Source organism: Nyctereutes procyonoides, unplaced genomic scaffold, assembly GCF_905146905.1.
Source record: "Nyctereutes procyonoides isolate TBG_1078 unplaced genomic scaffold, NYPRO_anot_genome, whole genome shotgun sequence".
Taxonomy (NCBI): Eukaryota; Metazoa; Chordata; class Mammalia; order Carnivora; family Canidae; genus Nyctereutes; species Nyctereutes procyonoides.
The window spans coordinates 23,083,851-23,314,446 of NW_026575147.1; the positions used below are offsets into that span (position 1 = coordinate 23,083,851).

At 42.9% G+C, this 230,596-nt stretch overlaps 8 protein-coding genes and 2 long non-coding RNA genes across 21 annotated transcripts; 4 read left to right on the forward strand and 6 right to left on the reverse strand.

Annotated features, from left to right (window-relative positions):
• Positions 1-2,217: 2,217 nt before the first annotated feature.
• Positions 2,218-5,289, reverse strand: TAFA3 (TAFA chemokine like family member 3). Its single transcript, XM_055312353.1, has 5 exons — positions 5,155-5,289; positions 4,988-5,069; positions 4,074-4,233; positions 3,135-3,258; positions 2,218-2,547 (listed from the first exon to the last, which is right to left on the reverse strand). The coding sequence occupies exons 1-5, from the start codon at positions 5,287-5,289 to the stop codon at positions 2,479-2,481; spliced, it is 570 nt and encodes a 189-aa protein (XP_055168328.1). The 3' UTR covers positions 2,218-2,478.
• A 6,288-nt stretch (positions 5,290-11,577) lies between these two features.
• On the forward strand, positions 11,578-16,849 carry PPM1J (protein phosphatase, Mg2+/Mn2+ dependent 1J). Its single transcript, XM_055312469.1, has 10 exons — positions 11,578-11,921; positions 13,257-13,371; positions 13,837-14,124; positions 14,414-14,526; positions 14,842-14,926; positions 15,480-15,598; positions 15,801-15,864; positions 16,017-16,124; positions 16,242-16,393; positions 16,538-16,849. The coding sequence occupies exons 1-10, from the start codon at positions 11,596-11,598 to the stop codon at positions 16,683-16,685; spliced, it is 1,518 nt and encodes a 505-aa protein (XP_055168444.1). The 5' UTR covers positions 11,578-11,595; the 3' UTR covers positions 16,686-16,849.
• Positions 16,850-19,177: 2,328 nt separating this feature from the next.
• Positions 19,178-25,092, forward strand: RHOC (ras homolog family member C). 2 transcript variants are annotated; one of them, XM_055312097.1, is made up of 5 exons: positions 19,178-19,288; positions 22,365-22,528; positions 23,065-23,185; positions 23,523-23,653; positions 24,488-25,092. In XM_055312097.1, exons 2-5 carry the CDS (start codon positions 22,373-22,375, stop codon positions 24,659-24,661), a joined length of 582 nt encoding a protein of 193 aa, XP_055168072.1. In that variant the 5' UTR covers positions 19,178-19,288; positions 22,365-22,372; the 3' UTR covers positions 24,662-25,092. The 2 variants fall into 2 exon arrangements, with proteins under 2 accessions (XP_055168072.1, XP_055168071.1); XM_055312096.1 differs by lacking the exon at positions 19,178-19,288 and adding an exon at positions 19,443-19,595.
• Positions 25,093-25,510: 418 nt separating this feature from the next.
• On the reverse strand, positions 25,511-48,420 carry MOV10 (Mov10 RISC complex RNA helicase). 8 transcript variants are annotated; one of them, XM_055312406.1, is made up of 22 exons: positions 48,284-48,400; positions 37,121-37,265; positions 36,476-36,528; positions 35,190-36,012; positions 34,770-34,902; positions 34,334-34,592; positions 33,031-33,165; positions 32,266-32,434; positions 31,401-31,555; positions 30,967-31,143; positions 30,706-30,853; positions 30,128-30,286; positions 29,777-29,880; positions 29,517-29,614; positions 29,201-29,417; positions 28,111-28,228; positions 27,735-27,926; positions 27,422-27,496; positions 26,488-26,613; positions 26,310-26,398; positions 25,926-26,047; positions 25,511-25,823 (listed from the first exon to the last, which is right to left on the reverse strand). In XM_055312406.1, exons 4-22 carry the CDS (start codon positions 35,571-35,573, stop codon positions 25,648-25,650), a joined length of 3,036 nt encoding a protein of 1,011 aa, XP_055168381.1. In that variant the 5' UTR covers positions 35,574-36,012; positions 36,476-36,528; positions 37,121-37,265; positions 48,284-48,400; the 3' UTR covers positions 25,511-25,647. The 8 variants fall into 8 exon arrangements, with proteins under 8 accessions (XP_055168381.1, XP_055168379.1, XP_055168383.1 ...); XM_055312404.1 differs by having other exon boundaries at positions 36,476-36,710; XM_055312408.1 differs by lacking the exon at positions 36,476-36,528 and having other exon boundaries at positions 34,770-35,005; positions 35,190-35,393.
• Positions 42,108-47,797, reverse strand: LOC129501351 (uncharacterized). The gene is made up of 3 exons (XR_008662720.1): positions 46,799-47,797; positions 45,578-45,722; positions 42,108-44,873 (listed from the first exon to the last, which is right to left on the reverse strand). It is a non-coding gene; the product is annotated as an uncharacterized LOC129501351 (long non-coding RNA).
• On the forward strand, positions 48,366-93,212 carry LOC129501352 (uncharacterized). Its single transcript, XR_008662721.1, has 3 exons — positions 48,366-48,487; positions 86,221-86,406; positions 92,629-93,212. It is a non-coding gene; the product is annotated as an uncharacterized LOC129501352 (long non-coding RNA).
• On the reverse strand, positions 52,783-100,019 carry CAPZA1 (capping actin protein of muscle Z-line subunit alpha 1). The gene is made up of 10 exons (XM_055312414.1): positions 99,882-100,019; positions 78,397-78,460; positions 75,903-75,954; positions 72,650-72,713; positions 66,095-66,301; positions 62,937-63,016; positions 62,272-62,350; positions 56,880-56,951; positions 54,714-54,776; positions 52,783-54,343 (listed from the first exon to the last, which is right to left on the reverse strand). The coding sequence occupies exons 1-10, from the start codon at positions 99,918-99,920 to the stop codon at positions 54,203-54,205; spliced, it is 861 nt and encodes a 286-aa protein (XP_055168389.1). The 5' UTR covers positions 99,921-100,019; the 3' UTR covers positions 52,783-54,202.
• A 596-nt stretch (positions 100,020-100,615) lies between these two features.
• Positions 100,616-169,062, forward strand: ST7L (suppression of tumorigenicity 7 like). Of its 3 annotated transcripts, XM_055312410.1 has the most exons (14): positions 100,616-100,855; positions 102,607-102,689; positions 106,497-106,659; positions 108,911-108,965; positions 112,841-112,956; positions 119,286-119,364; positions 129,431-129,585; positions 131,284-131,381; positions 131,645-131,759; positions 134,327-134,399; positions 135,505-135,607; positions 154,945-155,095; positions 159,863-159,955; positions 165,978-169,062. In XM_055312410.1, the coding sequence occupies exons 1-14, from the start codon at positions 100,648-100,650 to the stop codon at positions 166,154-166,156; spliced, it is 1,671 nt and encodes a 556-aa protein (XP_055168385.1). In that variant the 5' UTR covers positions 100,616-100,647; the 3' UTR covers positions 166,157-169,062. The 3 variants fall into 3 exon arrangements, with proteins under 3 accessions (XP_055168385.1, XP_055168386.1, XP_055168388.1); XM_055312411.1 differs by lacking the exon at positions 159,863-159,955; XM_055312413.1 differs by lacking the exons at positions 100,616-100,855; positions 106,497-106,659 and having other exon boundaries at positions 102,617-102,689.
• Positions 169,063-182,265: 13,203 nt separating this feature from the next.
• WNT2B (Wnt family member 2B) lies at positions 182,266-203,335 on the reverse strand. 2 transcript variants are annotated; one of them, XM_055312169.1, is made up of 5 exons: positions 203,269-203,335; positions 191,719-191,939; positions 190,421-190,698; positions 189,244-189,508; positions 182,266-186,298 (listed from the first exon to the last, which is right to left on the reverse strand). In XM_055312169.1, the coding sequence occupies exons 2-5, from the start codon at positions 191,843-191,845 to the stop codon at positions 186,069-186,071; spliced, it is 900 nt and encodes a 299-aa protein (XP_055168144.1). In that variant the 5' UTR covers positions 191,846-191,939; positions 203,269-203,335; the 3' UTR covers positions 182,266-186,068. The 2 variants fall into 2 exon arrangements, with proteins under 2 accessions (XP_055168144.1, XP_055168143.1); XM_055312168.1 differs by lacking the exon at positions 203,269-203,335 and adding an exon at positions 197,627-197,883.
• Positions 203,336-214,429: 11,094 nt separating this feature from the next.
• On the reverse strand, positions 214,430-216,142 carry LOC129501400 (UDP-glucose 6-dehydrogenase-like). Its single transcript, XM_055312521.1, has one exon. The coding sequence runs from the start codon at positions 216,138-216,140 to the stop codon at positions 214,656-214,658; it is 1,485 nt and encodes a 494-aa protein (XP_055168496.1). The 5' UTR covers positions 216,141-216,142; the 3' UTR covers positions 214,430-214,655.
• Positions 216,143-230,596: the final 14,454 nt, after the last annotated feature.

Consider the following 230,596-nt stretch of genomic DNA (forward strand, 5'->3'; position numbering starts at 1 on the left):
ATTCCCCTGGAATCACTTCTACTACCTATAAAATTGATATTGATTTTATGATGATACTAATAGCGTTAATCAGGGCTCAATCAGGAAAGGAGAAACAGCAACAGTATTGTGTAATAAGAGATTTATTAGAGGAATAAGGCCTTAGATATTTTGGAGAAACTGGGGAAATATGCAGCTGAATGGAGAAGTTAGAGGATCGGAGAAAAGTTACTGATCAACTTTCTGAAATCAAGCATGTCCAGTTAGAGCAGGATCTAGAGAGTTGGTAGAGAAGTTTACATGGAAGGCTGTTGCCTCTGTATCTGGGGATTGGTCTGCAGTTGCTATTGGTCAGAAGGGCTGAGATTTGCTAAGAAAAACTTGATGTGGGGTCACCTGGGTGGCTCATTTTATTAAGCATTCAACTCTTGATCTCAGCTCAGGCCTTGATCTCAGGGTCATGAGTTTAAGCCCCACATTGGGCCCAACGCTGGGCATGGAGCCTACTTTGAAAAAAAGAAAAGCTTGCTATGGAATGAGGGAAAATGAGTGTAGTTTGGGACCTGCTGGCACCTCTAACCATGGTAATCTTCAGAGAATATTTGCTACTGATGCCCTTCTCTGCCTTCTAACTTCAACAACTCTAATCTAGAACCCTGCATGGAAGAGAATTCTGGGAAATATAATTTCAGCTTACTCAAATCAACACGATACAAACCACCACATACCATGTATTAGCTGCCTGATAGTGAGCAAATTGTTTTATGTGTATGAGTTTCTCTAAGTCTTTTTTTCTGTCTCAGGATTTGGGCATTGTCTTCTGGAACATTGTTATGGGTTTCCTGGAAGATGCCCTGTTGCTGGGTGTGTCCCACTTACAAGTCTCTTGACATGGACACTACCTCCTCCCACTGGCCATCTAATGACTCCCTCTCAGTCCTAGGACTTGTGGCAGTCTTTCGCTAGCTGGGGCCACTACTCCCTTCCAGGCAGCCTTGTCAGGCAGTCTACATAGACCCTTAGAAAATATACAAACATCTGTGCTCCGCTAAACTCTGGATGTGCAGCTTGCTCCCAAGAGAGTTCTCTGGGCTCACTATCCAGGCCAGCAAGCTGACCATAGCCACTGGCCTTCAGATCATTTTCAGGCCTGAGTCCCTCTGTACCTCACTGTCCCACTGATTCAAGTCAAGCTCTTGGCATTCTTTTCTGCAATTCGGCTAAGGAGGGTATAGTAAGAAAGAATCAACACCTAGACCTTCCCCTTGGCTGGGGGAAGGAGGAGTGGCAGCCCTCTCCAGACAGATCTTCACTACCACCTGTTTTTCTATTTGAACTCTCTTATACAATCTGAACGTGAGTAATGAACTACTGATCACCCTGCTTACCAATCTGCAAGAATAGTCTACCATCTTGATTTAGAATATGGGAGTAGTTAAGAATAGTTGATATCTATCTTTCTTTTCCTGAGCTTTGGGGCCTCTGCCCAAATTTTGGGAAAAGTCCCATTTAACATACTATTACCTATATAAAGAGCCTGGCACTGTGCTTGACACAGGTAGATATTCAGTAATAGAGGTAATAGTGGATTGCCAAACATGTGGATTAATCTGGTCTTTGAAATGGTTGGAATCCTCTCTCCCTAAGCCAGACTGAAAAGGAGTTTGTACCCTCATACATGACATAGGCCTCATACATAGGCATTATGTCTACATGTTTATTCCTAATAGAATGTTTACAGCCATCAGAGCCCAGTAGCTTCTGTGCCCATGCACACACCCAGATCCACAACCCACACTCAGTGACAAATCCCAAGTCCAAGGAAGTCAGGAACCAGCTAAGCTGTTCACACTGGGAGAAGAGAGAAATAAGCTCTGTCCTGTTCTAAAGTCTATCTCAGCCACAGCAAGTGGAGTGGGAGCGTGCAGTCGTGTGCTGAGCCATGTGTAGCCAACTGGCCTGACGTACCAGCTGGCATCTGTCTTAATTAGTCAGTCTCTGTGCTAATGTAGTTTTTATACATTGTGACTATCTGCCTTGTTTGTGGGCATGGAGATACTCAAATCCACAGATGCACAGAAACACGAGCACATGTGTATACAGAGTTACATCTTTACTCAGGGGTACACACGCAGTTACTTTCCTTGTGTTTATTTTTTAAAATATTTTATTTATTTATTTGATAGTGAGAGAGAGAGCATGAGCTGAGGGAGGAGGAGGGGCAGAGGGAGAGGGAGAGGCAGACTCCCCACTGAGCAGGGAGTTTGATGACACCAGGACCCATCCCAGGACCCTGGGATCATGACCTGAGCCAAAGGCAGATGCTTAACCAACTGAGCCACCCAGGCATCCCACTTTCCTGGTGCTTAAAAGTAGGAGTTCCATGAACTTAGAAAATATGAACTGAGCTGATCTGGGGTGTGAGAACATATTAAGCATTCTTCTTCTTCAAGTCTTTTTCTTGGCCTCTTAGTCTTTATGTCTTCATCTCCTTGGTGGTTAGGTCTCACCAGTGGCACTGGAAAGGATTAAAGGGGACACAGGCACAGCCTCCAAGAAATCCCAAACCTAGAAATACAGCATAGAGTTATCATTTTCCAAACACTAGGTCTGCTGGTAAATGTTTTAGGCCTTGTGGGCTATATGGTCTCTTTGCAATGACTCAGCTGTTGTCCCAGCAGGGAAGTAGCATAGATAATAACAAATGAGTACAGTTACGTTCCAATAAAACTTTATTTGCAAAAACAGTCAGTGGGCCAGATTCAGCCCCTGGGCCTTTTTGCAGACCCTCACGCTAGAATCTAAAGAAGCCAGAAGCCATCAAAACTGATGGGGGGCTACATTCAATCTCCTCCACAAAGGACAAAAAAATCTACTGTTTTGGGTATGGCATCCAATTTCTTCTAATTATTTTGTACTATGCTTTGATATTTTGATGTTCTTCTGAATGAGTTTTCTCAATCCCTCCTTTTCATCTTTACTTCTCTCCTTCCCAAACCCCAACGCCCTACCTCCAGCCCCTAGTCAAGACAGTCCAGAGGGTGTGCCCACAGAGCTCACGGATGTCACCCTGGGACACGGGTCTCCTGGGCCCTCCAGGTTCCACCCCACGTGAAGGGGGAAGAGTGGAGTGGGAGGAGGTCATTGCTGAATACCTTGGTGGTTTTTACTCTGTGTCCATTGCTGCAGCTCCATCCTGACAGATCTGGGAGCATCTTACAGTCCTCCCCTGGCAGGCAGGGCTCCATGTGACACCACCACTTCTGCAGGACGATAAGACTGTGGGAGCAGCAGGTGGTGAGGGCAGCATGCGGCCAAGGGTGGCAAGTCCGTGCAGAAGGAAGTGCACGCTTGCACATCACTGGCTCTGAGCCCTGCATGTCCCTGTTTTCCTGCATTTGGGGCTGCCCGGGAAGGCAGCACTCGGCTGATTTGGGGGCACACACCATACAAGGATCAATCCCACTGACCCATACATGTCACCAAAGACAGCACAGGACGAAGGCAGGGGAAGGCCTCCAAGGAACCCTGGGGCTGAGCCGCCACACACTAGCAGAGAGGCACAGCCTTCACCATACCCACTAGGTGTAGGAGAGCGAGCGCACAGGGGTCCACACGGGAGTGTGAAGCAGGCACATGTGTGAGCACAAGTGATAGCCCTGCCATGTGAGTTCAAGCTTGGGAGCATGGGCGGGATCTGGGGCGGGGGTGGGGTGTGTGTGAGTGACAGTGCGTGTCTCTGTCAAGGCCCTAGGAGAAGGAGAGGAGGGTGTGTGTGAGAGGCCTGGGGAGGCAGGTGAAGAGGTCACATCTGATGGCGAGTCTGGGAGGGTGGGTGTGAGTGATGGGGTGCATCTGTGGAGCGCTGGGCATGGAATGCCAACAAGGGGGAGGGCAGGTGTGGAACAGGGCCTCTCCTTCTCCGTGAAGTGGGGATGCCTCCATCCACTGTCCTCCCCACAGAGCTCACCCAGCATGAGACTGACCATGAAAGCCCTGGGATGGTAGGAGATCACATCCGGAGCAGATGGTGCAGTGTTAGATAGGCCTTAGCCCTGTGACAGGGCCCTCCCCACTGGGTCCCCGACTCTCACTCATGCTCACAATCAACGCAGGACAGCTTTGCCTGCGTGGTGCCAGCCACCTGGCCAGAAAAGCAGGAGCATTTGACAGTCTGGGAGTGCTCCCCAACCTGGTTCTGGTTGCAGCAGCGATCAGTGGTGATTACCCCACAGGTGTCCTGCTTCACAAGGACTGAGGAGGCCGGACAAGATCAGAGGCCCGGCCCAGGACCGCAACCCTGCTCCCTCCTACCTGCCCTGCTTGTTGGCAGGACTTCTCCCAGCCAAGGGCAAGGGTGTTTCAGAGAGTTGCAGCTGCAGGGGAGGAGGAAACACACGTGAAACCGTCCTCCTCCTTCCACATCCCTGTCTGTCCTCTTTCCCAGTGAGGCCATGGTCATCCGTCTTTGGCAGAGCCTGGCCTTTGGGCAGAAGAAAGGTAGGGTTCTCCACCAGCCCTCACTTCCTCTGGCTTCCTCGGGGTCAGGGTAAGGGCCCTGGGTGCTTACATGGATTATCTGCTTACACAAGCTTTAGCCATCCCAGGAGGAAAATCACAGCAGATTTTCCTGGGTGAAAAACAGAGCAGGTGGGGATGCCTGGGTGGTTCAGTGGGTTAAGCCGCTGCCTGCGGTTCAGGTCGTGATCTCCATGTCCTGGGATTGAGCCCAGCATCATCATCAGGCTCCCCATTCAGCGCGGGATCCGCCTCTCCCTTGCCCTCTGTCCCTCTCCCCTGCTTGTGCTTTCTCTTACACTCTATCTCAAATAAATAAATAAATAAAATCTTTAAAAGAAAAAAGAAAAAGAAGAGGCAGGCACCCTAGAATCTGCATTTACTCTGCCTTGAAGATCTGCCCGCTATGGAATGAATAGGGAGGGTGCAGTGGTGCCCATGTCTTGGGGATCCCGAGAAACCCTGCCACACATTCTGCCACCCCCTAGACCTGTGGGAGTTGGCGGCTGCAAGGAAGCTGAGGCGAGGAGGGTCCACAGCCAGGCCAAGTAAAGCACCTGTTCCAAGAGGTCCTCTCATGCATCCTGTGGACAGAAGCACACAGCCTGGTCACCTCTGAGCAGGAGCTTCTCAGCTCCTGCAGGATGCACACCTCACCCCTAGGCCGCTCTTAGCCTTATGCACACACACTCCGTACAATTGCTGTCGTAGGAAAGGGTGCAGGGAGAGTGTCCAACTGGGAAAACCATGGACAGCTTTGTGGGGACAGGTCTTGACAGATGGACCAGACATGGTCCCTGGGAGGGCTGTGCCACAGGAGGAACAGTACGGCTTGACTCCCATTTTTTTCAGCATTTGACCCCAGGTACTTCACGTATATGCTCTTGCAGCCTTCACAACTGTCCTACAAAGTAGGATTACTTGTACCTCTTTGACAGATGAGCAAACTGATACCCTAAAAGCCTGGACACAACCTAAACAAGCATCAGTACGGGTCTGGCTAAATACATTTGTGGAGCATCTGTACAAATGCAGCTACATCCAGGCAGCTATAAAACAGAATGAGAAAACACTTTATGTACTGAGGCATACAGTGATCTCAACGATAATTCACCGTGGGGTGAGGGGAACCAAAGTGCAGGATGATGCCTATAAAATGCATAAAAGGGAGGGATTATATATGTTGCTTAAATATGCATAAGCTAGCTCTGGAAAATGTACCAAAGAAACCTAGTAATGCTGATTGCCACTAAGGAGAACTGGTTGGCTGAGAGATGGAGGTAAAAGGAAGACTTATCTTTCTCCCTATTGCTTTTTTATTGGGGGCGGGCGGGGGGGGGGGGACTGTGGGAATTCAACAAACTTAAATTTAAAAAAGAAGAAATGACACCAGGGCTAATAGAAGTCAGATGACTGCACCAGGCCAGGCAGCACGTGGGTGGCCGAGCCTAGAGCCCAGAAGCCTGTCCTATTCCTGCTGCACCACTTTGGCTTCTCCTCTTTTCTCTTCCCCTATCCTTGATGGGCCGGGCTTCCCATTTATCTCCAGAGCTCGAGCCAGAAATGGAGGGGATCCCCGGGAAGCAGAGGCATAGAGCAGCAGGGGGCTGCCCGGGCAGAGAAGTCTGGACCACCCCTCTGCTGCACTGCTGGCCCCCTGGGACATCGCTGGAGCCTCACAGGTGTCAGAACAGTCTTGGGGACTCCAAAGGCCAAACCAAATGCCGGGACCTAGGATAGAGTGCTTGATCTCTGTCACCACCATCACCCTTCCACCATCCCCCACTTCAACTGTCTCCTGGCTCACCTTTTTGGGGATCTTTCAGCTCCTGATCCATTCATCCACAGGCCTCAGACTCACTCCACCTAAACAAGTAGGAAAGATTTTTGGGGGCTTTGCAAGGGACAGAGGGAGCCCATAGCTGTGCAGGAGGTGAGGATGAGCAGTGGCAGAGCCTAATTCTAAAGCTACTCCTCAAGATTCAGGGCCCCAGGGCAATGTCTCTCCTCTGCCTTGGGAATTCGCAGGGATCCTCAGACTCCAGGACCACTCAGGGCAGCTAGTCTGAGAAGAGGAGCCTGGGGGTTCACCTGTCCCCATGGTAGGGAGGTGTCTAGGATCAACTGCTGTCATTTCTCTGGCCTTGGGAGGGAACCAAGGCCTGGGAAGGCTCCTGAGCAGGATCTGACACACTACTGCTCCAAGAAGCCCCTGGAAAATACCTGAAGGTCTTGAATTCTTTTGCCTCCACCTCCTCTCCCCACTGCACCTGGGTTAACTCGACCACCCTCACCCCCATTTCCAATCCAGAGGGTTAGAATGGGGTGCCTCCCAGGCTCTAGCCCCAGGAGCCCCAGCCCACAAGCCTCTCCATTTCTCTCTACAACCTCCCCTCCCTCGGCCTCCAAGGGGAGGCGGAGATGACTAGGTAGGAAGGACGATGGGGCCCTGAGGGACCTATGGAGGAAGTGGTGCCAATACCCTAGAGACAGATGTGTTTCAGCAGCAGGACCTTCCAGGCCTTCTGAATGGATCTCTTTTTCAAGTACTATCTCAGAGGAGAGGCCTGTCTCCTTCAGGAACCTTCATTCTGATCATGTCACTTATGGCTTGGTCTTCTCCCAGGCAATCCGCATGGCTTTCCTGAGTTGCCACATCCTCCGACCCAACTCTCCCAGGAACCCCAAGACCCAAAAGACGGGGGATGTGCTTTTGGGCTGAGTTCTCTGGAATGCTATTCCCTCCCTCAGGGATAAGGGGGAAACAGAAGCTTCTGAGGTTTGTTCTGGGTTTCCACACTCCTGCCTCAGTTTCCCAACCTGTTTTCCCCAAACCCAGACGCAAGGAACGGGGAGGCCGGGTCGGCAGCCAGCGCACGGCGTGGAGCTGAGGACGCAGACCGCCAGGAGCTTAACGTCCCCCGGCCTCCTCTCGGCTCCCCGCAGCGCCCGCTCCGCTCCGAACCCAGAGCCCGGAGCCCCGGGCTCCATCCCGCCCCGGCGGTGCCCACCTGCCTCTGAGTCCCGCGCAGAGACTCCGACAGGCGGACCTCAGGCGGGAGCACTGGGCTCGGGTGCTGTCGAGTCAGGAGCCCCGGGTCCCTCGCCGAGGTGCGGCGTCCCTGAGACCCGGGGGCTTGGCCAAACCCGCATCACGGTCCCTTCCGGGCCCGCTCCCCGGGGCGCGGCGAACTCCGGGCCCGCCCGGCCAGCTCCGCAAGGCTCAGCGGGGTCCCTCCGAGGCTCCGGCCCGCAGCCCAGGGAGCGCGCAGCCGCCGCCGCCGCCGCCGCCGCCGCCTCCGGGCCGCCCGCCCCCCTCGCTGCCCCCGCTGCCCCCGCTGCCCCCGCTGCCCCCGCTCCCCCCGCTCCGCCAGCCCCGCGCGGCCGCCCCCTCCCGGACCGCTCCCGGCTCCGCGCCGAGCCCTCCGCTGGGCGGGCGGGCACAGACCCGCGCAGCGTCCCCTGGCGGCCGAGGCAAGACGAGCGAGGGGAGCCCGCCCCTCTCCGCGCCCCCACGGTCCCTCCCCGCGCCTCCCCGCGTCCCTCCCTGTCCCGCCGCGCTGTCCGCGGTCCCGTCCGGGTGAACCTCTCCCTGGTGCGGGCCGGGGTAACCCAAGGCATCCCTCTCAAAACACCCCGTCTCGGGGATCCCTGGGTGGCGCAGCGGTTTAGCGCCTGCCTTTGGCCCAGGGCACGATCCTGGGGTCCCGGAATCGACAGGCTCCCAGCATGGAGCCTGCATCTCCCTCCTCCTCTGTCTCTGCCTCTCTCTCTCTCTCTCTCTCTCTTTCTCATAAATAAATAAATAAATAAATAAATAAATAAATAAATAAATAAATAAATAAAAAATGAATCTTAAACAACAACAACAAAACTCCCCGCCTCGTGGCTTCCAGGGTGGGAGTGGGCTTGTGTGTGAGGGGGAATGACCAAGACCCCAAGGGGTTTTGAGTCTTGAAGATTCTAGAATTGCACTATCCAGTAGGATAGCCACTAATCATATGTGGTTATTTAAACATAAATTAAATAAAATCTGGGGTGGCTCAGGTCATGATCCCAGGGGCCTGGGAGTCCTGGGATGGAGCCTGGCGTCAGGTTGCCTCTCTGTAAAGGGGGTCTGCTACTCTCTCTCCCTCTGCCCCTGTGCTCTCTCAAATAAATAAATACAATATTTCAAAAAATTAACTAATCAATTAAATTAAAATCTAAAGGTTGTTTCTTATTTGCACTTGCCACATTTCTAGTGCTCCTCAATAGCCACACGGAGCTAGGGACTACTGTATTGGAAAGATATAGAACATTCCCATCATCATACAAAATTATATCAGACAATGCACTTCTAGATTCACTTCTAGATGTGAAAATGTTAAAATCCAGGAGGAAAGAGCAAAGAATCTCTGCCCTAGGTAGGAGTGGTGTCACCAGGGGCAGGAAGGACTAGAGGAAGTATGAGGGTAAAGGCCAAAGCAGGCAGGAGGACCCCCGATAGGCTGATGACTGGTCCCTGTGGATGATGGCTGTGAACCCAACCTGAGAACCCAACTTGAGACCCAATATCTTCATTATATGAGTTGCAATATAATTGCAATTTTATAATTTTTACAGGGTAAGATTTTGGAAGTGGAAGCATTAGAAAAATGGGAGAGAGAGATGGCCTGTGAATTTGTCTCTCAGGAGGAAGGACATTCCTCTTAGTTAAGAGGGCTTTGGGATTGGAGTAGTGGGGTGGGTAGAGGTAAGGGTGAAAAGCCTGCATCTGTACTCTGAGCCACTGAATGTGGCCTAGGTTAAAGGGGTCTATTCTGACTCCTCCCTGGCTAAGGCCACACACACCCCTGGCAGGGTCAGGCACAGAGCAGTCTCAGTTCTCAGCAGAGAAGACTATCTCCCAAGTCTGACTTCCTACCACACCCCCTTTTCCTTCCCACTTTCTGCTACCTCAGGGATAAGTAAAGTGATGATTTTCTTACCAGATTCTGGAGCAGTCGGGGGATGGAGGAGGTGTGATGATGCCAGGAATCAGAGGTATGATTTTCAGAGACAGGAGAGCCTTAGGATTTAGGTAGGGGGGCAGTGTTCCGGAGCTCAAGGGCACCAATGACATCCCCACTGGCCACCTGGTGCTGGATCTAGGGTTCTCTATGTCCTGGTTCTGTGGCTTATTTGCAGCCACACAATGGTGGGTGTTGTGAAGAGCAAGTATTAGGGAGCAAGGTGACACAGAGAAGTGGCAAGCCAACTGCCCCAGAAACACTGAATAATAATAGCCAGGATGTTATATTTTTTTATCAGTCTTTGCTTGCTGCTGTTGTTTATACCATTTATCTGAAAGCTGATTCCAGTTTTTCACAAATAAAAAGGAAATACCCATAGCAGCAGCATGTTCTTTACTTCCATTTGCCTTTGCCACTCTATATGATTTGCGTCTGATTTTACTTTTCTTGTTACTTCTATTTTTCTGGCTGTCTCTGCCAAGAGTGTAGGTATAATTACAGCAAATTTAAAGACCCGAATGACCATTATGAGATTTTTTAAAAAATATTTTATTTATTTATTCATGAGAGACACAGAGAAAGAGGCAGAGACACAGGCAGAGGGAGAAGCAGACTTCCCGCAGGGAGCCCGATGCAGGACCCCGCATCACATCCTGAGCCAAAGGCAGACACTGAACTGCTGAGCCGCCCAGGTGTCCCACCATTATGATATTTTTATTTGGAAACTGCTAGGAAAGCTACCCCTTCTGTGGGCATACTTTAGCTCAGGAACAAAAGGGTTATGTTCAGGAAGCATTCTGCCCACAGAGCCCAGAGACAGAGTCCCGACCATGGACTCCATGCCAGTGATTCTTGAAGGCTACCCCGACTTGCTTGAAGGCCACAGGGCCTTGTCTGTATTTGGACAGTGCAGGGGGTAGGAGATGTCTCTGGAGATCTACTGATCAATTCTCTGATCAGGGCTCTTGGGCATTCAGTGAGGACCACGGTTCCCTTACACGCAGGCGCTTAGTCTGGCCTCTGCCTCCCCCTGGCGGTACCCTACAGATCTTTGTTCAGCCTCTGCCTGAAGAGGAGGAGGAGAAAGGTGGAAGAAGTAGAACCCCCCCCCCCCACTCCTCTCTCTGCCATTCACCTCCCTTTAACCCTTTCTCCACGATCCCGACAAATCAGCTTGGTTCATCACAGCCAAGTTCGGGCGCCCGGGGACTGGCACAGATGTGAGTCTCTCATCGACTGTGTGACCTCTTGAGGCAAGTCCTGTAAAATGACAGACGAGTGATGGGTAACAAGAACCTAATAAAACCCAGCTTGAAGGGCTGCTGTTTGATATAAAATGGTCTAATATATGGAAAGTGCTTTGTAGCGGACCCACTATCTGGTAAGTTATTGCTGTGGTCAGAGGAGGTGTAAATGTGGGGGGAACTTGGGTGCTGAGAAGGAAAGTGGAGTCAGAGTGGCAACCGCTCTCGCAGACCTAGGGGTGGCCGTCATGGGGCACAGCGCCGTCAGGAGCCCGGGGAGCCCCCCAGCTCTCTAATTCCGGATGGTCGGCTCCAGCCCGCGTCCTTAGCACCCGCACAGCACACCCAGCGCCTGCCCGCTCGCCCTCACTCTCACTCCAGCAGCCCCAGCCAGAGGTGGTGTCACGCCGGGTGCTTCACACCCAGCTTCGCGGAAGCTACTGGTTTCGCACTGAGGTCAACAGCTCCATCACCCTCCGGGCAGGCTGGCTGCTACGAACCGAGAGCGAGGAGACACCATCTGCCCCGCCACAGAGGGGAAGTTCCAGCTGATGTGTCGTCTCGTACACGGCCGAAATAGGTGTCCTCGCCTCCATCCCCTTCCCACAAGAGCAGACCCCACTTCCCCAAAGAAACTAAGGCGGAGCGAAGTGGGAACCGGGACGGAGCAGGCTGGGAGCCGGAGGGGCGGGGCCAGGGGCGGCCCGGAGCAGGAGGGAGTTTCGCCGGGCCCCGCCCTGCCGCCCCGGAGCCAATGGCCAGGGAGAGCCCGCGGGAGCGAGCTCCGCCCACCGCGCTCCCCAGGGGGCGGGCCCGTCCTCGGGGCGGGGCCACGGCCGAGGGCGGGGCAGGGAGGCAGCATGCTAAGCCGGGTGCGCTCGGCCGTGGCGCACCTGGTGAGCTCCGGGGGCGCCCCGCCTCCGCGCCCCACGTCCCCAGACCTGCCCAGCGCGCCCTCCGCGCAGTCCGCCGCTCCCCCAGAAGCGCCCAGGAGCCCTCCGGCGAGGGCGGGGAGCGGGAGCGCGGCGCCTGCGAAGACAGTAGAGGCTCGAGCGAGCTTCTCCCGACCGACCTTTCTGCAGCTGAGCCCAGGGGGGCTGCGACGCGCCGACGACCACGCTGGCCGGGCTGTGCAAAGCCCCCCGGACACCGGCCGTCGCCTGCCCTGGAGCACGGGCTACGCCGAGTGAGCGCCCCCGGGAACACCGTAGGCAGGATGGGCCCCCCCAGCCCCCAGCCTCTTCCCCAGCTGGGCATCCCCGGCGCCGGGACGCGTGCCCCTGGCGGCGCGCGGCGCGGCGAGCGCCCTCCTCCCGGGACCTTTGCTGTCCTCTGGGCTTCGGGCCGCACCCCCTCCCAGCCCCTTCCTTCTCGCTCGGCGCGGTTTTCCTTAGGACCTCCAGCTCGTTGACCACCCTCACCAGCGCGCCCCCGGACCTTGTTCCCTTCCAGGGCCCGGAGGGCGGAGGGCCCCGTGGAGGATGAGTTGGCCAGTTCTCAGTCGGGGCCCGGCAGTTTAATGGCCAGGGGAGGCGGGGTTTCAAGGGGGGGGTGCGCTTTTAATAGAGGAGATGGAGGCTGGAAAGACTCGCTCCTGGGCTTCCCGACCCTAGCGCCCCAGTTTCTGTCCCTCTTACCGTTCCCCTCCCCCTCCACACCCAGAAATAGCCCGCGACACCAGGCGGCCTCCGGCTTCCCCAGGGGCGGGGGAGGGGGCCGCCCGGGGAAGCAGATGGGTCCCCCTTTGAATGTCCCTCGGCGGGCGGGCCTTGCCCTGGCCGGGCCACGGCGCGGACCCCCCGCCGCAGCGGCGGGAGCAGCCGGCTGGCTCTCAGCCTGGCTACAGTTTTAATGTCTCTCCTGGGAGAGCAGAGCACGGAGGGAGTCGGGGGCGCTGAGGTCGCTGAGTGGCGGCCAGTAGACCCGTGGCCCCACCACCAGCTCCTTGAGCTATTCGGGAAGAGTTGGTGGTTATGCGGCTCCTGCGCAGTCCAGGTGGGCTTCCACCCCTACCCTATTTCAATTCCTGTTTCCCTATATGGGCTGGAGCACTTCCTCACTGCCAAAGCAGCAGAAACTTTCACTGGATGATTTTAAGATAAAGGTGGGTGTGCCCATGAGGGTGGGGCGCCATGGACCAGGCACTAGAAAAGTTGATTAGCAGGCTTCAGGGTGGGATGTAGGATCTTGGCAAGCAGGGCAGTGAGACCTTCCAAGGTCCCTGTCCAGCCAGCTCCTTCCCCAGCAGCCCCGGGGAGCACCCTTTGCCAGGGATGGGGGAGTGGAGACAGGCACCTGCCACCGTGGGCCTTCCTGTGAGGTGGTGGGGCCGGACACCCAGACGTTACTCCTTGTGCCTTGGACTGCCTCCCTTTTCCACCTCTTCCTGGCCTGGATCCCAGGTGGCTGTGACCTTTCTCAGTTTGGCTGGCGGGCTAGAGAGGGTGTGTGTGTCTAAGGTGAGGGTTATTCCAGGACCTGGTCTGGTGTCCAACCTGATGTGGTCACTCTGGCCTGGCAGGGTCATCAACGCTGGCAAAAGCCGGCACAATGAGGACCAGGCCTGTTGTGAAGTGGTGTATGTGGAAGGTCGGAGGAGTGTTTCAGGGGCACCTAGGGAGCCGAGCCGAGGTCAGGTAAGCCCCTACCCCTTCCCCTAGCCTCCGGAGACTGGGGACACCGATTCCCCCTATTGTAGGCATTCAGTTTGAAAACTAAGGCAGCCAACCTAACTCCTAACTCGCTGGCTTTCTACTTCTGGCATGGAAATGGCATTGACCACTTAGACTGTCAGTATAAATGTTCAGTTTGCCACTTAGAACTTGGGTAGTCCCGTATTTATGGATGACTTAATTAATTGCCAATGTTGATTTTTGTATCTTTTATCCTTGGAGATTGGCGTTTTTGATGCTTTACTTTCTGACTCATAATAGGCCCTTGATAAATGAGTGAATAAATCTGATTCACCTTTCATATCAAACTCTGACCTCCTCTCTGATGTTTATATGGTTGCCCGGTCTTGCTTTTCTCCTTACATAAAACACACACTCACACACATACACACATACTCCCTCATTCATCTCCCACTTTTCCTCCACCAGGGACTCTGCTTCTACTACTGGGGCCTGTTTGATGGGCATGCAGGGGGTGGAGCTGCTGAAATGGCCTCCAAGCTCCTGCATCGCCACATCCAGGAGCAGCTAAAGGACTTGGTAGAGATACTCCAGGACGCCTCGCCACCTCCCCTCTGCCTCCCATCTACCCCAGGAGCCCCAGGTTCCTCTGATTCTTCTCACTTGGTTGGTCCCCAGTCCTGCTGGTCTTCACAGAAGGAAGTGACCCATGAGAGTCTGGTAGTGGGGGCCATTGAGAATGCCTTCCAGTTCATGGTGAGTGGGTGACTCTCTGGAGCAAGGGCCTCCTAGGCAGATACTCTGGTCAACTCTGTATGGGAATCAAGTGGCCTAAGGGGCCCTGAGAACCCACATCTTTGAGGGCCTGAGCAGAGATTGGTTCCCAGGGGAAGGAAGGGGGAGTCAGATTCATGTCTTCCTTCCTCTCCTCCAGTGTGGCTTGGCTGGGCAAGTTTACTTCTGCAGATGGGGGGGGGGGAGGTTGTGTGCCTAAAACCTCTTCCCCACTCCCCCCCCCCCCGCTTTGACCCTTCCTCACATGCAGGATGAGCAGATGGCCCAGGAGCGGCGTGGCCACCAAGCAGAGGGGGGCTGCTGTGCACTGGTAGTGGTCTACTTGCTAGGCAAGGTGTATGTGGCCAATGCGGGTGACAGCAGGTATGGGGAGGAGGTGTGTGAGAATGCCTACAGGGGGTCACACTCTCTGAGATGGGGGAGGAGAAGAGAATGAGGTGGTGGGTGTCAAAAAATAAAAAACTGGACAGAGGGAGGGTGTCAGGAGGGATCACAGACACAAGGAAGGGCCTGAAATAGCCACGGCAGAGAGGCAAGATGAGGGTTTGAATGAGAAAGCCCAAGGTCTGAGTGAGGACCCCCAAGATAGAGTCTTAATGGGGAAGGCTTGGTCTTTCTGGAATTTTCCACAAGGAGTCTGAGGAGAGCCCAGCCCAAACGTTTTCTTCCTCTGAGCAGAGCCATCATTGTCCGGAATGGTGAAATCATTCCAATGTCCCAGGAGTTCACCCCGGAGACTGAGCGCCAGCGCCTTCAGCTGCTTGTAAGTAGGCACTAACCTCCCCAGGCCCATTCTTCATCGACTCTTGGTGGTTCCCTTTAGCCTATGTCCCCACCTCCACACACACAGCTCCTTACTGGCCGCTCACTGGAAAGGCTGCTCTGCTCTCCACATGATGGCCCAGCCGGGCCAGTGGAGTGCAGAGCAAGAAGGAGTGTGGGCCCCTCTCCAGTGCTCCCACCATGGTCCCAGCTAAGGAAGGAAGTGGAGTTAGAGGTGGAGAAGGGAAGTAGCAAAGGCCTCTGAGGGGTAGCGTGGTTCAGTGCTGTGCAGGGCTGACTCCCGTGCTGCACTGTCTGGGGTTGAATCCTGGTCTGAGTCCTTTGCTGATTGTCTGGCCTTCAGATGTTTTGCTAATTCACATCCACAGCCCCTTCCGGCCATGAGGTGATGAGTTCCGGTACCTTATTAGCATGAGAACAGTGCAGGGCACTGCCCCTCATTTGCGGTCCTGCTGCAGTTCATGCGGTCTCTAGGCCAGGCCATGCCAGGAGCCTGATGGCCCTCTGCTCTGTCTGGCCGCCCCCAACCCCAGGGCTTCCTGAAACCGGAGCTGCTAGGCAGTGAGTTCACCCACCTGGAGTTTCCCCGCAGAATTCAGCCCAAGGAGCTGGGGCAGAGGATGCTGTACAGGGACCAGAACATGACTGGCTGGTAACACTTCCCTCTGAGCTGGGGCCCGTTCCCATGGCAACACAGCCAGGCCCTTACCAGCCACAGGAAGCTGGAGACTGGGCCAGACTGGGGGTTGGGGGGATGCGTTCCTCTTTAGGGGCATGTGTGAGGAGCATAGGTCCTCAGGGAGAGGGCCTTTGGATGCCTGGGTGATTCCTCCTCTACTCCCCCCTTCCCCCAGGGCCTACAAAAAGATCGAGCTGGAAGATCTCAGGTTTCCTCTGGTCTGTGGAGAGGGCAAAAAGGTAAACTCCATGGTAGAGGAGGGAGAGGGCAGGAGGACCCACCGCAACTTGTCTAGGGAGGTGGATGTTCTATCCGAGGGTCGGGGTGGGAGGGTTCACAGCTTCAGAGTCTGGGAGAGGGCCGGGACAGCACCCACACTCCTTCCCTTCAGGCTCGAGTGATGGCCACCATTGGGGTGACCCGGGGCTTGGGAGACCACAACCTCAAAGTCTGCAGCTCCACTCTACCCATCAAGCCCTTCCTCTCCTGCTTCCCTGAGGTGAGCCGTATGGGGGCTTCCTCAACCATCCCTTCCCTCCTCTGGCGGCCCCAGGCTGGCGTTCTCCCAGGGTCCCTTTGTCCCCAGGCTCCTTCTCCACTCTCTGCTCCCCACCAGGTGCGAGTGTATGACCTGACACAGTACGAGCACTGCCCAGATGATGTGCTAGTCCTGGGCACCGATGGGCTGTGGGATGTCACCAGTGACTGTGAGGTAGCTGCCACTGTGGACAGGGTGCTGTCGGCCTATGAGCCCAATGACCCCAGCAGGTAAGGGTTGCATGGCCATGGGGGGATGACAGTGGGGAAGGTAGGGGCAAAGGGAAGCAATTCTTGGGGGCCCACATGAGGGCCTGTGTATTGATCTTCCCATATACATGTTGGTACATGAATGTGCATGTGTGCTCCTGGCAGGTACACAGCTCTGGCCCAAGCTCTGGTCCTGGGGGCCCGGGGCACCCCCCGGGACCGTGGCTGGCGTCTCCCCAACAACAAGCTGGGTTCCGGGGATGACATCTCAGTCTTCGTCATCCCCCTGGGAGGGCCAGGCAGTTACTCCTGAGGCGCTCAGCCCCGACCCTCCCACCACCATCCTAGCCTCTCAATGCCTACTATCTGCCAACCCAAACTCTGCAGTTGTCCCCCTGACCTTTAGTGGCAACTTAATTGGAGAAGGGATATCAGTTAGATCCAAAATTATAGCTAGTGGCAAATAAACCGGATGAATAAAAATGTGTGTCTTGATTTACTTTGATTAGAAACCAAAAGGCTCTTTTAGGGGGTGGAAGGTATACCAGAGCAGCCCTAAAAATGTAGTGCTCCCAGGTTCCTTCCTTCTCTCCACCCTCGTCCCACTCAGTGCACTCTCAACCGCTTCTGTGGCTTCATACACCTGCTGGCGTTCTCCAAGTTGGTATTTCCAGCCCAGATCCTGAGCTTTTGGCCCACAGGTCCTAGTTCTCTCCTGAACATCTCCTAGACATCCCATGGACACTTCAACTCAACATACTTCGGAGTCCATCACTTCCCTACAAACCTGAGCCTCCTGGCTCACCACATCAGTGGGCACCAGCTTGTCAGCCCAAGGTAGAAAGCTTGCAGTTGCTCACCTTTGACTTCTGCCTCTTATTCAGCAAGTGAATCAGTCCCTATGTGCTGTTGACTCTATATTACAAAATATATTTGATACTTGTCCACCTGTCCCCACCCCTACTATTACTACGACATTAGTCTCCGAACTCTTGTCTCCAGGTCACAACCCCGTATCCCCGAATATGACCTTTTTTTTTTTTTACAGTGTGGATCTGAGTTGGTTATTCCCTTGAGAGAACATTTCAGTGGCTCCCTACTGCACCTTGACCAAAATCAACACTCAACTCTTGAGTGTGGCATACAAGGATATTCATGATTGGGCCACTGCGTCCTCTTCCAGCCCCGTCTTTCAGCTCCAATCCCGCCCTCCCAGGGGTTCCATAACTCTTTGGGCCTATTGTGCCTCCAACCCATTTAACATCTACACATCGCCTTATCTGGAAAACTTCACTTGTCCTTCGGGCCTGGGTATCCCACAGCCCATGCATGCCCCCTGCATAGCCACCGCCTCCTGTAACGTAACTGTCTACATCAGGAATGGGTATGGAGTAGCAGTTAAGGGTAGAAGCTCTAGAGCCCTGCTGTCCAGGTCCACTAGCTCTGCAACCCCTCCAAGCCTCAATTTGCTTCTCAGCAGAATGGAGGTAACAGTGCTACCTCATACAGTTGTTTTAAGGACTAAAGTAGTTTATGCGTGCACGTAGAGTCAGTTGCATGTAATGAGGGTTCAGTAACTTGCTATCTTCAAGTTGTTTTTTGAATTTGGACTGTAGGGTCTTTGAGGACAGAAATCCATCTGAACTGAGCTCATAGCTCCCAGTCCACACTCAGTGCATGTTTTTTGAGCACCTGAAGAGGCTTGGGGACCCAACTTTCTGGACCTCGGCTTACTCATTTATATCAAAAGTGTGGTCTGCACTTCAGAGCTTTTAAGTCTACATGACTTCTGACATTTGTTCATTCAGAGAATATTTCTTGAAAAACGGTGAGATGTGCTACACAGTGTGCCAGGCAGTGGGGATGGACAGGTGGGAAGGGTGTAGAGGACAAGCAGGGAGAAAGCACCAGCTCCAGAGCCAGATGGCCCTGACTGAACTCTCACTTGTCTCATACAGATCGCAAAAATTTGGGCAAGCCACTTCTCTGAGCCTCAGTATGCTTACAAGCAAAAGGAGATGGATATGCTTAACCCAAAGATCCATGATGAGTAATAAGAGGGCTGAGCTATGTAGCCAACAGGTCACAAACTAATAAAACGTTGGTAGGCTTCCTCCTCCTCCTCCTCCTCCTCCTCCTCCTCCTCCTCCTCCTCAGCCACCTGAACAGGAAAAGAGACAGACACGGAGATGAATGCCCGGTGCGACGTGTCGACCCGGCTGAGTCCCCAGCGGCACAGGGCAGCGCCCGGGAGACGGAAGCTGGCTCCCGCGGGGATCCGGAAAGGCTTCCAGGAGTGCCCTCTCGGGGTACGCAGTCGCCGGACCCGAGGAAATGCCGAGCGGGGAAGGAAGGGAATTGTCGAAGGGGAAAGGGAAAGGGAAAGGTGGCCTGGGTCTCAAAGGATCCGAAAAGTCCTAGAGGCCGGGGCGTGATGTTGGACGGCCCCGGCCGCGCAGGGCTTCCCGAGCGAGGTCCCGGGGTGTGGGCGCGGAGGCCGCTCGGCCACGGGGGGGCAGCAGCGGCCCTCCCCCCCCCCCGCCCCCAGCGCCCCGCAACTGTCCCCAAGCCCGACTCCCCCGGGGGCTGAAGGCGCGGCGGAAGCCGAGGCCCCTCGGGGGCCCGCCCACTCGGTCCGCGGCCGCGCGGCCCCCGCAACTCAGCCCCGCAGCCCGCGAACCGCGGCGGCCCCAGGCTCGGGCCGCGCGCAGCCGGAGCCTAGGGCCGCCGCCGCCCCCACCCCCACCCCCGCGGCCCCTCCCCTTGCCGGGCCCGCCTCTCTCCTCCCTCCCCGCCCCGCCCGCGCGAGAGGAGGGGCGGGGCGGGGCGGCCCCCCTCCCCTCCCCTCCCCTCCCCTCCCCGGGTCAGTCTCGGCCTCTGGCCCCGGCCGCGCAGCTGGAGGCGGCGGAGCGGAAGGTACCGGGCCGGGGGTCAGGGTGGTCCCCGGGAGGGCACTGTCGCCCCCGTGCGCTCGGCGGCAGCGCGGGGCGGGCGCGCGGCGGGGAGGGGGCTCCGGCCGGGCCCTCCCTGGGCGGCGGCGAGGGCCCCCACGCAGCCCCGGCCACTGCCCCGCGGGGCCTCTGGCCTCCCCTTCCCGGCTTCCCGGAACCCGCCCCGCCGGGCGAGAAGCCAGGACGCAACTCCGGTCTCGGCGACGGAGCCCCCGGCCCGACGCTCCGGCCCCCGGGCTGCGGAGTGGGTCGCGGCGCGGGGCCGGAGAGAGGTGGGAATCCCGGGGATGGGGCGAGGCGTGACCCGCGGGGCGGCCGCTGCGCGCAGAGGTCTGGTCGCCTCCGCAGACGGCTCCGGAGTGGTCCTGGGTGGGAGGTCGGGAGGCCCGGGAGGCTGTAGCTCCTTTAGGAAAAGGACCTCCTCTCTTCCAGACCCCTCCCTCCGCTGCGCTCCCCAGCCCGGCTGAGGGTTATCCCGTAGCCCTGCGGGGCTGAGTCCCGTCCTCACTTCTGGCTTGAAAGTCGAGGTGGTGTCTGATTTCTTCCCCGGCCCTCAGGGCTGGCCTGCAGGCTGCAGCCCACCCTCGGGCATCTGGAAATTTGGAGCATGATTGAGGAGAGAGGGTGGTTCGTCTTGTCCCAGGGAAGGCCCAGGAGCTGGTGGGCTGCATTCCAGCCTCTGTGTTGGGTTCTGTTGCCCCTCTTAGGGTCAGTAGGGCAGTTCCTGTGGGGCTGCCTTTCATAGGGAGCTGCTTTCCTTGCCAGGTTGGCCTGGGGCCTACTGGCCTGGCCCGGCTTGGCCTAGCCAGCTGCTTTTCTTGCCCAATGAGAGCGTGAAGGGAAAGTCTTTGGATTGAGCTGGGGGCTCCAGATCACTTAATGCATGCCCTTGCCCCTGAATTCTGGCCTCTGTGCCTCCCACCATCTGGTACCACCTAAATGCCCTGCTGCAGGGAGGCAGTGAGTGGCCTGCTCACATCTAAGCAGCCGGTTCTCACTGTGGAGGTGACTGCCCTTCATCAGCACTGCCCATCCCAGGTGCCCCCAGCCTGTTTTGCCCAGCTGGGCCAATGGAACTAGCGGGACTGGGTACGGGGGAGTTAATCACTTGGGCAGAATTTCCAGGGAGAACTCCCTTTTTGAAGGTGGTTTCCATCTTTGGAGGGGACCTGCTGGCACAGTGAGTGCCTTGCCTATCTTTTGGGGTACTAGGGGGAGAGCCCCTTGGTGGTGGGGACAGTGTGGCGGTATCCTCTGAATTCCTATAAATTCTCTCTGACTCATCCATTTCCTCTCATCCCACTTGTGTGTGTGTGTGTGTGTGTGTGTGTGTGGAGGGAGGCCACCCAGGATCCCACTGTTGGAGAGAACTAGCTTTGGGCTCAGACTCCTTGCTTTCCTCAAAGGCAGACAAGCCAGGGCTGTGGGGTGGTGGTGGTCTGTGAGGAGTCCAGGAGCTCAGCCCAGTTTGACAGGATGTGGGTCCGAGAGAAAAAGCCCGGTTTGGGGCAGAGATCAGGTTACCATCCCTTTCTCCCTTAACTGCTGGCTGCCTGGTTGGTGTGGGGACTGGCCCTTTTCTGCTCAGTTTTGGGAGCTCCTCCCAGCTCCGCCTCTGGCCCCCTCCTTCTTCCCTACGGCCTTGCCGCCTCCCGGCTCCAAGTCCGCCCTCTCTTCCTCAGAGGCCGCAGACCTGGGGGAGCCTCAGCTGGCTGGAGAGCAGCTTCTGTCCCCAGGGAGCGAGGAAGTGAGGCTCAGGTCCGGGGCTAGGAGGCTGGGAGGCTGGGGAGGCATGATGCTCGCTCATCTGTGCTGGGGCTGGGACCCTACGGAAACCTCGGCAAACTGACTCCTTGCCCTGAGTCACAGGGAGGGGTGGGCAGGGCCTTGGGGTGAGCTAGACAGAGGGGAGGAAGGGGCTGTTCCAGGAGTGAGTGGAGGTGATTCCCTATAGATTATTGTGTCACTCGGCCATGGTGGATGTGTTGCTCCCACAGTATGGTCATTGTCCCCTGCCTGGGGCTGAGTGACCCAGTGTTGCCGCCAGGGCCCAGGAGGATGGGGAGAGGAGGGCAGGCTGCCCAAATGTGGGCTGTGGGCACCGCGGGGACTGAGCCTCCTTTGTGCGACTGGGGCTAGCTTTGGGGACTGGGATGGGGTGGGGTGGGCTGGGCCGGGGAGGCTGGCTGGCTGCTGCCACTGCCCTCCCTGGGTTTCCCCTCCCTCAGCTCTCTTTCCCATCTCTGAGGTGATACGTAGAAAAGGTGACAGACCCTAGAGTCATGGAGCCTGGCTTCCAGTGTGCCCCCCGCCAACTCTGACACACGAGTCCTTTTTTTTTTTTTTTTTGACACGAGTCCTATAACCTCACCTAGGTTTGTTTCCCGTTTGTCAGAATGGAAGCGCACCCTCTACCTTCCCAGGCTTCTGGGGACTGAGGGGGATGGTTTTTACCGAAATGCTCAGCAGACTTACTCTTACCCACCTGTCCCCTGGTAGTTGGCTGTGCCAGCCTGTGGTCTGGAGAGGGACTCCTCACTGCAACGGGGCGGGCATGACCTGCTCTGAGCCAGGGCCGACGTGTCCATGATAGGGCCCTTGTGATTGCTAAACTTTAAAAGTATCAAAATCCTGGTAACAGAGTGTGACTTGAAGCCCTGGTATATAGCAGGTGAAAGCCAGCTCTTCCAGAAGGGGCCCCAACCCCGGAGCCCCCCTCTAGGTGTTCAGGATCTAACAGTTGGCGGATTGGACCAGAAATCTGTTTCTGGACAGATCCCCTGGGTGGGTGGTCCTTCCACCTCCCACCCCTGTATTCTAATCTGTCCAGGGACACCTGGCCCTGCCCCCGAGATTAGAAACTTCAAGCTCAGTTGTTTGATCAATTGGTCCTTGGCAAGAACGCACACCTGAGTAAGGCCCTCAACCTCCCTTTGTGGAGGCTTCAGTTTCCAGGAGGTCTTGGGGGCCCCAGAGAAATGTTTTGGGATTTACTGGCTTCTCCCCCTGCCCCCACCTGGCCCCCGCTTCCCTCTTGCCAGCCCCAGCCATGGCTGCGATCAGAAAGAAGCTAGTGATTGTGGGAGATGGAGCCTGTGGGAAGACCTGCCTCCTCATCGTCTTCAGCAAGGATCAGTTCCCAGAGGTCTATGTCCCTACTGTCTTTGAGAACTACATCGCGGACATAGAGGTGGACGGCAAGCAGGTGACCATGGAGCCCCTCCTGGTGCCCCCAGGGAACCCACCCCGCCCTAGTCCTACAGCCCTTGGCTGCCCCTCCTCACCATCCATGCACTTCCCTGCTCCAGTCTCCCTGCTGGACTCAGTATAAGTCAGGAAGCAAAAAACTGTAGTTTCAGGACATCTAGAGATGCCTCCTGGTTCTCTGCCCCCCGCCCCCGCATCCCATCCATAATCTGGGCCCCCTCTGACTCCAGACTACAAAATGGGGGTAATGACAAGGCTTCCTTTGGAGGTTCTTGTGACTTACGGTCCATTCCTGGTGCTCAGGCGGTGGCTCACGACCTCCATGAAGATCAAGCACCTGTGTCTTAGCATCTCTAGAAACTCACCCAGTTTATGTTGTGTGACAGTGATGAGCATTGTCCCGGGCACATAGCGAGGGCTTTTGTAGATGGATATTGAGTGAACCTAAATGACCAGTGGTTTCAGAGGACCTCTGGGTGGTAATGGAGGGCCCTGGGACTCTCAGGCCAGCTACTCACTGGCCCTTGGCATCAGGTGGAACTGGCTCTATGGGACACGGCTGGGCAGGAAGACTATGATCGCCTACGGCCTCTCTCCTACCCGGACACTGATGTCATCCTCATGTGCTTCTCCATCGACAGCCCCGACAGCCTGGGTGAGGTGGGGGTGAGGGCATTGGGAGAAGGGCACTGAGAAGCTCTTGGGACCAGCCCGCTGGGGGCAGATCTCCTTGGCTCAGTTTAGCCACCTTCAGAGATGGGGTGGGGAGAGGTGCCATTAGGCTCCTGCCCCTGCACTATGGGGTGGGGACTCTGGCCCTGGGGAGGATCAGAGGGTCTTTGTGGTGGGGAGAAGGGCTCTTGAGCCATGAAAGGGACTGTCATGTTGAAGAGCCTCTAAGACAGCTGCGGGGAGCAAAGGGGGCTTGGGGCGGGGCGGGGCTTTCTGGCCTAAGTGGAGGCAGCAACACCTGTTGGGACACGTCTGTGCAGAAAACATTCCTGAGAAATGGACCCCAGAGGTGAAGCACTTCTGCCCCAACGTGCCCATCATCCTAGTGGGGAACAAGAAGGACCTGAGGCAAGATGAGCACACCAGGAGAGAGCTGGCCAAGATGAAGCAGGTGGGTGGGGCTCCAAGGGCAGGGGCAGGGTGGACTGACCCTTCAGGGTCTGCTGTCCTGCTGACCTCCCTGGGGGAGGTCTGCCTCCGGCTCCCTTCCGCGGAGTAACTAGAAGGGCTCTTAGTCTCTGGTCCCACACCTGGTGAAATTATCAGCAAATGAAGTGATTTATCCAAGGTCACCTGGCATTTTAGTCTATTCATCTGTTATCCATTCTGTTTGGGTTGGACAGTTAAGAGGAGTGAGTATCCCTTTCCTCAGAGACAACCTCTTACTCTAGATGTTTTGCTTGGGGTAGCCAAAGTCGTGCCATCAGAGTATACCTGGGGAGGTGCAGGTGGGCAGGCATCAGACATGGCTGGAAGGCCCGGAGAGCAAGGGAGTTGGCTTACCTGGTAGTGGCTCTCTGGCCAGAGGACTATGTCTATTAAGGAGAGTTGCCAGGGGGATGAGGACTATGGACTACCCTGCAAGTATAATTATGGCACAGTCTTAAACTGGGTCACACCTGTGTGTTAGGATTATTTTGGCAGGCACAGAGCATGGACTGGAAAGAAATGAGAAGGGAGATTGGTTAGGAGGTGCCAGATACTCATTCTGGCAGGAGGAGGGCATACCATGGGGTATGGGGCTGGTGGAGGCAATTTTTAATGGAAGCGTTTGAGTCTTTTGGGTCCTGGCCCAGAAACCACCCGGGGTGGCTGGGGCTTGAGTGCTTTGTGAGGTGAGAGCTGGAAGACGTATTTGTTCTGATTACTACACTTAGGGGTAAAGTGGGGGAGAGTTACAAGTAGCCAGCAGCTTCCTTTGACCTCTGGCCTTCTATCTTCTCAGGAGCCCGTGCGATCTGAAGAGGGCCGGGACATGGCCAACCGGATCAGTGCCTTTGGCTACCTGGAGTGCTCAGCCAAGACCAAGGAGGGGGTGAGGGAGGTATTCGAGATGGCCACTCGGGCGGGTCTCCAGGTTCGCAAGAATAAGCGCCGGAGGGGTTGTCCCATTCTCTGAGACCACTGAGGCCTCCCCTGTTCACCACCCCCTTCATGGGGGTGCAGAAGCTCCCCACTTCCTGGTCCCACACTTGTTGAAGGAAGGCTTCCTTGTCATTCCCTCCAGCCCAGGACTGCATCTGAGTTTCCCCTGCCCCACCAGACCCCAGGGTGGTGGTAGGCTGGCCCTCCCTGCCCTTCCAGAGCAAAGTCCCTTGTCCTGTTGCCTTGGTCCGGGGGTGAGGCTCTTGATCCCTCAGCCTTCCCCAGAGGATCATCACACACCAGCACTTTATATACTTCGGGCTCACAGGAATGTCTGGGGTAGGGGACTTGGAGGGTGTATGTCACCCAGAGCCCCGGGTCCCTTGCATTTATGCTTTGGTTGGGGACCTTGCCTCTGGCTGTACTTGGTGGAAGGCATGAATAAAGGCCACAGGTTCCAACGTGTGTGTGGCAGCTTCCCGTTTTTCTCTCTCCAGGTCCCTGTCTTGGCCATGAGCTAAGAGTCCCATCTCTCCCAAGTTGCTGGCCAGGCTGGCCCCCTGTTTGCAAATGCAAGGTTCCTGGCCAGGCAGGGTGGAGTGTCAGAGCAAGGGATGAGGTCATGCCTGGCTCTGGGAGTTGGAGGCGGGTGAGGGGAGTGGTCTGGAGCAGGGGCTAAACTTAGAAGCCTGTGGGTGGTTTCCTTGCCACCTCCCACTGGGTTTCCTCCCTTGGACCTTGGGGGGTGGGGGGGTTCCTCTCTGGCTAGGAGGGGTATGGCCAGAGGCAGAGTGGGACAGTGCCACCCTCCCTGCTGGGGTCCATCTGGGAGCTCAGGAAGGCCACAAGGCCAGAGGGGGCCAGGCAGAGAAGACAAGGAGGCTTTTGCATAGAACAAGATTTTGTTTTCAGTTTTTCTTCCTCCCTCTTCCCCCAATTGTTAGCAGCTTGGTGTGTCATTCTCCCCAGCAGGGGGGAGGGGGTGGAATGGCTTGGGTTGTAAACTCCCTCCCCCAGCCTTCAGGTCCTTTGGAGGGGCAGTGCCGCTGGGCTTGGGTTCAGACAGGGCTCTGGGGCAGGGGTGTGCGGGTGGTTAAGGCTTGGCTGGTGTGAGAAAGCGGTCTGCGGTGTCTTCAGAGCTCGTTCCTCCACTCGGGCTCTACTTGCAGGGACAGGCCATCTTCTTCCTCCCGCTCCTGGGGGGGGTAGTCATGACTTTGGGGCCCTAGAAAGAGAAGAGGTGAGCCTGTCTTCCATGCCTCCTCCCCTTGTGCTGTCCCCTGCTTGGCTGGCCATACCTGAGGTAGAGGGCCGGAGCTTGCTCAGACCCTGCAGGAGGTTCTGTCCTTGCTGGAGGTCCAGTTTGGCCGGGAAGGGGCAGCCGGTGTAGCCCCCGTTTTCTTTACAGAACTCCAGGAATCTGTGGGTACAGGAACATTCACACGGAGCTGTGCAGGCTGGCTCAGGAGCACATCAGATGCTGGAGGCTAGAGGCCAGGCCTTGGTCCTACTACCTTTGCCTGTGCCTTTGGGCCACTTAAAAGGGGCCTTGCGGGGACCAGGAACAGACCTGAACAGACCTGTGCATTAGCTGGGCCACCAGGATGTGCCTAATAGCGTTCCATCTGCCCCAGGCTGGGAGCTGCGGCTCCTGAGAGGGGTTAAGGGCTGGGAATGCTCACACTTTCCAGTCGGGGTCGTGGCCCAGGAGGAGTGGGTTGCCCACCACGATGAGCAAGGCCTTGGCGCGGGTCACTGCCACGTTGAACCTCTGGAAGGAGGGAGGGGCAGGGTCATGGGAGGGAAGGACCTGTGGAACAAAAGTGCTCCTCAAGCCAGCCCAGCTGCCAGCTCTCGAACCTTGGGGTTCTTGAGGAAACCCAGGTTAAAGTCCAGGTCCAGCTGCACAAAGCTCTGACTGCTCCGCACGGTGGAGATGAGAATGACGCTGCGTTCCTGGCCTTGGAACTCTTCCACGGAGCCCACCTGCAGGGGGACACAGGGCCTGCCACCAGGGTGCTCACAGGGGAAGCAGGGAGGGGGGTGGGGGAGGTGGGGGGGTGTTTCTCGGAGAGAAGTCCTAGGGCACAGGGAGGGAGCAGGAAAGAGCAGGACGCCCTGGAAGCCAGACCTGATGGGTGAATCCAGGGAAATGGGTGCGGGTTGGAAAGGGTTCTAAGCTAAGAAAACATAGTGGCCAGGACTTGCTAACTAGGAGCAGTGGTTTCCAAACTTCCTGAGAGACAATCACTAAGTACTTGTTAAAGATAAACAACCCAGACCTCCTAACCAGGAGGCCTCTCAATCTTGAGGCGCTGGTTTCCAGCCCTGGCTGCGCGCTAGGTCAAGTGAGGAGCCATAAAGAAACCGCGATGCCCTGGCTCTGCCCTCAGATAGCTGTGCTAACCAGCCGGGTGGGGCTCTGGCACGGGCTGCGCTAAAAGCTTTCCAGGGGATTCTTATCTGCCACCAGTGTTGAGAGCCACCACCTGAGAGTCCAAGAACAGACTGACTCAGAGGGTGGAAATGGGAGCAGGGACACTTATCACATGACAGGTCAGGCAGGCTGGGAGTTTGGACTTTATCCCAAGGGCAGAGGCCTCCAACCAGCCTAGAGGGGAGAAGCAAGGATCTGGGGAGTTCTGCTTGGTCCTGACCCAGGCGCACAAGCCTGGGATCTGCTGGAATGAGGCCTGGGGAGAGCCCCCGCTGTGGCTCAGGCAGTGAGGTGGGGCGCCTGGGGAGCTTCTTGAAGTGTGGCAGGTATGGGGCCTGAAAACAGAGAGAGCATCACCTTCAAGTCTTTGATGTCATCCAGTCCTCGAAGCTCCTTGTCAAGTTTGGTGATGCAATGACGGATTTTTTCCACCTGGAAGATAGGGACAGGTTCCTTTCTCTCATGCCATTACCCCAGTGCAAGAGGGAGCCAGGCAAGCGGCCAGTGAGCTGGGGGGCAAAGAGGGAGGGCAGCTGACCTCTGAGATCCTTTGAGATAAGGGGCCAGTAGAGGCCTGAGCTCTGGAACCTCCACTAAGGGTCTGGCTATGAAAGAGGAACCATCTGGGGCAGGCAGGGATCCAACCCTCCACAGGAACGCATGGCCTGACCTGCTTCCGATAGGGAGAGATGACGCCCACACTTCGGGGGCTCAGGCGGGCTTTGCCCTTCTTGGAGGAGGGGGCCAGGAGCAGCTTCAGGTAGGAGGTCACAGTGGCAGCCTCTTCGGGGTTGAAGAATGATGGGCTATTGCCCTCACGCTCGTCCTTGCCCATGACGCCGTGAAAGATGATGGGAAAGCCCTGGATATGGTGGTCAGGGGAACCTTCAGCCAGACTGCCCATCTCCCTTCCCCTCCTACCCCCAAACTCATCCAGGGAATGTGGGATCCCAGGCCAAGGTGACTGAACCTGCAACTTCCACTCAGCTGCCTCCTGCCTTGCACCTTCGGTAGGAGTGAAGCTGGGGTGCCCCACTCAGCCTCACCTGTTGCGGCAGACCCTCCCAGTGGCAGAAGCGCTCTCGGTCCACAATGTCGGCACAAGCCTGCAGCTCCCCGTCGTAATAGAGTTGGTTAGGGATATCCAGTATGGTGGGGTGGGACCTGTGAGGTAGGAGGAGGAAGATGGAGCCCCGGGGCCAGATTACTTTCGCCCCACCCTTGGTGCCCGCCCCCCCACCGCTGCTCTAGGTGCACACACACCGTCTTCTTACTGCACCCCTGCACAGCAGACTCACTGATCCACAGTGCGATGCTAGGCACTGGTAACTGCACAAAGCAGAACCAAATGTGGTTCCCGAGAGCATCTGGTCCACAGATTTCATGGGCCAGTCAAATTTAAAGTAAACCAAGAAACGAGGAACCTGTCCTCAGGTTTCCATTTTGCCAAGGAAGGACAGTAGAAAAACAATTATTGGGCAGCCCCGGTGGCACAACGGTTTGGCGCTGCCTGCAGCCTGGGGTGTGATCCTGGAGACCCCGGATCGAGTCCCACATTGGGCTCCCTGCAGGGATCCTGCTTCTCCCTCTGCCTGTGTCTCTGCCTCTCTCTCTGTGTCTATGAATAAATAAATAAAATCTTTAAAAAAAAAAAAAACAATTATCAGCTACTACTGCCGTTATTTGGTGAAATAACGTGTTCAATCTAAAGCCAGAATTCAAAACACAACAGCAAACGCCAACCGAACTCTTGGTAGTCTTTTCATCTGAGCATTTTAGGTACAGAAATTCCTTGATTAAGGCCAGTTATAGCTCTTTAATTTGAGTAACAATTAGGTGATTCAAATGAAGAAAAAACCCAGATTTTCCTGCCGCTCCTTGGACTGCCTGGAAACCAGACAATCCCCCAACACCCTTAGGGATAAGCACACTGCTCCAGAGTGAAGCCACTTGCAAGGTCAGAGCCCACAAGCAGCAGCGATGGAGTTGGAATGGAGATCACCGGCTCCGGGCATCACACGACTCTGAGCAACAGGCCTGCAGGATGGAGCGCTGGACGGGGGGGCTGCACGGGGCAGGGGGCTGCACAGAGCGGGTGAAAGCACAGATGGCAGGTGCAGTGCAGGGTGGGGGTACCTGTAATTGCGTAGCAGCTTGGTTATGAACTGGGGGTTATAGCCATTGGAGCCCTTCTTGTACAGGGCATTGTAGGTCAGCAGCCGCTCCAGCAGTGAGTACCCCAGGCCATGCTTCTGGGTCAGTGGGGAGCGCAGCACGGGCCCCAGCTGCCTAGGGTCTCCTGCCAGCACCAACTGCCCTCCTGGATTGTCTGTCTCCTTGACTTCCATCAGCCCTGAGAGGCAGGGTGCCATGGGGAGAAAGTTAATAAGCAGCGGGGCCTCCCCAACCCCATGCAGGGCGGCACGCATGCAGCCCACCCCTCACCCCTCACCTGCTATGGCCACCAGACTCTCGGGCTCCATGGAGTGGCCAGCCTCATCGATGAAGATGTGTGTGAAGTGATCGATGGGGAATTGAGCGGAAACCAATCTGGGAAGGGGCAGGTGGAGGAGGGGTCGTACTGGGGCACCCACCAACAAGCCTGAATGCCCATGAAGCTGGCCCCTCACCCCACTGCCAGTCATCATTCTTCCCCCATCTCCCCGGCCCACTACCTCCTTCTTCACACACGTGGTTGACATACACACCCACCTGCTGGCCGTGATGAGGGTGGTAATTAAGACACGATATTCCTGCAGCTTCTTCTTGGCGGGAAACACATAATCCCCTTTCTTTGCATCCCAGTTACAGCAGGGCTGTGGGATGTGAAGGGAGAGGAGGAATAAGCCAGGCCCACCCAACTTCACCCTCACTCTGGTTCGGGGTCTCCTGGACAATCTCCTTCACCCCTCTTTGCTTCCCTGGCCACAGATGGGTCCCAACCCACCCAGTGTCCCGCAGAGAGTATCAGAATCCAGGTAACCTCGAGTTTCCTGGCTTCGGCATTGACCCGGAGCCTCCCAGCACCCGCCACCCCTCAGCCCTCCACATTCCTCCAGGTACCTTTATGTCTTCGGGCACCATGCGAATGTCCCTGCTAGGGGCCAGGAGGCGGTAGATGGAGCTGGGCAGGTGGACCCGGAGCCGCTGACAGAGAAGGTCAGCTCCTGAGTTGGATGGAGCGCAGGCCAAGATGTGGGCTTTGGGCAAGTGCTTTACCACCTGGGGGGGTGATAAGTTGTGTGAAGTGGCTTCTCTGGTTCCAGAGGGAGGGGTATGGGACAGACTTGGTTGTGACTCGTGTTGCACAGGGTGGCATTTATCTCCCAGACCTGAGGGAAGCAGTGACACAAACGGCAAGTTCTGAACGTCCCTTGCCAGCCCCCTAGTCCAGGGAGGGATACACTTTCCTGCGGGAGTACTGGTGTAGTAAACACTTGGGTCTGTGATGGCCGAATGATCAGTGACTCTGAGTTGTGCACCACCCAGCCTACAAAACAATGCTCAACGGCCACCCTGGCTTCAACGCCAACCCAGGGGTGATCAGGGAGCTGGGGGCACCCAGAATCTGAGAACTACTTGGTCCCTGGGGCTGGGAGTGGGGTGTCGGCAAAGGCCCCAGATCTACGCTCAGGCCCTACCTGCTTAATGGCTTCCACTAGGGTGACAGTCTTGCCAGTGCCTGGAGGCCCGAAGATGATGTAGGGGGCTGGGCGGGTAGTGCCCATAACGATGTACTTCATGGCCTGCAGCTGCTCGGGGTTCGACTCCAGACTGCGGTCGTACAGCCTGGCAGAAGGGCCGTAAACATGAGGGGGCCCTGTGCACCAGAGGCCTTCCCAACTCCCATCCCCTGTGCCCCACACTCCAGGCAGCCCTAAGGCACCCCTGCCCGGTCTCACTTGAGCTTCACATCCGAGGGCAGCAGTGGGACCCCACGGGAGGCCACAGGAAAGAGCATGGGCCACAGCGGCCAGCGGCCTGTGAGCTCCAGGGCGCGGTGCTGCACGCGCAGGGGCTGGCGGTTGAAGGTGAAGTTCACCTTGAAGGTCAGCCCATCCACAAAGCGGCTCAGGAGGCTTTGGGAAAGAAGGGGGGGAAAGAGCTCCAGTTAGGGGGCCGTGGCTCTGCATCTACCCTGATACCATTCCCACTTCTCAAGACAGCCATGCAATCCATCCAGGAGAAGCTGCTGCTGAGGCAGCTCAGGGTCCCCCTGAAGAATGAGCTCTGTCCTGGGGTCCCACTTCTCTCTCAGGGAGAAACACATCCACTCCTTTAGCCTGAGAAATATCTGCAGACCCTTGTAGCAGCTCATGGGTCCCCGAACACCTACCTCGTGGAAAAGCTCAGCTTGACACGGTCCAATTCCACCTTGTGTACAAAGCCCTTGTAGGTGACAGGGTCCTCCTGATGTGTCTCAGAGGACAGAAGTGCGAACAGGTGGTCACCCCGTAGCACTGAGGGGCGGCTCTCGGTCACCCCGGGAACCTATGGGGTGTGGACACAAGCAAGCTTCTATCCCAGGGATGGCTAACTGTGGGTCCCAACCCCTGGGCTCTCCAGACCTCCTCTGAGGGACAAGGACTGAGGCTGTCCTTCTACCCCAAAACCCAGGGAGCTTTGTTTCTTTCCTCTCCACCCTGCCAGGGCCAAAGTCAGGGGGTGAGCAAGGAGACAAATTGGCCCAGACTGCAGAGATGCTGAGCAGGGCAGTCCTGGAAACCCTCCCTGCACACTTTCAGAACTTGAGAGCCGACTTCCCAGCTCATCCACTGGCCCTGTTGGCCAACTCAGTTCCTGTGCTGCCCTTGAAATCTTGCTCACAATTCAGTTCCTGTGGGAATCTTTCTCTGATCACCCTGCCCCAGCCCCACTGCCACCGCCGCCCCTGTATGCAGAAATCTACACTCGTGTGTTACTCTGGGCTCCAGTGCACAACACGCAACATCTGAGGGCCAGCAAAGGGCGGATGAAGTATCTAGCCCAGCTCTGTACTTTCCAGATAAGGGAACAGAGGCCCAGAGAGAGCCCTCGCCCAGTGGCAGCCCTGTCTGGACTACAAGCTGGGCCTTGCCTGCCCACTGCCCTGCTCCGACACCCATTTTGGGCACAGGAACAAGTCCATCCTTAACTCATATTTTGCCCTGCCATCAGGAAGAGCGTTTCCCCCTCCCCACACCACATCAGGGTGCCCTGACCTCCAGTGTGAGCAGCCTGGGGTTCTGGTCTACGGGGTCCCAGGTCATGGGCACTGACTCCAGGTCATAGTGCCGGATGTCATGCTCCATCTGCAGCTCCTCCAGGTGCAGCAGCAGCCGGAGCTTCACTTCGTAGCTTCTCCACTGCAGGGCTGTCTCCAGCTGGGCCCTGGCAGGGGCAGGACTAGTCAGGCACCCCCCATGCCCGGGAGCGTCCTCCCTCCCACCCACAGCTCTGGGGCTCTGAAAGCACCAGGAGATCAGGGAAGACTAGAAGGGCAGAGAAGTGGGTAGGGGTCAGAGGCCTCAGAGCATGGAGCCCTGGCTCTCCATTCCTTCCTCCCAACGCCGCTGCCCCCACCCACTTGGACCAGACCTGGCATCTGCACTATGGGTCCTTGGGCCTGGACCATTCTCCCCCCAAGATGCCCTTGAGACTTAACACCCTTGCCTCATCCCAATGTCAGCATCTCAAAGAGGCCAACACTAACAACTGCCCTCCGCAAGACTGCATGTCCTGTCCCCTTTCGCTGGAAGTCTGGCTTTACCTCATAGTACTTAGCACGCATGAAACTGTAAGATACATGTTCCCTTCTCCCCACTGCAATGGGCAAGGCCCTCATGTGAATGATTCGCCTTGAACAGTGCCTGGCATGTGATACGTGCTCAGTAGAGGAAGGAACAGAGCACAGGAGGCTGGGGGCAGAGCTATGGGGCAGTCCGAAGAGACATAAAGCAGCGGGGGTGTGGGGGTGTGGCTCTTACTTGATCTCAGCAATCTCCTTTGGGGCAGTGAAGATACTTGTGTCCTGAAGTAGGATTGGGAGCAGCTGCCGGAGGCGAGGGGGTGGGTAATAAGTCCCCAGCGCCATACTCAGCTCCAGGTCATAGCCCTTAGCGCTGCAAGAACAGGGAAAAGAAAAGTAACCACAAACTCAGAGATCCCTGCAGCTTCAGAGAGGCAGAGACGGCCCCTCCCAGGAAGATGCAAGAAGCCCTTCTAGAAAACTATTGCTGGAGAGGGGAGGGAGCTTTTGCCCAAGGAGACAGAGCTCACTACCCCCATGAGGCTACTCGCCCCAAGGCTCCATTCTCCTTTTTGGAAAGCTCCATCGTTGGAAATGTTCAAAAAACACACAAGCAACACACATATATGTGAATAATATGGATATAAATAGTCTATGTTCCTTAGAGAAAAAAAATCAGAAAATAGATAATAAAGGAGCAAATAACACTCTCATCATCCAGGGATAACCAACACCTAAGTTTTTGGTAGGTAAACTTCTAGACTCTTCTTTGTCAGTATGTATTCCACATGTGCCGTTTTAACAAAAAGAGTGCAGCTGAGAGTTTGCTTTTCTAGATTAGTAATCTGTGAACCTCTAGCCATATTAGAAAGAGAGGTCTACACAAATTATAGGATTCCATTCATATGAAATGTTCAAATAGGGAAACCTATAGAGACAGAAGGCAGATGAGTGGTTGCTTAGGGCTGGGAGAGAATGGGGAGCAAATGTGATGATAGCTAAAGGGCATAGGTTCATTTCTTGGCTTTTCTTCAAGACTACATTATTTATTTACTCATGAGAGACACAGAGAGAGGCAGAGACACAGGCAGAGGGAGAAGCAGGCTCCCTGCAGGGAGCCCGATGGGGACTCGATCCCAGGACCCCGGGGTCACGCCCTGAGCGGAAGACAGATGCTCCACCCGCTGAGCCTCCCAGGTGTCCCTCTGGTGAAGTGCTCTAAAATGGATTGTGATGGCAGGTGCCCTTCTCTGTGAATATACTGAGAACCTGCAGTGTATACTTTAAAGGAGTGAACTGTATGGTATGTGAATTAACTCAATAGAGTTGTAAAAAGGAGAGAGTGAGGTCTACCACAGGCTGCCTGACAACCTGTCATATGATTGAAAATATTTAGCACTTTTTCTGAGTCACCTGCAACTTCCGTCCTCACCAGAAAAGGTCTCTGAGGCCTAGGAGAGTTACAAAGGCACTTGGAAAGGGGGCCCCCACTATTGCACTGGGCACCCCGGCCCAGACCGGGTGGGAGGGAAAGGCGTTACCGGTCAGGTCTCTCTCCTTCCTCTATCCGGCTGGTCACCACAGGGTTTCCAGTGATCCGGGTCCGCTTGAAGGGAGTCGTGGGCTTCAGCTGTGCGGCCAGGGGGCTGTGGGCCACGGCAGCCAAGAAGCGGGCGATGTAAAAAGTGCCAGCTCCTTCTGAACCCGGCTCCCCGGGGCCCAGCAGCTCCCAGAGCACCGTGGCCGGGAAGTAGCCCACGAAGCTGGTCTTGCAGTGGACGTGCAGCTCATAGCAGTCGCCTGACAGAGGAGGTGGAGTGAGGGGGCGCAGGGGAGGGACCCCCAGCAGCACCTGCCCGTACCCCATCCCTGAGCCAGCAACAGAGTGGCTGCAGGGGTGTGTTTCCGGAGGCCCCAACCCTTCCGGATGGGCAAGCCCGAACCCCTGGTGGTTCCTGCCCGCCAAGCCCCACTCACCGGGGCCCAGGGGGCAGGGCAGCTCCTGGTCCCCATCGTAGAAGGAGAACTGGGGGGTCCGGCAGAGCGGGAAAAGGTGAGTGAGGGTGACAGGCTGGGTCCCTCCATTCCGAAGCCTCAAGGTCAGCACCTCCTTGCGGTTCAAATCCAGGCGGATAAGGAGCTGCCCATCTCGGGCTTCATGGGGCCCCTGGACCTCCACGTCCACCCCATGTTTCCCGTGAAGATACTCAGCCCTGGGGAGAGTGGGAGTCGAGGCGGGGCTGGGCCGGGGAGACTGGCACAGTGCCAGCGGAGCTCAAGGACAACCCCCCTCCCCGCCCCTCCCCCCTCCCTGAAGAACAGGGCCTTACCCCAACCTGAGGCGACCCACTCTTCCCTCGGCCACTTGGCGTCCCCCCCACACCCACTCCCACCCACCTGTCGTAGAAGATCTTGGCCAGTAGTGACTTGTGGTGTTTGCTGACGTCTGACCCCAGCCTCACTCTCCTCTTTTCTGGGAACCACACATTGGCCCAGCGGTCGAGTCTGAAGAACCTGACCCGAGTCTTGGTGACATAGGCCAGATTTGCGATCTTCATTCCATACAGCATGGATGAGAAGCCAGGGGCAGGGGTCCCGAAGCTGCCAGAAGCAGAGGAGACTGGGAAGTGAGGGAAGGCAGGGCTGGCTGGGGGTGGGGGTCGGGGTGGGGTGGGGGCAGTGTCTAGCCCGGAGGCCGGAACAGGACAGGGCCCAGGGAAGGAGACCAAGGACAGGGGGCAGGGGTGGGAGGCAGGGGGGTGTCACAGGAATTGTTAACATTTTAGGGGAATTCAATAGGACTTCCTAAGACAAAATCCGATTGTTTAAAACAGCAGGTTGCAGACTGTGCATTGCTGAGGAGGAAAACACAGTACTGGGCTGGTGATTCGGAGGACTAAGGGAAGAGAGAGAAAGAAATGGAGACTTGGGGGGCGGGGGGCGGGAGCTGTTTGGGACAGGAAAATACAAACAACCCAGAGCTAAGGCTAAGGGGAAGCCTACGGCTAAGGGGAAGCCAAAGGAGCTGATGCAGAGGGTGGATCTGGGGTCCTGCCCCACGCTGAGGAGGGAGAGGGGTCAGAGAGAGCACAGATGTCCAGGGTGTGTGGGCAGGTGGCTGATGAGACAGCGTTTCCACCCGAAGTCAAAGGGTGCAGATGGGACCCAAGCAGGAAGGGAAAGGATCCTTCTCCAGAGATCAAATAGCTTGGTTTTGTGCCTAGAGAAGGTGAAGACAGGGAACACTGGTCAGAAGGACAAAAACCTTTCGGGTTAGTGCCTGGAATTCAGTTTAGTCAACTCAACTTTTACAGAGATCTGTCATGTGCCAGACACTGCGCTAGGGCCTGGGGGCTTCAATGAGACAAGAGATCCAGGCCCGCCTGGAGAAGCCCAGCACAGACCCAACCTGTGGGTTCCGGCAAGCCGCCAGGGGCACAGCCATGGAGGTTTCTCCAGGACTGGGTCCTGAAGAACGAAGGGGTGTCAGCCAGGCACAAGAGGGAGGGCCAAGTGGAAGCCAAGGTGGAGGGGGTGCAAGAGCAAGTGCTGGGGCTGGGGGCAGCCTGCCACCTGGCTCCCAGCTGGGCTACCTCAGACGACTTCCCTCAAGAGCATCACTTTCCTCCCACACAGAACAGGGATGATGCCAAGGTACCTTGCAGGGTTGTTATGAGGCCTACCTGAGGGCCGGGCACCGCGGTATCCTTCTGCCCAGTGCCTGGCACACAGATCTCTGTAAGGTATGCTAGGATTAGTAATCTCACACAGTCTGCTTGCACTATGGTGAGAAGTGCAGGACGGGCGTGGTGGGAGGCAGCAGAGGCGGGCAGGGAGCAGGTCTTGGAGTTCGGCATGCCGGGCCACGGAGCCTACACTTGACCGTGAAGGCCAGCGACTCCCCTCCGTTCCTGGCAACTGGGAGCCAGAGGACATCCCCACATGTGACACAGTCGGGGTCTGGCCAGCTGACCACCCTCCCTCAGTGCGTGACAGGGAATGAAAGGAAATCCTAGTTCCCGAGAACCACGGTAACTATGAAGGCTAGAGGAGCACGGTCACTCACTGGCATATTACCAAAATCATTTCCGGTGCAGACAATTCCCTGGTGCCCCCTCCCCTGCCTGTCGCTCTGCTCCTCAGCCTTCTCACCCCAAGCAAATGTTTGGAAAACTTTGAATCAGCTGTTTTGTTTTAAGAAGACAATAAATCTTTTGAAAGCATGGTAAGAAATGAGCAGTAAATGTCACCTACTATTATTAGTATTCTTATTAGTAGAAATAGTAGTACTAACAGTAGCAGTGGTAGTAGGAGTAGTAACAACTTACTTTCAGCCCACGGCAGAGGCAGAGGCTACACTGGTTACAGAACCCCCTCGGTTGGTGGGTTTTAAGCAGGGGAGTGGCAAGATCATATTTGCATTTCAGATCACTCTGGCATCAGGATTGGAGGATGGATTTGCTGGCGGCAAGACTGTAGGCAGGGACACCAGTTAGCAAAGGGCCATTGCAACAGTCCAATTAAAAGATGACAAGGGCCTGAACAGGGTGGTGGTGAGGACAAAAGAGGGGGCCAGATCTGATAATATTTAGAGTGCAAAATTAGCAGAACCTGGTGACTGACAGGAAGGGGAAGAGGGAGGAGTCTGGGACAGTACTCAGATCAATGGCTCGGCTTCAGGGGTCACTCCTGAGATAGGAGGTAAGGACAGGAGAAGGACAAGGAGGAGGACGTGGAGGAGGTGGGAGGGCTGACTAGGACATTTGGACTTGCAATGTTCGGTTGGAGGTTCCTGTGTGTGGTCCAGTGGCAGCCTGCTCCATGAGTTCAGAAACTGAGAACTCAGGCCAAAGCCAAGCCTGAGTCTAGCCTAACACTCAGGAGTCCTCAGGTTGTAGTTATAACCATGGAAGTGTTCAGGATTTCCCCAGGGAGTGTGAGCAGCATGAGAAGGGTGGAGACACAGACAATCTGAGGAGGAGGAGAAAAGAGAGGGAAGCCCTGGGGGACAGAGGGGAATCAGCAGGCAGTCTCAGCAGCAGTATCAGGTTCAGATGCTGCTGAGGTCACAAAGGGCTGAAAATCAGGAGTCACTGTCATTTACCAGGGCCCCTTGCTTAAGTTCCACAGATCGAGCACAGCCTCAAATACCAGCAGAAGACAGGCTCCATGGGCATCTTCGATAACCTGAGCCCCGTCAGGCACCCGGAGAGTCCCATTTCTGAGCCATCAGTGGAAGAAGGACTCACATTCCTCCTAATTCCACTTAAGAAAACAACAGCGCAGGTGCCTTGAGATGTGGCCAGCTCTCAGCTTAGTGCTGGGGAGCAAACAGGGCTCTCAACAAAGCTGAGAGTGAATGCCTTGTCTCAAGAGGGACTCAAGGGGGGCACCTGCTTGCTACTCATCTCCAGACGGCTGTGGCTGGCAGGGAAGAGAGCCCCAGGGCGGCCAGATCTTCTGGCTTTTAAGAGAAGCCCAAATCGGGGCGCCTGGGTCACTCAGTTGGTTACACAATCGACTCTCAGTTTCAGCTCAGGTCTTCATCTCCTGCTCTAGAGACAGAGCCTCATTAAGTTAGTCAGGCTCTCGGCCACTCCTCTGCTTCCCCTCTGCACTCCCTCTCCCCATTTGTGTACTCTCTCTCTCTCTCTCTCAAATAAACGAATCTTTATAGAGAGAGAGAAAGAGAGAGAGAGAGAGAGAGAGAGAGAGAAGCCCAAATCATAATTTGAATGTGAAATCTCCTATTTTTGGAAACTTCCACATGGGCACACAGGCAGGAAGGACCTCAACTTTGCAAATTTTGCAACCTTTACCCTGGATACTACGATCTAAGTATTTCTCAAATTATTCCCCATGCCTATTACCACTACCCCAAAATTTCCTAACCTTGGTCTAAAGCAACAGCCATCACACACACAAAAAAATCTTTTTTCATCAGAAACCTAGTACATACTTGTGGGAAAAGGTCCCAATTCTTGTATTCTACATCTAGTCACCCAGATTTCTAGAAAAAAAAAATGATGAACACATCCAGATGACCAGATGAAAAGATGTTCCTAAGGCAGAGAAATGCAAATTACAGTCAGAATGAGACACCACTTTACTTCCACTGGGCTGACAAAAGGAGGAAATAGAGCATGTATTACTCTTAGGCATATGTGTGGAAGCGGGCTCTCATACATGGCTGGTAGGAAAGTGAAGTATGATAACCTTTCGGCAAATAATCTGGCAATGTCTCCTAACATGTGAAGTGTAGGTATCCTTTAACTCCGACATCGCAAGCCTGGAAAGGTTTCCCACAGAAAGAAAAGTGCCTGTGCAGGAGGATCTGATGGGATCTGATCATATTTACGATGTAAAATTAATATAATTAGCGTAAAGTAATGTAAAATTAATGTAAGTAAAGTGAGCATGCACACTACAGACTTAGTCACAGCAGCCGAGAACTGGAAACAAAAAATGTCCATCAACAGGGAGACAACTGAATAAATTGCCAATGCCCATAACATGGAATACTAGGTAGCAATGAAAAAGAACACATCACACCCACCCAGATGGCTAAAATCTAAAAGGCTGACAACACCAAATATTGACAAGGACACAGACACACCGGAACACTCGTGAATGGTCAGTCAGAGTACACTCTGGTACAATCACTTTGGAAAAAGTTGCTGTTTCATATAAAACTAAGCATATGTGGCAATGTTCTGATTTTTAACCAGGAAGAATGTTATATGTAGAATAAAAATTCATTAGAAAACACAACTATAACACCTAGTATGGACCTAGCACTGGTATTTATTCAATACTTGCTGGGAGAATGAGAGAGAATTTATCAAATAATTGCAGACTGTACTTTTATAAATAATACAGATGACAGTGCAAAATGAACCACCGGGTGGCACAAAGCACTGCTGTGTGTGCAGTGGTTGGGATGTTACCTGTCAGGTTATACATACATGGTCCAAACTTGGATGTTTATATAATATCACATACCATTATAAATATAATAAATATGTGATCCATATAATCCTTTACACATTTTGTCCAAACTTAGACACACATATAACAATACATATATATACACATATAATAAATAAACATATAAACAAATATAATACATATAAAGGAAGGTAGGTGGTGGAAAGGAAGTAAAATCCTTGAAGACTGGGGCACCTGGGTGGCTCAGTGTTGAGCATATTTCTTGGGCTCAGGTCATGATCCCAGGGTCCTGGGATTGAGTCCTAACTCAGGTTCCCCAAAGGGAGCCTGCTTCTCCCTCTACCTCTGTGTCTCTTGTGAATAAATAAATAAAATCTTAAAACAAACAAAAAAACAAACATGAAGACCAAGACCCATTACTTTTAGACAAGTACGTACATTTTGAATTATTAGTTATAAGCAAAAATAATAAAATTATGGCTGATTTAAGTGAAAAGACCTATTTATCAGCATGTTGCTGGGAAGTTGAGGAATGGGCTCAGGAAACCGGCAGGAACTAGGCAAAGCTGAGACAGCCTCACCCTAGATAAGGTCACAACGAGTGGACTTTGCTGCCAATCACCAAAAAAGAGGTTAAGCAATTTGCTTAAAATTTTAAAATAAGAATAAACACCTATCTACCCTGTGATGCAGCCATCCTCCTCCCAGGTGTATCCCTTGATGAAACGTACAAGACTCTTCACAGCAATTTTATTCAAAATAGTCCAGAACCGAGAACAACGTCCGTGAACACACGATAAAAGGCACTGTCACTTGTATCTGGGTGAAGTACAGTACCCAGTGATAAAAATAAGCTGCAGAGACACACAACATGGATGAATTTCAAAAACGTTATGGGGGGGGGGGTGCCAAGCTGGCTCAGCTGACAGAGCATGCGACTCTTACCTTGGGGTCCAGTTTGCACCCCACGTTTGGGGTAGAGTTTACTTAAAACAAACAAAACGTTATGCTGAGCTACAGATGGCTGAGCTCAGGCTCCAGAGCAAGCCCATGTCCAGGCTCCACGCTCAGTCGGGAGTCTGGGGGGGACTCTATCTCTCTCTGCTCCTCCCCGTCCCATGCTCTCTCTAAAATAAATAAAATCTTTAAAAGAGCAAAACAAAAAAACCCCCGAGTGCATATCCCGATTCTATTTTTTTAAAAGATTTTATTTATTTATTCATGAGAGAGAGAGACAGGCAGAGGGAGAAACAGGCTCCATGCAGGGAGTCTGACGCGGGACTCGGTCCCGGGTCTCTAGGATCATGACCTGGGCTGAAGGCAGCACTAAACCGCTGGGCCACCCGGGCTGACCCCCCCACCCCCACCCACGATTCTATTAAATGAAGTTCCAGATAAGCGCAATCTCGAAAAAAACCAGAGCAGTGGTTTTCTCTGGGCGGGTATGGGTGAGGACCAACCAGGAAAGGTGAGGGAACTTTCGGAGATGATGTCATCTTCTAGATGTTGATAGGGAAGACACACAATGTGTGGATTTGTTAAAACTCATAGAACGGGGAGGTGCAAGGGTGGGTCGGTTGGTTAAGCTTCTGCCTTTGGGGCTCAGGTCATGACCCCAGAGTCCTAGGGAATCAAACCTTGCATACAGCTCCCTGCTCAGCAGGGGAGTCTGCTTCTCCCTATGCCCCTCCCCCGCTCTTTCTCTTTCTCAAATAAATAAATAAAATCTTAAAAAAAAACCTCCATAGAATGGTCAAAATGTGTCCAATTCATGGTTTATACGTTTCATTTAAAATTTGAACTCCTATAGTTAATAACAATCATGCTGAATTGTTTGGGGTGAGGTGCACTGAAGTCTGCATCTGGGCCCCTGGGTGGCTCAGCGGTTGAGCATCTGCCTTTGGCTCAGGTCGAGATCCCGGGGTCCTGGGATCGAGTCCCAAGTCCCACATCAGGCTCTCCGCAGGAAGCCTGCTTCTCCTTCTGCCTTTATTTCTACTTCTCATGAATAAATAAATAAAATCTTAAAAAAAAAAAAGAAAAAGAAATGCACTGAAAACACGAAGATGGATCAGTGGGCAGGTGTGTAAAAACACTAAGAAATCTAGGTGAGGGTATATGGGTGGTGTTCACTGTACAATTATCTCAACCTTTCTTTGTATTTGAAGTTTTTCATAATAAAATGTTGGCAGGAGGAATCCGAAATGTATTTGAGGTCTACACCAGATGATCAGGAATGATTTCTGTAATGTGTCGTTGAATAAGAAAAAAGCAGGATGTGGGAAATGCATACAGCCTGATCCTTTTTATTTCTATTTATTATTTATTTATTTATTTATTTATTTATTTATTTATTTGTTTGTTTGTTTGTTTGTTTTAAATACTTTATGCATGAGAGACACAGAGAGAGAGAGGCAGAGACATAGGCAGAGGGAGAACAGGCTCCCTGTGGGGAGCCCAACGCAGGACTCGATCCCAGGACCCTAGGATCAGGCCCTGAGCCAAAGGCAGAAGCTCAACTGCTGAGCCACCCAGGCATCCCCAGCCTGATCCTTTTTAAATAAAACAACCCAAAGAACACCCTGGTTGACAGTATGAGTTTCCTGAGCGTGGGGCAAACAGTGGAAATGGAGGGGGGATACTGCTATGGGGATGGACCCACAATAAACAAGGATATATATATTATAATGATCCCAGAGGGCCAAACTGACAGAGGTGTGATGACAGTATGGGTACTTAAAGAGATACATGAAGGGGTGGACATCCAAAGGATCAAAAAACTTTTAAACAACACAAACATCTAACACAGAACATTAGGGGCCCTCACTCCCAACTATCAGCTTAACTGTTCAGGGTATATTTTTCTATACATATAAAGATCTTTCTTTCTTTCTTTCTTTCTTTCTTTCTTTCTTTCTTTCTTTCTCTCTCTCTCTCTCTCTCTCTCTTTCCTTCCTTCCTTCTTTCTTTTCTTTTCTTTTCTTTTCTCTTTTCTTTTCTTTCTTTTCTTTTCTTTTAAAGTAGGCTCCACACCCAACATGGGGCTTGAACTCACAACCCTGAGATCAAGACCTGAGATCAAGAGTCGAACACTCCACCAACTGAGCCGCCCAGGTGCTGTACACACTCTCATGTTGTCAGGCTTCTTTCACTACCATGGGCATCCTTCCGGACATTGTACCAGGCCACTCCCCTCTTTGGATGGCCACAAAGGACAGCGTGGTATGAACGTACGTGGTATGTTAGCTGTTTGTCCAGTGATAGACAGTCAGGCACCTACAACTGCTGGCTATTTCAAATGTCATAATAAATAACCATCCATGCACACAGACGCCTGTACTAGCAGGAGATTTATGGGACAAATGCCTTCAAGGAGAACTTCTGGGTCACATAGAATGACTCTTTACAACTTCGGGAAGTTCTGCCGAATTGTGCTCTAAACAGGTTGTATGAACTTAACATTATTACTGACAAGAATTTGAGAATACCGTTTTCCCAGACCCTAACCTCAGAAATCTTCAATCTTTTCAATTTTTTGACAATCTGCCAAACCAGAAAATGGTATCTTTTTTTTTTTTTCTTCAGAAAATGGTATCTTGCTTAAACCTTCATTTCGCTGGTTAACTGACATAGTCAAAGATCTTTCCTTCTGTTTATTAGTCTTTTGTGTTTCTTCCCCTAAACTAGCAGGAATTACCCCCGGAATATGGGATCATGGCCCCCATTCATGACTCCATGGCCTAAAAGACGGTGTCTAACCTTTTAACACGACATCTGGGATCCTCTGCATAACAACGTTCATGCAAACACAGCAACACCATCAAAAACAGGAAACATTTATTGAACACTCCCTGTTTGCCCCTACAAGTACCCGCATGCATTATCTCACTTAATCATCACAATCAGATAGCAGCTATTATCGTCCCATTTTAGAGAAGAAGAAGCTGAGGCTCAGGTCCTCACATGGATCCCTCCTCAACTGGTACCTGGGCCATTCACACCCACTCGTATCCCTCTGCAGACCTCCCTGTGCCTGTGGGCCTCCTCAGTCTTTGATGCCCTCCCTGCCCTGGGTCCCTGTCATGTGTTTGGTGAACAACAACAAATCTTTTTAAGATGCAGTGCTGGAGGATCTCAGGACTAGAGGAATGGCATTTCAATCTTTTTTTTTTTTTAATTTAATTTATTTATGATAGTCACAGAGAGAGAGAGAGGCGCAGAGACATAGACAGAGGGAGAAGCAGGCTCCATGCACCGGGAGCCCGATGTGGGATTCGATCCCGGGTCTCCAGGATCGCGCCCTGGCCCAAAGGCAGGCGCCAAACCGCTGCGCCACCCAGGGATCCCAGGAATGGCATTTCAGAACCAAACATCAAGTTTGGCAGCGATCTTGAAGGGACATCTAGTTCTGTGTTTTTACAAACTGAGTCGCAGCTCTCATTAGTGGGTCAAGACCAGGATTTTTATAACACTGAAGTAGAATACAATAAAAAATAAAGAGAGCAGGGAGTGAAGCTCTGTCCCGTTTCAAGGACACACACTGTTCTCTGAAAGCAGCGTATCACCAGGCTCCGGAGTGAAATGTGTTCTTCACTGTGATAGCGGTCTCACTGGGCCGGCCGTCCTCCAGGCCAGAAGGCAGAAAATCTCTCTAAAACCCTGAATCCATCAGCTCCTAGTCTGAAACTTTCTGGGCTTTCTTATTCCTGTTAAGATTAAAAGTAAGCCAACACACCAGGCCTCTGGGCAGCTGGCAGGGTCCTGCCCCATCTAGCCCCACCTCCCTCAGGCCTCAGTCACCATCATGGATTCACTCCTGGCTCACAAGGGTGCTACTCCCTCTGGGCCTGGAATGCTGTCCCCTTGCCCCTCCATCTGTGCACTCCCATTTCTCATTCAGGATTTGGTTCCAACATCACTCTGGCCGAGAAACCTCTGACTCCTCTATAGGGTCGGGTCTCGGAGTTACACTGGCCCACCGCGTCCGGGACCTTCTGTCCGAGGACTAATCGAGACGGTAATGAAATAGTTGTTTCACTGTCGCCTCTTCCTTAGGCTGCTTCTGGGCATCTACAGCAACTCGCAGTTTTGCTTTCTCACAAGCAGTTGGCCGCAGCTGGTTGAAGGAGTCTCCTGTCCAAGGCAAGAGCAGTCCTATCTCGAAACTTCTCCTGACCCTGGCCACTCCTCCAGACAACCACCAGCCTCCCAGCCACCACTGTACTAAGGCCAGCTACCCCATACAGAGCCCACGCCGCTGCGTGGTAAAGAGGTTAACTGGGATAGCGGCTTTTGGCCTCACACCACCTTGAGAGGAGGGCATTATTCTACACACATAACAGGAACATTTAGATAGTTGTTCAAAATCCAATGCAACTCATTTAAGTGGCTGAGCCAGGATTTGAACTCCAGCTACCCAGACACTATCCCAGCCTCAGCAGCACTCTATTATGTGTTGGTCTACACATCTGCCACTGCCACTGCTACCGCCCCAGACTACGGAGGCAGGAACCAAGGCCCGGAGCAGAGCCTCATTAAATATGTTTGTTAAATAATGAACGATGGGAAAAGGCAAAAAGTTGGCAGCAGAACACCACAACATCCTGAAAGAACCGAGCTAGAAGGCATGCACCCTCCCCAGTGTAGGGAAATCTCCCGAGAATTCCTGCGGGGGGGTGTGTGACCTGCTATGGCCCTCCCGCAGCTGTCTCTCTTGTAGATCAACTCGACTTAATTCAATTACATCCTGCCAGCAATTACAGAGCATCAACTACCTGCCAGGCTCTGGGCTGGGGACGGAGGGAGGGTGCCAATATTGACAAAAAGACTGTCCCCACCTCCTGAGGATCCAACAGTCCGGTCAGGAACAACGCAGTACCATTGAGCTACAGCCTGGGTGTGAAGAACGAGCTCTGAGAGCCCAGAGGAAGGAGCAGTGAATGCTCACCGGGAGGATGGGGGTTGATGTCACAGCACTGCAGCCTGGGTTTAAAGGATGCGTTAATAAAGTTCTCTGTAATCACAAAAGAAAGCTCCATTTGCCTGGCGTGGGGGCATGGAGAGTGTGAGGGGGGCATATTGAAGGAAACTAGTTCTGCCTTCTGGAGTGACAGGGAAATATAATCCGCTCCACTGTGACAGTCTTCAAAATATTCAAGGATTATGATCTTGCTTCTCTCCAATTTCCCTCTTTTTCAAGGCAAACATTTCTCAGGTTTTTTTTTTTTTTTAAAGAATCTCTACACTCGGGACACTTGGGTGGCTCAGTGGTTTAGCACCTGCCTTCTGCCCAGGGCATGATCCTGGAGTCCCGGGATTGAGTCCTGCATCGGGCTCCCTGCATGGAGCCTGCTTCTCCCTCTGCCTATGTCTCTGCCTCTCTCTCTCTCTCTCTCTCTCTCTCTCTGTGTGTGTGTGTCTCTCATGAATAAATAAATAAAATCTTAAAAAAAAAAAAAAGAATCTCTACACTCAACACGGGGCTTGAATTCACGACCCTGAAAATCAAGAGCGGCACGCTCTACCGACTGAACCAGCCAGGTGCCCCTCTAAGGTTTTTTTTTGACTGGGTCTCATGACAGACTATGAATCAACAAGTAAGCTTTATCTCTTCCTTCTCCTCTGAGGGCTGAAACTACCTTAAGTCTTCAAATCCAAAGCCCCGGTCAGTGCCACCTTCTCCATGAATTCCCTAATTACAGAGGGGTGGTACGGTATAGCATAAGAAAACATAAAATTCTCTAATAATCATGAGGGGAAGTGGTATCTTGTTTGCATAAAAAACAAGCGCATACAGTAAAAATAACTTTTGAGACCCCTTGAATTCAGCCATAATATAGATTTTATCTCGTTTTGGGTATGCAGTGACCATACAGCCTGTTCTTCCCCAGGGCTGGATACTACGTATTGTGTAGCTTTAGTTTAGTTGAGAGATGATAAGACTCTCTCCTTGGCCAAACTTTAGTCAGGCTCCTCTGAACCCCTGTCTCCATTAGGCCTCAACCTTGTCCCCAACCCACCCCTTCGCGTGTCCTCTTGGGAACTTCCCATCCACTGACCCCTCACTCTGCTGTTGGCTATCAATTCTCAGCGGTGTTGCTGTGTTGGGAGCAGAGCTCTCTCCTCTACTACAGCAACCCTACAGCGAGAGTCTGACATCAAGTCTTCTGCACAGGTCTAACAAGCATCCAAACTACACACTCTCTCACAGAGTCAGAAGTAGTAGTTGACTTGCGTTCAGAGGCCCGCGGGACTTACATCCTGTGGACAGAAGTGAATTCAAGGATGTGTAGAGCTGATACCGTGTCTCAACAGTAATTGCTCTTTCCTTACTCTTCTGCAGCAGTTTCTTACCTCTATCATATTCCTGTTATTCTACCATTTATGATAGTATATGGTCTGCAGCAGACCCCATGCTCCTTGCCGCTTGCTCCCCTGGGCCCGGTGGTGTTCTTCATATTCCCCACGGTGCCCAGCCCAGGGTGAGGGCACCAACAGGTTACAATCGTTGCCCCTTCCCCCAATGTTGCTCCAGCCTGCTAACGCCCCTCTTAAAATGTGACACTCATCCAAAAAAAAAAATAAAAAATAAAAATCCAGATATGCTCCGATCACTGTGGGGTCACTCCGTCCTCCCCGGGCCCCCTAAGCCACCTCCATTAACCCAGTCTAGCACTTCTCTGAGTCTTTAGCAGCCAGACCGTCCTTTGGGTCTGCTTAAACCCAGGGCCTTCCTCCGGGCGTCCGCAACGAAGCCCGAAGCCCGAAGCCCGAAGCCCGAAGCCCGAAGCCCGAAGCCCGAAGCCCGAGCCCGCCGCCCGCGTTCACTCTGCGCGCGTCCTCACACCGATCCCCGCCGAACTGCGTCGTGGTTTTCGGCCCACGGCCGCAGCCTGTTGATAGGTGTTTCCCGCACTACTCTGTGGTCCGCCAGAGAGAAGTGTCTGGTGTTCACTTGGATGCTGAGACAGGAAAGGGGCCCCCGACAGCCCGCAGCTCCTCCGGGAGCTGGCCCCGGGGCTCCACCGAGAAGCCGCAGGTGCTAACGGAGGTCTGGCGCGCACGCAGCTGACGCCCCGCGGCCCTCGGCTCCGCGGGGGAGCGGCCCCCCCCGCCGCAGCGCCTCGCCGGCGGGGCGGGGGCGGGGGCGGGGCGGGGCGGGGGTCCCCGCGGAGCCCGCGCGCCGGGGCCGGCCGCCAGCAGCCGGCAGCTCGCCCCGCGGCCCCGCGATGCCCGGGCCCCCTCCCCCCACCGCGAGCGGCGCGGGAGCGCGGGACCCCGCTGTCCCCGCCCGGGCCCGGGGCCGCCGGGGGGCGCGGGCGGCTGTGCGCGGGGAGACGGCGCGGGGGCCCGGCCGGGCGGCGCTGGCGGGGCGTGGGCACAGCGCGGGAGGGAGGTCTGCGCCGCCCCCGGGCCGGCTCGCGCCGCGGGGGAGCTGCTCCGTCCGCGCCCCGGGGCCGGCGCGGGAAGGGTGGCCCCGCGGCGGGGGTGGTGGCGGCGAGCTGGGCCCGCGCATCGGGGCCGGGGGCTGGGCTGGCCCGTACCTGATCTTGAAATCCCGGTTATAAACGGTCCGCAGCCGCTCGCGATCCGTCTCCAGGTCCAGTCCCCGGTCGACCAGGAAACTCTCGAAGCACTGGCCCGCCTCCCGGAGCTGCCGGCAGCTGAACTTACTGGGCATCGCGGCGGCGGCTGCGGCCCAGGCAGGAGGGTCCGCGGAAATGAAACTGAAAGTCGCCGCCGCGGATGTAAGTTGGCGGCCCTGGGACGAGGGTGCAGCGGGGGGAAGCCCCCCAACTCTGACCCCCGGTCCCGCAGGCTCCCCTCTCCCAGCGGGCTCCCCTCCCTCCGTCCTCCTCCTACCTGAGCCTTCCCTCGGGTCTCTCCGTCCTGTCCCCTCCCCCTCCCCGTATTAACTCTTTCCTAAGGAGTCTGACCCCTCCCTCAGGGCCCTCCCCTTACCCCAAGCTCCCTCCCCTGGCTTCTGGCCGGAATCCGAACGTGGCCACCGCCTGGGGCCCCCCGAGCCGCCCGCGAGGACTTCCGAGCCTCCGCCGGGGCTGCTTCCACGCCTGCCCCCCGGGGCCTCGGTACTTCTGCAAAAGCGGGAGAGCAAAGGGCAGGGGCCGGGACCCAGGGTGGCCGCGGCCGGGCCGGGGCAGGTCCTGCAGCACCTCCCCCAGACAGCCGGGGACGGAAAGCAGCGCGGAAGCGAGCGGCACGCCCCCTCCCCCCTCCTCCCTCCTCGGGCTTTCAGACGCGGGGAGGAAGGCTTGGGAGCCGGGTAAGTTCGGGGTGGGGGTGGGGGTGGGGGGCGAAGCCAGTGTCTCTGGGATAAAGGTGTGTACGTGTGGGAGGCAGGACAGGGGGCTCCGCCGGCGCGGACAGGCATTATTACTTTTTCCCAGGCAGCCCCACAGGTTTCGTTTCAGTGGAAGGGCTGCTGATCCCTGCCCTTGAGCTACATATTTGGGCACTTAATTACATTCCAGTCGGTGTTGCTCTTTAATTGTTACTGGTATAGGAGCAAGGGTTGCCCCAGTCATCATACCAGCCTGAGAGCAAGGGGCTCTTCCGTGAGGCAGTAACTGGTTAATACCTACAGCACCAGTACCAGGAAGAGAAGTGAAAGAGCAGCGCGCTTCGGAAGACAGACTGTTAAGCCAACTAAAGGGGGTGGGGCTCCTACCAGAAACACAAAACAAGCCTCAGCATCTGTGTGTGCTCCCTCATAACAAAAACACACACACTAGAATGGGGCAAAGATAATAACAGTTATATAAAAAAATTTTTAAAAAATATACTAGAGTTCCAAATATATCAAAGGTAGTGTTGTCCTCCAAAGTAGTGCCCGGTGGGAGGCCACACACTCAACCTAACCTAGGGTGTGGAATGTCCAGAACCCAGGCCACGCTCCAGCTGGGCAACTCTTGTGCCTTCTCCCAGGCCAACAACCAACCAAAGCCAGGAATAACAGATTTTAGCAACAGGAAATGCAAAGTCAGTAGGAACCAAAGCTAATGGGGAAGTTCTTAAAATTTCTGTCTTAGAAATTGTGCAAAGTAGAGGAAAACACTAGGAAGATAGTCCATTTTTAACCCTTTTTGTCTGCAATTACCTGGTGGGTCTGAGCAGGAGTTATTTCAAAAACCTTCCATCCACCACACCCACACTGAATGTCTAGCTCCATTCTGATACACAAATCTAAGTCCTCATTACTCCTGGATCCTGAATGCGCCCCCACCCCTCCGCTTCCTGGTGAGGCCCATGTCCTAGACATTACCAAAATAAGCAACAATGCAAACAGCCATAGTACATAACCAACTTGAGTAAAAACGTGATGTGGTTGTGTTTACAGTGGAACTTCTCTAAACCAGTCTCATCTAGAAAACTACAATTCACACATGGGGTTTTAATTATTTTCACACATGGCTGTCTAGATGTCTAGAATGATCTTGCTTCCCACGTTTCAGATACAGCTCAGGTCTCACTTCCTCAAAAACTTCCCCAAATCTATCTGCACTTATAATTACGAGTGTGACTTCAAAGTGGTTGATTTTATTATGGGTCCAAATAACACTGAAGGCAATCTGAGAGTCGACCATGGTCAATGACAATGTGTGTGAATAAACGCACAGTAGTTCCCAAGACAACTACTTTGGAGAATAATAAGAGCTTTGTATTTTCTTCATCACTTCTCATTATTTTGTAGTCACCTGGGTTCTACAATTTGATATTTGAATGTTCTGTTTATGTATTCTAAGTAGACTGTAGTCCTCACGGCAACTGTTAAGTCGCCCTTCAATTGAATGCTGACAGCGGTGACAGGCTGTGGGAGGTTGCTACAGCTGATTCTAATTATTTGCAGATTGTGTATTTGCAAAGTCACCTAAGTTTATCAATAACCCCCAAATCAGTACTTGCAGTATCTGTGTAGTCATTTGTGCACATGTGCAGAACGACAAAACAAACTCGAGTTACCCAATGGACATGTTCCTAGCTGAAATGGAACAAGGTAATGTTCTGCCTTCTTGTTTCAGCTTCTATTATAAACATCCCTTTCATTGTCGTGGCCTATCTTAGGGTCACATTTTTGCATTTTGTCCTTTTTTGTTACGCTATTGCTTAAAATAGCCCCCATGCCTGTGTAGTGCTTAAGTGCTATCTGGTGTCCTAAGCACAAGGCTGTGATGCGCTTTACAGAGGAAATTACGTTAGATAAGCTTCATTCAGGCACAAGTTACCATTGAGTTCAATGTTGACTGTTGAGTTCAATTTAATGGATAAACAATGTATATTAAATAAGGTGACTTGAATAGAAACACATATAAAACACTGCATATATTGATCTATTGACAAGTGTTGTGGCCAGAGGTTCCCAAGAACCTAACCCTGTATTCCGAGAATAGCAATGTGTATAGTATTTGCCAACTCAGTGTTTACTGGCAACTCTACACTTACTGTGAGTAAGGAGAATCAACAGTATATTCTGTGTAATAGTGCTTCTTTGATATATTGGACTTGAAGAGGCAGATTGGTTTCTGCCCTCAGAGAGCTAAGATCTACCATCTTGTTATACATAAGCTGTTCAAGAGAGAATTTTAGCTAGCTCAACTTATCTTATGGAACCATCCAGTTTTGTTCTACTTACCAGTCCTTTCTTTGATGTCCCAAGCAAGCAGGAGGCAGCTTAGTAATTCTATATATGATTGTAAATTTATAAATTGACATTGAAATATGTCTCTTTTGTGAGTTCGCAGAAAATGTGCCATGGTTTGCCCAGTATCTCTGAACCCAGATGAGTCCAGCATCAACGTTCTAGATTATAAAAGAGAACAGGCACTGGAACTAGGCAAGCAACAGCAGCACAACCGCCCAGGCTCAGATGAAACATTGGTTTTTAGCAGTGTAATTTCAAATCCAAATATACGAGTGCGGCCTCACAGAAAACTGCTTTCCATCTGGCTGAGAAACCTCTGCCCTAAGATCTCACAGGCTGATTGGAGTAGTGCATGATAAAATATGCAATTCAAGCAAATATTCCACTGAAGGAGGTTAGGTTAAGGAAGGCAGATCTCTGCAGGACTTGGTAAAGAGGGCTGACCTCTTCCCAATTATACAAGTAACCAAGGGCTTTAGATGGCCAAGCGATTAAGAGTTTTTACAAAAGTCTATATGGGCTAGGGAAATGGGATAGGCTGGGGACAGGCTGACCGAGTTAATAAGTTAAAGGCAAAGGCAAGAAGATTTGATTCTGTTTGCACTACAAGTACAGAGTATAGTACAACAAATGTTCCCCCAAAAGGTGGGGAATTTGAACTGGCCTCAGATGGAATGTGAATCACTGAAACTCCTCTGGTTCTCTCGGGAACCAGGAGAAAAGCCTTTCTCTCATGTCTGTAGCTAAGTCAGATTTGGAAGGAAAGCTGCATTTAGAGGTTAAGTCAGTGTAAAATCTCATCCAAGTTCAAGGTACAGGGATTCTTTCATTGCTACTTCCTAGTGATTACAACCATACTTGGGCCTTGCTTTCTCAATGACAAACACAGAAGATACCTAGAAATGGATAACCAAAACAAAAACTTTGGGGTGCCTGGCTGGCTCAATCGATAGAGCATGCAGCTCTTGAACTCAGGGTTGTGAGTCTGAGCCCCATGTTGGGAGTGGAGATTAGATTACTTAAGAAAACAAACAAACAAAAAAACCACACAACAAACCCTCTGATTCATCCATAGCCTTTAGGTGAAGAACAGTATTATCCATAGAGACAATGCTCAAACTTAAAAACAAACAAAAAAGCTGTTCTTTCCAAGTCTTTGGATAATCACCGAATCTGTAATAGGTAGGAACCAATTTCAGAAACCCTGAACATCCTCATCAAATAAGACTGCACACAGTTCTATCTTACCTTGAGAACAAAAACTGAAGAGATGGATTGAAAAGGAGAGACTCAGACAATTTAAGAACAAAACAGGTATATTTCTATTGGACTACCTGATACAGAGGATAGTGTGGTATGAATGGATATAGTATGAATGACACATAATACAAATATATTTTATTTGAAATAAACAAAAAAGCTTACACAGCTCAACAGGTCACTTGGAAACAAACTTGCTTGACTGTATTACTGAGCAAAAACAAAGCTGAAGCACAAACACCCTTCTTTTTTGACATTTATTTGGAGATAGGTAGGAAGACACTACTTGGTTTTTTAAAAACTGACCTTCCCTTAAGGCCTGGTCATAGAAGTGTAAACAATGTAAATGAATCCACCATTACCAGTTGTCATATCATATCTATGTCACCTGTGTATTCTGAGATCACACATTTACCTGCCAATACACCTGGGAAGGGTTGCTATATCACAGTTACATTTGAGCTCTTGGCAGGCAGGACTGAGGAAGAGTAATTTGGAACAAGTTTTACATCCTATTTAGAACGAATCACTAGTATTCCCTTAAATAACAGGTTACAATAGAAAGATACTGCCTGGAACATATCCTTTTCACTTTGGTTCATTTTTAGTTTTTTTGTTTGTGATTTACATAGTTGTTTGACTCATCTGCTTATAGTATAATCCTGCCACAAAGTATTAAAGCACAAGATACCTAGTATTCCTTCAACATCTGCATTTTTTAAGTTTTATACTCTACTACACCCCTAGTAGGTCAGCAGTTTTTGAATAATACAAAATAATAATAAACAGGTAAAACTCTTCTAAAAATGCAGATGTCTCTAACTATAATGGTATTAGATGGGAAGGAGACAATGAGGGAAGAGAAAAAAACAAACATGTTCATGTGTAGGGAATGTGGTTCAAGTCTTTGGATTTAAAAACAACTTCCCCAGAGAAGCTGGCTATAATGGAATTTCCAGAAAACTTCCTTTGCCCTCACAAAAGGACCTGAAAAGCCCAATCTAAACTTTCAAAACTACAATTATGAGATGTTATAAATGATGATCAAAGCAGTCAGAGGGAGAAGGATGAGTGTGTCTTCCATTCAGCTAGTTTGCAGCATAGCCTCTTTAGCTGTTCTTGGTGGATCAGTAAAAACCGCTGAAGTACCAGAAGTGTTTTGAAGGATAGCGGTAGAAAAGTACTGAGCATATTACCTGTCTATATCAGTAACAGGGCTTCATGGCTAGGAAACTTTTCTAAACAGTAAAATGACTCCAGGATAGGTCTGTCTGCCTGTCTCTCTCTCCATCATTAAATGTGGCAGAATTAAAAAAAGAAAAAATTTACAAGTAGATAGAGTGAAAACAAAAAATTACAAGGCAGAGAACACAAAAGAATCAAGACAATGCTATCGGTTCAACAGTATTCCATGAGGCTAGAAAACCTGTTAACTCTGAAAGCCCTAGCAAAATATCACTCTTGTTTATAAATCACTTATTTATCATATGACCGCATGTTGAATCCTTTCTTTCCATGTACTGAAGAATCCTACATTCAGCTTTTAAGCATTCTGCATTTCTTTGCCAATCTTGTAGCTGAGTATCTTGTTCCAGTCGATTTTGGTGCGGGTAACTGGAAGCTGCCGGCGCAAGGCCTTGAATGTGGTGTCTGACATGGTTTGATAGTTCTCACTAATTGCTGTCTGCAACAGAGAATTGAAGATAAGTTGCTTGAACAGAAAAGGATGGTTGTGATTAGGAAAGTAACTCTGTAGTCAAAGAACATGCCTGAGTCTTGTAAGGATAGACAGGATGTAATATTCCTAGTAAGCTCCTCTCCCATTTCTGAAGTGAGTTAAGAAGCCCACTTACAGTATTTCTAAAACTAGAGCTATAATCCCTTCCAATGTTGAAACTTTGTAAGCACAATGCCAAATTGCAAGGTCTATAGTCTCCACACTTACACTGATTAACACGTATATTTATGTTAAAAGGACAAAGAGAAGTCTAACGAAATGTGTTAACAGCAAAATAAGGTACTAAAGATCTAGAAAAATTAGTTCCAGATCTTACCTGATACTCATTTTCTGCATGCTCTATGATTTTAATAAATTCCTTGGCAGTCTGGACTTCATTCTAATGGAGGAAGGGGGGAAATAGGAATTTTTTAAAAAGGATAAGGAGTGAATAAAAAGATATTGAAAAGACCATCTTAAAGAAATCTGAATATTTGTATAACAATTTATAGTTGTCAAGTGCTCCCTTGCATGTTATCTTTTTTGATTCTTAGAAAAACCCTGTGAAGTACACCTGTTATTAGCATCACCTCCATTTTGCAGATGAGAAAACAGAATCCTTGTGACTAGACCAAAATTATACAGCTCTTGAAAGATAAAGATGGGGTCTGAATCCCAGTCTTTGCCAGGAGACCCCATGCTCTTTCCATCTACCATGGTATGCCCAAAAAGACATCATCACAGTATCTTGAAATGTATATGCCTTGAAAATATCTCTGCTTTCAGATGATATAAACAATGCCCTCACCACTATTAGCCATATATGTTAAACTTATATACTCTTCTATTTGCTACTTATGTTAAGCCAACCAATCACATTTTGCTTTATGTGACTCAGGTACAATATTAACTGAACATATCCTTTTCACTTTGGTTTATTTGGTTTCATTCTCTCTCTTCCTTTCATCATTAAAGTAGAACACAATTAAAGGTAAAAGGTAAGATTTTCTACCTAAAGCAGCAGTCCCCATTTTCTTTCAAATAGTCAAAACCATCTTTTGTTTTTACAATAACACTAAGACAAGTCATTTGCTTTTCCACTCTCCTTCTCAAGTGTGCATAATGCAGGTCTCAGAAGCTACATGTGCGATGGCTTCATCACTCTGACAGCTAATGGAATGTGTGGGCACATAATGAGAATCCAGTGGTCTTTTATTTAGTCAGACACTATACAATTTGTAAAAATGTCAACCACTGCCATTCTTTGCATAATTTTTTTTTGGTTTGGAAAATATGGTTGTTGTTCATGAAAATGTTATTTAGGTTAAAAAGTAATGGGTTTGTTATTGTATTTTTAAATTAAATACATTTAACATTTCTCAGTTTTAACGTCTAATAAGGTAAATATTGTAGATATACATAAACAAAAGCTATCTGGTTATTTTATTTTTCTTAATTATCTTTTATTTTATTTTTTAAAGATTTATTTTAGAGAGAAAAAGAGCATGTTCCTGGTTGGCAGTGGGGGGGGGGGGCACAGAGTGCAGAGCTCAACGTGGGGCTTGATCTCACAACCCTGAGATCATGACCTGAGCCTAAATCAAGAGTTGGATTCTTAACCAACTGAGCCATCCAGGTGTCCTTTTTTTTTTTTTTTTTAAGATTTTCTCTCCCAAAATATAAACTCTGCAACCAACATGGGGCTTGAACTCATGACCCTGAGATCAAGAGTCACATGCTCTACCAACTGAGACAGCCAAGCACCCCAAACAATACCTATTTGAAGGTGCTCAATAACTTGTACAATATAAAGAAGTACTGCGAATGTAAAAAAAAAAAAAAAAAAAAATTAGGCACAATACTTTTAAATTGGATATTCCTAAAAATGTTCAGTTTCTTTAGTGAAACGAATGCAGCTCTACAGGTTTTGTTGGAAAACTTTCCTTCTTTCTGGTATTTACTGATTGAAGATTTTGCTGTCCTTGAGCAAATCCACAATTGAGAAAGAGAGAAAGAAGTTTGGATTCTCTAAAGCTATTATCGCTATTTGTCAATATATCATGTTATGTTACTTTATGTTATATATATACACATATATATATATTTTAAAAGATTGTATTTATTTATTTGACACAGAGAGACAGAGAAAGCACAAGCAGGGGGAGGGGCAGAGGGAGTGGGAGAAGCAGGCTCCCCACTGAGCAGGGAGTCCAATGCAGGACTCAATCCCAGGCTCCTGGGATCATGACCTGAGCTGAAGGCAGATGCTTAACTGACCGAGCCACCCAGGTGCCCCACATTATGTTATATTACATAATTATTTATTATATTTAGTCAAACACCATGAACTAATTATAGCCAGTTGATTGCATACTTTTATCAACTGCCAAAATCAAAGCACTGAAAACAAACTAAATTTCTAGAGACAGAATCAATACTCAGGATCAAAATCAAGTTTTTCAAAGAAAAGGCACAAATGAGATATTAAATATTCCACACTCACCGAAACAGTTACTGAGTCCTGTACATCTTTATGACTAACCAACTGAACATTGCCATCTTCATAATAGTGAACCTGTGTGAGACAGTGGTTGAGCAAGTTTATGTGTAGCTCATATGGAAACCCATTGCTAAGGTACAAATCCATGTCTTAAGCCATCCTCAATCTTTACTAACTCTGAACAAAATATTAATATGAACAATTGTAAATTAAAATGGTGGTTAAGTTCACAGAACACTTCAAATTTTAAGAATTCTCGCTTTTCTTAGCAGGGGAAACTGATTAATAAGTTAGTTCAACAAAATATTTATTATTTGCTCCAGGCATTGTGCTAGGTATTATGAATACAAAGACCTTAAATAAGATTTCTTAATAGTATTAAAATAATCACCATAAAATCTAAACATTAGTTTTTCTCTGTGAAAACCAAGGGATTTTAATTGATCCTAATCCCTTACCCATCTCTCCATATATACAATCATCAATATTGGTAAGTAGATCTGACCAAGGGCAGGAAAAACTTAACTGAGGGTTAAAGACAAATTGAAAAAACAAATATGCCACTGGCAAATTAAACTACAAAAAAGCACAAGTTCTGAGGATGTATGATAAAATGGGGTGCTACAATTATGAGACCAATTAGCAAGAAGGAGTCATACACAAGAGACAGACTAATCAATGACATATCAGGAAGTTTTGGCAACTTACAAGATAGGTTCAGTCAAAAAAAAAAAAAAAAAGATAGGTTCAGTCACTTTAACATGGCTACAAACTGGTTATACAAAATAGGATGAGAGTACTCTTTTGTTAAGTTCATTTGAACAGGGTCTTGCAAATAGGAGTTACCACCTAAATGGACAAGTGGAGAAGAACATCTAGCAAGGGGGTAAAAAAAAGTACAGAAGAATGGTTTACTTTAAAAGAGAGAAGAATAAAGAACTCACTGCGGAAAGGAGTGTGGAAGGGACTGTGGCAGGAGATAGTGCTATGATGCAAGCTAGATACAGTCTGTAAAAAGCAAACTGCTTTATGAACCATGTTAAGAATCCAGACTTTATCCTATCAAAGGTGATGGGGACTCAGGGAAAGGGAATGTTTTAGAAATATTATACTTGTGTTAAGAAAATCAAGTGGAGGGAGCTGAAACTGGGGGCATAATGCTGGAATGGTAGTCTAGGTACTACTGCCTGTTTCCTTCATCTAGACCAGGCTACCAGGAGATGGCTACACAAAAAGAATGTTTGTAGAGATAAAGCAGAAAAAAAGAAGAAAGGAACTATACACTATAGTACTATAGGTATTATTTATTGAGTCCTTACTACATGTTAAACACTGTGCAAAACCATATAGTTATTATTTATCTCATTCAATCTTTACAAAAACTCTGAAACAGGGACCATTGTTATTCCTATTTCACAGCTAAGAAAACTGAGGCTTGAGGCAGTTTAATATCTTATCCACATTTACATATCAAGTAGGAAGAAGAGCCAGAATATGAATTAGGTCAAATTCCAGAACTAAAACTATATCCAACATGCATAATACCTCTCACTGTTAAGTTCTGTCAAAAAATTAGAAATTCCCTGATCCAGGTATAAGTAATGTGTCTCATTAGGGACCTAACTCTTGTAAGATATCATTAGAAGGGGATTAACACAGCCATGCCTTCATCTAAGCAGAAACCATGATCCTATTAGCAACAAAAGGACTTCCCTGAGCAATAGAAGCCACCACAGAGCCTTGTTTAAGGGGACAAAAATAGCTGGCTCTGTCCAGATGGGCAAGACAAAACTAGACTTTCCATGCCCTCTCCAAATCCTTAAATTTCATCTTTTGGCTTTCTAAAGGAGTTTAAAGAGAAAAAGACAATTTAATAATACACTGGAAAAGCAGAGAGTGGATAAATGCCTGTAATACCAACATGTAAGAATTAGAACAGCAAAGATTTGGACAAAAAAGATTGGGCTAAGTAATGATGACATATAAAGGTTCAAATTCCAACAGACAAGTGAGATAGCAAAACTGAATGGACTCCTTTCTAGAAAGGCTCTATTTCTCTGCTAAGTTCTCATACTTTGCATCTGAGTAAACCAAAGAAGCTATGTTCCCACTCCAAGGGGAGACAAGAAAGTTAATCATTTTCTAAGTTTCATCCTAGGCCCCCAAATACTTGATAACATCTAAGAAGAACCAGATCCCAAGCATGTTCCAGGACATTAACTTTGAACAAACCTTGGTTGACAATGGAAATAACATACCCTACCTTCGATGATTTATGGAATACACCCATTATTCATGTGGCACTCGCCTTTGATTGGATCCTTCCCTGAATTCCTGAAGGAACATGTCCCTGGATCCCTTTCCAGGATAAATCTCTAACCCCAAGTGATAGGGAGACTCCCTTTTCCTTTTCTGAGTCTCCCAGACACTCTATTATACTCTTCACTTATGCTATTCAATAAACTCTGCTCTCACTTCCTCTGGGCTTGAGTTTCATTTCTATCCTATGTGAAGCCAAGGACCCTCCTGGCTGGTCCTGTGGGGCCCCTGCTGGGTCCTCAGATCTGGCCTGCCTATGTTACAAGGACAGGATGTTCAAACAGGTGGGTGACGCTCAAACACTAGTTTTGTTTGATCATTTTTAAACTAAGAAACTGAAAAGTCCAGAGGTCAAAAAGAATACTAGGAACAGGAGTAAGTTTGAATAGATGGGGATATTTTAAAAATGTAGCTCTGTCCAGAGAAGAAACAGGGAGTTATATGTTTGAGACAGGTATCTCAGAACCCATCTGAAAGAAGGACTTATGCAGGGCACATCTTCTTCTTCTTTTTTAAGATTTCATTCATTCATTCATTGGAGAAAGTGAGTGTGTGCGCCAAAGAGAGACCCTAGGCAGTGGGGAGGGGAGGGAGAGAAGAGATAGGAGAAGCAGGCTCCCTGCTGAGCAGGGAGGGGAGCCAGACTTGTGGCTAGATCCCAGGACCCTGGGATCGTGACCTGAGCTGAAGGAAGACGCTTAACCATTGTGCCACCGAAGTGCCCCAGGGCATATCTTTTTTGTCTAACAATAAAGACTCTGCAACTAGTTTGAACTTTTATCATGTTTCTTAAGAACTGTAACATGAATAGGAATACAGTATAAGGCCACTAAGTCTTGCTGCTTATAAACTCAATAGAAAATTCTAAAAATATCGATTTCATTATCTAATACACAAATGATAAATTAAACTTAAACTCTCTTTTTAAATTTTTTATAAAGATTTTTTTTAAGTAAAAAAACACCCAGCATGGCGATTGAACTTACAACCCTGAGATCAAGAGCCAGCCAGGCATCCCAAACTCTATTGCAGAACAAAACTTTCTTTTTTGTGCAGTGGAGGGAACAAACCATTTTACTGAGGTGCTTATGGGAAGAATCAAAGGGCTGGGAGGACAATGACATCAGATATCCTCAATGAGATCCTTGGATAAGATCTCTCCAGCTTCAAAGTTGCCAAAAGCAAAGAAACCTTTCTAGCTCTCATCTGCTAATAAAAATTTCAACATGACTATCAACATAAATCCTCAGAAACTGTTGACTTCCCGGAACTACCCTTTTGCCTATAGAATAATCAAAGAGTTAAATATTTTATTGACTGTGCTAAGTAATTCTCACTCTGATTTTTAAGAGACATGTAAATGAAGCAAGACTTTCCCCAAGGTGTGATCAGCCAATCTGGTTAAAAGGTGTAAATGAGGTCTGGGTACTGTCCCTCGTTTTAAGTCTTATCAGAAATTATTACCCTTTATGATATGTATTCTTAATTTATAGGTTTGCATTAGCAAAGGTGAAACACAAGCAACTATTTCCTTCTAGAAGAAAAATAAAGTTACTTACACAAGTATGCAGTAAGCTGCCAGGTTAATGCTGATGTCATAGTTATGGGAGATCTAAAGATTAGGCTACTCATAAATACAGTTAAACAGAAACAGAATAATATATGTTGTCTTAAGTTGGGCTACCCCAGAAGCAGACCCCAAGACAAAGATTTGAGAGAGAGTAGTTTATTTGGGAGGTAATCTCAGGAAGGACTAGTAAAGACTGAGGTGTACTGAGACACAGAAGGGAAGGAAGTGTTATAGATGAATTAATGAACAGGTTCTAACTGTGGGCCCTGGACTCTGGAAGACAAGTATAATATGTGTCAGAGTTGTCCCACCTGACTGGTGAGGAAGCTGGCATATTTATTTATCTACCAACTCTTGTATGGCACTATGGGCTGCTCTGGAGCTGTGAACTTAACATTTCTAGTTTGCCTCATGTTGTTGAATGTGCTCCTGTGGCTAGGGAAAGTTACTTGTAACAGAAAGCTATCCTGAAAACAGTGGATACAGACGTTATCTACTATATATGCTCTGATTAGACAGTGAAAAAGGAGGCTCTTCCTAATTGTTATAAAAGACAACACAATATAATAGTGGTACGATTAGGTACTGATCTTCTCAGTTATCAGTAACTTTTAATCCAACCTGAGAGTTAGCTGGGCTTAAGAATTAAATCAACCTCAATTTGAAAGTTAAATGTCTGCTAGGTTATCAGAAGACTTCAGCCCAGACAGGCATTGAATGAATTAACAAGCTCCTTATTCACTTGCTTATCTGCTCTGAAACCAGCATTAGAAATCTACTCTGCTTGGTTATTTATATTCTATACATGATGGCACTTGGCAATTCTCTCTAGTTCCTCTGTGTTACTTGATTTTAAAAAATAAAATTATTACTTCTTTTCTTCTTTTATTCTATAAAAGAATTTTATTACTATAAAGAGAGTCCCATTCATGTAGCTTTTTGCAGAGCTAAAAGTTTTATATATATGTCTATGTTCACACTTAACTGAGGTAATACACACCAGAGACCCTAAGTAAGTTACAGCAGCTGCTACTTAGTCACTTCTTGTTTTCTTCTTTCCTAGAACTCCTGTTTTTTTAAATTATTACTACTATTATTTTTTTTAAGTAGGCCTCATGCACAATGAGGAGCCCAATGTGGGGCTTGAACTTACCAACCCTGAGATCAAGACCTGAGTTGAGATCAAGAGTTGGATTCAAGTGAATGAACCACCCAGGTGCCCCTAAAACTGCTATCTGATAATTCCTGGAAAAATCTTGTTATTTTTGGAAGAGAAAAATATTAAGCAAGTAGTATACACCTTATGATTATTCTTTATCAATCCAGAATAGCTGTTTAACTACTTCCCCACAAAGGAGGCTGACTCCTATTTCTATATACTACCATCCAACTTACTTTGCATCTACATAGAGCGCCTTACTTCTAATACCAGAACAAATACCAACTTCCATGTTAGCTTTCAAGATATGACATTTTAACATGGCCTATTAACATATGGGGTCTCACCTGAATCTTAAGTACTCCAACCACCTGGGCTGTAGGTGGTGTGATGGTGAACTTCCACTCTGATCTCCAACGACCATTCCTATTAAAACACACACAAGACTGCAGAGTTAGCAGTAAGTCCATGAAAGAGATGATTTGCCACTGAGGCAGAGAATTTGGGAAAGAGGAATAAAAAAGTCATTTCCAGTTTGACAAATCCAAAGCTCTGTCTACTCAACTATAAGTCTGTATCCAAGTACCTAAATATAAACCTTTTCTAAGTTATACTGACTTTCATTTTTCAATCTTGGAATAGAAAACCATATCTATAGTGTTCGTGGAAGGCTCTTCCACACACAGATGGATGGGCTGCTAAGTTTTCCAATTAACTCAAGTATTAACCAAACCCAAGTAAAACTCAGATTTTCAACTCTGCATTTTATTAATCAATCACTTATTCTCAATCAAAATAAGAGCACTTTTTAAAAAAGACAGATTATAATGTCTTGGAATTGAAAGGAATCTAAATGTTCACATCGAAATCCTTCGTTTTACAGATGGGGATCTGAAGTCTCTCAGTCAAATAACTTATTGCAAACTAGATTAAAAACCAAGTTTCAATTGCTGGTTTGGTTTCTTTCCAATATAAATTAGATACAAATAGAAAAGAACATCTACTTTCTTACCAGAAGTTTTTAGGCTGAAACTGGTGGCTTTCAATACATGCAATAATGGTCTGTTGCCCATCTATAGCTTTAGCATAAACCTATCGTTAAAAAAAAAAAAAAGTTAGATTCTGAAAACTTATTTAATCTAAGTGACAAACACTGTACAAAAGTAGTATGCTAAATCCTTAGGAGAGACAAATAATCAGGCAAGATGAGATTACAAGACTTCATGGGATGTGAACACAGAGTGGAACATGTTTAGTTCCACAAGAGACAGTGGTATAATGAATGCAGAAGGAAATACTACTCCTGATTTGGGGTACTAGGGAGGTGCCTGGTGGGTTGGGCCTTACAAGACAGGTAAGATACTCATAAGCAGAGACTGAGAAGAAAGATGAGTAAACTGTTCAAACAGGAAACAGGGGGCTTGTTCAGTAATATGGCAATTAGTTCTTTTGGGTTAGAGAGTGCATATGAGCTAGACTACTGGGTGAGAATCTCAGATAGTAGATTTAAGTCCTATAGTCATAGATGTAAGGTATTAAGTCTGGACATTATTCTATAGGCAATGGACAGCCACAAAAATAATATTACTAGAACTACTGTTTGGGAGAATAATTAATATTGGTATACAAGATAAAATGGAGGAACAGCTAAAGTTGGTTAGGAGGCCACAACATTAATCTAGGCAGTAAGTCAGGGTAGTTTCAGTGGGTATCAGGATGCAGAAGCATAATCAAGTCTAGCCGTATACTGCAAGTGAAGGGCAAAAAAGGGGAAAAAAAGTCAAAATTACTTGCATGCTGAGATGACCAGAGAAAGATGGTAGTCTCATTTATAATTTGGGAAATTCAAATGGAGATGCCCAGCTAGTAGTTAGAAATCCCAACTGTTCCTTAATGTGGAAGAGGTGAACAGAAATGCAATACCAAGGAAAAGCAAAAAAATAAATAGTGCTTTATAGTCCACAAAATGTCATGTTTACTTTCCCTATACTGAATAAACTATGAGTTTCCAAGAGAGTCACATATATAGAGCAATGGGGAATGCCTACATTTTCAAAGGTTGGGGAGAAGAAAAGAAGTAGAGACAGACTTAGAATGAGTAGGGGTGATGACAGAACAGTCTAAGCAAAAGAGAATTTCTGGAAGTAGCTTGTTGGTCTCAGTGTGAAATACCATACAGGAATCAACGACGAAGAAAAGGATACTGAGTCAGGAAATTCAGGAACTATTAGTAACCTCAGAGAGAAGTTTCTGTAAAGACTACAGCCAAAATTCACAGGGTTAAGAAGTAGATATGTAATGAGGAAATGGCACTGGTAGGAGCAGAATGCTCCCAGGTGTGGTTATGTAGCGGAGAAACAGAGGAGGAGGAAAGAAGTGAAGAGGAAAGGAGCAGCAAGGGAGAAAGAGACGTAACTTACAGAAATTATTATGATGAGGAAAAGTTTGTTCTCCTTAAGGACAGAAGAAATAAAAATATTTCTAGGGAAAGAGAAATGTATCAGATAAGATAATATAAAATCAAGAATAAGGATCCTTCTTCCTAAGATTCAAGTACAATGAAAGAGGGAAGATTCCGGAGTGTTGAAAGAGGAGAAAAAGATTTCACATCAGTCTTACTACAATGTGGGGGATCAGACAGATGCTTGATGACAAGGGGAATAGTTTAGAACACACTAAATAGAAAATACCATAGGAATACCATCAGAAATAGGAATACCATCAGAAATACTGAGATGAAATTAAGAATTACTAAGCAGGACAGCTTGGAGGATATAAAACACTTGGGTATAGTAAATACTGTTAGAACAATTCCACTGGCTTTCTGTAGCTCATCTGTTAGCTAAGACAAGTGAGAAAAGGTGAGAAAAGGACATGGTAGGATTACTTGGTATAGAAGTTCTCCAAAACAAGAATGCGTAGTACCAAATTTTAAATAGGTAAGAAATGTTAAGTGGAAAGTATATTTAGGAATGCAAAGTCAATTTCTAAAAAAGAGTATGAGTCACGTCTTCCTTTGCAATACTGGTTGCAAAACGGAACTGTACTTATCCACCAATAATGGGTTTTCTCCATTATTTAAAAAGCATATGTAATAGTAACCAATATCCAACATTTAGGCAGATCTTTCTTTGTGCCAGGCATTTTCTAAGCATTTTATATGCATTATTAGCTCATTCAATCCTTACAACAATCCTATGGGGTAAAAACTATTATTTCCATTTTATAGGTGAAAAGGCACAGAGATGTTAACTAATTTGCCTAAGGTCACATAGCTAATTAAGTGACAAGACTAGGATTTAAACTAGTTAATATGGCTTTAAAGTAGGGTCTCTTAATATTCTATTATTGCCATTTAACTCATCATCATCACATATTGAAAATATTCTAATAAACATTTATCTTAATCATATCCACAATTTTATGAAGGAAAAATCATGAATTATCACTTTTTAAACATCAAGTAGTAAAAAAAAAAAGTCAAATTACCTGATAAAAAAAAAAATTCCAAATAGTTTGGACTCCCCAATGAAAGCATCTAAACTATGTAAGAAGTAGCTTTCTATAAAAATGCCTATACCAAAAAGTCATAAATGTGGCAAAAGCTGTCTTGACAATCTTAATTTACCTTTTCTCCACGTCTAAAGATATTTAAAAACTTGTTTTAATGGGTATAAGGCAATTTCTAATAAGTAAATAAGACAAGAGTGAAATAGAATAGAATGAAATTTAAAAAAAATTTTTTTTTAATTTTTATTTATTTATGATAGTCACAGAGAGAGAGAGAGAGAGAGAGAGAGAGAGAGAGAGAGAGGCAGAGACATAGGCAGAGGGAGAAGCTGGCTCCATGCACCGGGAGCCTGATGTGGGATTCGATCCCGGGTCTCCAGGATCACACCCTGGGCCAAAGGCAGGCGCTAAACCGCTGCGCCACCCAGGGATCCCAGAATACAATGAAATTTAAAATTTTTATGCACTGGGATTTTTAAAAAGAATTTTCCATATAAAACTCTTCATTTATAGAAACCCTTTAAAAATTACTTAGGGAATAAAATACAGAGGAGACTCTAAAAAGAAAGAAGTGATGTTTGGCTAGCCAAAGCCCCCAAATGATAAGGTAAATTTAAGCAATAAAACATTCTTTAATAATGAAGCAGGCAGATACTTAACAGTACAGAAGCCGTTGGAATAATGATCTTTCACATAGGCCCTTAAAGCACTGTCACAGGATTCTCTCCAAGACTTCAGACCTCCGTCTACGTCCTCTGGCTGGGGGTCACTTGCTTCTTTCCGTAAATGGTCAAACTTAAAGGAAATTTTGTTTCTTGGATCTAAAAATCTGCTATTACCCAGGTCACCGTGTTCTGTAATTAAGACCTTCCAAAGAATAATTACAAATATGAGTAACTCTAAAAAGATAGCTCTTGTCAAATTTTACAAAAGAAAAATTCTGAATAAGACAGTTAACTTTCATTTACTCAGGTTTCTCTTCCATACTGATTTTTCAGTCAAGTCACATTTCTTTTAAATTTCATTTTTTAAGTCAACTCTACCCCCAACGTGGGGCATGAACTCATGACCCTAAGATCAAAAGTAGCATGCTCTATTGACTGAGACAGCCAGGTGCCCCTCAAGTCACATTTTTATTTTTTCTCTTTTTTAAGATTTATTTATTTATTTGAGACACAGAGTGAGAGAGAGGGAGAAAGAAACTCAAGCAGACTCCACACAGAGCCTGGCTTGGGGCTCAATCTCACAACCCTGAGAGATCTTGACCTAAACTGAAACCAAGAGTTGGACACTCAATTGACTGCACCACTCAGGTGTTCCTCATATTTTTATTCATTTAAAAAATAAAAAAGATTTTATTTATTTGAGAGAGAGTGAAAGATAGAGAGAGAGAGAATGAGTGGTGGAGATGGGCAGAGGGACAGGGAGACGCAGACTCCCTGCTGAACTCACTCCAGTGTGGGGCTCTCCAACCCAGGGCACTGAGATCATTACCTGAGCCAAAGGCATATACAATTAACCAAATGAGCCACCCAGGTGCCCCTTTACATTTTTATTGCCTCTCCTTCTGCCAATGTCTGTGCCTCTCTGTGTCTCTCATGAATAAATAAAATCTTTAAAAATAAATAAATAAATAAGACTTAATATATCTAGAAGAACTTTCCCAGTGAGTACTTGGAAAACTACTTTGTTTTTGTTACAGTTGTATGTTACTCCACTGTATGGATATACAAAAATTTATTCAACAAGTCCTCTATTAATAGACAGTTGGGTTGCTGCCAATCTCTTGCTATTATGAACAATGCTGCAACAAATATCCTTGTATGTTCATTATGTAGAAATTATGTACGGGTGCCAAGTTCCATGTGAGATAAATTCTCTGACAATTGGGTTAAAGGGAAAATGTATTCATAATATTGACTGAGATTGTCAAACTTTCCAAATCACAGGGTATTGTACCAGGTAACAAGCACATCATCAGCATAAATTTTAACTGGCATTTCTTTTCATCTTATAAAAAGAGTCATTTTCTTTTTTTTTTTTAGAAATTTTATTTATTATTTATTCGAGAGCGAGCATATGAGCACATACAAGCAGGGGGAACAGCAGGCAGAGGGAGAGGGAGAAGCAAACTCCTGGTTGAGCAGAGAGCCCAATGTGGGGCTCGACCCTAGGACTCGTGATCATGACCTGAGCTGAAGGCAGATGCTTAACAGACTGGCCATCCAGACACCCCCAAAAGTAATTTTTTGTATTTCTCCTTCTGTGAACAGTCTGTTCGTATCTTTTGTCCACTTTTCTACTGGTTCTTTTAGTCTTCTTCTAGTTGAACTTTTTATTAAGTAGGCAGATAAAACTTTGCATGTGTTGAGTTTCACATATTTTTTCCCTAATTTCCCATTTATCTTTTGACACATTTACCATTTTTAAAAACTATTATCATTATTTAAATATTTTATTTATTTATTCATGAGACACACAGAGCAAGAGGCAGAAACACAGGCCGAGGAAGAAGGAAGCTCCTCACAGGGAGCCTGATGTGGGATTTGATCCCCAAAGCGGGAATCATGCCCTAAACTGAAGGCAAATGCTCAACTGCTGAGCTACCCAGGTGTCCCTAATACATTTACCATTTTTAATAATTACATATAATTTTACAAAATTTACATATTATAATATACTTAATCATTTCTGAATCAAAGGAGGTTTAAGCTACTTACAGTTTCTGATAGAAGCCACTATAAATTCAACCATAAATAAGTCTTCTGGTTAAAAAAAATTCTTTGGAAAGAATTCCTAGTTTTGACATTACTGTTCTTATCACCATACTAAAGTTTAAAAAACTTGTTTTAATGACAGTAGGAACAATGAATATAACTATTTTCTTAGTCTTACCCTCATTAAGCTTTCTCATCACAATTCTGCAACTTTCATAACTAAAAGGTAAATATGTTCACATTAAAATTTTAATCTGTACTTCCTTAATTACTCCTTCTTGGTGATCTAACACTTTTCGAAATTTGTATTTCCCACTTGAGTGCAAGTGGTTCATGTCTGTTGTTTGTTTATTCCCTGAACTCTTGGCATCATCCTTAAGCATCTGAATAACCTCTTAATCTATTATGCTTGAGGAACATAATTTATTCCTTTTGAAATCTTACTTTTAAACCTTTTTATTATGCAAAGGTCACTTTCTTTCATAAACTTTTATTTTTAAAGTTTTTTTATTTATTTCTCTAAACCCAACGTGGGGCTCAAACTCACAACCCTGAGATCAAGAGTTGCATGCTCCAACTGAGCCAAATCAGGCACTTGCCTCCTTTTATAAACTTTTCATCATTACTTATGATTCTCTTTCCATTTCCTATTAAATTTTACTTTTTTTAAATTTAACTTTTAAATTCCACCTGGTTAATCTAAGTGTACAGTTGGCACTGGAAATCAAAGTTACATTAATCACATAAATTTTATCTATTATTTTCTTTTCCTTTTTTTTATGATATGTAGGGCTTGCTTTCTGATCAATGCCTTGTGTCTTCCTTCATTTGTTGCTGTTGTTGTTTTTAAAGATTTTATTTATTTAGTAATGAGAGACAGACAGAGACAGAGACACAGGGAGAGGGAGAAGCAGGCTCCGTGCAGGGAGCCTGACGCGGGACTCGATTCCGGGTCTCAAGGGTCATACCCTGGGCTGAAGGTGGCGCTAAACCTCTGAGCCACTTGGGCCGCCCTCATTTGTTGTTCTTGATCAGAATAATCCTGCATGGTCTATTTTTCATAGGAATTGTATGAAATCTATTTGAAAAACAGTTTCCACATCATTTATATTTCTTATTCAGATAAGCTTTCCATATTATTTATATTTCTTACTCAGAAACATTGCATTTGGGGCACCGGGGTGGCTCAACTGGTTAACCTCAGGTCATGATCTCAGAGTCCTGGGATTGAGCCCTGCATCGGGCTCCCTGCTCAGCAAGGAATCTGCTTCTCTCTCTTTTGCCCCCTCGCTATCCCCCGCCCCCCACTGGTGCTCTCTCACTCTCAAATAAATGAAATCTTAAAGTGAGATTGGGTAAAATTAACAAGGCAGGAAACAACAAATATTGGAGAGGATGTGGAGAAAGGGGAACCCTCTTGCACTGTTGGTGAGAATGTGAACTGGTGCAGCCACTCTGGAAAACTGTGTGGAGGTTCCTCAAGAGTTAAAAATAGATCTGCCCTAAGACCCAGCAATTGCACTGCTGGGGATTTACCCCAAAGATACAGATGCAGTGAAACACCGGGACACCTGCACCCCGATGTTTATAGCAGCCATGTCCACAATAGCCAAACTGTGGAAGGAGCCTCGGTGTCCATCGAAAGATGAATGGATAAAGAAGATGTGGTCTATGTATACAATGGAATATTCCTCAGCCATTAGAAACGACAAATACCCACCATTTGCTTCAACGTGGTTGGAACTGGAGGGTATTATGCTGAGTGAAGTAAGTCAATCGGAGAAGGACAAACATTATACGGTCTCATTCATTTGGGGAATATAAAAAATAGGGAAAGGGAATAAAGGGGAAAGGAGAAAAAATGAGTGGGAAATATCAGAAAGGGAGACAGAACATGAGAGACTCCTAACTCCGGGAAACGAACAAGGGGTGGTGGAGGGGGAGGTGGGTGTGGAAGTGGGGGTGGCTGGGTGACAGGCACTGAGGGGGGCATTTGATAGGATGAGCACTGGGTGTTATTCTATATGTTGGCAAATTGAACACCAATAAAAAATAAATTAAAAAATAAATTAAAAAAAGTAAAATCTTAAAAAAAAAGAAACGCACCATTTAAATCTATTTAATTTTCCATTCATTTTCTTGATTAAAGTGTGTGAACTATATTGCAGACTTTTGCTAGTCTCCAATCCAATATCCACTCTCCTTTCCCTTACTAACAGAACCACAAAAGTTTTCTGTTTAAAAACATGTGTACAACTAAAAAAAAATGACACTTTCTAGCTAAGAATGACAAAGTGATATGAGTTTTGGCAATAACTTTATCAGTGGAAGCTGCTTCTGGAAAGGCCAATAGCAAGTTCTATTTTTGATCCTAGAACATAGATTCTTTTTCATTTGCAACTTCTTTCTTTGTTCCTGGAACATGGATTCAGTGCTCTGAAACATGGCAGCTCTCTTAAAGAGCATGATAATGAAAACCACACCTAAGGAAGCAACAAGGGTCTCTGATGACATCATGGAGCTACCATAACAGTTCTAATATTAATCTCTGGATTTCTTACATGACAAAATCTCTACTTAACTAACCTACTGTAGTTGACTTGGCATCTACTTTGTCTTTTTTGTTTATTTTTTTCCTTTGTTGGGTGTGTATGTTTTATGGCACCTACTTTATTTTTTTTAAGATTTTATTTTTAAGTAATCTCTATAAACCAATATGGTGCTCAAACTTATAACCCCGAGATCAAGAGTTGCATGCTCTACTCCCTGAGCCACCCAGGCACCCCTATGGCATCTATTTTAATAATTCATATATCTTTCCTTGTTTTAGTGTCCACGTAATGGCTTTTTGTTGTTGTTATGGCTAAGAAGGGAATCTTTTTTTTTTTTTTTTAAAGATTTTATTTATCTATTCATGAAAGACAGAGAGAGAGAAAGAGAGAGAGAGGCAGAGACACAGGCAGGGGGAGAAGTAGGCTCCGTGCAGGGAGCCTGACGCGGGACTCGATCCCGGGTCTCCAGGATCACACCCTGGGCTGAAGGCGGCGCTAAACCTCTGAGCCACCCAGGCTGCCCAGGAATCTCCTCTTGACTATATTTTTAAGCTAGCTACTGATGGATGGTATATGGGAATGTTCTTATGTATCTGGATACGGATCTTATTATTTCAATAATTCCTATTATTAAGTTATACAATATCAACTGTAAGTAATATTTATAATTTCCTTCCAGTATTTATCTTTTATACTTGTAATTAATCTATTTTCATTAAGAAAATTAAGATAAGCAAAAATATAAACCAAAACAAGCAACAAGCAAAACAAATTCTAGTAATCCTGTAACTCTAACACATAGAGTTAAGATTTTGGTCTATATTTTCCCACATTTCCTTTTCTATGCACATCTATATGTTTTATAGCTTTGATTCTTAAGATGCATATGTTCTCCCATGATTTAACATTTTATAAAATGGGATGTATTTTAAACTTGATGGCATCTTAGGACTGTGTCATAGTTTAAATTGTCAGTATTTTTTTTCTTACTCATACATAAAATAATGGTGTAATTTTCACAGAATTTAAGATGCACGTTTTCTAATACAGTTCACTTAAGTATCTATTTAAAAAAATAAACTAGCATAATTCTACATATCCTCCTTTATGTTTTAGCTTAATATATCACAAACATCTTCCCAGACTTGGGAGCACATTCCCAAATCAGTATTTATATCAGTTTTCAATGACTACATGGTATTTTGGTCTGCAGATAATTAATTTAATGTTGGGCATTTAGATTGTTCCCAATCTTTCACTATTATAAACGTTTCTAATATATTTATACACTTATTTTCCTAGGATAAATTCTGCAGATTTGTGGGTTCAAAGAAGATTCAGACTTTATTTATTTTTAAAGATTTTATTTATTCATGAAAGACAGAGTGAGAGAGAGGCAGAGACACAGGCAGAGGGAGAAGCAGGCTCCATGCAGGGAACCCAATGTGGGACTCGATCCCAGGACCCCAGGATCACACTCTGGGCCAAAGGCAGGCGCCAAACCACTGAGCCACCCAGGCGTTCCAAGATTCAGACTTTAAAAAGCATTTGGTATTTAGTGACATATTGCCTTTGAAATGTACATTTTAAATTTGCAAAGTCCTGTTATATAATGTTAATAACTATGATAATAATGGAATTATTTCCTTTTTCCTCTATTTGAATAAGGATGCCTGTTTTCCTGTACAATGTCAAATTTGGTGTTTCACATTATTCTTATCAAGGAGAATTACAGACAGCTATAGAATCTGTGTAAAACTCAAGTCTTATTTTCACTATTCTTGTTAGGGGCAGCTCTCTTTTCCTATCAAAGAAACTCCTAGTATTATGAAAGCTACGAAAACTAAGATATGAATTTATTCAGGATCTGATCTTCAGACACATGCTTTGGTTTATAAAATTTCTACTACCATCCAGGCACAGCCTACTAAAAGAACCATCATTACCTGATCTTCATATCCTTCTATCTTCACAGGCGTGAACTGATCCATGTTATACTGGGCAAATGCACTGTTTAAAAAAAGGGGGGGGGGATTATATATAAACACAAAGGCAATTCAAGTAATAGTGAAAGAGAATGTGAAAACACCCTCTGTGCTCTTTCCCTTTCTCTCTAGGAAACTGGTGTTTTCCAAATGCCTTCCAGCTTTCTTTAGGACCTCTTCTCCACAGAAATCTCAGACATACCCTAAACTCTGAAATTACCTTTTCCCCTCCACTCCTAAGCTCCATCAGTACCCCCACCCCCCTGACTATTCCTAAATTTTAAGCAATTCAGTTTTTGTGAATTACCAACAGCTTTAATCATTTGGACAGAAGCTTTCAGTAAGTAAAAAAAAAAACAAAAAACTTCAATTGATGCACTATTTTAGCAATGCTGTCTTTATTCTGGGCTTTCTGAGATAGGGCAGGTAGTACAGACCACAATTAAATGTACTGGAAGACATCAGACATGGGGAAGAGAATAAGGGCTGAGCGTGAGTCAAGTCTCAGCCGAGAGCTTAAGGCAGAAGAGATTATCTGAAAAGGGGGATATGAATAATTAAAGTGAATGCCTAATATTACTGTTTACTTGTCCAGTGCTACATTTATAGCCATTTTCAATGGCTCCCTGGTACATCTTATAAAGTAAGCAAAAAGGTAAAGTGAAAGAAAAATGGAAATATGCTGGAGTGTAAGAAAGCATAATATACTTACAAAGTATCAGTCTTCTCTCAGAATTCACTTGCCAAGGGAAGAATTAAACACCTCTACAGCCCAATTTTAACCTACTAAAACACCTACGAGACCACTGTTTTTAAGCAGACTATTAAACTCTCCCTAGACTTCAAGATAAACCAAAGAAACAGATATTTAAAGTTAATCTTCAATCTTTTCATTTTTAGGTTATTGTTGTTTTTTAAGTAATCATTTTCTCTTAACACCACATCCCCATTAGCAAAATGAGTCCTAAGCACAGTGGTTCTTCAGAAAAGAACATAAATTAAATGCTTGTGGAAAGTGGATTTTTTTTTTTAGAAAAGCTTAAGGAATAGGGAGTAAATACATATTCTATTCTAAGATACATCCTAAGATTATAGATATCAAACACCAATACCAAACTTTATTAACATTTAATCCCATCTCAAGAAAATGGTATTTCCATTCTACCAGTTGTGTGGGCCAAAAACTTGAGATCATCCTTGATTCTTCTTTCTCTCAAATTTCACATGCAATCCCATCAGTAAATGTTGTAAGTTCTACCTTGAATACATACTCAGAATATGATTTCTTCCCATCACCCATACTACTACCACTCTAGTCTAAACCACTGCCATTTATCTGTGCACTACTACAATAAGTCTTCTTACTCATCTTTCTTCAATCTTTGCCCCCCTGCATAGCAGCCAGTGATTTTTCTAAAATATAATCTAATCGAGTCATTCTCTGCTCAAAACACTGATAATCTGCCCTCTCTTCCAGAATAAAATCCTCTCTTTAACATGGCTGACAACACCCTACTTAGTCTGGAAGGTCTGGGAATTACCAGCGAATGGTTCTAGAGATCAAAAGCATAGGAAAATCCAGGAAAGAGAGTAAATCCTAAATCATTCAGGCTTCTTTCATTTTACATAAAAAGCAATAATGATGAGGATGATGATTATTGAAACATTTACTGAATGCTTACTATGAGGACTATGGCCAAGGGACTGAAGCATCTCATTACAGAAAAAAAAAAAAAAAACCAAAAAACTAAAATTTTCATCCCTGTGGAAAGTCACATATTTGGGCATAAGACAGCTCTCCTTTAGTAAGAGTGTTCTCTGAAAATCTAGAGTCTGTAAAAGCCAGAATATTTATAAAAACAAAGCTTTGTTGTTGGGGCAAATAAAGCATCTGAACTAAACACTAAATTCTACTATCATTCCTAATTGGAAATGGGACAGTAGGCTTAGGATGCAATCAGTCTTGGGTCTTGGCATTCTACTCCCCATCTCCTCTTTAGCACTAGCTTATCACATGAAATACAGAGATTTATTTTGGGTAGCTCTCAAGGATAAAACTAAGACAAATTAATGGCAGCAAGGAACTTGCCTTGTGAGATAGTGAATTCCTTATTATTAGAAGCATTTAGATTGGATAATCATCTGTTGACAAAATATAGATGAGGTTCTTTCAATGATAGGGCAGAGAATAGACAGGTTGAACTACCAAATCATGAATGCCTTTTTCTGTGGCATCTAAGAGAAACCAGCATTAGAATGTATCTTTGGTGTGTGTCTAAATCAATATAAAATGAGAATATCATTCATCACAATTATAGTGATGCTGTACAAATGTTAGGGTTTGCAGAATCTGGTCCCAGAATGAGTTCCAAAAAAGCACCATAGACAGGGCAGAGGATGCTTGTTTTCCAGGCAGAAGCTCTTAGGATAGTTTTCTATAGCTAAAATCTAAACCAGCTATTTATCATACCGAATGCTTTTATGATAATTATCTGTTGCTTTACATCAAAATCTTTGTCCCAACCTCTCCACCCACCCTTTTCCAGTCATCATCCTTTTCTGGTTTCCTCTTTACAAAGGAACTCTGGGACAATTAGATAGATAGTCATTGAAATAGAATTTTATATGTAAAGGAGAGTAGTGATTAATCCAGATAACAAGGGACCTTGAAAACTACTATTTAGATTGGAAGAAAATAAAAACATATATTACTATGTTTCTGAGGACAAAGATAAAATGAAAGTGCTATTTTAAAAAGATTAACTAGCCTGATAATGATAAGGAATCAATGACTGAGTTGAATAATCATGCTATTATTCTATGGTTAATCTATTACAGCACTTTATGAATATCTACTATTTTGTGCCAATTTGAGAAACATTATTCCTCAATAGCAGCCTAATCTATCATTAGCAGTTTAAAACAAAATTCAACATGAAAAGGAGTACAGTGGATACCCTAACAGCACACATTAAACTCTGCTTTAACAGGGAAAATCTGGGCAAAAAGAAAAATAAGATCATATATATAATAAGCTTTAAGGATGAAAATAGCATGGGGGGGCATACTTTCTCAAGTTAAAACAACTAAAACTGCTAAAACCAACTGCTTTTATTAAAGTATTTCAAACTTAATTTTCAGGATGCAAATTTATTATCAACATAGTTTATACAAAATTAAAATAATATATAAGTGGATTTCGAAAGATACTTACTGTGCTGCCCCTTCCCTGAGGAGATTGTCATTATTAAGTAGTAGCCGGACATCTGAGAAGGAAAAAAATGTTAAAAGATGTTAAAATTAAAATGTTCAGTAGAGGACAAACTTCAGAAGTTTTTTAAATATTAGGTTTTGCAAAGTTAGTCTTCAGATATATATATACACACAGAAATCCTAAAAATGCAAATGAACAGATACTAATAGATTTGAATGTAATTATTTGTGACACAACAATAGCTTCTCAAAGAATTTCATAGCAAATGAAAAACATGACTTAAAGTTATAGTTAGTACTCCTAATTTTGTTTCTAAAGAAGCTTTTATTTTATTATTATTATTTTTTAAGATTTTATTTATTTATTCATGAGAGACCCAGAGAGAGAGAGGCAGAGACACAGGCAGAGGGAGAAGCAGGCTCCATGCAGGGAGCCTGACGTGGGACTCGATCCTGGGTCTCCAGGATCAGGCCCTGGGTGGAAGGCGGTGCTAAACCGCTGAGCCACCCGGGCTGGCCTAAAGAATCTTTTAAAATGAGATTAAGAATGGGAAGTTTTTTGTAACACCAGACCAAGAAAACTGTGAAAAAGCAGTCAGTGGCAGTGAAATTACTGAATATATTTTTCTATGAAGAATCTAATATAAAAGTATATCCTTTTAAAAAGCTGTGTGTCAAGAATCTAGTCACTCTTTCTTTTGGAAGAGGAGGGTCCTTGTTATAAAAGAAACTACCAAGCACTAACTCCGATAGGGAAGACTAATTAAAAGCCAAAGGCCACGGACTCTTAGGGCTTCCAAAAAAAAGAGACCGACAGAGGCCAATGTGTAGCATGCCAAGCATGTAGCAAAACCAACCCTCATGCCACAAGTAGCTTGCCAGTTTTTTTTTTTTAGTAGCTTGCCAATTCTTAATCTAATGCTTTCATATCAATTATTCTCATGATATTCTTGCAAAGTACACCCAGTTGTCAGAAATAAAACAAGGGACTTCTAACTACAAAGGCCATTAATTTTGTTAAGACAAGAATTTATCTGAGCTAATCAGCTGGATAAAGTTCAAGTCAAAGGAAAATTTCCTAAGAGCTTAGTTGTTGAAAATTTATATTTGGTTGATATGGAAAAAAGACTAGAGAAAACAAGGCTGCATTTGTTTCTCTTGCTATTATATTAGTGTTCAAAATCCACAAACAAGTCTATAAGGAAGAATGTCTGAATTTATTTCTATTCTACTATTTACCCCTTACAGTAAACATTTATATGTTTTCCTGGTTACTTTTTCTCTACATAATTAATTTTAGTAAGTGGAGATTACTGATTATCCTATGATGTATGGGGCTCTAGGCAAAGCACAGATGAGTATCACATAATTGCCTTTTTTTTTTTTTTTAAAGGATTTTATCTATTCATTCATGAGAGACACAAACAGAGAGGGTCAGACACATAGGCAAGGGGAGAGCAGGCTCCATGCAGGGAGCCTGATGTGGGACTTGATCCCAGGACCCCAGGATCACACCCGGAGCTGAAGACAGATGCTCAACCACTGAGCCACCCAGGCGTCCCCACATAGTTCCTCTTAAGTAGGCAGTCATTTAATGTAAAACTAGAATTTCAAAATACGTGTTTACTCAAATGATTCAGATGCACAAAAAACTTTATGATGAGCTTAACAACTTAAAATGGGATTGTAATGACTGACTTTATCATAAGTTCAAGATGCCTCATACATTTTTCATTCTATACGTTAAGCCAGCGAATAACACAGAAGGTCACAAAATGTATTGGAATAGCGGTTCCCAAACTGGCTGTGACTCAGAATTGAACTCGATAAAAACAGATTACCCAACTTCACCTCCAATCTTTTTTTTTTTTTTTTAAAGATTTATTCATTTGTTCATGAGAGATAGAGACAGAGAGAAGCAGAGACACAAGCAGAGGGAGAAGCAGGCGCCATGCAAGCAGCCTGACGTGGGACTCGATCCCAGGTCTCCAGGTTCATGCCCTGAGCTGAATCAGGCGTCGCTAAACGCTGAGCTACCCAGGCTGCCCTAAATGAGAAATCTTAATAAGTTGTTAATGCTGGAAGCTGTATATATAACAAAGTTCCCAGATGCAGTCAGTTTAGCCCCAATGACTCTAGAAAGTGTCCTATATATCCTAGGGATATGTCTTGAGTGAAAGTACTGAAGAAGCTTAAGCTATGGTTTATAATGATAGATATAAAACTATGGAAACAATTTAGTATTGCTTCTCTACTTATGCATATTAAACTACTTCAAATCTTTTCTCACATAAGATAGGTATATAGTTTATGGGTTAAGAATTTGCTCAGTCCTTGAATCCTTGCTGACATTTAACTAGCTAAGTCACATTGGATAAGTTATTTTAGCCTGTTTGAATCGTGATTTCCTTAGCTATAGTTATAATGTGCTGTAAGGTTAAAAGAGATAGCTTATATGTAATTTAGGAGAGCTTAAAATACTAATGTTAACTCACCATTGAACACTTCATTAAATTCTCCTGGGGGTGCATGAGTGATGAATTTAGCAGCTATGCGTACCTAAAGAGAAATAAATAAAATAATATATAAAAGGAGAAGGAATTAACAGATTACAAAAATTTGATCACATTCCTTGAAATAATACTTCCTGTTTAAATCTTTACTGTTTAGAAGCCTTCAGAGTTTTTCACAAACATCTCAAAGCTTTTATCATCAATATAGGATTCAGGGATAGCCATGCTGCTCTGATTAAGTTTATTTTTCTTTAAAAAGTTGAATAATCAGTTTTTGGTCAAAATATACTAGTCACAAAAGAAAGCATTTAAGCAAATATATCAGTAAATTGGTAGGATACCAAGTTGCATTTATAGTGTTTATCCCAATGCAATGATGGTTCAATATTGATAAATCAGTATAAAGGAGCAAACCCTTGTGATTCTCTTAACTCATGCTGGAAAAAAAAATTCAACACTCAAATATCATAAAGCAACAAAACCACTAATTTTGGGTAGGCATAAACTTCTTGAACTTGAAAAAGGATTTATCTACCCAAATTCTACAGCATACCTAATAATGATGCAATAAATGCAAGCAATAATAATGTCCCTAATCTTAAAAACAAGACAACGATGACTTCTATCACCTAAAATATTAAACACTGTACTAAAGGTCCTGAAGGTACTATAGACAATATTTTTTCTGTTTTTCCTTCTAACTCCGTCTCCTGCCCCCTAATGCCTTCTACATTTCTGGATCTCCTAATTAGAGATGGGTGTTGAAATCTTAGGATCTAATCTGCATATCTCATTTTTTCTTCTATATTTTTATCTTTTGTCATTATATACTTTATTTGGGAAGAAGGCCTCAGAGCCCCATTTTTTCAATTCACTAAAATGTCTTCATTTATGTCTACTTTGCTATTCAGATAATTATTGTAACCATTCTATTTTTAATTGCCAAGATTTTTATTTTTGTGTGTATAATAATCTCTTGAGTCTCCTTGAAGGTATTAACTATATACTGACTTTAAAGTTTTGCTCAATAGTCTGTTTCCTAAGACTTTAGATCTACTTTTTGAGTTTGGAGCTTTTTAGTACTGGTTCCACAAATGGAAAAGGAACACCAAATGGAAGACATTTGGTGTTCCTACTCGAATTTAATTTAGTTTGCCTGTTCTGTTTACCTGCAGTTTGTCTCTAGTGATTGCAGGGGAGAGAAAAAGTAGAATAGCTGCTGGGTATTAGGAGTGGTTATGAGCAGATTAATTTCTGAGGGAGCCTCATAAGGACCAGAGGCTACCTGGGACATTGCTCTGACTCTGTTCTCAGTGCTCATTCTCAATGCTGTAGTCTGAGGACAAATGCATTTTTGTCTGTGGTTTAGGCCAAATGGGAGAGAAAAGAGGAGCCAAGTGGTACAGTTAGCTTACAGAACAGTTCCCCAATTAATCTACATCAAAATTGTTCTGAGTCCTTTCCTTCTTCCTCCTTAAATGGAGTTCCTCCAAATGGCACCTACTTCTGTAACAGTTTTCTTTGATGTATTTTGGGTTATGATTTCTTCTGATCTTACTTTTGCCCCTCATATAGTTACCATTCTGCTTTCTTTCTATGAAGAATTGCTAAAAAATTCTGGTCCAATGATGGTGCTCTAATTTTTTAAACACTCACTAGTTCATTTCTCCCCTTATTCTATTTTTCCCTACTCTTTTCATCCTAATAAGGTTTGGCACAAAAGGTGAGGTGAAACCATGTGCTCAGTCTGCCATATAATTTACTCTCTTAGCTCTCATCAAGTCAAATGTGAACCACAAAGAATATACAAACCTATTTAAAAGAAAAAATAATTTGGGGTATCATTCAGCAATATACATATATAATTATGTTGTTAGCAATAGGTCTGACCTCAAATGAGTCTTGCAGTATAATTCTAACACACTGTGACACAAAGAATGTTGAAAATTCCCTAATTTTTGATGTGATAATGAGTATGAAGATTATTCAACTCATTGATGAGGGGCAAAGAGGAACATGATATATCTACCAATAAACTGAGCCCTGCTTTCCAAATAGGCATCCTCTGTTGACCCCTTCATTTCCTTCAGTTTTAAGTTGTGGCTGACACAATCAAATAAGGCTACCATCAAAGTTAAACCATTCTTTTTTTTTTTTTTTTTTTTTTTTTAGATTTTATTTATTTGAGAGACAATGAGTGAGTGAGAGGGAGAGAGAACCTGAAAGACTGCACTGAGCAGAGCCCTCTGAAGGGCTCAATCCCACAGCCACAAGATCATAGCCTGAGTCAAAACCAAGAGTTGGACACTTAGTCAACTGAGCCACCCAGGTGCCCTAAAGTCACACCATTCTTAAGCAAAAAAAACCCCTCTCAAGAGTCATTTGAAAATAAGGCTGGATGGGCAGCCCAGGTGGCCCAGCGGTTTAGTGCTGCCTTCAGCCCAGGCTGTGATCCCAGAGGGGATCAAGTCCCACGTCAGGCTCCTTGGATGGAGCCTGCTTCGCTTCTCTCACTACCTGTGTCTGTTCCTCTCTCTCTCTCTGTCTATCTTTCATGAATAAATAAAATCTTAAAAAAAATTTTTTTTGAAAAAAAAAAAAAGGCTGGAAACTGAGAAGAGAATTAGAAGAAGATGAAAAATACAACTTTAGGTTTATACAGATCTTGTATGACTTCACTCTTATTCTAAGAAAAATAAAAGAAAAGCTGTTCCATGGACAAACTTATCTCTTTAGTCAGGAAAGGCCTACTGACTGATGGAGCAAGGTAGACTGGAAAACCTGGATTCTAATTACTGGCTGTGTCAGTCCATTAACTAACCAGATTTATTTATTTTTATTTATTTTTAAAGTTTTTTAAAAGATTTTATTTATTTATTCATGAGAGACACACACAGAGAGAGGCAGAGACACAGGCAGAGGGAAAAGCAGGCTTCATGCAGGGAGCCCCATGTGGGACTTGATCCCGGGTCTCCAGGCTCACGCCCTGGGCTGAAGGCAGCGCTAAACTGCTGAGCCACCCAGGCTGCCCACTAACCAGATTTATAATTCTAGAAACATTACTAATCTTTTTTGGTCCTGAATTTCCTCATTATAATCCAACTCCTAAAAACAATGAGAAGATCTGCAAAGTTTCTTTGAGCTACAAAAGATTTTTTAAGACTTAGGAAACAAAACCTGTATGTAGACTGTGGAAGCAGAGATGAGGAAACCATACCACAAAAACCTTAGAATATTCTTATGTACAAAAAGTTAGAGAACCCTGCCATGACAGGGTAATTACAGATAATGTATTATTTTACTGAGATGAAAACTGGTGGGGATTAAGAAGAATAGTCCATAAAGCTCCTACATTAACCAAAGCAACAATAAAAAGAGCAGTTCTAATTAGGAAACAAGAAATGCTGCTCAACTCATGAAAATCATACTACAGCAGTTCCCATATGGAAAGCCAACTGTGGATATTTGCATTGGCATGTTCAGTTAATCATATTTCTGTCCTCATCAACTGTTGTTGTCAATCACTCAAGAAATTAGTAAGCCTACTCTGAGAGTAAATCTATTTTTTAGTCTATTTGTGGTAAATCTGCTGAGTGGCTATAGTGTATCCCATTCTGTCAAGGTGCATTTCCATAAACCCTTACATAATCGCGAAACTCCCTTCAGTCAAGAAAATTTAAGTGTTCAAAAATATATTCATATCTAACTCAAAAAGAATATTCCCTAAGAAGAGTAAAATTACAGCCATATTTTACAACTACGTATGTAACAAACTGTTTGAATAGGTAATTGTAAAAGTTATCAAACTGAAAATTCAAGATACTATTCTTGAAGTTATCCCCAAATTTTCAAAAGTTACAAAATCTGGGGCTCCTGGGTGGCTCATCTGGTTAAGCATCTCTAACTCTTGATTTTGGCTTATGCTATGTATGATCTCTTGTTTGTGAGACTGAGGCCACGTCAGGCTCCAGGGAATGGAACCTGCTTAAGATTCTCTCTCTCTCTCTCCCCTCACTATTAAAAAGAAAGTTATAAAACCTGATGGACTTAGCTTGATCAAAAGAACAGTCATTTGGATAATCAATGAACTAAACGATGCATGTTAAAAAAAATAATAATTCAGGGGCAGCCTGGGTGGCTCAGCGGTTTAGTGCCGCCTTCAGCCAGGACGTGATCCTGGAGACCCGAGATCGAGTCCCACATCAGGCTCCCTGCATGGAGCCTGCTTCTCCCTCTACCTGTGTCTCTGCCTCTCTCTCTGTGTCTCTCATGGATGAATTAATAAAATCTTTAAAAATAATAATAATAATAATTCATACATTTAACAAACATTTACTGAGTACCTAGAAAGAGAAGTTAAGAGTAAATAAAGATTAAAGACTGAATAAGATTGTCACTGTCCTCAAGGACCTCACACATAGATCATAATACAGCAAGCAAGTATTAAGGCCACAGTGAGGCACCAAGAAAATGTAATCAACTCTACATATGTGTACAAGGAGGGTTGATGGGATGGCCTTTGATACCGTGAGGTTTGAGACAGATTGAAGGATGAGTAAATACTAAGGATGGCATTCCAGTCAGAGAAAACAATACGTACAAACTAAGATAACACAGCACAAGATACTGAATACAGATATTTAAAAGATATGCAAAATGTAAAACAGTGCTACTTTTCTCACTAATTTTTTTTTTTTGTTTTGGAAAATAAAGTTGTTGTTTTTTTTTAAGATTTTATTTATTTATTCATGAGAGAAATAGAGAGAGACAGGCAGAGACACAGGCAGAGGGAGAAGCAGGCTCCATGCAGGGAGCCCCATGTGGGACTCGATCCTGGGTCTCCAGGATCATACCCTGGGCCAAAGGCGGCGCTAAAGCGCTGAGCCACCCAGGCTGCCCGAAAATAAAGTTTTTGTTTTAAAAACAAAATACCAATCATTTATGTTAACATATACTAATTATGTTTTTTTTATCTAATTATGGTTTTAAATGAATTAATGCTTTAAAAATCTCTTGTTTTAATATCTATTAAGTAGACACAAGCTATATAAATAAAACTTGATTCCTAAGAGTATAAAGGGGTCCTGAGAGCAAAAAAGTCTGAGAAGCATTCTCTCTGCTAATGTAGGTTTGATGTTTATCATATGCTGTTAAGTGAAAAAAGTTCACACAATGATATATCCCTGTTGTATTAAAAGTAAATATATTTACATATAAGTATAACTACTAATTTTAATTAGGACTTCCTCTGGTATTACAAGTTATTTTTCTTTCCTTTTTTGGCTTATCTCTAGATTCAAAAAGTTATATAAGGAATATAAATTACTTGTATGGTAAACAGAAATTTTTTTTCCTGGAAGTTTGTACTTCTTAATTCCCTTATTTAGCTCACCCATTACTTCCTTACTTGTATGTTAAAGATAATTTTTAAATTTTTAAAAATCAAAAGAAGCATGCCAACATCTCTTATCCAATAAATTAAGTTTTTAAGGACAGGGCTGGCTGGCTCAGTCAGCAGAGCATGCAACTCTTGATCTTGGGGTTGTGGATTTGAGCCCCACACTGGGTACAGAGATTACTTAAAAATTAAAAAGTCTTTAAAAAAAGGTGAAAGAGGACATAAACAAGATAAAAGCTTTGGAGTGACATCAAAACTGAAAGCAATGGGTCAAGGAAGCTACAGGACAGGATAAAGTGAAGTTAGTAAAATGCTAAAAGCAACAAGGAAGGCTTTTTAAAGTTACACTTGCATACGCTTTTTGACCATGAGCTCAGCCTTATTAACTGCCTAGCTGCACTGTGCCTTATGCTAGAAAGTACAGGATAGTTAATTGGTTAAATGAAGGGAAGATACTCAAAGAAAAAAGTAAACTAAAAGCTTGCTTCCATTTTCTAAAGGAAAAAATGCTTACAAAGAGCACAAAAGTCAGAGGAGAGGAGAATATCAAGTAGTAGTGTGTAAATCCAGCTTTAAGTGCTGAAGACATAATTAAAGTGCTAGAAAAACAATTAATCCCCATAAATCTGAGAATACCAAGAATAGGAAAAATGTCCAATTAAAAAAGGAAAACATCCCCCAATTTTTTTTTTTAAGATTTTAGTTTTTATTTATTCATGAGAGACACACAGAGAGAGAGAGAGAGAGAGAGAGAGAGGGAGGGAGGGAGGCAGAGACACAGGCAGAGGAAGAAGCAGGCCCCATGCACGGAGCGTGATGTGGGACTCGATCCCGGGTCTCCAGGATCACGCCCCGGGCTGCAGGCGGCGCTAAACCGCTGCGCCACCGGGGCTGCCCCATCCCTCAATTTTTAAATGAAACTTGGGGAGAAAAAAAAAAAAAAAAAAGAAACTTGGTGAGAGTTGAAGACATAAGCATCGGCAAGGGTGAAATTCTAAATGAATGGTGAAAAAGAATGTAGCCAATTATTAAATGCCAAAGGTGTATCTCAAAACACTGTTATGGTCAACCATGCTCATGTTATTTTCTAAGAGCTACTAAAAACGGTGGACTACTTAGTATTAGATAAATCTTAGTATTTGGCAGTCTGACAATAGACTTTGAAGTGGCAAGATGATTTCTCTCTCACTCTAACAATACCATAAAAATACCTTGAAATAGTAGTTAAAATCTTAATGCTACAGTTATATATTCTCAATAAAAATCTAAAGTCTGGAGCGCCTGAGTGGCTCAGTTGATTGTCTTCCTTCAGCTCACGTCATGATCCCGGGGTCTTGGGATCAAGCCCCACCATATTGGGCTCCCTGCTCAATGAGGAGGCTGCCTCCCGCGCAGCTCAGGCCCTCTTGCTCTCTCAAATAATTACATAAAATCTTTTTTTTTAAATTTTTATTTATTTATGATAATTACACTCACAGAGAGAGAGGCAGAGACACAGGCAGAGGGAGAAGCAGGCTCCATGCACCGGGAGCCCGATGTGGGATTCGATCCAGGGTCTCCAGGATCGCGCCCTAGGCCAAAGGCAGGCGCCAAACCGCTGCGCCAAAAAAAAAAAAAAAAAAAAAAAATCTAAAATCTGCTCCATGGTCTCCAAGGCCCTTCAAACTCTGGCTCCCTCACCCTCTACTATCTAGTTGCTAGACCTTACAGGTATACTCCTGCCTCAGGACTATTGCATTTCTTGTTCCTTTTGCCAGAAACTCTTTTGTCAGAGCATCTCTCTTCATTCAAGTCTCTGTTCAAATGTCACCTTCTGACTTCCTGACTCCTATATACAAATTAACCATGATACTTTCTGCGCCCTTTACAATTCTACCCCACTTACTTGCTTCTTCAAGGAACTTGTCACTACTGAACTACAGGGATGCACGGGTGGCTCAGTTGGTTAAGTGCTGGACTCTTGATCTCAGCTCAGGTCATGATCTCAGGCCTCGTATAGGGCTCACTGCTGGGCGTGGAGCCTGCTTAAGATTTTCTTTCCCTCTCCCCCACTTCCTCTGCCCTCTTTCTAAAGAAAAAATAATAATAAACTAATAATGTTCCTTGCTCAACACTCCTAAAAGAATTCCAAGAACAGAGTACAGGTTAGCAAACTGCTAATGTAAAACACCAGACAGTGAACTTTTTAGGGCTACATGGGCCACATGGTCTCAGTCCCAAATGTAAACAAATGAGCAAAACTTGTTCCAATAAGTTTTATTTATTTACTTATTTTTAATTGAGGTATTATTGGCAAATAATGTTGTAAACATTTTAAGTCTACGATGTGATTTAATAAACATATACATTGTGAAAAGATTACCCTCACTGAACTAATTATTTTTTAAAAGATTTTATTTATTTTACAGAGAAACAGCACAAGCAGGGGGAGTGGCAGAGGGAGAAGGAAAAGTAGATTCCTCACCGAGCAAGAAGCGGGACAAGCCGGCTCAGGGTTCGATTATGGGACTGTGGGATAATGACCTGAGCAGAAGGCAAATGCTTACCCAACTGAGCCACTCAGGCACACCCTCCACACCCTCTCTGACACTGAGGTAATTAAAACATTATTTTGAATACTCTAATTTGTATGTCATGTTAACTTTCAGAAGTCATGAAATATTTTTCTTCTGATTTTCCCCCCAACCATTCAAAAACCATTAGCTTAGTCTATATAAAACATGCAGTGGATCTGATTTGCCAAACCCTGGCACAGAACATAAGAACTCATTATGTTTGTTCCTTGCTGTATACCCAGAACTGAGACCTGGCACATGCTAGGAATGTAAATGAATGACTACTATTTTATTGTTTACAAAACTATCATAACCAGTTTTTCTTTGATCTTAAAACAGCTTGTATAAGCAGACAGGCAAGGAATTATTATTATCCCCACTATAAAAGGAATAAGTTCAGAGAGTGTAAGTGCCTTGTATAAGGTCACATACTTGTATAGTGGTGGACCTGGAACTGGACAATCACCTATACTACGCAGTAGTAACAAGTATTAAAATTCAGGAGGATTATCTTTAGCATAGTATCACATGGATTTAGCCTAGTCCTTTTAGAATTTCTTTTTTAAAACCAGGAATTGAGTCAAAACTTTGCTTATAAAAGCTGTAATTGAAAAAAAAAGTTGGAAGGGATAAACACAATGAAATAATAACTTTAAAAATCAGTATTATCTAGCTTCAAAACTGGGTGAAAACGATGACATTTGGTAGAGGTAAACAAAATCAGTGGCAGAAGTAAAAGGGGAAAGAGAAATGGCTAAGTAGTGACTGCAAAAATATTTTTGCTGCACTACAGATGAGGGATGATACTTCTAAAAACTGATTTAGTCAGTCATTCTTTTTAAAGATTTTATTTTATTTATTCACGAGAGACACACAGAGAGAGCAGAGACACAGGCAGAGGGAACAAGTAGGCTCCTTGCAGTGAGCTGAATGTGGGACTGGATCCTGGACCTCGGGATCATGCCCTGAGCTGAAGGCAGATACCCAACCACTGAGACACCCAGGCGTCCCTGCGTCAGTCATTCTTAAGACTGGGGTGGGGGAAGAAAGTTGAAAGCAGGTATATCCCATAGAGGGGAGGCATGTCATCCCCAGCCTAGTTGAGAATCACTGGTATGGAGGTTCTAATTGAACAAAAACTTAACTGTTAACAAGGCTTTTAATTAAATAAGGCTTTTAAAACAAGGCTTTTAAAATAAATCCCTATTCCATAAAGTAAGTTTCACTGCACATAGCATTTATCTGCAGTGAAAGATAATAATTCCACCTAAGTTTTATTTTTAAAAATATATTTTTTTAACTAATCTCAACACCCAACGGGGAGCTTGAACCTGCAACCCAGAGATCAACAGTCACACACTCCACCAGCTGAGCCAGCTGGGCACGCCACCATGTATATAGTTTAAGTTTTTAACAAATTTTTATTTTTATTTATTTTTTAGAGGAAGGGAGGGGCAGAGGGAAAGCGAGAAAGAGAATCTTAAGCAGGGTCCATGCCCAGTATGGTGCCTGACATGAGGATCCATCTCACAACCCCAAGATCATGACCTGGGCCAAAGTCAAGAGTCCCATGATCCACTGACTGAGCCAGCCAGGTGCCTGCACAAATATTTTAAAGGGAAAATACCCAAGTCTTATACACAATTCCAGTCCTTCATATGCTTAAATACTCCAATAATGTTAAGTTCATGGAATCTTCTATATTATGTTTCTAACCTATAAAGGGGGAACTTAGAATCTATAAAAGTATTCCTAGATTTCAGTTTCCTCCCATTCTCCTTGTCTTTTCACCTCTCCAAAAGGGGGAAATAAAAATACCTAATCCTTGCAAGGTTCAAAATTTCATTATTATGTTACTAATATGTGTACTGAAAGTTTAAACATCAAACTGAGAAAGTAATATACCTTACTGTTCCCCAAAAACTGCTTAATTTTGTTAATTTTCATATATTATATTTTAATAAACTTTAGAAAATGTATTAAAAGACATTTAGAAAATCTATAAAACTTAGGTTTTTAGCTTATTAATAATCTTTTAATAACTCCACATATTTCAATATTACATCTATTAAAAACTGTATTTTAAATATCATCCAGAGGGAGAAGGAGAAGCAGACTCCCTGCTGAGCAGGGAGCCCCAATGGATTCGGCCTTGATCCTAGGAATCCAGGATGGTGACCTGAGCTGAAGGTAGACATTGAACAAACTGAGCCACCCAGGGCAACTAGCCCCTCATCATGTTATTTTGACAAGAATGAATTTTTTTTTTAAACATACCTTGCCTCAATGTGGTTCATTTTTTCATCTCCTTCTAAAGCTTTCGGTCTATCAACGATAAACTGTCTGGGGCAATAATTTAATAGGCAAGTTCCAAGATGTTGACATGTATTTATGATAGTATCAAAGCTCTAGAATTCCAGTTTCAGTGCCTTTATCAAATAAACAAAATCCCTTATAGGTGAGGGTTCTGAAAGGCTACTCAGAGTTTAATTTGGGGTTGTAATTCTAGGAAAAAAAATATGTTTTCAGAGATCTCTAGGACCAAATGGAATATTGGTTTCATTAAAGAGCTTACTGTTAGCTGTTTTTTAAATTTTCAAATAAATATTATTTTCCTAATTTAGAACTAGAGACATTGTAGAGACCCAGAATGTACTCAAAAATAAAAATTTAGCTGTATTATTGTTTATTATCCTTATCAGTAAGGGCAAACACTTAAAAGCATAAAACATATGTCTTAAATTAGGATCAATTTCGCAAAAAACAAATGATGGCAGTTTCAAGTAATTTGCTTTGTTTACTCTTCTAAAAGCCATGCTAAAGTAGTTCTTAGAAACGGTTTTCTTTATTAGCAACCAATTATAAGTTTTGTCAGATATAGACAATAGGTAGGGAAAGCAAGCAAGTTTGTTTTAAGTAGAGCAATTTCATTCACTCATTCATTCATGGAAGATCTAATTGGCTTTATTAAATGATTCATGAATTGGGCAGCATCCCATCTAGCAAAAAGATGCTCCCAGCAATTTCATTTTGAAAACTTCTATCAACTCTAGAGAATAACTGCTTGAAAATTTATTAGAGTAATTATATAACATACATGGAGTACCAAAGTCTCTCCTTGACCAAATGTTTGTCAGGGTCCTCTGAGCCCTCTTAGGTAGGCCATCTTGGCTCCATCCTATCTATGGCCTACCTAACCCAGTCCTAACAAGAATTCTTAGTTTAGTGAAAATTCTCCCACTTTTGATATGTGATCAAGTTCCTTATCCCCCATCTTTGATTTGTAAGTCCTCAATCTGCCTTTAGTAAGAATCCTATTAGATCTGTTTAGCAAAAAAAAAAAAAAAAAAAAAAATCTGTTTAGCAAGAGTCCCTCTACCCTTGATGTGTCCTCTTAATAATTTTCTATCCACTGAACCCCTCACTCTGCTTGATGGCTATAAATCCCCAGCTGTCTTTGCCTCATTTGGAGCTGAGGTCTAGCTCTCTCCCCTAATGAAAAAAATATTGAATAAAGTCTTATTTTAACAAGTGTCAGAATAATTTTTTAACAGGTCATCATTGTATGTCACCTAGTATAATAGTATATAAACATGACATACTTAAGCATAAAACAAGAACTAAAAAATCATCTCTTGTCTATTTAGTTTAATTATTTATTTAGAGACTTTACTTATTTATTCATGAGAGAGACAGAGAGGCAGAGACATAGGCAGAGGGAGAAGAAGACTCCCTGAGGGGAGCCTGATGTGGAACTCGATCCCAGGAACATGACCTGAGCCAGAGGCAGATGCTCAACCACTGAGCTTACCCAGGTGCCCCAGCTCTTGTCTATTTTATTTTCTAGTTAATCTTTCCCAACTATTCCCTTTTAACTTCTCTATGCACCAAGTTAGAAGGAAATCATTTCTTTGTTCTTATTCTAGATTCTCCTAATACAAAATCTCAGCATGTTGGTAAGAAGATTTCCAAGAATACATCTTAAGTGTTAGAAGTTCAAAGTCAGTAGTAAGCCTTAAGACATCTACTATTGAACAGAAAAAAAAATTAAGTACTGGCTCAACCTCAGTGAAGATTAAAAAAAGTCTTACCTTAAATCAAAAATAGGATAGATATTCATATGGAAGGAGGTAGAAGACCCTATTTGTTTTAATTAGAGGATCTAAATGTCTATATCAAGAACTGAGGAAGTAAAAAAGTCTATGTTCTAATGAGTTAGAAAAAAAGATAAAAATGACTGAAAAAGATCACATAAGCAACTTGTTGCTTAGAGGCTTACATGTGTTAAAATAATACACACTTTCACCCCCTATCCTAGGTGACTGGGCAGATAGCTAAAGTATTCTAAGTGCCAGATATACAAAAGTGCACTGTTTTAGAAATAGGAAGACCAAGTTAAGAAACTAAGGAAAAATCCACACCAAACACTGTGACATACAGATGCCTGAGAGCAATGACCAAAGTTCAAAAGGCAGAATCTGGTGGTAAGAACCTTTGCTGCATGGAAACAAAAGCAGTGGAAAACAGGAAGCTTTTGACTTTAAGACCTAATGCATATCTGGCCTGTTATGGCATTCTAAGTTAAAGGTACATCTTTTTACCAATTTTATCTTTTCTTTAAAACCCTTGGGAGTCAGACGTGGTTTCACATGCCAATTTTATCATTTAATTGCTTGGGTCTTAGTTTCTTCATCTGTGGGTAAAATATGTGCGCAAATCTAGGACTGCTTTAAGAATCTAAAGAGGTAACATGAGACAGACTTACACATAGATACTTAAGTTTTCCCTCCCCCCCAAGCAAATGCCTAGATGTTACTGAATTCTGAGTAACATATTTTCTTTACAGTTCAGATCTTTGTGTCTACCAGTTTATTTATTCACTCAAAACAACAACAAAACACTTTACTGGGTCCCAGGCCCTGAAATGAGTACTAAAGATAAAGACAAAAAGAATAGTGAAAGAAGCCAATAAATCGCCTTTTCCCTTAAGCTGATGGTTCTGAACTTTTGCTATATGTTAGGACACCCTGGAGAACTTTAAAAAAAAACGATGCCTGGGTTTCACTCACAGAAATTCTGAGGTAACAGATACAGGGTAAGGCTTAGGCATCTAGCTGTTTATTTTTAAAAGATTACATACAGTCAGCATCTTGACTTCAAATTTTTGTATACCACTGTCAGCAAAATAATTTATACAAATAATAGCTCTCAGTAAATATCTAGCAATCATTTAAAAATAACTGTAATTCAAAGCCAAATTTCTAGTGCAAATACAGAGTAAAAAAACCAAAGAGGAAAGAGGAGATGGATATGGGCTGGGTTAGTGAAAGACTACTGTAAGGCAGGGGAGAGTGGGTCTAAACCGAGCTCTCCAAAGTGCTTTAGATTGTAGGGGGAACAAGGAGAGGGGAAATAAATGAGGGGGCAGTAAGAAGGACAAAGGTAGAGAAAAAACAGCCTTTTGTAAGCAGACCAGTTTTGTATTATCTGGAGATTTTAAGAGTAGAATGAGATGAGTCAGATGGCAGTAGGTATGCTAATATCAAGTCAGATTTTATTCTGTAGGTAACAGAGAAGCGCTGAAGGTTTCTGAGTGGGAAGCTCTGTTAATAAAATTAAACTGTTAGTAATATGGAAGTACTGGAGTCCTCAATACAGCTTCACAAAACTTGGAAATTAGTCTGTCCTTCAAGAGTTAGCTATGAAATCAAGACAGATGCTATTATAGTGAGTTTCATTCACTCATTCAACAAATATCTAACAGTGTACTGTGTGTCATGCACTGTTTTAAGCAATGGAGACTCACCAGTGCATACACTTGTGGAGCTTAAGTTCTAATGGAGAAACAACAGGTAATATTAAATAAGCTACATGGTATGATAGCCATTTGATAAATGCTAAGGAATTTAAAAAAAAAAAAAAGGAAGGGCAGTGGACAATGAAATGTTAGGATTTGGAAATATACAGGGTTACCAGAGAAGACTTCACTGGAAGGCGACTTCTGATTAAAGAGTTGAAGGAAGGGATATAGAAGGAAGAGAACTCCACTGTACAGAGCAAACGCAAAGACCCTTTTGGGTGAGAATGTGTGGCTAGAACAGGGAAGACCAGTAGAGAATAGGTAGGAGATGAGGTCAGAGAAGTAAGTGGTAAAGATACAGAGACTTGTAGCCAGAGTAAGAACTTTTATTCTGAAGAAGATGAGAAGCCAATGATTTTGAGCAAAGAAGTGACATGTTCTGATTTACATTTCCTATCCAGATTATTCTGGGTGCTGTGTTGAAGACAGCCTAGCCTGCTGGCTGGTGAGGAGGAAGCAAGAGTACTAGCAGGGACACCACAGAGAAGACTATTGCCATAATCTAGGTGAGGAATCACAGTGGCGTCTTCCAGAGTATTTGGAATAAAGGTGTGGTGAGAAACAGTCAAATTCTGGGTGTATTCTGACGGCAGAGCCTACAGGATTTCCTAATAGACTATATGTGGATTGTGAAAGAAACAGGAATCAAAGATGACACTAAATTTTCTGGCCTGAGCAACTAAAGAATGAAGATGTCTTAAGAGGCAAAGGACTACAGAAGCTGTAATACGTAAAATTTTGATAAGTAAAGGCTTCCTTTCAGCTATGTAAAAACAATGTTCACTGCTGTTAAAAGTTAAAGGGTGCCCTGCCCCAAAATCTGCCATGGTCTTGGTGTTGCGTATATATCTCTTTTAAGGAGGAAAATGTCATTAAAATGTTAGACTATATAATTAACTTCCCTGCTTCCAACTCCATGCTTAAAGTGTGAAAAAATTGTAACTTGATTTCCCACGTTCCTGACCTACCTGAAAAATGTTTCTAGTCTTTTCTGTATTTATTAAATTAGTTAAGCTACTAAAAAAAAAAAGATTTATTTGAGAGAGAGAGAGAGAGAGCGCAAGAGCACAATCAGGGGGAACTGCAGAGGGAGAGGGAGATGCAGGCTCCCCACCAAGCAGGGATCTCAATGTGGGATTCAATCCCAGGACTCTGAGATCATGATCTGAGCTGTCAGACAGATGCTTAGCCAACTGAATCACCCATGTGCCCCAGTTATGCTACTTATATGTTAGCTTCATTTGTCTAGCTATTGTAAGTTTGTCCCTGAGAGGGCAGCCCGGATGGCTCAGTGGTTGAGCGCTGCCTTCAGCTCAGGGCGTGATCCTGGAGACCACAGATTAAGTCCCACATCAGGCTCCCTGCAGCTTGCTTCTCCCTCTGCCTGTGTCTCTGCCTTTCTCTCTTTCTTTCTGTGTCTCTCATGAGTAAATAAAATCTTAAAAAAAAAAATTTGCCCCCGAGAGATTTGGTTTTAATATTCTAATCAATCAAGTTTCCAAGCTAATAGGCAAAAGACTAAGATTTGGACAGTGGTTCTCAAGTTGCACGGAATTACGAAGTTTACTAAAAAGATTCCTCAGCAGTGGTCTTCTAAAATTCTGATTCAGTTGGTCTAGGACAGAACCCAGAAATCTGCTTTTGAAAGTAGCACACCAGGGGATGCCTTGGTGGCTCAGTTTAGGGTCTGCCTTTGGCCCAGGGCATAATCCTGGAGTCCCAGGATCGAGTCCCACGTCAGGCTCCCTGCATGGAGCCTGCTTCTCCCTCTGCCTATGTCTCTGCCTCTCTCTCTCTCTGTGTGTGTCTCTCATGAATAAATATAAAATCTTAAAAAAAAAAATTAAAGTAGCACAACAGTGACTCTACTGTGGGCAATAATGTTCCAAGGTACTGCTATATGGTAACATTCTTAAGAGGACAGTGCTCTTGGCCCTGTCATGAGGACTGTTGTGACCATTAAATTTCCAATATCATGTGTTTCAGTACTCTGAGTTATAAAACGTTTCAGACACTATAGATGGCACACCTGAAGAAACTCAAGAGTTCTAAGCTAATTTAGCAGTAATTATAATGTAGTCACAACCAAAGAACATCAATGTTTCAGTATCTATAGAACTATCTATGTCACTACAGCATTAAACTTGACTGCTGTATAGAGTTGTGTCATTGTTTTAGTGGAATTGTTGGCTATCTTAAATTTACGACCTACCATCTACTCCAAGGGATTAAAGTGGGTAAGACTGCAGGTCTGGAAGCAGAGTACCAACACTACTCTTACTAATTATGAACACTGGATTCATACATTTTTAACATCAAATGTGCCCCAGTTTACTCAACCATAAAATGTGGCTAAGTATCTATCCTGTGGGGGGATGTTTTGAAATGAATACATATTAGTACATGAAATAACTACCACATAATAAGAACTTAAATGTTACTCCAATGCAAAACAAAGAAGTCTCAAGGCAAGGTTCTCATATGTTCCAGTGAACTTACTACCTTTCTTTGGTGCAGTTTGGCATTATGCTATCTTCTTGCTTATGTTATATTCAACCTACAGTGCATATGATCCACTCAACTGAGTATTCTATCGCATAGCCCTGGTCTAACAACATGTATGTGCAGTCATAGGAATGATAAATTTTACATACAGCTCAAAACTTAATAGTGTGAAGAACTATGGTAAACCAATAAAAATATAGTGAGATAAAAGAGGCTGAAGGCAAAGAGAACTAAATGTTCTTAAAAATAATTCAAGCATCAGAAAAGGTCCTGAATGAAGACTAACAGGAGAAGGAATGTGGATGAGCCAGACATATTGTTAAGTCAAAAGTACACCTGTCTGTATATGCACAAAATAGAAAAGGTACTGAAAAAACTGGTAACATTGGTTGCCTCTCAGGAACTGGGTGGCTGGAAAACAGGGGTGAGGGAGACTTTTTACTCATGCTCTGTCCTACATTCTAAGCACATGATTATAGTTTCTACACATCAAAAATAATTTTCTTAAAAATACTAATGGAAATGGCGGAACAGAACCTTATGATAGGAAGGAAGAACATACAGAACTAGAGTACTAATTGAACATGAGAGAAGAAGCTAAGAAGGAAAAAGATGATGCCAACGTTCTGAGTCTGTATGACTAAAGGGAAACAATGGTGGGATGAACCGAAATGTAAAGAGTATCAGGAGGTTCTGATGAAGGGAAAAGAGAAAACAACAATGCACTTAAGTGCATGTTAAATTATCACGTACTTCAGAAATCCCCAAGTAGTTAAACTGTCTTTAGTATCATGACTGATTTCTCTACCCAGGGTTTTTAAGAGCCAATCCATACAAGAACTTGAACTTTTTTTTTTTTTTTTTTAGCATGTGAGAAAATGAGAGAAATTCATGCACACAGAAAAGCACAAATGATAGTTGATCTTATATAGCATGTATTTTCTGAGCTCTAAAGGACAGAACTTAGAGCAGATGAAGGAGGGGGTTCTTCAAGGTTAGATGCACATATTCACAGTCATTCTGGTATGTATAAGACTTTGCAGCTTTATGGGATTTACTAGGTAAAATGCTCCAAGAGGAATCTAATATTCCCAGCAGTGGCATGGCATATCACTAGTAATGGCAACAGATGCTCAGGCACTATAAATGCCCAAAGAACCCAGAGCATGCACATTCTGGAACCCAAGAAATATCTAGAGATTACCAGAAATAACTGGGGGTGAGGAAGCATGAGCTGAGGAAATATAAGAACGAAGGAAGGTGTGATTGGTTTCCTTCGTATCAACAGGTTGTGCTTCAACTATGTACCTGGTGCTATGCTAGGCACTAAATAAAAAGATACAGTTTCAGTTACCAAAGAATTCAGTTTTGTTATCAGGGCAAATGTGCAAAAGCAGACAGATAGAAACTCTTGAAATATTTTAATATTTCAGCTGCCTGTGTCTCTGCCTGTGTCTCTCATGAATAAATAAAAAAAATCTTAAAAAGAAGTTCAATAAACTTTGTTGAGTTACTTTGATACAATTCTTTATCTATTTTACAAGAAAACGGAGGCCCACACAGGTTAACACCACCACTGTGAATTTTCCAAAATCACACTGGTGGCTAAAAGCCCAGCAGAGAGAGGCCAAATCTCCTGACACTCAGAATCATTATTTCTCACATTTCTAATTCTCTGAAGGGACAACTCTATTCTGTTTTTTTCGCCCATGGTTACATGGGAAAAACAGTAAAGTGCAAAGTGCAAGGCTTCTGATTCAGACAAACCTGAGTCTGAATTTTCTGACAAATTATAATACTTTGCTTAGCCATTAAGGCTAATCCTAATAAAATAGATGTTCTGGGAGAAATTATAATAAACCTACACTCTTAACCAAAGATGGGGCATCTGAATTTGTACCTGCTTAGGCTTTATGCTCCCATCCATGGATTTTTTAACAGATTCTATGAATACTACTCAGCTAAACCAACTGAAAAAAAGGAAGATAAAAGAATAGCAGTATTAACACTAACTGATCACTTGTCAGAAAATACCTAATGCAAATAAGCTCTAGCATTTATCCTATGACGGTAATAAATCATCTTATTAGAAGATTATTAGTTTATTAACTAAGGAGATAATATACATTTTAAAAATCCAGTTTAAATGTGTATTTTTTCATGAGCTCTGAGAGAGCCCTCAAATTTCTGTGTCTATTCACATTTTCCACATCTCTCCTAAATAATTTTGATAAACCTCTTTCTCAAAAAAGTGCCTTAGAGATGATATAATTGTCTAAGCTTAAAGCATACAGACTCATTTCTCAGTTATGGCATTTTTGAGGTGGTTCACAAATATTCTACTAGTTAAGCTGAAGGGAAAAATATGCTAATTGCACTTTTTTTTTCCCGGCCTTAATTCTCTCTGCAATTATGTTTTAAAAATGCTGAATCATGAAATAAAGGAAACAGACAGTGCAAGGACCCCAAGCAAGTAGTTTGTCTCATACTTCAAGTTTCCTAATTACGGTATCTTGTCATTTTGGTCTTGTTAAGCATTTGGAACCAAGTAACTGAAGACTCTAAGTGAATAGAAGAATACACTCATTGTTATTCTCAGAAACTAAACTCAAGAATAAAACTAAAAGCATTTATTTTGCAAGTTATTTTACACTTTCAGCTTCCTGTTTTATTTAGGCAGCTCATCATGACCATTTCAGGTAACAATGTAGAAGTTAAAAAACCCAACTTCCTCTTTGTAAAGTGATAAAAACCCCAAGCAGTTACTTAAGAGAATGGTTGATCTTACCAGCTTTTATAGAAATAATTGCAAGGAAATCAAAGACTATCGACACCAAATTCAACTCTGGGTTTTCACTGCTTTTAGGAAATGCAACAAAGATAAAAAGCAATATTAAAATATATTCAGCATCATGACATAAATGCCTTAAAAACTCGAAATCTAATGCAATTAAGATCTTAAATAGGATAAAATGGAAACTTCAGAGTTCCTTCGAGGAGGAATCAATGCAAATTATGTCTGAAAATATCCTGATTTTAACATTTTTTTTGGGGGGGGGGGATCCCTGGGTGGCTCAGCGGTTTAGCACCTGCCTTCGGCCCAGGGGGGTGATCCTGGAGACCGAGGATGGAGTCCCATATCAGGCTCCCTGCATGGAGCCTGCTTCTTCCTCTGCCTGTGTCTCTGCCTCTCTCTCTCTCTCTCTCTCTCTCTCTCTCTCTCTGTGTGTGTGTGTGTCTCATGAATAAATAAATAAAATCTTAAAAAATAAATAAAATTTTTCTGTAATTGTACTTTCATTGTGAAAAGTTTATAGGAAAAGAATCTCTTTTTTTTAAAGATTTTTTAAAAATATTTTTAACACGTTTGCTGTATCATTATTAAAATTAAGCAACAAAAGAAGTATGCTAAGAGATTAGAGGAAACTGGTCACAAATCTGCTGTTATAAAATCAAGACTATTAATGTTGTTGAACATTGTCATGTCCAAAGACATCTCAATTTGCACTTGAAATACATTTTCTCAAGTTTAATTAAAAAGGCATTCTAATTTTGTCATCTAGTTTTGTCAATGACAAAAACCCAACAATATTGGTAAATGTAGTATTTAGTGAAATTTTAACAATATTTTTCCTTAAAACAAGTGAACCATCAGTTCAGCTAACAAATGTAGGGTTATTGTGATTTTTACTATAATTTAATTTCACCGGCATCATAACTATTTGCCTTAGACTAGACATTTTATTGCAGATTCTGTTCGGCATAAATTCATATATGACACCCTTTTCTCCCCTAAGTCTCACACACAAAAATTTTCAAGAACGAGAAAATTTAACGCCAAAGTATTATTCAATGGCTTGTGTTTAGCACATTCTTCAGTGTTTCAAAATGACATGGCATACATAGGTATGACATATCAAACTACTCTGTACAGAATACTCTTGGATCATTAACGTTCCCTTGTGTCATCTCTTCTCTTGTATTAAAAAAGAAAGAGCCCAGATGCATTTATAGAGCACACAAGACTGCACATTTTGTAACAGCCACTGTGGGAAATAAAAGACATAATTCTTGTCCTATAGCGAGTCATCTAGTGAAATCATTCTAATTTCTGCAGGCCCTAAAATCAGGTATTCACTGAAAAGCCTGACAAAGCATTAAGAAAGCTGTACAGTTGTCAGCAAAAAGTTATTCCACCTAACGTAGAGTATGCGCTTGTATCTAAAACATTTTTAAAGAAGTAAATACGCAAATTACACGCTTACAAATTTAGCTATAATCAATGACACCACAGTGGAGCATCAAAGACGATGCTTTGTCCAGACCGAATCTGTTACCATGAAGTTTATGTGCTATATAAAACCTTTATGGATTCAAAAAAAAAACCCGCTGGCTATTCTTGATTTGTGAACAAGAAAGGGAAAACTCTTCTTCAAAAATTACCCTTAATAGTATGCAAGACGCAAGGGATGGAGTCATCGCTTATTGTGTACATACGTGCAATCAATCAAGGGAGGGTCTACAGGTAAGAGTGGTGTTCAAATCCTGAGGTAAATATCCTAAGGCTTGCACATTTATTACTGAGAATTAGTTCAGCCAATAATGAGAAAAGTGGACGGGCGGGCAACACACGGGGACCTCTCCCTGTCGAGGAGTCGTGACAGCAAAATCACTTCCTGAGGAAGGAGGAGCAAAAGGGAAGTTAAGAGGCCACCCTGACCAGGAAGTGACTCGCCCTAAACTAGCCTCAATCATATCTAAAAATGGGGGGCTGGGGAGAGCCCCAACAGTTAAAGGCGGTAAAATAACTGCTTCTTGATCCGAGACATCACCATCCACCCCTCTCTTAATTACAGAAAAGAGTCCACAGTCACGACTCAATAAAGGAAAGTCTTTTCTCTTCCAGGAAGGTCACTGGGTTGTCACTCAGGCCCAGAGGGAGAAAAAGAGTTGAGGAACGGGGAACTGGGGCCACTGTGAGGCAGAGGAATGCCCCTAGAGACGGAAGTGTCCCAACTGCAGCGGGCATGCCAGCACGGCCCAGCAAGGTTCTTTTCCCTGGGGACACTGCCAGGGTTTCCACCGCAGCCAGGTCAGGCCCCTGTTCCCTGTCGCCGGAGGACGCAAAAGAGAGAGGCGGACCCCTTACCTTCTCCTCATCCGACACCCGATCCTCGAAGTCGGCCATCTTGGGCTGCTCTGGCCCAGCCCGGCCCGGCCCCGGCGCGAGGCAGGCCGGGAAGGAAGCTGAGTGATGGAATCACCGCGGGGGCCGTCGGAGGGCCCCGCCCGGAAATGCCGGCCCAGAGGGCGCCATGTCAGTTACTGGCGGGGGTGCTGGCTCCGAGCGCCGGCCCTCGGGGAGTCTGCAGCTCTGCCTCAAGGCTGGTCCTGAAAGGACTTTAAGTCTAATAGCTTTCTCACTGAGTTACATTCATGTCCCCATTCATCTATGAGGCGCTGGGCGCGTGTTTCGACTACTGACGCCCGAGCTCCTTCCGACAAAATTAGAGTAGCAATTGCTAGCCTAGGTTTTCCCAGTACCCGTGATCTCCGTGGCAGCCGAGTCCAAAGGGTTAAGTGCTGCTCGGGCCCTGAACCGGTCGGTGGCTATTCCAACCCCATAAATAGGGTTAAAGGTGACCCTCACTCGTATGGAAGCAAAAACATTTCAGTCCGAGGTCACATCTCAGTCCAGTTCCTCCAGAATCGGCGCCGCTAGCCACCCCTTCCCGCCCTCCGAAGGAAAGGTAGACTGGGACGCTCCTCCACCTTCCAAGTGTCTTTGGTCCGCGTTCCTTGGACCTTAGCTTTCACAGAGGCCACCTTCAGGTCCGCCACTATCCCAGGATTCCCGACTCCCGGCTTCCGGCCCTTCTCCCCTCCCAGCTCCCGGAGCCTGCGGGAGCGGCAAGATGGCGGACGGCGACGGCTTGGGTGAAGCAGCGACCGCTGCGGCCTCTCCTCCTGCACCTCCTCCCGGCCTGAGCCCGTCGCTGGGCTGGAGGGAGCGACTGCGGGCCGGGCTGGCGGGGACTGGGCCCTCGCTGTGGTTCGTGGCGGGGCTCGGACTGCTTTACGCTCTGAGGGTTCCGCTGAGGCTGTGTGAGAATTTGGCTGCGGGTGAGAGGCCCAGACCTCCCTGGGGACGGGGGGAGGGGGCTAGGAGAGTGGCTGGGGGCAAAGGGCGGAGATCGTCCGCAGTCCCTGCAGGGCTTCGGAGAATGCGTCGGCGGTGCGGGATCTAGTGGGCTCTCCTCCGGGGCCGCAAGTCCGCAGCTGGTTGTCAAACCTGAGCCTCCGCTGTGGGCTCCTCCCTTGAGCTCTTAAGATCCGCCCTCCCGGTTCTGTCCTCGCTTACCCGTGGAAGAGCCGCCTGACAAGCTGTAGGATTCAGGTAGCAGAACAGATGAGAGCATTTTCGTATCGGCTGCAGAATTACATACACCCCCGGCATCGGTAGAATCCCTTGAAAATCATTCTTCTGGGTCTCTCGCCGATTAGCTAAGAGTTCCCACACCTAGACAACAAAGATGAGGGCTTATGTATTCAAAGGCCAAAAAGGAAAAAAAATGCCGTGAACTTAGCCAACCATCGTCTCATCTTAAGATAGTCCTGTCAAGAAATGATTTTCGTGGTATTTTGGTCTGTTCTTTGCTTTAGGCTTTATCTGGAGTAATAGAGCAGCACAGGAAGTAAAGGGAAAGAGAGCCACAAACCGTGACGGGTTCTTCTTTCAACATTTATAGAGAGCTTGCTTTGTAGTCCGAGCTGAAGATGCAAGGACGTGTAAGAAGTGATGATTCCCTGGATTCTGCAAATACTGCCCCTGACCTGTAGCCAGGGCAAAGTGGATGGGAGCCAGGGCCTCTTACCCTGTCATTACAGTATTTCCATTCAAGCTCTGAACAAGATGAAAGTACTTCGGCTGTGTGATGGCTGTGACTGTCACTACCTGTGGTTTATTTTTCTGTCGCAAGAAAAGGCAAATGTTCCCTTTTCTATTTGACAGGATGACATGAAATACTGTAAAATAATGTTCTGAAATATTTTGGACTTTTTAAAACATAGGTTATATGTAAGCTCAGATATGAGTAACATATCAAAACAAACTAAATAAATTGGCTGAAAGAGCTAATTTGGTGTCTCTGTAATGTTAATGAAGTGCTTACTAGTCATATGCCCAGCAAAAATTATTCATTGACTTTATCATTTATTTTTTCCATGTGTTAACTAGATACACCATTTAGATGAAAGTAGTTAACTATGATTGATTTTTATTTATTTCTGAAACCTGTTGTATTTATGAGACAGTTATTTGAAGTGGAAAATCTGGTCCAGGCTTTCAGTGAGTCAGATGCAAAGATCTCTCTCAATCTGTTGCTCTTCTCTTTGGTTTATTTTGCCTCTCTAGCTGACATACCAAATACATACACATGCTGTTTCCTTCTAATTTAAAACGGTGGTTTGTATCCCGCCAAAATAATTAGGGAGTGATTTTTAACCTCCTTTGTAGCAGAATGTTTATTTAGTTTATCCTTAGAGATTTGCAAAACTTCTTATCAAAGTTACGGTTTATAATTTCTTGATTCTCAAAAGTAATCTAAATTATCTCATCTTTATTTGCTTATTTAACAAATTATCAGTTTAAAATGCTACCCTTACAGGTTCAAAGGTAATTTTTAAGATATGATAGAATGGAAATTCAAAGTGCCTTTTTAAAAGTTACAACTTTCTCAAATGAATCTCATACTGGATATTAACACTATTTATATCCCTCCACTCATAAAGACTCCTGCATATTTGTAACTTGAGTATTTTGAATTTGCATTTTTTTAAACTTTGCTCTTTTTTTTTTTTTTTCCCTTTTGCAGTGACAGTATTTTTAAATTCACTGACACCCAAATTCTATGTGGCACTTACAGGAACATCTTCTTTGATATCAGGACTAATATTTGTAAGTAGTTTCCATTTCCTTCATGATTTGGTATTTATCTAAAGATCAAATTTCGGGGAATCCCTGGGTGGCTCAGCGGTTTAGCGTCTGCCTTCGGCCCAGGGCGTGATCCTGGAGTCCCAGGATTGAGTCCCACATCGGGCTCCCTTCATGGAGCCTGCTTCTTCCTCTGCCTGTGTCTCTGCCTCTCTCTCTCTCTCTCTCTCTCTCTCTCTCTCTCTCTCCCTCTCTCCCCCTCTCTGTCTCTCTCTGTCTTTCATTAATAAATAAAATCTTTAAAAAAATTAAAAAAAAATAAAGATCAAATATCTTCATAGTTACCATAATTACACATACTTAAAGATTAGCATTCTCAATATGTGTTCAGAATTTGAAAAAAACACTGCATCTTCCTCTCCACTTTGAGAGACTGGCAGTATTTATTTTTATATGGAATACTATTGCATCCTGGAAAGGGTAAGGATTGGAGGTGGGTTCCCAACTAAATGCTTGCAGGGCCCAGTTTAGTAACGAAAGTGAATAAAATAGGCAGAGTGTAAAAATTAAATTCCTTTTTTACATTTAGGACTGGCTAGTCTGAATAACGCATGGTCCTTCTGGAAAGGGATAAAGCTAGTTGTTGCCATATAGATTTGCAAACCACTGTTATGAGATCTTCCAATTTTTTATATGATTTTGAAAGAATCTGGATGCAAGAAGTTTTTATATAAAAGGCTCTCATTATTTTAATCTGGGCAACATCGGGCAGACTAAAAATTTGCGTCTTGAATTCAGCTAATAGGTTGCCAGTTATCTTCTCTGGAATGTTTAAGAGCAGAGTATTGGAGCCAAGCTAACCATCACTTTATTTATTTATTTTCTAACTGTGAGAAGGAAATTTTTTTTAATTGAAATATAGCTGACATACAGTATTAGTTTTCAGAACCATCACTTTGTGTCACTTTGAGTAAGTTAATTAACTTTTCTGAGCTTCAATTTCCTCTTCTATAAACTGGGGATGACGGTATGAGCTTCATAGGATTATGAAGAACAAATGAGATAATGTGTGTAAGAGCTTTCAATAACATGGTAGCTAGCTCAGAGCACTTAATGAATTTTAGCCATTATTATTCTGGAAGTCTTGTAATGAAACTTGTTTAACCTCAATTCAGCTTTTCCTTGTCTTAATTGAGTGAGCTATCATTTTCAATTAAGAAATTAAAAAAATATATATATATAATATATCTCTATTAACTAGAACTAGTGTTTCTTAGTATGCTGCTACAGTATAAAAATCTTAGGAAGTATGACCTGCATGACCAATGTTTTTTTTTTTGTGTGTGTGTGTGTGTGTGTGTGTGCTTCTTTTCTCATCTCTAGATGGTGCTCTTCTATTATAGTAGAAATAATGGCATTTGTATTAGAGTGTTTTTTGTTTGTGGTTTTTTTCTTTTTTTTTTTTTTAATAGGGACTAATACTTGGCCATTTTTTAAAGTGAAATACTAGACAAGATAGGGATTTTCTCTTGACTTAGAATTACTGAGGAATTTAGGATGAAAACTATGTGGTAATATAGTCCAATTAGTTAAAATTTACTGATTATAAAGCCCATTCATAGTTAAGCATATTTTAATATATTTAGTCAATAGCATGTAGAAATCTAAATAAAGAGAATGATCTATCTTTAAATAACTGATGAGTGGAAAAAGCACTAGTCTCAGAACCAGAAGATGTAGTTTTGAGTCTTAACTCTGCCACCTTACGATCTGATAACTTTGGGCAAGTCACATAAATTTTCTGAGTCTTAACTTCCTCATTTGTAAGAAGGAGAAAAGCTTACACATATATATGTATAAAACACAGTATGTGTAATATATAAAATAGTTCTTCACATTTGTTATTGTTTTTAAACTAGAATTTTAAATTTACAAAAATTAAGAAATTCATATTGTAATAGCATTGTATGGTGATGGTACGTACATTTGTGGTGAGCATAGCATAATGTGTAAAGAAGTCAAATCACTGTATTTTACACCCGAAACTAATGTAATTGTGGATCAACTATACTCAAATTAAAAAACTTTTTAAAAAGTAAATTAGGCTCAGTAAGAGATTAACAACAGTAGCCAATAATAAAATAGACTTGTTATAACAATATACTGTAAAGAAAATTAGAAAATTCAAGTAGTGTTTTAAAGGTTAAACTGTGTCATGGCCCTTACAATATCGGTGAGTTTTTATTAGCAAAAGTTATTATGTTTATAATTTTTTTTTACTCCCTGAAATGAGGAAGCTAGCTATACTGTTTGTGTTACTTCTATCTGAAGGAGTAGAGGACAGAGTGCTTGGGAGCTTGAAAAAAGCAATGAAGCCAGTTGTTTAGCTAATTATTACAAGTGAAAAGATTACTTGGAAAGGAAAACTCAGGATCCAGTGGGAATGCATATAATACTGCTTTCTGTTCTGTTTAGTCAGGAAAGATTCCCTAAGTATCTGTCATTTAAGCTGAAACCCAGAAGAGCCAGGCAAAGGTAGTTGAGAATGCTAGTGTCCAAATATGCAACATTCATAGGCTAGAGATCTTTCTTTCTTTCTTTCTTTCTTTCTTTCTTTCTTTCTTTCTTTCTTTCCTTCCTTCCTTCCTTCCTTCTTTCTTTCTTTCTTTCTTTCTTTCTTTCTTTCTTTCTTTCTTTCTTTCTTTCTTTCTCTCTCTCTCTCTCTCTCTCTCTCTCTCTCTCTCTCTCTCACCCAACATGGGGGTAGTAAAACCTGGAGATCAAGAGTCATACACTGTACTGACTGAACTAGCCAGACACTCCCACAGAACATCTTTTGATTCATCTTTCATAACAGTGATAAACCATGAAAACATAAAGGAGTGAATATCCTGATTTTTAAATGTTTCAATATGAGAATCAACCTCTTAACCTACATTAATTACACTGCCAAATATTGGAGTAATACTTCATTATTCAGAAGACACTTAGAGGGTATCCCTGGGTGGCTCAGCAATTTAGTGCTTGCCTTCGGCCCAGGGCGTGATCCTGGAGTCCCAGGATCTAGTCCCACATCAAGCTCCCTGCACGGAGCCTGCTTCTCTCTCTGCCTGTGTCTCTGCCTCCTTCTCTCTGTGTCTCTCATGAATAAATAAATAAAAATCTTAAAAAAACAAACAACCCCCCCCCAAAAAAAAGGCGCTTAGGATTCTTAACCATGTTTGATAGACAGGACTTTGGGGTCTAAGAGGCTAGAGATGGAGTGACTTAACCCAGAGCACACAGGAGGACTGGAGCCAAATGTGGGTTCTCTAACTCTAGTCCAGTGGTTAATCCACCATGCTAGTTGTTTCAAAACTGTTTTTCTTCTAATTATGCTACAGATGGAATAAAATGACAATGTAACATAACAGAGTTAACTTATTTACAGATTAAATGTTCTTGCTGGTTTTTTGTTTAAGTAATCTCTATAACCAATGTGGAGCTCAAACTCCCAACCCAGAAACCAGCAGTCCCATGCTCTCTCCCGACTGAGCCAGCCAGGTTCCCCTGTTTCTTGTTGTTGTTTAAATATTTAATTTACAGATATATTTCTTCTAGTTTTGCCTAAGGTTGTCTAAATTTCATAGCAAAGCTATAAACAATGATTTTATTTTTGCCTGGCATGTGTTATTGGGGAAATCTTTTGTTTCTCTTTTTTTTTTTTTTGGAAGGAGAGTACATTTAAAACACTGAATTAAATGGGAACATCTTGAAAGAATGTTTTAATTTGATCTCATATATCTTCTGATAGTTCTGTTTCTAGTTAAGCATTTTTTTTGTTTGTCATAGATATTTGAATGGTGGTACTTCCATAAGCATGGCACATCTTTTATCGAACAAGTATCTGTGAGCCATTTACGACCACTGATGGGAGGAACAGAAAGCAGCATTTCAGAGCCAGGTTCTCCTTCTAGCAACAGAGAAAGTGAAACCAGCAGACAGAATTTGTCAGGTGACTAATACGTTTTCAGAGCTGTATAGTTAAGATTATGTTTGTCTGGGGGAGATAGAAAACTCACAACATAGAGGTTTGTCTTTCATGTAAATATAGGTAATCTACAGCTGATATAGAAAGCAATGATCATCAGTGACTCAGTCTCTCATTTTGTTAGCCTCCCATCCCCAAGTGAATTTTTTCCTTGTGGTCCAAGATAGTTGCTCTGGTTTATGCCATCATATCCACATTGCAATCAGCAAGGAAGGAGACTAGGCCAGTAGTCTTTCTTTCCCACAGCAGCCAAGGATACTTCTCAGTGTGTTACATACTATTTCACTTTGCTTCCTACTGGTCATACCTCTGCCACATGGCCATAAGTACCTATAAGAGAAGCTAGAAACTGTAACTATTTTCTCAGCATACATATGCTCAGCTAATAACTGGGAGATCTTATTAGATAAAGGAGAGAACAGAGACAGCCATTTCTGCCAACATCACAAAGGTAGGAAATATACTTTTTATTCTCAACATATTTATAAAACCATCAAAATCTCACTTATTCATATATAAATACTCCATTGTCACACTTTAATTGTAGGCTTTTCTTCTGTATGTATCCAGTAATACAAGGTAGATACTATTAATGATGTGCAATTAGGAAAGTAAAAATTTGAAGGCCAGATAGAAGTGATATTTTTGGACTAATTAATTTAATATCAGCTAAATTCATATAGTAATAATGCAAATGACTTAATTACATAGAGTGCCATAATGTCTTGTTTGTTCAGTAAACCTAACCACTGGAATTCTATTAGTTTAGTAGAAAAATACTGCTACATCTTTTTAGATGTGGTCGGGAAAAATCTCTAAGAAAATGCCATTTAAGCTGAGCCCTGAAGCGTGAGTGGTTGTTGACCAATAATAGTAGGGATGGAATTAGCAGCCATTCAAGAGTACAGAAAGGAATAATGGTACTTTTCCTACCCCTTTTCTCCTCTTTCATAAAATAATTACAGAACTCCTGAGAATAAGACATATTAAGGTGAATATGACATAGCTCTGTCTTCAACAACCTAGTTTAGTATGTAAATAATTATTACGACAATAATGCATCATATGGTCTTATTCCCTATTGTGAGATTGAGTATATTATTGCATACGGAGAGTGAAGACACTCCTTATCCTGCACTCTAGCCTAACTGGACTGTGTGATTTTTATGACACTTCCTCTCCTTAGAATGTTCTTTATCTGACAACCTTTTACTCATGATTTTATAATGATTTTACCAATTTTGTTTAAATGTCACCTCCTTTCTAAAGCCTTTCCTGATTTCCCCAGAGAAAAATTAATCACTTTCTTTTTTCTTCTCTTGAAACAAAATATATCTCTTTATTTATTCATTCATTCATTCATTCATTCATTCATTCATTCATGAGAGACACAGAGAGAGAGAGATAGGCACAGACACAGGCAGAGGGAGAGGCAGGCTCCATGCAGGGAGCCTGACGTGGAACTCATCCCGGGTCTTCAGGATCACGGCCTGGCCTGAACGCAGCGCTAAACTGCTGAGCCACCTGGGCTGCCCACAAAATATATCTTTACTATAGCACGTATCACACAGTATAGGTGGTAGTTTACATGACTGACTCTCATGTAACATTTCATTCATTTAAACAAGTTAGTTCCAAATGCCGTGCTAAGCTCCAAGAATACAAAAATGCACTTGATCTTAGCCAAAAGGCCTAGAAGCCATCCAAGAATACAAAAATGAACAGTGGTAAGAGCTCATATTTTACTTATTTATTTTTATTTATTTATTCATGAGACAGAGAGAGAGAGGCAGAGACACAGGCAGAGGGAGGAGCAGGCTCCATGCAGGGTGCCCAACGTGGGACTCGATCCCAGGTCTCCAGGATCACACCCCGGGCTGAAGGTGGTGCTAAACCACTGAGCCACCTGGGCTGCCCAAGGGCTCATATTTTAAAAGGAGAAACTAAAAACTAAATGGATAATCACATTGTGATATGTTAAGTGCTGTAAGTGAATTATGAACTAAATGCTATAGAAATAGAAATAGGAGAATAATTAGGGTTAGTTGTATGCTGTGTGACAGCAGGGGTGATCCAGACCTTAGTCATCTTTGTGTTATTTGGCTAGCACTATGCATAGCATACAGTGACTATATAATAAATGTTGGTGAGATTAAGATTTAACTGCGGTTGATTAAGCTAACTCATTTCACTTTTTTCCCCCTTTGTTTTTTAGAATGCAAGGTATGGAGAAACCCTCTAAATCTTTTCAGAGGAGCAGAATATAGGAGGTATTACATTTTACTTTCAGTTTAATTATAGCATTAGTTTTGGAGTACAAGTATTATGGAAACATTTGTTTTTTTTTAAATTTTTTTTAAATTTTATTTATTTATGATAGTCATCACAGAGAGAGAGGCAGAGACACAGGCAGAGGGAGAAGCAGGCTCCATGCAGGAAGCCTGACGTGGGATTCGATCCTGGGTCTCCAGGATCGCGCCCTGGGCCAAAGGCAGGCGCTAAACCACTGTGCTACTCAGGGATCCCGGAAACATTTGTTTTTTTTAAAACACATCACAACCCTTCTAGTTGGAGAAACTGATATATAATAAGGTGAAATGATTAGCCCAAGCTCTAGTTGGCAACATCTTCACTGTATTTACTTTTATAATCCTGAGAAACATTGCTTCAAACCATATGTTTGTCATAATAGTAAGTATAAATTTGGCTCCTGGTTTTGGCAAAAAGCCTTTTCAGAGAATTCATGAGGTTAAGAAGTACAAATGTCAACATATTCTTATGCATATATGCTCAATTTCAAAGTTTATTTGAGGACTCACTAGAAAATACCAATCTGAATGTGAATATGAACTCATTTGTGCAACAGTACACGATACAGTAATTTTATATTGTATTTTATTTTTTAAAAAAGATTTTTATTCATTTTAAGAGAGCAAGTGTGCACACATGTGCATGGGGAGGGGCAGAGGCAGGGGGAGAGAATCTTAAGCTGACTCCATGCTGAGGGTGGAGCCCAGTGTGGGGCTTGATCTGGCAACCCTGAGATCATGACCTGAGCTGAAATCAAGAGTTGGTTGTTCAACCAACTGAGCCTCCCAGATGTGCCCCTTGTATTTTATATTGCCTTTTGCTAGCCACATTACTGTTTCCATTTCTCTTCTGGTTTTAACCCTAGATGAGGAAACAGCTTTTGACATTTAAGCCAAGGATACTTAATGAGGGCTGTGTTTTACCTGGAGGTAGACTGGGGCATGTTATTTAATTCACTGAACAAGAAACGTTAGGTGTCTACTATGTACAGCCACTGTGCAAAATGATGGGGATACAGGATCAAGCAATAATCCCTGTGCTTAAGGACTTGATAGTGTAGGATAGTAATATCCTGGGAAGGGACAGTTAGGTTTTTATGAGAAATGCCTTTAGTCTGTATTAAGGGATTCTGAAAGAAACAAGTCCTTTAACTTGTCACTTCATTTGTTGAAGTAAAAATCTTTTAGGCTATTTCTTATTGTATTACAGTGTTTACTTCACACAGATATATAAAAGAACTATCTTAATACCAAGAATTTATATTTCTTTTTGAAGGGTTAGTTTCTCTTAATATAAAAGTCTCAATTGCATTGATAATCTGTGTGTGGTTTTAGAAAGCTTGAAGTCCTATTGTAGTCAATCAACCTTTAGCAATTGTACAGAGCTCTGGTATGTAATTTCATTTGTTAGATTCATTTCAGGCTCTACTTTATGGCCCAATTTTTGCTTTTACTGAGTCTTTTTTTATTTGCTTCTAATTAAGCTCATTAATGTGTATTATATTTTTTAACTCCTTTAAATCATTTTGGGAATAATGTAGATTGTTAATAAAGCTTTTTTTACGAGTTTGGCATATGTAGCAAAACTATGCTAATTGAACAAGGATCTACTTTTTCTTTATGGTAATTTCTCAAAATAGCTTAAAAACTTTAACAATGCAACTTCTACTATTAAATTAAAATCTTTTATCATATACATATAAAATACTTACAATGTGCTTTTAAAATGCTTTTTTTGGACTTCAAAATGTATGCATATTCATTGTAGAAAATTGAAAAATGAAGAGATATATCAAAAAGAAGGTAAAAAAAATAATAAAGTAAAAATCACCTTTCCTAGCACCAAGTGATATCTGCTATTACTATATTCATCCAGTATCCCTTCTATATGCATGTATAAAAACAAAACTGGGTATCATTATGTGTATATAATTTTATTTATTTATTTATTTATTTATTTATTTATTTATTTATTTATGATTTTTGTTTATTCATGAGAGACACACACAGAGAGAGAGACAGAGACATAGGCAGAGGGAGAAGTGGGCTCCCTGCAGGGAACCTGATGTGGGACTCTGTCCCAGGACCCTAGGATCATGCCCTGAGCCAAAGGCAGACACTCAAATGCTAAGCCACCCAGGTGCCCCTATTGATTTATTTTTAAAGATTTATTTATTCATGAGAGACTCAGAGAGAGAGGCAGAGACACAGGCAGAGGGAGAAGTAGCCTCCATGCAGGGAGCCTGATGTGGGATTTGATCCTGGGATATGGGATCACACCCTGAGCTGAAGGCAGACACTCAACCACTGAGTCACCCAGGTGTCCCTGTATATAATTTTAGATCCTTTTTTTTTAACCCAAAGAATGAATTTTCCACAGAATTTCTTCATACATGAATTGCTTTTTTTTTTTTTTTTAGAAGGGGGAACAGAGAGGCAAAGAGAGGGGGAGAGAGAGAATCATAAGCAGATGCTCCACTGGGTGTGGATGCTGACAGGGGGTTCAATCCCAGGACCCTGAGATTATGACCTGAGACCAAATCAAGAGTCAGATGCTTAAAGCCAACTGAGCTACCCAGGTGCCTCTTCATACATGAAATTTCTTCAAAAACATGATTTTTAATGGTTGTACTCTATTCTGTTATATGGAGGTACCATACCTTTTTTTTTTTTTTAAGATTTTATTTATTCATGAGAGAGAGAGAGAGAGAGAGGCAGAGACACAGGCAGAGGGAGAAGCAGGCTTCATGCAGGGAGCCCCACTTGGGACTCAGTCCCCGGTCTCCAGGATCACACCCTGGGCTGAAGGTGGCGCTAAACCACTGAGCCACCGGGGCTGCCTGGAGGTACCATACCTTACCTACTGCTCCCTGTCTGGGTCACAGATTATATTTCACAGTCAACATTTACACTAGAGGGGTATCATTATATATAAATATTTAGCCTATGATATTAAATGATGATTATTTCCTTAGGGCTGGTTTGTAGTACTGAGATTAGTTTTTTTATTTTTCCTCTGTGCTTTAATATATGTTTTTTTATTATGGAGATTTTCAAAAATTAAAAAGTAGAGAGAATGGTATAATAGAATTCCACATACCAATCCCCTATAGATATTTCTAAGACTCCTAATATATATTATCCAATTGATTTTTGGAAAGAGAAATGTAAATGTCAACTTACATTTATACCAGCATTATATGTGAGTCCATATTCCACCTCATCCTCAACAACATATATTTACCATTTGACAGATGAAAAGTAAAAATTTGTTAATTTAATTCACTATTTGTTAATTACAAATGAGATTAATGACCTTTAAAATGTACTTGTCAGTTTGTTAACTTGCTGTTAATTTTTGTGGGTTTGAGGGGGATATGAAAGTTTAAGTTTCTAATTTAGTAAAATCAGGAAAAAGTTTCTATTTGCTTCATGCTTTTAAAGCCCTTTACCATTTTGACATCTAGTAAAAGTCCACCTATGTTTTCTTCTAGTTTCTTGTAGTTTTACTTTTAATAATTCTAATTCACTGAGAATTTAAGTATATTTATTTAATAAGGTAGGTATCTAAGTCAAATTGTTTTATCCTTTCATATCTAATTTAGAAGCACTAGTCTGCTCTTTTCCCTTTTGATTTTTGATGTTTTATTGTCATGCTCTAAGTAGTTTATATAGGTTTATCTCCTGTTTTTCTGATAAAAAGCTGAAATTGATAATTATAATATGATAATCCTGAAATAGAATTTGTAGCAGTATCTTTTTGCACTTTAGTATCTGTTATAGCAGGTAGATGCTCTCTCATGTTCAATATACATATTTTCTGTGTTTTGGTAAAGATACACTTGGGTGACTGGTAAAGAGCCACTTACATACTATGACATGAATTTGTCAGCTCAGGATCATCAGACCTTTTTCACGTGTGACACGGACTTTTTACGTCCTTCAGACACAGGTATGTGTCATATCTGTTCATGGGGTAAACAGTGGTGATGAAAATTATCTTAAAAATTTTTTATAGTTACTTATACAAAATTATTTGGCTTTGAAGTTGTTTACATCATAGTTAAGAGACCCAGATTAGATTGAAACTAATTATGGAAAAAAAAGAAACTAATTATGAATGTTATTACACTACCTATCCTTCTTATAAGAAGTTTATTTTATGAATGTATGAAATTGTTTCTTTTATTACTGAAAAAACCTTTTAGATCAAGTACAACTGCTCATGCAGAAAACAGTATATCCAGTTTGGCCTGGGAAATTAATGCATGCAATTATACATAAAAGAAGACGACAAAGTAACAAAGTATAAACATGGGAGCATGGCATGTAGATTAAAATGGAGTATATTTTATCACTGCTTAGATGGAAAACCCTGGGAAGACAAGAGCTGTGCACATTCCTTAAAGAGCATAGTTAAAAAAAAAAAAAAAAAAAAGAGGATAGTTAAAGAATGTACATAGTTCCTACATGGAATACTGTGATAATCAGGGCTCATTCTGTACAGAGTTTATTAGGGTACCATGTACACAAAGGTACTAATAAATATTACTGATATTAATAACAAAAAATGAAGTATATTTTATCCCAGTCATAAGCTAAAGGTGCATATAAAGTAGTGGAAGATCATAGAATTGTCTATGCTTAGGTCTCTTTGAGTGTTCTATGTAGAAGACAGTATTGAGACTCTTAAATACATGATTAAAGACAGGGATCTTTATCACTATCCTTTTACTTTGAATGCCCTCTCATTTCTTATCTATCCTCCTTCTTTCATGCTTCCTGCTTTTATCCTTAAAGATGCAAATTAAAGTCACATTCTGTAGGTACCCTTCTCTCAGAACTCCAGAGTGAAACACTTTCTTCTCTGCAGTACTGCAGTACTTAGTCCAAGGCTCACTGAAACAATTCTAGTTAATTTATTCAACCACAAACATTTACTTGTTAATTTTATCATGTTGCTTTAATGTTTATCTTCCCTAATAGGATGAGAAACTTTAAGAAAGCAGGGACTGTATTCTCATCATCTTTGAATTGTTATTATCTAAGAGCACATTGCCTGGCATGCTGTAAATATTAATATTTATTTTTTGGTGAAAGTATCAGTGAATGACCTTGGTGTCACAGATGTCTTAAGCAATTTCACTAATAATAGCTAACACTTATATAAGACTTACCATGCAACAAGCACTGTTCTAAGCAATTTATATGAAGTACTGATTTAATCTTCCCAGTCATTTTATGAGGTAGGTACTTTTTTCAGCCTCAGAAATAAAGAAATGGAAAAAAGGAAGAAAGGAAGAAAAAGAGAAAGGGGAAAGAGAAAAAGAAAGAGAGAAAGAGAGAGAGAGAAAGAAGAGAGAAAGAAAGAAAGAAAGAAAGAAAGAAAGAAAGAAAGAAAGAAAGAAAGAAATAGAGGCAAAAGGGAATCAAGTAACATGCCCTAAGTAACCTAGCTAATAAATGATAAAGCTGGATTTCAAATTCAGGTCTGACTTTTAACCCCACTATATTACTACTATTTCACCATTACTACTACTTTAGTCACCATAGTGATTAGGCAAAAGAAAATCACCACTAGGGGTCTGAAAAATAGCTTGTTTTTCAGCTTTGAAGTGAATTCTTTGTGATCTGTATCTATTGGACTAAATATACTAAGTGTGGGTGATAGCAGGAAATCCAAGGATCTTTGGAATGGTTACATAAAGGGTTTACTTGCAAATAGAAAAAGGAATAGTTTTATGTTTATATGCTTAGTGTTTTTTTGTTGTTGTTTTTTTAAAGTTTTTTTTTTTAATTTTTTTATTTATTTATGATAGTCACACAGAGAGAGAGAGAGAGAGGCAGAGACACAGGCAGAGGGAGAAGCAGGCTCCATGCAGAGAGCCTGACGTGGGACTGGATCCCAGGTCTCCAGGATCACTCCCTGGGCTGAAGGCGGTGCTAAACCGTTGAGCCACCACGCTGCCCTAATGCTGTACTCTTAAAACATTTGTGTTCACATACCTCCTAAAGGAATTTTTAAAAACTATGTATCCCCTTCAAATATTTTTAACTTGACATCATAAGATTAAATTATTGCAAAGAATATGATTTTTAACATGCTGAAGGCTGTTACTAGAATGAAACTAGAATACCTTATATTTGAATGTATTTCAAGGAATCCAATGACTTGATACCCCCATTATCCACTGAAAAAGACATCAATTAATACTCTTTAGCCGTAGTAAATTTTATGTGAGTCTTTTTTCTTCTTGAACTCATCCATTTCCCACCCCTATTTGATTTTATTATAATTATTATATACTTGAGAGCCTTTATCAATGTTTTTCCACAATAATTTTTTTTGGGTATAACTTTTTTAGAATTTTAATTTCCTTTGATCATAAGGTTCTAAATGGTATCATGTACTTTAAACTTTAGTTATATTTTTCTCAAATCCTTGGAACTACGTATTTGGCTATTTCAGCTGTGGAAAATGTCCTCCATATAACCTAATTGACAGGGTAAGTTCTTATTTAATTCTGTCAACCAGATCAGACCAACTTTCTTTCTTTCTTTCTTTCTTTCTTTTTTTTTTTCAGACCAACTTTCTTTTTTTTTTTTTTTTTTTAAATTTTTATTTATTTATGTATGATAGACACAGAGAGAAAGAGGCAGAGACACAGGCAGAGGGAGAAGCAGGCTCCATGCACCGGGAGCCCGATGTGGGACTCGATCCCGGGTCTCCAGGATCGCGCCCTGGGCCAAAGGCAGGCGCTAAACCGCTGCGCCACCCAGGGATCCCTCAGACCAACTTTCTGACAGAAAAGTCTGGCTTCAGTTTTCAGGTCAAACATGTTAACATGCATCCCTATGGCAACCATTTCTCTTCTGAATTTAGATTCTAAGATAGAAAGATAGATAACTCTTAGAGCTTTACCTAGAGCCTATCACTTGGCCAAAAGAAGATTCCACCCCCTCTATTATTCTATACTTGTGCCCCCTTTGCCTTGCTATGAGGGGACTTTCTGTTAGGAGCAGCACATTCTTTGATATAAGGGGGGAAGGGATGCTGATAAATGGAACTAATAAAAATTGTTATCACTCCCTTTCCACACTACAATATACTTGAATTCAAAGCATCCAGGGGCCAGAATAATCTTATTTCTGATGCCAAGCTTCACAGTTAAATAAAAGGAATTCCTATTGTAGATGCCTTGACAAAAAATGACTGCCCCCAGACCCAAACTTTGAATTGCCCTTTTGGCATTTGGAGACTTTTTACACTCTGGGGAATGCACCTTGGAAAGATTCAGGATGGATGAGAAGTAAGTGTTTTTTTCTGTAAAGTAAAAGAAGGGAATCTTTGGGGGGTGGGGAAGCAGATGTTGAGTAGGAAAGGGAAACCAGTACAATGAATAGAACAATCAGAAGAACATTCTTCCAAGTAGATAAGTCCTTGGAAAGAGCAAATAAAAAAGTTGAGGCTTTATAAATTGGTTCTCTTAAAACCGCACATACTATTTTGGTCCTTCCAAAGTCTCATGTACTTCTACAGGTATGCATAATTCCAGCTAAATACTGAGCTCAAGGACAGACTTTATCTGTAAATTGATCCATATTGATCTTTTCAGACACTTATATAAAAGTTAATGATTTATATCTGTAGTTTTGCAGTAAAAAATGTGTACATATGTGTGATGTGACAAATTTCTCTTGATTGTCATTAGTTACTAAGTAGATTCTATTCTCATCTTACTGATTTATTTATTTAAGACAGAAAACAAACATATCTTTAGGGCCAGCCAGCAGTGTTCTGTTGTATGTTTTTTCTTTTCTTAAGATTTTATTTTTAAATAATCTCTATACTCAGTGTGGGGCTCAAACTCACAACCCTGAGATCAAGAGGTTCATGCTCTACTAACTGAGCTGGACAGGCGCCCCTGGCCAGTGGTGACTTTTGAATAATTTGTTTTCATGGTATTTTCTCTTCAACAGGTAAGAATCAGGAGATTTGACATTAAAACCCAGATTTACACTTTTTGAAAGTTGGAAAATATGGTAAAACTGGACCTGCGTGTACACCTTGCAAAAATCAGTTAGACCTGTGACTCCCTCCTTTAGATAGTGCACATACTTTTAGTTTACACATTTATGTTTTCTGCTTTGACTTTGTAGGCATCTTCATTTATAATCCCTGATCTTGGGATTGGTTGTTTTCTTTTCTGCTTATTAGCATATTGGATTTTTTAGAAAATATTTTATTTATTTATTCATGAGAGACAGAGAGAGGCAGAGAGACACAGGCAGAGGGAGAAGCAGGTTCCATGCAGGGAGCCTGATGTGGGACTTGATCCCAGGACCCCGGGATCATGGCCTGAGCTCAAGGCAGAGTCTCAACCAATGAGCCACCCAGGCATCCCAGGATATTGGAATATTATTTAACTTTAAAAAATAGATAGATTTGATTGAATTGTGTTATTTTTTTAAGCATATCAAGAGCTCCTAAAGAGGACAGTTGAGCAGTTCTTTCTGCCCATGAGTCTTTGATAAAAACCACTTTTTTGCATCAGAAAAAAGAGGACAGTTGAATACTAAATCAGCATTTTCCTTTAACTTATTTCTAAGCCTTGTTTTAGAAAGAAATATAAGTTTTCTTCTTGAAGTTTATTTTCCCTTTCCCCTTTGGCTTGGAACTGCATTGGTTTTGAGGATTAATCTTGAAGGTGTGGATAGAGCAGTTGAAAACCAAAGAATATAAATAAGAAAAAAATACATAAACGTGGATCAGATGACCTTACTAGAAATAAAAGAAATGGAAATGAAGATGTTATAGTTTCCATGCATTAAATAAGCAAAGATTGATACCACTCAGTGTTGCTAAGTAAGGAAATAGTCACTCTTCTCCACTGCCTGAAAGATGTAAATTAAGTCTTATTAAGAAGAGTTTGGGAGGTTATCCAAAATCTTTTAAAAGATGCATACATTCTAATCAACCATTCTACTTCTAGAAAGAAATTATTTGGTCAAGTATGCAAAAGTAGATGTTGAAAGATGGTTATTATAGCATTCCTATAATTAGCAAACAATTTGATGTATCTTAATAATGTAAGAGAATTGCTTAAATAAATTCTGAGAGATACTTAATATACTAGAATACCAAATAACCATTTAAAATGTTGATGAAAATTTCAGTCTCCAAATTTGACTTTAAATATCATGTAACTTAAAGAAGAAAGCCCCATCATTAAAATTGGCAAGTCTAATATTATTCTTTAGTTTTCTGCAACTTTTAATGTTTGAGCAAAACCCTATTCATTACCTGGTTATTATCAGATGGTTGCTGACTTGCATCAATTTGTCAAGTTCAGGAAGCATTTACTGTCAGACAGCTGGTGACATGTTTGATATGAGAAATGTATTTTTGCTACACAAGGAGAATATATTGTCTTCTTTTCTAAGCCAAGACTAATATTTTGTTTCCAAAGGAAAACTCAAACATTTTCCACATTATTCTTGCTGGACAGTTGTAGGTTTTGTTCCAAAAGCAACATTCATAGATTGTCTGTTTTTCTTATCAAACTTGAGATAGGCCAGATAGTTTCATGAATCTACTTTGTTTGTTTAATTTTTAAGAAACTTACTATTTAGTATGAAATTTTATTTAGAATTTATTAGTATGAAACTTTCATTTTGGTACAGTACTTGGTAGCAAAACTAATATTCTTATTCTAGAGAGATCTTAATTCATGCTTTTGTTGAATCTTGGTAGAAACTGACATTTTCCAGAAATGTACTATATTCTAAATTAATTCCTTTTCCTACCTATAATTTTATACAGAATGCAAATTCAAATATTCTTCTTGGATTGAATCATTGATTAGACAAAGACTTTGTTTTTAAGTGTTTTGTATATTTTTAGCAGTTCCATAGACCCTTTTCAAAGTGATAAAAGAACTAGAATATTTCATATTGGTTATAATTTGATGTCACCCAATTTTAATATGCATATAGAAATATAAATGTTCAAGTATAATAATGGTGCAATTAACTGGATTAAATATCTTATATGTTAAAAAATCAGAGAAAGAATATATTTTTCTTATGTGAGACGCTTCCAAATTTAATGTAAATTTCTCATAAGATTAATGTGAACTAACACTCCAATTTCTTGTTTCTTATGTTTAAGAACATGTTATTTAAATCTTTGTTTACTCTCCTAGCTCATTCTTCATATGTTTTGCGTGAGATTATTTATGTTTACCATCTCATTTACTTTTTGAAATATTTTTCCTACAGTTATGCAGAAGGCATGGAGGGAAAGAAATCCTCCAGCTCGAATCAAAGCAGCCTATCAAGCTTTAGAATTAAACAATGAGTAAGTAAGTTTGAAATATACGGAAAGTAAGTTTGTTTTGAGGGAAACTCAGACAAATGATTTTATGTTATCTTTTGTCTCTTTCTAAGACACTTGGAGTCATTAGCAGGCCCTTTTTTTTGTATACTTGAGACAAATTTTGCAGTATTCATGGACATCTGTACTTTGATCCTGAAATTATGAACTTATCTATGCTTTTGAATAGAATTTATCCTAGAGATACTTTTTAAAATTCAGAATGCTTATCTAATTGGTGATAATTCTGGAGAGTTAAAAAGTACTAAAATACTTATGCCACCTTTTTTAAATTTTGTTTTTCATTTAAATCATTCATTTAAAGCATTTATTCAGTCCTGAGAACTTTAGTTGCTAATGGGTTCGGAGGCATGCGAAGAGGATTCAAAATAAGTAGAATGTAGCTCTAACTTTTTTTTCACTGTTGAGCATTTACTTTTCATAGCTCTTTGTATCAATTCTATATTTTGAAAAGGCAAAATGTAAAATCATAAGTTAATATTTAAGTACAACAGATCAATAAATATTAATCTGATACTAAATAAATGCCAAGAGTGAAAGTATGGCCCCAGTTGGGGTTAATCAAGGAATGCTTCCTGAATGATGTGAATTTAGCATTGTCCCCTGTATCCTTTAACAACACCCCCAAGATATATTATCATTATTATGAAGACTTTCCTAAGGTGGCGAAAAGTCATAAATTATTATGAAGATTTTCCTAAGGTGGAGATATATTATCATTATTATGAAGACTTTCCTAAGGTGGAGCAGTGTAGGGAACTCCCAAAGCCGTGTATCAACTTTATTGAAACTCTGGAAACTAATTAAAAGATTATAGCATCCTAGAGAATGCTTAATCAATTTGAAAAACAGCCAAATTTCTGTAAGAGAGCTTTGTTTTTGTTTTAACTTAACACTGGTCCCATCCCGACTCCTTTCCTCAGTAGCAGCCTTGAAGTCAAAAGTCTGCATTGTGGGTATAGGTTCCTGCTACCAGAGGAAATAGAATGGATCTTACTCTTAAAGATTTGTGCTTATTTTGACCTTTCTGGTGGCTCTCTGAAGGACCAGCTCAAAGGGCCTGCCTTTATTTGGGTTAATTCAGAATTTTCCCTGCATTGACTCAGCTACACTCCGGGGGCATTGTTGAAAACATTGAAAGGCAAATGCACTAGTCCCCGCTGCCCTGGGGCAAGGGATACAGGTAGGGTAAACAATAGACAAACCGGAAAGCTTGAGAGGAAAGGCTGAGGAATGAGATACTTTGGGGAAAAGGGTTTGAAAAACTCACATATTTCTGGGAATCTGAGTCGTCCCCCACACACCCAGGGTTGGGCACATGCTCAGAAGAAGCTTAAGAGGACCTGAGCTCTTATGTCTGTCTAAATTTCAGTTTCTACACAAAGTAAAGGCTAAGGCAGAGTTGTAAACTGCCTGACTGTTGAAGGTGTGCCCCAATACACACATACAGCTCATCTGCAAAGCCATGTGTTTTTGTTTTGTTTTTGGTTTCAGGTGTTTAAGGCAATCTCTATCAAATCACTGGTTGATGCATAAGCTAAAGGAGTAGAGGCTTCAGTAGTTACATATGATAATGAATACAAACTTCAGAAAATTAGTTCAGAAAGTCATTAAACAAATAACTAAAACAAGCCATGGGGAGGAGGGGGGGGAATCTAATTGCTAGAGTTACTACATTATAATCTTCAAAATTTGCATTTTTAAAAAAATATTTTATTTATTCATGAGAGACAGAAAGAGAGGCAGAAGCAGAGACACAGTCAGAGGGGGAAAGCAGGCCCCTTGCAGGGAGCCCGATGTGGGACTCGATCCCAGGACTCCAGGATTATGCCCTGGGCCAAAGGTGGGCGCTAAACCACTGAGCAACACAGGCGTCCCAAAATTTGCATTTTTAAGCAAAAAAAATTAGGAGACATACAAAGAAACAAAATATGCCCGATACACAGAAAAAAAAAAGGAAATGGATGAAGACTGTCTTCAAGGAAGTCCTCAAGACTGGACTTTCTAGACAAAAACTTTAAGTCACATATTTTAAATATGGGCAAAAAGGTAAAGGAAGTTATGTACAAAAAACAACAAAAAGAAGTCATGAGAAGAATATCTCACCTTTAGAGAATATCACTAAAGATCTAGAATCTAGAAAGAAATCTAGGGAAAAAATTTAGAAATCTAGAAATAAAGATCAAGAATCTCAGTGAACCCCAAGTAAGATATAATCAAAGACATTAGAGAATATCAGTAAAGCTCTAAAAAGAAATCTAGGAAAAAAATTTAGAAATAAATCTAGAAATAAAGATCAAGAAGCTCTGTGAACCCCAAGTAAGTTATAATCAAAGACATCCACGATGTGACACAGTATAATCAAGCTTTCAAAAACCAAGGACAAGTGGAGACTCCTGAAAGCAGCAAGAGAAAAGTGACTCATGGTGAATGAGGGATCCTCAATAAGATTAACAACTAAGTTCTCATCAGAAGCCATAGAAGCCAGAGGAGAGTGGGATGACAAAGTCAAAATTCTGAAAAAAAAAAAAGAACTGTAAACTAAGGATTCCTTATCTAACAAACCTCTCCTTCAAAAATGAAGGAGAAATTAAGCATTCCCAGGTAAACAGAAACTGAGAGAGTTCATTGTTAGTAGACCTATATTATAAGAAATGCTAAAAGGAATTTTTCAGGGTGAAATAAAAGAATACTAGACAGTCTTGACTTCACACAAAGCAATAAAGAATACCAGTAAAAAAATAATTACATATACAAATATAAAAGTTAATGTATTTTGGGTTTGCAATTCTTTTTTTCAATATAGTTTAAAAGACAACAATGTAAAACAATACTTATAAATCTATATTGATGGACATATAGTTTATAAAAATGTAATTTATGACAACAACATGGGGTGTAGGGAACAGGGAAGAGCTATAGAGGAGCAAAGTTTTGTATACTATTGAAACTAAGTTGGTATTAATTGGAACTAGATTGCTGTAAATTAAGATTTTAAGTATAATTGGGGGCAGCCCGGGTGGCTCAGGGTTTAGTGCCTGCCTTCAGCCCAGGGCCTGATCCTGGAGACCCGGGATCGAGTCCCACGTCGGGCTCCCTGCATGGAGCCTGCTTCTCCCTCTGCCTGTGTCTCTGCCTCTTTCTCTCTCTCTCTGTGTCTCTCATGAATAAATAAATAAAATACTAAAAAAAAAAAAAAAAAAAAAAAAAGATTTTAAGTATAATTGGTAATTGTTAACCACTAAGAAATAACTAAAAAATATGTAGTAAAAGATGTGAGAAGGTAATCAAAATGATATACTAGAAAATACCTAACACAAGTACTGCAGAAAATAAGGACAAAAAAGGACATATAGAAAAATAGAAATAAATCCTTCCTTAGTAATTACTTAAATGTAAGTAGATTAAACTCTACAGATAAAGGCATTGATTGGCAGAGTGGATTTAAAAAACAGTTCTACTATATGTTGTCTATAAGAGACTCTTAGAGACAAAGAAGTAGGAAGTAAAAGTATGGAAAAAGATATTCCATGGAAATAGTAACCAAAAGAGAGATGCAGTGGCTAAACTAATATCAGACAAAATAGACTTAAACACACAAAAAAATTTGACATTTATTTATTTGGGAAAGAGAGGGCAAGGGAAGGCGCAGAGGGAGAGGGACAAGCAGGCTCTCTGCTGAGCATGGAGACTAACACAGGGCTCAATCTCACAACCCTGATCATGACCTGAGCTGAAATCAAGAGCTGGACTCTCAACAGACTAAGCTACCCAGACACCCTGACAAAATTTTTGTAATGCAATTACATTATATAATGATAAAAGAGGTTCAATTCATCAAGAAGATACAACAATTATAAACTTATATGCATTTAATAACAGAGACCCAAAATATATGAATCAAAAACTGACAATTGAAAGTAGGAATAGATAGTTCAATGGTAATAGTTGGAAACTTCAACATACCATTTGAATAATGGATAGAATAATAAGACAAAAGATACAGTAAAGTGGAAGACTTGAACAACACTATAAACTAGACCTAACAGACATCCATATAGCAGTCTATCCAACAACAGAAGAGTATACATTCTTCTCAAGTGTACATGGAACATTCTCTAGGATATATCACATATTACAATATAAAGAATTCTCAGTAAATTTCAAAAGATGGAAATTATATAAACTATTTACTGCAACCAAAGTGGAATAATATTAGAAATAAGAAGGAAATCTGGAAATTTCACAATATTGGGATATGTGGAAGTTAGACAAGACTCTTAATGAGTCAAAGAAGAAATCATAAGGAAAAATTAGAAAATACTTTGAGATGAGTAAAAATGAAAGTACAACATACCAAAACTTTTGAGATAGAGAAAGCAGTGCTCAGAAGAATCTAAACACGTTAATAAGGAAAAAAAATCTCAATCAGGAACTTAAACTTTATACCTTAAGAAACTAGAAAATGAAGACCCAACTATACTATAAGTGAAAGGCAGTAATAGAGATTAGAGGGAAATAAACAAAATAGAGAATAGAAAACAATAGAATCAATGAGACCAAAGGCTGGTTTTTTAAAAGATCAAAAAAATTGATAAACTTTTAGCTAGATTCACCAATTAAAAGAAAGAAAAGACTCAGATTACTGAAATTAAGAATGAAACTGGGAGCATTACTACTGACCTTAAAAGCAGAATACAGTGAACAATTATATTTCTCCAAATTAGATAAATAAAATGGACAAATTTCTAGCAACACACTACAAAAACTGCCTCAAGAAAAAGTAGAAAATCTGAGTAGACCTATACTAAGAGATGGAATCAGTAATTTAAAAATATCCAAAGAAAACCCAGTACAAGATCCCTTCACTTGCAAATGCTACCAAGCACTAGAAGAATTAACACCAGTCCTTCTTAAGCTCTCCAGAGAACTCATTCTGTGAAGCAATATTACGCTCATATCAAAACCAGACAAAGACATCACCAGAAACAAAAATCATATTCTAATGCCTTATGTATTATGAATAAAGATGCAGAAATCCTCAACAAAATACCACATAGCAAATCCAGCACCATATTAGAATTATGGACCGTGAACAGTGAGATTTGTCCCAAGAAAGCAAGGGTGGTTTAATATATAAAAATCAGTCAATGTAAGATACCACCACATTAATAGAAAAAAGAACAAGAACCACATGATCATCTCTATTGATGCAGAAAAGCTATTTGACAAAATCCTACACTATTTTATGATAAAAACACTAAAAAGTCAAAAAGGAATTGAAGGAAACTTTCTCAAATTGATAAAGGGCATCTGTGAAAAACCCTTAACTAACTACATATTTACAGATGAAAAACTGTAAAGGTTTCTTTCAAAGCTCAAGAATAAGATAAGGGCATCTGTTTTTGCCACTTCTACTTAACATTATACTGGAAGTGCTATCCAGTGCAATTTGGCAAGAAGAGTGGGGGAAATGACTTCCAAATCAGAAAGGAAAAAGTAAAACTGTCTTTATTCACATATTACATGATCTTATGTATAGAAAATCTCATTGAATCTGAACACAAAGCCGTTAGAGCTAGCAGAAGAGTTCAACAAAGTTACTGTCCACAGGACATATACAAAACAAATAGGAAAATGGCAGAAGCTAGTCCTTCCTTGTATCCGTTGTACGTCTATACACTAATAGTGGACAATCTGAAAAAGAAATTTAAAAAACAATTCCACTTACAATAGCATCAAAAATGTTAAAATACCAGGATCCCTGGGTGGCGCAGTGGTTTGGCGCCTGCCTTTGGCCCAGGGCGCGATCCTGGAGACCCGGGATCGAATCCCATGTCGGACTCCCGGTGCATGGAGCCTGCTTCTCCCTCTGCCTGTGTCTCTGCCTCTCTCTCTCTCTCTCTCTCTCTGTGACTATCATAAATAAATAAAAATTTTTTAAAAATGTTAAAATACCTAAATTTAACCAAGGAGTACAAGACTTATACACTAAAAATGATAAAGTATTGTTGAAAAAGTTAAAGAATACTTAAATAAATGTAAAGGTATCCCATGCTCATGAATTGGAATACTTGATATTGTTATGACGGAAGCTCAGGATCTACAAGATCCTCAAGTTGATTTACAAATTCATTGCAGTCCCTATCAAAGTTTCAGTTGTCCTTGTTACAAAATAGACAAGCTGATCCTAAAATTCACATTGAATTACAAGAGCCCTCAAACAGCCAACACAACCTTGAAAAAACAAAATCGGAGAACTCACTTCCTGATTTCAAAACTTACTGTGAAGCTACAGAAATTAAATCATAGAGACAGACATCTAGATAGATGGAATCAAGTTGTACGTCCAGAAATAAACCCATGCATTTATGGCCAATTGATTTTTTTAAAAGATTCATTTATTTAAGAGAAAGAGAGGGAGCGAGAGAATGGGGAGAGGGAGAGGAGCAGACTCCCCACTGAGTGGGGAACCTGAAGTGAGGATCAGTGTCACAACCCCAAGATCATGACTTGAGCTGACACCAAGAGTTGGATACCCAACTGCCTGAGCCATCCAGAAGCCCTTTAGTCAGTTGATTTTTGACAAGGGTGCCAAAAACATTCAATGGGAAAAGAGTATAGTCTTTTCATCAAGTGGTGCTGGACAAATGGATAGCCACATACAAAAATCAACCTTTACACACATCATACACAATTAATTCAAAGTTAATCAAAGACCTACATATAAGCGCTAAAACTATAAAACTCCTAAAAGAAAGCACAGGGGCAGATTTATTTTTAAAGATTTATTTATTTATTTATTTATGTATTTATTTATTTATTCATTCATTCATTCATGAGAGAGAGGCAGAGACACAGTCAGAGGGAGAAGCAGGCTCCATGCAGAGAGCTCAACATGGGACTTGATCCCAGGTCTCCAGGATCATGCCCTGGGCCAAAGGCGGCGCTGAACCACTGAGCCACCCGGGCTGCCCATGGCAGATTTTTATGACTAGACTTGAAATGCTCTCTTAGATAGGACACCAAAAGCACAAGCAACAACAAAGAAAAGATTAGGTGAATTAGGTTTCATCAAAATTAAAAGCTTTTATGCCTTGAAGAATACTATCAAGAAGGTGAAAAGGCAATCCACAGAATGAGAGAAAATATTTGTGAGCCATATTTGATGAGTCTAATATCCAGAATATATCTGGAACTCAATTACAAAATGATAATGCAATTAAAAATGAATGGAGGATTTCTTTTTTTTTTCTTAAGATTTTATTTATTTATTTGACAGAACACAAGCAGGGGAAGCTGTAGAGGGAGAGGGAGAAGCAGACTCCCCACTGAGCAGGGAGCCTGATGCAGGGCTCGATTCTAGGACTTTGGGATCATGACCTGAGTGGAAAGTAGAAGCCCAACTGAATGAGCCACTCAGACACCCCAAAAATGGATGAAGGATTTCAACAGACATTTCTTCAAAGGATTCAAATCAGACATTCATATAAATAACCAATAAGTACTTGAATGGTGCTCAACATTATTCATAATTAAAGACATGAAAATGAAAACAGTGTGATGCCCCATCACAAGATGGTAAAACAAAAACAAAAACTTCCAGAAAATACCAAGTGTTTGCAAAAATGTGGAGAAATTAGAACCCGTATAGATTGCAAGTGGGAATGTAAAATTTAGGTATTGCCGCTGTGGAAAACAGTGTGGCAGTTCCTCAAAAAGATAAAATTAGAACTATCATATGACCCAGGAGTTCCACACCTGGTCATATAATGGAGTGCTGAAAGGAAAAGTTCAAACAAAAACTTTGAAGCAGATGTGTTCACAGTGGTATTATAATAGCCCCAAACTGGAACCAACCCAAATGTCCATCAATTGGTGATGAATGGGTATACAGAATTGGTATATCTACACAATGGAATATTCGTCATAAAAAGGAATTAAAAATACAGTTCCATGCTACGTGAATGAACCTTATGTATATATTAAAAGTCCCTGAATGACACTTTAAAATGGCTAATTTTATTACGTGAATTTTACCTTAATTTCACTTGATCTTAGCCAAAAGGCCGAGAAGTGATGAATTTTACCTTAAACAACAACCCAACATTCCTAAAAATGGGATTCATTCAGTATTCATAAAATTAATTTCTTTATTAACATCTCCATTAAAAATATTTTTGAACAAATACAAGAAAGCTCTCAGGGAAAAGAACCTCTTTTTATCATAGGCATATTGTAATTTAAAATATTTGTACTTTGATTCTACTGCATCAATTTATACCCATCTAGATCTTTTAAAAGGGTTTTTATTTTGTTATTTAAAAACATTTGAAAAAAAAACATTTGAGTTGGGTTTAGAATGGCAGTTTAGGATGCTACTGTTTAAAGCAGCAATAATCTAATGTTTCAGCAAAATCCAATATATGTACTGGAGAAATCTCTGTTGATTAGTGAAATTATAATATAGTTCTTTTTAATATATTATTTGAAGGATGCTGGAATGGTCCGATTTGCATTTTCTATATTCAAAAGGTGCTCCTTGTCCCCAGTTGTTTGATAGCTACCTTACCTTCATTTAAAAATGGTTTTTCATTTATTTATTTATTTACTTACTTATTTATTTATTTATTTTAGAGCGAGAATGTGGGTGGGGAGGAGGGGCAGAGGGGGGACAGAATCCCAAGCAGTCTCCCTGCTGAGTGTGGAACCCAACACAAGGTTCCATCTCACAACCCTGAGATTATGAGCTAAAAGCAAGTGTCAGACGCATAACTGGCTAAGCCACATAGGTGCCCCCCTTGCCATCATTTTCGTTTTATGCTGGTCTCATACTGTTGCCTACAATTTCTCTTCTTTTGCTTAAACACTGTTCAATAGAAATATAACATGACCATATTTGTAACTTTAAGTTTTCTAGTAACCAGATTTAAAAAGTAAAAAAAGAAATAAGTGAAATTAATTTAATATATTTTAGCTATATTCAAAATATTAAAATATTACTTTAACATATAATTGATATGTTTTTTAAACTATTACATTATTTTACATTCTTTTAAGCCTTCCAAATCCAATGTACACTTTACACTGACATCACATCTCAATTAAGACTAGGCACGTTTCAAGTGCTCAATGACTATATGTAGCCAAGGACTTCAGTACTGGACAATGCAGGCTTAGATAATCAGAACTAGGATATTTTCTCCAGAAGAACTAGAGTATGTACTTGCTATATCTGGGAATGGAAAGGAAACTTTTGTTTCTCTTTTTTGCCCCAAAACAGGTTAATTTATCTTATTGGCCAGCTTTTGATTTAACTGATACAAAGAGAAATCTTTGTGTTTTAGTGGGGTGAAGAAAGGAAACTTGGAGTGAGCATGTGTGTGATGAGTAAGAGCAGCAGTATAGGAGGAAGGACTTAGAATTCAGACCAAGGAGGTTTTGCTGCAACACAATTGTGGCTAAGTCCAAGAGAGGGCAGGGCGGCACGCATAATGAAGGCTCAGAGTTGGGAAATAGGGCTAGTCCTGGAAAGATACAATTCTAAGTCAAATGTTAAAGATTCCTTGTTGGCCATGGATCTTTATTCTCAACCTTCACCCTCTCCTGTACTTGCCCCTGTTAGATGAATATTATGAAGTATATGGTGGCTAAGAGCAGGCATAACCACTGGAGTGTATAGTCCCTTGAACTACTTTTTAGATAGTTCTTTGTGTATCTTACTTTCATCCCCCATTCACAAAAGAAAAATATGAGACAAATGATTAAGGAGTGGATATAGAAGTAGAGCAAATAGAAAATAAAGTGAAGAAAAGGAAGGTAGGAAAGGAGAAAAATTGTGGAAACACACCAAAAATATACCAATATGCCCCTAATAAATTAGAATATTAAGTGAAGGTTTTTTTTCTTCTTTAAAAGATGGAAAGTATAGGTAAAGTTAGGGAAATGTGATGCAGAACAGAGGACATATCCAAGAGAAAATACTTCTTTACCATTTTGCTTAAAATTGCCTTGCTTGCTTTCTTCACAGCTGTGCCACTGCATATGTTCTACTGGCTGAGGAAGAAGCAACGACTATTGTAGATGCTGAAAGGTTATTTAAACAGGCACTCAAGGCAGGAGAAACAATTTACAGGCGGTCACAGCAGTGCCAGCACCAAAGTCCTCAGCATGAAGCTCAACTGAGTAAGCAAATTTGAACTGATTATTACCTGACTTTTGTTTAGCTCCTGAAATTGGCTCTTTCATGTTGAAGACATAAAACAACAATAATCTTTTTAAAAAACTCCTTAAGACTTAGAAGTTAGCTTCCTTTCATAAGAGATAACTACTTTATTCATAATGTCTACAAGCTAGCAAGACAAATGGGCATTAGCTAGAGAATGCTTATGGAAGGGAACAGATGTACTCTGGTTATTGAGAGATGTGCTACTCTGAGACTTAATGGTAATTTATTTCATATGAGAATTGGGCTGATCATCAAAGAAACACAACTCAAAAATATCCAAGATTCAGGAGAGCCTTCTTGTAATGATAAGCAGCTATCCCCTTTATCCTTACCCTTACCCCAAGCAAGAGTAGAAGTACATCACTTGGTGTGCTCTTCAGACTGTATATTATCTCTACATAGTGCCAGGAAGTGACCCCTTTAGTGTAATAGCATCTAGCCCTACACTTGGCATTGATTCTTTCTTTCCTTGACTTTTCTCTATATGTTTGAGATCATATGGGCCAAAGCAACTGAGATTCTTTGTACTCAGGGATACTCTCTCAGTTAGAATTGAGATACTTCCACCAAAGATGTTAGAATCTGTAGTGCTGCTGCTTCCTGCAATTTTTTGTGGCCAGGGGGTTTTAGTTTAATGATTTTGGCAAATATCGGGCAATAAATTGAAATATGTTTACATAAAGCATTATCTGCTAGCAGTTGAGTTTTGAATCTTTTGTTTGTGGAAACTAAAATTTGGATAATGTTTTCTCTCCAAACTAAATATTGATGTATACAGTATGTTTCATTTATGTATGTTGTTATAGCACACAACCACACAACTGTGGGAATATATAATTTTGCAGTCTGGAGCTGATGAAGCTACATCTGTGAAAAAGCCATACCATTTGTCTTTGTATAATCTCAAATATGATTCTGAGATAGTTACAGAAATATTTATTAGCTCTTTCTAGAAATAGTTTTATAGTTTGTTAATTAGTAGCTATTGAGCAAAAGTTCACACTAGCCATGGAAATTTTGTTTCGGATATCTTTTGTTTGTCAGTTAAAACAATAGAGAATATTAAAATAATAGATTGTTTATGCAGAAACTCAATAGAATTATTTTTTCCCATTAATCTATTTTATGTTAATATTAAAATACACTTGTCCAGGTATACTAATTAAATTTTTTTTTATGATTTTATTTATTCGTGAGAGACACAGAGAGAGAGACAGAGACAGAGACACAGGCAGAGGGAGAAGCAGGCTCCATGCAGGGAGCCCGACGTGGGACTCGATCCTGGGTCTCCAGGATCAGGCCCTTGGCTGAAGGTGGCATTAAACCACTGAGCCACCCGGGCTGCCCACACTAATTAATTTATATGTAATGTACTCAGATTACTTACTGTTAGAAAATAATTCTATAGATAGATAGATTTTAAGCTTTTACTATAAAAAAACTTCAAGCATATACAAAAATGTAACAGTATAATGAACCTCCATTCAATGTTTGTCACCCAAAATCAGTAATCAGTAATAGTCTTCCATTCTGACACAATTTAATTTTCATTGAAACTTCTGGGTAAGCAAATAATTACTTATAAATAATGGATAATATGTTAATGAAATAGACATAATAGTAAGGCATGATAATCATGTCATTTTTTTTAATAGGAAGAGATACCAATGTACTGGTATATATTAAAAGAAGATTAGCAATGTGTGCAAGAAAATTAGGAAGAATAAGAGAAGCAGTAAAAATAATGAGAGATGTAAGTAAATTTGATGATTGGATGTTTATATTTTTTCTTTCAGAAACTGAAAATGTGGTTTAAGTTCCAATTGTTTTAATGCAGTCATTGTTTTTTAATTGGTAGGTTTTATAACAGGGTATTTACTAACTAATACATATTTCTAAGGGTTGAGTCTTCACAGTTTTGTTAAGAAACTAAAGAATTTCTGCTTTAATGAATCAGATTCAGCTCTATTGATTTCCTTTGCTATAATTTTAATCTTTTTTCCTTTTAATGTACAGTTGATGAAAGAATTTCCTCCTCTTACCATGTTGAACATCCATGAGAATCTCCTAGAATCACTTTTAGAATTACAGGCCTATGCAGATGTTCAGGCAGTCCTAGCAAAATATGATGGTGAGTGATAATTGACTTAGTTGATAGCATGGTTAAATTTTTTTTTCAATTATTTAATCATGAATGTGATCCTATTCTGATATTTCTTTAATTTTCTCTTGTCATTATTACTAGTTAGTATTCAGAATCCATGGATACAAGTTATATTATCTTTTTTATCAAGACTTTTGGAAGCAAAAGCCTGTAAGGAGGAACTTTTCTTCTGTAAAAATTTATTCATTTGTTTATTGAGCACTAATGTAAGTGGCTTGGAATACAATGCTGAACAAGAAGACATGGACTTAGGCCTAGTAGGATTTACAGTTTAATAAAGGAACATAGGGCAGCCCTGGTGGCTCAGCGGTTTAGCGCCGCCTTCACCCAGGGTGTGATCCTGGAGACCCGGGATCGAATTCCATGTCAGGCTCCCTGCATGGAGCCTGCTTCTCCCTCTGCCTGTGTCAGTTCCTCCTCTGTTCCTGTGTCTGTCTCTCTCTTTCTGCGTCTTTCATGAATAAATAAAATCTTAAAAAAAAAAAAATTCGACAACCCTGACTTAAAAAAAAAAAAAGGAACATATAGATAAATGAATAGTATATATTGAAGTATAGTGTATTAAATGAGATAATTAGAAAAGTATCGGGTGCTGTAGACATAGGATGGTACCTCATTTGTTTTGGAGTGTCAGAGACTATTAACAGAAGTTGCTTTATGGTGCATATAAGAAATTCAGAGTAACATTTTCGCAATATTTTTTGGTTATAAAATGTAATTTACTATTTCATATAATCCGTACAAGAATCTTATGAGGTGGTGGGACAAATTTTTGTTAGTAGGCAAGGAAACTGGAGTTGAAGAAGGTTAAGTAATTGGGTAAGGTCTCCAGCTAGTAACTGTGGCAAGCCAACACTAAAATCCAGGTATTCAGGCAGCCCGGGTGGTTTAGTGGTTTAGCGCCGCCTTCAGCCCAGGGTGTGATCCGGGAGACCCTGGATCGAGTCCCACGTCGGGCTCCCTGCATGGAGCCTGCTTCTCCCTCTGTCTCTCTCTGTCTCTCTCTCTCTCTCTGTGTCTCTCTCATGAATAAATAAATAAAATCTTTTTAAAAAAATAAGATAAAATCCCGGTATTTCATTTCTTTGTTTACTAGCCTTCCAATAGTAAGAAGTCGATACATGGTGGCTATTTTTATTATTATGCCAATTCAGTGCCAGTTCACCACAAATGGAATTGGGAGAATTTTTAAGCAGCATGACCATTCTCATTCTGAGCGATGTATCAGTTTTTAACCTCGAGATGAAAACATCCTAACTAGCATAATGTTTCTGGTCATATCTTTTACTATAACATAGCATGTACAGGCCACATAGTCACCCTTGTTCTATTGTAAGTTCCTACCCATTAGCTTGGGAATCCCCATGACTTGGAAAGTTTGAAATGTGTCATACTTGGAAAGAGAAGTTTATTTCTTTTAAACATCTGGAATTCTTCACAAGTACTTCACAATAGTGTAGGCTATGGAGAAATTTATGAGAAATTCTTTCCATATGTAACTTATCGGGTACATGGCTTGCTTATGATACAGTGAACAAGCTTAGGAACCAAATACAATAATTAGATAGGACTTGATTTATTCAAAACAAAATAAAACTAACAACTTAGATATGCTTCTGTGTTTTCATTTTTTTTTTAAAGATTTTGTTTTATTTATTCATGAGAGAGAGGCAGAGGCATAGGCAGAGGGAGAAGCAGGCTCCCTGTGGGGAGCCTGTTGTGGGACTTGATCACAAGACCCTGGGATCACGACCTGAGCCAAAGATAAATGCTCAACCACTGAGCCACCCAAGTGCCCCTGTTTTCAGTTTTTATGATTCCCCAATTTTTACCATTCTAGAATCTTGTAGAAATTAAAAGCAAATTTACTTCTTTGGTTCTCGATTTGCTGGTGTAACTTGGGGATCTAAAACTTTGGGAGAATCCACTAGTACTACTCTCCTGATAGCATTATTTTGGGCATTCTTTGAGAAAGGATTGGTATAATTAATTATAATTCCTGACTATTTTTATATTTTATTAAAAAAATCCTTTAAGATAATGTATAAAATACAAAAACATATTAGAAGAAGAAAAAAATTAAAATCACCTGTTGTATTACCTGGATTTAACTCCTGCTAAATATTTCTTTTTTTTTTTTTTTGAATCTTAGTTTTTCTCTCTGAATAGGTAGAGTTTTCAGTAGTTCTAGCTATACTGTCTTTTTCCCTGAATACCATTATTGTAAACAGATGATTATAAACATTTGCTGAGGGCTTTCACAGATATAATTTAATTTAATCTCAGCTAGAAAAGTATTATTTTTGTATTTTGAGAAGAGAAAACTAATGTTAAAGGTTAAAGAAGTTGCTACTAGTTGGGATGCCTAGCTAGTAAACATGAGAATCATGGTTAAAACTCAGGTCTTTCCAGCTACATGTCTGTTTCTACTACTATATTCTATCTGTTGAATTTGTACCATGAATTATTCTTATTAAAAATTATCTTAAGATATTTTTTGTGATTCTTACCTAAGTTGAAAATTAAAATTACAGATATAAGCCTTCCAAAGTCAGCAGCAATCTGTTATACAGCAGCACTACTGAAGACAAGGACTGTCTCAGATAAGTAAGTATTGAAAACTACAGTAATTTAGAAAGACTCCTAAACTCAATACAGGTTTCCCCTGCTATCTGAAAGTTCATTTTACCCCACTTTGCTTTTACAAGAGATCTACATTAATACCTGTGTTCACTAACTGCAAGAAATCTGAACAGGATGCTCACTTTTATGAAATGGTAATTATTTTTTCCCTTTACGCTGTTCTAGCTTAGGAAAGATTTTATAGGATGCTCTACTTGCAGATAGCAGGGGAAAACTGTATTATGTTTTTCAACACTGACTTTAAACAATGCTTTTTCCTCCCTGTTTCCTTTTGAATAACCCTTGCTCTTATGGAGCTTTGAAGCTTCTTACTAGTGTAGTGGAAAGAGCATGGTTTTTAGAACTAAATAAACGTGGATTCCAATTCAAAGTCTACTGCATACCAGCTGTGGAATTTGGGCATGTTAATCAGTTTGAGTCTTTTCTTCTCTGTAAAATGAGAATAATAATACTGAAGCATAGTTGTTTCAGGATTGTGTGTGTTAAAGGCTTAAAGCAATGGTAGAAAGTACATGGAGTACGTAGTAGCTATGATGATAATGATAAGGTATATGTAGGGAAATAGTTTTCTCCTCTCTGTTCTGGGATTATAACTCCAAGTTATTCTGTTTGCCTTGTATTTTTGTCCTTAATGAATTTCTATTTATTCCACAGATGAGATTTTTAGAAACCAAATGGCAAGCCAATTCTTTTACCTTATATTACTGTGCCTCAATAGGAATTTGAATGGAATATTCACACTGTTTCCTCTCAGTGAAAATTTGATAAAAATGTATTTTTGCTTCATGAGATTCTCTGGATGTCCCTATGTAGTGTTTCTTATTGTATCATCTTTCCCAGAGAGTGCCAGTGGACTTCTCCTGAAGGTTTTCATTACCTAAATTTGAGGATTTCCATTTCTTATATTGCTTTTCTTTATATGTTGAACCTAAGGCTTTACCTTTATGTCTACTAGTTATTTGGCTTTGTCTTTGGCTGTCACCAGAAATCCTTGATTCAGGAAGTTAGATTATGATCAAAATCCATGGATTTTTAAAATTCATTTCTTGATTTTGTGGTTTTCTTACAGATTCTCCCCCGAAACAGCCTCCAGAAGAGGATTAAGCACAGCAGAAATTAATGCTGTGGAAGCAATTCATAGAGCTGTGGAGTTTAATCCTCATGTTCCAAAAGTGAGAAACTTTATGATAAAAATACATTATTTGAGTTTATCAAATTCCTGAAAGTATGTAGACCAAAGTTTGGGTCTCCATAATTCGAGTCAGAATTGTTTTAGTCTGTTATATATATTTTTAAATATGTATTTATTTATTTAAAAGAGAGAGAAAGCACACAAGGGCATGCATGTTGGGGATGTGGCAGAGGGAGAGAGAGCCCCAAACAGACTCCATGCTGAGCTCAGAGCCTGAGGCAGGGCTTGATCTCACAACCATGAGATCATGATCTGGGCTGAAACCAGAGTTGGGTGCTCAACTGACTACACCACTCAGGCGCCCTAAGTCTGTTATATTTTGATACTTATTGACCATGAAGGGATCTTAAAGACATTCAGAGAAGTGAATAGGAGCAGTAGTTCATTGTAGGGCTCTGTAATTGCTGTCAAAATAAAATTTCAAATGTGTTCATTTAGCTGTTCCTTTTACTTTAGTTACAGAGAAGAAATAAAATAATGTAGTAATAAAAGATCAGTTATTCTTCAGAGCATTAAATCAAATTTCCTGTTACTGTAAAAGTCTTTTACATCTAGACAGATGCGTGGATTTTGAACTAGGACTAGATAGACAAAGGCTGAAGACAAATAGATTAAAATAATCAGTGTTAGGAGACAGATGTGGAAGTTCCCAGAAAAACTGCCTAGTTAATGTTTGTTTAGTCCCAGATGAAACTCTACCTTCTCATTTGTCTTTATATTGTACACCTTGCAGACATGCAGATTATTGTGTTTTATCACCCAAGATTAAATTTTGGGTTTTGAAAGTAATGCTCCATGTTAAGAAGTATAGAGTATTCAAGAATAGGTACCTTTATTACTAAATGTAATTATCACTATTGATTCCAGTATAATGTGTGTTAATGGAATTTGGAAGCAAGTAAACATTAAAGAGATTAATCTCTAAAAGATAATCTCCAAAAAGTGGAAGTTGTAAGTCTATTAAAGTATAGATAGAGTCAAGAAAAATACTGAAATCTAAGAATGACAGTCAACAAATATTCATACCATTCTCTTATTAAGTGACACTGGCCCCCAAAATTTAAATACAAATTTTATAATGAATTATATATACAGTGAAGTGTAAAAAGCAGAAATGTGAGTCTTAGTAATTTATTATAAAGCAAATGAATGGAAACTACCACTGAGCTCAAGAAACCACATGGCCAGTCTTCAAAAGTCCACCTGCCTGCCCTTTCCCAGTTACATGTTTTCCCTCCTGCCTAGAGATAACCAGTGTTGTAACGTTAATTATGTTCATTTTCTTTTGTTCTTAATTTTTTGTCTACACTATTAATTGTTGGCTTTATAAAATAAGGAGTGGTTTCTCTCTCTCTTTTTAAATTCTCTGGAATAATTTGTGTAAAATTAGATTTATTTGGGACGTGTTGGTGGCTCAGTGGTTAAACGCTTACCTTCAGCCCAGGGTGTGATCCTGGAGTCTCGGGATCCAGTCCCACATCCAGCTCCCTGCATGGAGCCTGCTTCTCCCTCTGCCTATGTCTCTGCCTCTCTTTCTCTCTGTGTCTCTCATGAATAAATAAAATCTTTATAAAAAAAATTAGACTTATTTCTGCCTTAAATGGTAAGTAGAATTTGCTGATAAAGCTATCTGAATCTGGAGTTATTTATTTATTTATTTATTTAAGATTTTATTTATTCATGAGAGACACATAGAGAGAGGCAGAGACACAGGCAGAGAGAGAAGCAGGCTCCATGAGGGGAGCCGGATGTGAGACTCGATCCCAGGACTCCAGGATCACACCCTGGGCGGAAGGGAGACACACAACCGTTGAGCCACCCAGGCATCCCTCTTTTCTTTTTTTTTTTTTAAAGATTTTATTTTTCTAAAGTAATCTCTTTACCCAATGTGGGCTCAAACTTACAACCCTAAGATCAAGAGTCACATGCTCTACCTACCAACTGAGCCAGCCAGACGTCCCTGATTCTGGAGTTTTCTTTATGAGAATTTTCATTACAAATTTCATCTCACTGATTAGTTTAATAGGTTAATTACAAGTTTAGTTTCCAAAAAAAAAAAAAAACAAGTTTAGTTTCCTTAACTATCCTATAACTATTCAAATTTTTTCTTCTTGTGTTGGTTTTGTTGTATTTTTCTAGGAATTTATTTCATCAAAATTTTGAAATTTATTGGCATAAAGATTTCATAAAATCCTTTTTGTTACCCTATTAATGTTTGCAGGATCAGTTGTAATATCCACTGTTTAGTTCCTAATACTAGTTATCTTTTTTTTTTTAATTTTCTTAACTAGATTCTGCAGGGACCTATCAATTTTATTAGTTTGTAAAGAACCAAGCTCTGGCTTTTTCAATCCGGTCTATTCGTTTCCTGGTTCATTCTTTCCTGCTCTTTATGGCCTTTCTTCATCTTTCTTTGGCTCTATTTTATTATTTTTTATTTCCTGTATCTTTTTATATACATACTTAGATTAATACATTATTTTTCAGCCTTTCTTCTTTCTAATATATTTATTCAAGTCCATAAACCTCTAAGTATAATTTTAATTGCATTGTATAGCAATGTTTTTTAACTTAATTCAACATATTTTCTAATTTCCATCTTGATTTCCATTTTGATTTAGAGATATATTTATCCCATTCAGCTCTTTTTTAATTTTCAAACATGTGAAGATTATCTTTTTATCAGTGATTTCTGGCATAATTGCATTGTGGCTAGAGAACATATACTCTGTGATTTCACTCCTTTGAAACAGTTTTCAGTTCTTGAATTTCTGTTTATTTTTCACATATCCTGTTTTATTTATAGTTTGTAATTACCTGCCAAAATTAAAATATACTCTTTTATCTCTTTGAAAATAGGTTAAAGTAGTTAACTTAAAGTCTGATAATTCACATATCTGGAATTTCTATATCTATTTCTCTAATGTGTTTTTTCCTGCTACATTATTTCTACTTGTCTTGTTTTCTCTTATGCCTGATTTTCTTTGACTATGTACCACTATTTTATTGGAAAAAATTGTAGAAAGAACTTGAAACTTCAGATAATAGTATCTTTCTTCAGAGAGGATTTTCTTTGTTCTTAAATGCCTAGAAGAAGCAACCAGCATGACAGAATCCCCTTAATCCAGTTTCAGGGATTGATATTTTCTGATCTACCCAGATGACTAGAAACTGGGCTACAGTCCATGAAAGTTTGGGTTTATTTCTGGTTCACCCTTATTCCTAGGATTCAGCCTTTCTGGGTTCCAATCCTGAGGATTTAACCAGGGCTCTCGCTCTTGACACACCATGAACTCCTGACTTTTGTTTGTTTACCTTTATAAAACTAGTAAAAAGGTTGAACAGCCTCTTAGCCATCTTGTCAGAATTGGCAAATGTCTCTATGGTAAAAGCAGCCTCAAGTATGGCTTACTTCTCTTATTTCTGCCTTTTATGGACTGTTAATTCCCTACCCTTTGTTAATTTAATATATATTTGATTAGTTTTTAAAAAATATTTCGTTGTCCGAGAGAGTTGATCAGAATTACTCAGTCTTCCATTACTGGAAGCAGAGGTCTGAAAATCCTATATGAAATGCTTTGCTCTCTTATGCTACCGAGTGGTTGAGAAAATGAATTCTGCAACTAAACTGCCTAGGTTTAAATTCTGGCTCCACTACTTCTTAGCTGTATGACCTTGGACAAGTTACTCAACTTCTTTGGACTTGAGTGACCTTATGTGTAAAATAGGGCCAATATTCCTTATCCCTTAGAATTATTAAGATTAAAGTACTTTATCATTAAAGTGCTTAAAAGAATGCCTGATACCCAGTAAACATTTCAGAAGTGATTTTTATCATTATCCAAGATGGGCTGGAAATCTGTTCCTGTGTGAGAAGATAAGCAGCAGTAATTAATCAAACTATTCAAATTAAATACGTCATTGAGATGTCTAAAATTTTTATTTAATTCCCACTCAACAAAATGACTATCTGCACCTTGTAGTTGTGGACTTGTTTTCTGCTTCAAAAATGCTCTTATAAAAAAATGTATTCTCAGCAGTAACAATTCTGATTATGTGCATTGTGCATTGGTCTTCAAAACTACTGCTGGAGGTACTTGGGTAGAGGGAGGGTAGTAGAAATCCCAGACATTGCCCGAATTAAATTGTTGGATAGATAATATATATTAATCTCCAGATTGAATCTTCTCTAGATATTCTACACTGTTTTTAGGGATACTTTTTTTTACTTTATACACAAACATGAGAAGTTAAGAAGACCTAAATAAATGGAGATAGGTACCATGTATATGGATTAGAAGACTCCATTAAAAAGATATTAAGACCACAGTTCTCCCCAAACTGATCTGTAGAGTCAATCTAATTCCTTTTTTTAAAAAAAGATTTATTTATTTATTCATTCATTCATTCATTCATTCATGAGAGAGAGAGAGAGAGAGAGAAAGAGGCAGGCAGAGAGGCAGAGACACAGGCAGAGGGAGAAGCAGGCTCCATGCAGGGAGCCGGATGTGGGACTCTATCCCTGGTCTCCAGGATCACACCCGCTGAAGGTGGCACTAAACTGCTGAGGCACCCGGGCTGCCCCAATCTAATTCCTATTAAAATCCTATCAAGCTTATTTGTAGAAATTCACAAGCTCATCCTAAAGTTGATAAGAAAATGCAAAGAACATAGAATAAACAAAACAATTTTGAGAAAGAAGAACAAATTTAGAAGTTATGCAACTTTACTCAATTTCAAGACCTTTTTAAAAAAAAAAAAAAGATTTATTTATTCATTCATTCAGAGAGAGCGAAGAGAGAGGCAGAGACACCGGCGGAGGGAGAAGCAGGCTCCATGCAGGAAGCCCCATGTGGGACTCCATCCCTAGTCTCCAGGATCACACCCCAGACTGCAGGTGGCGCTAAACCGCTGCGCCACCGGGGCTGCCCTTAAGACCTTTTTAAAGCTATAGTAAACACCCAGTGCTCATCCTATCAAGTGCCCCTCCCAGCGCCTGTCACCCAGTCACTTGATCCCCCTGCCCGCCCCTTGCTTGTTACCCAGAATTAGGAGTCTCATGTTCTGCTACCCTCTCTAATTTTTCCCACTCATTTTCCCTCCTTTCCCCTATAATCCCTTTCACTATTTCTTATATTCCTTGTATGACTAAAACCATATAATGATTGTCCTTCTCTGAATGACTTAATTCACTCAGCATAATACCCTCCAGTTCCATCTACGTCGAAGCAAATGGAGGGTAGTGTCTGCCTTTGGTTCAGGTCATGATCCTGGGGTTCTGGGATGAGTCCCACATCAGGCTCCCTGTAGGGAGCCTGCTTCTCCCTCTGCCTATGTCTCTGCCTCTGTGTCTGTCTCTCATGAATAAATAAATAAAATCTTTGAAAAAAAAATGGAAATCCAAAGACTAGAGAAAAATATTTACGAGTCATAGACTGTTAGAGTTCGCTATCCAGAACTTATAAAGAACTCTTGGCAACTCAACAATAAGAGGACAAACCACTTAATTAAAAATTAATTAGTAAAAAATTGAATAGTCACTTCACCAAAGAAGTTATGTGAATAGCTAATAAGCACATGAGAGATAGCATCATTGGTCATTGGGGAAATACAAATTAAAAGCATAATATAATACTGCTTTATACTCTCAAATGGCTATATTCACACAGACTGACAAAATCAAATGTTTGCAAGAATGTGGAGAAACCGCATCACTGCTAGGCATATAAAATGGTATAGCTACTTTGGAAACAATTTTGCAGTTAAACATATGCTTGCCATATGACCCATCAATTATATTCCTATATATTCTACCCAAGAGCAATGAAAATGTATATCCATACAGAGACTTATAAGCAAGTGTTTATAGTAGTAGTATTCATAGTAGCAGAAAACTTGGAACAGTCCACAAACAGGTGAGTGAACAAATAAATATGGTATCTCCATACAATGGAACACTGCCTAATACTAAAAAGGAACAAACTATAAGTACTTGTAGCAACATAGATGGACCTCAAATACTGTATGTTAAGTGGAAGAAACCAGACACAAAAAACAACATATGATTTCATTAATAGGAAATTTCTTGTGCAGGGAAAACTATAGGCACAAAAAGCAGATCGGTGGTTCCCTGGAGCTTGGGGTGGGAGTATGGATTGACTGCAGACTGGCATGAGGGAACTTTTTTGCTAATGGTTGCACAACTATATAAATTTAGTAAAAATAATTGAACTGTATACTTACAATATGAATTTTGTGATAAAATAAATATCTCAGTGAAATAATATATAAGTATATATATAAAACTAGTATATAACATGTATGTATTTAACATTTTTATTTGTAAGTAGAAATTTAAGTATTTCCCCCCTACTCAACGTCAGAGCCAATTGATAGTTAACTATCAAAATATCTAGGTAAGTAGAATGGTGCTATAAACTTTACAGTATTGTTTGTGGATACACAATTTAGGCTGGGTATTTTCAAACAGGATCATTATTAAGGTTTTTGGGAGAAATTTTAAGCTCCAACAACTTGGATAATATCCCACCTAAATAACATTGGTGTTATATGAACTGGGAGAGCTCTGCTCTTTAAGGCTGTTTTTGCTGGGGTCTTACAAGTGATGAAGTATGTACTAACTCAGATTCCTACTCCTCCTCCCCCCTTTATGCTCTCTATCCCTGCCTTTCAGCTGGAACCAAGCAAACATAAAGGGCTTTAGCAGTTTTCTTCCTCAAACTTCAACTGTGGGTTGTAATAACTTATTTAATCTGATGAACAGTGACTTTTACATACACACACACATTCATACATACATAAATTTAATCTTTGTTTTTATAAATTTATTATGCAAAGTTATCAAATGTTGTATGACTCTTACCAGTAAAATGACAAAGGACAAATCTGTTTTAGCAGGAAATATTTTTTGGCAACTTTCCACATAACTACAATAGAAATGGCTACAGGTCTAGAGCTGTGCAATTTGCTAAGCTGGAAACTATTAGAAGTGCAATAGAGAAAGATCACGTAAATCTCTTCAGGCTATGAATTTGCTTTAGATATTTCATTAATGTTGATTGTACAGATTTTTTTAATCTACTGAATGAATTTCAACATAAACTATGATAGTAATAGCAAAAAATTAGGAACAGCATGTTTTCATGGATTTTGACTTGTTCTTCATTATGTAGCTATGGCTTTGGTTCAAATTTTTTTTAGCCACCAAACAAGAAAAAGATTGTGCATCTTTCAGCTACTATAAAAATAGGTTGTCAGGTTCTTTTTTAAGTAGAAAATGTTACGTACCTTCTGACTATTCCACAGCACCCTCATGTCCTTTATTATCCAACCATCAAAGAGGTTTTTTTTTTGTTGTTTTTTTTCATCAAAGAGTTTTATAGAAGGTATTCTTTTTTTAAAATTGAGATAATTCACATGCCATAAAATTCACCCTTTTAAAGTACACAATTCTGTGGGTTTTAGTATATTCACAAAGCTGTACAGTAATCATCACTACTAATACTAGAACATCTTCATTGCCCCAGAATGAAACCCCGTACCTATTAATAGTCACTCCCCATTCTTTTTTTCTCCCTAATCTCTGGCATCCACTAATCTACTTTCTCTCTCTTTGGATTTGGAATCATAGAATGTGTGGCCTTTTGTCTGACTTGTTTCACTTAGCATAATGTAGCAGTATCAATACTTTGTTCCTTTTTGTGGCTGACTGATATTCCATTATATGGATATGCTGCATTTTGTTCATTCATCAGTTGATGGCCATTTAGGTTGGTCCCACTCTTTGGCTAGTATGAATAATGATGCAGTGATGCACATTTTTGTGTGAACATGTGGTTTCACTTCTTGGCTATAAATCTAGGAAAATTGTTGGATCATATGGTAATGCCATGTTTAACTTTTTGAGAGACTTCCAAACTATTTTCCAAAGTGGCTATGCTATTTTACATTCCCACCAGCAATGTTTGAAGCATTCAACTTCTGAACATCCATGCTATTGTTATTTGTCTTTTGATTATAGTTATTCTAGTAGGTGTGAACTGTGTCTCGTGGTTTTGGTTTGCATTTCCTCAATAACTAATGATGTCAAACATCTATCTTTTAAGGTGCTTTTTGGCTGTTTGTATAACTTCTTTTGATAAATATTTATTCAAATCCTTTGTGATAAATATTTATTCAAATCCTTTGAACACTTTTAAATTTGTCTTTTTACAGAAGGTACTCAATAACATTATTCTTAGGGTAAGCTATTGACATTCTTGATTAATGTGGTCCAAAACCATTTTGAATCTTTATAGTTGAAAATAGCACTATAACATAACTTCACACTGGAAATGTAAACATGAGGATAGGTCATGAACCTTGCTGACATGTGGATGTTGAAGAGTCAGGGTTAATCATTAGATAAGTTCCTTATATGTATGCACAAGCCTCAGAGCACATGATTTAAATTTATGCCTTAGCAAAATGATGGCTTTATAAATTATGGATGTTTAGAGATACCATAGATGATTAAAATTGTAAATATTATATCCATGAATGTCAGTGATCTATGTAGATGTGATTGTTGACTTATGACACTTTACGTATCAGTTAAAATAGTATTGTCCAGCTTTAATTTAGAATCTATCAATAGCTTGCGGCAATATTTCATTGAAGCTTTGTTTTCTAAGCATACTACCACCAAATTCTTCTAAATTTATAATTTTTATATTTAAATTTGAAATAATTACCTTTTTTAAAGATTTATTTATTTTAGAGGGAGAACACACACAGCAGCTTCAGTGCAAGGGGGAAGGGCCAGAGGAAGAGGAAGAGAGAGAATCTCAAGGAGACTCCCCACTGAGCACAGAGCCTAATGTGGGGCTTGATCCCACAACCTGTGAGATCACAACCTGAGCTAAAACCAAGAGTTGGATGCTTAACTAACTGAGCCACCCCGGCACCCCTGAAATAATTATCTTTTTTTTTTTTTTTTTAAAAAGACATGAGAGACAGAGAGAGGCAGAGAGGCAGAGACACAGACAAAGGGAGAAGCAGGATCCATGCAGGGAGCCCGATGCAGGACTCGATCCTGGGACCCCAGGACCATGCGCCAGGCCAAAGGCTGGTGCCAAACTGCTTAGCCACCCAGGGATCCCCTGAAATAATTATCTTAAAAACAAAATCACAGAATAGAAAGTCCAGAAATCTATCCACATGTATACTGTCCATTGACTTTTTTTTTTACAGGAGTACCAATGCAATTCAATGGGGAAAGGAAACACTCTTCAACAAATGGTGGTAGAACATCTGGATGTCTAAATGGAGGGGAAAACATGAATTTTTCTCCTAGCATACATAAACATTAAGACAGATAATTGACCTAAATCTAAAAGCTAAAGCTATACAACATCTAGAAACATCTAAGAATATCACTGAAATTTTGGAGTAGGTAAAGATTTCCAAGGACACAAAAGACATTGAACTATAAAAGGAAAAAATTATAAATTGGACTTTTCAAAAATTTAAAATTCTGTGCATTGAAGACAACATTAAAAAAATGAGAAGGCAAAAAAAAAATGAGAAGGCAAGCTACAGACAGGAAAGAAAATTGCAACTAATTTGTATGGCAAAGGACTCCTATCCTGAGTATATAAATATAAAAAGTGTGAAAAATGACCAGAAGTCTTCAACAGATACTTCATAAAAGAAGATACTGGAATGTTCAATAAATACATACAGATGTGCTCAACACCACTAATTATTAGAGAAATGCAATATAAAATCACAGCAAGGTATTGCTTCACACCTACCCAATGGCTATAATTAAAAAGGCTGATAACATGTTGGTAAGATTGTATAACAATTAGAACTCTGACACTTTGCTGCTAAAAGTATAAAATGTTATACAATTGCCTTAGAAAACTATTTGACAATTTCTTATAAGGTTAAATTTGTATCTCACTCTGTGACCCAGCAATTCCACTCCAAGTTATAAACCCCAGAGAAATGAACTGAGTTTTTCCAAAAGGGATGTGAACGTTCATAGCAACTTTATTCATGATAGCCCCAAACTGGAAAAACCCAGATGTGCATTACAAATAAGTGGACAAATTGCGACATATTTATTCAGTGAGTTGCTATTCAGCAATAAAAAGAAAGAACTGTTAAAGTAAAATACGGGTAAATCTAAAAAATATAGTATCGTACAAAAGAGTACAAAATTAATGTTTCCACTCGTGACGTTGAAAGGTGAGCTGTGCTGGTAGAAGTTAGAACAGTGGTTACCTCAGGTGGTCAAGGTAGAGTATTAACTGGAAAGGAGAACTTTCTGGGGTGATGGAAGTGTTTTATGTCTTCATTTGGGTGTTCCTTGTCTACATTTGTCAAAACTCATCAAATTGCGGTCATAAGGTCTGTGTATTTTACTGTTTTTAAATTATACCTCAGTAAAAAAGAATCTGACTCAGCATAGAAAGCACTGTCACAGTATCATGCCTTCTGACTAAATGCAAGGATATATATGAAGCACTTAAAACAATGTCTGTGTGTCAGGCAAGAGTATTGATCTTGGTGATTATTGCTTTAGTACCCTTCTGCTACCATTTTCTCTTCCTGCTTAAGCTGGTCCTATATGCACTCTTTTCTTGTGAATATTATTTTAAGGCTTATGGCCTTAGTGTGTGTCAGATTTGGGGATTCTTTTGTTGAGATGAGGTAAAGGTGAAGTTCTTGAGACAGGTAATAACTAATTATACCCGGAAGACAATTTATTTGTGTCTGGCAGGAGAAGCTCTTGAGGGAAGAGTAAAGTAGAACATTTAAAAACAAATAACAACTTGAGTACATGTTTCAGAATATATTATCTGTAGCTTTTAGAAATTATTATTTCCTATTTTACAAAGAAGCTGGTTTGTGTTGCCAAGAAACCAGACCACGTCTGGAGCTTTCTTTAAGTGCAAGGGGAATTTTAAAAATAAATTGATACAGAAAAAGGAAAAACCCATTCTGGTTGATCAGAAATTAAAGCGTGTATGATGTTCTGAGTTCCATCCACTAATAGAAGATAACAGCTCTTTTATTGGCCAGATTACCTATATTATAGCAGCATATGTGAAAGATAAGAGGGAAACACGCGCTTGATTGAGACCAAGTGATGCAGCAGGAATCAAGGGAGAAATGGGAAGTGGTTTTGAAGTCTCTGACCCAAACTTAGGGCACAGTGCGGGCTCTGCCTTTCTGTTGTATTATGCTGTCCTAGGTGGAAGAGTAGATACATAAAATGCTTATCTCTTCAGGTACTGTTCTGTAAGATGATGTGGAAAGGAGTTTTCTTGTGGCAAATGCACTCTCTGGTCTCCCTTCCTTTTCCTTTCAATATAAGATCACTTTCTCTTTGCTCCTGAGGCTGCCGGGAGTATTATGTTTTCTTTCAATTTATTCAGATTGCAATTCTGTTTACTTTCTATCTGGGAACAGTCTTTAGTGTCCCCCACCCCGCCCCAATACACATCAGTGTAGACTCTTTGCATTCAGCCTGCCTGTCCAATCTCATAGAATGTGCACTGAGAAAACTAATTGCAGAGATAAATTGGTTCTTGATGTGCATGAGTGATCAAGAGCAAAGTACCTTAATTTCAGATGCCTTCAGAGAGATTTTTTTTAACCTTTGCTTTTAAGAGGAAGATTATAAAGTATTATCACTACTTCAGGTCAGGATTATATTGCTTTTGGTCAAAAGCTGTTGTAAGATTTACAAGGTAATAGAAACAAAGTAATCTAAAGAAAAATTATAAAGATCAAAGCAACTCAAAATTAAAGTGAATTTGAGTGTAAGCGTAGGTATGATTTTAGAGTAAAAAAAAGACCTCACACCATACATCATTTATGTCTTTTTTTTTAACTTCTAAAATAACTTCTAAAATAACTTCTAAAATAGCTTTAGTTTTCTTTAATTTTAGGGAAAAGCAAGAGACTTGAGTAGTCATTTGAGGGTGTTGTCCCCAGTTGGATACAAACTGTTTCAATGATTTGTGATTTGTCCCAGATATAAAGTAGGGTGATTTGGAGGTAATAATGGAAGGTCCTGCAGCGTATACTAGGTACCGGCCTTGGCTGCTGATAATTTCCAAACCTGTATGTTATAACTCTGGCTCCCTTCCTTGTCTATAGACTCATATTTCTATCCAGTTGTGGAAGTTTTTACCTGGATATCTGATAGGTACCTCAGCCACTTCAGTGTGTCTCAAACTGAATTTTAAAAAAATATTTTATTTATTATTTGAGAGAGAGCAAGCAAGTGGAGGAACAGAGGGAGAAGGACAAGCAGACTCCATGTTGAGCATGAAGCTTGACTCAGGGCTTGATCTCAAGACCCTGAGATCATGACCTGAGCCGATGCTTAACTGACTGAGCCACTAAGGTGCCCCTCAAACTGAATTTTTAAAATCTTATTTTCAAATTTCTTCTCCAGTTTGTCTGTCCTTCCTTATTTCTGTATTTTGATGTATGGCTTCATTATCATCTTCTCGCCATTAATCTTTACTTCTGCCCTTTCTGCCAACTCGTATTATAGCCTTTGAAATTTCTTTCAGATCTAGCCATCTACTCTATCCCCTCTGTCACTGACCAGTGTATACCCTCACTACCTGCTATTTTAAAAATTATTATTTTGAGTGATGAATACTTCTTAAAAAAGAAATCAGACCCTTCAAAAATTTATAAAATAAAAAATGCAATCCTTTCTCTCCCGATTCTACTTCTCTCACATAACCACTGTTTCTGTTTGGTTTATATTATTGCCAGGCATTTTTTTTTAAGATTTTATTTATTTATTCATGAAAGACACACACACATACAGAGAGGCAGAGGGAGAAGCAGGCTCCCATGCAAGGAACCTGACATGGGACTTGATCCGGGGTCCCCAGGCTCAGGCCCTGGGCTGAAGATGGCACTAAACTGCTGAGCCTCCCAGGCTGCCCACCAGGCATTTTCTATGCATTTCTAAACATACAGATAAAACTATAGAAGTAATCTCATACTTTCCATCTTTTGCTTAGATGATTAAAACATACTTCTCAATGGTCTCCCTGCCATGATCCCATCTCCATACTGGCCATTGCCAGAGTTGTCTTCAAAACAGCAAAGCTACTCTGCGTAAAGATCTCTCTCCATGTTCCCTATCACCTATCAGATAAGGGCCAACCTCTTAGTATGGCATATACAGAAACCTTCATAGTCTAGGCCCTGCATCTGTCTCCAACCTTACTACTTGCCACTTTTGCTTTGCTCCTTATCTCATTATTCCCTAGATAGGTCATATCTCATCCTGTCTCCCTTGCTTTGTATATAAGCTTAATCTCTTCTCTACTCATGGCAAGAATCCTGCTCATCTGTTGCCTCATTTGTAGAGGTATCTTTACCATTTTTCCCAAGCAGAAATAATGGCTCTCTCTTCTCTGATCCTTTAGTGCCTTAATCATATCTTGGGTTTGGTTTGGTTCTGCTTGTTTTTGGTCTGTTTTTGGTCTGTTTATGTATCTCTTCCTTAGTTCTCCCAAAGCAGAACTCTTGTGTAACATAACATTTTATATCTGAAACTCTGCTTAGTATATAACAGGCATTCAATAAACATTTAGTAAATAGGCATGTCTGTACTTTAGACTTAATTTGCTATAAAGACCTAAGTTGGGATCCCTGGGTGGCGCAGCGGTTTAGCGCCTGCCTTTGGCCCAGGGCGCGATCCTGGAGACCCGGGATCGAATCCCACGTCAGGCTCCCGGTGCATGGAGCCTGCTTCTCCCTCTGCCTGTGTCTCTGCCTCTCTCTCTCTCTCTCTGTGACTATCATAAATAAATAAAATTAAAAAAAAATACCTAAGTTAAGTAAAATTTTAGATCCCATCATGTTTTGGAATTTGAAGCCATTTTACTTAATATTTTGATGAGTTTTGCTTAATGTTATTTTTTTTTTTACCTTTTATGAATGGTAGTACAATTTCAGCATGAAGTTATTTCTTATAAAATAACTCAGCATTTAATGGAACACTATATAACAATTAAAAATAATGAGTTAAATCTATTTAGAGACAAGAAATGTACAAGATATATTGTGAAGTAAAAAATGAGTTATGTAAAAGTTTGATCCTATGTTTAAGGATGTTGTGTGTAAAGAAATCCAGACAAATATAAATTAGATTATCCTTTTTGTTTTTTTATTCTCTAATCTTTTTTTTAAAGAGTTTTTTAAAATTAAATTTATCTTTAAAAAATTCATTCATTCATTCATTCATTCATGAAAGACACAGAAAGAGGCAGAGACATAGGCAGAGGGAAAAACAGGCTCCCGGTGAGGAGCCCAATGTGGGACTTGATCCTCAGACTCAATCCTGGCACCCTGGGATCACGCTCTGAGTGCTCAACTGCTGAGCCACATAGGCATCCCTATTTTAACTTATTTTAGAGAGTGACCGAGAGAAGAGCATGAGAGCCTGAGTGGGGGGAGGGGCAGAGGAGAGGGAGAGAGAATCTGAAGCAGGTGGGGCTGAGCATGGAACCTAACATGTGGCTCAATCTCACAACCCTGAGATCATAATCTGAGCTGAAACCAAGAGTCAGACACTCAACCAACTCAGCCCTCCAGGTGCCCCTATTCTCTAATCTTTTAATATAGTATTTCTACTCTGTAATTCTGTAACGTTTGAATTTTTTGTACAGTAGGCGTGTACTTTTTTTTTCAGTAAGCATGTACTTTAAGAAGCAGAAAAAAAAATCAGCCACTCTTCAGTTTTCAACCTTTTCTATTCTTACAGAAACATAAAGTCTAGGTAGCAGAAGTTTGTTTTGTTTTTAGTTGCCCAGAGAGTTAAAAAACTATCTTTAAGTAAAAACTGAAATATAAATATGAATTTGAGGGGATGCCTGGGTTGCCCAGCGGTTAAGCATCTGCCTTCGGCTCAAGGTGTGATCCCCAGGTCCCGGGATTGAGTCCAACATCGGGCTCCCTGCATGGAGCCTGCTTCTCCCTCTGCCTATGTCTCTGCCTCTCTGTGTCTCTCATGAATAAATAAATAAAATCTTTAAACAAATAAATAAGAATTTGAAGGCATTTTAGCTATATGTATCAGATCAGGTCAGTAAGTGTTTAAATGCCAGGTGCTATAGTAGAACGTGAAGGATGTGGTTTCTATTGTGTAGTAACTTACAGCTCATGGTGAGTAGCAGAAATTACGAGTAGCAGTTTGTGAAGGAGATAAAATAAGTTATAAACCATCCTATAGGGATCCCTGGGTGGCACAGTGGTTTAGTGCCTGCCTTTGGCCCAGGGCGTGATCCTGGAGTCCCTGGATCGAGTTCCACATCAGGCTCCCTGTGTGGAGTCTGCTTCTCCCTCTGCCTGTGTCTCTGCCTCTCTCTCTCTCTCTCTGTGTCTCTCATGAATAAATAAATAAAATCTTAAAAAAAAATTAGCCATCCTATAATTAACCATTTTAAAGATACTTTCTTTAAACTGAAATTTTTCCCTTGTATTTTGAAGGTGAAACTTTATTTCAGTGTTTTATTAGAAACTGAAAAATAAGAATTGCTTTGTTTTAAGGTCAAATTGAAAAGGACATTTGCTTATAAGTAAGACATAATGAAAAATACATAAGGAAGATTTTTTTAATGATTATATAGCTAAGATTTTAAAATATAAATGCCTGAAGTATCAATTTCTAGTAAGCATGCTATTTGTTTGATTAGTATATAAATTGTCATGTAGATCATTAAAAATTGAAAATATATACTTGATGTTCAAAAGAGTATTTTCTTGATGTAGTAAGCTGATATTTTCTCTAAGTTTTGCTGAATAACTGTTAACTGAATATCTTTTGCTGATTGTTTGCTAAGTGACTACCAAGATAGGTTTAGATTAAAGCTTCAGGGTTCTAAAACTCATTGAAGATAATTTGGGATACTTTGTCTCCTCTACCTGTAAAGTGAAACAGAATTTTAATAGAAAGAGCTTGGTTTATGGATTAAAACAATTTTCTTGTAAAAATGAGATAATTCATGGTGGAGATTCCATTGTGATGGCTGCATTTTTAAAATTATTTTTTAAAATTATTTTTTATTTTTTGCTTCCTACTGAAGAAGCTCTTAGTGCACTTGCTAAGAACATAAGGAGTCATGTCAGAGGTCAGCTATTTGAGTCCATTTTCCCACAGCTGCCTGGTGCGAGTGATCTTTTACTGTGTTTTAAAAAAATGGGCAAGGATTAGAGAGGATTAGAAAGAATATTACCCTCCTGAATATAGGCCCAAGGCACTAAGGGGAGAGAACCCAACCAGGCAGCAAATGGGCTTTGCTTGACCAGGACACAACCTCTGCTGCATTCCTTTAAGAAACTGAATGGGAAATGTTAAGTCCCCAAACTGGATTAGTAAATAATCTCATAGCTTGTGACATCTGCTAAAATAAATTGATGAGCAAACTGCATTCTTAAACTTTGAGGAGAGAGCCAGAGACATCAAGATTAAGAGTAACTATTCTTTTTTCTCCCCAGCTTTATTGAGGCATAGGAGTAAGAGCAATTAAAAACAGGCATTAAGCTCAGTGAGTGTTGGAAAGGCACATTTCATAAAAAAAAAAAAGAAAATATTATTTTAGATATATTCATACAGTACACACATATTGATTAATAACCAGAGGCTCAATTTTGAAACCACTACACCTTTTTGTTTCTTCCTGCTTGTAGCAGTTTGACAAAGTGTTTCACAAATTTAAGCTCCAATGTATGTTATTTGTTTCCTTAGTTTGTGTCACAACCTGAGGAACTCAGAATTTGGAAGTGTAAGAATATATCATTTACGACACTTCTCAGTAGTCTCTTTCTATATTTTATAGCATAAGTTAATGTGGTTTGGACCTTAGGGTACATACTTTGGTATCAAATTATGTAGAACCAAACAGGTTGTTTCAAACCAGTCAAGTAGGGGAAATGTACTCTGGTCTTAGTCTTTGGAGGAAATATTTAGCTAACTAAATATTTTCTGAGAAGTTTTAAGTTACCACTTTAATAGTAAAGATGATGTACAAGTGGTTAATTCTGCATCTTTCTTTATGTAATTAGTACATTTGACTGTACTGCTTTTGTTATGGATTATAATATTAAGGCAAGTATTCAAGAATTTAAGATATTATTTAATTTCATATGTGAATAAGAATTGATAGGCTAGAACTTCTTTTTTAAAAAAATATTACATTTATTTATTCATAAGAGACACAGAAAGAGAGGCAGAAACACAGGCAGAGGGAGAAGCAGGCTCCATGCAGGGAGCCCAATGTGAGACTCGATCCCTGGATCCAGGATCATGCCCTGAGCCGAAGGCAGACAAAGGCAGATGTTCAACTACTGAGCCACAGGTGTCCTAGGCTATAACTTCTTTAACAGGCACACTCACTAATTCCTTGAATGTGTATTGTGCAATGCTTTCTTAGCCTTGTTCAAGTTGGTGTACAACAGCCCTCTGTGTCCCCACCCAACTGCCCAATCTGTTCATCCACATTTTATGCATCTTTATGGATCAGTTCAAATCCCAAATTCCATCAAATGGCTTATTTTCAGCTCCTATATCATAATTAATGCCTTCTAAATGTATAGTTACCATATGACCCAGCACTTCTATTCCTGGATCTATACCCAAGAGAGATGAAAACATATGTTCACATTAAAAGTACATGAATCTTTATCGCAGCATTATTCACAATAGCCAAAAGTGAAAACAATCAGTTGTTCATCCAATAATGAATGGATAAACAAATGTGGTATATCCATATAATGAAATATTATTCAGCCACAAAGAGGAATGAGGTACTAGTATATGATATAATATGGACATACCTTCAAACACTATGCTGAGTGAAAGAAACCAGTTATAATAGACCATATATTATATGATTTTTAAAAATTTATGTGATTCTTTTTGCATGAAATAACCAGACCATATATTATATGATTTTTTAAAATTTATGTGATTCTTTTTGCATGAAATAACCAGAACAGGCAAATCTGTAGAACTGCAAAGTACATTAGTGGTTGCTTAGGGGGAATGGGAGTTAGAGGGTAATGACTAAAGAGGATGGGGATTCTTTTTGCAGTGATGAAAATGTTCTAAAATTGACTGTGGTAATGGTTGTATAAACCATTAAAAAAATAAAACTAAAAAAATAAAAACCATTGAGTTATATACATTTATTTGGTTGTATACTTTAAATGGGTAAACTGTAAAGTATGAATTATATCTCAATAAAGCTGTTATAAAAAAGTTTAAAAATTTATATCTTTTATCCAAATTCTTTTTTTTTTAAGATTTTATTTTATTTACTCATGAGAGATACAGAGCGAGAGAGAGAGAGAGGCAGAGACACAGGCAGAGGAAGAAGCGGGTTCCATGCAGGGAACCCGACGCGGAACTCGATCCCAGGACTCCAGGATCATGCCCTGGGCTGCAGGCTGTGCTAAACTGCTGCGCCACTGGGGCTGCCCTATCCAAATTCTTATATACACTGTTTATACCTCTAATAAAGCACTCAACATAGTCTTGTTATAATTAGTAACTTAAGAAATCTGCCTTTCTCGGGGCACTTGGGCGGCTCAGTCAGTTAGGCATCTGCTTTCGGCTCAGATCATGATCTCAGGGTCCTGGGATTGAGCCCTGAGTCCTGCATCAGGCTCCCTGTTCAGCAGAGAACCTGCTTCTCCTGCTCCTACCCCCTGCTTGTGCATTCTCTCTCAAATAATAAAATAAAATCTTTAAAAAAAAAAAAAATCTTTCTCATTATGTTAGGAAACTCCAGAGAATCTGGCATTTCCTAACAAGCATAGTGCTTTGCACTCAGTAAATATTAGTCTAATTGAACTTATTCACAATTGAATTCCTCCACCTGTAAAATGGGAATAAGGAAAAAGAATGTCACCACAAAATGTTCCAAAATTGTATTTTAGATCTTTATACTTAATTCTCTTTTGGAAAAATAATATTTACTCTCACATTATTTCCTCAGCTGAGTTTCCATTTTGTATTTAGCAGAGTTATACATAAAGTATTTAGCACCTTATTTTTGCCTTTAGGAATATTCTGATCTTTGGAATTTGCATATAAGCATTTTATACACATTATCAGTGTGACCCTTTTGTCATCTCAACTAGCTTAATGTTTGTTTTTTTAAATGAAACTGATTTTATAAAATTCGTATCTACATTTTTGTGCATGTTTGAGCTTAACATAATTTTTCATTTTCTTGTGGTGTGTCTTTGTGTGTGTTATCTTTCTAGTATTTACTAGAGATGAAAAGTCTAATTTTACCTCCAGAACACATTCTGAAACGAGGGGATAGTGAAGCAATCGCCTATGCTTTCTTCCATCTTCAGCACTGGAAGAGAATAGAAGGTGCTCTTAACCTGTTACAGTGTACATGGGAAGGCAGTAAGTATTCTTTTCCAAATGTACCACTAATATCTTGGACTGTTATTGCATTCCCAGGCAGCCTTTCTAAATGAGATTGTCTGAGTGTCCAGAAGTATTGTTCAGATTTTTTTCAAAGTGAACTCAGAGGTGTTTATTTAGTTTATTGGTAGGAGAAATACTTCATGTACTTATTGATGCTACATTTAGGAAAAGCAAAATGAGAAACTATTACAGTATTTTGCCATGTATTCATTTAAATGACATGTTTGTAAGGACAGTAAATGAAACTTACATCCCTTAATTTATAAGCTTTTTAATGTGGTTGAGTTCTGGTTCTAATATTTTTTAAATTGGACTTTTGTTTTATTTTCAGATATATACATCATGAAACTATTTTCCTCACAACTAATATCAACTCTTGTTCTTTTTTTTAAAATATATTTTTTATTGTGGTAATATACACATAACATAAAAGTTACTATTTTAACCATTTAATTTTTTAACCATTTAATTTTTTAAATTTTTTATTACTTTTAAAAGATTTTATTTTTAAGTAATTTCCACACCCACTGTGGGGCTCAAACTCAGAACCCGAGATCAAGTCTCACACTCTGCCAACTGAGTCAGCCAGGCCCTCCTGTTTAAAACTGTTTTAACAGTTTTAAAATTTACAGTTCAGTGGTAGTATGTACATTCACATTGTTGTGCCACCATCACCATCATCTATCCCTAGAACTTTTTCATCATCCCAAACGGAAATTCTATATCCATTAGACAGTAACTCCCCATGCTTCCCCTCTCTCCAGCCCCTGGTAACCATTCTATCTTCTGTCTCTATGAGTTTGGCTAGTGTAGGTATCATATAGTATTTATCTCATTAAATCAGTCTTACTTCACTTAATGTTGTAGCATGTGTCAGAAAATCATTCCTTTTTAGGGTTGAATAATATCCCATTGTATGTAATATACTTTGTTTATACATTCATCTGTCAATGGACATTTGGGCTATTTCCACCTTTTTGGCTATTATGAATAATCCTGCTATAAACATGGGTATTACAAGTATTTGTTCAAGTTCCTGCTTTCATTTCTTTTGGGTATATACCTAGAAGTGGAACCAGTAGATTATATAATTCTGCATTTAATTTTTTGAGGAACTGTCAGTATTTTCTATGGCAGCTGTACCATTTTATATTCTACCAACAATGCACAAGGGTTTCACTTTCTCTATATCCTTGGCAACATTTGTTCTCTTTTTTTTTTTTAATAATAGCCATACTAATGGATATGAAGTGGTATCTCATTGTGGTTTTGATTTGCATTTTCCTGATAATCAGTGTTGTTGAACGTTTTTTTATGCACTAATTGGTCATTTGTATATCTTCTTTGGAGAACTATATTGTTATTCAACAATAACATCTCTTATTTGTCACTTCTTAAAATCACTTAGAAAATGAAAAAGCTTAATCAAAATATTTTGTCAGTTGAATTTTTATGATTGTCTTGGAAAGTACACTTCTGCTGTCAATAAAAATTCAAGAATAAATTCAATACACATTAACTAGAATTGGTTTAACCCCCTCAGTTCCTAATACTGAGGCACCTTGGGGCATTGTAGCAAATTCACAAGAGTGCCAAGGGATATTTAAAAATTTCAGTGGAAACACAGCAATACTCAATGTCAGTCAGGCATCATTCAAACTGTTAGTTCTGAATAGTTCAAGGTTTCACTATTAGGTGGCTCTCCATTTTCTATTTCTTTTGATGTCATAGCTTTACAAAGCTGGATTTTTCTTAGTTGCTATGATTATTTTTTTAAGATTTTATTTATTTATTCATGAGTGACAGAGAGAGAGAGAGAGAGAGAGAGAGAGAGAGGCGGAGACACAGGCAGAAGGAGAAGCAGGGAGCCCAACGTGGGACTCTATTCTGGGACTCGAGGATCATGCCCTGGACCAAAGGCAGGCACTAAACCGCTGAGCCACCCAGGGATCCCCTAGTTGCTATGATTAAAAGAAGTACCACCGAAAAACAAAAATCAGTGTGGAGCAGGAAATGAGGATGGTCGTGTCAAATTCCAAGGTTTGAGAAGTTATGTATAACCCAACAGGTACATACATCCCATTAGTAAGAAAAGGTGGTTGTTTAAAAATGAAATAATTAGAGGTACCTGGCTGGCTTGATCAGTAAAGTGTGCGACTCTTGATCTTGGGGTTGTGGGTTCAAGCCCTACATTGGATATAAGATTACTTGAGAAAATAAAATCTTTAAAAACATGAAATAATTATTTTTCCCTTTAATTTATATGTTTTGTTTTTGTTTTTTCAAATCACTGCTAAGTTGTTAGGACATAAGCCTTTAAAGTTGTTTGGACCCACTACTTAAATAGAATTGTTAGGTATTTGGGAACCACCATCTTCCAGTAATTTGCCAAAATGACCAACACAAAGGGAAAGAGGAGAGGTACCCGCTATATTTCTCTAAGCCTTTTAGAAAACGTGGAGTTGTTCCTTTGGCCACATACATGCGAATCTATAAGAAAGGTGATATTGTGGACATCAAGGGAATGGGCACTGTTCAAAAAGGAATGCCCCACAAATGTTACCATGGCAAAACTGGAAGAGTCTACAATGTTACTCAGCATGCTGTTGGCATTGTTGTAAACAAACAAGTTAAGGGCAAGTTCCTTGTCGAGAGAATTAATGTCCGCATTGAGCATATTAAACACTCAAAGAGACGAGATAGCTTCCTGAAGCGTGTGAAGGAAAATGATCAGAAAAAAAAGGAAGCCAAAGAGAAAGGTACTTGGGTCCAACTGAAGCGCCAGCCTGCCCCACCCAGAGAAGCACACTTTGTGAGAACCAATGGGAAGGAGCCTGAACTGCTGGAACCCATTCCCTATGAATTCATGGCATGATAACTGTGAAGAAAATAAAAGACCTCAGGATTGTTAAAAAAAAAAAAAAAAGTTAGGTATTTCTTTCAGCCTAGGGGCATCATAAAAAATTTGAGGCATGAAGCCTTGAAACAAGAGAATTTGGGAACCTCTGAATTAACCACTTGCTAGAGGTCAGACAGTGTGCTTGTCACTGACAATATGCAGGTTAATGAAACTGGGACTGCTAACACTGAGGAGTAGAATGCTTTGGATAATTAGACTTCCTTTTGCTTTTTCTCTAGTAGTCTATAAGCTCCTCAAAGGCAAGTCCTCTATCTCATTGCCTTTATGTGTCTTCAGTGCCTACGGTTCTGCCTGGCACATAGGAGGTTTTCAATAAATATGTGACTTACTCTGTATTTTGTAAATATTCTTTTTATGAATGATTTCCTAGTGTTACCACTGATTTACTCTGTGACTTTGGGCAAATCCCTACTTTTTACTGTGACAGAAAAGTTCATATATTTTTTTAAGATTTTATTTATTTATCCATGAGAGACACAGAAAGAGAGAGAGGCAGAGACACAGGCAGAGGGAGAAGCAAGTTTTGTGCAGGGAGCTCGATGCGAGACTCAATTCCGGGTCTCCAGGATCAGGCCCTGGGCCGAAGGCAGCACTAATCCACTGGGCCACCTGGGCTGCCCCAAAGTTCATATTTTGACAAAAGTTTATAGAGCTAAGCATTAAAGGAAAAACAAAAAATTTATCACAATTTTGGTGAATACTTAGCTAGTTGAGTAGGTAATAAAGATTCCTTCTTTAAGAAGTCTGCAAGAGGGGTGCCTGGGTGGCTCAGTCAGTTAAGCTGCTGCCTTCAGCTCAGGTCATGATCCCAGAGTCCTGGGATCATGTCCCATATCAAGCCATGTTGGGCTCCCTGCTCAGCAAGGAGTCTGCTTCTCCCTCTACCCCTACTCATACTTTCTCTCTCTCTCACTTGCTCACTCAAATTAAAAAAAAAAAAAAATTTGCAAGAGCTGATGATAATCTAGATAGGTAAACTTTTTCTGTCAAGAGCCAAATGGTATTTAGCCTTTGCAGCCATAGTCTCTGTAGCTACCCGACTCTTATAGCATGAAAGTAGCCTTACATAATATAATGAAGAAGTGGTTTTAATATCTGTATTCTAATAAAATTTTACTTATAAACATATGGGATGTCTGAGAGGCTCAATGGTTGAGTATCTGCCTTTGGCTTGGGGCATGATCCCAGTATCCTGGGATTGAGTCTCACATTGGGCTCCTTGCAAGGAGCCTGCTTCTCCCTCTGCCTGTATCTCTGCCTCTCTCTCTCTCTCTCTCTCTCTCTCTCTCTCTCTCTCTCTCTCTGTGTGTGTGTGTGTGTGTGTCTGGCCAAAGGGCAATGCTTTGGTGGCCTCTGATCTAAATTAAATTCTCCTCATAGAAAATTTGGTGATACCTAACAGGTAAAGTTAGGAGCCATTGGGAAATCTTTTAGGTTGTCAGGAATTATGGTCACAACAGTGATACATGTTGCAGTTTTATAAAGATTCCTGGAAGAAAAGGAATACATACCCATAGAGTCAAGTTTGTTGTGTTTATAGTGAGGAGACAGAGGCAAGAAGGACCCACCCATCCTTAGTACCCACTACTCCCTTTAGTTTTATTTCAGCCAGACCATTCACTATTCTCTAAATAAGTCTTATTCTTCCACTTATTCCTTCTTTTGCTTACTTTGTTTCTTTCCTCTGAAAGGTACCTCTAAGAAAATTAATAAATGCTATGTGAAAATTTTATAAAAATATGTCTCCAAAGTAGCTTTGATCTACAGTATGGGATAAAAGTCAGTCTGAATGGAATGTCAACGTATGTATTTTTTTCCCTCAGCTTTTAGAATGATTCCATATCCACTAGAAAAAGGCCATCTATTTTACCCTTATCCGAGCTGCACAGAGACTGCTGATAGAGAGCTATTACCTAGTAAGTAAATATTCTAGTTTTCCTAAACTTAAAAGTAAGATGGTGCTTCATAGTATTTTCTCATAGTAAAAGTGCCTTTGGTTGAAATTCAGGATACTGTTTAAAATACTATTTTAGTCATTTCTTGGATGTAGTTGCATAATTCCATTCATTTCCTTACATTTTTGGGATAAAATGCTGTGTGAGATACAATGAGAACACAAAAATTGAAGACATTAAAAAGAGCAGTCATCTTACAAACATTTGAAGAAATAATACCAATCCTTCACAAATTCTTTTCAAAAAAGAAATGAACACTTCTCAGCTTATTCTATGAGACCAGTATTATCCTGATACCGAAACCAAAGGCATTACAAGAAAACTATAGAATGATAACCCTCATGACTATAGACACAAACATGTTCAACAAAATACTAGCCAGCTGAATCCAAATACATATAAAAAGGATTATGCTCCATGAGCAAGTGGGACTTACCTCACAAATGCAAGTGGTTTAACTTTTGAAAAGGCATTACATCGTGTTAAGAGAGTAAATGACAATGGATGCAGAAAAAGCACCTGACAAAAATCCAACACCCATTCATGGTAAAAATTTTGAACAAAGTAGGAATAAAAGAGAATTTCCTTAACCTGATAAAGAGCATCTACTAAAACCCCATAGCTAACAGCATACTTAATAATGATTTTATGATTTAAACACTGAATACTTTCTCCCTAAGATAAAGAATAAGGCAAGGATATCTGCTCTCCCCACTTCTCTTCAGTGTTGTACTAGAGATCTTAGTCAAGCCAGTATAAAAAAGGCATTCATGTTGGAAAGGAAGAAGAAAAACTGTCTTTATTCACAGATGACATCATAATATAGGAAATCTTAAGAAATTCAAAAAATACTATTAGATCTAATAAACAAGTTCAGCAAGGTTGCAGGATATGATATCAGCATATAAAACTCAGTTGCATGTTTATATACTGGCAGTGAAGAATCAGTCCAAAAATGAAATTTAGAAAATATTTCTAATCACAGTAGCATCGAAAAGAGCAACCAATTTAGGAATAATTTAACAAAAGAAATACATGGCTTATATATTAAAAACTACTTAATTTGCTGGGAGAAATTAAAGAAAATCTAAGTAAATGAGACATTCCATGTTTATTGATTGGAAGACCCAATATTATTTATATGGCAATTTTCTCCAAACTGATCTATAGATTCAATACAATCCCTATCAAAATCCCAGGAGGGATTTTGCAAAACTTGACAAGCTGATCCCAAAATTCATATGGAAAGGTAAAAGACTCAGAATAGCCAAAACAGTCTTTACAAAGAATGAAATTGGAGGGACTAAAGTTTCCAGTTCTAAAAGGAGTGTTGTGGACTTAGGGGGAGAACCAGAAGTATGTAGTGTTTTGATCTCTGAGAGTCCCATTGAGTCCTTGATTTCAGAAGTCAAACTTCTCAAAAGAATGGTCTGTACTTTGTGTCAGCTGCCTTATCCATTTACTCTTCTTCTCTGTGAACTGGTAAATTTCTGTGTAACTTTTCTTTTTATGATTTAACCATTTAGAAAGCATGCTGAAGATTATAAACATTAGGACCATGTTTCCTTATGTGACATAAACCTGTGCCATAATTTTTACAGTTCTGGGGCCGTTAGAACTCAAGTCTAAGAAGAAAAGTTGCAGTTTTACAACCACCAAGTGTAGTTAGCTGAAAAGTTCAAACAGATGAAAATTTAGGAGAGATTATAGAAGTTAAGTATGCTGTTATTTTTCTCCCAGGGTCTTTTATTTTCTTCCATCCTCTGAAAAAAGTTATCTGTTTTTCCTTTGAACTCTCAAAGCACTTTGTGTACTTCTTAACCTCCCTTCTAGATTGTAAACTTGAAGGCCAGCATTCTCTTTATCATCCCTCATGTATCTCTCTAATGTTCACCATGAAAATTGAATTCAATAAATATTTTAATTAGTCAAATGTATTAATGTATTCTTTTTTTTTTCAGTTTCAGAGGTAGAGTTAGCGATTCATTAGTTGCATATAATACCCACCACTTATTACATCAAGTGCCCTCCTTAGTGCCATAAATGTGCCAAATGCATTGTTAGTACCCAACAAAAATATTAAATATTATTCCCTTTTCTCCTTATCCTATTCCAAACTCCCAAACTGCTCACGAGTTAATAGAAAAGACTGTCAATCGAAAAAGGACAAACATTATATGGTCTTGTTCATTTGGGGAATATAAAAATTAGCGAAAGGGAATAAAGGGAAGGGAGAGAAAATGAGTGAAAATATCAGTGAGGGTGACAAAACATGAGAGACACCTAACTCTGGGAATGAACAAGGGGTAGTGGAAGGGGAGGCGGGGGGGGGGGGTTGAGGTGACTGGGTGATGGACACTGAGGGGGGCACTTGGAGGGATAGGCACTGGGTATTATGCTAAATGTTGGCAAATTGAACTCCAATAATAAAAAAAATTAAAAAAAATAGAAAGACTGATAATGTGTTAAGTGCTGCATGTCTACAATAGATTATAAGGAAGCTGGAATGGGGATTGCCTATATCTCTAAGGTCAGGGATGATTCCAAATCTGACTTGATTAACTTGAGAAATGGTGAATCCATCATACAGCAGGAGGAGGAGGTTTGGGAACAGGAGTTGGGGAAGTAAATAAATTCAGGCTTTGAGTATGTTGCATATGTAACACACTCACTTGTGTGTGTGCATATGTGTGTGTGTAATAAAAAATACTTCATTACATAATCTCTTTAGCACATAGCACATTTCATACATCTCTAAATAATATATGGGCTTAAGATGCAGATTAAATGTATATATTATATAAATAGTGATTGTTGTAGGTATTCTTTGGGTACAAGGAATAGCTGTTTTAAATTGAAAGGGAATTTGTTAGAAGACTAGGATTATCTCAAAGAATCCAAAGGCAGCAATTACAGTTGGACCTCAGAAGGGACTAGAACCAGAAATTAGAAGGCTATCAGGATTTTCAGGAGTCACTTATCTGTATATCTCTATCTCTGGCTGCCTTTTTCCATTCTCCTGTTCTCACTTTTTCTCCTTCCACAATGTCACCTCCTCTCTGTATGAACTCTCATTTCTGCTTCTCTCAGTGTGTCTGCTTCACTTTTATATCTTTCTCTTTGTCGTTTGGCTTTTCCTTAGACAGTGATGTAGCCAAACTTGATGCCTCCTACATTGCTCTAGTTTACATGTTATCAGTTCAGGCAAATAATATAGCATGAATAATATTCCAACCCTGCTTCTGAAACTTCTGGGAGGGCGCCTGAGTGGCTCAGATGGTTAAGTGTCTGCCTTCAGCTCAGGTCATGATCTCCAGGTCCTGGGATGGAGCGCTATGTCAAGCTCCCAGCTCAGCAGGGAGTCTGCTTCTCCCTTTCCATCTGCCTCTCCCCCTGCTTGTGCTCTTTCTCTGTCTGTCTCTCTCAAATGAATAAATTAAAAATCTTTTTAAAAAAATAAAAAAATAAAACTTCTGGGAGAATCTGATTTATCCAGGTGTTCATTCCTGGTCCAGTTAGTCATGGCCTAGGGACAGGTTCAGGTTGTGTAAACAGAATTGTCAGGGGTTCCAACATCTCTTTCTCTCTACATCTCTTTATCACCAAACCAACTTGGGAGCCCTCATTTTTCTAGGTATGGATGAGATCACTAAAGGAAGATTGTGCAGAGTGAGAAATAAACTGAGAGTGGTACCACAGAAGAACAAAAATGTCGAAGGAATGGGTGGCTGATAAGGAGTTCGGAAGATTCAGTGAAGGAGTGGTCAGAGATACAGGACAAGAACCAGAACTAGATAGGCTAGGAACTAAAAGGAGCAAAAAATTTCCAAGTGAGGAGGAGTATCTGATATCAAGGAAGGTGATTACTATGAAGAATCCATTGACTCTGGCATTTAAAAGGTCATTAGTGAAAGAAATTTAATTTTCTTTTCTAGGATGGTGCTGGTCGTAGTTCTTGTTTTTCCATTTTAACAGAAACAAGGGTATTTAAGACAAAGTAATGAAAAAAAAAGACAAAGTAATGAATAATTATGGAACATCAATATGCAAGGGTATATTATATTAGGTTAATACATTTAGCCTAAAATAATGCCTGCCCCCCCAAATTACTGCAAAAGTTGCCTGATATAAGGCCAGTTTTACATAGTGGTATGAATAAAATCAGGGTTATTATCATGTATTGGCAGAGTCACAGGCTACGAGAACAGAGAGTTTGCTTTTTTGACAGGCCTTTATTATTTCCAGGGTACTTCCACATTTGCAAATTCCAGGAGGTAGGAGAGGAGGAATATGCTGGGATTTTGTTTGATTATATTGTTTGTTCTGAGAGCATTTGTCTGTATCTGACAATGTAGAATGAACAAATTTTTAATAATGTGGGGTTCTAAAACCCAGGAGTACTTAATGTTTTTGTTTTCAATTCTCCTTCAACCTTGATAGGACTTACAACATTCTGGAATTTGCTTATGAACCTCATAAGTTCAGACTTGAACTATTCCCTTAGTTCACATAGCTATTTAGTTGTCTTTTATGCCTCCTGATAAATTTTTCTCTACAAGCCAGTGATGAAATTTGAACTTTACTTCCAAGGGAGTGTTTCTGTACTAGTCATCCATTATACTGATGTATTAGCCAAACATTGACTGACAAATGAATCTACAGAAAGCAATCCAAGCCATAGCTTCTAATGTTTCTAAATTTCTTTAAAAAAAATTAAGATACAATGTGCTTTTACTTTAAAAGTGATTCAACCCTCTGGAAATTTTCTAGATTTTTAATAAGTTCCATTTTTGGCATATACTTTTTGAGTGTAGTATAAGGTATAAAAAATATGGCTACCAAAGGAAACTTAGGTGTAATCTTCTCTGTGAATCATTATGTTGAAAAGAGTAAAATTTATAGCTGACCTTGATTCAGCACTGAATTAGTCATCCTTTACTTATGCAGGATATTACATCAGGAATTCCTGGGTTTGTGTCAGCCCTGAGTAGTCAACTTCCTGGACTAATGAAGTCCCAGAGTAGCTCTCAGTTTAACAGACATTTATTGAGCACCTACTGTGGGCCAAGCATGATAATAGGCTCATCTCAGCATTGCTATTCAGGTGTTTTTAATCAAATTTAAAATAAGATATAAATACTTGAATACTATTAGTAATGAAATATCCAATCATTAGAAAAATAATACCTGAGTTAATGTGTGAATAGGATAAGACAAGGGACTTTACTTATGTTCCCAATCCTAGCGCTTTGGTGTTCTAGTTCAATTTTTACGGTGCTTTATGAAATGCCACACATAGAACGTTAATTAAAACTGGATGAAATTATGGTTCTGGGAAGTCTGCAACCATACATCTGTCTCCTATACTTGTCTCTGAGCTCCCAAAGAACAAGAATTATAACAATTCACATTTAAGGACTTAGAGTGTTCATCATAACAACTCCATAGCAACTATGAGAGGGTTTAGCAGCTTATTCAGGATCACACAGCTTATCAGTGACAAAGCTCTTTTTCAAAACCACCTCAGCATGACTTTACAATTAATGTTCTTTCCCACGATGCCATCCTATTCCCAGTCCCCAGCAGTTATCTGGCTCTGTTGATACACTGTTGATGCTGGAATAAATTTAATGGATGACTTTCTTCTACCTTGCTTAGCCAGAGATGCCTTGTTCTTTTTTAAAGCAACTGTTTTCCTTTTTAGTTTCAAACTTTGTTTGAACACATTAAAACTGGCTTTTGCTATATTCTTTTTTTTTTTTTTTTTTTTAATTTATGATAGGCACACAGTGAGAGAGAGGGAGGCAGAGACACAGGCAGAGGGAGAAGCAGGCTCCATGCACCGGGAGCCCGACGTGGGATTCGATCCCGGGTCTCCAGGATCGCGCCCTGGGCCAAAGGCAGGCGCCAAACCACTGCGCCACCCAGGGATCCCATGCTATATTCTTAAATAAAATACATTTCTACCTTTTCTCCCTTGCAGCCTTTCATCATGTTTCCGTTTACCCAAAGAAGGAACTTCCTTTCTTCATCCATTTCACAGCAGGACTGTGTTCTTCTACAGCAATGATAGCTCTTCTCACACACCAGTTTCCTGAAATCATGGGTGTTTTTGCTAAAGCTGTAAGTATGATCTCAAGGACTTGTATAGAGTATTTGTAAAACACACAAGAAACCATCTCTGATCTATTTGTGCTAAACCAGTTGATCAGTGGAAGATGTTTGTTATAGTGAATTACAGGAATTGATTTGTAAAGTTGCTGCCATAAATATGTCAAACATAAGTTTTTGGTGACTTGAGCTATATTTTTGTTGCTTAAAAGTTTAAAGAATACAACAGTATATAACATGATAAAGTTGGTCTTTGTAGATCACTTTAGGTGGTAAAAATAGCAATTGTTACTAGCTAAGGAATAATCCAACTCTTTTAAATGCTTTCTTTTTGGCATTTAAAAAAATTCCCTATTTTGGAGATAATTCCCAATTTTGATTTTTTCATTTAAGTGAAATCATTAATTGTAAGGTTTGCTGATGGAGAATAAGTAGGTAAGATGGGACAGATGGAACATTTGCCCTGGGTACAGAATGTGCTGTTTCACTCAAAGCTTCTCCCTATTGTATCTGCATGTTCTTAATTGCCCTTCCCCAACCTTGGGTATAGAACCATGTGTAGACCTTTATTTTTATTTTTATCCTTTAATTTGAACTACTTCCCCATTTCCTGAGCTAGGTCCAAAAGGTACTTGAGGACTGATGTTAGAGAAAATATCCCATGATTATTTTCTTTTTTTTTTTTAATTTATTTATTATTTTTTATTTTTTTATTTTCTCTTCTACATAAATTTAGTAATTACTGTCACTGGCTCAAAGTAAAATGATCAAAGAGAAGTCCCTTCAAGTCACCAAGCCTTTAAGAAATGTGTCTTTCTTGTACATCTTTGCGTTTTTACCAGGTAATAATAGTTCAGGCCCAAAAGGAAAATGCTAATTCATCTGTCTCAAATTATAAAGCACTGAGAACCATAGAAACACTAGCCCTTTGTAATTTCTACAATTTTTCTATATGCCTCCATTCTAACTCCCTATTCCTCAAAATTTCTTTTTCTGCCTTAAGAACAGTTTATTTTGTGCCTTAAAGATTAGTTGGTTTTCTTCTGGCACTAGGAGTAAAAGCACTGGTTTCCCTTTTTCCCTGAAGGTCAACTGGATAATGTGTTAAGTTGCCACTGGCTGTAGGCCTAGGAGTCTGAGACTGCACTTGATTCTGGGTCAGTCTTCAAGAATGACTTTCCACTGTTGCTCAGGGAGTATAGATATTTAGGTTGGAAACTGACTATTCTGTTTTAGTGTAAAAGGGAAGTGTAGTGATCATACCCCGTTGTTCAGAGTGGTGCTGACCAGGGAGTGATTGCATCTCAAACTGAAATGACCTAACTATATAATCTGACATGGAAAAAAATTGACTGGAAGGGGAATCCTGTCCATCTAACAACTGGAAAAATATATGCAGCTGTGTATTTGAGATTGCAGGCAAGCAGTGGGAGAGATGGTACTTAGGATTCTTTCAGGGCATCGGGAAAGAGGAAAAATTGAGTGAGGAGAGAGATTTAGAATCTGGAATCGATACGTAGCGATACTTAGTGGTATACTTTCATGAGGTTCTGGCTAAAATTAATGCAGTGTTTTCACTGTCAACTCTAGACATTGATGTTAGTATATGGTGTCTGTCTTTACCTGAGACATGGCTGATGCACCAGAGAGCCTTTAAGATTACATAGCACAAGCACCTTAGCACTCCTCTAGCAGAGTCTGAGAGTGAACAATTATACATTTTAAGTGGAAGCTGTTTTTTTAGACCAAAAGTTATTAATTTCCTGTGATTCTAGTTAATGAACAATAAATAGGCATTTATTTACCATCCTTTGATATTTGTATAAGTTGATGGTATAGAGTGAAAAATGTGTCTCACAGCAAACTTTTATAGCTACATTGTATCCAGTGGCCTTTACACCTACCTTTTTCATTCCTAAAAGCAAACTATTTACTCAAGGTACCTGAAGACCAATATTTAGCATGCAGCAGTACCAAGGGCAGGTTCCATTGAAGAAATTATGGAAAATGGTTACATCCAGGCCATCTCCAGTTTACAAACACAACATATAAATGCCTGCCAGCCAGCCAGCCAACTAGGGAGCTGGGGGCTCAAATTCTCCTTTTTCCTCCACTTAATGGTCTATGCAGTAGGAACTTCACCAGTACCCAGGAGCTTGTTAGAAAGGCAGAACCTCAGGCACCACTCCAAACTTCCTGATTCTGCATTTGAACAAGACCTCCAGGTGATCCTATATTGCAGATTTAAAACTTGAGAAGCCCTGCTCTCCTCTATGCAATATGAGGAATTTAGACTGTCTAGATAGTGCCACCTTTTTAAGTTAGAGAAGGGGCAGCATTGCAGAATGGTAATGAGCATAGGCTCTGGAGCCACACTGCTTTGCTCTGAGTTCCAGCCCTGACACTTACTGGCTGCGCAACTTCAGGTAAGTTACTTAACCATTTCTCCCCCTCACTGTAAAATGAGAATAGTACTACTATAGGCCTTTGTGAGGGCTAAATGAGTTTAAGGTATGACAAGTGTTAAGAACCATGTCTGCCCATAGTAGAAACTAGGAAAGTGTTACTGTTGTCGCCACCTGTCATTGTCATCATTATCACCAAAGTGCAGCTGTGTTGAGAAATCCTACCCCCTTCACATTGGGAGGAGCTGTGTCCTGATAGTAAACTTAAAATGTATTTTCCCATAGAAATTGCAATATAAATGGTGGTTAGGTATCATTTAAATAATGTTGCTGGTAATATCACAAATAATATGTGTATTTGTACTAATAAGAGTGGAGAAATGTTTCAGATTCTGAGTGCTGGCAAACCGCTTTGTAGAACAGAAAGCATTGATAAATTGCAAACTGCCTATGTTAGGATTTTCAATTAGGTCAGATATTTGATAGCCAAATATAGTGGAAATCATTCTATTTTGTAAGCCAAAGCAATTCAATAAAATTTCCTAAATTCTTTCCATTGTTATCATGGTTTCTTCCTCTTCTAATATTCTTTTGTATTGGCTCATATGCTAGAGTAAATTTAATTTGAATTTGTTAAAATATGTTACAAAATTGCTTTTTTTTTTTAAGATTTTATTTATTTATTCATGAGAGACGGAGAGAGAGAGAGAGGCAGAGACACAGGCAGGGGGAGAAGCAGGCTCCATGCAGGGAGCCCGACGTGGGACTCGATCCCGGATCTCTGGGATCTGGCCCCAGGCCAAAGGCAGCGCTAAACGGCTGAGCCACCCGGGCTGCCCAAAATTGCTTTTTTGTGAAGTCAGGTCTAGGGATTAATGATTTTTAATAATCCTGACTGTATATCAGATTGAGATAAATGGGAGGGTACAAACTAGAATGGCTAGTGGTTTTTTTAATGCTTCATCTTTTGTATGATATGAAGCTATGTGGAATAAGGCTTTAGTTTCAGCAAGTTAGGACTTTTTTCTTGATTTTTTTTTCTGCTGGCTGAGATGAAAACCAAGTCTGACATTCAACATAGAGCAATAAAAAAAAAAAAAAAAAAAAAAAAAAAAAGCATAAATCCCTGGAGATGTGGAATGTGCTGATATCAGAGCTGATACTCCAAGGCCAGAATTCCTGAAAAAGGAAAAATTGCTTTTAAGTGGTAGGTCATTTTCTCACCTGCTTTGAAGCCTGCTGGGTTAAATATGAGAGTTCAAAGTAAGGGTAGCCAGCAAACCAAATGAACTGGAATCTGATTCTGCTTATCTGAAAGGAGCTTCTTTATTTAAGAGCTGCACTGCCCTCTCCTTAGAGAACCAATCTTCATTTAGCCTGGCCCCTTTCATTTCTGTCCTACAAGAAAAGCTTTCTTGTTAGTAAGCCTTGGGAGGGCGTTATCACAGCAGTGAAGACTACAGATGGTCTTTAGGGATTTTAGTAACTTACTGATGAATTCAGGCTTGTGGCATGTGACTTTAGTATTTTGAACTCAGAAGTGTGTTTGAATATAAAAAATCACTAGTTGGGTTTTAATTGAAATAGGATAGATAGCCTTAGCAACTTGGCAGAAAAGGTGTTAATGGGTAAAGACAGGAATCAGAAAGATTCCCAAATAAATAGTTTGTTTCACTAAAGCAAAACTTTGTTGATATCTTTTTCACTGAACACATATTGTAGTTGTGCTGAGGTGGGAATGGCCCTGTTTCCACATATTTTTACTAATCTTTATGTGGGAAAATGTGGTTGGACATGCCAGTGATGAATTTCTGAGCAACTCATAATTGGCTGGCTCCACTGTAACTAGGGCCTAACAATCTGCTTGATTAATTCTTTAAGGACTACATTAGCCAAGTTGTATGATTTCCAAAGATATAGAAGGTCAGATGTTATACTAACAAAAGACCTTTCTACGGAATGTCTCACTGGGATTTCTTCAGCCCCTTCCCAAAAATAATTAACATTTTTCTCCCCAAATTACATTTTAAAAAATAATAAGCAGAAATAAATGCCACATGTGTTTTACTGAATAGTGATAAAAACTTTTGAGGTTTGTACACTATTCTCATTATTTTTTTCCAGGGCAAAGATCATCTTCATACCTAGGGGAGTTGATAATTATAACTCTATATTGATATATGCCAATAGAAAAAAAATATATTATTTCTAAAGGTTCCTAATTTTCCACTGTCATAACCAGTGACATGAAATCTGTTCATAGGTGAAAGTAATTTTTTATATTCTCCATCTGATTTCATTCATACTAAAAACCTATGATAGTTGTATCCCTCTTTATTAAATAGGCCACATTCAGAAATTCAACCAACAAGAAAAACAAGTTTCTTCACTTTGTTTGAAAATGGATTACTTTTCCAAGCTGTGAGGCTTCTTTAGTTCCTAAGAACTGACATAGTTTTAAAACATTTTGAATTGTAACCAAGCTTATATTCCCATAAAATATTGTTCTGTAACCATGTTATTTCCACAATAGTATATCCAAGGTATTTTCCAGAGATTATAATGATAATAAAAGGAGCCCATTGTGTGACAGGTCAAAAAACTAGATGTTTACATACATACAAATGTTCCTTTGTTAGTACCACTGAAATCTTTCTTTTTTTTTTTTGAAATTGTCTATTTTTTTTTATGATAAATTTATTTTTTATTGGTGTTCAATTTGCCAACATACAGAATAACACCCAGTGCTCATCCCGTCAAGTACCACTGAAATCTTTCTGTGGGCAGTTTACCATATTCCAATTTGGATTTTCTTAATTGGGATATTTCTAGCAAGAGAAAAGATGTTCTCTCCTCCCACTAAGGGCATTTCTCTATGCCTCTTTCTCATTGTTCTCCTTCAAAAAAGAACCAGACTGAAAAGTTTGTGAAATTGCTGATGTTCTTCTTTATCCCTATTTTCCGATTACTAGACTCTTCAAAGAGGAGGGGAATAAAGAACAAAAGTTAAGACAATGTACTTTTTTTAGCATATGTTTATACCTCTTCCCCAGGGTCTGGTTCAGTTTTGAAGTTTGTGGAAAGCACCCTCTTTCCCTATTAACATGTGCCTGTCAAATCTGAAGTTCACAAAAGCTCTCCCTGAATTTATTTGGCAGTATATTTAATCATCCTTTCCCCCTCAAAGTAAACGTCTCAGTGCCAAAGTTTAGGACATCCTGTCACTGACTGCTACTGATATATTGATTGCTTAATCATTAGCACTTGAGGCAAATGGACTGCATAACAGTTTTCAGAAGAGCAGTGCTTAGATATTGATGTCAGTTGCTCACTCCAAACCCATTACACAAGCGATACTAGAATTCACATTAGGAAATCTACTGATTTGTCTTTTAGAAAACATCTTTGTTTTTTGCAGACCCAGCAAAGTTCTCTAAATCGAGAGAATAATGGGATACAGAATAAAATTATAATCTTGAGGAATAGTTTTTATTGGCTTCTTTCTTGAGTCGAACTTTGCTCCTTCTCCCACCAATTAAATTTCTAATGCTCCAGAGAACTAAATTTGTATGACTACTTAATATATTAACGATTCTAAACCATGGGTCATTTAGATTTCAGTTATTTATTATCTTTGTTCTTAAGAGTGTATACTTAGACTCTCATTTATTCTTACCTGAGCCATTGGAAGACAGATTGTGGTTTTCCAGTGTTTTAGATAGAGAAGTTTAAAACATTCAAGTTAGTGATTTGCTTAAAATCACACAATAGATAGCCCATTAGTCATGATATAGATTCTTGGTTTCAGTAATATGTCACGTGACAACTCAGGCCATAACAAGTACAAAGGAATAGATTTCAAACTAAATATGGTAATGATGAAGGGATGTAGAAAGATGGAGTGGTGATAGTAAAGTAGTTTTGCTAGGGAAGTCTTCCTTCAGGAGATGAATTTGGAGAAGAGTTTTAATTATTTATTTTTATTATTTAAATGTTTTAAAGAGATTATTTATTTGAGAGAGAGAATGAGCATGAGCAGCAGGGGGAGGGGTAGAGAGAGAGAGAGAAGCAGACTCCCTGCTGAGCAGGGAGCCCTATGTGCCACTCCATCCCAGGACCCCAGGATCGCGACCTGAGCCAAAGGCAAAGAGAGGCTCAACCACTGAGCCACCCAGGTGCCCCTGGAGAAGAGTTTTAAATGAAAAGCCGATAGGGATTTTCAGAAGATAGGACACTTAGATTGCAGAAATGCTTACTGAAAAATAAAAACATCAGTAGACAAACTGGCTGAAAAACTCTTCACTCTTCACAATACAAGCCTATTTGATGAACTCTGATATTTGATGAACTCTGATGCTTTAAGATAAAGAATGCCCATTTGCTTTTCTATCTTTTAAATGGGTTCACTTTAATTTCATTCCTATTCTTGCGAGTAAGCCACTTAAGAACAAAGAACACTGTTTGATTTCTATCACCTACTCAGACAATGGTATAAAGCACTTCAGCCTTTCTAACTGTCTGAAATGTACAGTGATACCAAAGAAACAGTAGGTACTGGTTGTTAATGAATCAGAGGGAATTTGATTGACTCTCTGAAATGGTAAAAACAAAACAAACTTTTAGTATAAAGCAAAATGTATACCCCATGTTTTAATATCACTCTTCTCTCAAAGTCAGAGGGTAAGTTTGAGGGATTATCGGGGGAAGTTTAACAGACCAAAATAAACTTTTGGTCTAAAATATAACTTGTGAGAATTTTCTGGCTAACATGGGAGTTTTAGGTAGCAGATGTACTTCTAGTAGTTGTGTCAGTAGGTAGGAAACTTAGGTGTGTTCTTTAATGCTGATGAGGCCTCAATACAAGATTAGCTATTAATATTCTTTCTGAATTTGAGGAAAAAATAAAATTATCTTAGTTCTATAATGACATTAAGATTGCCTTATGTCCATCTCTAACAGCCATCTTCAAGAAAAGAAATTATTTGGGCTTCAGATGCTGCTCAACAAAATTAAGAGAACTGATATTCAAGAGAATTCAGACCACATATTCACCCTCTCACCTCATCCTATAATTTCAAGCATTCTGAAAATGAAACGTTTATGTATTCTTCAAAGTGTCGGAGAGGGCTCTATTCTTTTTTTTTTTTTTTAAGATTTTTATTTATTCATGAGAGACACAGAGATTGAGAGAGAAAGAGAGAGAGAGAGGGGCAGAGACACAGGCAGAGGGACAAGCGTACTCCATGCAGGAAGCCTGTTGCAGGACTCGATCCTGGGACCCCACGATTCACACCCCGAGTCAAAGGCAGACGGTCAACCGCTGAGCCACCCAGGTGTCCCAGAGGGCTCTATTCTTATTGAGCACTTACAAATTACCAGTAGGATATACAGAGAAAAGCAGTTTGGGGAAGAATTCAGAAGGGAGCATATTCTCACACCCTCTGTTAGGAACGTGCCAGCTCTTGTTTTCATCTATTCAAGATGCCAGAGTCCCACTTTCTTTGTGAAGCCAGAGTTCAAGCTTTGACTCCCAGGTTAGCAGCAGCTTTACAATTAAATTTTAATCCCTTAGTGTTTGTTAGACTCCCATCTAGAGTATAGCTACAACTATTCTTGGCAGGCAAATACATTGCTGTGTTTCCTGCAGTCACAGTGAGATAGAAGAATGTTCTCTGGCTGGGTTGTAGATGAAGGCACTTTACTAATCTTACGCATAATTCATCCTTGGTTGCTGGGGTACTCGGAGTTGAAACTTTGCCCTCTGATAAAATTCAGCTGGATTTTTTATTTATTTGACTCTGATCCCTTTGGATTTGGCCCTTATTGGGAGCCTAGGGATTCTAATTCAACTAAGCCCTAGCTGTGTATACTTTTTTTATTAATTTGCTCTTAGTGTATTTTAGTTATTGTTCAGACTGTCGTAAACAACAACAGCAACAACAGCTGCACTAAGAACATGCAGTTCAGAGGCCTGGAGACCCTGAAGAGATTCTTCTTTCAGTATTGACTTATTGACTGGAAGGACTCCAGTAGGGCTTATCTTAGTTTGTTTTCAAAGTGTAGTTTTTAAAGAGCCTCTGCATTTCAAACTATGTGAACTCTTGTTCTATAGCATGCCAAAATATGATAATGATTATTCTGTAATATACTCCACATTTTTGACATTCAAATTCATTATATTAATATGTTACTGTTGATGGACTTGTTCCTTCCTTCATTTATTCAATGGACAGATATGTGTTGGGCACATTTACGAAGTATAAAATACAGTGTGTGTCCATAGGTACCTTGTAGTCTGGCAGCGGGGAGTTTGAGACAGGCAAGGGATGTATTAGTTATATGACAGAAGCTACTACCACAGCAATAGATTAGCTCACCCTTGCATGTTTGTTCATTTGATTGGAAGCGACTGAGGAATTACTTTCACGTGCCTCACATGAGGTGTAGTGACCTAAAAAGTCATCTTCAACTCAGAGAAGACTTTCCTTTTTAGAAGACTCTGTTTAGTTAGGAGCCCTTTCAGTCACACAAGGAAGATAGAAAGAGGAGCCCTATTATCTTTCAAACATGAGACGTGTAGGACTTTTATCTTAACACCTAACTGACAAAGTTCATGGTTTTTTTTTTTTTTTTTGGAGATTATTTATGTATGTATGCATGTGAGAGGGTGGGAGCAAAAGGGAGAAGCAGACTCCCTGCTGAGCAGGGAGCTCAATTTGGGGCTCCATCCCAGGACCCTGAGATCATGACCTGAGTCAAAGGGAGACACCTAACCTACTGAGCCACCCAAAGGCCCCATTCATGTTTTTATAAACAGTGGTATTCATTATATTTATCTGAATAGTTTAAGACTATCAAAAAATGAAGCGTTCCACAATTTAGAATTTAAGTAAGAAATGTCTCACCTCAGATTCACATAGTAGCTGTCACTTCTTCATTTTCATCATCTTTTGTATCCTCTCATTCCCTAATAAGGACAGATTGACAAGGGGTATGGGGCATTTTGGTTTAGAAAATGAAATAACGTGATGTCATTGTGAAGCAGAATGGGATAGCAAGAGTTAGAACTGAAATTACTTGGGTCTGTGGTCATGAGGGAGAGATGAGAAAGAGCTATTCAGAATTTCCCAGAGCCTACTGTTAATGTCAAAGCTGTATCCTGTAGTCACTGATTCTGAAAATCAGTTAATTTTTTAAAAATAATAAAAGGAGGGCAGCCCGGGTGGCTCAGCGGTTTACCGCCGCCTTCAGCCCAGGGCATGATCCTGGAGACCCGGGATCGAGTCCCATGTCAGGCCCCCTGCGTGGAGCTTGCTTCTCCCTCTGCCTGTCTCTCTCTCTCTCTCTCTCTCTCTCTCTCTCTCTCTCTGTATCTCATGAGTAAATAAATAAAATATTTAAAATAATAATAATAAAAGGATATTGGGGTAGGCACTGAAATAAGGTTCCTTTTCCTTCTCTTCCAAGCTGAATTTTGCTGATCACTTCTGCATCCTGGACGATTCTACCTTTTTATAGGGGAACCACCAAGATTTTCTAAGTAACTAAAAAATATTTCCAAAAAAAAAAATTCCATTCTTTATTGTCTCAAGCAAGTATATGTGCTAATTGGATCACTGGGTATATGACCTTGGAATACATATTTCAGAATAGGAATAGGACCTATCCTTGGGGAGGTTATACTAATTAGGCATGTAATCAATAAAATATAGTGAAATGATGAAAGTATATGGAGTAGAAGAGTAGGCCCGAGGTTGTAGTAGGGGGTCAAAGAGTATACTGATTTAACCCAGTGTAGTAGCAGAAGAAAGGAAGTGAGACAGTTTGAACAATGACTTGGAGGCAGAAGACTGCAGATCAGGCTTTGGAATTTACTGGTGACCATTGGTTCTCTAGCAATCCATCTGAGCTTGCTACATCTGCTGGAATAAGTAGAAATTATTATTCTTTGGGTCAGTTAACAGAATACATATCTCCAAACAGTGAATTAGATGCATGATAGCATCTTCCAATTCAGAAGTCTAATTTGTTACATGCTAGTAAGGAGGCACATTCTGGGTTGTAAGAAGCCCACTTTCATCCATTCACCTGTGTTCTCGTTTAGACTAGACCATGTCTGCCAATATTAGGTCTCTAGAGAAAGAGTTAAGTCAATTCCAGGCCCCCTGAGCTCCTGGCTACCACCTTCTCCCATAGGACTTGGACAAAGATAAGGAACACAGTTACTTAACTTTTTTTTTTAACTTTTATCTTTCAGATGGCATTGAGAGTAACCATATCTGTTGTTTGGCCTCAAGTGCCATACTGAATTTTTTTTTAATTGCTTTTGAGCAATAAATTTTCTTTGGTCGCTTAACCAGTCATACAAGTTGAGACTTCTGTCTTGATGTCTATTTTATACTATCTGCTCTGGGAGAACAGTTGAAAACTAATAAGTCAGTTAGATATTTTATGAGTATCAAAATCTCTTCCATTCAAAAATGTAAATAAAATAACCAGTATGAGCAATCAGCTTATGTCAGATTCCATGGGCTTATGTTACATAGGGAAATTATAGTGCAACCTGAAACATGCTTCTTCATGAATTCAAAATGGTATCACAGTTACATTCACAGTTGAATGTAAACCCTTGAGCTTTCCTATTGTGAAGGGTTTCAGAAATCACCTTTTATAAACTGCCTAGGGAAGGAGGAAAAAACTAAGATGATACCAACAAATACTGTCACTGTGTGAGTGGCTGCCTCCCAGCACCAAATTGTGCCAGTTCATTAAAACAAGCAATTAGGATACTGTTCACCTTTTGGCTTATTCAATGGTATATATGTATGTGTGTGTGCTGGGGAGGGGTGTGTATTCTAATACAGTTGACCCTTGAACAACACAGTTGAAAATCCACTTGTGATTTTTGACTTGCCAAAAATTTATTGTTGACTGGACACATATATTGTATGTCATATATATTATATATTCTATACTTTATTATATACTATTACATAATATATATTAAGTATATATTATATACTTAATTATATACTTATAATTAAGGAAATGTTATTAAGCAAATTATCAGGAAGAATAAAATATATACTTACAGTCCTGCACTGTGTCTATAAAACAAATCTGCATAGAAGTAGACCTATGTATTTCCAACCTGTGTTGTTTGAGGGTCAACTTACTCTTTCTGAAAGAAGCACAAGGAAAGTACCGTGGAAGAACAAGTTGTTCTTGTGATTTTTGTCCTCAAAAATTAAGAAAGCTCAGTAAGGAAATATGACAGGAGCCTGGTAAATAGCTCGGTTTTTACCTTGATGAATGCAAGAAGCCAGAGACCTAACTGAAGTAGGATATCGGCATTTATCTCTTGTTCCTGGCAGCCACTCTATCTAGCAGCTTGTAGTGCACAAGAACTGTCTTCTCCCTTATCAGTGAACTGGTTTGTCATCCCTAAAGCTTTTTCATTGCTCTCCTCCCATTCACTGTGGCCTCACACATGATGAACCTACTCACTGCAAAAGTTCCATATATCATACGGGACATCAAGGCCTGTCAGATTCTAAGGTGGGAAGTAAGGGAAAAAACCACATATTTTTAATTTTAGATTTTTTTTTTTACATTGTAATTTCTTAAGAGTTTGGTTTGATTTGTGCCATTTCTGGGCCTGTAAGCCTCCCTAATGCATCACAGTTCTGGACAGAAAATTTCATATCTCTGGCAGCCCCAATGGCGCAGCGGTTTAGCGCCGCCTGCAGCCCCGGGGTGTGATCCTGGAGACCCGGATTGAGTCCCATGTTGGGCTCCCTGCATCGAGCCTGCTTCCCTTTCTGCCTGTGTCTCTGCCTCTCTTTCGCTCTCTCTGAATAAATAAATCTTTAAAAAAAAAAAAAAGAAAATTTCATATCTCTTATTTAGCCTAGAACCTTAAATGCTAGTGAGTTGTAGTTAACACTTAGCAATTGTTAGGGTTTGCAGTGAAGCTCTCTTTTCGTCCCTGTGCTTTTCCATCAGTGCCCCTGCATTGATGGACATAGATCAAGATGTTGTGCGGCCCTGCAGGGGCTCTGCACCATGTGACAGTCGAGGCTCATGCAGCTAGTTCACATTATTTCAGCCCTTATCTCAACGTTCTCATTTCTCTGTCGTCCCCAGTGTATATAATATGTACTGGCTTGAAATTCCTTATATATTGCTTGCACATTCTTGCTCTTACGTTTCAGCGCATACCAGTTCCTTCGCTTTAGCACGCCTTCTCTAACTCCCCTCCACCAGTCCATACCTTGTCTTTTTAAAACTCCATCTCAGAAGTCACCCCTGTGGAAAGACTGATTAATCGCCTCCACCCGATTGCTGTATTCAGAGACTTCTGTTTCTCAGCCCATTCTTCAAACTGTTTTTCCTTTGTGATTGTTGCTTGTGTACCTTGTCACCCAACAAGCATAACGATCCTAGGAATGATGATTTTCCTGTTTCCCCTTGTCTATTACACACAAACATTTTGGAGGCCTACTGACAGCCTTCTTAGTTTCCCCAGAGTTCTAGTCCACCTTCCACACCCTTTCCCTTTACATCATAGCTAACTGCCTAGAGAAACAGGGCACGTGTTCAGGGCTCGGCCTCCACCTCAGCATGTGTGTGGCAGCCCGCTGAATAAGTCCCAACAAATGGGAAGGATTTAACCCTTTGGCTTGGCAGCCTCTGCATTCTCCTCAGACACCTTCAAGAAGTAGATATGGGATCAGAAATAGGTCTGGAGACAGGAGCAGGGAAATTTTTAATGAAGGCTTTTTCCTTCCTTTTTACACAAGACCCATGCAGCTGCTGTCGTCAGCAGCTCACCCGACACTCTCCTGCTCTGCCTCTTTTCCAGGAGTCAGGGTTAGTTTAAGAAAAAGCCTTTTGCTAGAAGCCATGACCTCGTACTTTTATCCCCTCCATCTGGTGTGCGGCCTCATGGGGCTGTGCTGCTATGCAGGAGGTGAGCAGTGGAATTCTTTAGATGATGACTTCTGAGCCCACATGCGGAGGCAGTGGGGGTGGGGAGCAGGGAGAGCAGTGAGAGCCAAGATCGATGGACCAAAAAGTAAGGTTTGCTCTGGGACAGATCCTGACTATAGGTAGACTGTTTTCATGAGGTGTCCTTCCCCTAGCTCAAGTGGGGGCCCGGGTCTATGATGGATGAACACTGTGTTCCTGCAGTTTTCCCTTCTGCCTTCACAGTTGGGGTGCGCAAGTGGGATAAGTTGGATATATGCAGGCTCAGGCTGTTTCTGAAGGAATGCATTCCAGGGTTGAACAGGGAAGGGTTCCCCTTGCACACGTCCTCTCTTGGAGCTGCTTTGTCTCACTGTCTTGGACCTAAACAGAAGTCCAGATTTTGAATGAGGGCGGGAGGAGGGGTTGAGAGCAGCAAAAGTTTTTGATCAAGTAAGAATCTGTTGTCTGCCTCATCTTGTAGAGGTTTCTCTGCAGGGTGAATTCTCCTTGCCATGGTGTAGATAAATTACTTATCTCAGCTAGAGATCCCAGGACTTTTACCAGGCCTTGAGTAGGCATCTTGCCTGGGATAGGATGGGTTTTTAGCATTCTCATTCCCTGTTCTTACTTTCCTAGCCCAGGAGTTGACAGCATTTAAAAAAAAAAAAAAAAAAAGAGTGAAATCTCAAAGGAAATTCTAAGAAATACTTTAGAGGCCCAAAACTTTAACAGTTTCCTATCATGGCTTCTCAGGACTACTTGTACTCTGCACACTCAGCATCACTTTAAAAGAACTAGATAAAATTAAAACAAATGTTTAAGTGTTAATCTGAAGAAGAAGAAAAAAAAGAGAAAGCACTAGGAGCCAGAGTTGATTAAATGCAGACTGCTTAGCGTAGTGATCATTTTGTGGTGGTGGAAATAGTGGTGGAAATGACAGGGGATTCCTTGATGTGGCTAGAGAAGGCCTAGGCTGTTTCTTTTGTAAATTCTGCTCACATATACTCTCCTCAATATTTTGTATCAGTGTCTGTTCTGAAGGGGCTGGGACTCTGGCCCTTCCAGCCAGAGGCATGTTCTCAGGCTTTGAGAAGAACACACAAGATTTGAAGTGAGAAGCCCCGGATTTGAGTTCTGTCTGCGCCACTCAGTATCACATGACCTTGGACAAATCACTGAACCTTTCTAAACAGCACCTGTACAGTGAGAATGTCTCTTGCCTTACAGGGTGGCTGTGAAAATTATGTCCATGGTAAAGCATTTTGTACCTGAAAATGCTTCTTACAAACATCACAGTTTTTCTTGGGGGAAACTCCACCTTGAAAGTTGTCAGTAGGACAATGTGGATTAAATGTTCTTCCCTGGGGCCCTTGGGTGACTCAATGGTTGAGCGTCTGCCTTAGGTTCAGGGCGTGACCCCCATGTCCCACATCGGGTCCCCACAGGGAGCCTGCTTCTCCCTCTGCCTGTGTCTCTGCCTCTCTCTGTGTCTCTCATGAATGAATAAATAAAGTCTTTAAAAAATAAAAAAATAAATGGTCTTCCCTTTTTATTCACTCAGCCTTTCTGGTCAGGCTTGCTTTCAGGGGCTGGTGGTAGTGAAGTAAAGTCACTGGATTTCAGCTCCATTGGGTCAAAGAAAGAGAACTTCTGAGTCTAGCTGCTCCACCCATAGACTCATAGGCCTAATGGAAGTGAACACACAGTAGTTCAGAGTTAGGGGGCCCAGGGGAGAAAGCTTCACTTGCTTTTTTCAACTCTAGGATGACTCAAATGTCTTAAGTGAGGAAGAGCCACAAAGCTGCTTAGGGATAATTTAAGCCATGAATGGGAAGTGAAAACATGTACTTAAAAACTGTCCCTCTCTGAGCAGCCTGGGTGGCTCAGCGGTTTAGTGCCGCCTTCGGCCCGGAGTATGATCCTGGGGACCTGGGATCGAGTCCCACGTTGGGCTCCCTACATGGAGCCTGCTTCTCCCTCTGCCTGTGTCCCTGCCTCTGTCTCTCCTGAATAAATAAATTTTTAAAAATCTTAAAAAAAAAAAAAAAGAAACAACCTGTCCCTCTCTTCTTTCCCTTTGACCTTTTGCGTCAGGGACAGGCATATTACTGACACACCACTGGCTATTGCCTGAAACCTGCCAGTCACCCAAAGGTAATAACAGCTTCTAGGAAAGTTCCATTCAGTGCAGCAACTGTGACATATTTACCTTAGTAAAGCCATGCTTGCTCCTCTCCAGTACCTCTCTCCGGAGGAGATTATCTCGGGTACCCAAAGCTATCCTTGTTAAAAATAACAGGTCGTGGTCAGCAGGCTTGGTAATCCTACCTCGTGTAGTCCTAGGAGGCTGCCCCATCAGTCTTAGCACACAGGGCAGGAATTGCACCACCTCCAGCATGAACCAGCCATGAGAAGTCCCACGGTTTTAGCCATTCTGCTTGGGTGGCAATTGTCTCCTGTTGATTTCTCCTCTCTATGCCCTTTCTGCATCCTTTTCCTGCCACCTCCCAGGGGAATACCCGTCCCCAAACCACAGAGCTGCTTGTGTATTAATAATGGACCTTCTTAATATTCCTTTGTGATGGCTGAATCTCTGATGTTGGTATGATTTTTGAAGAATTTGACCGAAATCCAGTTGCTCATTTTATTGTTGGGGAGAGGGAGGAGGACTAGAACTCTGCTGTGGCCTGGGAGAAGATAGTGTATGTCCACAGAAGCGCACCTCGTGTGTGTGCATATCCTCAGCGTTGTGTGCAGGCTCACAGAAGGAGCAAAGAGTGGAAAGGAAGCATCTTTCTTGTTTTCCAACATTGCTTCAAAGGTGCCCAACTCCCATAGTAGCAAGCATTTCCTAAGTGGAAAGTGGGGGCAGAGGCCTCTGCCAAGGCCATCAATAACCAGGTGTGAGCTACAGGTCTCCGTGTAATGTGAAGCTTTCCCGTATTTCATTTCTGCACCCAGGGGGCGGCTCTGCAGGATTGCTTACGGAGAGCTCTGTGTCTGGCACCTCTCTCCACAAGGCCCAGGAGCCCAGGGTCCCACGGACCTGCCCAGGAATGCATCACATTATTCTCTGGTGCTGTAATTTGGCTGCAGGAGCAAGGCTGACGGCCTCCCAGGGATGAGAAACATACTCTCCCTGGTGTCCTCCCTTGGGCTTCTGCCCTATGACCACTGAGAGTGTTTAAAAACCTCAGAAAAGACTGAGAGGGAAAAAATCCTGATTATCTCTCTTCTGTTAAGCCATGTAGAAACCAATGTCCTGAGTGGATCTGAGAATTTGGCAAAAGACTTAGGGGTTGGTGTTCTTACTACAGGAGGTAAGAAAAAGGAGAAGAAATTACTCTCTGCAGTAGGGAGGAAGAGAAATGAGGCCATGAGTCGTCATGAGTCAGACCTATAAGATTTTCTACAAACAGACGTTCAGGGCCAGGCAGTGTTTAATTTTTAAAAAATAATCCCAAGTCCCTGATTTCATTTTTCCAGCATCGTTCTAAGAAAGCATATAGGTTTGTGCTATTATTCAAGGCTAGCAATAACAGACATTGGCTCTTATCTGCACGACTAGGTTAAGGCTGGCTTTCTTACTTGTACGTGATGGAAACTGGCCACAGGCTGTGCAGCCGAGGTACTTCAGCCATGTGCCTTCTCTAAAAGAGGCTAAGACTTTTAAAGGATGGAGATGATGTCTTTGAAGTTAACTTTGTATCCAAATAGCACTTTCTGCAATGCATTCTACTAAATATTAAAAGTGTGAAGAAATGAGGACTGACATGAAGGAGTGTCCGAGAGGAGAGGGGCTAGGGGACAGCTGCAAGAGGGACAGACCTCTATTGACCAGAGAAGGGGTAGGAGAGGGGGTTAGAGGCAATGAGTGGGTGACAGCAGAACCAAATGGAGCCCTGATTGCACCAAATGCAGCTCTCCTTTTGCTGCTTGTTTCAAATAAATTAGTTTATTGCAGAATGGATGCCAGTTGTCTAAAGCCAATCAGAATGCAGAGGCAAGCTAAGAAATAAGAGGAAAAATTACTTGTTTGGCCATCATTCCTTCTTGGGACCACATAGCCTCTGTAGTGGGACTCACATGGACCTCTTTTCTCTCACTGTCCACTCCTCTGTTCAAATATCTTACTCTCTGGACAGCTTGTTCTTCTCTTAATCGTTTATAGGAAATTGTAAAACTTGGACCTCTACAAACTAGAATTGGAGGCTAGGAGAAGCACAGAGCAATAATGAGATGCCAGCTCCTTCCACAGGGAAGGAACTGAAAAGGAATAGGTGACAGAACACAGGCAGATTGAACCTGGGTTGAAGTCCCAGAAATGCCTCCCTCTCAATGATGTGGTAAGCCGAGCATTCTTGTGAGAGCAGGGGCTGACCAAGACCAAGATTCCATCAGCTCTATTCTTGATTCAGACTGACTATGACCCTCTCACCTTCCCACTACCCCAAGGCTTTCTTCCTCCTCATCCCAGCTCAAGATGTCAGAAGCTCTTCTCTTCCCCTCCTGTTTCCCCCTCCCTAATCCCACCATTGGCTCATCAGTTATCCAGTTGACTCTACTCTGCAAGGAAGACATTCCCCTGGCCTGACTCACTCAGTCCCATTTCTCCACAGGAATCCCCTCACCGCAGACCACAAGGGCCCTGACTAGCTCATGTTTTGTGTTAATAGATGTGAAACCGGAGCAAACCCCTCACCAAAAGAAAAACCACCCTAAACTCTCCCACACAGGTCTCAGCAGGTTACACAAATATTAGTCCTATCATCCAAATAAATCTGCCCCCATGGCCCAGAGCTTGACTCCCCCATCCTTCTGCTGCCTGTGCAGAGTGAAGCTGCTCCACAAACACGTGAGGACCCCAAGGGATGTTGGAGAGGAACTTGGAAAGGAGGAGTGCCCCTATATTCAGAATTCCGTGTGTGGGCCCCTTAATCTGCAGCCTGCTGTCAATATTTTACGGTTCTCAATGGAAGGTTCCAAGAGATGTCATGATGGGCTAGACCAGTTAGGGACTTTGGTAAGAGCATCTGTTGGCTGGAATTGGGTTCATAATTAAAACTGAATATGTGGAATAAGTTTATAACCTCGTTTTACAGATGAGACGATAAAGGCTCAGAGAATTTGGGTATTTTGCTCAAAATATCAAAAACAGTAAATCTCACATCTGTGATTTCAATCCAAGTCTGTCATAACTGCAAATTTCTATGCTACTCTGGTCTTTTAAAATATCACCAGGCAGAGACAGCCATTGTCCAAGTCACAGAAAGATAGGACATCATAGTTTTTGGGACTCTGTATCCTCTCCTCTAGCTTACTAACTACGCCTACCATCTCTGGAGACTCCACTACTGCAAGCTTAATTAGGCAGTGGGTAGTAGCATAGAAGGAATTCCCCTATTAAGCCAAAGATGGAGTGAACAATAATAATCACCAGGACTTGGAGAGTCAGTAAATAAAAATTTGTTGAATAAATGGGGAAAGGCTGCTTTTAAAGCTGTTTACCACTTTGGCCCCAAGCCCCAGCAATTCTTTCCTCTGTAGCCACTGGCTTCCATTCCTAGCTTCAAAGACCAGGATCCTCTCCTAAAAACTGGCCGAGCCAGAGTTCCCAACCTGCTTAGTATACACGGATGACTCATGTGGGGCCCTTGAGATTAGGCCGGTTACCCTCTCCCACCCCCCATGAATCCCATACCTTTTTACTGAGGGTTTCCCAAACCTGGCTGACCTCCAGAATAATGCATGGAAACTTAAAAAGTAATAAATCCCAAGGCCTAGGCAAGTTTGCTAAATTATTCTTTCTCAGGAGTGTTCTAGGGTATTCTAATGATATGTTAGGCTAAGAACCACTCCATGCCCCTGGGTTTGAACAGGCAGCAAGTGAGCAAAAGGGGAGTGAGCAATGTGCTGTCTGATATAGGTTGAAAAGAGGAGGGAGATTGGAAGAGAAATGTATGTGTGTATAGTTATATAACTTTTTCCCCTACAAAATACAGCAGTTTATAAAACCTATGAGGATGTGAATGGAACCTTGTACACTATGGCTAACTCTTATCTAGCAATCCCAGGTTCTTGATAATGGAGGAAGGTCGTAGCCTAAGAGTTTCTTTTGGGGTACCAGGCAGTCTGCTCAAATTGACCCAGGGAAGAGATGTGGTTGCATCTCTGTCCCGTCTACTCTCAGTCAGGTAGGAACACAAAGAAGCTCTCTCCAGGTACCCTTCCTCTTGCACACATAAGAAGTGTCAGGAAGCCGGTACAAAAGAAAGGAAAAATGAGCCTTGACCATGTGCTTTAGTGCAACTTATATAACTCCGAAGACCCCTACCTCTTCCACTGTCCCTTCTAACCTCTGGAGGGGGCAGTCAGGGAGCCATTCAATTTCTTACATCCCCTGTCAACTCCTTCCTAGGGCTAAGGAACCAGTCAGGACACTAGAGTCCTTCTGGATTATTCTCCAAGTCCTTAAATAGAAACTGTAGCAGCCCAGAGTTGAGGGTAGAGGAAGGTGTGCATGCAAAGATCTTGTGCTTTTGAGTCAGGAGGTTTGAAGTAGAGGGATGAGTGAGGTATTAATATGTTCAGGTCTGGTCCAGCCACTCTGCCTTCTTGGGGGCCTTGCAAGTATGGACGTCCACAGTGTTTCTGCACTCCTTGCACCGCACTGCACAGCACCAGTGGAATTTGCATTCACACTGGGTGACACGGGTGACTCGAGTTGTGTCATATCCTCGGCCACAGCACATGATTTCACAACCATCTGTCCCTTTAGATGTCTTGCTGCAGACTCGGCCCGCAGTGCCTAGGGAACCTGGGTTGGAGAAAAGAGAGAGTGAGAACCAAGTTACCTCTTATGCTCTGGGTTCCCTTACCCACATCCTCATGAGGAAGCCATAAAGAATCTCTTTTCCTGAAAATATGCCCAACTAGTCAAAATAACCATCTTCTTACTTCCTTCTGCACCAGCCTGGCTTCTTCCCACCATTAAGGCTCCCCAAAGACCATTGAGTTCACCTGCAACAGCCCCCCTGCCAATACACGGCTCCATATCTCTTTCAAGACCTGGCCTTAAAATGTTCCTGTTAAAGCTGGCTAAGGGCTTTGTTTGAAGTTGTCCACACTAAAAAGTTAAAAAAAAAAAAAAAAAACAACTTAGCCTATAATTTATATTTTCCAAGAAGTCTTGCCACAACTCTGATCCAGCTACCATTTGTTAGTATTTCGGTCAGTAGTTGATCTTTTATTAAGTTGTACTATTCAGGGAAGTAGTACAGTATGGCCATTAAAAGCATAGGCCTTATTGTCAGATTGTCCAAGTTTAAATTCCAGCTCTGCCACATCCTAGCTGTGTGATTTCCCAAGGTAGTTCATCTCTCTGGACTTTAGTCTTCTCCTATGAAAATAGGCATAATAGTAGCATCTGACTCAGTGGATTGTTATACCATGACTATAATCTCTGTTCAACTGAGGGAGGTGAACTGATTAGCTTTATTGCCCAGAAGCATATCCCTATGGGATTCCTACAGAATATCCCTTGCCTTGCCCCTTACAGTTAGGAAGCCTTGAAGGGAAAGGATGATGTTCGCTCCCTGCACAGAGAATGCTCAGGACTTCATTCTGACTGATTTTAGCAAAAGAGATCCTGCGAACAGATCATAAAATCATAGAAATTTGGAAGGGGTAGACCCTAGAAAGTACCTACTCTAACCCGTCCGCAGAGATGGGTCAGGGACTGACCTGGGGATTGAGAAAGGGGAACAGAATGACTGATTTTCTCACAGTAGGCTGTGCATTCTACTGCGATATGCAAAGAAAAATGCTAGAACTTAGAACTTCTATATTTGTTTTTTATCTCATAAACTTAAAATCTCTACTTTGTATGTTTTGTAATGTACATATTAGTATCTATCTGTTGTAAGTAAATATCCACATTTTGGAGGTACACGCTCCAAGAATTTTTTAACGATAGGAGTTTAAATCCAAAATGTTAGGAAGCCACTTCTCTGGTGTGTAGGCTAACTAGTTGTACTCTTTCTGTTAGTCTTCTAACTCCAAGGACTGGGCTTAAGTCCTTCTCTTGTGTAGCCAAAGCTCTTCTACTTTCTGGAGCTGAGGTGTCCAGTGTAATAGCCACTGACCACATGTGGTCATCCAGATTTAAATTAACTAAAATTAAATACAATTTAAAACTTAGTTTCTCAGTCACACTAGCTATATTTCAAATACTCAATAATACCATGTGGGTAAGTAAGTGGCTACCGTATTGGAAAGCACAGACATAGAACATTTCTGTCATCACAGAAAGTTCAATTGGATAGGACTGCTTTGGAGGGAATTTCTGGCCCCCTACTCCCTTTTGGGATGACTTACACCCTTTGAATTCCAGGCTCCACTTTGGGTTTTATGAGACTTAATTTTATGTCTCTAAGAAAAACTAACACACATATGACCCCATCCTCCCTTGTAACTCCAAAGATCCTTCCCAAAGGTGCATTTTAAGGATGGCAGCATAGGCTTACACCTCGGATGTTATGGAATTATTTCAAGGCATTCAGAGACTGGTCCTCTGAATCCTGTCACTTGGGGAGAAAACATACCTTGTGGCGGGAAGTCACTGGGAGAATTGGAAGGGCTCTTTTAACCCTTCTCCTAGCACCATCCAAAGGACACAAACTACTTTCTGTGTTACTTGGGTGGAGCCCACCCTGTTTCTGTGCCCAGTTTTGCTCTGAGCCACTTGACTCTCAGGAAGAACAGTGATGGGTGAAAACAAACAGACCTGAAGACAACTGAGGTCTCTGGCTCTCTCTCACCCAAGGCCTGAATGCCAAGTCTACAGAGAAGAGCCTGAGAGCCTGTGACAGTAACAGGGGAAGAGCAGTTCTTTTGTGCTGCAGGTTGTTCCTAGTCTAACCTGCCTGAACTAAAATAAGAGCCAAGATGGTAACTTCTCCTCTTTGGGGGTGATAGCATATCAACTGCCAGCATGCCCAAGAATTCCACCACAAATACCTGGAACATAATAAAAAACAGGTTGCTGCTAGTGATTAGCCCTCCTGGGATCTCCTCTATCCGTGTTCCCCCAACTCCATTTTTGAATCTTCAATGGCAGCACACTGGATAGAGCCTGTTAAGGCCACTAATGGTCTGATCCGGAGCCCATCTTATCTCCAGTCTCCCCTATCCCAAACCATCATTCAGATTAATCTGAGTCCTCAGTTCCCAGAACAGTGGTGTACTTTCCCACCTGCCACTCTGCTTATCTGCCTGGTCTCTGTAGGCTGTCCAGGTCATCCCTACACTTCAAGAAAGAGCTTCAATTCCACATTTTCAAATAAGCTTTTCTTGATTTCTCAAGTCATCTGTCTTTTGCAGTTGCCTTTGTCTCCCTGTTGCATCTCATTTTTTAGCTAGATCATAAAGAGCCAGAGACTTAGAGCTCCATCACATGCTTTTTCTGTTCAGTCCACTCATTGTTGGCTGTGGAAAATGGGTGACTCGTTTAAACATTCCCTGAATAGCACCTACTATACCCTCAGATGCTGGGGATTTAAAGGAGTGACAGATGACTTCTCCCCAGCATGGGCAGCCCTGGGACCGGAGGCCTGAGGCATTCATCATCAATCTCATTAAAAGGTGTTCATGTAGGGAGGAGACTGACTCCTCCCACAATACTGCTCCCCTAACATCATGATTAACCAGGGGTGCCTGCACCAAGAGCAGGGCTCTTGTATGCATGTCCCTTTCCTTACTCACCTGCAGCCTTGTCCAAGACACAGTAATCTGGGGAGTTGTCAAAGTAGACAAGGTCAGTCCGGGTGGCACGGCGGTAGCCTTGGCGGGCTGCTGTGAAGTTGGCACCATCCTGGGTTGCCGTCACCTGCACAGCACCATCATAGCGCCGCCGCAGGTAGTCACCTGTGCGGCGGAAGTCTGAGAGCGCACGCCAGCAGGTGCGTAGAGTACAGGAGCCACTTACGCCATGGCACTTACACTCGAGCTTCAGAAACCGCCGCACAGCCTGGGTGGTGGGGAAGCAGGTAAGGGAGAGGCAGCCAGTCAGGGCACTTTTCAGTCCTCCCCAGGGCTGAAACCATGAGCGCTCTGACGTCTGCCGGACCTGGCCTAGGCTGGACAGGGGGGCCATCGGTTGTTTCCTCTCCCCCTGTCAGATCCCACCCTTTCTTCCTGATCAAATTCAAGAACCTCTTCTTCAGGGATCCTTCCTGGACCAACAGTGCTTTCCTTTCCATGGTAGCCTGTTTGAACTTCAGAGCCACAGGATTATGTTCATAATTACAGCATGCTATCACATCTTCCAGTTATCACATGTTTTTAGGGTTCAAGGTGCCATGCCTTCTACCTCTGGCATGCCATTATCCAGCACAGTACATACTAGGCACATCGGGGGTGCTCAGAAATCAGTGAACTGACTAGAACAAGATCTCATCCTCCTCAGTCTTTATGGAGGTGGTTCTTTTCCTTCTTAAAAAGTTATTTCCCCTTGGGATACCTGGGTGGCTCAGCGGTTGAGCGTCTGCCTTCAGCTTAGGTCGTAACCCCGGATTCCCAGGATCGAGTCCTGCATCTGGCTCCAGAAGGGAGGCTGCTTCTCCCTCTGCCTGTGTCTCTGCCTGTCTTTCTAGGTCTCTCATGAATAAATAAAATAATAAAACCTTAAAAAAAAAAAACAGTTATTTCCCCTCTTTTCTCTACCTTTTCCTTCTTTCCACCTCTGTGAAGACACATTATGCACCTGGTTGAATCTAGACATTCCCAAGCTCCCTTGTATGTACTGTTCCTATCCCATAGGGGCTGGGACCTTTGGAGTGAAGAAGCCATTAGTGCTTCCACCTTCCCATTCAGTCCACGATCACACATACTGGTCACCCCCAGCAGACATGAATGTACATGCATAGACATAAGTACTGACCGTGCGACCACAGCGGTTGTTATGTAAGTTCATGAGGGCCCGGGCATCCTTAAGCCTCTTTTCCTTGGCGTCCACAAAGGCCTTGGCAAAGCGAACACCATAGTGGATGTTGTCACTGCAGCCACCCCAGTCAAAATCCCCACGTTGGTCATGGTGTCGGCCACGGGTGTAGGGGTCACAGCTGCACACACTCAGTTCACCCTGGCTACAGGCACGGGTGATAGCATGGACCACCCCCGCTGATGAGATGGCATATACAAATGCTGCTTCCCGGCTACCTGCAGAGAGAAAAGTAGAAGTAGGTTTCAGAAGGGAGGCCCATGTCTGTCACCTTCTTCAGCCCACACAACTCCCGGCTCTGCAGCCTCCTCTCTTCATGTCTTTCACAGAGCAACTTCTGCACCCCCTTTATTCAAGGCACCCTTCCTTTTCAAGAGCATTCCCCAGAGTATCTGACCTCTCTCCCTCAACCCTCACTACTCTCTGTCCACTTCTTTGTACATCTGACCTCTCTTGGGCTGACCTGTACTCTTGCTTTCTTCCAAACTCTCTGGGTCCATCCATTGAAAAGCTTGACAGTGAGTCATCCCCTCCCACTGAGTGCCAATCCAGGCTCAGCTAAGCCTGCCTCAGTCCACATTCCAGGCCTTTTCAGGCCTGCTCTGCTGGACAGTTCCCCTACAATGGAGACCCCAGCCCAGGGGTCAGCCTGTTTGGGGAGACCTGCTACTTCCCCCAGCCTACTTCCTTCCCATCCTGCTCTTGGGGATTGATGACTCATCACCCCTGGCCCCCAGACACTGCCAGATTCCCATCTTATTCCCTTTCTCCTAGTTTATTGTCTGGCTCCCCTTAGCGTTTTTGCCAAGCCACCAACTCTCCAAATATTTACATATCACCTTTCTGTTTATCCCTTGCTGCCATTACTGGAGTGTTGGGATGAGGGTAGTGATGGTGGCAGTAAGAAGAGAGCAGCCATTCCTAGTCCTCAGCCTTACACTGGATGGAAACACCCAGGCTGGGCTTGGGGAGGGAAGGGAGAAGGAAGAAGAAAGATGGAAGTGCTAGGAAACCCTGTACCTTTGTGCTGTCCTAGAATACTGGAGTTTAGAGGGGCCCCTGCCTACATCTCTCAGGTACTGAGAGTCTGTTCCCAACTGTATCCTGGGCTCTGCCCTCAACCGTCTGATTATGAGGCAATGTGTAGGAAAGGGGAGGAGGATCATGCCTACCCTACTAACTCACCACCCCAGGCACAGAAAGAGAAGCAGTTGGGGCAGGGTGGAAGAGGCTCCTACTTCTGAGCATGACTCGGCCAAAGACAGTGTGGTCCCGGTCCAGCGTGGTGCAGTTCCAGCGGTGGTGGCGGAACTGGTGCTGACACTCTCGGATCCATTCTCGGGCACCCTCGCCCACTGAGCGCATGATATCTGGGTAACGCTGGCACAGCTGCCGCTGCCGACTCACCAGACCAGGGATGTTGTCACAGATCACTCGGGCCCCCAGTGCCCCGATGTACCTGCAAGGTAGAGAAGGCCCTGTCAAATGGCCCAGTGTTCTGGTCCTTTTCCTGCCTCAGGAAGGGGATAAGGAGGGGAAAGGTTTGGCATTCAGAACTCAGAGAGGTTCCTTCCCCTCCTCCAACCCACATTCCCCAAGGCCAATGGGTACAGCTTTCCCCACAAGCTCTGGAGAAATGGTTACGCAGCTGCAGAGCGGTCTCTCACCATCACCCGCTCCCCAGCCAAAGACCAGAGTGACACACACTCTCAGAACACGGGCCAGGCATGTGTCACATACATAGAAGCCATGGGCATGTCACACAAACCCATTGCTTGTTTATTTAATAAACATTAAGAGCCTCAGAGAAAAATAAACTAACAAAACAAGAGTCTGAGACAACACTCTTACACCCACATGTAAGAGGCACGTCCTGCAGGGCTGATCATGAAGACGTGGTTTGGGGAAAGGAGGATGGAGACAAGGAGGGGCCAGTGGAAAGAGACATACTGGGCAATTATGAGAATGTTTACAGCTCGAGTCAGACCCATGTAGCAAAAAATCATCACCCCCCCAGTCCTGAGGTCTGGGAAGAAAGACCCTACCCCCAGATCTCCTCCATATACCCTTTATTTCCAGGTCCCAGGGCCCTTCTTAATTAATGAATGTTTTTTTACAGTCATCCTCCCCAACTTAGAAGGCCTGATGTCCTGGATAAACCTGCATGGGCAGAGGGCTATTGGCTGTGGGAAGCCAAAGCAACATATTCCAATCCCTAGTCTGCCTGATTCAAGCAACTGTAAAATGGTTAATTGGGGTGGGTTACTAAAAATTAGGTGGATTGCTAGAATCATCTCAAATTTCTCAAGGCAATATTTTCTCCTCACTCAAATGCTCTTAGCCCTGGACTCTACCATAAGCCTCAAGAAGAACATTTCAGAGAAGATAGGACTGTATCATCATCACCTTTTCTCCCCCACAAGGCCACCAAGTGAGATCTGACCCATTCATCTACTTCTCACTCCCTTGCTGTCTCTCCCAACACCTAGTGCCTTCCTTGGCTTGCTGGGGATCCTCTGTTCTCCTCTCCTAGCACATCAAAGGGATACCTCTCTCCCCTTTGCTAAACAGGTGGGGGTCAAGGAAGACAGTTGCTGCTAAAGGCTGAAAAGATTTTGGTTTGGGCTGTGAATGAGCCTGTGGTTTGGGAAAAATTCCAAAAATGGGCCTAGAAGTGGATGAGGAGAACAGAAGGCAGCCAGTGGGGAGAGGGAAAAAGCTGCACTGCCCTGGGCTCCATGTCCCCACTGCCCCCGCCCACATTTGCGCACCCGGCCCTCACCCACAAACTAGGTCATCGCTGGTGACACCAACTCAAACAAACACTAGAAGGCTGATGCTTGCCTCTTCTGGAGCTCATGGCTGATGGGGCCCATCTGTCCCAGGGGAGGGGGAAAGGGCTGGCCCACCACTGACAAATCCCATGGAATCAGTGTCCCCAGCAGTACTGTCCATCAGGGCAATAGCTTCCAGGAACAAACAAAATAAACACCCCAGGCTGGGCCAGGCCGGAAAAGGCCGCCTGACGCACAGCCTGAGTTACACCCACTGCCGCGGTGCTTTGTTTGGAGAATCAAGACAGTTGGAATTGGAGCTGGTCCCTGTCTCACCACCGTTCTGCTTCCCTAGTTCAGCCCAAGTACTGGTCTAAGCAATGGGTGTTTGTTTTTTTTACTGGGGCTTGGAAAAAGGGGGGTTGGATGGGAATGGGAGACCAGTAATCCAGCCCTCATGAGACAGTCTGGAGTGGGGCAGGCCAAAATCTGGCAAAAAGTCCTTCCTGTGGTCTGACTTAAATCCATTCTGCTGCAGCCCACATTGGTCCTTCTTGTTACATCCTCACTGAGCGTGGGAACATCTGTTCAGTGTCTAAGACAGGAGAATAATGGTTTCTCTACTACCACCCATACCCCACTAAGTAGCTGCATTAAGTGCCCCACTAAGATTCTGCAGAGCAGAGCGCTTGCTTACTGGCCAGTGGTCAGCCCCTTGCCGTTGGTGTGAGGGCCTCCAATAAAACTGAGCCTGAGGCCCCTCTCAATTCAACACATGCCTGCAAAATGCCTACCATGTTCCAAGCACTGAGCTCAGCTGTTAGGGCACAAAGATGTTTAAGGCACCCCCAGCTCATTGACTGGGAAGAGGCAAGATGCCCTTGACTCCAGCTCTGTTTTCACTGCCTTCCCAGCTTCCTGCCCCACAATGCTCTCTTCACCTGCTTCTGACCAATTCACATGCCTTCCTTTGACAGAGTGACTCATACCCTACTCTAGCCCCTTGCTTCTCAAAGTGTGGTCCCTAGAACAGCAGTGTCAGCATCATCTGGGGATCTTGGGCCCCACTCCAGGGCTATGGAATCAGAATCTGCATTTTTACCAACAACCCCAGGTGATTCAGACACCCTAATCCATGAAGGCAGGGATTTTTGTCTGTTCTGCTTACTTTGGTATCCCCAGAACCTAGAACAGTGTCTGGCACATGGCAGATACTTAGTAACTTTGTTAAATAAACACCTAACCACTCTGATTTACTGCCAACTCTCTTTTCCCCCTAGCCCGCCATAAACTTCATTTCAATTACAGCTTTACTCCTGTTGATTTGCCAGCCTATTTGCAGATGTTTTATATTTGTGTCTTTTTAATGAGGCCAGGGATCCTCTTTTCATTTCCCCTCTTACAGTCCCCTGGTGTACAAATTCAGCCCAGCCCACACAGGGCTTTGAATGCAGGGATATAACTATTACCCTCCCTAAATTTCTCTACACCACAACATTTATATGGTACTTTACAGTTCTTGAAACGTTTTCCTTAACAAAAATCCTATGAGACAGAGATCTCCATTTTTCAGAAGAAACTGAGGTTCACACCCAGATCTGTCCATCAGGGCTAGTCAGAGAACCAAGGACATCTGACTCCAGAGCCCAAGCTTGTGTTCATCCCACAAGCAAGAGAGCATACAGTGCTTAACCAGGAATGGAGGCAACCTAGCTCCAAAACTGGTGTGCACCTGGGCAAGTTCCTTACCACTCCCCTCCTAGCCCCCATTGTCTTTATGCGTGAAATGGGGATAATGATAGTATCTACCTCATTGCATTACTCTGGGGATGGAAGAAGATGATGCTCCTAAGGTATTTAGCTGTAGGGTCCAGAGCTTAGTAAAGGCTCATTAAATGGCAATCGTTGTCAGTAACAGTAATGCTAATTTAATAATACTGCTCTGCTCCTCTCCCTTCATGAATCTGCAGACATTGTCTTGCTCTTGGGATTCCCTACATCCAGCTCCCTGCAGAATGCAAAATGAAACAGGGCAGCCCATGCGAGGAGCCCCCTATTTCTTGTTCTGTTTTTCACAGAATAAGAAGAGACCATCTGTTTCCTCCTCCAGTGAGAGGTGGGAAGAGGGAAAGAGTGACCAGAGAGTAAGGGAAGGGCTGTGAGGAAGATCAGACTGTGAGCTGGCGATAGTGGTGACCTTCTGCTCTAGAGTGGAACATGGACACACAGTCAGCAGGCATCTCTTCCAGGGTTTGGACAGGGTATCAATCTTGCTGGTTTTTTGTTTTGTTTTTTCCTAAAGGAAAGAGAGATAATCACCTGACCCGTGTGACCTGCCTTTAGAAAGCAGCTTTCCACTTTTATCTCAGAAGTGATGACCACTGAGGCAGGCACCTGGAGCCTACAGCTGTGACAGGTGTGATGCAAGGATACTGAAATGATCTCTGCACTCATTCCCCATCCTGGCTCCATTGCTGCTTTCCTCCCTCTCACAGGGACTGCTGACTCCCTGAGTATCAGTGGCTTGCCCCGTCTCTAGCTCTTCTACCCAGAGCTTTTCCAAGATATTTAATATGAACCATGTGGGGTGAGAGTAGTAGAAGGGAGAAAGGAAAGGAGTGGGAGTAGCCAAGGGGGCAAAATGGGGGCCAGGAGGCACCCTAGTTGGGTCTTCAACAAGCACTACCAAGATGCTGAAATCAGCAGAGTGACACTTGCTCACCTAAACACCAAGTGGTTCCCAAACTGGTAAGAAGCAATAAGAGTCCCCAAGAGCAAACTGCCATCTGGGATGGATAAAGATGCACAGTGGTCACTTCATCCTCTCTCCATCAGGCCACTGAACACACAAATCCCCAGCCAAAATGAGCCCCTGACAGTTTAGGGTGGCTTTGATCTCACTCTGAACTTTGAAAGGCTTTTCTCCTCATCCCCTCTTCTCTTTCCCTTAGGAAGAATGTTTCAAGCCAGATGTAAGATACAAGCCTCCCTTCTCCCCCATCCAGAACCCCCTCCCTTGCCTTCCCCAACACTGCAGAGATTAAAAAGATCCAAAAGAGAGATTTTTCTGAAACAGGAAAATGGGGGCTGGGGGGTGGGTGTTGTAGATGGAGAGCAACGCATCTTGAAATGATAGGAATCTGCAGCCCTAGCTCGCTTACCCCCTCAGCCAGCCACCCCTCAACCCTTCTAGCCCAGATTCCAAGTCTAGAGGAGAAAAGCCACAGGGTGCAAGGGGAGGAGAGACCACTCTTTGTGGTGGGGAGGGTGGGGGGGAGGGGCAGAGTCAGGAAAGGAAGGGGCACTGCTGGGTAGGGAGGGGCAAGAGCCCAGTCAGGCCAGTTTGATTGGGAGGGGGGGTCCATGAAGAGAAAAAGATGAGAAGACTGCCTTTCTCTGTCCACCTCCCCCTTCGCCCCCATCAACAGAAGGTGGGGGAGGAGGGAGAGCGGCTCTTTCTCCTGAGAGAAAAAGATGAATGCCATCCAGGTCGGGGGGGGGGGGGGGGGTGGGGGGTGGCGGGGGGGGGGGCAGGAGGATTGGGGAAAGACCAGACATCCAGTGGGTTTTTAATGCCTTTTGCCTCATCGGCCCTCTTGTGCAGTGTCTGGAGTCTAAGGCCTGCAAGAAATCTGAGGGGAGGGTCTCAATACTGTGGGACTTCAGAAGCCTCTGGTTCTTGGAGGGAGAGAGCTGGAAGAGATAGGGTGGTCATCTGGGGAAGAAAAAGGAAGAAGAGAAGGATATCAGGGTTCGAAATAACATCCTCCGGGTTGAGGCTGAAGACAAACGCCTAAATTATGGAAACCCAAGTGTTTTGTTTGTTTTAATTGTGGGAATTAATGGAGTATTTGTGCCTTGATTCCACTGATAAACCTTGTACTGGGTGCTGCAGCCTCACCAAGCTGAACTGCAGTCCGGGGTGGAGTATCCTAACGAGAGGCTCCTCGCTCTGGCCAGCTGCCCTTTTCTCCCCCGCCCCCCCCCCCGGGGGCGACCTTCGCGTTCACCGGGTCCTCTGGACCGCCACCCAAGGCCCCAGTTGGGCGATTAGTTCCTGGGGTCCACCCAGAGAGAAACTTGGAAGATAGCCTTTCCCCTGAGAGGCCTGAGCTGACTCGGAGGGGGCACAGCCCAGGGGAGTCCGGGACGCCTGGACCACCGGGCGTCCTCGCCCCAAGTGCCCAGGGCCCTCCTCCCCGGCCCAGCGGCACACCTCTCCACCCCCCCCCCCCACACTCCGCAACTTAGGTGACAGTCCTGCTGGGATCGCCTCCGGCTCCGTCGAAGCCAAAGCCTGGTCTCCGGAGCCACCGGTGCCCCCGGCCTCTGACCCAGCGCCTCGCCCTCCCCACCCCACAGCCACGCTCACCACCAGGACGTGTCTACACGGGCCGGCAGCGTCAGCAGCAGCAGCAGCAGCAGGCAGGCAAGGCCGAGGCGGGAAGAAGCCCGGGCGCCGTCGGGGGCCACGGGGCCTGGCGCGAGCGTGGGCACAGGGGCGCGGGCGCGCCGGGGGGGCAGCTGCGCGGCGTCCTCCGCACCGCCCGGCTTCAGCATAGCTCCCCGAGGACGCCCGCCGCGCGGCCCGGAGGGGCGTGGACGGGGCACCGGCTCGGGGTACTCAGGCTGCGCCTTCCTCAGCCCCCTGGGGGGCCATCGGCCTCGCCGCGGGCCGGGGGCCCCGAGCACCTGGAGTCCAGAAGCCGGGGCGCAGGGTCCCGGAGGGCGGCGCGAGGCACGGGGCCCGCGAGCTCACGGGACGCGCCAAGCTCGGGGTCTGGGACGCGCTGCCCGGCGTGGGGCGCGGTGTCGGGGGTCGGCGGCGCGGCGCGGGCTGCGGGCAGAGTGTGCGGACAGCCCCTCGGCCGCGGGCTCTCATTGGACGGCGCGGGGCGGGGCCGAAGCCGGGGACACGCGGGCCCTGTGGGCGGCTCCGCCCGCGCCGCTCCCGGGCGCTCCGCGGCACCCCCCGCGCGCCCGCTGCCCCGCGCCGCGCCCCCACCTGCTCCCGCGGGGTGACTCGGGGCGCGGGGGCGCCCCTGGGAGCCCGCAGCGCCCAGTCCCGGCCGACGCCGCTCCACCGGGTCCTAGCGCCCGCACTCACAACGCAACCACCGTGGGTGCTGGCCGGGAGCCCCGAGGGGGCTGCAGACACGGCCCCGGCCCTCCAGCCCCCAGTGACGCGGCTGAGCCGCGGAGGATGCACCCATTTTCTCTGTCCCCTCTCGTTTCTTGCGCTTCCGTGAAATGGGTCGAACCTCTGCCTCGGGGAGCGGCGGGAGCATCTCAACTCCCTTTGCGCACTGCCAGCGGGGTCGCCTGGGCGGCCGGCTTCAGCGGGAGGCCTCTCCCCGCTGGGGCTGGCTGCGGCCGGGTCCGCCGACCCCCGCCACGGCAGCCGCCGCAGGATTCACACGCGGGCCCGTGCACCGAGACTGGGAGGCGAGAGCAGAGGGCGCGCGCTGGCGGGGCGGACCGGGCCTCCCCGCCCTGACGGCCCGTCCCGAGCGGATCTCGGCCTCTTCCCGGCTCCCCCGGTGCCTCGGTCCCTCACCCCGCGGCGGGGCCAGGAGCGCGGAAGAATCAGAAACAGCTGGGCGGCTTTCCCGAACCGGAGGCCAGGGTGGGGGTCCTGCTGCGAGAGTGGGAGCCCTGGAGCCGTTTCTCCCCTGCGCCTTTTCACCCTTCCTCCTCCCCACGGCTCCAGCGCCCCCTCCGCCACCCACCCCCTGCACACCGCCTCGGGGCGACGTAAATCGGGGGGGGGGGGGGGGAGGTGCTGGCTGCTGCTAGTGACACTCCTCTGCCCGCACCCACCAGGCAGCCGCCTGGGGTCAGGCAGAACGTTTGGGGTCAGAGTGGCCCTCGCTGAGATGTACAAAAGAAAAAAAATTGTTTTTAAACCCTGGCCTTACAACTTGGAGAATTTGCCTGGGAAATGGCCCTGACCTCTTCTCAGCCTCAGTTTCTCCTGTCCAGCCCCTCATTCCCAGGTGTCTTTTGTGCCTCTCCCCCTGATTTATCTAAACTATAAAGCCTTGGTGTAAACAATGCGCTGGAAACTGCCCACCCTCCTCAACACCAAAATCACTATCTTGCTTGGGGGCAGGAGGGGTGTTAGAGACGCCAGAGTGTGAGTGGACAGGGCGCAGCTGGCTTCAGAGATGCCGCAGACATCCAGAGGCAGATGGGGGGAGGGGGGGCTCCATAGGACCTTTATCTCCTCTCCCACCTTTCATTCCTTTACCTCACTTTTTTTTAAGATTTTTATTTATTTATTCATGAATAAATTCATTTATTTATTCATTCTGTGTGCCTATGTCTCATACACAGAGACCTCGGCAGAGGGAGAAGCAGGCACCCTGTGGGGAGCCGGGTGCAGGACTTGATCCCAGGACCCCAGGATCACGACCTGAGCTGAAGGCAGACTCTCAGCCACTGAGCCACCCAGGGGCCCCCTCCTTTACCTCACTTTCTGTGGCAGGGGACTGAGTGTATTCATTAATGAAACAAATATTTATTTACTCTCTACCACGTTCCTGACTGTGCTGAGCACAACGGATACATCAGCGAACAAGCAAAACAATATCTGCCCTCATGGAGTTTACCTTCTCTTGAGGGAAGATGGACAATACATGGTAAACATCTTAAGTAGAACATACACTGCGTTAGAAAGGGTAAGTACAGTGGGAAAAAGCATTGGTTGTAACTAGGATGATCAAGGTAGGCTCATTAAGGCCACGTTCAGGCAAGAAACTTGAGTTGGCCAGGGAACAAGCCAGGTGGATTCTTAGTGAAGAGCATCCCCAGCAGAGGGAATAGCTAACACAGAGACCCTGTGGTGGGTGTGGGCTGGTGTGCAAAAAACTAGCCCAGGGGCCAGCCAGATGGAGCCCAGGAGCTGGGGAGGAGGAGAGGAGTTCAGCTAGGTGCCATGGTGATCCACTGTCCTACGGGGTAGGGGACAGGCATGGAGCGTCCGGGCTGGCCTGGAGTTGCATAGGAGTCGGAGAGGATTGAGTTCAAAGACCAAGCAAGGCCAGCATGCAACCACATCCCTACCTGCCAACCTGCTGACCCTTCTCTCCCCTTCTCTCCTTTCAACTCAGTCTGGGAGGCTCCAGCTGGCCCTTGCACTTGTATTTCCTCAAAAAGAAGCAGACTCTGCTGAGTGTCCCTGAGAGGGGCAGGTGAGGGAGGAGTGGGCCCAGGCTCTTTCCTGGCCCGGAACCTCTCCTTGAGCCACTCTCACCTCCTCCCAACTCAGCCCCACCCTGATGCTGAGCAGCAGTCTACAAGGTCTGCAAGCTCTGGCAGCCTCTCCCAGACTCCCCTGTGTGCTTAGGCCTGGGTGTGACTCTGGCCCTGTGTTTATTTCTACATATGGGCCCAAGGTTGTGGGGTGGGCTGGAGATGATCACATCAGCCCTAACTGTGGGTGGACTCACCCACATGGGCCCCAGACTCACTTCTGAGGCCCCTTCTTTGGCTTCAGCTGTCTTCACAGTCAAGTGGGACCGTGTCTTGGCACAACATAGATGCTCAACTACTAAAGCATGTTGCTGAGCTAAGGGGGCCCCCAGAAACATCAGCAGCTCCAAGAGCAAGGGAAGTGGGTGAGGGGACAAGACTTCTCCCCAGTGCTTACAGGCTACCTCTGCTCTAGAGTGGACAACCCAAGATGGGGCTCTGCTCCTTCCTCTTCCCCTCCCTACCCCTTCCCCTCTGAGCCCCCAGTTCCCCAGGAGGAACCCCAGGCTGCAGAAGCCAGCTGACTGCAAGAACTCCACTCAACCACTTAACAAGAGAACAAATACAGAACCAGAGAAGAGGTTTTCTGGGATCTGCCACTTTGGACTTCAGATCTCAAAATAAACTTCCAGTCTCAAGGTCCTAGACGCTACTGGAGAGCTCAGCTCCTCACGCGAGGGGAGGAGTTACTGACTGGGAAGTCAAGTACTGGTCTGGAGGGAGCTGCATGGAGTCAGGTTGGCACTTATTGAGCACCTGCTGTATGCCCAGCACTGGCCAGAGAATCCTAAATGACTCAGAAGGAAAGAAAGGGTCTTACTCCCCGGTGTTTTCAGGCAAACACAATAAAGCCACCTGAGGGGTGGCACACTAGACTCTGCTCTTCAGGGCTGCGTACTGTTCTGCAGATTTAGCAGGCAGCGTCAGGGGAGAGCTGAGGATGAATTCCAGACCCCCTCCCCCTCGAGACCTCTAGAGTCCCTGGGGCCGTCCGAAGGACACCATCCACCCAGCCAGCAGAGCCAAGTCTCCCTTCTCCCTCAAGGTGGCACCATAGCCTCCTGCCTATGCAAATGGGACTGCACAAAGAGGGGTCCCCCCCTCACCCTTGATGTCTAACCTCATACTCTGCTTCCCCATGGGGACTACTTTCACTCTCAGCTCTGTGGGGCTGAATGATCTGGAGTTTTTACTGGCCCTTGGATGGGAGTGGAGATGAGCTAAGGGGAGCTGGGGTGGTGTGGGTAAACAGCTCTTACTCTACCCAGGTTGACACCCCCCTCAGGAGGCTCCCCTTCCCCGGGCCCCTTTGGTGATGACCTTCTCTCTTTCCTGGTGGGTGGGAGGTGGTGTGGATGGTAATAAGCAGAGAGAAAGGCCGAGAAGGGGCTGGGGGGAGGTTTGGATGGGAGTCAAGGAATTCCTGAGCCTGCTGCTTGCACAAGGGGCCCTGAGACGCCTTTCCTGAGGTTTCTTTGCAGACCGAGGCAAGTCTTATTTGAAATGGGGCCAGGTTCACACAGGCCCCTCATGCCCCCACCCCTTCCCTCCCTCCCCAGCCACCCCATGCAGGTGTCTAGGGAAGACGAGAGAGCTTGGGAAGAACCCAGGGGCTTTTAAGGGGGGTGGAGCAGGGAATCTATGTACACAGCCTGACTGGCCTCTCCTTGGTATTTATGAGCTCCCAGGCGAGGCATGGAACGTGTGTCAAAGAGGCCAGGCCAAGAGGGCTTTGGAGGGAAGGAGGATCCTGCCCAAACCAGGGAAGGGGGCTTGATGGGGCAGAGCCAAGACAGGGACCCTCTTCCTCCCAGCTAGTGGCCAAATATGAGAGTAGATTCTTCCCCCACGGGGACTGGGAGAAAGGAAAACAGGGCCCTAAGAGAGAACGGGAACCAAGAGGGGAGGCTTGGGGAGGCTTGGGGAGGCTGAACCATGGGGGCGGAGCAAGGGGGTCTGGAGCCTTTTAGCTCTTTGGCTGTAATCAGACTGGAGCCAGGCGGTAGGCGGGCTCACAGCCATCCTGGGCGGGTGGCCCAGGTTCTGTGTGAGGCCAGTGGGTGTGCTGCTGGGATTCTGGGTGGTCACTGACCAGCCTAACCCCGAAGGAGAGAGGTTCCCACTTTGCCCCCAGTCACCCTTTCCCAATCAGCCTGTATCAAATAGTCTAAACATTGAACTCTCCTTCTCCATGCCACCTGTCCTGGGTCCTAGAATGTTCTGGAAGTGAGATTTGCTTTCAGTGGACACAAAACTGCCAAGCCCATCCTATCTGCATCTCTCCCACTCTGTGTCCCTCAGTCCATTCCGCATCTTGGGCTTCCCTGTCCTCTGTGTGTCTCTCTAGGCCTGCCTCTGGCCTGTATTTCTGTCATGCTGTGTCCATTCCTGTCTTTCTATGTTCATCTCTGTCTTCATTTGTCTCTGTGTCTATGTCTGCCTGACCTTTTATCCTCTGTCTGAACCTTTCTTCATCTTTTCCTCTCTCCATGAATCTATATGACTTTCTCTCTCATCTTTCTTTCACTCTCCATGTCTTTTCTGACTCTCTCTGGGTACACGTCTGTGTCCCCCCACACACACATCTCTCCCCCTCAGTGTCTCTTTGTTTATGTTTGTCTCTGTTCCTCTCTTTCTCCTGCTCTCTGTCCCATACATCCCACACTTGCCTTGGCTGGCCCTGTGACACAGTATAGAGTGAGTGTACTGGACTGAAGAAATCAGAAAACCAGAGCTCCCCCTCCCCTCAGCCATGCAAACCTTCCGTGGCTCTGAAGATCACTTCTGCACTCGTGGCCTCAGTTTCCTCACTGGCGAAACAAGGATGGATATCTAGTTCCCCTTTCTGGCTTTATCTCTCTCTTGTTTCTCACAGCACAACCCATTTAATTCTCCAAGGCATCTGCTTCTCTGCTCCCGAAGATGTCCCCCTGGAGTCAGGACAGCAGCATCCTTTGGACTCCAGTGGGAAGGAGTCTTTGATACTGCCAGTCAGCAGGCCCCCCAAGGAAGACTCTTCACTCCTTCACCTCCTTAAACATCAGGGTAGACAAGATCCCTTTCTGGGGCCATGTCTGGCATACAAACCAGATTAGCTCATCTCTCTAATCCTCTTTGTGTTGGGGCCTCTGCCAGGCAGGGACACCCACAGCGCAGAGGGTGTGTGTGTGTGTGTGTGTGTGTGTGTGTGTGTGTGTGCGCGCGCGCGCGCGCGCCTTGTCAGAGAAGGCAAGACCAAGGTTCTCCTCCCTCCTGTACCCCTTCCTGCCTGAAGAGCCCAAATCAGCAGCCCTCACTCTACCAGAAACCTCATCAGGCTTGAGCCAAATCAGGGTTCTCAGAATCCCGGCCTGCCCCACCCAGCGCCTGCGTCTCCGTTTCTACGGCGTCCGCAGGGCTGGAGGAATCATTCCCAGAACCCACCCCTTCCCTCTGCATAACCAATGGCACACATGCGAATATTATTCTGTAGTCTAGGAAAAAGGTGCTTCCGTCCCTCCTTGGAAAGCCTGGAAAGCCTGGAGCGTGAGGCGGGGTGCAGGGGACAGGGGGCAGGGACGCAGTGGGGGCGTAGGCTGTCCCCCGGCTTCACACTCCGAATTGGAGGCCTTCAGCCCCTCTGAAGTTTCATTTGGGGAGGTCTTGGCTGACGAGATCAAAGCATTCCCTCCGCCAAATCATTACCTTATTTTTGAGGCAATTACAGACCTTTTTGTATCAATGAGCCGGGCGGGTCTCCAGCTGCAGCCGGTTATCGCTGCGGGCCGGGAGGCTCTCGTAGAGGAAGGATCCGGCCGGGCCTGCCCGCCTGCGGGGCGGAGCGGGGAGGGGGTGCGGGAGGAGCGGGGGGTGGGGGGGGGAGGCGGGGAGGGGTGCGGGAGGAGCGGGAGGAGGGGGGGGGAGGCGGGGAGGGGGTGCGGGAGGAGCGGGAGGAGCGGGGGGAGGCGGGGAGGGGGTGCGGGAGGAGCGGGAGGAGGGGGGAGGCGGGGAGGGGGTGCGGGAGGAGCGGGGGGCAGGCGGGGAGGGAGGGGGTGCGGGAGGAGCGGGAGGAGGGGGGGAGGCGGGGAGGGGGTGCGGGAGGAGCGGGAGGAGGGGGGAGGCGGGGAGGGGGTGCGGGAGGAGCGGGGGCAGGCGGGGGGGGAGGGGTGCGGAGGAGCGGGGGGCAGGGGGGGGGGTGCGGGAGGAGCGGGGGCAGGGGGAGGGGGGTGCGGGAGGAGCGGGGGGGGGAGGCGGGGAGGGGGGTGCGGGAGGAGCGTGGGGGAGGCGGGGAGGGGGGTGCGGGAGGAGCGGGGGTGGCGGGAGGAGCGAGGCGGGCACGGGAGCTGTCCCGCCGCAGTCGGCAGACGCTGCAGGTGGAGGCCCGCCCCTCCGACGACCGCAGAGCCCGGCGGCCTCGGGGGCACCCCCGTCCCCACGCGCGGGGGGGGGGGCGAGCCGGCTGAGCCTGAGGGACAGTGAGGCCGGCCTGGCCCGCGGAGGCAAGTGCCGGGGCGCCCGGATGCGGCCGCCCCCCGCCCCCCCCCACCGCTGGCGGCTGGGTGACCGTGGGCCGCGCGCCCCGCAGTGGCCTCTCCCGAAAAGGCGCGGCAGCGTGAGCTTGGTCTGCGCGGGGCGCGTGGTTCGCAGGCCGGGACAGAGCCCGAGGACCGAGAGTGCGTGGCACGGAGAAGTGGGTGTCCCCGGGGGGCAGCGTGCGGCTTCCTCTGCTCCTACCCGGTCTGCAGCCCCCTCCTGCAGACACACGCCCACATGTGCTGTTGGGTCAAGTAAGGGGTCCCTTAGAGCCCCGGTTCTTGAGCTTTTCCGTCTCAGATCCTCTTTACACAAAACTTACCGAGGATCCCAAAGACCTCTTACTTATGAGCGTGACAGCTGTCCATATTACGATTTACGAGGAACACAGGAGCCCGCTGGGGTGCTTCCAGTGGACAAAGTTGCACAGTTGGAGCAACAAAATAGTTTTGGATTATAACCCAAAGTATAAATAAATATGCATAGATCTGTACCGATATAAATAAATACAAGAGGGGCGGCGGTAGAGACGGAAATCCATGCAGAATTCCAGGTAATTGACGTAGCTACGCCCTAAGTGTGAGCTCCAGGTTGGGATTTCCTGACTAGGGTCCAGAACAGAAAAAGGCAGGGGTGGAGGAGGGGTCGGGAGTAATTTTACGGTGCAGCAAGCTGACAAACCTCCGTCAGGTGATCAAAGTCGGCATCAGCTGTGGTAAGTCAAGTTGATGGTGTGCAGCCTGGATCTGTGATGAGGAAGACATGTACCTCTGGTCTTCCTCCCCACATCCTCCGTGTAATCAAGAGATTGATTCATACCTGTTGAATCATCCTTGCAACCCAGGGATAAATCCCACTTGATCACGGTATGAGATCCTCTTTTTCCCAAAGGTTTTACTTATTTACTTGAGAAAGCCAGAGAACATACACAAGAGGGGTGGGGTGCAGAGGGAGAGGGACAGACTCAGGCAGGGAGTCTGATGCCATTTGATGATGCTGATGCAGGGCTCAAACCCAGGACCCTGGGATCGAGACCTCAGCCAAAGGCAGAGAGAGGCTTAGCGGAATTAACCACGCAGGTGCCCGGGTGTATGATCCTTTTATTATGCTGTTGAATTCAGATTGCTGATATTTTGTTGGGGATTTTTGCATCTATATTCATCAGGGATATTGGCCTGTAATTAATTTCTCTTCCTTCCTTCCTTCCTTCCTTCCTTCCTTCCTTCCTTCCTTCCTTCCTTCCTTCATCAGGGTAATAGTAACCTTGTAAAATGAGTTTGGAAAGTGTTTTTTCCTCACCAGTTTTTGTGGAAGTGTTGAAGATTAGTATTAATTATTTATAAAGATTTTATTTGGACACAGAGAGAGAGCCCAAGCAGGGGGAGGACCAGAAGGAGAGGGAGAAGCAGACTCCTTGCTGAGCAGGGAGCCTGATGTGGGGCTGGATTCCAGGATCCTGAGATTATGACCTGAGTGGAAGGCAGATGCTTAACCGACTGAGCCACCCAGGCACACCAAAGATTGATTGGCATTAATTCTTTAAATGTTTCTTTTCTCTTTTTTTTTTAGATTTTATTTATTTATTCATAAGAGACACAGAGAGACAGAGGCAGAGACACAGGCAGAGGGAGAAGCAGGTTCCATGCAGGGAGCTGGACAGGGGACTCGATCCCGGGTCTCCCAGATCACACCCTGGAATGAAGATGGCACTAAACCGCTGAGCCACCCGGGCTGCCCAATTCTTTAAATGTTTGATTGAATTCACCAGTGAAGCTGTCTGGTCCTGGGCTTTTCTTTATTGAGAGATTTTTAATTACGTATTCAACCTTCTTATCAGTTATGGATCTATTCAGATTTTCTGTTTCTTCCTGATTCAGTCTTTGTAGGATGTATGTTTCTAACCATTTATCCATTGTTTATACATTATCCAATTTCTTAGTGTATGATTGTTCATGGTTGTCTCTTCTGAACCCTTGCGTTTCTGTGGTATTCCCTGTAATGTGTCCTTTTTTATTTTTATTTGAGTCTTTTTCTTTTTCCATTACTCTAGCTAAAGATTGGTCAACTTCATCTTTTAAAAAATCAGCTCTAAGTTTTGCTGGTCTTTTCTGTGTTTGTAATGACTATTCAATTTATTTCTGCTAACCTTGGGCTTAGTTTATTCTTTTTCTTCTAGGTCTTTCAGGTATAAAGTTAGGTTATTTGAGATCTTTCTTTTTTTCTTAATGTAGGCAATTATTATGATAAGCTTTGCTCTTCGAACTGCTTTTGCTGCATCCCATATTGGTATGTTGTGTTTCTTTCTTTCTTTTTTTTCTTTTTTTAAAAAAATATTTATTTATTCATGAGAGACACAGAGAGACTGAGGCGCAGAGACACAGGCAGACGGAGTAGCAGTCCCCATGCAGAAAGCCTGATGCAGGACTCCATCCTCGGTCTCCAGGATCAGGCCCTGGACTGAAAGCGGCGCTAGACCGCTGAGCCACCCAGGGATCCCCAGGTATGTTGTGTTTCAGCTTTCTTTTGTCTCATGATATTTTTTGATTTCCCTTTTGATTTCTTCTCTGATCCATTGATTCATCAGGAGTATATTGTTTAATTTCCACATATCTGTGAATTTTCCAGTTAGATTGTAGAGAGTTGATATAATTTTGTCCTTAAATGTTTGGTACAATTCACCAGTGAACGCAACAGAGCCTGGTACTTTCTGTATTGGAGGGTTATAAATTATTGATTCAATTTCTTTAATAAACATAGGCCATTTAGATCATCTATTTTTTGTGTGTGAGTTTTGGCAGATTGTGTCTTTCAAGGAATCGGTTCATTTCATCCAGGCTATCAAATTTGTGGGCATAGAGTTGTGGGTTTTTTTTTTTTGTTTCTTTTGGGTTTTCTTTTTTTTTCTTTTTTTTTTTTTTGTATTTTTGCATCTACACTTATGTTTATTTTTAATTTTTTAAGTTTTTATTTAAATTCAAATTGGTTAACATACAGTGTAATATTAGTTTCAGATGTAGAATTTAGTGATTCATCACTTATATACAACACCCAGTGCTCATCACAAGTACCCTTCTTAATACCCATCTCCCATTTAACCCATCCTCCACCCTCCCCTCCCCTCTGGTAGCCATCAGTTTGTTGAGAGTCTGTTTCTTGGTTTGCCTCTCCTTTCCCCCGCACCATGTTCATTTGTTTTGTTTCTTAAATTTTACATATGAGTGAAATCATATGGCATTTGTCTTTCTCTGACTGACTTAATTTGCTTGGCATTATATTCTAGCTCCATCCATGTTGTGGCAAATAGCAAGATTTCATTCTTTTTTATGGCTGAATAATAATCCGTTATATATGTGTGTGTATATATATATGTGTGTGTATATAATGCTACTATAAAATAAGGGTGCATGTATCCCTTTGAATTAGTGTTTTTGTATTTTGGGGGTAAATACTCTGTAGTGTGATTGCTGGGTCCTAGGGTAGTCCTATTTTTAACTTTTTGAGGAACTTCCATACTGTTTTCTGTAGTGGCTGCCTGAGTTTGCATTCCCACCAACAATGCATGAGTGTTCCTATTCCTCAACATCCTTACCAACGTCTGTTGTTTCTTGTGTTGTTGATCTTACCCATTCTGACAGGTGATATCTCTTGTGGTTTTGATTTCCATTGCCCTGATGGTAAATGATGATGAACATCTTTTGATGTATCTATTAGCCATCTGGAATTCTTTGGAGAAATGTCTTGTTCATTGTCTTCTGCCATTTTTTAATTGTATTATTTGTTTTTTGGGAGTTGAGTTTTATAAGTTCTTTATAAATTTTGGATACTAATCCTTTATTGGATATGTCATTTGCAAATATCTTCTCCCATTCAGTAGGTTGCCTTTTAGTTTTGTTGATTATTTCCCTCACTGTGCAAAGCTTTTTATTTTGATGTAGTTCCAATAGTTTTTTATTTTGTTTCCTCCACCTCAGGAAACATATCAAGCTCATTACATATGAGCTTGAGAAGAATGTATATTCTGCTGTTGTTTGATGAGGTGGTCAATAGATGTCAATCATAACCAGTTGATTGATAGTGCTGTTGAATTCAACTATGTCTTTACTGATTTTCTGCTTTCTGGATCTATTTCTGATAGTCTAGAGTTGAAATTTCCAACTGTGGTAGCAGATTCTCCTATTTTTCCTTGCAGATCTATCAATTTTTCCCTCATGTAGTTTGATGCTGTGTTGTTAGGCACATACATATTAAGGATTTCTAAGTCATCTTGAAAAATTGACCCTTATTGTTATGTAATTATTCTATATGTTGGCAAATTGAACACCAATAAAAAATAAATTTATAAAAAATAATGCCTCTTTTTCCTTATTTTGATGTCTGCTTTGAAATCAATGCAGCAACTTCTGCTTTTTAGAATCAGCATTGGCACGATACAGCTTTCTTTATTTACTTTTAATCTATGTGTTTTTATATTTAAAATGGATTTCATGTAGACAACATACAGATGGGTCTTCTTTTTTAATCCATTCTGACAATCTTTTGTCTTTTATTTATTTTTTCTTTTATTTATTTATTTGAGAGAGAGAGAGAGAGAGAGAGTGCATGCATGTGTGAGTGGCAGGGGTAGGATGCAAAAGGAGAGAGAGAGGGAGAAGTAGACTCCCTGCTGAGCAGGGAGCCCAATGCAGGGCTTGATCCCAGGACTGTGAGATCCTGAGCTGAAGGCAGACACTTAACCAACTAAACCACTCAGGTGCCCCACAATCTTTCTCTTTTAAATCATGTATTTAGACCATTGACATTTAAAGCGACTATTGCTATAATTGGATTGATGTCTACCATATTTGTTTCTGTGTTCTATTTGTTGCCTTTGTTCTTTGTTCCTATTTTTTTGTTTGCTACTATTTTTCTGCCTTTTGTGGTTTCACTTGAACATTTTATATGATTTCATTTTCTGTCCTTTCTTAACATGTCAATTATACTTCTTTTTTTATGGTCACCCTAGGGTTTGCAATATACATGTATAACAAATCTAGGTGCACTTGCAAATAACACTATATGGTTTAACTGGTAGTATGAGTATCTTATAATAACAAAATAATCCTAATTCCTCCCTCCTGTCTTTTGTATCATTGTGTCATTCATTTCACTTATATTTAAGCATACATAAGCATATGTATATACTTAAGCATACATACTCAAATACATTATTGCTATTATTATTTTGAACAAGCCTGTCTGTTCAATCAGTTAAACATAAGAATAATAAATTTCTGTTTTACTTTCACCTATTTTTTTCTGATATTTTTCTTTTCTTTATGTGGATGTGAGTTTCTGACCTATATCATTTCACATCTCTGAAGAATTTCTTTTACAATTTTCTGCAAGACAAGTTGGCTGGCAGCAAATTCTTTCCATTTTTGCTTATCTGAGAAAGTCTTTATTTCTCCTTCATTTTTGAAGGATAATTTCACAGGGTATAGAATTCTGTGTTGGTAGGTTTTTTTTTTTCCTCTCAGTGCTTTAAATATTTCACTCATTTTCTTCTTGCTTGAATTGTTTCTTTCCTTCTTTCTTTCTTTCTTTTTTCTTTTTTGCTTGAATTGTTTCTGAAGAAAAGTCAACTGTAATTTTTATCTTTGCTCCTCTATCAGTGAGGTGGTTTTTCCCTCTGGTTTCTTACAAGATGTTTTCTGTATTGTTGATTTTCTGCAATTGGAATATTATATGCCTAGGTGCTTACATTCCCTACCTACTACTTTATCTGTTAGAGCCTTTAGCATATTAATCATAATTGTTTTAAATTCTCTGCCAACATCTCTACCATGCCTGAGTCTGTTTTTGATGAATCTTTGTCTCTTCAAACTGTGTTTTTTATCCTTTTATTTATATTTTAAAGATTTATTTATTCATTTTTTATTTTTATTTATTTATTTATTTGAGAAAGAAAGAGTAAGTGGGGGAGGGGCAGTGGGAGAGGGACAAGGAGACTCCATGCTGAATGTAGAGCCCAATGTGGGGCTTGTTCCCACAACCCTGAGATCACAACTCAAGCCAAAATCATGAGTGAGACACTTAACTGACTGAGTTACCCAGGTACCCCTTATTTATCTATTAGAGAAAGAGAGAGAGTGCATGTACCCTTGAGTTGGGGGAGGGGCAGAGGAAGAGGAAGAGAATGTTCAAGCAGGCTTCCCACTGAGCACAGAGCCCAATGCAGGGCTTGATCTCATGACCCATGAGATCATAATCTGAGCCAAAATCAAAAGTCAGATACTTAACTGACTGATCCACTCCTGTTTTTTAACCCTTTTATTATGTTGTGATTTTTTTCCTTAATAGCTGGACTTGAGGTAATGGGAACTTCAGTAAATAAGCCCGTGATGGTCCTGTGACTAGTTTGTAGTCTTTTAATGAACATTTGCCTCTGGACTGTGAACTTTACAAGTGTTTCTCCTAGTTTCTCCCCTCTGCTTAGTTGAGAAATGATAGATAGAGTGGGCTGAAATGGGAAACTTCCCTTCTTCCACATGGAAGAGTAGAGTGGGCTAGAATTATTTTCTTTTCACCAATTTGGTTAGGCTCTGAAAAACCACAGATAGTTTTGGCTCTGGTTAAATAGTTTCTCCCTAGGGAAGGCTTTGTTAAGATCAGAATGCTCTGGTGTATTTCCAAATGATTACTTGCCCATTCTCCCTGCTGGAAGCATGAGGGGACCCTTCTCTAATATTCACTCTGAGAATCAGGTCATGCTCCTGAAGGTAAACTCACAAAAGGGGGGGAGGGTCCCCCATCACTGGTTTCTCCTGGAGTTTTTAATTTTCAGACTTGTCATACTGATGGCTGCTGGCAACTTGCCATGCTGACACTGGCTGGCAACTTGCCCATTACAGTTTAAGCTTACCTACTTTGTTTTCCTGGCACTGTTTCCTGCAGAGGTTTCTGCTCCAGTAAGTTGTGATTCTCTGTATTCACCTGTTTTCTCCAATTTCGGGGGCAGTGGTTTGCCCTGTGACCTCACTTCTCTGAGGGACTTAGGGAGATTTGTTGATTTTTCCATCTGTTCAACTTTTTACTTGTTAGGACCAAGTGACAACTTCCAGGCTTCTTATGCCAGACCAGAAATCAGAAGTCTTGAGTTTCTTTTCATATTGATTTATAAAAGTTTCTTTATGTGTTATGGAAAACAAGTCTTTGCCACATATGTGTTGTAAACTTTTCCCCTATTCTTTTACTTTTTCCTCTTAAATTTATTTATGAAGACTTGTCATAAAAATATGTTTATGCTTCAAGGTGTTACTTAGGAAGGTGTCCTCCACTCCTATAATTATAAAACCAATCTTCCATTTTTTTTCTAAAATTATATGTTATTTCATTTAAACCTTTAATACTTTGAAATTCATTTTTGGTATGCAGTATGAGGTAGGAGTCTAACTTAAATTTTCCCCCCAATTCTTCCTAACTCTTCACCCTTGCTTACAGACTTCCCTTATCCTGGAATGTTCTTCCTGTGTTTACATAATTAGCAGAATCTTATTCATCTTTCCAGGTCCTTCCTTTCTTGACCAGCTCAAAATGTTTTGGCCTCTTCTGAAATCCTATCACATTTGTTATTTGACTCATTGATTTATCAATTATAATTTGCTGTCTGACATTTTAACTTTCATTTATATTTACTTTTTTTTGAAATACCCTTCATATGTAATGCACTCTACCTGCCAGATGATATGACTCCTAAAGATCCTTTAGTCTACTGGGAGAAAGAAACACTAGGCCTTTGGAGATGGATAGGATTTGGGGCATTGGGATGGCTCAACTGATGCTTCAAGTTCTTTGGGGCATTGGGGTGGCTCAACTGATGCTTCAGTTGGCTGAGTGTCTAACTTCAGCTGATCATGATCTTGGAGTCTTGGGATTGAGACCCACATTGGGTTCCCCATTCAGTGGGAAGTATGTTTTTCCCTCTCCCTCTGCCCCTCCTCCTGCTCATGCTCTCTCTTTCTTTCTCAAGTAAATAAATAAAATCTTTAAAAAAAAGAATATAAATTCTTTGAGGACAAAGGAACTTATTATTCTTTTTTTTTTTTGGAACTTATTATTCTTATATCTCTCTCTTGAAGCCACTTGAGCCCCTCACTCACACATGGTAGAAAATCTTTGCTACAGATTACATTGGAAACTGAGTCCTTTACTAGGCCTTCTTTAGTGTCTCTCTCTCAGAATGAGCTGGTGATCCCAAGGCTGATTTTCTCTACTTGGATTCTAGATTCCCAACCTCCCTCCAACAGTTACTCCCAGCTCCAGAGCCTGTTACTATCTTTTGGACCTCACGTATACAGAGTTGGGTTACTCCTCTTCCTCAGTTCTTTTTTTTTTTTTTGATACAGAATATTTTATTTATGTATGTGATATCTGTAGATGTCTATCCTCATCTTTATATTTGTCTCTGCATTCGTACTGAACTGCAAAATTCCTAAAGGATGAGACATGTATCTGTTCAACTTTATTTGTACATTCTCAGCATAGTACAAGCAACAGATGGACATCTGACATATTTCAATAATGATAAAGCACAAGAGAAAATAAAATATAAGTAAATAAGAGACATAAGAAAAGAGCATATGAAAACATACAGAAATTCTTATTTTAGAATTATGCCATACATAATTTCTAAAAATCTGCTTCATTAAGCTCATACATGAGATTATATTGGTTTTCTTATTTAAAGAAAAAGGAAACTTCAATGAGTTACAGAAATAAAATGCAAAATTAAGGTAACAAATATTTTTGTCTCCTGCACTAAAAAAAATAATGATCAGTGGGAAAAAACGAGAAGTGAAGAATAAACTAGACTAATACTGATATATTCTTCATGATTAAAAAAATTGCCTTTTAGTCTTATTTTATTGACTGGAAATGAACAGTGATGATCTTGGGCTAAAACAACAACGACACAGCTCCTTAAAACAAAAGGAGCAAAGGAACATTAACTCAAACCAAACTTTCAGGGTCACTGGTAACATGGAAGTATAGGGAAAATGTTTTAAGCACATTCAAAAAAGAAAAGAGAGAAAAGCACACAGGGCCCCATCCTGCCACTGCATCTTCCTTCCATATTCAGAGAGACAAGAAAAGCTTGAAAACAGGTTACCCAATTAAGCCAGATGCCTCTAAGTCTCCAGGACACTTTTAGAAAGGCTGGCCAGCTTAGCCCAGTATTCAGAATAGCAATTTCATGGTTTAAAATACAGATTTAATGACAAGTAAATAAACCAATGATCAGAAAAACTGAAGAGTGCCTTTTCCTTTACGATGTGATATTAAAGTGCTGCCTATGAACATTTTGTATAATCAAAAGTGTTTGAGGTTTAATTTTTGTTTTACAAAAGTTGACACAATTAAAACCAACATGATTATCACTCATCCAATCACTGAGGTAACAACATTATAAAAATATGTAAAAAATATTCTAGATTCGTAATACCAGATATGCTAATTCCCATACCGCTAGTATAAATTTGATTATTAAAAAAATAGCTTTGTTTCCTTAAAAACACTTGGTTCATTTATCATTTAATATCAGATAGATATCTGCTATTCTAAAGTACCAAAAAAATTACAAATAAAAATGGCGATGTCTATACTCTGGGTTTCTTGTTTGGTGGATCCTGAAGACTAAACTTTGGAATTTCTCCAGAAGGAGCATACGGAATTCTCTTTGAAGACACCTTTTTTCCAATTGTTTCAATCTGGAAGCCAATGGTTTGTAGTTCATTATGGAGCCCATCCAGGACACGTCGCCCATCAAAGATAAAGGCTGGCTTCAGCATTTTTTTATGAATGCATTCATAATCCAGTTCCTTAAACATGTCCCATTCTGTGCAACTAACCACAGCATGGGCACCATCACATGCTTTATATGGATCCTTAGAAATGGTCATGAGCCAGGACACTTGGTCGTCCTGTGAAACTCCTGGGTGAGAAAGATCCACAACTATTTGTTCCCTTGGTACTTTTGGATCATATATATGGAGATGTGCACCTTCATCCATCAAATATTTGCTGATATATATACTAGAAGATTCTCTTGTATCACCGCTGTCCTTTTTGAATGCAAATCCCAAAATAGCTATCTTCTTATCAGTTACTGTATTAAACAAGCTGTCTATAATCCGGGAAGCAAATCTCCTTCTCTGGTAGTCATTCATATCTATAACCTGCTGCCAATAACGAGCTACTTCAGGCAAATTCAGAGCTTCACAGAGATAAACCAAATTCAGAACATCCTTCTGAAAGCAGCTTCCACCAAAACCAACACTGGCTTTCAGAAACTTATTTCCAATTCTCTGGTCCATTCCAATGGCTGTTGCCACCTCTTCTACATCAGCCCCTGTTGCTTCACACAGGGCACTTATGGAGTTAATGCTGCTGATCCTCTGGGCAAGAAAAGCATTTACTGCCAGTTTGGAAAGTTCTGAAGACCAAGTATTAGTGGTGAGGATCTTTTCTCTGGGAACCCAGTGCTCATACACAGCACACAGTGCCTGCACAGCTCTCTGGCCCTCTGGGGTTTCATCCCCTCCAATCAGTACTCTGTCTGGGTTCTTTAGGTCCTTGATGGCTGTTCCTTCTGCCAAGAACTCAGGGTTGGACAGCACCTGTAAATTCAAGTTGGGTTTTGTGTTTGCATCAAATATTCGGCGAATACTTTCTGCTGCCCGCACTGGAACTGTGCTTTTCTCAGTCACAATTTTGTACCCATGTGAGTTTTGCACAATGCGTCTGGCACAAGCCTCAATATACTTCAGATCTGCGGCGCGACCTTTCCCCATTCCATACGTTTTTGTTGTTGGAGTGTTCACAGAAATAAATACAAGATCAGCTTGTTTAATGGCATCGTCAATATTGGTAGAAAAAAACAGATTCTTTCCTCGGCAGGATTCGACCACTTCTTTCAGTCCAGGCTCATAAATAGGAAGTGTAGGAGAGTTCCATGCATTAATTCTAGATTCATTGACGTCAACAACGGTTACCCTGATTTCAGGGCACATATGAGCGATGACATTACATGTAGGTCCTCCAACATAGCCCGCACCAATGCAACAGATCTTAATTTCAAACATGATTAAACCGTTTCCAGGCACCGAGCGCAGCGGCTGCTCCGGTCCCGACCGCTCAGACAGCTCCTCGCCGTGGGCCGCGCTGCAGCAGCTTCTGCACGCTCGCCCTGCTCCGCCTGACCTCCGCTCCCCGCACGCCCCGCCCTCCTCTTCCTCAGTTCTTAACACATGAGGAACACATGTGTTCTTAACACAGTTCTTACACATCAAACTGTGTAAAGGCTCTCTCTTATCTGTTTCTTTCCCCCCTCTACTCCATTCCCCACTCCTATTCCCTTCCCCTGTTTTATAGGCATTGCTCTAATGTGGCTGAAATATGCCCTTGGATATATACGTATCTTTATGTGTTGTTCAGGTATGTATTCCTTGGTTTTAATTTTTATGGGTTGTGCTGTGATATAGACCTTATATGAGTCAGGTTTGCAGAAGTAACAAACAACTAAAATCTTGGTGGCTTATGACAGCATTTATTTCTTGCTCACATTACATGATAGTGATGGTGGGTTGGAGGTTGAAGTTCTCCACCTCCATATTCTCACTTTAGGATCCAGGTTAAAAGATTAAAAAAAAAAAAAAAAAGATCAGAGCTTTTTGATGGACATGCTATTCTCTTGAAAAGAAAATAGCAAAAGAATTGGAAGACATTGTGATGCTTCCTAAAACTTCAGTTTAGCCTTGGCATTTGCCCCCACCAGTCATATCTAATCCTAACCATGGGATGAGGAAGTATACCTGTTGGGAACAATGGCATTGCAAGTTTCATCCAATAAGTGGGACGTATAGTCCTGTGAAGAACAATAATACAACTAATCTTAGACCTCTTTGGTTTTTATTTTTTCCCATACTATTATGTTAAAAATATCTATTCTTGTTGCTGTGTAGATATGTGTAGTTCAGTGCTTCTAAGCATTGCACTGTATTCCATAATGAATATTTGTCATATTTTACTTATCTGTTCTCTCAATGATAGACCTCAAAGTACCTTGAACCCATGCTATCACAATGACTGCCTCCCCAAACAACTTCATACCTGACCTTTAAGTGTGCATATTTATCTAGGATTGCTGGGTTTCAGGATGCTTAATTTTCACTATAGTATGTACTGTAACTTCCACAGCTTATGCTTTCGAAGCGGTGAATGAGAATTCCCATTTTCTCTTGTTCTTGACAATAGGTGATATTTTTCAACTTTTTGATATTATCTTATAAAGTTGCATTTCATTTTAGTGTTGTGGGTTTTTTTGTTTTTGTTTTTGTTTTTGTTTGTTTGTTTGAAGTAGACTCCACATGCAGCATGGAGCCCAACACAGGGCTTGAACTCAGGACCCTGAGATCAAGACCTAAGCTGAGACCAAGAGTCAGATGTTCAACCTACAAAGCTACCCAGGTGCCCCTCATTGTAGTTTTAATGTGTGTATATTTTATCAGCAAATTTGTACATAATTAGTCTGTGAACTGCCCATTTGTCCATTTTTCTATTAAGCTTTTTGTATATTTTAATATCTCCATGACAATTTTATTTTTATTTATTTATTTATTTGTTTATTTATTTACTTATTTTAAAGATTTTATTTATTCATGAGAGAGAGAGAGAGGCAGAGACACAGGCAGAGGGAGAAGCAGGCTCCCTGCAGGGAGCCCGACATGGGACTCGATCCCAGGTCTCCATCCCGGGTCTCCAGGATCACACCCTGGGCTGGAGGCAGATGCCAAACCGCTGAGCCACCCGGGCTGCCCCTCCATGACAATTTTAGATGTTGCATTTATCTCCCCGGAGTGTAACTGTCTGTTAATTTTATCTATTGTGTTCTTAATTGAACAGAAATCCTTAATTTTGATGTAGCTGACTACATGGTCATTGTTTTTGTTTTTTGGGTTTTTTTGAGCTTTTATATTTGAGTTTATTATTCATTTAACTTTTAAAACACTACTATAGTTGAATATTAAAACAAAAACAATAGCAAGTAGTGAGCTATGATTGTAGTCATTCATTCATTCACTACTGCATATAAAATGCCAGCAGCAGTGTTATTCACTGGTCCCATTAAGAGATCTGACACTGAACACCACCCCTAGGATGATGTTCATCATTCTCATATCCTTCCCCATTGTAATGGTGCCATCTTTCCTGATTGGGATCAAAGTCCACCATTTCTACCTGGTCCATTTCATCAGTCTCTTCTACTTCCTTCCAGTTTTCTCAGGTAGGAGTTTTTCCAGGAGTTTTTCCAGTCTCTTCTACTTCCTTCCTCTCAGGTAGTTTTTTTTTCCAGAAAGTTTATCAGGAGAGAGAAAGCCATTCTGGGGGAAGTTTACCTTAAATTCGATGATTAGGCGACCCTTCTCATATGGTCTACGATAAATTGGCATGCCTTCATTTAGCACACACTTGATATCCCCATGCTTGACAATCTGACCTGGATGAGAGGTGATGACAATGGTTCAGTTGTCAAGAGTAGATACTGGCTTTTGAAAGCCACACAGGGCTTCAACCAGCTGTATATCCATATACATGAAAAGATCTTCTCCTTGTCGAGTAAAAACAGCACGGTCCTTCTGATCTAAAACGATGATGATTATCTCCTGGTTCCAGTCCTGCTTCTTGGTCTCCCTTACCATTAAGTCTGAACTTAAACCATTTTTACCTCGTGGTTTTATACTTCTTAGGTTTTACTTGAGAAGTCTTCATTATCCAAGGATCACAAAAGTATTTTCTTACATTTTCTTCAGATAGCATTACAGTTTAATGTTATACTTCAGTTTTAATTCCATTTAGATTGGATTATACATGGTTCAAGGTCTTTTATTTTTGTCCATATCATGAATCATACTGTGTTTGTCCCTTAGCCAGGTACTCCTGGTCTGTAAGTAAACTCTATGTTTTTAAAAACTTTTTTTCAAAGCTAATCTCTTTGTCCTTCCTTAACCACTAAACTTCATGAAAACACAGTCTTCACTCTCCGTTAAGGAGAATTCTATACTTAATTGTTGTAACTTCTGTTTATTTCTCAATGTGCCATAATCTGGTTTTGGTACCCAAAAGTATATTTGGAATTGTTCTCAGTATCATCACAAAACACCTCTAATTGCTGGGTTTTATGGCCTATTTTCACAATTTGCCTTGATTGACCTTTCCATAGTTTATTATACTGCTGAAGCCAGCCTCATACTTCTTCAAAAGCTCCTCCTCCTTTGCCTTGAGAGCCTTTGAGACCTTGTTTCCACTTGGTTTCTCTCTCTTTTGCTCTCTCTCCATCTCCCCCCCTTTTACCTGTCTTCTTTTGTACAACATAATTATTTTTTATATCTTCTATGTTATTGCATTTATTGATACATCATTCTTTTTAATTGCTGAGAAGTATTTCATTTTATGGATATACTACCGTTTATCCATTTATTCATTCATTTATTTATTTATTTTTAAAAGATTTCATTTATTATTTTTATTTTTTTAAATTTTTATTTATTTATGATAGTCACACAGGGGGAGAGAGAGAGAGAGGCAGAGACACAGGCAGAGGGAGAAGCAGGCTCCATGCAGGAAGCCCCATGTGGGACTCGATCCCAGGTCTCCAGGATCCCACCCTGGGCTGTAGGCGGCGCTAAACCGCTGAACCATCCGGGCCGCCCCTCCATTTATTTATTTATAGATATTTGGATAATTTATAATTTTTGGTCACTACACAAAATTCCTATTTTTTTTTTTTACAATCTCTGTATAGGCATCTACTTTCATTTCTTTTGTGTTAATATATTGGGAGTGGGATGACTGAATATTATGATAGGCAGGTGTATATTTAACTCCTAAGGAAACTACCAAACTATTTTCCAAAGTAGTTGTACTATTTATGGTCCCACCAGCAGTTCCAGTTGCCCTATAACCTTATCAACACTTACTATGCAGAGTCCCTTTAACTTTAGCCATTCTAATAGGTGTGTAGTGTTATCTCATTGTGGTTTTCATTTGCATCTTTCTAATGACTACTGATGTTGAGCATTTTTTCATTTACTTATTTGCCTCTTGTATATCTTCTTTTTTGAAGTTTCTAGTCAAATATTTTCCACACTTTTTATTGGGTTTCTTGTTTTCTTACTTTTGGGTTTTGAGAATTCTTTGTATATTTTGGGTATAAGCCCTTTGTTAGACATGTGACTTGAAAATCCATTTTCTAGTCAATGACTTATATTTCCATACTCTCTCTCTCTCTTTTTTTTAAGATTTTATTTATTTATGAGAGACACACAGAGAGAAAGAGGCAGAGATACAGGCAGAGGGAGAAGCAGGCTCCATGCAGGGAGCCCAATGTGGACTCAATCCTTGGTCTCCAGGATCATGCCTTGGGTGAAGGCGGCGCTAAACCGCTACGCCACCAGGGCTGCCCTATGTTCCTTTATTAAACTGTAAATCCTACTAGGCCTAAGTCCATGTCTTCTTGTTCAGCATTGTATTCCAAGCCACTTACATTAGTGCTCAATAAACAAATGAATAAATTTTTACAGAAGAAAAGTTCCTCCTTACAGGCTTTTGCTTCCAAAAGTCTTGATAAAAAAGATAATATAACTTGTATCCATGGATTCTGAATACTAACTAGTAATAATGACAAGAGAAAATTAAAGAAATATCAGAATAGGATCACATTCATGATTAAATAATTGAAAAAAAAATTTAACCATGCTATCAACTAAGTCAATTATCACTCACCATCATATTTTTCTAAACCACTGAGCCACCTGGGCTGCTCTCTTTCCATTCTCTTAAGAGTCTTTTAAAGAGCAGAAGCTTTTTCATTTTGATAAAGTTCAATTTATCAGTTTGTTCTATATGGATAGTGCTTTTGGCATCATATAAGAAATCTTAGCCTAACCAAAGGTCACAAAGACATTGTCTTATGTTTTCTTCTAGATGTTTTGTAGTTTTATGTTTGACATTTAGGTGTTCAATATATATCTTGAGCTCATTTTTGTATATGGTGTGAAGTATGGGTCAAAGTTTGGTTTTTGCATACAGATATCCAATTTTCCAGCACCATTTGTTGAAAAGACTATCTTGGCTTCACTGAATTGCTTTTACACATTTGTAAAAAAAAAAATACTTGATTGCATATTTGAGGATCTATTTTTTAGACTGTCTTCTGTTCCACTGATCTGTTTATTTTCATGCCAGTACCACACTGTCTTAATTACTGTGGCTTTATAAGAAGTCTCTAAATCAGGTAGTGACATTTTCCACTTTTGCTCTTATTATTCAAAGTTGTTTTGACTATGTAAACTCTTCACATTAAAAAAAAAGTTAGAATGATCTACTTCTACAAAAAAGGCTATTGAGATTTTGATTGGGATTGCATTGTGAATCTGTCGAGCATTTTGGGGAGAATTAACACTTTAGCAATATTGTCTTCTGATTGATGAACACAGTATATCTCTCCATATTAGGTCTTCTTCACATTCTCTCAGCAATGTTTTGTAGTTCTCAGAGTACAAATCTTGCACATGTTTTGTTGAATTTATCCTTAAATATTTTAACATTTTGATGCTATTTTAAGTGGTATTGCTTATTAATTTCTATTTCCATTGCTAGTATAAAGAATATCTTCTGTTCTGTAACCATGCTAAACTCACTTATTAGTTCTAGTATCATTTTCTTTTTTTAAAAAAATATAATCCATTAGGGGTGCCTGTCTGGCTCAGTTGGTAGAACATGTGATTCCTGGTCTTGGGGATGTAAGTTTGGACCCCATATTAGGTGTACAGATTACTTAAAATTGAAAAAAAAGAATGAAAAGAATAGAATCTATTAGATTTTATACTTAGAACATTAGGTTTACAAATACAGGATGTTTTACAATTCCCTTTCCAATTTGGATATCTTTTGTTCCTTTTTCTTGTTTTATTGTACTGGCTAGTATCTCCAATTTAATGTTCATAGAACATGGGTATTACTACCTTATTCCTAATTTAGGAGAAAGCATTTACTCTTTCACAGTTAAATTTTATGTAAGCTGTAGATTTCTCCCTGATGTCCACTATCAGGTTGAGGAAGTTCCTTCTATTCCTGGTTTATTTTTAAAAAAATTTTTTAAATTTATTTATGATAGTCACAGAGAGAGAGAGAGAGAGAGGCAGAGACACAGGCAGAGGGAGAAGCAGGCTCCATGCACCGGGAGCCCGACGTGGGATTCGATCCTGGGTCTCCAGGATCGCGTCCTGGGCCAAAGGCAGGCGCCAAACCGCTCTGCCACCCAGGGATCCCGTATTCCTGGTTTAATGAGTGTTTTTGTTTTTTGTTTGTTTGTTTGTTTGTTTTACCTGAAAAGGATGTTGGATTTTGTCAAATGCTTTTCCTGAATCTTTTTTTTTTTTACTCAAAAATTCTGAATTTATTTTTTTTTTCAAAACAAACACTGGGACATGATTATAAGAACCCAATGGTATTAGACATTATATTCTATGGATAATTACAATAGCCACATTCCAAAATATTATTTTCCTTGAGAGTGAACTTCATGAAAGTTACTCTTCCAGAAAACATAGTATGCTAATATAGGCCTCATGAGCCTTTGAAATTTTTAAGTAATCTTCAGTGATGTTGATGAGAAATTCTTTCATTGTGGAATTAATTCTCCAGTCTCCAGAATTTTATCACCTGGAAATATGGAAATGATCATATAGTTTTCCTTTTGAATTGTTAATATGGTACATTACATTGATTGGTTTTCTGTTTTTTCTTTTTAAAGATTTTATTTATTTATTCATGAGAGAGGCAGAGACATAGGCAGAGGGAGAAGCAGGCTCCCTGGGGGGAGCCTGATGGGGGATTTGATCCCAGGACTCTGAGATCACAACCTGAGCCAAAGGCAGACATTCAACCACTGAGCCACTCAGATGCCCCTACGTTGATTGGCTGTCAAATGTTAAAGCAATTTTGCATTCCTGAGATAACTCCAGTTGGTCATTATGTATTTTTATATATTATTAGATTTGGTTTCTCATAATTTTTTAAAAGATTTTTGCATCTTTGTTCATGAGGGATATTGGTTTATAGCTTTCTTTTCTTGTCATGTTCCTTCTTGGTCTTATAGAATTAGTTGGGTAGTGTTTCAACCTCTTCAATAGTCTGGAAGGGTTTTTGTAGAATTCATTTTCTTTTTCTTTAAATGTTTGTAAGATTCACCAATAAAACCATGTAGGCTTAATAGTTTCCTTGGTGGGAAGTCAATTTCTTTGGTTTGCCATCTGAGTGTTTTCTCTTTTATTTCTGATCATTCTGGCTCTTATCAATTGTATTGATCTTAAAGAGCCAGCTTTGCCAGCTTTGGGTTTCTTTTTTTTTTTTTTAAGATTTTATTTATTTATTCATGGGAGACACACAGAGAGAGGCAGAGACACAGGCAGAGGGAGAAGCAGGCTCCCTGTGGGGAACCTGATACAGGACTCGATCCCAGGACCCTGGGGTCATGACCTGAGCCAACAGCAGATGCTCAACCACTGAGCCATCCAGGTGCTCTACCAGCTTTGGGTTTCATTTATATTTCTCTATTGTTTTTATTTTCCATTTCACTAATTTCTGCTGTGATTTTCATACTTTCCTTTCCTGTGCTCACTTTTTCTATTTTCTTTTATTAAAAAAATTATTTATTTATTTTAGAGAGAGTGCGTGGGAGTGCACAAGTGGTGGTGGTGGGCAGAGGGATATGGAGAGACAAATCCTCAGACTCCTTGCTGAGCATGGAGCCTGCCAAAGGGCTCAATCCCAGGACCTTGATCATGACCTGAGCCAAAGGTAGACACAACCAAATGAGTCACCCAGGTGACCCCCACAATGAATTTTTAAAGACATTTAAAGAATAAGAAAAATAATCTTTTATATTTACCCACATAGGTACTATTTTTCATGTTTTTCATTCCTTTGTATAGATACAGATTTTTTTTTTTGCCTTAAGCACTCTTTATTATTTCTTATACTACAAGTCTGACAGTGTTGAACTCTTTTGGCTTGTGTGTGTCCAAGAAGTCTTTATTTTGCCTTCACTTTTGAAAGATATTGTCACTAGGGATAGAATTCTAGGTTGACAGTTTTTTCCTCAGTACTCTAAAGCTGTTGGTCCACTGTCTTTAGGCTTACATTGTTACTATTGAGAAGTCTGCTGTTATTTTTTTTTTCTGCTGTTATTTTTATTCATGTTCATCTACATATAATATGGGCTTTCTTTTCTACAGTTATTTTGAAGTTTTTCTCTTTATCACTAGTTTTAAAAAGTTTGATCATGATGTTCCTCGGTGAGCTTTCCTTTATGTTTCTTGTGCTGAAGGCACATTGACATTTTTCTATCTGTGGGCTCATCATTTTCATCAAATTTGGAAAAATTTGTCCATTATTTTTTCAAATATTTTCTTTCAGGCACTCTAATTAAACTCATATTAGGTCACTTGAATTTGTCTTAACGTTCATTGGTATTTTATTATTGTTGAGAATCTTTTTATGTTCTATGTTTCACTGTGGATGGTTTTTATTGCTGTTTTTCAAGTTTAACAATCATTTATTTTATAATGTATAATCTGTTGTTAATACTATGGTTTTCATCTCTAGAAGTTTTACTTGGACTTTTTCTATGTCTTTCTTATCTTTAACAAACTCATTCTTTCTTTTATCTCCTTCAGCATATGGAATGCAGTTGACATAGCTGTTTTAATATCATTGTCTAATAATGCTACCATTGTGTCATTTTTGGCTAATTTTCAGTGGATTGATTTGTCTCCTAATCACGTGCCATATTTTTCTGCTTCTTTGCACACCTAGCAATTTTTTACTGATGCTAGATATTCTGAATTTTAACTTTTGAGGTGCACATATTTTTGTTTTCCTATACAAATCTTAAGCTTTGTTCTGGGATACAGTTTTTTGGAAATAGTTTGATCCTTTTGAGTTTTGCTTTAGTATAGTGCTATTGAATCAAGCACTTGAGTCTTCTCTTTTAAACTTTTTTTTTTCTTTTTCTTTTTTTTTTTTTTTAGGTGGGAGAAAAGCAGCACTTACTCCAGGGTTAATTTTGGCTCACCATAGAAACAAAAACCTTTTGGGTACTCTATCCAGTGTTTTGTGAATTATGAGATTTGTCATTCTGGCTGCTGAGAACAGAAAACTACTAGTCCCACAAGAGCTCTAAATAATATTCCATCTAATCCTTTTGGGTAGTTTTCTCGAATGCATAGGTTGATTAGTATTCGGTTGACGATTCTGGGGAGGGGCACTCTGAAGATCTCTAGAGATTTCTCTTATTGCAGCTCTCTTGTCTCCAATACTCTTCCTTCCCAACTCACAGCTTTATCTCAACTTAGGGAGATTGCCAGGCCATGACTCCATTACCCCTCACTGCTGGGACAATCATAGGACCCACTTGGTTGATTTCCCATTTCAGTCTTTTTTTTTTTTTTTTTTTTTGCCTAAAGTCCAATGTCTTGAGAATTATTAAATATATTTTGCTCAGTGTTTAGTTGTTTTAGGGGGGAGAATAAAACCACTCCCTGTTTTTCCATCTTGGTCAGAAGTAGAACTCTTTATAATTAAAAAAAAAATCCAAACATGTCTTTTGACTCCCTACTTTTTGATTACATCTTCATATTCACGGTGTATTTATAATTGTGTACATTGCATTATTGAATATTTTCCTGACAGAGAAATTTTGTTTTGACTAGACATTGATGAGAAATTAATTGCCCGTTATGATTTTACATATCCAATAACTAGATACATTTTTTAGAGACCAGCTTCTGACTCCATTCATTTCAAACCTTGTTGCCCTCCATTTCTCATTTGACTTCTAGTGCTAGGTGCTATAGGACATATCAATAGCAATAGAACTGTTGGCACTTCTTCATATCATGCAAAGTGAGGCAGCATAATGATGAATGGGAGCATTCCTACACCAGGATGGCTGGCAAAAACTCAAGTATACATGGAAATGACTGCAAATCACATAAGTACATTCTACTCAAAAGTAGTCCCCTTTAGCTGAATTCCAAAAATGATTGTGGCCACCATTCCAAGGTTACCCAACATGGGGGAAAGTATTATGTAGGAGAAGTCAGAATGAAGAGAGACAGCAGTCATAACTGATTGCAGTTAAGATATCTTACTTTTGCAAATCTTATCAAAACATACAGCCGTGTGAACACATTCCTTGGCCTCTTCAGGGTTGGGAAGGGATCATGTCAGCCCTGGTTCTTGAAGCTTAAACTTCATTAGCTTCATGGTGTAACTGTTTCTGCTCATGATGCCCCAGTTCAGGATCCCAGTGTTCGCCCAGTAAGAGTCCAGACAGAGTCTTTTCTTGGGCCGAGTATCCCCTTTCCTGTTCTTTCCTCCTCCAGATCCGCACTCCCACCTCGGGCTTTTCACCATGCCCGCGGGCAACTCCGTGCGCTACGGAGGTCGTCATTTCTTGGAGTGTCCTTCATCCCCTTCTTCATCTGGGAGCATCTCTGCCTACTTGAAGGCCGGGACATGTGTCACCGCCTCTGTGTGACCATTGCTGACTCCACCGGGAATTAATTGTGTTGCCACAGCCGCCTCCTGTTTTTATGATAGAGCCACGGCTCACTGTTCCCGGAGCTGCACCAGACGACCGGCCACGGCCACGGCCACGGCCACGGCCACGGCCACGGCCGGCGAGGGCTTGCGCGTGCGCTCTCGAGTGTGAGGTCCTGCCTTTGCTCACTTAGGCCCCCCGCCCGCGTCCTGCGAGGAGGCTCCCCTTGTTCTCATCCCTTTCGCTGGTTCCCGCTTCCACCCGCGCCTCGGGCGGCGGCTGCGCCTCCCCATTCCCGAGGCGGCTGAGCGCAGGACCGAGGGACGGAGGGACAGAGGGACGCAGCCCTGCTCGCGCCGCAGCCCGCCTTCTGGTCCGGGTCGCCGCGACCCAAGCGCCAGGGGGCGCCAGCTCCTCGGCGTTCCGGCCCAGCCCCGCGCGGGAGCCCCCGCGTCCCTTCCCCACGTCCGCCGGGTCCCGGGTCCCCGCGGTGGGCCGGGCGGGCACCGCTCCGCGTGGTCGCGCCGGATGCGCGCAAAGCGCCCCGAGGGAGGGTCCGGGGCTTCACGGTCGGGTGCTGACCCGGGGCCAGCGGAGGCTCCTCGCCTCGCCGAGCAGCGCCCCCCGGCCCCGACACCGGCGCGGCCCCTGTTCGGAGCCTCTCTGTGGCTCCACCCGGTGTCCTGCGTCCGCGCGGCGCGACAACCCGTCAGCACAGACCGGCTGCGCTGTCCTCCCCTCGGTTTACTTAGACCCGGTGCCCCCGGCCCGCAGGTTTCCCCGCCTCGCCCGCCCGCCCGCCCGCCCGCTCGGGGGCACCTGCTGCGTCCCTCCCTGCGCGGCCCGGGAGGTCACAGCTGCGACCCTCGTTCTCCCGGCAGTGTCGAGTCCAGCCCTGGGCGTGAGGCTCGGCCCGCAGCGGCCTCCCAGTAGACACGGGAGTGGGCGGCCGCATGCCCGGCGCGCGCGTCCCAGACGGCTCCGGGCCTGCGGGGCCAGCAGCGGCTGCAAACACCTGCCCGAAATATGCGCCGGAGGATTTCACAGGCCGGCGCGTCGGCTTTGTCCCGCCTCCCTCGGGTCGGCAGCCCGCCGGGACCGCAGCCGCCCGGAAGGCGGAAGGCGGGGAGGAGGAAGGCGGCCGCGCGGCTGGGGGCAGGCGGGGCGGGCTCAGCGCTGTTGGGGCGGGGGACGCCCGTGCGGGGAGCAGCGCTTTCCCGCGGCGACAATGAGGCCGGCACGGAGACAGGGAGGGAGGGAGGGAGGGAGCGGGGGGAGATGCCCAGATCCGGGGAGAGCAGAGGGACGTGAGCCCCGAATGGGAGCTTTGCGTGTGGCCGCCGGGGCGGACTCGCCGGGGCGGGAGAAGGAAAACCCTGGGGATGGAGGGGCCTGTTCGCGGCGAACCGCCCCGCCCCCGCAGGACCCCCGCGGAAGGCTTCGCTTGGGGTCGGGTGGGAGTCCCAGGCCCTGGGCAGCGGGAGTGGGCAGTGCAGGGAAGGGGAGGGAGGCGGCACGGCTTTGGGGCTGCAGACAGCCCTTCCCGGGGGAGCGGTGCCCGGGGCGGCGTGGCGGGGAGGACACGAGCGGTGCCCGGGGGCGGCGGGGCGGGGAGGACACGAGCGGTGCCCGGGGGCGGCGGGGCGGGGAGGACACGAGCGGTGCCCGGGGCGGCGTGGCGGGGAGGACACGAGCGGTGCCCGGGGGCGGCGGGGCGGGGAGGACACGAGCGGTGCCCGGGGCGGCGTGGCGGGGAGGACACGAGCGGTGCCCGGGGCGGCGTGGCGGGGAGGACACGAGCGGTGCCCGGGGGCGGCGTGGCGGGGAGGACACGAGCGGTGCCCGGGGCGGCGTGGCGGGGAGGACACGAGCGGTGCCCGGGGCGGCGTGGCGGGGAGGACACGAGCGGTGCCCGGGGGCGGCGTGGCGGGGAGGACACGAGCGGTGCCCGGGGCGGCGTGGCGGGGAGGACACGAGCGGTGCCCGGGGGCGGCGTGGCGGGGAGGACACGAGCGGTGCCCGGGGCGGCGTGGCGGGGAGGACACGAGCGGTGCCCGGGGCGGCGTGGCGGGGAGGACACGAGCGGTGCCCGGGGCGGCGTGGCGGGGAGGACACGAGCGGTGCCCGGGGCGGCGGGGCGGGGAGGACACGAGCGGTGCCCGGGGCGGCGTGGCGGGGAGGACACGAGCGGTGCCCGGGGCGGCGTGGCGGGGAGGACACGAGCGGTGCCCGGGGCGGCGGGGCGGGGAGGACACGAGCGGTGCCCGGGGCGGCGTGGCGGGGAGGACACGAGCGGTGCCCGGGGCGGCGGGGCGGGGAGGACACGAGCGGTGCCCGGGGCGGCGGGGCGGGGAGGACACGAGCGGTGCCCGGGGCGGCGTGGCGGGGAGGACACGAGCGGTGCCCGGGGCGGCGTGGCGGGGAGGACACGAGCGGTGCCCGGGGGCGGCGTGGCGGGGAGGACACGAGCGGTGCCCGGGGGCGGCGGGGCGGGGAGGACACGAGCGGTGCCCGGGGCGGCGGGGCGGGGAGGACACGAGCGGTGCCCGGGGCGGCGGGGCGGCTCGGGCAGCCCGCGAGGCCGGTCCAGCCTCTGGCCGACGTCCAGCCCCGAGCTGCGCAGCGGGAAGCGGCCCGGACTAGCAGCTCTGCCTTCTCCCCCCGCCTCACCTGGCTGGGAAACCGCTTCGCGGGCCGGAGGACGGGACTTGTGTGGCAACGGGGGCGTAGGGCGGGCCGGAGGGTCGACTCGGACTACGGGGCAGCCCGGCGGCCAGGATCGGACGGAGCCCAGGCCCTGGAGAGAGGGGGTGCGAGGGCGGCATCCGGGGCGGCGGCGCAGGCCGCGGAGGGGGCGCCGACTCGCGGGGTGCGCTCTGCCCCCACTACAGCGGCTGACGTGCGCACGTCCCCCGGACCTTTCTGGGCCGCGGTCCCCGAACCTGCAATGGGGCAGAGCTACCGTCCGGCTCTCCAGGCTCCCGCCAGCCCTGACACTGGAGGGCCTGGGCGTGCCGGCAGCTCGTCCTTCTGCTCGCGCTTCACCCGACCCCTCGAGCCTGCAGCGGCCGGGTGGCCGGGTCGCGCCGAGCGCTCAGCCGGAGCCGGGCCGCGCCTCGCTGGGACCGACGAGCTGACCCGCCGGACGCCCGCGTCTATCGGCGCTACCGCTCCCGGGGCGCGTGGCAGAGGGAGGACTGGGCCGCAGGGCCCCGCGGTGCCACCGAGTCGGCGCCGCCCCCGCCGCGCTCAGCCCGACACGTCGCGGCGCGCGCGTCCCCGCCGGGCTCAGGGGCGGCGTCAATGAAGCCGCGCGGAGGGTTCCCCGGCACCAGACCAAATAGGGAGGGTGCCTGCTCTCCTTGAGGGGACGCGGCCAGGACCCGAAGGGGCAGAGCCTGAGATGGAGCCCGGGAAGTGAGGGGCTTGGCAAGGGGCACCCTGGGCATCCACAGGAAGGGACGGAGGGAGGTGAAAGGGCGGGAAGGCCGAGCTGGCCTCAGCCCTACAGGGGTTTTGAAGCAGGTAGTGACCCTTCAGAGTCCTCTTGATCTGGGACAGGAGGCCAGGTCTTTTTTTTTTTTTTTTTTAAGATTTTATTCATTCATTCATTCATGAGAGAGAGAGAGAGAGGAATGTGGTGGTGGGGGAGGTGAGGGGCAAGAGAGGGAGAAGCAGACTCCCCACTGGGCAGGGAGCCCACTATGGGGTTGTGTCCTGGGACCCTGAAGCAGACGCTGCCCTGCAGGTGCCCCCCTGAGCAGGGGACCCGGCCCACCACACATGGGCTCCACCCAGGACCCTGATATCATGACCTGCGTCGAAGGCAGACGCTTACCTGACACATCCCTCCAGGCGCCCCTAAATCCTTCATCTCCGAAGGGACTGGAGTATCTCACGTCAGTCTGCTGTACTCTTGCCCAATCAAGTAGG

What these genes read in the sequence shown, in the direction of transcription:
- TAFA3 (XM_055312353.1), bottom strand. Translation starts at nt 5,289, where the DNA reads ATGTCTGGTCCATCTGTCAAGACCTGTCCCCACAAAGCTGTCCATGGT. An exon ending in AGGCTAAGAGCGGCCTAGGG is followed by an intron (nt 5,070 to 5,154) that starts GTGAGGTGTGCA and finishes GATGCATGAGAG; the next exon opens with GACCTCTTGGAACAGGTGCT. An exon ending in GCAGCCGCCAACTCCCACAG is followed by an intron (nt 4,234 to 4,987) that starts GTCTAGGGGGTG and finishes CGGCCTCCTCAG; the next exon opens with TCCTTGTGAAGCAGGACACC.
- ST7L (XM_055312410.1), top strand. Translation starts at nt 100,648, where the DNA reads ATGGCGGACGGCGACGGCTTGGGTGAAGCAGCGACCGCTGCGGCCTCT. An exon ending in TTTACGTCCTTCAGACACAG is followed by an intron (nt 112,957 to 119,285) that starts GTATGTGTCATA and finishes TTTTTCCTACAG; the next exon opens with TTATGCAGAAGGCATGGAGG. An exon ending in ACAGTGTACATGGGAAGGCA is followed by an intron (nt 155,096 to 159,862) that starts GTAAGTATTCTT and finishes TTTTTCCCTCAG; the next exon opens with CTTTTAGAATGATTCCATAT.
- RHOC (XM_055312097.1), top strand. Translation starts at nt 22,373, where the DNA reads ATGGCTGCGATCAGAAAGAAGCTAGTGATTGTGGGAGATGGAGCCTGT. An exon ending in TAGAGGTGGACGGCAAGCAG is followed by an intron (nt 22,529 to 23,064) that starts GTGACCATGGAG and finishes CCTTGGCATCAG; the next exon opens with GTGGAACTGGCTCTATGGGA. An exon ending in AGCTGGCCAAGATGAAGCAG is followed by an intron (nt 23,654 to 24,487) that starts GTGGGTGGGGCT and finishes CTATCTTCTCAG; the next exon opens with GAGCCCGTGCGATCTGAAGA.
- MOV10 (XM_055312402.1), bottom strand. Translation starts at nt 48,420, where the DNA reads ATGCCCAGTAAGTTCAGCTGCCGGCAGCTCCGGGAGGCGGGCCAGTGC. An exon ending in CCAGGCTGCTCACACTGGAG is followed by an intron (nt 31,556 to 32,265) that starts GTCAGGGCACCC and finishes CACACCCCATAG; the next exon opens with GTTCCCGGGGTGACCGAGAG. An exon ending in ATGACATCAAAGACTTGAAG is followed by an intron (nt 26,614 to 27,421) that starts GTGATGCTCTCT and finishes GTCCCCCTGCAG; the next exon opens with GTGGGCTCCGTGGAAGAGTT.
- PPM1J (XM_055312469.1), top strand. Translation starts at nt 11,596, where the DNA reads ATGCTAAGCCGGGTGCGCTCGGCCGTGGCGCACCTGGTGAGCTCCGGG. An exon ending in GCCAATGCGGGTGACAGCAG is followed by an intron (nt 14,527 to 14,841) that starts GTATGGGGAGGA and finishes TCCTCTGAGCAG; the next exon opens with AGCCATCATTGTCCGGAATG. An exon ending in TCCTCTCCTGCTTCCCTGAG is followed by an intron (nt 16,125 to 16,241) that starts GTGAGCCGTATG and finishes GCTCCCCACCAG; the next exon opens with GTGCGAGTGTATGACCTGAC.
- CAPZA1 (XM_055312414.1), bottom strand. Translation starts at nt 99,920, where the DNA reads ATGGCCGACTTCGAGGATCGGGTGTCGGATGAGGAGAAG. An exon ending in ATTTAATGAAGTGTTCAATG is followed by an intron (nt 75,955 to 78,396) that starts GTGAGTTAACAT and finishes TTTCCTTCTCAG; the next exon opens with ATGTCCGGCTACTACTTAAT. An exon ending in CTCAGGGAAGGGGCAGCACA is followed by an intron (nt 72,714 to 75,902) that starts GTAAGTATCTTT and finishes TTTTTTAAACAG; the next exon opens with TGCATTTGCCCAGTATAACA.
- WNT2B (XM_055312168.1), bottom strand. Translation starts at nt 197,814, where the DNA reads ATGCTGAAGCCGGGCGGTGCGGAGGACGCCGCGCAGCTGCCCCCCCGG. An exon ending in CGTGTAGACACGTCCTGGTG is followed by an intron (nt 191,940 to 197,626) that starts GTGAGCGTGGCT and finishes TCTACCTTGCAG; the next exon opens with GTACATCGGGGCACTGGGGG. An exon ending in ACAACCGCTGTGGTCGCACG is followed by an intron (nt 189,509 to 190,420) that starts GTCAGTACTTAT and finishes CCCACCACCCAG; the next exon opens with GCTGTGCGGCGGTTTCTGAA.
- LOC129501400 (XM_055312521.1), bottom strand. Translation starts at nt 216,140, where the DNA reads ATGTTTGAAATTAAGATCTGTTGCATTGGTGCGGGCTATGTTGGAGGA.